Source organism: Opisthocomus hoazin, chromosome 7 (genome assembly GCF_030867145.1).
Source record: "Opisthocomus hoazin isolate bOpiHoa1 chromosome 7, bOpiHoa1.hap1, whole genome shotgun sequence".
NCBI classification, from domain to species: Eukaryota; Metazoa; Chordata; class Aves; order Opisthocomiformes; family Opisthocomidae; genus Opisthocomus; species Opisthocomus hoazin.
In genome coordinates this window covers 416861-631339 of record NC_134420.1, presented here as the reverse complement: position 1 = coordinate 631339, position 214479 = coordinate 416861, and the positions used below count along the sequence as shown (strand labels likewise).

The window sequence follows — 214479 nt, the reverse complement described above, 5'->3', positions numbered from 1 at the left end:
GCTGCAGCCGTACGGGACGATGCCGGGGTGCCGGGGGTGCCGGGCGAGCGGGGCCCCATGCAGGGCACAGGGTGGGCAATGGGGGCTGCCCCAGCCGGTGCCCCCCACTTGCACCCCTAGGACTGCTGCTGCCCGACCCCGCACCCCCCCACTGCACGGCCCTGGGGTGGGGGTCCCGGGGCGAGGTGACCCGGGGGTGAGCTGGGGTGACCCGGCTGCCGGCAGCTGGGCCCCACAGGGCCGGGAGCGCGGCCGGAGGAATAACAGGAAGCGCCGGGAGGAGAAAACACGGCTGATGCCTTCTGCAGGCCACGGGCCACCGCCTTCCCGGCCCCGCACACGCGTGGCCCCGCCGCACACGCGTGGCCCCGGCCCCGAGCCGGGCTGCGCTGATGCTCTTTATTGTCCAGGTTCGGCTCTGAAAAAGTGCTCGCCGTTTTACAAAAGTCCGCGGCTATAAAATGTGCTCCGTATAAAGACCGGGGGGATTCGGCTTCGCCCCCTTCGCCCCCCCCCCCACGCTGCATGTAGAGTGGTGGGGGGAAAGGGGGAAGGAGGGAAGGGAAGAGGGCGAGGGAGAGGAGAAAGAGAAAGAGAAGAAGAGAAGAGAAGAGAAGAGAAGAGAAGAGAAGAGAAGAGAAGAGAAGAGAAGAGAAGAGAAGAGAAGAGAAGAGAAGAGAAGAGAAGAGAAGAGAAGAGAAGAGAAGAGAAGAGAAGAGAAGAGAAGAGGAGAAGTCAGCAAGATGGAAAGCAGGGAAGGGAGGGAAGGGATACAGAGACAGAGAAACCATAAAATTAAAAGACAAACAAAAGAAAAAGGGGAAAGAAAAAACCCATGAAGAAAAGGAAGCAGGGTGATGGGGAGGGAGAGGACCAGGCAGGAGGTGATGCAGGCGGCGGGGTGGCTGTCCCCCCCCGCAGGGCCGGGCCCCCCAGCCCCCCCAGAGGCAGACCCCTCCCGAGGGGGGCGGGGGGGTGAGGCGGGGGTCGCTTTTGCTTCGGAGGGAGCGGGGAGGGTCAGTCCGGGGCCGGGCGGGACCCCCCAGCCAGGCCCGGGGCTGCCGGTGCAGGTCCTTGGCGTCGGGGGCGTCGGGGGGGGGGGCCGTCTGACACCCACCGAAAGGGGGGGAAAAAAGAGAAAATGAAGAAAAAAAAAAAAAAAAAAAAAGAGCCCAAGTGCCCCTTCCCGGGCCGCTGCGCTGGGGGCTGCCGCCCTGCTGCGGGGATGGGGCCTGGGGGTGCAGCTGCGGGGGTCCCAGCTCGCCGGAGGTGCAGCCCCCCCCCCCCCCCCCCCCGGGGGTCTCACCAGCAGCGCGGTGGCGGGGGACGCGGCGACCGGGGGTCCCGGCCCGGGGATGCTCGGCGGTGCGGGGGGCATCACCCAGCCAGCACCGTGCCTCGTTTTTTTCCCGTTTCCTCCTTTTTTTTTGGTTGGTTTGGTTTTAAACTCACCCACGGCTGCGCCCTACCTCCACGCGGCGGGGGGACGCGGGGAGAAATAAAACCACGCGCGGGCAGACCCTTGTCGGGCGGTGCCGAGCCCCCTGCATCCCGCTCCCCGCCCGGCGATGGAGACGGTGCCAAACGCACGCGGGGACGGCGGCCCCGCACGGACAGAGGGCTCGTTGGCTGGTTTCTTTTCTGTTTTTCCTTTTTTTTCCTTTTTTTTTTTCCCCTTTTTCTTGCGGTTCCTTTCGCCTCCCAGCCTTCCCGTGGGGTCCCCCCGCTGCCGGGCGATGCTCGGTGCCCGGTTTGGCCCCGGACCTGCGCGAGGCTTTGGAGGAGAAAGGCGCGGGGGGGAGCGTGGCCGGCAGAGCCGTCCCGGGGACGCCGCGGCTCGGTTCGCCGCCCGGCACGGCGCCCGGTGCTGTCCCGGCTCGGCCCGTGGGTCCCTCCCACGGCAGCGGCTGTGCCGAGCCGGGCGCCGGCACCGGCTCCTGGGCTTGGCCCCCCCATCGGATTTTTTTGGGGGGGGCTGGAGAGTGTGGGTAGGATTTGGGGGGGAGCTCCACCGGTGCTGCTTTTGGGCTGAAAGCGGCGATTTCCTCGGTTTCCCCCCCGGGAGGGAGGGTGGCTGGTGTCCCCCAAGGCACACGCCGCTTTTGGGGGTCTCCCTCCCAAGCAGGGGGGTGCTCCCTGGCTGCAGCCTCCCACCTCCACTGACTGGCACTGCATGGTGGCTCCCACGGGACCCCCACAGGACCCCCATGAGACCCCAACAGGACCCCCAGAGGACCCCAACCCCCACGGGACCACATGGGACCCACAGGACCCATGTGGAACCCCCAGGGGACCTCCATGGAACCCCACAGGACCCCAACAGGACCCCAGTGGGACCCCAACAGGACCCCCACGGGACCCCCACGGGACCTCATGGGACCCCCATGAGACCCCCACGGCACCCCCACGGGACCCCACGGGACACCACAGGACCCAATGGGACCCCCACGGGACCCCATGGGACCCCACAGGACCCAACGGGACCCCCAAGGGACCCCACGGACCCCCACGGGACCCTGCGCCGCTGCTTCCACCAGCCCTGGGCAGCGGGAAGGGGGGTGGGATGGGGCGGGGGGGGGGGTGGGGTTGGCAATCCTGGAGCGTGCTCGCTGGGGTAAAACCTCCCCGTTTTGGGGCAAAAAGCTGAGGATCCGTCCCCCGGCCTCCCCCGCCAGAGCTGGGCCGGCGCCTCGGGGTCACCCCGGGACGGGGGGCGGCGGGAGGGGACGAGGACAAGGCACAGTCCGGCGTCCGCGCCGGGGCGGCCGGGGTGGGGGACGCACGCCGTCGGCGGTACCTAGACGTCCTCGTCCTCGCTGGCCTTGCTCCAGCGGTGGCAGCAGTTGGCGGTGATGCCCAGCAGGAAGTTGGTGGCCACCGAGGCGATGGAGACGACGAAGCCGACGAAGGCGATGAAGAGATAGTCGTCCAGCGTCAGGGTGAGGTGGCAGGCCTGGAAGCTCTCCTCCGTCAGGGAGAGGAGCGGGGCTCCGGCCACCTCGGGGGGGGCCCGGCACTCGGCCAGCTGCGAATCTGCCGGGGAGCGGGGTCAGCGCCGGGGAGCGGGGTCAGCGCCGGCCGCCGCGCTCCCCGAAGACGCGGGGCAGGGGTCGGCGGCACCTACCCGAGGCGCAGCGCTGGATGCGTCCCCGCAGCCACTTGAGGAAGGGCTCCATGGCGCAGCCGCACACCCAGGGGTTGCCCCCCAGGCGCAGACCCACCAGCCCCGGCAGCCCCTCCAGGGCGTCGAGGCTGATGGCCGCCAGCCCCCCCGTAGCTGAGGTCGAGCTCCCGCAGCCGCGCCAGCCCGCGGAAGGCTTGCGGGTGGACGCGGCGCAGGCCGGGGTTGTGGCTGAGGTCGAGCCGCAGCAGCTCGCCGGCGTCCTGGAAGACGTCGGCCGGCACCGCGCTGAGGTTGTTGTAGCTGAGGTCGAGGTGTGCCAAGCGGCGGGCGCCGGCGAGGAGCCCGCCGGGCAGCGCGGCCAGCGAGTTGTTGCGCAGGTCGAGGGCGCGCAGCTGGCCGAAGCAGCCCAGGTAGCCCGGCGGGATGCTGGCGATGCGGTTGTGGGCCAGGCTGAGGTTGCCGGTGTCCAGCGGCAGCTCGGCCGGCACCGAGGAGAGCCGCTGCCCGCTGCAGTCCACCGCCGGCCCGCGGCACCGGCACAGCGCCGGGCAGCCCGCCGCCACCGCCATCGCCGCCACCGCCATCGCCGCCACCAGCCAGGGGCCCAGCAGCATGGCGGGGGGCACGGGCGGCGGGGGGGGGGGCACCCCGAGGCTCAGGGGGCGGCGGGGGGCATCATCCCGCCGGGGCGAGCGGGAGCCGGTGGCATCGGGGGGTGGGGGGGGGGGGGGGGGCAAGAGTCGGCGTCCCCCCCCCGCTCCCCGCCGCGGGGGAGCCCCGGGGCCGGTTCGGCTGCCTGCGGGGAGAGGGGGGGGCGGGAGGAGGCCGCGATCGCCCCACGACGGCGGCGGGAGGTGGGGGGGTGGGGGGGTGCCGGGTCCCGGGGCATCGGCGACCTCCCCGTGCCCCCCCGCGCCGGGGCCACCCCCCTCCTCCAAGCTTCCCCCCACCCCCCCAGCCGCCCCCCTCCCCGGGGATTTCGGCCGAAAACGCCCCCCCAGCCCAAACCCGCTGAGCTCGCCCGGCTCGGTCCCCATCGGGTGCCCCTCCCGCCGCCCGGCCTGCCCTCCCCCCACCCCGCCCGGCCATCATCTCTCCTTCCCCCCCCCAGGCCCCAGCCCCTCCCCACCGCCCCATCGCCCCGGGGAGGGGGGGACCCCCCCCAGCCCCCCCAGTCCCCGACCCCCGGGCCCCCCCGGGGTACTCACGCCGGGCAGGTGACGCCAGGGGCTGGGCTGGGCGCCGGGGCTGTGGGGGGGGGGTCCCGGCCGCCGCCCGCGCCCCGCAGCCGCCAAGTTGGGAGAGCGGCCGAGGCTGCTGCCGAGCCCGGCCAGGTCCGTCCCCACCTCCTTCCTCCCCTCCTCCTCCTCGTCCTCCCTTGTCTCTCTCTTTCTCTGTCTCTCCTGTGTTTTTTTCCCCCCTCCTTCCCCCCCCCCCCCCCGAGGGCCCGATGCTGACGTTTCGGTGTCTCTTAGCAACTGCCTCCGCATCTCCGAGCAACCGCGAGCGGGATGCGGGGCCGCCGGGGCGATGGAGACGCGGAGGGTGGGAATGCCCCCGCCCGGGGGGACCCCGGCCCGGGGGGACCCGCACCCAGCGGCCGGGGCAGCCGGGGGGGGCACGGAGCGGGCCGAGGGGCGGCATCCAGACACACACCCTCCCCCCCCCGGGGGCATCCCCCGCGGGACGGGGGGGAACCGGGGCTCCCCGGGCTCCGGCTCCAGCAAGAAACCCCGCAGCGGCGGAGGGGCCAACCCCGGCGGCCCGGCCCGACCCCCCCGTGCCCCGCAGGGCCCCGCTCCGGGGGGCTGCACGGCAGGGGCTGCCGCCTTGCCGTCTGAACGCCTCCCTAACCCCCCCCCACCTGGGTGGGAAGGAGCCCCCGGGCCGCCCCCCACCAGCTCACCCACGGATCCCCCAGCCCCACCGAAACAGCGTTTCTGGAACAAAACCACAGGCGGGAGAGTGCTGGCTTCTCGGGTGATGGCTCCAAGCTTGCTTCCAGCCCCTCTTTCCAATTTATCTCCCCCCCCCCGTCTGGGGGGTCGCTGGCAGCAAGGCAGCCTGCTCTCCGGCGGGCAGCTGGCTCTCCCAGGCTCGGCCCCCGCTTGCCTGTGGCCGCCAGCCAGGCTCCCCCCCATCCCCGGGAGCCTGGGATGGCTCCGAGCAGCCTGGCTCGATAAAGCTGCCTTGTATTCAGGGCTTTATCTGTCCCAGGGCCGGCAGCATCTGATAGCCCCCTGCCTTTAATCCGCCTGCACCCAGGCTTCGGAGCGAGGAGGAGCGGTTACACCTCCTCTGCTGGCTGTCGGTCACAGAGGAGCTCCCCGGGCCTCCTCGCACGTCGGCACAGCTCTGGGTTTGGAACGGCAGCAGGACGCAGGGCCCGCTGGCACCTGAGCAATAAAACCGGCGTGGAGCTGGGCTGGGTTTGGGTTCCCCCGCATCACTCGACACGTTAGTGCAGACCTTCACTCTACGCCCCGCGACCACCGGGGAGTTTGCACCCCCCGACCCAGCCTGGACGCCATCGCTGAGACGGGCAGAGCTCCGGGCAAAGACGGGTGCGCGCCGGAGTCCCGGCAGCAACGGGTCGTCGTCCGGCTCCTCTTCGGGTCGCTCTCCGTCCGAGACACCTTTTCCCTTCGGCCGACGCTCCCCGGCACCGCGAGCCGGTGCCAGAAATCCCCGACCCGTGGGGGCTTTTGGAGGCGAGCGCGGCGTCCCCGTGCCGAGGCGCGGAGCAGCAGCACCCAGACGCTTTGCGATCGGCTCAGCGGGTTCTGCTCTCGTGGGATTTGTTCCCGCGCTGCCCGGGACGCGGCTGCAGCGGGGACGGCTGCAGTTTTCCCCCTGGGACGCTGCCGTCGTCTCTGCGAACGCCACCAACACCAGCACCACGGGGCGGGCAGGAGCTGCAGGTGGGGCCGCGCCTGCTCTCGGTTTCTTTTCGCACCCCACACGTTGTTTTCTCCTGCAAAGTCACTTCAGAGGCTTTTTTTTTTTTTTCTCCAGTTTCAGTCTTGTAAGCAGTCGGGGTTTTGTTGCTCGGCGCTGGCGTGCTCCTGCCCATGCACCCCTGCCCTGGCCGCGCTGCCCGAGAGGTTCCCGCACCGACCCTACCGACGGCCACGCGCTCTCGGCCGTTTGCCCCGGCTGTTTACCCCCGCTTGCTTTCTCTGCCAGGGGTGCGCAGAGGGCAGGAGGCGTGCGTGTTTGCAGCCCAGATCCAGCCTGGATTTCCCTCTCAGGGCTGCTCCTCCGCCTGCCCCTTGCCCCGGCAGCAGCTCTGGCGGGTCCCGCTAGGTTTTCGGGTCCGTTACCCACACGGCAGCTGGAGCTTCCGAGGCTTTTCGCTTGAGCAGAAAGCCTGTGACGTGGCCGGCTCCCGCTGCGGGACCCCGCTGCCCGTTTCGGCCCGGGAGCAGAGCCGCTCTGCGGCGGGTGAAGCCGGTGATGGGCCAGCGGACCGGACCCTTCCTGGGGGCGGAACGCCAGAAGTGATGTGTGGCTCGGTGGCAGGGTGAATTCTGAGGAGCAGGGGTGAAAGCCACCACCCACCCTCCACCTGGCCCAGCCTCAGCTCTTCCGGCTCACCGGCACGTCCCAAGCCGGGCAGGACTCGACAGCAGCTGAGCTGCCGCGGCCGGGCGCCGAGGTCTCCGTGCTGTCGGCACGACCCTCCGCTGCAGAGCGAAAAGCATGGAGTCAGCTCTGAGAAGAGCAGAGCAGAAAAGGGGAAAGCAGATGAGGCGCAGGAAGGACATGAAGGTGGAGGACCTTGACCTGAGAGGGAAGGAAACGGTATGCTCTGCCCGTACAGGAAATCGGAGAGTTTGTGCAGCTCGCCGGCTCGGTTTTGCCCGTATGAGAAGAAAGCCTCCAGCCACCCCTGTAAAAACTCACCCGGCTCGGTGGCACTGCGCGGCGGGTCCCACGCAGCCCGAAGCAGCCTTGCTCCCACCCTGCCACCCTGCCAGGACATCAGTTCTTCTTCGAAGCTACTGGCGTGGCTTCAGAGCAGCCAGAAGACGGCCCTCGCTCTGCTGATGGAGAAGACGGCGGTGATCCGCGAGCTGGAGGTCTGCCGCTGTCTGTACGAGCTCCAGGACGAGTGCTTCGTGGCGACGGCCTTGGATCCCTTCACGGGGGTCTGCCTGCGAGGGCTCAACCTGCACCGCTTCCACCAGGCGGTCCTTTCCTTCAGCCTCGGGAGCTTCCCCAGGCTGGAGTCGCTCGGCCTGGGGCACTGCTGCTTTCTGCGGGACGACCCCGAGGACTGCGCCGGCCCGCAGCCGGCCCAGCAGGCGTACCGGTGCGTGGGGCCCCGCGCCGCGCAGCCCGGGGAGCTGCCACGGCCCCCGGGGCAGCCCGCAGCAAGGCTGGGCCTCCCGCCCCGCCAGGCACCTCAGGAAGGGGCTGCGGGCGCGAGCCGGTGGCCAGGGAGCAACACTGGGATGGAGAGGAAAGGAGAGAAAGGAAAGGAGAGAAAGGAAAGGAGAGAAAGGAAAGGAGAGAAAGGAAAGGAGAGAAAGGAAAGGAGAGAAAGGAAAAGAAAGAGGAAAGAGGAAAGGAGAAAGGAAAGAGGAAAGAGGAAAGGAGAAAGAGGAAAGAGGAAAGGAGAAAGAGGAAAGAGGAAAGGAGAAAGAGGAAAGAGGAAAGGAGAAAGAGAAAAGGAGAAAGAGAAAAAGGATGGGATAAGGAAAGGAAAAAGGAAAAGGATGGGATAAGGATAGGAATGGAATAGAATAGGAAAGGAATAGAATAGGAAAGGAATAGAATAGGAAAGGAATAGAATAGGAAAGGAATAGAATAGGAAAGGAATAGGAATACAACAGAATGCATCTCTCTGTTTTCAGGGAAAAACAGGAGGAGGAGGCGAAGCAGTCGCCCATCCAGCTGCTTTGGCAAGCCCTGGAGCCGTCAGGCTGCAGACTGCAGACGCTGAGGTACCCGGCTCTCCTCTGCGGGTGAATCAGGGCAGCTGGCACAGCCCAGCCATCTCACGGCCGGGGACGGGAGCAGGCTGCGCGCGGGGCCGTCGGGACCGCAGGCGCTGGCGGGTCTCCTCGCGGCACGGGCACGATGGCCACGTCTGCCATGGCTCACGGCTGGCGGGACGGGCTCGGCGCCTGCCCGGGAGGCCGCCCGTGAGGACCAGCCTGGTCTGTGGGCATCAGCGGCTCTGCCAGCGAGGGGTGGTCAGCGGGTCGGTGCCGAGCCCCGCGGCTCCTCTCCACGCCTCCGCCGCAGGTTCGATGGGTGCCGGCTGACGGGTGCCTGCGGCGGGGCTCCGGCCCCCGTCCTCGGCGTGAACCCCGCCCTGGCGGAGCTGGACCTGGCTGGGAACGCGGAGCTGCGGGACGGCAGCGTGCAGCCGCTCTGCGACGGGCTGAGGCGCGGCCGCTGCCGGCTGCAGACGCTGCGGTGAGGGATGCCGCCGGCCCTGGGGCTGCAGCCACGCTTCGCTCTGCTCCTTGTGAGCCTGGAAGAGGGAGGAAAAATCAAAAAGAGACGAGAAAGGCCCATTTACCAGTGCTGCTGTTGCTGAAGACAGCTTGAGGCATCACAGACCTGCTTGTCACAGGGGCCTGGCCCTTGTTATTGCCTTTTCCATCAATATAATTTAGTTCCACATTCTTAAATGAATGAGTCTCTGCTAGGACACTGTAAGAGGCAGAACTCATTTCCAGTGCCGAGGCCAGATGGAGAAGCTAGAGGAGAGCTCTGTGCTACCGCCGGCGCTGCTTGCGCGTCTGCGGGTGTCTCTGTGCCCCCCGGCACCTTCTCCTGGGCTCCCGACCTGCAGCTGCGGGCGTTTCAGGGTCCCCGTGGGCCCGGGCAGGGCAGGGCTGGCCAGGCACCGCGCAGAAAGACGCGGATGCAGAAGGTGGTTCACCCCCGGGTCATTGCTGGGAAGGGGGTGAGCCAGCCCTTAGTGGTGTCTGCATTGTCCCCTCTGTTTTTTGGGGGGTGTTTCCATTTCCCCCGTCGTACATTCAGCCTGGACAACGAGATTTGAAGGAGGGAATCTCTCTGAACCTTCAGAAGTGAGGCGGGTTCGCCTCACCCATCCAAGCAATTCTGGTTGTTCGCCCGCAGAGCTTTGCTCCCCATCGCTGCCCGCCTGCCCTCTGCCTGCCCGCGCTCCGGCGCAGCCGGGTTGCTGCCGGGCGCTGCTCGCGGCCGCACGCCGGGGTGCGGGGATCTGGGCTGCGGTTTGCGCTCCAGAGCGCGTTCGAGCCACTCTCGGCATCACCCGCCTGCGGATGCCGAACGAGGGAACTCAGCCGCAGACACCGGAGACGGCTTCGGGAGAGGGATGGGGCGAGGGCAGGGGGATGCTCCCCGCGCCCGCCCAGCACAGCGTGCCCGGAGCCACTGCTGGGGCATCCTCCAGGCCCGGGCAGGGGACGCCGAGCGAGGTGATAGGGAAGAGGCAAGGGCTGAATGTGAGAGGGCAGCATTTGGTGCCCGGCGTGGGAGTGCTCACAGCACACCTTGGCCGCGAAGGTTTTTGTTCATGGCCCCTGGTTCATTCACTGTGGTTTGTGGATCAATGAGGGCTGCTGTACTTTGTCTGATGCTGTCCTTCCCAAGGTGCTCCTCTCCTTTTCGGCCACAAATTTATTGCACAGAGTGGTTGTGTTGTACCCCTGTGAAATAAAGATCGCCTCCCACAAACCTCATCGTGCTGCGACGTTTCCATTTGCTCTCGTGCCAGCAGCGGTGCCCCAGGACCCTCCCAGGGTCCGGGCACCCCACGGACGCTGTCCAGGGCCACGGGTCCACGCTTTTTCTCCCATGGTGAGCAGCACTGCTACGCAGCCAAGCAGAGAGCTGGATGAATGAAGCACAAATCTGTTTAAACGTCCTGGTCACCCTGGGGACCAGCACAGCGCTCGCCATGTGTGAGGACAACGCTGCTTTTGCTCCCCCGTGACCCGGTTCTGGCCCTCAGCTCCAGCTCCCTGCATCCTGGAGGGTCCCACTCATCGCCAGAACATCACGCCTGAGGTTTGGGGGCTGACACGAACCCCCCCGTTCGTGCCCAAGCACGGTGCTGACTGACAGCCTCCATCCTCCCCTGCCAGCAGACCTCGGTCCTCCCGCAGCCAGGCCCCTCGCGCCAGCTCCCGCTGAAAGCCCGACCTCCAGCTCCCACCCTCTGCCAGCGTCCGGAAATCATTGCTTCCGTGGCGATGCCTAATGAGGTAATTTGAGGATTATCATGAGGGATAGAAGCCAGCTGGCAGGGAATAGCCGGAGTCTGTGCTCAGGGGAGCCTGAAGCAGCCCCAGGGAGCCTGGGGAAACAGGCAACACAAGAGCATCCCAGACAGTCTGCAGAGATTAAGAAAGCTCAGAGGTACCACAGCCACCCTGAAAGCACCCAAGACAGCCACTGGGGAGCTCAGAGAAACTGGGGAAAAAGAAAAACCAACCCTCCAGGGAGATCCTGAGAGATCTCAAGTGATGCTGAGAGCCCCAGAGAAAACAGGAAAGCCCAGATGAACCCAGGTGAGCCCCAGAGGGCTGAACCAAGAGAGCCCGGAGCGCTCAGGGAAGCGCAGAGGAACCCAGGAGGGCAGAGGCCAAAACCCCCAGCAAATCTCAGAAAGACAAAGCAATGGTGTTGCCACGTGGGCTGAAACCAGCCCTGCAGCACCTTGAGTGAGGAGTGGGTGCAGCCAGGGTGGGACGGGAGCAGCGGGGGGCCAGGGGGACCCAGGAACATGTCAAGGCAGACAGCAGAGCCGTGGGAGCAGCTGGAGCCTGCGGAGAACAGTGCCAGCACCCCAAAACTCGGCGCATTGATGGGGAGGTGGCAGGAGCTCCCCATGGGTACAGCTGGGGAGGCTGACCACATCTCCACTCCAACAGACTCAGCCTCCTTCAGTAAAAGCTAAACCAAACGTGTCTCCTACCTCATGAGTTACTCCTCTGGGTAACGCTGCTGAGAGGGGCCGCAGGACCCAAGGGACCCGAAATCCTGGGGGGACCCAAGAGAGCCCAGAAGACCCTGAAATCGCCCCAGAGAGCTCAGGGGGACCCAGAAGAGTCCAGCCAGAAGAACAAGAGCCACTGACAGCCCCACAGGCACCCCCGGGGACAGCGGGGGGAGCCCCAGACAAACAGATAAGCTGGGGGGACCAGGAGTTGGGGGCAATCCGCAGCCAGTACAGAGCTCCTGGCAAGCAGCTTCGAACCGCCTTTAGCTGCTGCAGAGCTCTGCTCACACACTCCCAGCGGCCCCGTACCTCTGCCCATCTCATCGCAGCTGCAGTCACTGGCTGTGGAGCTCAAAGCTCTAATGACCCATCAAAACCTCTAGCTGCCTGCAAGACTTTTCCACCAAGACACTTGGAAACTCTTCCGAACTACTCAAAACCCTCCCAGCCCGTCACAAAGCTCCACAAAACCACTCTGACCAGCTTGAAGCCTCCCCTGAACGGAGCTAAGCAGCCCCAGAGCTCTGAACAGGTCCACAGCCACGTTTCGGTATCTGCTCTGGGCAGCCTGCACGTGAAGGTCAGGGGTAGGAGACCGTGTGGCACCTGCCCTGTGCAGGGCTGCAGGGGCCAGGGACCCTCCTCCTCCTCGAGGAAGGCTCACAGCTCTGGTCACGCAGGGAAGGCACGCAGCCCCAGCCCTGTACCTGCACAAGGGGTCCTGGAGCAACACATCATGTCGCCCAAGGCGGGACAGTCCCTCTGCTGTCTTCATGTTTGTGCTAGACAGCGCAGCCCGAGCGCTGAGAACTGAGGAAAGAGGAAGCAGAGGTTATTCTGGCAAGCGTGGGACATGGCTCTGGCTCAGGGACTTTCCCTTTTCAGCCAAGTATCTTCCTCATCGCTACTGACAGCGGGGTTTAGCCAGCCAAACGGCTCTGGCCACACCTGCTCGCCCTCCCAGAGCTGCAAGGGCAGCCCAGACCCGGCACGGGTGTGCAGCAGACCCCCCACAGCTCTGTGGGGCCTCGGGACCCTCCGCGGGCACCCCAGGGTGCCAAAGCTGTCCCCAGGCCACCACTGCCAGCGCAGCAGGAGCCAGGAGCTGCCTGCTGCCAGCGAGCACCGCCCACGGTGGCACGGGCAGAGGAGCGCTGGCGGGGGGTATGAACACAGTCTCGAGGAAACCATCTTACCGGTCACCCTCTGCGAGCCACCACTTCCCAACAAACCTGCCTCCTGCCCAAGCGAGGCTGCAGGCTGAAGTCTCCTAGGAAAACAGGACCAAGAACTTAGCCTGGGCTTCATTTTTCCTTCAGATAAGAACAGAACAATAAGACATTCAGACGTTGCTTAAACTGTCCAAGCAGATTTTTCTAAGTGCAGGAGAAAGATTCTGGCTCAGAGTAATGAGAGGTCACAAGAATTCTTGAAGGAACGCCCCTTGCAGATAGCAGCATTGTTAAATACATAACTACAGTACAGAATGGGTTATGGGAACAATAGCTCCTGAGGTTGATGAAAAATATTGATCTCCCCTACAGCAGTTTCACAGCTTCCTTGTGCAAGATTCCGCAGGCAGTCTGAGGGAACGTGTAACGGCGCAACATCACGCCTCCAAATATCGGCATTTTCACCAGCAGAAACCACAGCCACCAGTCTCCAGTCAGCCATCCAGCAGCACCATCCCCCCACGGCAGGGGAAAGGAGAGACAAAGGCCAACGGAGTGTTTATTGCACCAGGACTTTATTAAATATTCTTATACAAAAAAAAAAAATTTAAAACTGTAAATAGGCTGCACGCTAAGAAAATAAACTGACACACCGTACTGTCACAAAACACATCTCTGCATTCTCAGTTTTTGAGGTTGCACGACGGGCCACAGGCGGATTTGGTCTCCGGCGGGGAATGCCAAACCGCTGAGCTCGTGCGCTTGAAGTATCGAGGCTTGCTCTTGCCAAAAATGTCCTCCAGCTTCGGGCTTGCGATTAGCCCGAAGACCTGGTCAACATTCACCGGGTGATAGTACTGGTGTAAAATGGCTTCGTTAAGCTGAGACCCTATGGGAACAGCCGCATCAGAGAAGCGGGCTCACTGTGAACAAGCTCTCAATGCTCTGCTTCAGACGCCCTTTCCCCAGGAGCCTGCAGGACAGTTACACTGCCTGCACACCCAAAAACCCACCACCTGGGCAGTGAGTGCGATGAGCAGTCCCCCTGCTCGCGGCAAAGCTTGGAGCCCCACGCCCACCCCCAGGGTGCCAGCAGCGCTTGTTTTCAGTCACTCCGCACACCAGACACATGCCAAGCCCTGTGCACCTCGGCCTCCCTCAGGAGGATGGGCTGCCTCGTTCCCTGTGAGCCCCCCTCCCTCTTTTCACACCCTCGGATCCAGACACGTGCACAGAGCTCTTTGGTTTAACTTCAACACACGGGCACTTTCGCAGGGAAGCAGCGGCAGCCCCCTCGGCACCGGGAGACAGAGCTGCCGGGGTCTGACGCGCTCCCGGACAGCACCTGGGGAACCCGCGACCGCACCAAGCGAGCTGGGAAAGCTCCAGCTTCCCAGAGAAGGAATTCAAGAAACCAAACCAAACGTGGCACCTACCATCAGCCCAGGCAGGGACAGGCTTCCGAGGCTCGTTCTCATCATCCGTGGAGTCATCGCTGTTCAGATCCATCCCGTAGTTATTTTCGCTTACCTTTGGGGATCTCCATTCCCCCGTGCCCTTCGGGGGCCCTAGGTAGGATGTGGAGACAGACTTCTGAAAGCAGAGAGACAGCCCCAATTAGAGCAGGAGGCAGACCTTCCCGTCGGGCAGGAGCTTGCCTCGGCGGGCCGACGACCAGACCCACGGTCAGAGCCTTTGCGGGCACCCTGACGCTCAGCGAGATGGACAGACTGCCACGGACCCACAGCGAGGTGCTGCTCAGGGACTGGGCAGTACCCTCACACCCAGCGTAAGCCACGAGCCAAGAGGTGAGTCCCCAGTGCCACGTGCTGGGCCAGCAACTGTAGCGGGAGGGTGGCCCGAAACAAGGGCTGACCGCTGACTTTCTAGAGCAGATGCATCATCTGCACAGATTTCCATCCCTAATTCAAAGAACAGGGGAGCCAAGAAGGTCACCTACCTGTGTACGGGAAGCCTCTGATCTACGTGTTACCTGGAACATCTACAGCATTCCCACCTGACAGGTAACTTGGGTTGAGATTTTCAGTAAAACCCAGAAGTGCTCAAACCCTTTTGGCTTTTTTTACTGAGCTTTGCTTTGAAACCACAGCCTGCTGAAGGCCAGGCCGTAGCACGGGACTGCGTACTGCAGCGACTGCACGCTGCCGAGCTGGAGCAGCCGCGTGCCCACCCTGCAGCTCCCCAGCTGCCAGGAGACCCTGCCAGCACCCCACCAGGAAACAGCCAGGGCCCCGTTTCACATCGCAGCTGCGGAGCCGAAGCTGGGAGATACCTCCTGGCTCTGCGGTGAGGAACCGGGGTGACTGGAAGCCCTGACAGTCGTACGTGGTACAGGAGTGCCTAGAGGTGCTGACCAGAGAATAAACCAGGAAGGCAACCTGAATCCCACAGGATTAAGTCATGAGGGAATGCAGAAGTATACACACATCTGCACGAACACAAAACCCCTTGCTGTGCTCAGTGACTTGGTAACTAATTTTAACCCTTTTCCCCTCCTGTTTTTTGGAGAAAAGCCTTAGAAGAACATACCACGCACATCTCGGTACTTGGCTTTTGCACACACAGCTCTGCCACCCAAACCCTTTGACATCTTTCACGGCAGATCTGGTTTTCACTCTCCAGAGCCCTGCTGTGAGTCCCAGCCCAGAGAAGCCGAGCAGCAAGGAGAGGAGCCAGCCAGCCCCACGCCAGCAGAGCCTTCGGGCAGAGGCAGCGCTCGGGCGGGTCTGACCCAGCAGCTCCCGCCCAGGCCCGCTGTGCCCATGTGCTGCCATCCCACAGCCACCTCCAGCGCCCTCCCCACGACAAAATGCCGCTGTCCCTCGGTTCCCCCCACGCAGAGCTCTCGGGCGAGCACCCGAGCAGACAGACGTGAGCAGACAGACGTGCCCACCCCCTGCACAGACGCCTGTTAAACCCCTGCAGCCCACACTTGAGTATTCAATTTCCCACGCCACGGCGAATGGGTCATAAATCTGCAGGCTGGCTCCAAACCCCAGCAGCCAGTCAGACACCACAGACTCGTTTTGTTTGACGGCTCTGCTGCAACCAGGACTCACCTTGATGGTTTTGCTCAGCCATGTGCCAGAGGCAGCAGCCAATGCTGCTGGTTGCTTGATTTTTTTCTCCTCTCCCAGCTGCTGCTGGGGCTTCTGCACACCATCTTCCTCCTTCTAAGACACATGAATTAAGTCACTCTTTGTTCATATTCATCCAATCAAAACCAGACTACCTCTGTAACTGAGACATATTTTCTAGCACCCCTGCAAAAAAATCCTCAGTCCCTCTGCATCTTCTGCACAAAAAACCTAAACCCAAGACTCACTCAAAGCTAAGAACCCAAACCCAAGACTAAAGCATCTCCTGTCTTTGCTCAGATCCAGATCAGCACGGTCTCCAGAGCCCACGCTCACCTTTGAAGCTTTGAGCCAGGGATCAGAAGTCACAGCAATGGATTCCAGTTGCTTGGCTCTCTTCCCCTGCCCAGGCAGCTGGTGCAGCTCTTTTGGGCTCTCTTCTTCCTAATAGAGAGAAAAAAATTGCACTGCTTAAACTCCTTTCCAACCCAAACCGCTTTATCCAGGCGTTTCTTCTCCCGCACTGCTCAGTAGGGAAGAGCTAACAGGAGGGCAAGGGCTGGAGGCACTTTCAATTCTATTCAGCTTCTCTCTTACACGGACAAGCTTTGCTATGGCTTGCTCCAGCCCAGTTGCTGGCAATGTGTGAAGAATTCAGACCTTCATTAAAATTATATAGCACAAATAGGAGTTTGAATGTCACGGACCTAGTGAGTAAGAGCAGCAAGAGCAAATAAAGAAGGAGAAATTGATTCTTAAGAGGAGTAGGATTTGGGGGTTTGATTTTTTACTAACGAAGAAGGCAGAAGAGCGATTTTTAGAGCAGAAAGCGAGTGGAAAGAAAATGTTACTGTGATATTTTGAAACAAACAGCCTTGACTTTAAGCCATAACATTCTTTGTATAAATGCAAATGATGTTACATGAAGCCATATGATACCTGAAGTTTGTTATGGGGATTCACATCCTCCAAATACAGTGAGCGAATGTAGTAGGAAAAAAATAAATCTCTTACTAATTTCCATATTCATTTAAGTATCAATGAATGCCATTTGGATGTGTTCTTCAAAGCGCCATTGTATGGCTGTCCTCCGTCTTGTGACGGGGCTGAGAAGGCTCACCTGCTAACGAGAGAACAGCCAACCCCAACTTCAGCAACAGAGCTGGCTTACTGTGGCACCAACTCCAACTCCTCACAATAACATGTTGGGCTCAACATCAGTTTTATTGCATTTGGTCCTTTAAATAACATAATAGCAAGTGTTTAAACCTTAAACAGTAACACAGCACTTGGAAAACAAGTCTGATCTTAGAAGAAGTCTGTGTATCCTATGCCCCACTAGTTTACAACAGAGAAGCTGTTCCAAGACCACTTCAGCTCCCCACCTTTGTGTTTTTTTCAGTACACACGGCTGACTCCAGCTGTGGTTGGGGGGCCTTCTCTTTCCCTCGCTGTTTGTGATCCCTGGGGAAAAAACCCTGTAATTTAGTTATAGAGGAAAGCATGTCTGCCTCCCCCCGCCGCCAAGCGCTCTTACAGCCTCCCCTTTGTCACCCCAGACCTTTGGGACAGCCTGGCACTCACACCAGCCTCCCAGTTTTGGCATTACTGTTTATATTTACTGCTTCACCGTGCCTGTTGCCAGTCCCCTCCTCCAGGACAGAAACAAGCTAATACCTTTCCTTCACTTGCTCTGCCTGTAGCTGCTCTACAAGATTTTTCAGTTCCAAGACTTTCTTTCCTCTTTCTTTCACTTCCTCCTCTCTTCTTTTCTGCAGTCGTTCTTGCTGCTGGAATTCATCTTCCTCCTGAAGAAAGCAAGCCCTTGTAACCCTCCAGCTCAAGCAGGGAAAGACGGGAGGATATGAAGCAAATGCTTTTGAGACAACCTGTGCTTGTTAGATCTCCTCCTTACCTTCCACGGCCTGCCTACCACTCGGGCGGTCTCTCCCTTCTGTCCCCCCACGTACCTTTGTGTTCAAACCCAACATCGACTGCCTAGACAGAAATCTGGCAGCAGGGACCCTAAAATCCCTGCAGCAGAGGCAGTAAGTAACCTTCCCCTGTCCCACCAGTCAGAGCAGCGCATGGGTTCCCCACTGCTCCTTTCCTTTTCTACGCGCAGGAGGGACCTAGAGCTGCTCTTACCCCCCTCGGCGCTTTCTGCTTCCGTGCGTCAGCTTCCCCTTGCTTCTTCGACAGTTTTTTCCTGCTCCGCTCCTCTGCCACCTTCTCTTCCCGCACTTGTGAGAGGTGCACCTGAGAGAGCCACACAGGTCTGCTCCACCGCCCCCAGGACACGCTCGCAGCCTCGTCCGCGCAGAGGACGGGGACTGCTTCTGGAGTCTGAAGCCTGGGATATTCCAGGTCCTAACGAGACTGAGAACCCAGCACCCAGCAAGCATCACACGTGCACTGACTTTAGCACCAACCTCATGCAGCAGGTCCACCACTTACTACAGGCCACGTGAAGACACCCATCACTTGGAGTGACACGAGAAAGGAGCGCAGAGACCATCACACAACCCAAACTACGTTCTTCCCTCTTGTAAGCAATTCCTTGCAGAACAAGGGGATCTAGCATCTGGTTTCCACTTTGCCTGCAGTGCTGCTGTCGACTAACTGAGCTGCAGCCTGCACTGGGGATGTGAAAGCTGGCTGAGCCCCAGGGACACGAGCTGCCTGTCCCAGCAGAAACACTGGCATGTCCGCAGCAGCAGACCAGCCACGGCTGGGTGCACTTGTGGCCACTTAGGCTTTGGGAAAGGCTGAAAGGAGCACAATTCCTTTGTTTTCCAAGATTGACCCTTTCCAAAGGTCACTTGTCCACCCCTCAACATAAGCAACCATCCTTCTCCCAAAGGCTCCTAGGCCTCTGGGTCAGTTGGGCACAGTCTCTCTCAAGCCTGCAGAACCTGAACAGCTGTGCCAAAGCAGAGACTGTCTGCACGCAGCCGTCGAATGGCCCACCCTGGCACGCTCTTCATCTTCTACCTGTCCTCAAGAGAGGGCCAGACAAGGCTTTAAAAACCAAACACGACAAACACGCACACAGCCAAGTCTGCTAGTCACGAGCATCCCTGGCATGCTTGGTAGCTATTCTTTCCCACCACACTTTTGCAATCCCCTGCAAGCACCGCAGCTTTGCTGTCTGTGATGCTTCCTGCGAACAGCTCACAGTGCACTGCGAGCTGAGTAAGGCTGTCTCATCTGCAGGGCCTGTTCACACGACAGCCAAGGGATGCTGCCACATTCCTTGAATGCAGAGCACCACAAACACTGCATGTCAGAACAGGAGCGTTTAGAACCACTGCAGAGGTATGGAGAACAAAACCCTCCTCGTTAGACAAAGAATTTCAGTCTCTGATGCAGACTTTCCCACCACCTGATTAGTCACCATCAGCAGCAGCCCTGTGCTTGCACACACCATGCCACCGGCCTGTTTGCACCCTCTCGGTCTCACCTCTCGCCAAGATGTCACTGTGCTGAGCCATCCAAAGCATAGTCAGCCTCCTTACCTTCTCATCGTTCTGTAAAATCTTCTGCTCCATCCGCTTTTTCTTCTCTTCTTCCATTTGTTCCACCCGCTCCCGAGCCTGCAGTGCCTTCCTCAGACGCTCTTCTCTCTTCCTGGGCAATGTATATGCAAGAGGGGCTTGTAAGCTTTGTCTGCCTCTAGCACAGAGGATGATGGGGAAACAGGGACTTGCCACAGTAACTGGGGAAAACCGTTATTTTGCTTGACTGGCTTTGGCTGAGCTTAGCCTCAGCTCACTTCTGGATTAAGCTCAGACATTGGCAGGTGCTTTGCACCAAGGCAGTTCTTACCGCCCCAAGCCATGAACAGCAGGGCTCAGGGTGCCCAGGCAGCATCACTTGCTAAATGCTCCAAGCAGCACTGTACAGCACGGTACACCCGTCTGCCTGGCAGGAAAGGCCTCCAAGGCAATTTGTGCGGAGCCAGGGAAGGAGCAGGAGGTAAGGGACGTTACTCACTGCTTCATTTCTGCCTGCCGCCGTCTCTTTTCCTCCTCCACTTTCTTTTTCCTCTGTTCCTCAGCTTCTTGCTTCTTCCTAAGGCTTTCCAGCCTCTGCCGCTCCTTCTCCTGAAGGGAGATGAGTTCAGACTGTATCAGTTGACGGGGCCTGTTTCTGCCCTCAGGCTGCTTGTGCACAGGCAGCTAGAGGCTAGGCAGCCTGCTAAACACAGAAGCCAGAGTCATATTCACCCACACACCAGGATGGGAAGTGAATAGTAGGGAAGAAACAATGCAGGTTTGGCAACAGTGCTTATTCAACTAATAACAGCAGAAGAGTCACGGGTACAGGAGGGAAACACCTCAGTCCTTCAGCAGCAGAGAATACACTTCTGCAAGGAACAGCACAGTCCTGCTGTAGGTGACCACCTGTAGGAAACACTCCTTGCCTGGTACAGTGTAACCTACACCAGCAGCTTGGAGAACAGGTGAGAAAGGGCACAGTGCAAGTAGCCTTGCTTAGAGGCCAAAAGGTTTCTTAGCAGTTCCCAGCCCCAACAGAACACACCTGCAGAGAGATCCTGCCACCTCACCACCGGTGCGACCAGTTTACATATTTGGACAGGGAGCTGCATGGATGCCAGCGTGAGAGGAAAGAGCTGTCAGTGTCCGTGAGGCAAGAAGCACAGCCGTTATGATCTTCCAGCCCCCACAGCTAAGGGTGTCATTACTTACAACAAAGTCTCCCTGTAGAGAAGAGACATTAAAAAAATGATTAAGGGTTTAGAAGTAGCACTAGAAGCCCCCTTCATGGCACACACACCCCATTCTTAGCTTCTCACCAGCACGCAGTAGGGCACCCGCTGCCTGACCCCACACTGCCTGTCTTTCAGCCCCGCAGCAGCCAGTTATGTGACACACAAGGGCAGATTCCCACTGCAAAGAGAAAACCTTCCCACTTCCCTGTGGTTCAACATCCCCAGAATACAAAATGTTTCTGCTGACTACAGATAGAGCTTCTGAGATTCCTCTGCATCCGAGGAAGGTCTGAGGATCGGTGCCAAAACCCCCCAGCCAATAACAGTGTGTGTGGACAGGCGATGCAAGGCAACACCAACCAGTTTCCCCTTTCTGAAGTAGGATCGTGAGGCCAGTTTGCTGCGAGGACCTGCTCTGATTCATGGCAGACAGAACCAGGAACACGTCTATGCTTTTCTAAGTAAACAGTCCCTCCCGCCGCTCCCCGGAGCTTGCTCCCCTCCTCCAGCCCTGCGAGGGAAGGGACTCTGACGCACCTTCACATCAGGTCGGGTGGGAGTATTGCGTTTGACGAAGCTCTTTACGACACCCCCACGGCCTGTGGGCCCCGGGCTCGCCAGCAGCTGGGTTCGCTGCACAGCCTGCAGGAAGGTTTTCAACGGTCTAACAACCTAAGAGGAGATGGAGGGAGATCAGTACCTGCCAGGGAAAGGGAGGCAAAGAAGGGCCATGGCACCCACTCACCTTGCTAGCTGGAGAGCAAGACGGTGGAGTCTTGTTTGCTGAGCTCTTCTGCTTGTCATCCAAAGGGGAAAGGGTACGACCCCCTGGCTGCTGCCCGTTCCACATGATACCCATCGCTTGTTTACAGCTTCTCGTCCTGATGGCATTAGCAAGAGGCACGTTGGGTGACCATCACGCTCCCCCACCTTGCCAGCAGCACTCAGGTGCAGTTACACCTTCCCTCTGCCCGCCGGCTGCCCCGGAGCACACGGGCCTCCCGAGCTCAGCCAGCCCTGTGGCGGGCACACCGCCCAGCCGCGAGCGCGGACAGGACAGGGACACGTCACCCTTGGCGGGGAACACCCAAGCTCCACAGCAGCAATGCACAACATCACGCCCGCCCTCATCCTCCACGCAGAGTCCCAGGGAGGGAGCAGCCTTCGTTCTGTCTGGCGTTAACAGCACGGACACAGCCCCTTGTGTGTTTGCAACCAGCCAGCCCAGCTCACCTCACCGGCAGGGTTTCACGTGCTTTGTGGATACCTGGGACACTGACAGATTTACTTGTGTCAGAAATGACTTCACCTACATCCCCTGACTCCAGGGAAAAACAGCAGGGACAGCTTCACTGCACAATCAGGGCCCAATCCAGCAGCAGCCCCGAGGAAGGCTGCAGATCCTGACCCACCACACAGTGCTAAGCATCCACGTCAGAACAGAGGCTACTGGCACTCCCCTTCCCACCCACTACCCACAGCAAATTCACCCCAGCAAAACCAGGACAGGAGACTGAGGGCAGAGCTAAGAGCAGCTGAAATCTCACGTGAAACACCAGTAATACAAGCAGTGAGGAAACAAGTTGGGTATTCCAGACACTTGCACAAGATAAAAATAAAGAGGTCAGTCACCTACTCGCAACGTCTTCTGAAACTGCTCCCGGACCACCCCTTTCTGAGCCAAGCAGAGTCACAGCTGTGAGTTAACTGTGCTATCTTAGTCACCTTTGCTGGTTTGTGCATGAACTCGTGTGTCTGCTTCCCTAGCCAGACCCGGGTCCCAGACCCAAACAGGGCTCAAGAAGCCAAGAGGAACTCCCAGGAGACAAGACTGGGCCAAAGCTACATGATATCAGAAGTACATTGGAAGGGGGAAGCAAGGCAGATAAACAAACACCCAAAGCTTTTTAAACAGATTACTTAAAAGGCCAGGCCCAAGTCCTTCCAGACCCCTGGCTCACTCCTCCTCCTTGCACACGTCTCGTACCAGATGCGTGAGGGATTCTCCTGCGACTTGGCACAGAGCTCCTGGTTCTTGTTCTGGCGTTCACTGTTTGGATTTACACAGCTTCCTGGGAAGAAACTTGAGGTTAGCATCATGTGCAAGGAATCCTGTAGGGCTCCAGTTCCTGTCTCCAGCTCTCGTGTGCTCAGAGCCCTGTGGCAAACTGAGAAACCAGAAGCCTGGATGGCTACCTGGAATATCAGTGCCATGTACGTACCCTGTGCAGCATGCTGTAGTATACATCCTGTACAGACCCTCCTGAACAGACACAACCTGTCACACCAGATGGCCTCCAGCTACTCTTCCCTCCACTCCAGCCACAGCTGCTTATCAGATCCTACACTTCCCTTGGGGGATAAGCAAAAAGCCTGACTCTCTCCACTTCCTTGCTTTGAGGCACAGTAAATAAACAGGACCTGTAAATCCTCACACAGCTAAACCCAGAGGAAAGGGATGTCAAGGCGCTTTAGCAGAACCTTACACTAGGTGGAAGATTCCAGGTCTGACAGCAATCTCCTTTCAAAGTGTCCCCACTCACTCAGTATGCAGAATGAAGTTGGACAGGACAGCATTTGTCTCAAGGCCTGGACATCTTTACAAGTTGCCCTTGCTTATCTAATTGCATGTCTCGCCTCTTCAGCAGATCAAAAGTTTAGCTGAGAAACTACCCTGACTGGTCAGAGGTGGTTTTGTTCTGACACAAGTCCCAGATTTTCCCCAAACCGTTACACTGACTCCCTGGTCTGTGTGTCTTTGGGGCTTCATGCACAAAAAGCAACAGCAGCTCGAAGTTACCTTCATCGCTCCCTGCCTGCTGCTTGGGAGGAGATAAGTGCTGTGCAGGAGGGCTGGCAGCTTCTGTACTTTTGCTTGAAACAAGGATGTCTTCAGGAGCCTGCAGGAAAAGGAAACAAGCATTCTCTTAGCGCAGCTGCTCCGAAGAACAAGGCTACCACGGACCTTGCTGCCCTGAAAAGGCTAGTCACTTCCAACTGCAATCCACCTGCTAGGCTAGGGTCTGCCCCTCAGAGCTGTGCTGCGCAGACACAGACACTGACTGGCTCACTCCAGTAACAGGGGGCCTGCTCGCAGAGCTCCAGCCTCTGGAGGAAGGACAGTGCCAGCACTTCTCAGTAAGCAAGAGCTTTACCGAGAGCAGACTCCAAAGTCAAAGTGCCTTGAGAACGACAGGCAGCTTCTACACCCCTTGAAGACAATTTTCAAACTACAGATATTCCAGCCCTAAAAACAAGTCTCTAACATGTTTCAGGTTACAGGATCATCAGGCACTTTAAGCATCGTTGTGGTATATTCACAGGAGGACAAGCGAGAATGCCGCTGCAGCACAGCACCCTAGCACGCTACGAGGCTGCCTGGCTGCAGGCTGTGCTTCCCCTACCTGCCGAGCTACCACCACAGCCCGAGCAGAGCCATCTCCCCATTCCCGCTGCTGCTTCCCAACAGTGCCAGCGAGCTGCTCTGAAGCAGAGCCCACTCCTCTCTCTGCTGGGCTAGTTTTCACCTCAGCTGGTCCGCAGCACAACCACACAGCAAGTTTTTGCCAGCTCAAAGGAAGGGATGGCTTTCTTTGCTCTGCCAGCACTGCAGGCTTACACGAGCTTGTTGGTACATAGCCTCAGCGGCCAAGGAAAGCACATTAACTCGAACTGTCCTCCTGATTTTTGTAGCTCAGACCAGCCATACAACAGAGACAGGCTAAGAATACACACGTCAATTACAATGCCCAGCTGAGAGGCAAAAGCTTGCTGGGAACCTGGCCAAGCACCTCCAAAAGCTCCGTCTTGAAAGAGGCCTTACCAAGGCACAAGACGCCTCTGCCCACCAGCAGCAGAGCACCAACCAGCTGAGCTAGCTGCCTAACTGCCAGAAGGGCAGCACTGCCCAACCCAGCAGCGCCTTCGCTGAGCTCGCAGGGACGTGGCAGAACCGTCCCTCGGCCACACTCCCCGCTTCCAGGGGCAAGGCACAGCACAAGGCATCAGCTCAGGCGAGAACGTCATCCAGACAGGTAGTTTGTAGGTTGCTCCTTAGAACCTACCTTTTCACTTGTGGGATTCTGTTCTGGTCCAGGCCTGTAAAAGAAGAGCTATTTTAATTATTTCAACTCTCTTCAGAGAGTGAGATACAGGTGAGAAAAGTATGGTGGAGCCAGCATATGGGACCCCAAGGAAAGTGCTGACACATCCAGGTACATCCAGAAGCAGAGGCCTGTTTCAGCCAGGCCACGCGGAGCTGGAACTGTAAATTCTTCCGATGGGCCATTCCATCGCATTACTGAACACCACACTGATGAGCTTTGTCCCCTTCTGCAGAACTTCCACGTAGCAGGTAACAAGGAAGCTCTGCGAGCCCTAGGCCGAGTCTTGCCTGCCCACTTTTCCGGTCAGACAGCAGCTGACTGACCTCCAGCACCACCAGGCACCCAGAGGCTGGCTACAGCCAGGAATCGCAGGACACAGTTCGCGTGATGCCAGCCAACACCAGGCAGAGCAGCTGCTGGCAGCCTCTCCGGCCTTAAGGTATAGGCTTGACCTCACACTAATGCAGTGATTAATGTCACCACGCTCTGAACAGACTTCTGAAAAGCAAGCGCTGTGCCTGAACAGCACAAACTTTGAAGTATCAACCAGCCCCAGGTGACAACATCACCTAAACAGTCTGTTACAAAACCAGTATGACATCTGTAATATAAAAGCAAGCCATATAGCTTCCTTGTGGGGTTTTCTGTGGTTTGTTCCTGCCTGCTTTACATGGTAGCCTCACCTCACGCTGCTGGTCACATCTTCCACAAAAATGTCCAAGGAGCTTTGACCTGGAGGAGAAAAACATCAGCTAGCTTGGGGATTTCACTCGGAGGCTTCCCAACAGCGGCAACGTGCTCGTGGTAGAGCTCGGGTCTCTGTGCAGGCTTTCCTCCCAGGGAACACGCCGATTGCTCATCTCAGCTTTCCACACCAGCACCACCACCTCCCTCAAGTGTCACTGACAAACTGGTGTAGGCTGGGAAGGCAGGGATCTAAGCAGCAGCTCCTCTGCCTGCAGACTGCTCCAGCTGCACAGACGTGCTCTTGCCTGTGTCAGAGATAGCATTTCCCAGTCAATTGACTTCAGCTCCTGCCTCCCTGCCCAGTTTTATGCAGAGATCTGGTGGATTTAGGCTGATTTCATTCCCCCCATAACACCACTTAGCTGAAAGTGTTATAACAAATGCCTAGATACAGCGTGACTCAATGCTGACAGAACTAAATACCAAAGGCCTCAGTGCTTTATTAGAAGCCAATCTGACTTCAGAAGCAATGATTTTAGAAAGCCCAAACAGCAAAACCATCCCAGGAGCAGTGGGAACAGAGGATATGAGGAGTTTAGTGCTACCAGGAATAGCCTGGATTTCTGAATCTCCTCTGATGACTGTGCTATTTGGTTCTCAGTCCAGCTACTCTCCCATCCTCACCCAAAAAGCATTTAAGTTCCTCTGCCAATGTCAGCCAAATTTCAGGGGTGGAGACATCCAATTACTACAGATTTTTTGAAGAGCTGGCAGAAGGCTCGGAAATTAAAGCCCCTCCCCAGGGAAGGCAATAGTCTCTTTGGATCAGCCAAATGCACACATGGCTAGAACCAGCCAGACCACACTTTCCCTTTCACTCTTGGTTTTTTTGCCCATCCACAATGTGTGGAACCCAACCTCCAACCCCTGTGCCTATGCCCCAGCAGACGCTTCCTTCTCCTGCTGCAGCAAAACACGGCCTGAGATGTGGTCTGACAGCAGATGAGGACCTGAAGATTGCCCCCCAAATGGGTGGGAGCCACAAGGCCTGCCAACAAGGAGACTAAGAGGAGCCAGAGAGCTAATGCAGATGAGCAGCTCCACAGCTGCTTACTCCCCCCACGAAAGCCGAGAAGCTGACTTCGCCAAATAAAAGCACTCGACAACTGAGAGGAACTTACAGCTCACTCTGCTGGAGGCAGAGGAGGATCCTCGCGCTGCTGCCTTCTTTGAAATGGCCCTGCTGATAGACCTCCGGATCATGCTCTCTCTTTTTCTGGCCAGAGAATATTTTTCTGCCAAGGAGGCCCTACGGCTCTTGTGGGGGCCACCCACTAAGCTTCGGCGTCCAGAGCAACGGCGCGTTTTGGATCTCCCTGTAGTCACTTTGCTGTCAGAGTCCTGGAAAAGCAGCTTTTCGAGGCCTTGAGGAGACGGACCTGCTCGGACCGCGGCAGGATCTCCATCTCTAGCAGCCTTGGGAGTGGAGGTACTTGCTCTGCTTTCGGGAGCCTCCTCCTGTGCTGCCTGGCGGGCAGGGATTGCAGCGACGGACGAGACATCGTGCAGCTCTGTGGCTGCGTCCCCCTCGGGCAGCTGCTGCCCCGTAACAGCCTTCTGGGCTGCACCACTGCTGTCAGCACCCGCAGGGCAGCCCTGACAACCCGCCTTCGCCACGGGAACTTGTGCTTCCGCCAGCCACTTCCCAGTCAGTGCTGGGAGCGCGGTTTTAACGGCGGCCTGAGGCCTCACCGCAGAGTCGGGCGCAGACACCTCTTCTCCCTGACTGCCAGGGTTCTGCGGTTGCTCTTTGCTGTGGTGCCTTTGGGAGCTTGGCTTGGAAGAGACTGGATTGACGCTGCTTCTTCTTCTGGACAACCTTAAATAAAAAAATTTGAAGTGAAGTGATGAAGAAGTCTGCCACTCCCAAATGACTTCAGAGGAAAAAAAAAGCAAACAGGTTTTGAAGTGAACCTGTAGGCTTCTTCCCTCCACCACTCCCCCTTGCAACCCATCTCTTGTCACTGGGGAAATGCAGGAGCTGGACTTTGAGAGCTCACAGATGCACTCTGGCAGGTTTAGCTGCAGCAGTTTAGAAATCGCTCTCTGCTGCCTGCAAGACTGTTTTTTGCTGGATGTTTGCACTCTATCTCACAGGCAGGAATGCAGGGCACATACCCTCACTGCAGTCGCTGCCGCTATCAGCCTGGCATGCTGGACTGACTCACAAATACAGGTTGTATCGCGTGGACACCAGCTGAGGTACCGGGACACTGGCTGCTCTGCAGAGTAACCCACAGCCCCAGGCAGAGCGGACACCAGGGGACAGGACAGTCCTACTGGTACAGCCAGCTCCACTCTGCTTGCCTCGAGCAAAGTACAAACATCCACACAGGGAGCGATTTCGGATCCAAGATATCGAAATCTCCCATGACCAACTCTGCGTGGAAGCCTCCCCTGTAGAGACCTACCAGAACCCAGCGAGAAACAGCAGGCTCTGCTGCTCTCTGGCAGGCTGCTCTGTGCAAAACACATCACAAGCACTGGGGAGGCAGGGACCCAAGCGCTGAGAAGACATCCGTGGCTCTACACGTAGGGTTTGTGAACAGGCTGGGAAACACAGCAATGCTGCCATACACGTGGTACCCAACAGCACAATCCCAAGGAAGGCAAGAAAAAAACCCTACACAGTTGGGACTCAAATTCTTTGAATTACTGATATTTAAGAAAAAAAATTATCAGTTAACAGTAACTGTCTCTAGCTCTATCACTTCATTTAAACCTGACCACGTACGCAGAGGCTTGGGGAACTTCAGCAGTGAAATGCCCTTTGCTGCATTCGGTAACTTGCCATGAGGATGGAGCCACGCACTTGATCAGCAAGCCAAGGAGACTTGGTGGAAAACCCAAAACCAAAGGACACCTCTGGCTGTGCAGAGGAACGCAGCTCCCGATGCCAAAGTAACCCAGAGGCAGCCAGGTAACAGGTGGAGATCGGAGACAAAGACAAAATGGAGAGCTAACATGGAAGTGTGCAACAGCCAGAAAAGGCAGCTAAGAAAACCCACTGCAGTGCACGAACAAGGTTTTACAGCCCCTTGTGCAAGACCACCAGCAAGGACTGACTGGTCCTACTGCCAGTATTTAAGATGATAGCCTCTGCCCTCCTCCCAGCCCCCTTCTCTTAATTTCTCATTCTGGCCCCTAGCAAGAAGAGGGACTTTTTGATAGAATCAGCAAAAAAAACCCAAGACTACAAAGTTGGAAAGGGTGCAAGGACAGCAACAATGGCCTGGCCCTACAGGACAGAGCACAACGTGCTGAACTGCAGCATGAACTTCCCATTGACGCATAACCACTGGCCCAGGCACTCTGTCACATCAGTGCATGTTTCTCAAAACCACGTTTAAATGAGGAAAAATACCTGCAAGACTTGTCTTCCTCAGGGGAGCGATGCAGCTGCTACCTGAACACTAACAGTCTGTCTTAAGAGCTCTCCCCTTTTAAATCTGCAGCATTTTCTTCTCCTGCCCTCCTTTGCCACACACACGCATGAACTTCCCACGCGTCCTTACTATTCTTGCTGTTCTCTCCATCCTCCATGTCTGGTTTCTGAGTCTTTTAGTTCTAACTCTTCCTGTCCAACTTCTGTGGGTTTTTCACCATGGTTATCAAAATTTAAGTGCCTTAACGCATAAACAGTTTACTACTGCGTACCCAGCAACGAGGTCTGGGTCACACTACAGCAACTGTCAGCATGCCTCCCCTCAGCTCACGGCACGCGCTTCTCTGAAGGGAAGGTTACCTTAACCGCCTTGCCACTGACCACAGGACAAGAGCAGGTACACAGCCAGCTGCCGTGAAGCGGCAGCATCAAGGAAGCTGATTAGCGTCACAGCCATCCCTGACCACACATCAATCAAACCATACCCTACACCATCCTGCCTTAGCACTGTTTTGCAGGCAACTATTGTCTACTTAGGACTAGCTTTAAAAACCTCAAGAACAGCTGGTTCTAAGAAAAACACTTGGAATTTCCACTTCAGTTTCACCTCTAACCCCTTTGAGCCTTCCTGCCTGCCAGCTCAAATGACAGCCACGAAGACGCCGTTTCTGCACAGCACCAGCAGCAACTTCCATTCCCAGGTTCTCTCAGGCACCAGCACAAAGGTTTAGGGAGTGAACACCAGTAGCAACCTCAGGTCAAAAAACCATGGTGAAACAAAATCAAATCAAACAACAAACAAATCCAAACAGACAAGAAAATTGAATATTTATTATTCTTTGTTTCTAACCAGACAAAAAACAACACCAAACCAAAAGTGAACATGAGGGAAACCAGCCAACTCTATCCCAAACTTTCACAAGAATCAAACTGTTGATTGATCTTGGCACGCCCTTTTACATGCATTTGCTAGGGAATAAAAGCAGCTGTTCTATGCTCTTGTGTATATGGAAGCAGTTACTGGTTTGTTTGCCTCTTCAACGCTGTGCGGCAGGGCCAGAACAAGCCGACTCACCTACCTCCTCCTGTTTGGCTCCTTATTGTCTTCCTTCAGGCAGGAGGACTGCCTTTTCCTGGGACGCCTCCTCTGTGACGGCGTTTTGGGCATTAATTCAGGTTCAGCCCCAAAGTTGCTGTTGAACAGACAAATGCAGAAGACAGAGATGGCTTCCCCCCACCATGTAACACAATACTATCCACGACCTAGCCACAAAGTAAGGGTCACTCATCGAGAAAGATGATCGTTGGGTGAGAGACCAGTGAGTGAAACGTACCAGCCACCTGGCACCGAGGCCCAAACCCAGCTGCTGAAGGCACGGCCATGCCAAGTCCCAGTCCCCGGGCCGTGAAACCCAGCACCCACCATGCCCGGCCCACCAGGAGCGGGCGAGGCCTCCCGCTCGCAGGGGGTGGCAGCTCACCAGGGGCGGTGAGGTCCCCCCGGAGGGCAGCCCCTACCTATCCAGCATCCTCACGCCCTGCTCCTCCACTTCCCGCAGCCAGGCCAAGTGCTTGTGCTCGGCATCGTGGAGGAACCGGGAGAGCCTCTGCCCGCACACCTCCAGCAGCTGCGTCGGGCCGTCCGCCTCCGCCATGGCCCTGCCCGAAACACAACGGGGGAGGCGAAGACTCGCAGGCGCCCGGGGGGGACGGCGCCGGGCCCGCTCCCCGCCTCGGAGCGGGGCGGGAGGACAGGCACAGGCCCACCGCTCAGCCGCGAAGGGCCCCCAGGCCCCCCTGCCTGTCCCCCTAAGGCAGAGCGGGGCCCGGGCAGCGTCACCACCGCCCCAGGGGACCGGACCCGCTCCTCAAGGGGCCAGGGCCCAGACCCACACCCGCTCCCCACGGGGCCGGATCTGCTTCACCCCCCAGAGACAGACAAGCGCGCCCGCCGCGCCCTCACAGACACAGCGACCCCCGCCCGCCCCAAGATCTTCCCGGCCTCCTCCAATCAAAGCGCGCGCCCTCCGAGGCGGTGTCTCTTATTAGCCACTGCCCACGTCCATCACTCCCCGGCCGTTAAAGCCCCGCAGCCTCTTTGCTTACCCTTTTAAGCCCCGCCTTCCAAGCTGAGTCCTCCGTGACCACAGAGACCAGCGGGCAGAGGGGAGCCCGGTTTTGAGCGCTCTCGTGTAGCCCTGTCAGCCAATGGGAAGGGCGGGCTGGGGAGCGGCGAGGCGGTGATAGGCTGGCGCGGAGGTGACGTCGGCGGGGCGGAAGGCGGGCGCTAGGTTTGAATTCCAGGCGGGCGGCTGGGCCGGGCCCGGGGCGCGCGCGCGCGGCGGTTGGGGCCGGGGCGGCTGAGGCGATGGCGGCGGCGATGGCGGCGGCGGGGGGCCCGGCGCAGCTGCCGGCCGCGTGCAGGCAGCGGCTGGCGGAGTTCCTGCGGGAGGTGGACGACACCGACCTGGTGTGGCTGCGGGAGATCCGCGAGGAGGCGGCCCGGATGTTCTGCAGGTACCGACACCCCCGCCCCCGGCCCGCACCGGGCCGCTCCCGCCGCCCCCCCCGCACTGACACCCCCCCCCCCCCCCCGCCGCCTCTCCCCTTCCCCCCGCAGCCAATACAACGACGAGCCGGAGCTGATGCCCAAGACGCCGTCGCAGAAGAAGCGGCAGCGGTGGAAGCGCCTCTCCGGGCTGCAGGAGGAGAGCCGGGAGCCGGGCAGGAAGAGGTAGGGCCGCGGGGCCTCCCGGCCGCGGGGCCGGAGGAGCGCGGAGGGAGGGAGGCGGGAGGACCCCGCCGGCTCCCCGCAGCCAGCCCCTCCCGGTGTTGCAGGCCCGGCTGGACGCGGCGCTCCCAGCCCCGGGGCCGCAGCGTGCGGGGTTCCCCCGCGCAGCCTGCCTTTCTCCTCGCTCTTCCGCCCCGAAGCGATCGCGCGCCTTAGCTTTCTGCCTCGGCCGCCTCCCGCGGCTCTGTCTGCCGGGCCCTCAGAGGGGCTTGTCCCGGATGTTCTCACCCGGTTCCTCTGCGCCTTCCCGCCCGCGCGTGGAAGAGCGTCGAGCTGTCTCCAGCGCAGGGTGGCAGAGCCGCAGGGAGCTGGCGTGCAGGGGCCTGACAAAGAAGGACAGAGGCACGCTATTTCTCCTTGCTGTGATTTCAGTCAGGGGTCTGACAGCGAACTGTTCTGATAGGAGTTCTGGTCTATTCCTGAACCCAGTCCCAGTCTAAGGCGCTGTTTCTGTTGTTAGGTTGTCTCGAAGGAGGAGCAGCAGTCTCAAACTGGTGTCCTCCGTGCGATGTTCTCAACGACTCCGAAATAAAGAAAACTTGGAAGTAGTGAGGGCTGAGGCCAAACAAGTCTCCCCACCTCAATGTGTGACAAGACCCCAGGCCGCAACATCTGCTAAAGCCTCAGAGGCCCTTCCCGAGCCCCTTCCTGTCCCGCCAGCAGCAGGGAAGATTCCCTTAGTAGAAATCGGTGTCAGTGATCGCGTTAGCGCTGAGCTGCACCTCCAGAACAGCGCATCTGAACCAGCAGAGAAGCTCTCCACAACCGTCATCTTGAGCTCAGGTGATGTCTCTCCCAAGGAAAGCAGGGTCGACGAAGTGCCGCCTGCAGCCCGTGAGCTGGTGTTCCCTCAGACCCCCGAGGCAGACGGTGCAGCAGAAAGCGAGGCTGCGTCTGAGCTGAAGACAGCAAAGGCAGCTAATACTACAGTCATTTTAAGTGACGAGCCTTGGCTGGAGGAGGTAGATGGCTCTGCTCAGGTACAGGAGGGCTCTGCTAAGCAGCCTTCCCAGCGTGTAAGGGATAGCCCGGAGACTCCGACAGGCTCTAGGCTGAGCCGCCGCTCAGTGCGCAGAAGTCTGATGGGTAAAGCTTCCATGACTCGCAGAACCTCCTTGGCAGAGAAATACTCACTGGCCAGCAAGAGGGAAAGCATGATCCGGAAATCTATCACCAGGACAATGGTCAAGAGGAAGGCGGCTCGAAAGTCATCTGTGTCCTCCGCTTGCGTGGATGGTAAGTCTGAACGTCGCCAGATGAGTTTGATTTGCACATTTTCTGCTCTTTTTGTTGATCTGCTGCTGAAGGAAGGCAATGTTACGGGGCTAGATCTTCAGTGTGGGTGCGGCAGCTGATCTTCCTAGGCTAGACAAGCTGCAATTAAGCATGGATGTTCTAACTGGCTTTCTAGAGGCCTGTGAGAGTAGAGAGACCCAGGGAACTATGCTAGTTTGTGGCCTGTGATTTCAGCCTTGTAAAGCATCTGGGAGAACAGCCCTCATGTAAGTAAATGGTGGACTCGTAACTGGCTCCTGAAATGCAGGTGATGCAAGAGAACCTCTCCTACACAGTTTGATGCTGAGGAGGGATTGGCTGTTTTGCACAACGAACGTTTTGTTTGAAGGGAGAACTCATACAGCTGAAATAATGTCACTGTAACGTGTTACCTTGCAGTGTTCTGGCTTGGTGGCATTTGTGCTGTATAAAACTGACTGTTCTTGGGGAGTTATCCTATTTTTGCTGTAGAAGGATATCTTGGACAAGCACTGTAGTATTTTTTTCCATATCAATTTAACTGTTGTAGCTGAATGTTTTTGCCAAGCCAGAGCCTTGCCGTCCCGGTACCAGATTTCCTGTGCTGGTAACAGGGCAGTGTGGAGTGCTGTCCAAGTTTCTAAGTGCTCGGGGCTCCCTCAGTAAAAAATGAAACTGTAGGGAAGTCATCTCATCTGTAACTTTTAAGAGGCACTGAAGTAGCTTTATCTACCCAGTTTAAACAATCAGCCCGTGTTGTCCAGATCTGGACTACCTGGGAGGTTTAAGGAAGGCTTGATTTCTTCCCTCTGTGCTACATGACACGACTGTTCTTCTGCCTAGTCAAAATTTCGGGGTGTAAGCAGAGGAGCCGAGACGTTTTGGAGAGCTCCAGTGAAGCGGGTTAGCACCCGAAAGCCCAAAGCACGCTAATCGACCGCAGAGTGCGTCTGCCTTGTCGCCGGCACGTCAGACCTTGCGCTGGACGTGTGTGCAGCACGTGTGTTCGTGCTCCTTCGGTAACACCTGCAGGGGAAGGATGGGAGCAGGCTGCGTGCTCCGACTGTGCAAGGTCTGCCCTTGTATAGCCCACCCGGGCTGAAGCTGCATCACCTTCTCAATTATTAACAGCAGTTTCCGGCTGTGCTGGTACTTAAAAGCTTGCTACCGCTGAGCCAGATGGGATGCTTAGCAGGAAGCGGCACTCGGGTTGTAAATAATGTGGGTTTTAACTGCTGCTGGTATCTGGATGCAGCCCTGCAAAATGGGTCTGAGCCCAAACCTAGTCACTCTAAATGTAAGCTCATTGAACAACACTTTAAACTCATCTATAATTGAAAACGTCTGTTTTCTTGCATTAAAATTGCAGGCAGCATTTTCTGTGGTGCTGCTTCGGTGTCTTCGGCTGCCCGCGCTTGTAGCGGCAGGCGATAACCCCGGAGGCAGCGCAGAAGCCTCCGCAGCAGTCTGGAGTGATCCTCGCTCCTACAAAGAGTCTTGGCCCGCGCCTGTACATTATAGCTCTGGCATTTTTTTTCTTTTCCTGCAGTCTCCAGCTCTGGAGAGGTGCCAGAGGATGAAGAAACAGTTGTCAAAACTGGGTGAGACTGCTTTAAGATATTTCTTTATCCTTAATATCCTGCTTGGAGGCCTTTTTTTATGGTGACATTGCTGGTGGAAAATGCACCGCTTGCAGACAACAAGTGGCTTCCCAGTTTCCTTGGTGTTACTAAAAACGGCTGTCTTTTTTCTTTATCTTTTTTCTAGGCCTCCTCCTGGACCTTGTACCCCCACCAAGTTGGTAAGGTTTGAGCAGAGATTAAAAGCGTTTCCGTTTGTATGGACATGTGAGCAAAACGTGTTGAATACACCCCTCGTTTGTTGCTGGGGAATCGGGGAGCGCTGGCCCCGGATTGCCGGCTCAGTCGACCTGCTGCGTGGCACTTGACCGCAGACGGCGTGGAGCACTCGGCTCGCGCACCTGCATGAGCCTGCCCGTAGCCTCCCTGGTGCCGACACAGACTAGAGCAAGTCTGAGGAGGTCAAGTCTGGTTTAATCACAATGTTCCTAAACCAGCAAAACAAAAACCAGTGAAGTTCTATGTGGAAACTGAGCACATGTGACCCAGGGCTTATTTTGGATGCAGGTAGAGGTATTCTGTCAGTATGGTGTTACAATCGCAGATGCTTTCAAGGCTAAGGCTAGCTTAGACTAGAAAAGAGCATTGTCTCTGTCATTTTGCATAAATAGATTTAAACGTAAATGATGGGTTTGTGCACACCGGTGCTGGATACCGACCCTGGTATCGCTGGCATTGAGTCGAGTCCTGCTTTCTGGCTCTTGCTTCTTAGCCTCTTGCTAGAGATCAGTTGTATGAAAATTCAATCCTGAATCTATCCAGATAAATAACCACCTTATAATTCGGGGAAGTGTGGGTTTTTTTGTGTTTTCTTTTTTTCAGTTAGCCAGAGTTTGTACACTGTTATTTTTTCTGTATTTTTAAAGCTTCTTTTGACCTTTTTGTTAGTCCAGCAGATTATTCAAAGCTTGTCAGTTTGTCTTAAGACAACCACAGAAATTTGTAAATATCACTCAGGTTAAAACATATCCCTCCACCATTCTCACTGCCCTCCCGAGGAAGAAATCCCACGATTATGTCAGTGTTTTGTCCAGAATGATTTTCAGTAAGCAAAGACTGAATTAATGGAGTGGAGCTCTGTGGCCTTAAGCGCTTCTGCAAACAAGGACAGGTTTATACATGCTTTTATGGCTGTGCTTGTCAGCAGATCTACAAAAGTTCAAATAACATCAGTTATTCTGGTGCCTCTGGGTTTTTAACTTGCCTGAGTTACAATTGTAGAAAAGCTTAAAGGGAAAATGAGGAGCAGAGAGTAATGGACAGACTGCTTTGCAGATCTGTGCTTTTTCTGTAGCCTGATGTGTTTATAAATACAGTTTAGTCCCCATAGTGTGTTTGATCTGTCCTTGATCCTCATCTTTTATTTCTATACCACTGCTGTTGGGAGTGGGACCCTGTAGCCTGTCCCGTTGTTAGCCTATGTCGCCAGGTGACTTTATCTATCGATCTATGTATCAGCAGCTTTCTTGGCGAACCAAAGGTGGTTTAGTTTCTGCCAGGGACTACCTTTGGGAGCTGTGAGCAGCGTGACAGTGCAGTGACTCCGCTGCCTTGTCAAACCAGAGAGTGCCTCTGTCTATAGGAACATATAAAGACAGTACCTCTACGCATGCTGTTCGTTAAAGGTCAGGTTTTCTCGGGCCTGATCTCGAATTAGTAGGATCTGTGTCCTTCTGTCAGGCTACGAGATGCTTCCTACATCTAGCCTTAGATTAAGACTAGAGAAGCATTTGGGGAGGATAAAGTTTCCGTACTTTTTCTTTTCTTCCCAGCTCTTTTGTGCCTGCCAGCCTGCACGCTGGCCAGCATGGGTTTGGGGAGTGGAGTTACTGCTTGTATTGCTAGCAGAGTGCAGGTTTCAAAAGCCATTGCCTGCTCTCTCACAGGCATATAAAGCCATTATCACAACAGAATTTCGTACTGGTGTAAGTGCAAAAGCGGCAAATAGCAATGCATATCACATTCATAACAGAAACAGATAAATCGAGGAAATGAGCTGTTTGTCTTTGCTGTCTCCCTCTTTGTCCACTCATCACTGCTAAGTAAAATGAGTGCTGCCTGACTCTTTGCCAGAAGTCCAGCAAGCATCAACAGATTTCCAATTGGAAATGCTTTTGTCCTTAATAGTTTATGAGTTTGTTCAGTTTAAGCAGTCAATCCCTCATTGCAGAGACTGGTGTTCTGTTAATGCCAGTGCTTCTAGTGATGACACGACATCCAGGAATTTACCAAGATGGTGTCCTGAGGTGTTTTTCACAGCTGGAGGTTAGGAGCTCACTCTGGTACTGGCACCAATACTTTATACTCTGCGTGGGGTCTTGCATTCTCTGGTAATGTTGCAGACAGTGTCCTCGTCAGAATGGCATCATGATTTGAAACAGGAACTGGCTGTTTCTGTCTCAGAATTGTGCTGAAACCCATTTGATTTTCCCACAGAATCCCCGAAGTCCACGAATGTCACTTCGTTCTCGAACCGTCAGCAGGAACGAACAGCCGCAGGAGCCGAGCAACAACGGTAACTTCCAGAGGACTTGTGTGGCAGAATTTTAAGAAGTCACTGCTTCTTTGGGAGGCTGACTGGGAAGTTTGAAAGGCTGGCTAGTTAGTTTGAGAGCCTGGTTGGAAAGACTAATCTAATCTTTGACAAGCAAGGATTTGTTTCAAGAGATTAGCAGTTAGGAAACTCTGTGCTGGAGTTATTTTCACCCTGGGAAGCAGGTGGAAATGAAGATGGAGGGTTGCACGTTCTCCAGGTTGTGGGAGGCCTAGCTGAACCCCGTTTCTGAAGGAAGCAGTTGCTCTGTGTCTGTGCAGAACAGAAGAGCCTTGCATTAGGGCAAACTACATACCACAATTGCTTTAACCAGCTTTGTTTTATTTTGTATTTCTAGGTTTGAATGGCGCTGTGCGGTTGCTTGCTGAAAGCAAGCAAGGTCCTGCTGTGCATAATTCATGGCAGGTTTTTTGCTACTTAGTGAGCTGCTAAATCTGTTGTCTGCTTTCAAAGCTGTGTTGGAAGGGATTTTTTTTTTCTGCTAGAACAAACTTTGTAACTGATTTTTCTTTCAGAAAGCAACTTAAATAAGAACGGAGAGACCCAGGAACCACCCCAGAGTGCCAGGTATGTTCGTAGAATCACTGCAGTTGGAAGGTGCCTCTGGAGATCTGTAATCCAGTTCAAAGCAGGTTCAACACTGAAACATTGTTAAATGGCTTCAGTGTTTTGTGACTATGAAATTCTGCAAGAAGTTTTCTCTGCCTTTATGAAAAGAGGATTTAATTTGTATCTTCCATCACATTGGAAATTCTGTATTGGACATCTACTTGTGTATACACTATGGAATATCTTTTAAGCTTGGATAGTTTTATGACCTTTTTTGAAACCCGACTTTGAGACAATCAGCAAGATTTGCCTTGTACGATGGACTATGTTTTTCTCACAGGAGAAAGCCAAGTTACAAAAGAGCTGTGGATGAACGCTACGACAGTCAGCAAGCAGAAGACGGAGGGCTTTCTCCTCCGAGAAGAAAGACCCCGTCCCCTACCTTTCCAGCCAGCAAAGTAAGATTCTTGTAACCCTGCTGTACTTCATCAAGACCTGTTTCGTACTCATGCTCATGAGGATGTTTTTGGCATTCCTCTCGTAGGTTGTACGTCCTTTCAAAACATTTTTGCACACTGTGCAGAAGAACCAGCTCCTCATGACGCCGTGCTCTGTGGGGAGAAATGGAGTAATAAAGTCTTTTATCAGGTACAACACTCCTCTCCAATCTGATCCCAAGGTAAGACGAGACTGTTGTAAGACACTCATCAGACCATCACATACTAGCTTAAGTTAAAGCACAGATGTGAAAGAGACTTTTCAACCCATATTAAACTAAGAAGTCACTTTAAGCTATCTGTTTACACTTACGTAAACTAAATGCAATTGGGATTAGTCAGCTTCCTGAAGAGTTCTAATTTGGACTGTAAGCTTTGTTACTGTAGCATTCTCCTGAGGCATTAGCAAGTAATAGTTGGGAAGGAAAACTGGGAAATTAAAATCAAGGGGATTTTGAATACTGCAGTTGAGGTGTATATATAACTGAAGTCTGCACATCCAAAGTCTTCTTTCTAGGGCTTTTCTAATGAGTGTGATCTGAGAAAATGCCCCTTAAATCCAGGCTTCTAAGGTTTTCAGACCTCTCAAGCAGCAGGAATCATGAGACTGTCCTGAATAGGAGGCTGCTGGGTCAGTGAGACAAGCATGCCAGTGTCCAAAGCTAATAGGTGTCCATATCAGTGTAGCTGCAACCAGCAAAGACAAACACCACGCGTTTTGCTGTTTGCAGGCAGATGCCTCCACCTCTGCAATACCACCGTGAAGTTTACAGCACCACAGGAAGCTACTGTACCCCAAACAGAGGAGTAGTTTGGGTGGATGGGATTTGGAAAGATCTAGTTCTACATTTCCAAAGGGAGCTGGTTTTCCCTGTGTTCTGCTTACACAGGACAGTATGGTCGTAAATCATGATCATTTGATTATACTTGCAGTAGGAATACTACCTGCGTCACTGATGGGCAGCCCTCGCTCTTGCCTGACCTGCATTTTTGGATTTGGTATTTAACTCCGAAGGGATGGCAGCGTTCAGGGAAAAGCTGAACAGTGTGCTGTAGTTCCTGTGCCAGGGTAGCGCTCTGGCTGTGTCAGGCAAGTACAAGGGTGTAGCTTCATGGATGCACCGAGGGACTTGCTAGAAGCTGGCATGCCAAGTGTAGATTGTTCATGCTTCTGGTACCCAACAACTGGCCTGCAAAATAAGATAGTTCTAGGGCTTGTTTTCACTTGCAGGAGAGCTGGGGAGAGGGAGGAGGGCATACTGCAGAAACTGGTTTTCCTGCATCTAGCTGACATCTGGCAACCTAATGTCAGAACTTCCTTGTATTGCTTAAAGCTGTTGTGGTTGTACTGCTCGGAGCCTTGCTGTACTCCAGTCTATCGTTAGAAAGTAGTGAAAGATGGAAGCTTCAGTCTCACTGGTGTTCTGCTGACGTTAGTGTCTGTATTGGCAAAGGAGCTAATGTGATGAGAAAAGAGTCTGCTGGCTGGTGCACCCTGTGGTGCTGTCAGTTCATTGAATTTTATGTTTTAGGTCTCATTCCCGTGCAGGCAACTTCCCCTCAGGACTTTTTCATGTGGGGGCTAAACATAATTAAATAGCACCAAAGCAATAAGATATTATTGTTAGTTTTAAATTAGCCAGCTTGGATACTAAGGGCAGCAATCATTTACAACATGGAGCCCAGAAGCAATAAGATATTATTGTTAGTTTTAAATTAGCCAGCTTGGATACCAAGGGCAGCAATCATTTACAACATGGAGCCCAGCATAAGGTAATCACTTGACTATTTCACTGTGCTTATCAAAGGGTTTGTACTAACACCAGGCCTGTCATAAATAGGCGTCTGCAGCATCAAATCTGGCATTGAATTAGGTTATCTTAATCTGTTTGCCATGACTGTAGCGATGGCTGGATCTTCCTCTTCTACTTGACACCATAGTTAGGCTGAGTTAGCTGGACTGTTTAGAAAAATGCCCTGCGTTTCTGCCTAGATGACGTATGAGGCTGGCTGTGTGCTTGAAGCAAGCCGTAAGCACTCTGTCTCGATGGTGGTGGTTTACCATGAGATAAAGCTTTGTGGGAAGCAAAGGTGCCAGTGGGAGCTCTGAGCTGAAGTAAGCAAGGTGTTTCCTAGAACACCATCTGTCCCCTGCGCTCGCTGCAGGAACTGGGTATCATTGCCAAGCGTTAGCGCTGCTTTTGGGTTCTTTTCACCAACATAAATCACAGTGCTGTCTGTCTGCAATCTCTGCAGGAGCTGACTGGACTTCAGGAGCTGATGCTTCTGTTTCAGCTTCCTAGCTTCTTCTCTTGCTCTCTAAGATTAACGCCACTGCCTTGTTTTCCATCATGTCTGTTCCCAAACATCCATGGCCTCATCGCAGGCTACCTGAGCTCTGTTTCAGGGTTGTTGCCATCCCTTGGTTCTGACTGCAGTTCCTTGGTGTTATCTCTGGGGCCTTACTTGACCTGAGGAAGTTAAGGTAGAAAGAAGCCCTGGCAGGTGGGTATAATCACATCTCAATCCACTTCAGGAAAAGGAGAGACAGAAGCTAGAGACTCTGAGGAAAAAGCAAGCAGCTGAGCAGCTGAGAAAACAGAAACTGGAGGAAGAAAAGAAGCGGCGACTAGAAGAGGCGAAGCTGTGAGTATACGATTTCTGCCTTGTCTGGAACTCCTCTCTCTGCACCTGTAGGTCCCTATATCCAGGTCTTTTATCTTGCAGAGTCCGTATATGGAGCAGAAATTCTTGTCAGCTTGCTCTCACACCACAAAGACAGTATTTGTTCTCATAGCGTCTATCTAGAATGCTTATAAAAAGTTAACTGTCCTAGCTGACTGCTTCTTCAACTTTTCAGCTGAAGTCCTCTGTTTCAGGTGGAGCTTAAAAATATTGCTAAGGTTTAAATGAACGGTGTATTTGGTTCCTTGAATTTCAAGGCCCAAGACCTGTGTCTGTTGGCCTTGTATTTGAGTAGTGATTCGAAGAGCCGGTGGGAAAAACCTCACAGCACAACGTACGCTGTTCAGCAGGGATTCTTTCTTGCGGCGCTGGGCACACAGGGGATTTCTCCTCCAAACATGCGCCCCAGACACCCTGTTGCTTCAGGTTAAATACAATCACATATGTAAATATTCATTCTATTTCTAAGAACTCATTAGCATATGTAAATAGCATTCACGTGTGTCTCTCAGCATCTTTGGGTGGTCTTCGGGGGTCCCAGGATGAAGGCACATCCTCTTCATCACGCTGTTCACTGACTGACCTTTGTTTCTGCACAGACTCAGTTCCAGGTTCACGTCCATCCTGTCCTCCAGGGTGTTTGGCTCTGGTCTGGTTGCTCTCTGGGTGCCTCCTTATCTCTGGAGCTTGGCGCATTTGCCCTCCCGAGGCCGAGCTGCCTGGAGTAGAGTTATTGAGGAGTCTCTTCTATCCCACAATTATCCTAATTATTTGCTGAGAACCAAGACCACTTTTGTTTCACTTCATTATTTTGTCTAACGACCAAGTGAGAGCTTGTGCCCATGTCCTTCCACTACATTCCTTAATGAGAAAACAGGGATTGGTGTAACAGTTACATCGTTAGATCACTATGCATGCAGGAATACAAGTTACAGTACTAAAGACTACTAAAAACTAGAAAACATTAAGGCTTTTTTGTTATAGTTTCACATTTCTTACAATCCCCTCTATCAGTAGTAAGGAACTCGTCTAGCTGGACTACAGTGACAAAGTTGGGCTGTGTCCTACAGGAAGCGTGAGGAGCGGCTGCGCAAAGTGCTGCAAGCTCGGGAGCGGGCAGAGCAAATAGAGGAAGAGAGGAAGAGGCGCATAGAGCAGAAGATAGCTCTGTTTGATGAGAAGACGGAGAAGGTAAGGCCCGTATACCTATAGAGCTTATCTGGGAGAATAAATGACCTATTCAGGTAGATGATGCCACACAACTGTGGATTCCAGAAAGAGAGGAACTGAGGCTGCTCAAAATCTAGAGAATGAACCGGGGAACAGCTGAATAAAGAACTTTGCAGAAACTTGGTGATTCGGAGTGACTGCCTTGCTCTTGGTTACAGCCAATTGCAGATTAAAACTCTTATTTTACAAAATTATGAATCTAAATGGGCTTTATTAAGGCTCTGTTGGTGAGGTTAGGAGAAGAACCTCAAGTAGGTAAAGCAAGCCGAATGGCCCTGAGGCTTTATCTACCTGAAGCTGTTCTCCCATCTGACTAACAGATGAAGAGGTGAAAATAAACGTACTTCCTCCAGACCCCTTCTTGTGCCTGAGACTTTCGAACAATTTGCACAAGTGACCACAGCAGTCATTTGTCTGCTTTAATTATCTCTATCTGCTTTTCTTATTTCATGGTTCTGAGAATATAGTCTGTTGGCTTTTGTGGTATTAGATGTGTAACTACCAGAATAGGATAGCTCTTCCCGTGGAGATGTAAAAGAAGGTAATTTCCCTAAATATTACGTTTTTAAAATAAAGCACAGGTCCCATCGGCTCCTTGTGGCAAAAAGAAAGCTTTTGTCCCATGAGAGGGTGGGATCTCTACATCTTTGAGACTTGCTGCTAGGATATTTGCACAGAGAGCTGTCCCGTCTGAGACGCAGGTATTCAGCTAGCTCTGTGTGTGCCTTAGGTGCGGGAGGAAAGGCTGGCAGAAGAGAAGATCAGAAAGAAAGCAGCTGCCAAGAAAATGGAAGAAGCAGAGGCCCGGCGCAGGCATGATGAAGAAGTCCGAAAACAAAAAGCACTGCAACAGGTCTGTGCTGGAGCCCATCCTATTGTCCTGCATACAATTAGAATGGCTGCGATCTGCCACAGGCTTTGCAGGCAGGGAATCCAGTGGGAGTACTCACACGAACCAGCTGAGTGAAGATTAGTGTAGCGGAGAGGCTTTGTCCTTGAAGCTCTCTGCAGTGTTGTGCTTCCTCTTGCAATATGCTGTAAGTTGTTAGTGGTAGTTGTGACCCACATTTCTTCCGCAGTTCTGGACAGATTCTTACCAAAGACCCGAGTTTATGAATCAGCAAGTATTAAAGTTGGTTAAACCTATCCCAGATCATGGTGGCCATTAGGCCCTTTGGGATAGCTTGTGGGCGGGGGAAAGCCAGCACTGAAATAGCTGGAGAGATGGTGCACCTACCTTGAGAGCACCGGGACTTTAGCCCAGAGTTGTTTCCCTGCTGCCTAGTGACAGGTGCTAGAGACTCGGGTCAAATAAAGTCATGCTCCTTTGTTCTGGAGCCTGTTCCTGTACCATGTAAGGTGAGTAGTTGCCTTGTTGGGCTTACAGGAGGAGGAGGAACGTCGGCACAAAGAGCTAATGCAGAAGAGGAAGGAAGAGGAGCAGGAACGTGCCAGGAGGATTGCTGAGCAGCGACAGGCGGAACAGGAGAGAGAGAAACAGCTGGCTGCAGAGAGAGAGATGGAGAGGAAGAAGGAACAGGAGAGGATCCAGGCAGAAAAGTAAGACAATATCCATTTATGTACTAAATTCTATGCTGGGACTTTGAAAAGAAGCAGGAACAGAGGGCACCAGCGAAAGGCTCGAGCAGTGAAGAGCTAATTAGTGCTATCAGTGCAACTCTGGACCATCATGGGTACTGACCTGCTAGGAAGAAATTCTGGGCTCAGTAATGTAGGAAGTATGGTAGGGAGCGCCCTGAAAAGCTGTGGGAAATAGGGGTTTGCAGCAGGCGCTGGATGGGATGTGTAAAAATGTAAAATCTTCTGTATTGTTTTGAGAGTAATGGTCTGTTGCTTTGGTTCTCAGGCTTCGTGAACAGCAGGAGAAGGCTGCTCGCCTGCAGAAGGAAGCGTTGGCTGCTAAAGAACAGCTCCTCAAGGAGACAGAGAAGAAGGAAGTAAGTACTCCTTTCTCGTAGATGGGTAGAGCCACTTGGATCTGACTTCACTAGCCGTTACGGTCGGGAGCCGCTGGGCCGTGAAGCCGTCAGGAGCCCTGATGAGTGAGCTGTTGCACTTGTGAACGTGAGCCAGCCAAAGGCGCTTCTGCCCAGCGCCTGTTCTCTGTCCCTTTCGGGAGGTACAGAGGGTACACTCGCTCTCTTTAGATGGCCACAGTGCAGGAAGAAAGGAGAGATAACACACAGGTGGAACTGAAGTGAGGTTTTCAGCTTTTCTCCTGTTCTGTGCCCAGGTGTATCTGTACCTCTCTAGATATTAAACAGTGATTAATCCCAGGCTTTTCAGAAGATTTTACATTTTTACAGAATTTTACATTTGTGGCACCTTCAGCAGAACAACAAGTACAGACTGTAGACTTTGTCAGGTTATTTTCTGCAACAGTCGTGCCAGCATAGATTAACTAAGCAGGTGTTTCTGCATGTGGTGTTGAAGAGGGAACTTTTGATGCCTTGGCAGTCCGTGCTATTTGAATAAAGCAAGTGCAGCTGAAGACTCGGGTTTTTGCATAACTCGCAGCATGCATTTTCACCGGAGCAGAGATAAAGGTGGTGTTCAGGTAGCTTTTGGAATGTCCCTTCTGAAAGATTTGCACACAGTTATTGCTGGGAATTGGTAGCAAATCCTTTGCTGTTTGGACTGTTGATTTTTAGTTTATAGAAAATCTGGGAGAACTTGCGCTTTCAAGACGATTCGTGAGAAAGACCAGAAAGTTGGAATAGTTGGTTGGAAACTGTCCAACATTTGCCTGAAATCGTTGTCACTGCTCTTAGCAGAGCTGTGGTGTTAGCACAGTGACAGTGGCTGTCCAGCTGACTTCAGGGAGCTGGGTTCCTTGGTGGGGATCCCCGCGTGCCCAGCAAGCCCCTCGCTGTCGCCTAGCTTCGTGGGGTTGACGGGCAGCTAGCGGGAAACCTCTGTACAGCTTGTCCTGCTGTTAAGATTTGGTGGGCTTTATTTCGCTTGATTTTAGATGTCTGCTGTTTGAGTTAGCGGCCTCTGGGTTTCCTTTGGATTCAGCAGGAAAAACTAAGTATTCATGGGGTGAGGTTCTTTTGACCTGTTTGGAGTGGTTACTGTACAGTGGGGTGACTTGGGCTCTAAAAATACTGTTTATTGGCCTAAAGAGAGCCTAGGATCTGTAGCACAGACTTTTCCATCTGCAGCTGGTTTCTGATGTTTGCACCCTACAGATAAAGCCAGGGGCAAGTTTTTCAAAGCATGAGGTCATCGCATTATCAGAGGAGGGCAACTAATGCTCTTAAATGGAAGGTCAATTTGTTTGTGCCACTTTGTGAGGAGAGCTCAACCTGTTGCATTGCATTTGTTTACTGTCTGCGCTGTGTTCAAAGTGCTCCTTAGCATCACAAGTGACACAGACTTGCAATGAGATGCTTAGATATATATATATATTTTTTTTAATCTCGACAAAATGGATCCCTGGATCAGCAGCGTAGCTTAGTTCGTAAGATTAATCCGTTTGTGGTGTCGGCTTGCCAGCAGGAGGAGCAGAGGCTGGCAGAGATGAAGAGGCAGGAGCAGGAACAGAAGAAACTGCCAGAGGAACAAAAGGCTACAGATATAGCCCACACACAGCACCTCGAAAACAAAGAGGTAATTCTGCTCTCTCTGGTGAAACTTCTTTAAGGGATGACATCAGAGAACTTTGATTCCAGCACTGACATGCTGTTCCAATGGGCACTTCTACCCTCTGCTTTTTTTATTCCCTTTCAGTTAATGAAGGGATTCTGTAACACTTTACCTGGTTACCTGAGGTTGACTCCTGGTAGCCTTGAGTATCTGATTGACCTCTGGGGAGTGGACAGGAGGGAAGTGGCAAGTATTTGCCAGGGGTTTCTAGTTGTCAGGACAAGGCAGTGGCTGTTAAGGTTGCCTTTCTAAGCTCTTCGAATGCTGGATGAGCCCCGCAGGCAGCGGCGGTGCTGGAGTAGCGTTAAGGTCAAAGCCACGGGATGGCAGCAGAGTCAGGGGAACAGTGGTGCTTGTGCCTCACCGCCGGTGGAGCCTGAGGAGACCCTGGAGGGGAGGTAGGCGTCGCTGAAGGCGAATGTACCGATCTGTAGCTCCCTCCAAAGCTAGATCTTTTAATCTTTAAATGCAAAACCAGTGAAAACTGAGTTAATGTTAATGATGTGCATATTGTCTACAAGGTGGTATTCAGTTTAATATTATTAAACAAGCCCAGAAGTTTGGTTGCAGAGTCTTGAAAGCATGTTACGTTCCCAAAGCTGGAGCTGAGCAGCAACTCCATCTAAGCAATCAGGAGGTGGAATATTGAGGTGTTCTAGTCGACAAGCGTCTCGCTGCACCTCGGAAGCGTAGCAGTGCTGTTGCATCTAACGCCTGTGGGATGTGTTTGTCTTCTAGAACTCGCCTGCCTGCAGTTCGTACCAGATGACTCCAAAGGTCCAGAAGGATCCAAAGCCCCCCACGATAAATCCAAACAACTATGGAATGGATTTGAACAGCGATGACTCTACTGACGACGAAAGCCAGCCTCGCAAGCCCATCCCTGCCTGGGCCACTGGTAAGTGTTAACAGGTCGATATCTGTCCTGAGATCCCCCAACAAACCCTACTGCGGCTTTGCTCCCACTGGTAGGAAGAACCTGCTAGTTCCTTCTGCTTGTACACTAGTTATAAGTACTAGTCTCCAGCAGTGTGGCTGGAGTGCCGAGTCAAGGGCTCCTCTGTCACTTGGGGATCTTCTTGTGACAATGTTGCGGAACAAATACTCTTTTAAACTGCCTTAACACAGCGGCTAGTGTCATCTGGCCAATGTGAAAGGAATAATTATGAACTAGTGCTTTGGCCTGGAGCCTGCTTGACGCTGGTTTGGCTTTCAAAAGCAACGTAATGCCAGATGTCGCAGACCAGGTTCCAGACTGGCAGCTGTTCTGGTTCTGAAATACTCGGTTCCGTGATTTCATGTTCTACCTACCTCAGGGGAGCTAAGAAGTTGGGGGGAAGCTGATGGTGTCTGCAGGAAGAAAAGTGAGAAGCCTCGCCTCTTGCAAATTTGTTCTAGTTCCTGGACAGAATTCAGTGCACACAATATTTGCCATCCAAGTGATCTATGCTGAAGCTTTAGGCTTAAACAGGGTGCTTTAAAACATCAAATACTGCAGGATTTCTCCCATTTGCGATCTCAGTGTGATTAGAGATGAGGAGAGCAGGGAAACAGGGCATACAAACGGCCTACACAGCAATTCCAATTAAACAAATTAATGAAAATTTAATCTTTTGTTTCTCCAGGGAATCAGCTTAACCAAGCTGTAATCCGCCAGTACTACAACCCTCCCAACGTCGACGCAATCTTTGGGGTGATCGCAAGCCCCAAGCTGGAGGACATCTTTTACAAAAGCAAACCGCGTTACTTTAAGCGCACGAGCTCTGCTGTGTGGAGTTCCCCGCCGTTTTCAGGTGTCAAATCGGCTCTAGGTCTGCCATACAGCCTGAAAAAGCAGTGAGGTGGGCAGTGGCTGTTCCTTGTGGAGCTGTGGGTCTGCTTTTCTCTCTCTCTAGGTGAGGGAAGAGTTACTGTTCAGTATCTGTAAATCTGTAGGTGTTAGCATTGAATAAATGTCAGCTCTTACTGGGCCTCTCGCACGTTCTGTTTTCGGAGCTTATTTTCTCACTGTTGGGCAAATCAGCAAGCTTTTGAGAGGTACTGCCTCGGAAAGATGCATCTCCTTTTACCCTTAGCTTTAAGCTGGCAAAGGTTTAGACCTTTCAGTCGTGGGAGTGCATCGCCTCAGGCTGTACGATCCTCCCTCTCAGCCGAGCAGGCCCGATAGCGGGTGAAAGCTGCCTGTCTGTGCTGTCCCTGCCAGCCTCGTGGCTGAAGCCAGAGCACTTGCACAGCTGAGGACCACCGTGCACGTCGTGCGTAGTATCCAGGTGTGCGCTGCTGACGTTCTCCAGAGGCAGGACGTCAGCAGGGGTGGTGGTCATCAGCTCCTGCAAATTGCACAGTGATGCCGTGGTTTCATTTTTCAGCAGCGCGCTTTGTGCCAACACCAAGTGCCAATCTGTGCAAAGCTGTTACTCCAGCTGGGGCTGAAACACCCCGAGGATTTCACTGACCTTGCTTCAGCTGCTGGAGAGAGACCGACCCTCAGTGCGATCATGTCTCCAGGAACACCCGGGTAGCGTAAGCAGGCATTGTGGTTCTTGGCTTCGTTAAGAGAAATGGTGCACAGGTTCTGATAGAATTTTGTTTCTCCAATTTAATTTCCATGACTGTGGCACAGACTGGATTGAAAGAATGAGTTTAACCTTCATCCCTGCCTGCCTCTCTTCTCACCTTGGCGGTTTCATTTGTTCAGCATCAAAGCTGCTTTTATTTCTAGGCCGGCTTTGCACTTCATGTTCAATAAGGGCGTGTCGAGGGACTGCTGTCAAAACAATGTCCTCTTAGTAGCAAAAGATCAGCTCAGAATTTGAGTTCCAAGAGCACTTGGTATTTTAGTAGTTCTTTCTGCAGCTAACTTGCAAATGGCACAGACACTTGTGTTTTCTCAGTAACGAGCTCCTGTGCAGAGAGAGGTCTCGGTGGAACAGTACTTACTGGAAGATTTTAAGGCAAACAGTTACGTTAGTTTCTGTAGGTTGCTGTGGAATTCTGTCTTCTGCTAGTTAGGCAACCTATATGGTTCTTACCTCAGATTAATCTTTTTCTTACGTCTTGATTTGTTTTAAAGATGGATGAGTGTTCGTGGCTGCAATTTCAGTATGCAAAAGACTGAAGAACACCGTTTCTGTGTACATACAGCTTGGCCCTTTAAAAAAAGAAACAACACTGTATGGAGATTATACAGTATGTAAGGAGACTTGTACCGTTCCTTCTGCGTATGGTTAATGAACTGTTGGCAAGCAAATGTCTTTAAAATGATGTGGGTTTTTATATTTAAGTACATCAGCTGCTAGAGCCTGTGCTATTGATCAGTGTTTTTATCTGCGAGATGATTGTGCTTTGATAGATGCTCTGTAGATGGAGTTTTGTATCTTAGAATGAGCGTAACCTTTTTGTAAGAAAGCTTGCTGAAATGGCAAAAGCTTTAAAGTCGAATCCTATTTGAATGTCTGACAATTTGATAAAAGTGAGTTAAATCATCTCCTCTGGGCTGCTTTTCTGGACTAAGCATAGCTTTTTTCTTAGAAAAATCTACAGTATTTTGGAATCTGTCCTTTTGGGTTGCTTTTTGCACAGTTTCCTTAAGATAGGAATGTGCTGTCTAGGAAGAGCTGCGTGACTCCTGCTACGGTGGAAAGCATTTGTGCTTTGGTAACCCTGCCGGATTTGCTGACTGGTTTTACTTCGGCTGTTCCTGGAAATTGGCAGAGGGACAGTTTGGCACGATGATATATTCCCAGAAATCTTTGCTAAGGAATACGTGACTTGAATTCAGCTTGAACTAACCTACATCCCTGTAGCTCACTGCTTGGAGAACCTGAGAGCACGCTCGGAGCTGCGCCCACCAGGCGGGGCAGGAGCTTCGCTCGAGGCACGCGGCTGGCGCCCTGAACACCACAGACCCCCGCAAGCAGAGATCCCGGGACACGACAGCCTCTCAAGGTTTTAAGAAAGATATTTTCACTCTGGGTTCCACTCCTCATTTTTATTGCTGCGTGCCCAGCAGCCTCTCCTGAGCTCCAAGCGCGTGTGCCCTCTGGTGCAGGCTGGCCCTGGCTGGAGGCACGGCTCCGCGCGGGCGTCCCGCCCGTGGGCCGAGCTCAGCGGTGTTTCACGGGCAGGCTTCGGAACCCGCTCCCGAGCTGAACCATAGACCCCAGCTGTTTGGCTGCTGCCAAGACAGGTCCCTGGTTGCATGCAGGGGTGATTCTGCCCCCCGGCTCTGAATCAGCTCTTGTATCCTGTGGTCTGTTCTGACTCATGGAAATGTTTGGTAAAAGCATAGGTGGCAGAATGGCAAGACGATCCACCTAAGCTGTCACTGCAGCCAGGGTCCAGCGGGCACCTGGAAAAGTATGACAGGGAAAGCAGTATGTCCCCAGTGAATGGGCTTGGCCATCAGTAATTTGCAGCACTCCATTCCATTGGGGGGGGAATAATCTGGTATATATTGTCTTTTCTAGACTGGTACGGTTTCCCTGGAGTCACAGAAAGCATCTGGAGCCAAATGATACCAAACAGAAAATGGGATAGCTTCCACATGGTGAACTTGTGATCCTTGAAGGTTAGCTGAGGTCTCAAACTGCTCCAAGAAAGAACAAGTGAAAGCAAAGCTGTTTCTGCAGACTATCGAGGGGCAGGTCGTGCCTGGCTTCGGCTCGATGAACAAAACACTGCCCTGTGCCTGGGGCTGTCCAGCCCCAGTGTGTGCAGATGACGGCCGTTCCCACGGGTGCCTGCGGGCCGGGAACCGCAGAGCTGTGGCCGTGGTGCCTTTCGCAGCACGCTGGCTGTCGGAGCAGGGCTGGGAGGGCGGCAGGGCTCCGCAGGTCTGCGCGAATCCCGGGTCTCCAAGGGCACGCCGAGCGGGTGCCCGCGAATCGGTCCGGCTGTAACGCCCTGACCGGCTTCCCGGCCCCTCTGGCTGCAAGATGCTCACCTGCGGATCCGGGGAGCGACGCCGGCTGCTGGCACTGCGCTCTCGAGGGGTCCATGGAGCTGGGGGGGGGGAGATGGCACCCTCCCGCGCTGAGCTGCGGGACAGGCTCGGGGTTTTGCGACGGTCTGTCCTCACCCCGGACCTCCCAGGGCCTAAGGAATGTGGGTGCCCGTGGGATACTGGAATCTTTCCCAGTTCCTACCAGTTGACTGCAAGTTACCAATGAGTCCAAAGAAAAAAAGGAGGTGGTGGGGTGGTTAATCTTGTGTCTTTAATCGTGAGGAGTGTTAGACACCTTGTGCGAAGGAATACTGGGCATTCGAGCAGCCGAGCAGAAGGCTGAGAGGGCGGATTCTTGGCCAAGAGAAACGCCATTTCCTCCCTGCAAGGACCACTTCAGCACAGTAACAGTGCTAAAATCCATAAGGGAGTTTTGCTGTCAGATACTTCTTGCAATGGTGAGACAGATTCCGGCCTCGAGCAGGCCTCAAGGCAGATGCTCGTGGTGTTACTTCTGAGCCATTTAGCTCTTCTGTTCTACCACTGACCTCACAAAGTTACCTGAGATTTTTGGTTCTGCCAGGTGCTTCAGACTCACCCTTGAAGCGAAGCAGAGTTTGCAGTTAAATCTTTCAGTGTTTGGGTTGTAAATGAGAATCAAGCGGTGGAGATTTTGATCTGCGTGCTTTCCAGGTTACCCACCTGCGCCAGCCAAGAAACCACCCCACAAAGTCTCATTCACCACCTCCTTTCACATACCCAGTTTTCAACAGCAAATCTGTTAATGCTTACCTGTGTCAAGGCCAGGAACACAGCTCTCTGGCCATACTCCTTCGGTGCCGGCCGCAGCAGGAGAGCCACTCTAGACTCCGGGTTGTCCCTGGCTCAGAAATGAGACCTGGCTTCCCTGCGGACAGGCTCGTGCGTGCTCCACGCTGGCATCGCCCGCAGATGGACGCGGCGGAGCTGCCATGGCCGGCACAGCGGCTCTGCGGGCACGACAGCGCTGCGGGGAAGGGACACGGGGGGACAGCAGAGGAGCTGGCAGGCGGGCGTGAAGGCATCGTGTGCGTCCCGGGAGATCGGTGCCCACACCTGCACCAAGCCTCAACTCTTACTGACTGGGGAAAGACTGAAACCAAGGCTACAGCAACGCTGAAGCCGCACGAGGTGCTGCTCGTGATTTATAGCCCTGCCAAGCCTTCCTCTGAGCTGCCATCATCCCCTGCTCCCTGGCCAGCACCCTGCGTGTCCCAGACGGGAACCCCCGGGACGCGGCGTTGACCGGAGCGGCGCGGGGCAGATTCGGCAGTGGCTGAGACGTGTGTCGGTGGCACGGCTGCAGCGCTGCCCAGGTGAGAAAACCCTTTTGAAACCCTGGTTTGAAAGGGGCTCTGCTGGGTCAGAGGGGAGGCTGTGTGACAAAGCAGACGCTGAATCCTGTCGTCTCCCCATCCTTCCCGTCCAGGGCCCCTGTTCGTCTCCTCTGCGCGCGCAGGCGAGGGACCACCTGCCCCTGCGTGGGCACGCGGTGGTGCGGGACCCCCTCCAGAGCACTCGGGGGTCTTTGCAAGAAAGCTTGGACCCAGACTTTGTCTTTTGACTGCTCAGGGCTTAGCCTGAAAATGCCGTTATTGATTAAAATGCATTCTTGTGACCCAATTGCCGGCAATATCGCCAGCAGCAGGAAAACTGGAAAAGCAAACGCTTTGAGACAAATCCCCAAATGACGTTAAGCAGCTTACGGTGGGAATCCGGATTAGCAGTCCTTGCCAAGGGATGCACCTTTCCAAATGCTGTTTCCCACCTCCAGGGCCAGCACGGGTCTTTTCAAGGACTCCAGAAGCTTCCTTTCATTCAAATACGCCTTTTAGGGGGAGCTTTCTCCTTTTGGGGGTGGTGGGGAATAGGGCAGCTGGCTCTTTGCAGCCTCCCCTTTCGAAAGCGCCGAGCCCCTCGGCAGCAGAGGGCTGCTGGCGGCCGGCTCTGGGTTCTGGGTCTCGCAGGGACAGGGCAGCCTCACCCCCCGCGCCCGCCTGCCCGTAGGTAGAGCCAGCGTGAGCTCCGCCGGCGCAGCTCCGCGTTCACAGTCCCAGCTGCGACGGCAGCAGCTGCCGGGAGCAGAGGTCACCCCCATTTTTCACCCGTCCGCAAACAGGCGCGACCGGGGTGCAGCCTCAGCACAGCTGCGTGACCTGCCCGTCCCGCCCCGCGCGCGGGCTGGCTCCCCCATAAATACCCCGGGTGCTCAGCGCCGGGCGCGCGGGACGCTCGCCGGCCTCCGCAGCCGCACACGCCACGCGCAGAGCGCGGCGCGCTCCGCCATGCTGCTGGCTGCCGCTCTGCTCGGCGCCATGCTCCTCTGCGGCTCCCTCGGTAAGTTTGGCCAAGTAAAAAAAAATAGGTTTTTAAATTTTATTTATTTTTTTTTTACAACCTTGAACTCGTTGTGCCCAGACCCTGCGGAGCGCCGTGAAAGCCCCCGGCGGGAGCTGCTCCGGGGAGCAGCCGCAGGGCATGGCGGTGCCGCGTCCGAGGGCGGCAGCGGGCGCGTGCTGCGTCGCGCCGGCCGGAGCCGTGCCCCCGCCGTCCCCGCCGCAGGCGTCTGGCGGTGACGGGGAGATGTAGCTGCCTGGCGTCTGAGAAGATACGAACACAGCAGCTTGCGTGAGGTCTCCGAGGGGTTTTTTTCACTTGGGCGCTTCCAGTAGGGTTCACCTGACCAAGTCTGGTCTCTGCAGTGTGAGGGCCAGCGTCTCGGCACTCTCCCTGCTGCCTTGGGCTACAGCCGGTGATGTTTTTTAAATCAAGGCTCGGTGATTAAACCAAGACCGTTCATGCGAAAGGAACATGGAAGGGAGACCGGATTGCGTGGGTCGCCCTGGCAAACCGAGCAAGGTCCTGGCAGAACTGCACGGTGAGCGCGGATTCAGAGCCGGCCTCTGCAGGCAGTTGTGTCGGTAGCAGCATCAGAAGGCAGCGAGATTTGGACTCGAAGAAAAGAGACTGAGAAAGTAGAAACATTTTCAGCTCACTTTCACCTGAAATGCTGACACTACCAGAGACAGGAGGAAAAATGTAATCGCTGAATTTGACAGACAGCCCGGTGGCGAATGCACAAACATGTTCAGAGAAGGGAGCTGGATGTTTTTGTTATCTGGTTAGAGAAGGAGGGATGACATAGGGAAGGAAAGGTGCATGGAAAAAGGAAAAAAATATCCCAGAAAGACTCAGCAGAAGCTGGATCCAGAGAGAGAGAGGAGGGAAGAGATGGAGAGGAGAGGGCTGAGGAGCAGGCAGGCAGCAGCTTGTCTGTGACTGGTGCAGCGAATGGAGCAGCTCCTGCAGCCGCCACCGCTGCTCTGCGAGCTTTAAAAACCCTCCCGCAAGGCTGAGCACACTCTCCGCAGAAACTTGGTGCGATTTGCGTGTCGGTGCTGGGGCGGAGGGCGGTGGAGCGGCCGAACCTGAGCAAGCAAAAGGTTTGTGCAGTCAATCCGCTTTCCCTCCCATGCTGCAGGCGCTGGCTCTGCTCCGGAGATCGTCCCCAGCTTCCTGCGGACGCTGCTGGAAGGCTCGGCTGAGCAGCTGCGCTCCGGGCCGGTGGCTCAGTACGAAGTCGATGATCTGACCCGAGCCGCTTTGACCGCGCTGAAGGAGAGCATTGATGCGCTTTCTCCCGAGCACATCAAGGCCCTCGTCAATCTCCTGGTAATTCCTTCCTTTTATCATCATCACCACGAACGTCCGTACCTGTGCAGCCTTGTCCCAGGTTCTGGACAAAGCCACCCAAAGAGTTTAAGGGAAGCATCCCCTGCCTGGGGGGCTCGGGTGCGTGCCAGCACCGCGCTCCCCCGGGCTCCGGGGGCTCGGTAGCTGACAGAAGGGCTCTGCAGCAGACGCACGGCCTTTCGGTGCCGGCTGGAGCTCGTGGAAGCGCGAACGCGCGGTGGGCGCGGCGCCTGCTTCACGCAGGTGTGCTGCAGGAGCGGAGCCAAGGCAAAGCAAACTGCTCGGTGAGAGCAAGAAAGGCCCCGGCGTGCGGCACTGGCTCCTTGTCAGCGTTCGCACGGGGGCTGACGCCGTGTTCCAACCCGGCGAGCGCAGAGACCAAGGCTTCGTCCTCGGGGAGGCTGTGCCAGAGCCCCCGGCTCCGGGCACGGCGCGGGGGCACGGCCAAGCCAGGCTGCTCCCCGCGGCTGGGCGTCGCGGCGTGCTGCCTGCGCTGCTCTCGCCTTCTGTTGCAGAATCTTGTCCGGACGGAGGCGTAGAGTGACCCAATCTTTGGCCCAGCTGCTGACAGCGCTTCCCCATGACTTCCAGCTTCTGCTGCCCAAAGGCTCTGGGAAAACAGCCAAGGCAAGAAACGGGGACCCCAGGATGCGGGCAGCTGCCTGTCTAAGCTCGGCGTGCGGAGCACCACACCCTGTCACCCTCCAGTCTCTTTCAGATCTGATTTCTTTAGAGGTAGCATGAAGTTCTAAATCAAATTCAGGTGATGCTTGAAAATTCTCTGTCATCTGTTTCTACAAATAAAGCTCCCTTCTCCTCCTCCCTGTTAGCTGGGGACGCTCTTTGTTCCGACAAGGTCTGACCAGCAGCGTTGTCACGCGCGCAGACTCACCCGCAGCGCACAGGCACGAGCCCACCCACGGCTCAGCGAGGGAACGCTGCGTGGCCCCAGGAATCGAAGCAGCTTTTCCCAAGCCTTGACCGTTTTCCGTGATAAACGCAGCGGCTCTGCCAGCACGGGGTGCCAGGCTCGGCGGGCAGGAGCCGAGGAGCGAGCTCGCTGCGAGCAGCCCCGGGGGGCACAGGCAGAGTCGCGGGGGGAGGAGGGATGGCTCCGTGTCAGCGCTGACCCCAGCAAAACCGGAAAGCGAGCTGGATGCCCGGTGATTCCCAAGGGAGAGCTGGGCAGGCAGCACACCTGCGCCTCACCCCAGCGCTCTCGGTGGGACGAGAGGAAAGTTCCAGAAGGGCCCGTGCTCCCTCCCAGGCGCCGTCGGGAGTGGCTCCCGTCCGTCCCACCCTGGTGCAGCCGCTCCCCGCTGCCCACGGCAGGACCCTGCGGCTCTGCCACCGCCCCGCTGCTCCGGGCATCGCTCCGGCTGCCGCTCGCCCGGCAGCGCCCGTGTCCCGTCGGCACCGCGTTCGTCCCCGCCGGGCGCCGGCACGCGGCTGGGGAACAGGCGTCGACGCGCAGCCCGCAGAGCTCGCCTGCAGACCGCGGCCGGTCGTACGGGTCGGAAAGGCACGGCTCTGCAAGCCTCCCCGCCGGAGCACCCCTTGGAAATCAGGGGGGAATCCTTTCGGCATCGCCTCTTACCCGGCGTGGCAGAGTCCCCGTCGCTTCTGAGCCGGTGCCGGCGGATGTCCCGGCTGCCTCTGCCGCGCGGGCTGGAGGCGACGGCCTCCCGAGAGCCCTCCCGACCCGGGCTGCCGCGCGCGCCCATCGTCATTGCCGCTCCACCCGGGGACTGAGGAGCCTTCCTCCTTGGCTGTCGGTGTTCCGGGGACCTGCCCGAGGAGCTGAGGGCCAGCCCGCGGGCGGAGGTCAGTCAGAGGGGCTGTGTCTCTGGAGAGCAGCCCCCGGGGGCACTGGGAAGGGGGTGCCGAGCCGGGCTGTGTCCCCGGGGGTGCCCGCGGGACGCTCGGCCGGGGCGAGCGCGGGCAGGGCAGGGCTGGGCAGCTCGCATGGGGCAGCGCCTGGCCCCGGCCGGGTGAAACGCTGCTGCCGGCGCTGCCCACCCTGCGTGCTCTGGTGGTCTCCGTGCTCTCCCCTCCGCCCCTCCTGCGATGCAACGGGGAGAGCCGGTCGCCCGCACCCACGCAGCCCCGGTCCCCGCCGCTGGAGGTGAACCGACGAGGTCTCTGGGGGGTCGCTGCTTTATTAAACTCGTGTCAGAGGTAATGGAGGAGTCGTGCAGAGGGAGAGTCCGAGCCCGAAAGAGGGACCAGGTGCCTGTGGCTTGTCAGCAACATTTACATTGACGCATTGTATATAGAACAACTTTTATTTTTCTTATTTAACGATTAACACTGAAGTCAACAGAACCATGCATTTAACAAAGCTGAAACACTCCCTAGCTAACGTGCACCTGCAGCAAAAATGAACAATAGGAACCTTGGCAAAATACTCGTTAAACACGGAGCGGCGGATACGGCGAGCGCGGTCTCCAGCCGCGGGTCAGGCGGCCAGGACCAGCGGGGCGGTGAAGCGGGAGTGCCGCAGCCCCAAGGTGGGGGCCAGCACCTGTGGCTTGGTCAGGGTCACCTGGATGGGGAAAAGCGAGAGGAGAAACCCGTGGCGGCGGGACCTCGCTCCCCAGGAGGCTCGAGGCCGCCCGGCCGGCGGGCTGCGGAGCGGAGCAGAGCCCAGCGGCCGCCTCGCCCTGCCCAGGCTGTAGGCTGCCGGCCCCGGTCGGTGCTGAGGCTGCTCCTCATCCCCATGGCGTAGGCAGGGGCCCGGGGTTTGTAGCCATCCAGCTCCACCCTGGGGAAGGCAGCAGGACCCGGTGTCCGTAAGAGAAGCGGGGAGGGGGCTGGGGGTCGCGGGCAGGCGCTGGCTCCCGCTGGGCACCCGTGCGGGATGGCCAGGAACAGCGGGGAGAGGCTTGGAGCCACGGGAGCTCCGGGTCCCCTGCGGAGGGGCGGATTTCCCGTTAGCGCCGACGAGCTTCGCCCCACCGAGGCCGTCTGCCGGGAAGGGACAGCCCGCAGAGAGCCAGGGCACCCGGGGTTCTGCGTGAAGAGGGGCTGCAGTGGGCGCCGGACCCTCCCGCCGCGGGGAGAGCAGCGAGGCACGGCTCACCTTGGCCAGGTCTTGGGCAAAGCTGTGGTGCTTGCTCTTCCCCTGCAGTGAGCAGCACGGGCTGGCGCGGGTGTGGGCGGTGTTGGCCCCATCGTCCGGGGCAGGGTGTAGGCGTTGGGCCCTGGAGGGGAGCGGGAACGGGATCGGGGTGGGGACGGGCAGAGCGTGCCGCGGGGAGCGGGGCAGCCTGCCCAGCCGGCTGCGGGAGCGCGAAGGACCCCCTGCTCCTCCTCCCGCACCTCCGTCCATCGCATCGTCCGTTCTGCCGAGGGGGCAGCGGAGCCGGCGCCCCGGGGCTCCGAGCAGCTGGCGGGGGGACCGCTGTGCCCGGCCGTGCGGCTGCTGCGGGGCTGCCGGCTGCGTCCACCTCCCCGCGCAGCCGCCCTGCTCGCCCCGGGCTTTGTGGCGAAAGGCCATGGACTGCGCCGCGGAGCTTTTGCAGACGTGCTTCTTCGCGGCGTCGACGGAGCAGTCGCCTGGGGCAGAGCAGAAGCGGAGAGAAGCGGTGCCGCTGGGCTGCTCTGCCCCAGCCCGAGCGGGAAGCCCAGGAGGAGGTGCCCAGCCCTGTTCGACGCCTGTCGGGACCCCCCTGCAGCCCGCTCGGGGGTGGGCGGACGGCTCTGCACCCCGGTTCGCGCCGGGGAGAGGGGCTGGAGGACCCCTACTCACTGGGTCCGGGGGTGACGTCCGTCTTGTTCCCGGGCAGCCGCCTGCCCAGGTGATGCTCCGAGCCCACGTGCTTCCCGTGCCTGGTGACCGCGGGCGGGACGAAGCAGCAGGGACCCGGCGAGCAGCTCTCTGCCGCGCGGTGCCTGGGCCCTTGGAAACTGTAGGCGGGGGGCTTTGGCCTTCGTGGGGTGGTGAGAGAGGTAACCTGGGAAGAAAAGCCCGTAAAGGTGGTTTCTCAGCGCTGCAGCCAGAGTTGCCGGCCTCAAGAAATTCCTTTCCTGTGTGACTTTTTCCTCCAAGAACAATACCAGCGGGCAAATACAACGGTACAAAGACTTCCAGCAACACTGTGCCATTAATCACACATCACCAAAATGCTGTTTTTATTAAGTATTAAAGTGTGAAAGAGCTGCTGAGCCAACTCCAAGCAAACATAAAGATCGCTTCTGTGATGTTTTGCTTTCCTGCAGCCCCGGTGGGAAAGAAACACCTTAATGCTATTACGGAGAAGAAAGTGAAGGAGAAGAAGCAGCTGAAAAAGGAGGAGAAGAATAGGAAGAGAAGATGAAGTAGAAGAGGAGATAAAGAGGAAGGAGCAGAAGAAGCTGAAAAAGAAGAAGAAGAGAAGATGAAGTAGAAGAGATGATGAAGAGGAAGGAGCAGAAGCAGCTGAAAAAGGAGGAGAAGAACAGGAAGAGAAGATGAAGTAGAAGAGGAGATGATGAAGAGGGAGGAGAGGAAAAGGAGAAGACAGAGAGGAGGAGCAGAGCAGAAGGACAGAATGCGGTGGGAGCAGCAGGTTGGTAGCAGAGACACGACACAAGTGTCCTCCTGTGCCCCCTGCGCTCCGCAGAGCCGGGCAGCTCTTCCCCGGGGCTTTCCCACCCGCAGCCCGAGCCTTCCTCCGGCCGGCGCCCGCCCGCGCAGAGCTGTGAGCGGGGGGCTCGGGGGCATGGTCCTGAGGCGGGGGTCTGTGTGCCACCTCCTCCCTCCCCACGCCGGCCTTACCGGTTGTCCTGGGGACGGTGTATTTGGGCCCCGAGCTGGTGAACTGCGCCATGGTGAAGCTGCGAGGGTGGTGGGGTCTCCAGGAGCCCACCCAGGCCTCGTCCGTGGCGGAGGTGCCGACAAAGTCTGGGGAAGAGCAGGGGAGCTGCCGAGGGGGTCCCGGCAGGGGCGCGGGGCCAACCCCCCCTCCCGGGGCAGCGGCAAGGCTTCACCTCTCTTGGATGTGGCCATGGGGCCGGGCGCGGGCGAGCCCTTGGGAAGCGGCAGCTCGTGGTCGGGGAGGGCGGCGAAGGGGAGGACGGTCGGCGATGGAGCGGGAGGGCTGCGGAGCCACCGCCAGCGCCGGGGCGCGGGGACGTCACAGGGGCTCCGCGTCGGCACAGCAACGGGCAGAAGGCTGCTGTCGGCTGCGCTCCGTCCCGGAGCCGTGCGTTCCTGCGCTGCTGGGACTGCGCCGGTTCCATCGCTGCTGGGGACGCGACGACGCGGCTGCGCACCCGAACGGCCAGGATTTCCGCGCTGTTTTCCAGCCGCCGCTGCAGCGCGGGCTCCTTTCTCCCGGGGAGGACGAGCTGGGCCCAGTGCTCGTCAGCAGAATTTGCTGCTGGGAGCTCTCATTAGCGAGGTCCGGGCAAACCTCCGCGGTGCCGCTGCCGGGAGCTCGTCCCGGCGCACGCAGCCCCGAGTGGCGTTTCCGTGGGGCAGAGACCGGGCAGGCTCTGCCGCGCGCCTTCACGCGAGCATCGCCGGCCGCCGGCCGCAGCTCGGCAGCGTTTTCACCTTTCTCCTCGAGAAGTCGAATCCCGTTTTTTACGGGTTCCTCGTCCCGCACCATGCAGCCCCTGCTTGCGGGACTGGGGGTCTCACCAAGGCAGCCGCTGCCCCAAGATGGCTGGGCGTCGCTCAGCGGCGGCCGCCACACCGCTGCCTTTCCTTCTGCTTTCCCTGCACTCGTTAAACCGCCCTTATCGCCACCCTCGCGTTCTTCTTGCTTTTGCCCTCCCCGGTCTCTGCCCCATCCCCCTGCGGAGGGGAAAGCAGCGAGCGGCCGAGTGAACGACCCCAGGCGTCGCCCAGCGCTGTGCTCAGCGCCCACTGAGGCTCGCAGCTCCTGACTTTGGTGGCTCGGGACCCTCGGGGGTTCTCTTTCATTGCTGCCAGTTACAGAAGGGTGCTTGTGTGAGGGGCTGCCTCTGCCCCACGGGTGGCCAAGGGACCCAGGTGACCCCCTTCACCCCCCCCACTGCCCCCCAGGACCCAGGCGTCTGTCCCTCTCGGGTCCTGACCCACCCAGGCACAAGCAGGGACACAAAGCACAGCTCACACCTATTTTATTTATCGTCCCCGAATGCAACAAAGGGGCCCAGGGCGCTCCCAGGCACGAGGGGATGTCACCAAGGTGGGGGGACAACAGAGTGTGTCACAGGGGCTACAGGGACAACACGGGGTGTCAGCACACACCGAGGGGACTCAGTGGGGTGGGGGGACAATGTGGGGGTGATCCCAGGGCTGGGGGCGGTGATGACATGGGGTGACCCCATGTGGGTGTGGGGACAGGGGGGTGGCCCTGCACACTGCTGTGTGGGGACACGGGACATCCTGTGAGGGGACTGACGGGGTGCAGGTCCGTCCCCAGATACGTAACAGCGGCTAAGAGATGTCCCCCTCCCAGAGATGTCCCCACTCGGCTGTGCCTCACGGTGACACACGTCCCTGCGCCCCCCGCTACGCCACGCACGCCCTGCACAGCACCCCCGTGTCCCCCTCCCTACCCGCGCTCGCAGATGAGCTCGACGACGCTGTGCTCCATGGGGACGGGGTCGAGGCAGCGGTGGGCAGCGCTGGCGGCCACCTCGTCCAGCAGCCCCTGCACCACGCGCTCGTCGGCGGCGAAGCGCCAGAGGTAGAGCTGCAGGTAATGGCCGTCCACCTGCACCTGCTGCAGCCCGAAGCGCCCCAGCGTCCGCAGCCGCACGCACTCCAGCAGCGTCTTCAGGCTGATCTTGATGATCCCCGTCAGCACCGACACCTGGGACGCGGGGACAGCGGGGACATGTGGCACAGGGGCACGGGGATGGCCCCGAGCCACACCTGCACGGGGACGAGGGCACTCTGGGGACACCCCTCTGCAGGCCATCAGCTCCTACGATGCTCTTCTGGTCACCAGTCCCCAGGGATCCCCCGAGCCCTGACACATGGGGACACCCCTCTGCAGGCCATCAGCTCCCAGGATGCTCTTCTCCTGGTCACCAATCCCCAGGGATCCCCCGAGCCCTGACACATGGGGACAATGGGGACATGCGACACGGGGGAACGGGGGCTCCTTTGGCCCGGATTCTTGAAGTGCAGGGAGGCCCCAAGCCTCCTCAGCACAAGCACATGGGCGACAGGATGGACACCCTCGTGCTGGCTGCCACTGCCAAGCCTGGGCACGTGGGACAGTGGGACCCAGGGGACACCCCTGGCCTGGCTGTCGGGAGCACAGGAAGGCCACAAGTCAGCATAAGGACACGGGGACACCCTCGCCCTGGCCATCAGCCACAGGGACCCCCCCGAGTCCTGACACGTAGAACAGGGGACCATCAGCGCTCCCTTGTCCTGCTCATCAGCTCCTGGGGACCCCCTGGACCCCAGGGACACGTGACAGCCAGGAAGGTGGGCAGTTTAGGGACCTTGGGGACACAGGGACCGGGGGTACCCTTAGAGACATGGGGATGCCCCCGTGGCCTCACCTTGTTGAACTCAACGGGGCTGAAGATGTCGATGCGTTCGGAGAAGAGCTTCTGGATGTTGCTGAGCAGGTGGGTGTCCATGGGAGCACTGGGGATGGTGACACAGGACAGTCAGGGACACGGGGACACTCCAGTATTCGAGGGAGCCAGGGGATGTGGGGGCAGGGACACAGGGACCGTCAGGAGACCGGGGAATGGGGACAGGGAGGGTCAGAGGATGCAGGCATGGTCAGGAGATACTGGGACTGGTTGGGGCCACAAAGGCAGGGGAACACGAGGAGGGGCAGTGGACGTGGGGACAGTCAGGGACCGCGGGGACGGTGAAGGACACAGAGAGACGAGATGACCATGGGACGCACGTGGGGATCATCGGGGGCTGCTGGGACAGTCAGGGGGAACACGGGGATGGTCTGGGGACAGCAGAGGGATGTCGAGACGGTGGGGGGGGGGGGTATCGGGCCGGTCTGGGGACACGAAGAGGGTGACGGGGAAGACACCGCGGGGCCGAGGCGGGCGGGCTGACCTGGGGGTGTAGCTGGGGGCGTAGCGCCCGGGCGCCCGGGAGCTGCTGTAGACGGAGAAGGCGCGCCGGCTGGAGTCGCTGCTCTGCGCCCGCCGCACGCCCTCCTCGAAGAGCTGCCCCACCTGCGGCACCGCACCCTCTCAGGGCTGGAGTCCCCGAATCCGCCCGAAACACCCTCTGGGACTCCCCCCGAGACCCACCCAGGATCCCTCAAATCCTCTGTGACCCTCCCAAACCCTGCTGGGACCCCCAGAGATCCTCAACACGGGGACCTTGGCTGTCCCCTCTTGACCCTTCAGGAGCTTCAGCCCTCCCCTCCCCGGACCCTGTGGGACTCCCAGCTCTCCCAGGAAGCCTCTGGGGACTTCTAAAGTCCTCAAGGACCTTGTGGTGACCTCAGGGATTCCCTGTGGACCCTTTCGGGACCCTCTTGAGACACCTGGGACCTCCCCCCCCAGCAGACTTCAGCCCCGCCCTCGCCCCCAGCCTCTCTGGGTGTCATACCTGGACGTCGATGGCGGTGATGTCCTCGACCACGCGCTTCATGACGGCACGCACGTTGCGGGGCTCGACGGTGCCCAGCCAGTCTCGCGTCTCCACGCTCTTCCGGAGCATCTGCGCCACCGCGGCGCCCTGGACCTGCACGTAGTGGTCGAGCAGCCGCTGCGCCGCCGCCCGCGCCTCCGCGCACAGTGCCGGTCCCGGCGTCACCGCTGGGCCTGCGTCCTGCGGTGCAGGGGACACGGGGACATGGGAGACACGCAGGGACAGCCCCCAGACCTCCCCGCACAGCGCTGTCCCCACCGTCACCAACGGCCCTGTGGGACACGGGGGGATGCCCCCCATGATGCCTCCGCTGTCTGATGTCCTGGGGACACAGGGACCTCAGGGGACACATGGGATGCTCTCCGGGCCACGCCACCTGCAGCAGCATCACTGCCATCCTCATATCCTTGGGGCAGCTGGGGGGGACTTGGGGACATGGAGAACCCCCCTGGGGACATGCTGAGGTGCCCTTGGGGACATCTGGGAGATGCTGGCACAGGCAAGGAATCTTCTGCCTCCATGTGTGCTGCCATCCCCCAGGTCATAGCCTGGATGGACATGCGGTGACAGCAGGGCAGAGGGAGGGACTGGGGGACATTCTGTGGTCCCTCAGGGACATTTGGGGACACGTAGAGACAGAAGGAAAGCTCCCCAGACCTCCACACACACCATCGTCCCCACCACCACGTCCTGGGTGGACACAGGGCCACAGAGGAACTTGGGGCCACTCGCAGTCCCCTGGGGCGCTTCACGCCCTCCTGGGGCCACTTTGGCTCCGCTCAGGGACATTTTGGAGGACACAGAAGGGAGCTCCCCGTGCCTCCACGCACGCCACGGTGCCCACCACTGCATCCTGAGTGGACGCTGGGACAGAGAGGGATGCAGAGCCATTTCATGACATCTTGGGGACACTCAGGGTCCCCTCAGGGCCATCTTGGGGCCACCTGGGGCAGTTTTGGGGGCTCACCTGGGGAGGAAACTGCTCGTCAGTGAGAGTGAGGATGTAGCTGATGGTGGTGGCCTCATAGTCAAGACAGAGGCGGGCCAGGAGCAGCAGCAGGGCTGGGGGTGCCGCGGGGGCCCCCCGCTCAGCCGGGCCGTCGGCGAAGCCCCGGGCGGTGCGGCAGAGCCAGCGCACGAAGGCCACCACCAGCCCTTCGCGCACTGCCTCCACGCAGAACTCCCCCTGCAACCAAAAATGGGGGGTTACGCCCCAAAAATACCACCCTGGGACCCTGAAAACCCCCAAACCCACCCACACAAACTCCGAACCGCCCCAGCGATGCCCAAACCGTCTCCAAATCGCCCACGACCCCCCCGGTCTGCCCTGCTGAAGCCCTGACCTGCCCTGTGCACCCCCCCAAGCTTCCCCCTGCCAACCCGACCGCCCCCGTGACCCCCAAAACGCCCCGCGCCGCCCCACCGCCCACCTTGAAGTAGGGCAGGCTGGCGAAGGCGACGTCCCTGGCGGTGAAGAGCTGCACGTAGGCCAGGACGGCCTTCAGCTGGCCGAGGACGGAGGAGGCGAGCGTGGCCAGGAGGTCGGGCAGGCCGGGACCCTCCTTGCCGGGGGGCCGCGGGGCGGCCAGCGCCTGGCGCACGTCGCCCAGGCACCCCAGGAAGAAGGTCTGCAGCGCCCGCAGGTAGCGGTCCACCCGCTCGCGCGCCGCCCGGGCCACCAGCGCGGCGCCCGCCTCGGCGCCGGCCGCGGGCAGCAGCTCGAGGAGGGCGCGGAGGCGGCGGTGGAAGCGGTCGAGCGCCCGCACCAGCAGCGAGGTATCGCCCAGGCCCCGCTCCAGCGCCAGGCGCCGCTCCAGCAGCTCGAAGTAGCGGGCAGTGAGGGCGGCGGCGAAGGCGGCCAGGCGGCTGTCGCCGTCCCCGGGGCGCTCCGCGAAGAGGCTGCGGTACGAGGCCGCGAGCAGGCACAGGTTGCCGACGAAGGCCGAGCTGCCGCGGTCGACGAAGTCGAGGATGTCGGAGGCGGGAGGCGGCGTGGCGGCGGCGCCGGAGGGGTCGGCCGGGGGCAGCTCGGCCTCCAGCGCCGCCAGCTCGGCCTCGAGGCGGGCGCCGGCGCGGCTCAGGAACTCCTCGCACAGCTCCTCGGGGGGCTCTTCCAGCTGCAGCAGCATCTCCACGCACTCGGTGAGCTCCTTGGGGTCCAGGGCGTCCTCGCTGCGGGGTGGGGGACATGAGGGCGTTACGTGGGGACTGTGGGAGGTTCCAGGGCTTACAGTGGCACGGCACGAAAACAGTGAATAAGTCATCAGTAGGCTTCTGAGCAAACAGTAATTATTCAAAAAGAAAAGGGGGGATAAAAAGACTTAATAGCATCAGCATGTTCCAAAGTCAACAGCGGCTATAGCAATAAAAACCTCACTAACGATCATCAGTAGGTTCCAGAGTTTACAATAATCATTAAAAATCACTAAAACTCCTCAGCTTTACCCCTTTACCACAAACACGAGAAAAAAACCCCATCTAACACAACCTTTTAAAAGCTCTCGGTAGAGGTCAGCGTCTATCATTAGTCTCCAGAGTGAAACACCACCCCGCTGGCTGTTTCCCAGAGCTGGCATCAGTAGGCTCCAGAGTGAACACCCCCCCCACCTCCATTTCCCAGAGCTGCCGTCAGCAGTCTCCAGAGTGAACGCACCGGAGGCGTGTGCGGAGGCGCTGGGCCAGGTCGGCCATGATGGCGTGGCTCTCGTCCTCGATGGCGCGGAAGGAGGGCAGGTGGCGGTAGTGGCGGAGCACGGCGCGGGCGCGGGTGTAGCAGCGCAGGGCCCGTGCCGGCTCCGCCCCCGGCGCCGCCCACCGCCGCAGCCGCCCTGGCACCTCCACCAGCGACTGCAGCTTCCGCAGCAGCGCCTGCACCCCTGGGGGGGCAGGGGGCTCGGGGGGGGGCCCAAAGCTGGGTCTGCCCCCCTGGGGTCCCCCAATCCCCAGATCTGCCCCTGTGCCCCCCCCACCCCCCGTTATCTGCCACCAACACCCTGGATCTGCCCCCAGGGTCTCCCAGCACACCACTATCTGCCCCCTACCCCACGATCTGTCCCCCTGGGGTCCCCTCAGTCCCCAGATCTGCCCCTGAGCCCCCCCCCACCCCCTGTTATCTGCCACCAACACCCTGGATCTGCCCCCAGGATTTCCCGGCACCCTGCTATCTGCCCCCAGCCCCCCAGTCTGCCCCCCTTGGGGTCTCCCCACCCCCTCAGATCTGCCCCTCAGCCCTCCCTCCCTTTATCTGCCCTCTGACTCCCCAGTTCTGCCCCATAAACCCCAGATCTGTCCCCCCCAACCCCCCTCAATCTACCCCTGCCTATGAGATCTATCCCTCAGAGTCCCCTCAGCCCCAAGACCTGCCCCCCAGTCCCCAAGATCTGCCTCCTAAGACCCCAAGATCTGCCCCCCAAGATCTCACCCCCAGGACCTCCCCCAACCACAAGACCTGCCCCCCAGCCCCCAAGATCTGCCCCCCCAAGACCCCAAGATCTCACCCCCAGGGCCTCTCCCAACCCCAAGATCTGACCCCAGCCCCCTCAAGATCTGTTTCCCCCGGGGTCCCCGTACCGGCAAGCTGGGCGCCGCGGCGGTGCCGGTCCTGCAGCGCGGCGCTGACGCGGGCGCTGGAGGTGCTGATGGCGGCCATGTTGGCAGCCAAATCGTCCATCTCTGCCTCCATGCGCCGGAAGTCGACCTTCATCTTTCGGATGGTGTCTGGGGAGCAGGAGCCGGGCGTCTGGGTCCCTCAGTGGCCTGGGGCTCCCCCAGGCCCCCCCGGACGCCCGGACCCCCCCGCTGGGCACTCACCAGTGGCAGAAATGAACTTGTTGTAGTTCTCGTAGAGCAGCGTCTGCATGTCGCTGTCGAGGGCGCGGATCTCCCGCCCCAGCGCGGCCTCGCGGGCCAACAACTGCCCCAGGGGGCACTCGCTGCGCACCTGGAGGGGGCAGCAATGGCACAGCTGCCCCCCAAGCCCACTGCCCCCCCCCCCCCCCCCCCCGCAGCTCCCCCCATTTACCACCTGGAGCCTCCAACCGCCCCCCTGGGACCCTCAACTGGCCCCCTGGGGCTCTAACTGCCCCCCCATAGCGTTTCTGGGCTCCTCAGGTGCCCTCCAGACCCCTAACTGCCCTCCTGGCACTCTAACTACCCCCCACAGCTCTCCTGGGCTCCTCAGCTGCCCCCCCAGACCCCTGACTGCCCTCCGGGGCCCTTCCAGGATTGCCAGCTGCCCCCCTAGAAGCCCAAACTGCCCCCCGGGGAGCCCCAGCTGCCCCCTGGGACCTGGAAATGCCTCCCAGGAGCCTCCTCCTGCCCCCCGGGGCCTCCCTGGGCTCCTCAGCTGCCCCCCAGAAGCCCCAACCGCCCCCTCAAGGGGCGTCAATTGCCCCCCGCCCCCCACCAGCTGCCCCCCCGGGGCTTCAGTGTTGTGCGGGCGGGGTCACCACCACGACCTGGGGGGCTCAGAGAGGTCACTTTAGGGGTAAAAGGTCACCTTAGTAAGGAAAACTTCCGGGTCGAAGTGAGGGCCGTTGATGTCGGCGGGGTCCGGGGCCGCCTCCGCCGCCGCCGGGCCGTAGTACCGCTGGAGCGGCCCGTGCGGACGCCGCCACCCGCTGCCACCGCCGGCCTCAGGGCTGCCCGCGGCCCCGGCCCCCGCCGCCTCCACCTCCGCCATCGCGCCGACACTTCCGGTCCCGCCCGCTACTTCCGGCGCTTCCCCTGAGCGTCACTTCCGCCGCGACGCGCCCGTCGCCGTGGCCACCGTCACCGCCGGCGTCATGGCGGGGGTCCCCGCGGGGATGGAGCGGCGGGAGGAGACCCCCGCGCCCAGGGGTGAGCAGCCGGGGGCAGCCCCGTCCCCCCCCTCCCGCGTCCCCGGGGCCACTGCCGGGGCCGCGCCCCGTCCCGGGCCCTTCCGGCCGCCACCTCGCTCCTCCCGGGCGCGGGGAGACGGGAGCGGGAGGGCGGCTGCAGGCCGCGGCCTGGCCCCGCCGTGGGACGCCGCCCCGTTCCGCCTCTGCCCCGAGATGGTGCCTTCCGGGGCGCGTTCTGCCCGCCCCAAGCGCCGGTCCTGCCCCCTTCGCGTTCCTCCCCGGAGCGGCGAGCGGTGCCCCCCGCACCGCCCGCAGCAGGCCTGCGGCCCCGGCCGGCAGCGCGGGAGGTGTCCCGCCGGCGCGCCTCTGGGGCCGGGGTGAGCTCCCAGCGCCCGGGGCACCGGGCGGCCTTGGCTGGGGAGGAGTCTCCCGGAGAACAAGGCCCTGCAGCCGCGTTTTGTGGGATTTCTCCTCGCTTCTACCTGGACAAGCTGGAGAGGTGGGCCCGTGTGAGCCTTATCGGGTTCAACACGGCCAAGTGCAAGGTCCTGCACCTGGGTCGGGGTAATCCCCGGTACCAATACAGGCTGGGGGTGAAAGGATCGAGAGCAGCTCTGCTGAGAGGGACCTGGGGGTACTGATAGACGAAAGGCTGGACATGAGCCGGCAATGTGTGCTGGCAGCCCAGAGGGCCAACCGTGTCCTGGGCTGCATCAGGAGAAGCGTGGCCAGCAGGGCGAGGGAGGTGACTCTGCCCCTCTACTCTGCTCTGGTGAGACCTCACCTGGAGTACTGCTTTCAGCTCTGGAGCCCTCAGCACAAGAAGGACATGGAACTGTTGGAGCGGGTCCAAAGGAGGGCTACAAAAATGATCCGAGGGCTGGAGCACCTCTCCTATGAGGAGAGGCTGAGAGAGTTGGGCTTGTTCAGCCTGGAGAAGAGAAGGCTGCGGGGAGACCTGATTGCAGCATTTCAGTACTTAAAGGGAGCCGATAGGAAAGATGGGGACAATCTGTTTAGTAGAGACAGCAGGGACAGGACGAGGGGTAATGGTTTTAAACTAAAACAGGGTAGGTTTAGGCTGGATATAAGGAAGAAATTCTTTACCATGAGGGTGGTGAAACACTGGCACGGGTTGCCCAGAGCGGTAGTGGAGGCCCCATCCCTGGAAACATTCCAGACCAGGTTGGACAGGGCTCTGAGCAACCTGATCTAGTTAGCGGTGTCCCTGCTCGCTGCGGGGGGGTCGGACTAGATGACCTCTGGGGGTCCCTTCTGATTCTATGATTGTCCCTGTCCGGGTGACACTGAGGAAGACCCAGGCACCCGCGGCCTCCCCAAGGCCTGCAGTCCCCCTGTCTTCAGCCAGTTAACAGCATTCTGCTGATTCCGGTGAACAACTGTGAGCATATGGATTCAGAAAGCGGTCACTTTTGGCATTTCACCTTGTCCCATTATTACCAAAGAATTCTTCTGGTGTTTGCTGCAGTGATCCCCGCTGCGCGTTGCACGCTTTAGCCGGTGTGTTAATTGTGGCATCAGCGTTCTGGAGAAGCACAAGTTCCTCTGAGCGTAACGAGGGAGATGCGCCTTCAGATGGCACCGCGAAACCACGCTGGAGGTCCCCGCTCGCGGCTGAGCTCTGGCTCTGGTTTGTCACAGCTCCAGCAAAAACACCCCCAGGTGTTGTGCCTGTCCACCGTGAGCTGGGGGGTGCGCCTGAGGAAGATCGTCTCTCTCTGGTTTTTATGCCTTGGAAAAACATTGTAATGCTAGGACTACGGGCAAGCACTGAAGCCAAAATAAATTACTCCTATAACCAAATGGTTAGAAAGTGCTGAAGGGCGGGGTAGGGGGACATCATCGCGGGAGTCGGTCCCAGTGCCAATGCTGTTACAGGTTTGATCCTGCACCCTGTCACTGCGCTGCTTTCAGCTGCTGCGTTGCTACCGTGAGTGACCCGTATTCTGAATTCGAAGGGTCAGAGACAAAGCATTAAAAATAGGAGAAGGTTCCCTTTGCAGAGGCCAAAGGCAGATCACACCTGGACTAACAGCTGGACTGTTCAGTACCTAGACCAGCACAGAAAGCCACTGAAGACCGTTCCCCCGTGCGGCTCAGCCTCTGAAGCGTCGCTTGTTCGGGGAGAATACGGGAGATTCATGCTCCAAGGGGGCACAGGCAGATCTTGCAGAGCATTAAGACCTGCCCCTTCCACGCTAGGGCAGCTCTGCTCAGATCTCCGTGTTTCAGGTCACCGAAGATGTGCTGTTTCTTGGGATAACGCTGAAATTGGGCTTTGAGGCAGCAGGTTCAAGTAGAACAACTGTGTGATTTGGTCTTGTTAATGTGTAAGCACAAGGAAAAAAACACCCGAGCAAAAAATTCTAAAACCAGAGCTTTATTTACAACAGTAAAGGCAAACCAAAACCACCACCATGACAAAGACCAGGCTGTTCCAGTGGCCGTTCATCAGAATTCACCTGCTCCAGATAATCACAACAAAGTCCATCAACTGACCCATCATTCTTCCAAACGGAAAGCGTTCGGAGCTGCCACATCTTACCAGAGAAGCAGGAAGAAGGACCAGAGAAGGTCACTGCTGCCTCCTTTCTGCCTGCCTTCCCTGCACGTTTTTTCCCCAAGTGTGGGAAAAGACGACACTTGATCCCGTGAGGGCAGTGTTTTGTTAGCAGTTTGGTACAGCTGGAACAAAGGACAACACGGTCCCTTTACAGATCTGGAGCGGGACTGTCCAAGGACAAAGGAATTCCTGATGGGTACAAGGGGAAGGCCGAAGGAAACATCCAGCCATGGATGAATAAAGGCTTGCTGGAGAGGACGAAGACTGTAAAATCAGAGGAGGAATGCTTTAGTCCTGCAGAGGTGGTTGTTACAGGAAGACAGGAAAACCAAATAAGCAAATACTTTCAACAAGGAAAACAGAACACCTGAGCAGCTGGTACAGAAAACAGAGAAGCTGAAGCACAGCAGCTCTGCTCAGCCGCTTTGGAAAGTGCAAGGTTTATACAACAGGCAGTTGGGGTTTGTCTGAAAAGAGAAAAAGTGTTTTATTTTAAATTCTTTTTTCTTTCTCCCAACAGGCACGGTATTTTTAAAGTTACAGACCTCTTACTTCAATCATAGGCAGACTTAAATAATTCAGCTACGGAAGAATACAGCTGGGTCCTGACAGGCGTGAGCAGCCCAGCGAAAGGCAGTGAGGGTGAAGGGAAGACGAGCTCCCAGCTACTGCCCTGCCAGAGCTGTGCGTACCGCCCCGGGAGAGGGAGTCTGGCACGCGTCGCATGTCCGTCAGGAACGACAGCCTTGTCAGCAGCACCGGTGGGGATGTGCCGTGCCACACAGCTCTCGTGTGTCCGTCAGGAACGACGGCTTTGCAAACAGAACCGGTGGGGATGTGCCGTGCCACACAGCTCACACGAGCACTGCAGGCAGGGATCCCCCAAGCGCTAAGAAAGGCAAAGCAAGAGTTACCTTCTACGTGGATAAATAAATAACCAAATCAACCCTCCCATCACATCCTTCCTTGACCTCCCACCATCACCCCAACAGCACCGTTTAGGAGTTTCACTTGACCTCAGCCTCTGCCTTTATTTGCGCAACATCTTCCCAAAGTCCTCTAATACCAGGGCACCATAATAACTGAAATTAACTGGACCTATTGCTGTTGGATTTTCCTTGCACTGATTTACTAGCCTAAGGGAGCGCATTTGCGAGCATGGGAAGGTACTGGAAGGTACTATACGTGTGTAAATCAAGGTGGCTTATGGACTTTGGCCCTTCTTTCTTGCAGGGTTCACCCCCAGCTTTACCTAGAAGGATGGTAAAGACCAATCTAGCATTTAAATAAAGTCTTGCTCCTCTGCAACTCTTCACTGCAACAATTAGAGAGTATCAGGGTCCAGATCTAATGCTAATTTCATTTCAAAGCAGTACAGATTTCATTTCAACCCAGGGACACCAAGGATATTAACAGGTCTCTGAGTCAAGGGGAAATTGAGACCAGGTGTCAGCTGAGCGGCCATGATGGAATGTAAGCCACACATTCATAATTCCAAATCTCATAAATCAGCATCCTAAATTTTACAGCTGTCAAAGCTTGGCTGGTTTATTAAACTTTTGAGTATCGACAAGTCTCTGGATTTGTCAGCCACATCTCACAAGCCTAATACCAAATATCAGTACGGGAGGTAACACAAAAGTGGCCCTTAAAAATAGGCCACAAGAACGGACAACAAGGCAATAGATAAAGGCATAAGCATTTAACAACATCAAAACTGTGTTACACGTGAAAATCCATTTAGAATCAACCATCCTCATTTTATAGAGATGCCTGAGACCAGCCAGAACAATGACAAGAAGCTGGTGGAAAGAAAAGTAACGTGGAAGGGCTGTCTGGACATCTCAAAGACTCCACCACGGGCAGACTGAGAAAGGCGCGGAACAAGTCTGTCAGTCATCGTGTTTTTTGTTCTGTAAAACCTGCAGAACAACAAGCTCAAGTCCCGGCTTTGGACACGAGATAGTAGAGGATGAAGAAAACAACAATCAGCCCTGCTGAAACAGAGCAGAGCAACTTGCGATTATCTCTCCCGGACCGTGTCATGGTGGAGAAGCGCTTCACGCTGCCGGATAGCAGGCCAGTCACACTCATGAAATCTGAATCCTGAATGAGAAAGAACATTAAGATGGAGGCAATGTAAACAGATGAAGATATCCCCAAAGAATCTCCCACGTCCTGGCTAAAAATCATTTGCACAGGGAGCTGCAGAGTAGCTGCCCGTCCCTCCGTGCCCACGGCGTCTCTCTCGGAGGTCCTTCCCTTCCTGTGCCCTGGCTCCAGGAGCAGCCCCATTCCCCCCGCGCTCAAAACAGGGAAACAAAAAAGACAGGGGAAGGTCTGTTCCCAGCGTAAACCAAACCGCCTCCCCTTTTTAAAACCCGGGTCAAACCGCCTGCTGCTGGACTGCTCAGCTGTACCCAGGCCGCGTACTCTGCCTGGAACAGCTTGCTAACAGCAACTCTGCAAGCGAGCGTCTCATCCCAAGGAAATGTCCCCACAGGAAGCCAGTGCCATTAGTGCCCACCGGGGCCGGCTCACGAGCACAGAAAAAGGTGCCATCGCTTGCCATTAGTTCTGTTTTTCCTTCAGCACAACTGCCGGAGGGTGGGAAACAATTCCTGAATTAATGCAGCTCAGGCATTTTCACTGTGACTTCTGGTCTGTTGTCCTTACCCACGAACTACTCGGAGCTTCTGCTCCTGTTGCTCCTGAAATGCTTCAAAACCTTCTCTGCAACAGAAGCACAATTCCGTGCTGATTCAGGGCTCTTTCTTTAAGGTCTTTTGCCATTACACTTTTTATTCTGATTCTCCCTTCTCCTGATTTTCAGGCTGAGCAAATATCCGTTTCAGACGCTCCAACACTGTCAGCGTGCACCGTCCTTAAGCTTCCAAGCTGAGCTCAAAGCTCTGACTCAGCCGCTTTCAACACTACAATTACCTTTTCTCTCGCTTCCACGCACCAGCTCTCCAACACCCAGCGCACGCAGAAAAGGCTCTCCAAGCACCAGTGCTGGGGTGCTAGTCTCCTTCTCAGATCTCTGGGCTGGATTCCCCTCCTCTCACAATTCAGTTAGCAAATTACGTTTCTCCTAAAAAGCCTCAGCAGGTAACCCCTCTGCCACGGGACTCTGCTGTTCCAGCCTTTCCCCAGTGCACTGTGATTTTCCACTGGTAACCAAAGCTTACGCAGCAGATTACTCTGGAAAGCGATTTTGGTTTTATCTGGTGTCGTGTGTCAGAAAAATGACAGAACAGGGCGCCCAACAACCTGAGTGCACCCGGAGCATCAGCTTTGCTCCTTCCAGAGGTGTCAGTGAAGTACACAGTCCTGACAGGCAGTCTGTGTTTCGGGTGGTGCAGTAAGTAACCCCGACAGATCTACACAGCAATACCAGAAACCACAGGAAGGGGCAGCTGGGGAACAGGCCCCTCTCCCAGCATCAGCCCCAGGAGGCAGCTCTTCAATCCCAGGACGGAGGTAACCCCCACTGTATTTCTGAAGTGTGCTGTCTTGCATCAGTCTCCCCAGATGCTAGATACCAACTGCATCGCACGTTCAGACGTGATCCTAGCGGCTGCTAAGTGTCTGATGTTTATGTATCAAGAAGTCCACTGGAAATGAGTTTAGTTACACTCCCTGGTTTGCCAAACCAACCACTGGGATCTAACTTTGTCTGCTAACTTTGAACTGCTATTAAGCTTGCCCAGTTAAGGTAACTGCCGAGAGCCAGCACAAAGAAGTCATGCTGTTTACATGTCACTGGTTCCTTACCATGCCATCCAGGTAACGGTTTTGTTCGTCAGCATCTTTGTCAATATCCAGAGCCAGCTGCACAGGGCAAGGGAGGGAACGGGTATTAATGAAGTGTCAGTGGAGAGAGAACCTCTAACGCACCTACTGCTGGTAAAATTTGAAATGCACTCTAGAAAAGCAAGCCTGCTTCCCCATCTCCTACACAGACACAAGACAGAAGCTTGTTCGGTAGAGGAGTAAGATTCTCGTTTCAGTGTCAGGCTGGTGAACTATTTCAGCTCTGCAGCGCTGGAAATAAAAGCGTGCCTGCCTGGAACTGTCACCTATGGGACAGGAGCATTTCAACGCTGGGACGCAGCAGCAGGAATTCAGAGTCTTCCCTTCTACAAGGTGAGTCACCGACTGCCATTAAGCTCTAAATCGATGTATTTGATGTTAGTAGGAGCAAACTAGCTTAAAAAACACCACTTACATACTGACATGTATTTTTCAAAACTAGTTTACCTGCCTTTTTATTGTGATTTTTTTTTTCCAGAGGAGATGTGCGCAGCAATGCCCCTCTGTGCAGCTTTTATGTTTCTCTCTGTGCCTAAAACTCCTTCCCTGAGTGCCGTCAAAGCCACATCATCCCCATTAGAAGATGTCGCTAAACCTCAAAAGGAGAGTGGAAACTCATAAAGCCGTCCCCGGCCTTTCACAAGTGACGGTTAACCGTTATATCACCAGCAGCCAAGAGTCACTAACACCTAGGAGACCCTCTGTGCTGACCACAGGCTGCATCTCCTGCAAGACCCCGCACCAACGACCCAGATAACTGACGGCCCGTCCTTCCGTCGCCGCCGCACCGGCAACTCACCGACTTCAGCCTGGTGACCTTGTTGGCTAGGCTGTCTGCCATGCGCTTGTTCTCCACATCCAGCATATCCTCCGTGGCACTTGGGCTCTGACCTGGGGCAGAAAAAGAGGAGAGCGAGTTGGATCCAGCCCGACACCCGTACTGGTGCGTTTGCTCACCCAGCGTGGCGGGCGAGGCGGGCAGCTTGTTGCCCGGCCGGTCTGCGGCTTGCTACGAAGGCCGTCACGGCCGCCGCCTCGCGCCTACAGCCCCGCAGGGTCTGCGCCACGAAACGCTCCCAGCGCCTTTGGATGAAACCACCAGACGCTCCCCAAAACCATCAGACACTCCCCAAACCCACCAAACACTCCCCAAACCCACCAAACACTCCCCAAAACCACCGAACCCTCCCCAAACCACTGAATGCTCCCCAAACCCATCGAATGCTCCCCAAAACCTCCAGACGCTCGCTCCCCAAACCACTGAATGCTCCCCAAAACCACTGAATGCTCCCCAAACCCACCAGATGCTCCCCACACCCACCGACCACTCCCCAAACCACTGAATGCTCCCCAAGCCCACCAAACGCTCCCCAAAATCCACGGAGCGCTCCCCAAAACCCACCGAATGCTCCCCAAACCCACCGAACGCTCCCCAAAGCCACCAGACGCTCCCCAGACGTCCCGGGCTGGGAACCCCGACGGGGCCCCGCGCAGCAGCTCGCAGCGGGGCTGGGGCGAAACCGAGCGAATCCAGGGCCCTTCGCCCCCGCCCCCGCCCCCGCCCCCCCCCCCCCCCGGGGCTCTCCCGGCTTTGCCGCCCGCGGCCGCCGGGACCCCCCACCTTCCCCCCTCGCCCCCCGGGCCCTCACCTCGGCCCCACTCCGCCATGGCGGCCGCCGGCCCCTCCTCGCCGGGCGGAGCCGCGCCGGCCCCCGCCTCCACAAAATGTCCGCCCGCCCCTCCCCGCTCCCCCCGCGGCCGGCTCGGGGGGCGGCTGCGCTCTCCCGGCCGGTGCCGGCTGCCCGCGGGCCTACCGGGCCGGGCCCGTCCCCGCTGCCGCCCCGGGCGCACGGCGGCGGCCCCCGGAGCGCCGGGCGATGAGGCAGGGGGCCGCGGCGGCCGAGAGGAAGGTAACGGCGCTTCCCCCCGCCGCTGCCGGGGCCGGGGCCGGCTCGGGGGGGTTGAAGGGCGCGGAGAGGGGCCGGGGCGGGGGGCTATGGCGGATGCCGCCGCCTGCTCTGGCCTTCCCCCCCCCGCAGAACCGGAGCGGGGCGCGCCCGGCGCCGCGGCCCCTCAGCTCCCCGGCTTCCCCCGGGCGCTCGCCGGCGCCTCGGGGCGGGCAGGGCCGGCCCGGTGCCGCAGCCGAGCGCCCGGCCGTGTGGCACAGCGGGGCCGGGTGGGGGCCGGGCCGGCTGCTCTCCTCGGGCCTGCTGGGCCCCGCCGCTGGGAGCCGCTTTCCGGCGCTGTGGGCTCGCACGGCTCTGCGGAGCGTTCAGCTTGGGCTGTGGCGGAAATAATCTCACCGGCCGCATCTTTGTGCGCGTCCGCTCGTTGGCGTTGTTGTCGCGGGGCGCATCGTCTGCAGCGACACGAGGAGCCCCGCCACGGAGCCCCGCCGCCCAGGCCCGCCACGGAGCCCAGCCGCCCAGGCCCACTGCCCAGGCCCGCCACGGAGCCCGGCCGCCCAGGCCCACCGCCCAGGCCCGCCATGGAGCCCCGCCACAGAGCCCAGCCGCCCAGGCCCGCCATGGAGCCCCACCACGGAGCCCGGCCGCCCAGGCCCGCTGTGGAGCCCCGCCATGGAGCCCAGCTGCCCAGGCCCACCGCCCAGGCCCACCACGGAGCCCAGCTATCCAGGCCCACCGTCCAGGCACGCTGTCCAGGCCCGCCATGGAGGCCCGCCACGGAGCCCAGCCGCCCAGGCCCACCGCCCAGGCCCGCCACGGAGCCCAGCCATCCAGGCCCACCGCCCAGGCCCACCGCCCAGGCCCACCGCCCAGGCCCGCCATGGAGGCCCGCTTCCCAGGCCCGCCGTCCCCCGTGCAGCCTGTCTGCCACAACCCGACGCGCTGACTGCGAGCAGCAGCGACTGTGACCAAATCCCCGGGATTTCCTGCTTTTTGCCATCTTAAAAGGCAGCTCTGCCTGAAGCAGGCCCGGAGGGTGTCCTCCTGCCTGGCTGGCTTCCCTCGCCGTCCCTTTTCACTCCACAGGAGTGTTTCTGGACAGTTATGTTGTTTTTTTCTCCTGTGCAGTGACAGAAAGCAGGGCAGCCGGGGAGGAGGAGGCAGAGAGCTATTTCAGGGAGCTGCTGTTATCTGCTCTGTGTTAATCCCCTGGCTGGGCGGGGGGAAGGTTTTCCCCCAGTGCTTTACTGGGAGGGCACATATTAAACATTGAAAAGCAAAGAGAAGAAGAGGAGGATTAGAGGGAGAGAGAGGAAGCTGGCTCCTGGCTTTACTCGGGTTATCCATCTGCTCTGCTTTTATGGATGCAACAGCGTGAGCAATCTCACTAAGGTTTTTTGTGTTTTGTTTTTTCCCTCCTTCCTCTCCCCACCCCTTTCTCTCTCCCCTTCAGCTCTCTGTGTGTCGAGGTCCCTTTGCAGCACCGTTCTCCGGCAACTCGGAAAGGCTCTCGCTCGCCTTCCTCCCGGTCTCACCTCTGGCTGTAGCTGAGCTGTGGAGACAATGGAGCTCAGGAGCGTGGTAGCCGCGGTGGAGAGCGGGGAGCAGGACGCGGTGCTCAAGGTGCTGCAGATCTACAACCGGGAGGTGAGTGAGCACCAAACCGCTGCCTGGCGTCTGCGAGCCTGAGGCGGGCTGGCCATGTTGTGGGGTTTCTGTGCTGTCCCCGGGCTGTCTCCTCCGAGCGCATCTGCCTGCGCGCCGCTGCCGCAGCAGTGTTACAGACTGCGTCGGCTTTTGCTTGCAGATGGTTCATTGCTTGGTGTTTTGCTAGGAAGCAGCTAGGCACCCTCTCTTTATCTTGGGTCTGTTGTGTGCTGGAAATAAAGTATGTAGAAGGGATTTTTTTTTTTTTTTTTTTTTTTTTTTTGTCCAAATCCCAGGTAGAGGCTGGCAGGGAAATAAACATCAGTGTGAAGACTGAGTGGGAGGAGCTTGTAGGTTAAGGCAAGGTTTGGAGGTAATAGAACAGGCCTGGGGAGGAGCTGCAGGTGGAATGGTTGGTGTGATTTGCAAGTCAAAGATCGTTAGAGGTGGATGGGGGTGGGCTGCTGGGGTTTGATGCAGGTGCCTGATCAGAAAGCTGACAATAAGAAGTAAATAATGAATATAGAATACAAAAAAAAGAATGGTTGGGAAGCAGAGATGGAAATGTTTCTAGCCTTGAAGTGGCCAAAGATTATCTGTGGGGACAAATCCCTTTTGAAATAGGCTCTGGTTGTTGGGGAAATTTCTTCAGAGGGTTTCCACCAGGGTAGGGCAGGCCCTGCAGAGCTCCGTGACTCATTCTGCACCATGCCTGAGTGGGTGGGAAGCCAGTGGGGAAAACCTGTGAATATTTTGCACAAGTATGCAAGAGAGAGTGTGCAACTATTTCCAGCAGTCGGTTTTGAAACGGGGGAGGTATTAGCTAAGAAGGAGCAGCTCCCTGTTAAAGGCAGTCTGTAGGATTCACATCACCTACAGCAGGTGTAATGCTGGGGAAATTAGGAGTGCGAGTGGAGTCTGACGTGTAACCAGCTTGAGGCATCAAACCACAATATTTTCTGTTGAATTCCTCCAGCTGGATCCTTTGTTGGTGTATCGAGTGTAGGCAACTTGTGAGAAAGTGAGTGGTTTTGCTAGCCTGTCTAGAAGAAATGGGGCAATCAAAGAGGGTTGTGAAACTGCAGATAAACTAAGCAACTTCTCCTTGCATAACTTTTTACTGTAAGAATTTATGGTACTGAATCCTTTTTTTGGGGATACATTTTAATTCGCTATTGCATACGCAGTCAATTTTTGATTGCCAGAAATAAACTACAGCTCAAGCAAAACCGCAGGTCTGGCAAAAACATACACGAATGAGATGACAGGAGCTGCAGAGCGGCTGCGGTGGGAGCGGAATGAGTGGCGTGGTGGTCTGCAGAGCACATCGGTTCCAGGGCTGAGCCGCCAGTTCCTCACAACGTGGTGCAGCAGCCTGTTTCCACGCGGTGTGTAAGCACCGCTTGGTCCATCGTGGCTTGTTCTAGGTGAGAAAGACCACAGCTGTGCCTGGGACCTTGGTGGCTGTGGCACAGCCAATCTGCAAACTGTATCTTCTGCTTGTAAGCAGACAGGAATTGGCAAATGAAAAAGTGAAAAAGGCGGTGAACAGCAGGGGAGACTGCGCTTGCTGAGTGAGCGAGTCGGGGAACACCTGCGGTCTCCAAAAGCTCGGTGCAGTCTCCCCCCGGGCTCTGCTGGGCAGGAGATCAGGTGGTGGTAGACAGCTGAACAACTTGTCAGGTGGTGGACACTGTGGGAGACAAGCTTAGCTGTTTAGACCTGCATGTGGGGTATCTGTGGGTTGTGTTCAGTCAGGAGAAGAATAAGGCCGGAGTATAAGAATGATTGGTTGTGGTAAGACTAATTACCATTACTGAGCAGCTCTGTAAGTGCATGGTGTAACTCGGTAGAAGGTGACAGTGAGCACTGAGAAAAATGATGGGAGAATTATGATGCAATATCATCTGCATATCTCTATGGATAGATCTATCTATCTATACGTACATAATTAGTGTTTTAATAAATTTTAAGCATTTTAATTCTCAAAGCTTGGACAAAATGGTGTGTTGGTGTAAATGAGGATTGCATCATTCACTGGAAAGTGCTGCTTTCCACCAGGGCACCTGTGATCTCCTGTGCTGTCCAGTTCATTGGAAGCAGGTGCAGCCAGAAAGGAGATTGTCCAGTGAAGAACAACCAGAGTAGTGAGAAACACAGAAATGTTTCCCGTGAACAAAGAGCAGGACTGTTTATTAAGAAAAGGGATGTGATGGAGGTGTAGAGATCAGGTCTCACTGTGCTTAAAGAACATGACCTGAATAACCACAAGGATCTATTGGCAAGTAGCAAGGAGACAGTACTTTCCTTTGCTCAGCAAAAGAAACAATAAATGTCAAGGGGATAAATGCATAGGCACAGCTTGGTGGTGTCGCTGAGCAGAGGAATTACTGGCTATTACAGGGTGTTTGGATTGTGATAAATACTCTGCTGCAGAGCTAAGAAGTAGCCCATCGATCAGATGGGCACAGCTTTGGCCTGTGGCAGTCAGCCTCCACCTTAGAGCCAGCAAAAGAGGGCAATGGGTAATGTTCATCACAAATGTTTTTCAAGGATGAAAGAGAAACAGGGGACTGGGGAATGGCAGGGACCGAAGTCAAGGAAGGCACTTCAGCCCTGGTGGCCTGGTCTGTCTCTGTGCTTTTCAAACTAGATTCATCCCACCTAGTTGTGAAGCCGTAGCTGGAGTTGCCTAGGCAGGGAGAGTGTTGGAAAGAAAAGACAGGACTGAAGCAAAAACCTCAGTGGCAGGGATGTTTTCCTTTTGTCGTGTTCCTCAGGAGCTTGTGCTGCTTGTTACAGACCCCCAGGTCTCGCAGACGTCCGAGCGCTGTGGTGCTCCTTGCCGTGCTGATTCCCTGCCTCTGTGCCGGTGGGGACTCTTCTGGAGAAGATGTGCTTGGTTTTGCAGCATGTTTTTAGACCTGCTTTCCAGCTGAATGGCCCTGCCCTGGCTGGGGGGGAAACAGTTTTGTGGATTTTTAACCTATTTTGATTGGTTTTGTTTCACCCTCACAGAAATCTCAGTGCTTCACCTTTGACGATGAGGAGCGGGAAGAGAGAAAGGTAGGCACGCTCTTTGCTTCCTTCCTCTAGTCAGATCCGTGAATCTGCTGCTGCTCTGTGCTCGTATCCAGCAGGGCTTGGTGGTGGCAGCCCCTACAGGGAAGGAAATGAGTGTGTTTTCATTAACTTGGTTAGGGAATAGCGTGCTCAGGGCATCTGGCTCTGGCTTTGCCATCAGCAGTTGGTGTTTTAGGATAAAGGTCAGCGTCCTGCCAGCATCAGCAAGCCCTTTGGGTTCTAAGATGTGTGTAGTCTGAGCCACGGGTGCATAAAAAGTGTGATCCTGTGTGTCTGTGGGGTGAGCCTGCTAGGCAAAGATCATGGCAACGTGCAAGCCTCTGGAGGGTAAGCGTTCTGGCAGTGAGCCGGCTGCGGGATTTGACGGAGGCTGTATGTTAGCTGATACTTTAAGCTGGCGTAATCTGGTGCTCAGTGGAAAGAAACACTCCTGCCTGTTCATTTCTGCTCCTGCAGCTCGTTCACGCCAGGGCACACCTTTGCATGGCTGCACATGGTTGATGGGCTGATCTGCCTGCAGAATAGCTCTCGTTTTCCTGGATTATTTTTCAGCTGGATCAGTTTTGTGGTCCGATTCGTTGGTTGATTGCACCAATGCCTGTGTTAACACAGCAAGTGTGGACCAGGCAACCAGGGTGAGGAATGGGACCTCTTCTGTCTGTGCTATCGCCAGCTAATGCTAGCATGAAGTTTTCCCAGGTACAGCCTGATGCGCAGGACCAGATCCCATGAGATCCGAGCTCTTTGCCTTGCACTGGCTTGCTTTTTGAGCTGGGACGGTCACACAGGCCGTGAATTCGGGCACAGCTTTAGGATGCTTCACGTTTGGGGTCTGTGTCATGAAATAACGAATTGAGCATCACCATCTAGTTCGTGGTGCTCAGTTCTGCCGAAGGTTTAGCCCTGGGTTGTGCTCTGATGTCTCTTTGGCCTGAGTCAGAGGCTTTGGTTACTTAATGACTGTGTCTTTAACTCCTGTGTCTCTGTCTCATATGGAGGGAGAAGAGGAATGACTGTACTCTCTCACTTCTTGGGAGTGTGATTGTGGGGCATACTTGATGAGCTAGAGCTTGTTAAGTTCTGGCAGCCTCACATTAAGGATTAAAATTAATTTTTTCATGAGGACCGAGGGAAGGAATGAAGAAGTACAACTGATTAGACTGTGTTAAGCCGATTACGCTGACTGATGGCAAACCTTGCAGTCTTGGAGTCCTTCACTCTTGTAACATGCATGGAAAGACGTGTTCTGATACGGCGTCATGTTAGAGAGATCTAGTGAGATCTTACCTCACCACGGTGTGGGTGCCTATGCAGTGGATGACTAGTGCCATGTGAAGTGTTGCTACACATGGGTCAAACCAAGTGGCACTTGGTTGTGGGAAGCATTACCTTTTGCTCCTGTACTCCTCCGTTGCTCGCTGTCACGTACGATGCTGTTATCCACAAGGGTTAAACTGTCAGCTCTTGTGAATTGGTGTTAGTGGAGCTCTGCCAGCCTGTACCTACTGAGGATCTGGGCTAGTAGGTCTCCAGACAGCACTCAGTTTTAGGGAGGTACTACTTACTTGAATCTGCTGAGGTCTTTTTACCTCCTTTCCTAGGGTATCACGTGCTCTTCTCACCTCACTTGTGTCCTTTCACCCTCCCTTGGTGGTTTTCTGACGCATCTACCAGCCTTCTCAGTCTCTTTCTGGAGCACCCAAAGCGGATGCCTCCCTAATCTTAAGGCTCTGGGTGGGAGCAGAGAACTGCTGTTGGGTTGGTTGTTGCTCCGCAGTGAAGCCGTCAGGGATGTTTTTGCCCTGCCCTCTCTTTGCTTCACGCAGCTGTCGGGGGAACAGCGTTAGCCTGAGCCATCCTAACCGTGGCTGAAGCTGAAGCAGAAATAGTAGCAGTTGCCTGTTCATACTCTGCCTTCACATCTGATACCCAGTCCCAGTCGTTCTGTTTCTTGCTGGGTGTCTTTGCTCAGACTAGGTCAGGATCAGATGTTGGAGCCAAATGCTTCCTGAGTGCTGCCGAGTGCCCACCTGAACCAGAGCCGTTAGCAGGCCCACCTATAGATGATGCTGGTGTTTTCCAGGGCAGAGCATTATGGGGTGGTGGGGGAGCACTGTAAAGTGTTGGTGCACGAGACATTGCTTGTTTCCAACTGCACAGAAAATGGCCCAGCTGCTGATTAAGTTCCTGGAAAGAGAGCTGCAGCCGTCCTGCCAGGTCACGTGTTTGGAAAGCATCCGCATCCTGTCCCGGGACAAATACTGCCTTGACCCCTTCACCACCAAGGAAGGCCTGAAGACCCTCGCCAGGCACGCTGGCATTGATTACTCAGAGGAGCTCATCCGGGAGGTCCCGGACTTGGATGTGATCCTGGAATCCCTCAAATGCCTCTGCAACATTGTCTTCAGCAGCCCTCGGGCACAGGAGCTGACAGCAGAAGCCCGGCTGGTGGTGGGCCTGGCCAAGCGCATCAAACTGTACAACGAGAGGAGCCTTCCGCACGAGGTCAAGTTCTTCGACCTGCGTTTGCTCTTCCTGCTGACGGCACTGCGAGTGGACATCCGGCAGCAGCTGGCCCAGGAGCTCAGGGGCATTAGCCTGATGACAGATACCCTGGAGCTGACCCTGGGTGTCAAGTGGTTGGACCCCTACGAAGTTGCCAATGAGGAGGGACTTCTCCCACCTCTGCCCCGGCAGGAGACAGAGCGAGCCATGGAGATCCTGAAAGTGCTCTTCAATATCACCTTTGATTCCAGCAAGAGGGAGGTGGACGAGGTAAGCTCCTCGGGTGTCCCACCCCGCTGCATTTGGAGGTCTCTGGGCTGTGGTTTGACTGCTGGTTTTCTCCTCTGCTTGCATTTCCTCGGATTACATACTGGCACTCATGCAGCCCCTGGGTACGTGCAAGGGTAGCAAGAGTCTCGTGTGTCCAGACCTTCCTCCCCAGAGCATGGCCACTATCCAATGCATTATTAACCCTTAAGACTTTCAGAGCGTTAACATTTAAAGGTTGGGTGTTTTTCCTTCTACGTGACACAGTTTGTTGTGCGAGTGGGAGGACGGGGTCCCCGGATAACTCGCTACTGAGTGTGGCCTGTTACTCTTTCACCTCTGGACGAGGCCAAAGGAAGGTGTGATGGAGAACATCTCTGGCTAATCCATGAGCCTGTTTTGGGGCCTCTTCCAGCCCCTGACTCGGTGTGTTGTAGAGTGCAGGGAAGTGTATTGGGCAGCAGGAAGGCTGTGTTGACCTCAAAAGGAGAATCGGGAGGCTAGTTAAACACCCTGCTGCTGGAGGGAGGGATGGGGCTGTGGGCTGCAGGGGCAGCAGGCCCTGGGGTGTGGAGGATCCCCTTTCCTGATCAAGGTTTTCCTTTTGTGTTTTGGGGCCAGGAAGACGCTGCTTTGTACCGGCACTTGGGTGCCCTCCTGCGCCACTGCCTCATGATCTCTGCTGACGGAGAGGACCGGACAGAGGAGTTCCACAGGTCTGTGCTGGGTAACTAGGGCATGCTCTTCGCTGTAGACAGACCTGAGGCCTCTCCGAGGCAGATCCTGCCTGACCTTGGCGTTTAGACCCTCTGCTGTTTTGGTGATTGCTATGGTCGCTGCTGACCTTTGGTTTGGCCTGCAGGTCCCTTGTGCTGCTGGAACTCGGAAAGAGCCCTGCCCTTCCCGCAGCCAAACTGTGTGTGCTAATGCCACAGCCTCCCGGTCTGCAGGAGGAGATGCTTTCTCCAAGCCTGCCTGGCCCCCAGGGGCATGTTCAGAATCCTGCGTCAGGCCTCGGCAGCAGTGCCACCCGTGTCAGGTGGCAGCTTGCCAGAGCAGATGTTTGATACTTGATGAGTCCATCAGCTGGCCTTAATTAACTGTCTGTCTCTTGAGCCATGCTGAGGAATTGCCTGTGTCACCGCTGAGCATTATTGGTCCAGGGGTGTCAGCTTTGGGCAGGTGACACCATCCTGTCCCCAGGAAAGCTTAGAGGAACGCTAAGCAATGCATTGCATTGACCATCAAGGTGAGGAGGAGCGACGCAGCAGATTGGCTGCCCAGATTGGTCCAACTTGGCCTCTGTGTCACAAACCATGGTTTCTCAGTTGTCACTGAAGTCTCTTTGGACTCCCAGCACATAGTTCAACTACTACTCAACCACTAAACTACAGAAAGCACTTCAATTTATTGGCTTTTAGTGGTGTGAGGAGCTTGGGATGCAGCCCAAAGACAACTTGGATCTCGGGGTCCTCACACCCCTGGTATTTAGTAACAAACCTTCATTTATGGATTGCAGAAGAATTTCTGTGAACAAAGAATGATGACTATGTGTTCACTTCTCTTTTTTATATATTTAGTCATACGGTTAACCTTTTGGGCAACCTGCCCCTGAAGTGTCTGGATGTCCTCCTGACCCCGAAAGTCCAGCCAGGCTCGCTAGAGTACATGGGTGTCAACATGGATGCAGTCAGCATCCTGCTGGATTTCCTAGAGCGACGCCTTGACAGGGTAAGTTGAGAGGCTGCTCTCAGAGTTCCTCGCTGCTCATTTTCACAAGTTAGCTGCAGGGCACACGTCCTTCAGCCTGCATTCAACCTTGACAAGCCCAGTGCCAACACCCCGGGAGCACCAGCAGGGCATGGTTCGTTTGGAGACAGCCCTTCACAGAAGGCTCAGTTTGTAGTAGAGGCAAAACTGATATGGTTGGTAGGACTAAAACAGCATCTGTTGACTGAGAAGGTGACTGCATCGTTGCTTTACTGACTGCAGGCAGTGGGGTTGCTTGCACAGATGATTAGCTGGGCGATTGAAATACCGGTGCTCTGTTTCACTCAGTAGTGATCTGGTGGGCAGCTTCTGAAAGCCTGGACTGGCATTATTTTCGAGCTTGCTGTAGTTCTCAGTCTCTGGGGTTAGTTCCAAAGGGCCTCTGAATTTTACTGCAGCACTTCTCTACTCTGGATGCCCTGCACGAATATTTCTCGCACTGCTGTGCCACAGAGCAGGGCTTGTAAAACCACGCTGCTTGGGGTGGTGAAGCACTGAAATGTCTGTAGCAGAGGCTGGGAAGCTTTGGTCTCCATCTTTTTCCCTGGTGGTCTGTACTCATGTTCCCTGCCACAAGGCAGACAAGTTGAGCTCAGCGTGACTAACGTGGTGTTCGTTTTGTGGATGCTGCTGCAGGGACACAAGCTGAAGGAGAGTCTGACCCCGGTGCTGAACCTGCTGACGGAGAGCGCCCGAGTCCACCGCCAGACGAGGAAGTTCCTGAAGGCGAAGGTAGGCTGTAGGTCGGCAGAAGTAGAATGATGCTGCACTGAGGAGAGAGGAGAATAGCAAACCGCCTTACTGCTGTCCTCCAACAGACCTGCTCTGTCTCTCTGCTAGGTTCTGATTAACGGGTGCTTGAGGCCTTTGGTGCCTGCAGTGTGTTTTCCCCGTCTCCCACGCTCTGTGGATTTACTCCTTTTAGCTGATTTGTAAAAACACCTACATTTTTCCCCTGTCTGATGTGGTGTTGCTGTTCCAGCTCCCCTGATTGCCCCTCGCTGTGGCCTTGTAGGTGCTGCCGCCGCTCCGGGACGTGAGGAATCGGCCGGAGGTGGGGAACTCTCTGCGGAACAAGCTGGTGCGTTTGATGACCCACATCGACACTGACGTGAAGCACTGCGCGGCAGAGTTCCTCTTTGTGCTCTGCAAGGAGAGTGGTGAGTTGCAGGGGCTCTTTGTGGGCTTTGGTGACAGGGAGTCCTGGGGCTTGGCCTCCAGGCAAGCCAGAGAGTATGGGGTGGGTCACCCTTTGCAGGAAAAGTGGAGAGTATCCAAGTGCTCTGTGGGAAGGAGTTGCTGTCTCTCATGCCAGTGGTGAGTGAAAAGCTCTGCCAGAGGACACCCCAACACCCTGTAGACATCCTGGCCTGCATTCAGACCCCCACCCCATGGGTGTTGTCCCCACCATTGCTGGTGCATAGTGTGGGAGCCTTGCTCCTTGTCAGAGTTCAAAGAAGCGTTGGCAGTTCTGCGTCTCTGGCCTTGCGCCCATCTTTCTGTTGGGGCACACAGGAGCAGAGGAGGCTGGAGAGGCAGGGGGGAGGCACAGGGTGGTCTCTCTCCCCTTCTGCTGACAGTGTCACGGTTTGTGAAGTACACGGGCTACGGGAATGCAGCTGGGCTCCTGGCAGCACGAGGCCTCATGGCTGGTGGTCGGGAAGAGGGAGAGTACTCAGAAGATGAAGACACAGACACTGAGGAGTACAAAGAGGCAAAGGCCAAGTAAAGACGTCTGCTCCCCCGCTATAGCACCCCTCCTCCTACGCCTTCTTCCCACTCCTGCTCTGCCCCTTTGTTCATCTGCCTCCCTGCCATCTCCCTTGTCCCACCGCATTTCCTTCCGCATTACTTAGCGCTTTCACCCTTAGCTTTGATGTCCTGTTCCACCATCTCTCCGTGTTCCTTGGGTGAAATGCTTCTGTGGCAGAGCTGCTCATGCTGTGGGAGGTCACCAGTGTGTACATCCGGTCCCTGCAGCTGAGCACAGGCTCTAGAGCAAAGTGGGTCCCTTCAGCCAGAGCCCATTCTGCACCAGACCTGTTCATGGTGTGCGTGTGGCAGTATCTCTCTAATCCGTATCTTGGACCCTTTCTTGGCATCCACGCGTCTTGGCACAGTGGCAGGGTTTTGCTGTGCGCTGGGGTAAGGGTGGGCCCTTCTTGCAGCAGGGTTGGAAGTGCCAGTTAACTCCTCTCCATCTCCAGGGTCCTGTGCTGCTGCACTGAGATGGTTTTTTGGTTTGTTTTTTTTGTTTGTTTGTTTGTTTTTTTCTTTGCCTGGTGGTGGTAACTCGAGGATGAGGGCTGTGCAGGGAGAGCTCCAGCACTGTGCTCAGCTGTGGGTCCCGTACTTCCTGTCGTCCGTTCAATGTGGTCTGCGTGCTGGATTGTGGGTTTTTGTCTGTGTTAGCTTTTTGCCTCCTGACTTAAGGAGAGGGAAGAAGGGTTGTCTGCCCTTGTGGTTTAAAACTGCACTGTGGAGTTGGCAGGATGGGGATGTTGCTCACACCAGAGATGGGGGGGATTTGCAGGGGGGAACAACTGTGCGCAGGACATACAGAGGAGGCAGAAGCACCGCATTGTGCTGCAGTAGCACTTGGGGCTAACGAGACAAGCACAATGACAGCCAGCCTTGCCACTGTGTTGCTGTGCTCAGTAAAGGCAAAGAAGGTTTTTACACAGCCCTTTTCTCACTCCTCTGCTTTACCTCCCTCCTTTGCCACGGCCTCGCTGTTCTTCTTGCAGCATTAACCCTGTGACAGGACGCGTTGAGGAGAAACTACCCAACCCCATGGAAGGGATGACTGACGAGCAGAAGGAATATGAAGCCATGAAGTTAGTCAACATGTTTGACAAATTGTCCAGGTACTAGAAGATTGTGTATGTTCATGTCTGTGATTTACATTTATGACAGACCTTCCTTTGAATGTATTCCCAAGGCCACCACTCGCTGAGGAGATGCAAGAGAGGGGTTATACCCATGGGGAAACATTTCCTGAAGCTGGGCCCCTTTCTGTTCAGGGGAAGGCACTGCAAGCCCCACACACCTCTTTGGCATGATGGCATACCGCAGAATTCCTCTGCAGGCCTGCTCTGTGTTCCCAAGCACGAGCTGCTTCACCAGCTTTGGCCAGGTGCTCGGTGAGAACAGCAGCTGCTGTCCTGGCAAGGCTGCTGAGTAGGGAGCAGCGATCTGGGGACAGGTTGCTGCCAGTGCCACCAAGTCCCTTTTGCTGCAGGAGTGCTTTCTCCAGTCATCTTCCATCCATCATTAATAGATGCCACAGAGAGGAACCCAGAGTCTGCCAGCTGAGTTCAGACCACCCCCAAGGGTGGGAGGGAAAGGGGCAGCAGGCTTGCTGCGTGTATTTCCATGGTGTGTTAGAGGGAGAAAACACTGATGCCAGCGCTAATTTTCTTCTTGCAGTCCTTTACCACACGGAACAGGACCCTAAAACTGAGCCTGTTCCAGGGAACCTGAGAATGGCAGCACTTGTGGATTGTGTGTCCAGCCATCACCTCAGCATGCATGAGGTTTTATGGCTAAGCTGTCCCCCACTTCTAAAAAGGGATTGTTAGTGGTGGCCCGGGGCTGTTCTGGGCTGCCCCAGGGCAGTTGGCACGAGCTCCGCCCTTCTGCTGTAGCACTTGTCTGTTCCTGTGTTGTCTGCTGCAGATGTGTTTTACCTTCCCCCTCTCCTCCCTGGCTGCAGAGAGCAAGTCATCCAGCCCATGGGCATCACGCCGAGCGGCAGCCTGGCCCCCATGGAGAACACCATCCGCGATATGGCTGACGAGAGGTCGTCGTCCGACTCGGACCTGGGGCTGGACTGATCCAGAGCTCTCGCCCCAGCCTCGGAGAGCTGGGCAGCCTCATCTGCTCTCCCTCCAGAACTGGTGCTGCACCCAGAGGCTTGTGCTGGGCCAGGACTCTCCCTGTGGGATCTGATCCAGCCTGGACCCCTCAGTCCACAACAAGGAACACCTCCTGCCTCCTTCCCAGCTCCATAACCACCTCTCCTTCCAGAGGGTCTTCATGGCCTGGCTCCGCCTCGATCTCTCCTGTCAGCAGCCTTGAGGATTTCACACTCCAAATTGCTTCCAGGACTTTCCAGTAGGATTTTTTTTTTTTAAAATACATGATGTTTGGGAAGAAAAGTGGGAGGGAGAGGGGGGATCTTTGTGTCGCACCATCAGGGTCCAGCAATCTGTGGAGCATCTCGTGTGTGTGCCGATGCTTGTGCAGCTGCTCATCAGCGTGTGTGTCACTGTGCGTGCTACGTGTGGCCGGCCCTGGGGGGGGACTGCAGGAGAGGGGTGCGGGTGGTTACGCAGGGCAGTTCCTGGGGAGCGGGGTCTGCGGGGTGTCTCGGCACGGCGTGTCCGTTTCAGCTGCGGTAGCTGTACGTCTGCGCGCTACGTGTGGCTGAGCGTGACGGTGTCTGTGCGGGAACAGGAGCGTGTGGACTGCTGAGTGTGCGTGAGCGCGGAGGGCAGCAGCGGTGTGCGTGCTGCGGGAGGCGAGCAAGCCTTTGTGTGGAGCTGCCAGCATTGCCACCGGCTGCAGGGAGACACGCGCAGGTGACTGCCGGGAACGCTCTGATACTCGGTCTCTGGACCTGTGCAGTGTCCCTGTTGCCACGGAGTTTAGTGCTTGGCGTTAGCCTTGCCCCATCTCGCGCTTTCCGAATGAAAAGGCCAAAATCTGTGCTTTGTCTGCTGCCCCCTCGTCTGCCTTGGCTTTCCCACAGGTCCACTGCTCTTCGCACCCAGGGGCTGGTCTTGGTCTTGTCCTTCGCTGTGGCTTAGATTTCTCTTTTTCTGTTTTGTTTTTTTCTTCTTAAAGAAAAATGTTTTAAAGAAAATCTTCCAGTTTGTCTCATGTACCAGAGTTCCAAAACTTACTATCACAAGTAGGAATGCAAAAGTGATGCTAGAATAAAGAAAACCTGACAAATGGGCACACGGCAGTGATTCATCGAACGTGATAGCTCTGAGCAAGTAGGAATTACCTTTGTTTTCTTCTGACTAGTGCGTGGTTGTGCTCCGATGACCCCGAAGTTTTACTGGAGGTAAAATTGTGGCATTAAACTGGGGCTAGGCCAGAACCTCTCCCTGCACCGTGACGTATAACCGAATGGAGCATCCCAGAGCTAAAGTAATCGTAGAAGCTTGAGGACTGTGAAACAATCTTAGCTCGACCCCTCGGGCCTCAGAACACGCAGTTGTGTGCAGGACTGTTCACCTCCTTTGCAAATGCTCCGTAATGGTTAAAATTGTGCACGCCAGCTCTGTCTTCTGTCTGCGATGGGGGTTTGCTGCTTGGCCTCTGCAGGACGCGAGCCAGCCTCCGTCCTTGTTCGGCTGCGTGGGGCTGCTGAGGCTTCTGACTCCCTGCGAGGGCAGCGGGGCTGGGGCGGCAGGGCAGGCTGGCCCGGACATCCAGGGAGTCGGGGTCTGGGGAGGCTGCAGACGCGCAGCAGCGACGAGTGGAGGGCTTACAAGGGTTCCTGCCTGTGTGTTTTTAGGAGTCATTGCTTGCTTCTGAAGACTGTCCCTGAGGTGAAAAGCTGAAGGTGTGCTCCGTTTAGCTCTTCAGTGACGAAGTTTTTTAGTAGCTGTGATTAAAGTTCCAGGCTCTCCCAGGGGAATACAATAGTTATGTGAAGCTGACCCGCTAAGGTTCATAGACAGGCTGCTGTTGTGAGAACAGCTTCAGTGTGTCGTGGCCGGAGTTTTAGGCCAGCTGCGTGTCCTGTTTTAAGTAACGAGCAAAACAACCCCAAACCTTCTGTGTGAAAATGCAGACCTCTGACCTCTTTCCAGCTTCCAAAGGAAAACGCTTTCCATGCAAAAGGAAAAGCAGGGGGTTTTGCTTCTGATACTGTTGTAGTCAAAGCTTGTATCCTGCAGAAAACCCTGACGGGCAGCTGGCAGGCCCTGCCTGGGAGAGGCCTGGTGCAGGGGCCGAACTTGGCACTGCTGGAGTGAGGGTTTACAACCAGGGCACAGGTTAAAAGCAGCCTGGCCAGCGTTTTCGGTGTGAAGCGATGTGCCGCGAGGGCTCTGGCGCTCTGCAGAGTGAGGACGACCCGTCTGCTTCCCCTGGGGCTGCGCGTTCGAATCCCGGCGCTGCGCTGGTCCCGGCTGCCAGGAGGAGCACGCGGATGTGTCCGAATTGTGCGTTTGGGTAAACAAGGCTGCTCCTCGGAGTGGGAACTTGCTCAAACCTTTCCTCGGGGAAGCAGCGAGGACACCAAGTGCTGAACTCTGTTCCCGTAGCATCAGCAGTAAATGTGCCAGGCTTCTCTGGGGTCCCTAGAGCTGCTCTGATTAATAGCAGATGTACTAGGTCCAAATACTCCTAATTAAGCAAACAGATAGCTATAAGACAGTGTTTTGAGGCTCTAGCTTTGCCCTGGGAAGAGCTTTTAGGCATGGCAGTCAGTAACAGTGTTCCAGTGTTCTGTTAGCAGGACACAGCTGTGTGCTCGGATGCTTTTATTCCCTTCACTTGGGTTTTGTGGAGTTTAGTGTTAGCCATAACAAAATGGTGGTGTAAAATGCTTTTCATTTTGTTGTGCTTGTTTAGAGCTGGTACTGATCCAGGATTTATCACAGCTGCTGTGAGAAACAGATGGGTCAGCCGGGGCCACCCAGGTGTGACCTCCATCCCCACAGCCAAATGTGGGTGCTGGGGTGATGAGATTCCTGCCCTGTTGCAGGGAAGAGGCTCTGCCCCTCCTGTGATATGCACAGTACAGCTGCCAGGGCGCACTGGGGAAGGAGCAGGACGTCACTGCAGTGCTCGGACTGAGACCGCCTCTCCCTGGGACAGCATTTGCAGGGAGGAAAGGCACTTTTGTGTACAGTTAAAAAGAAGAAATAAAACGCATAAAAAAGCAGGTGAAGAGTAGTGGTGGTGGGGAAAGAATGTGTTCGAACATTGGGGAAGGTGTGAAGTTTACAGAAAAACCCTCAGGCAACATTGGCAAATGAATTAGAACTCTTTATTGTTAAATAATTAACACTATGCTGACTCAGAGGTCTTCCAGCAGCTTGAGCTGGCATTCCTGAACAGGAATGGGGGCAGGCCCCCCCATAACAGAATTTGTCCCCTGATTAGCAGAGATTTCATCTGAAGAATAAACACCACAAGTCTGCAGCAGCTGAAAGATGATGACTAAGAGAAGAGTATCTGAGGAGGAGCTGTGAAAGGAGTTGGTGGGGGGAGCCAGAAAAATCACTCCAGACTGAAGTGATTCTGTCCTGCCTTAAGGCCTGACCTTTGTGGCATTTTTCAACACCTGATCCTTGAAAACCAGGCCCTCCAAGGCTGTGCAGCTCAGAAGGAGGGAGACCCAAACAGCAAGCTGGACACGCACAGCTCAGCTGACACGCTGGCATGAGCCCACGAGCTCCTGGCCACTTACTGGTGGAGCTCTCATGGCTGGACACTGTGGAATGGTGTGCTGATGGGGTGATGGAGCCGGAGCTGTGGAAGAGGAAAGTCTCTCCTAGGGGTGCTAAATGTGGTAAGACAAGGAGGGAGCGGCTCTCAGCAGCTACGTCAGCTGTTCTGAGGTCGTGGGTAGGAAAGCGTTCATGTGCAGAACCAGTTTGCAGCTTGGCATTTGGGCTTCACTCCCTCCAGCTTCCCTTCTGTGTGTGAGGGTCTCCCTGCTCTGCTCCCAGGCTGGCTGGATCGAGCCGTGAGCACCGCTCCTCCCCAGCTGCCAGTCCCGGGAGGATTCGCTGCTGCAGAGCTGGACAGCCTCTTCCATGGCTCCCTGCCATGATCTCCTGCCCAACATCTCCTCGTCAGGATGAACATCGCTCTCCAGCAGCAGGCAGCCAGCTGTCCTATTTGTCTTTTGCATCCAGCTGAAAATAGAAAGACCACACAGACAGCGTTTGCTAGGGTGTTCCAGACCTTAGCCAGCAGTGCTTCCTAGCACCAAGATCCCAGAGCGGGGAGGAGTTTGTTTTTATGCTTCACCACATTTGCGTCGGCTTCATCCATCAGTGACTTAGAGCAGCACAAGCATCAAACCAGGGGCTGGCTGATCTCACACAAAGGCACAATGGCTTGTAGTGAGAAATCAAACACCTGACCACGGGACGAATAATTCCTGTTCATTCCTACTCTGCAATCTGATGAAAGTAAGAACAACCTCAGTGTTAAAACTGGAACTGTGAAGCCAGATTTTTCTCTTGGGTCGACACGTACAGACAGTGTCTGTTAAAAAGACAACTGGCTGCTTACTACGGCGAGCTGGCAGAGCCCTAGGGCAGACAACAGAGCTGTGCCCGCTTACACCAGGGGAAGAGCTGGCCCAGCCCACGAGTCACAACTTCTGCTTAAATGAGAAGTTTAAAAAGTGTTGGATGCCAAATGTGGAAAAACCTTCCCAGCAGGTCTAAAGTAATGTAATAATTAACATCAGCACTAAGCTCAAAGTAATTAAGAACTTGCTCTCCTACAGTTTCCCGCTTCTGAAGATCTCGGAAGATTACAGATGTAAGAATGGCACAGTGAGGTAAATGATCAGCAGGGGAAAAGAGCCAAGTCTTTAGTTAATTCAGTGCTGTCAGGTGGAGCCAGTACCCTCACTCCTGCCTGCTGCTTGTCACACCTCTGGCCACTGCAGCACCTCATTTGGCCACAGACGTAGCACAATTTGAGCCTCCCTTTTGTTACTGCTATTACTCATTTCTCACAACGACCAGAAAAACCACTAGAAATGAAACCAAAGCAATTAAACAAATGTACAGAGGGATTAAAACTCCACTAAGGTGATGCTTGGCTTGCCTCCTGGGTTTGTGTTGATGTGCCATGAGCAACATCACAGGCTCAGGCTCTCAGCCAGGGAAGAAGCGGTGTAAAAAAAACCACCTCCTGAACAGCAGCACCTGCGAGCGCGCCCACTGCCCGTCTGCCCGCTCAGCCGAGCTTTCCAGTCCCCTCGCACGCATCCGAGGGAAGCGCTGCCTGAAGAGGAGAACGCCCATGTTTTGTGTTGCTGAAGTGCAAAGGCGAGTCCTCTGCTGACTTACAAGATTCTGCTGGATTAATCTGATACAGACCACAGAGGGGATTTTCTGGTTGGTCGCTTCCAGCTCCGGGAAGCTGCACCTTCATCTACAGGGCTTTTCAGCCCAAAGCCTGACCTCTTCCATATTCCTGTTTCATCTGAGGCAGGCAGATCCACATCCCCTCCCCTTCTGCACCCCTGAAACATTCAGCAATGCAGCATGCTGCTCTGTCACCTCCACTGTGAAACAGCACTGAGGTTTGTCGGGGCTTTTTTTAACCTTTTTTCACTTTTCTGTGATGCTTTTCTCTGAATGCAGACTGCAAGCATGGCAAGGTCTGTGGTGCAAGTCTAACCCCAGCAAGCCCAAACCTGCTCCCCACGCCCAGAATAACTCCAGCCCACGGAACGAAGAGGCTGAGGGAGGGAGATGAGGCTCTGAGCCCCTTCCCACCTTTTCTTTTTCCTTCTGAATTAGTGTTTGCATCTCTTCAGTCCAGCCCAGCAGCTCCACCAGCTTCTCGACGCCACTGACCACATCCCCCAGCTGGGCTACGTCACTGCAGCGCTGCTGCCAGGCGAAGGGTCCCACGAGATCTCGGTTGATCAGGACTCGGGGCACGGAGCTGCGGACGGCTCCTGCCAGGCTGGCGAAGGGCTCCACCTGAAGGAAGGCAACCCGAAGGAGCAGAGAGAGACAGTCACGCTGCTGAGGGGCACTGCGGGCGTGAACGCGCTGCGCGCCGAGCTTGTGACCACTGTGCTCGACAGTTCTCCCGCTGTGGGCTACGCTACCCCAGCTGGAACAGGCTAGGGGTGCCACCGGTTACCCGGCGGCCTTTCCTCGGGTACCTGTGAAACTCTTGTTCTGTCGGTGGAGAACTCCTTTCCCAGAAGCACACCAGGTTTTCAGAGGGTGTCTCATGTACATGCACCCTGTTTCTTACCCTGCCACCTCAAATTTTACCTCAATAACCCAGTTTCTCACCGCCTTCTCTAAACCTCTCTCCTCCACAGTCCCCCTTAGGCCCTGTTTTCCATGTGCCTTTTCCTGCTTGTGAGCAGGGGTTTCCCTTAGTCCCGGACCTCGAGGGACGTTCCGATGACGAAAAGCAGGTCTGCCATGGGGAAGTCGGTCATGTGCAGGAAGAAGCGCTGCGGGAGCTCCTCGCCAAAGAACACAATGTCAGGCTTGACGACTCCAGTGCAGACGGGACACTGAGGGACCTTGTCTGCCATGACGTCCCCCTGAAGCAAGAGCACCCAACACTCCTTGTTACCGGGCAGTGTTTACCTGCACAAGCAGGGTCAGAACCACAGTGCATCCTCACGGCAACGTCCTGCCCAAGTCTGGTCCCCTCCAACACTACCTCTTGGCCCCAACACTGAAATAACAGGCCTGCAAGGGGCTCTTCTCCTTGCATTAATTTAGGTGTCAATGCCCTGCTGCGCCCACTCACCCTGAAGTCCTCTCCTGGGAACTTCCTTCGACAGACCGTACAAGTGGCAGTGGCAAAGGTGCCGTGGGCTTCCACCAGTCTATCGGGAGGGATCCCAGCAGCTGGAACACAGCGCGTGGGAGAGGACCAGCTCAGCGTGAGGGGACGGCACCAGAAACTCCATGTTTAGCGGGCATTTCCCCAGTCCTGCCTCCTGTTCTGCTTCTCACCCTCGCCTCTTCCCAGTGCTCTGCTCCCAAGAGATGGGGAAGAGAAAACTCACCTCTCTCCAGCCCGTCGATGTTCTGGGTATAGAGGCGCAGGAGGAGCCCTTTGTCGTGCAGGAGTCTCAGGAAATAGTGGGCGTAGTTGGGTCTGTAGTTGCCAGGGTAGAGCTCCTTGGCCAGAGTGAAAAAGGGCTTAGGGTTGACAAAGAAATAGGTCACTTCGAAGATGGCTTCTGGGTAGGGGATGTCGTACTGCTCCAGATTGCTGTAGAGGCCGCTCCCCGGGGACCTGCAAAGAGAGGAGAGCGGGGCTGGCACTCGGAGTGCAGGCAGAGATGCCACCCGCCACGGAGCCAGACCAAGGCACGGCGGAGCGGCCAGCCGGGTCCCTGCTCTTCGCTGGTGCCCGAGGTCGTGCGGAGAGTGCAGCCACAGAACTGAGGCACAGGCGTGACGCAGCCGTCCCGCAGACCTGGGCCGAGGAAGGGCCCCGAGTCTGACTGGTGATGCCAGCCTGCCTCTGCCTGGAGGAGGAGGATGGGCGGGCGTGGAAGCTCCTGGGCCTAGTGTAGCCTGGCACAGGTAAACAAGACGGAAGGGCGAGAGGAGCAGCAGGCACCAGCATCATCCGAGCTGGAGATCTTGGCCCTAACAGCACTGAAAAAGGACAAATGGGGCGATGGAGGCGTTGATTACCTAAAATCCGGGATGCCGCTGGGCGTGCTGATCCCGGCGCCAGCCATCACCACCACCCGGCGACACCGCTGCTTCCGAATGAGCTCTGCCACGTCGTGCAGGGTGAGCTGCTGCTTCCCACCGTCACCTCCCCACCTGCCCGCTCCCAGAACGGCTCTGGCCGCAGCAGACAGAGAGAGGGGCCTGGCCCCTTGGATCCTGCTCGGGACAGAGAGAGAGCAGCGGGCAGCGTGCCGACAGCGACCGCGGCTGGGAGCTGCGCAGAGAGCCCTGCGAGCCGCAGGACTGCGCGCTGCTGCTGAGCGAGGAGAAAGCTTAACCGTTAGTCCGACCCCAGGAGCAGGCACCTTCCGACAGCGATCTAACACCACCAGCTCGCTGGTGCCTCTGCGAGAGGGGGCTTTTGGGCAGGAGGAGGCCACGGGAACCGCGGCACGGGGACTCCCGAGTTTGCTGCTCTCGGGGGAAGGACGAGCGGTCAGGCGTTGGACCAGGCTGCCCAGGGAGGAGGTGCAGTCCCCATCCCTGGAGGCGTTTAAAAGCCGTGCAGATGCGGCCCTTGGGGACACGGTTTGGTGGTGACGGGTGGATGGTTGGCCTTGATCTCAGAGGTCTTCTCCAACCTAGGGCTCGACGAAGGCTCTTTCCTGCGTCCCGATCTTCAAGAAGTTCCTACGTGGGCGATGCGGCCGCCGCGGGACCGCGCTGCCCCGGCTGGCACTGACCTCCTCCGCGCTCCGTCTGCCCGCGGGCTCGGCCGGAGAGCCGCACCGGTACGCACGGCCGCTCCCCGGGCCGTCGGAGCCGGCTGCTGCGGGGCCCGGGCAGAGCCGCCGCGTCCCGGCCGTCCGCAGACGGCGGTCACCGGGCTCCCAGAGCCCCCCGGGGCCCGGGCTCTCGGCTCCCGGAGCCCCCAGCCCAGCGCCGGCTCCCGGGCTCGGCGGCCCCTCCGCCCCGCGCCCGCCGCCCCGCCGCGCCGGGCCTACCTCGGGTGCGGGGGGGGCCGGGCCGGGCCCCCGGGGCCGCGCTGCCGCAGGCTCCGCCACGCTGCAAGAGAGCAGGGTGCCGGTGAGGGGGGGTCCGCTCCCCGCGCCCGGTCCCGCCGCGCCCGGCCCCGCCGCCTCACCCGCCGCCAGCAGCCCGCCGCCGCGCCGCCACCCCCGCTCCATGCCCGCGCCGCCCGCCGCCGTACCGCACTGTCACGAGTAGGCGCGCCCGCCGCGCCGGCAGCCGATCGGCCTCGCCCCCCCCCCCGCCACCCGTTTTGGGTCGTTTCGGGGGGTTTCGGGGGCTGTTTGTTGGCGGAGGGAGGGGCAGGCCGGGGGCAAAGCGTTGCCATGGCTACGGCGGGGCGGCGGGGGGGGGGTCCGTCACCGCGGGGCCTTACGGTACCCAGCGTGCCCCCACGGTACCCAGCGTGCCCCGCGCGGCGCCGGAAGTGAGTGTGCATTTCCGGCGGGCGCGGGCGGCTGTCGGCGTCGCGGCCGCTGTCTCCTTCGCCGGGCGCCGCCATGAAGGACGTGCCGGGCTTCCTGCAGCAGAGCCAGAGCGCGGCGCCGGGCCAGGCCGCCGTCTGGCACCGCCTGGAGGAGCTCTACAACAAGAAGTGAGCGCGGGGCCGCCGGCGGGGCTGGAGGCCGCGTTGCGGGGCTGCGGCCTGGCCCGGCCCCGGGCCGCTGGGCCCCCGGGGGGAGCGGGCCGCTCGCCGCCTCCGCGCTGGGCCGGGGCGGGCGCGGAGCCGGCGCGTACGGAAGCCCGGGGCGTGGATTTCCACGTTGTTCTCCCGGGGGTTGCCGCGCGGCCGTGCCCGGGGGGGCTGGGGGGGTGGGTGTCCGCCCCCGGGGTCGGTTTCTGGTTCGTCTCGCCGCGCCGTCGCCGAGGCGGGCGGGCTCCGCGGGCCCGGGGGTGGATCCGGAGCCGGCCTGACGCGCGGGCTCACCGAATGCCCTTCTTCTTTCTCAAGGCTCTGGCACCAGCTGACTCTGCAGGTTCTGGACTTCGTTCAGGACCCGTGCTTTGCCCAGGGAGATGGGCTCATCAAGGTGAGGCGCTTGGCCCTGCCCAGGGGCCGCATCTCCCCGTCGCGAAGGCGAGCGGGGGTGTGTTTGTGCCAGCAAAAAACGAGCAGCCTGTCGCTTGTCTGTGGAGAGTTACTGAGCTAGGTGAATCCAGCTTTCCGGGGTTTGTGTGCTAAACGTGAGCCTGCAGGGTTTGATTCGCGTATGAAAATTCTGCTGGAATTAAGTGTGTCAATTTTAGAAGCTCCCAAGCATTTCTTGGGTTTCATTCACTTGAGATCTGGGGGGAAAGGGGTGCAGGGGGAGCCTTTTCTTTTCCTGTTTGTAACAAGAGGCTTACAATGCGAGTGTAGGGTGGACTGTCAGGTGTTTGTGAGTGCCTGAAAGCATTCGGTGGGTGGTTTCAGCCACTGCCTGGGAGCTTCCTCCAGTTATGGAGATTAACGGCATACTCAGCCCAGAGTCGCATGTTGTCTGTATGCTGCGAGTAATCGTGTACTTCTGCTCTCCTTGGTGTTCTTAGGTTAAAATTCAGTTTCTTAGGAGATAGTTGCTGCCCTGATAAAGAGCTGTGGGTTTCTAGAGACGGTCTCTCTTCCGAATGTGTGCAGAGAGGCGTTTGAAAGCTTTGGGCCTGTGCTTGTTGTACGGCGATAATTGAAGCTGTGCTCCCGGCCAGCTCACGACAGGGGCGGGACGTGTTGTGGTACTTGCTAGTGTGTGAGTTTTTGAATCACTCCTTGCAGCTGGAAGGAGACTGCAGAGATAGAATTATCTACAAGGAGCCATTTTTGGCTCCTGGATTCTGTGGTGCGTAGGCATTTCTGTGTTGGGTGCCCACTGCAGGGTTGGGGAAATGGGTTGGAATACAGTGAAAAGCGAGTGCTGTAGCTGAAAGGAAATATCCTTTTGCCCTGACTGTTGATCTTTGTGCCTACAGCTTTACGAGAACTTCATCAGTGAGTTTGAACACAGGTGAGTTTGTTTGCCTGCAGCTTTTGGGTAACCGACTGTTGACTGAGACTGCTCTGACAGGGAGCTTTTTGTTCCAGGGTGAACCCCCTGTCCCTGGTGGAGATCATTCTTCATGTAGTCAGACAGATGACAGGTAAGTGTCCTTGCCTGGTACTTATGGTACTTTTAGCGACTGATGCCGGTGAAACTTCACTAGTTAATAGTAGCTAAATCGTCAATGTTAAGCTATTGTATTTCTGGTGTATTGAAAAAGGAAAGCACTAACTCAGAAAGCTTAAATAATTACTGTTACGTGGAATAGCGAGTCTGCTGCTTTGCTAGAGAAATGGCTGGTGAGCACAAAGCCCGGCCTACGATAGCAGTAAGCTATAGAAAAAATATATTCTAGTCTTTGTGAATCCGGTAAAAGGATATGTTTCTACAGTGAGATTTAGTTCTGAGGGAATTCCTGATATTGCTGCTTTTTTTTCTCCCCCTGTCTCTGCTTCAGATCCCAATGTGGCCCTTACTTTTCTGGAAAAGACTCGAGAAAAGGTATTTTTGAAATCGCTCTTTCTGGTAGTCCACCTACAGGAATCGTTTTGCGTATGAGCGTATATGGTATAGCTGAAGAGGCAGATATGTGTGTGTTGAGACTTAGGCTGGAGAATACCTGCTCCTTTCCTCAGTGATCAGCTCTGTGTTTTAATGCAGGAACACGGTCGCAAATGAGATGCAGCCAGCACAGTCTGGTTTCGAGAGTCTGCCTGGCTGCAGGGGTAACGCTGTCTGAACACGTATCTTTGTGTGACTGCAGGTGAAAAGCAGTGATGAAGCTGTCATTTTGTGTAAGACAGCCATTGGGGCACTCAAGCTGAACATCGGAGACCTGCAGGTCACCAAGGTGAGGCGATGACGCGAGCGGTTCGAGCGCTCGGATGGTTTGGAGCACCGCGCCGCACTCCAGCAGTTCCTGCAGCATGGGTGTGCCTCTGCCTGTGCTTCCGTTTTGAATGAGAATTTGACAAATTTGCGGCTCCTGGGATTTCCAGGAGGACCTGTGGTTCTGCTTTGCATCTTAAAAATGCGTGTGTAGTGCTTACAGCCAGATCTCTGAAGTGCTGATAAGGGTCTGGTGCGGGTAGCCTGTGGGGTGCCGTTGCTTGTGGGTGGCCCGCGGCTGGTCGCTGCAGCTGCTGGTGTGCGCAGCTCGGAAGAGAGGGGAGAAATACCGTGACGTTTTCCAGCTCTTGGCAGCTTGGAGGGAGTTCAGCAGTGTGTATGCTGTTTGCTGCCAACTGGATTAGCGTGTCGTACCCTGTGCTAAGTGTTTGGTTTATCTCTTGGCTGTTTTTAGAACCATCTCTTAAAGCCAGGATGAGTTTCTTTTCATGTAGTGCAGCTCTGTCTCTTAGAGCAAGTATGAAGTTTGGTGGGTTTGGTGGCGATAAGCGTGTTTAAAGCATGTGTGTATAGTTATGTATAGAAGTATAGCTGCAGGGTTGTGCTTTGGGTGGTTGTTTTTTACCCAACTACTATGCGAAGGGAGAATGCCATTACTTGATTTTTAATACTGTGCTAGTGGCTTTGGCTGTGGTCTCATCTGCTTTACTACTGAGTGGATATTACTCCTGGACCACACAAGAATGCTGTAGCCCTTAGTGGTGAGCCAGAAGGCCGGGAGCACAGGGGTGTGAGGTGTACCTTTGCCTGTAGCTAACGGGTTTTTGCCCTCCTCTAGGAGACCATTGAGGAGGTTGAGGAGATGCTGAACAATCTCCCGGGGGTGACTTCAGTTCACAGCCGCTTCTACGATCTCTCCAGCAAGTATTACCAGACGATTGGGAACCATGCCTCTTACTACAAGGATGCTCTGCGCTTCCTGGGATGCATCGATGTTAAAGATCTGCCGGGTAACTCCTCCTTTGCCAAGCGTAGAAACTCCCGGTTTTCATTTTCGTTTCATCACTTCAGTCTAAATAAATTCACTGGCAGAGAATGGGTTTTCTCAATGTCATTTTGAACCTGCTGTGGTTGGGCCAGGATCTGGCTTTGCAGAGGAGGAGCCCACGAGAGGAATGGCTGAGAAGGGTTCTGCTCCTGAGCTGCGCTGAGGCGATGGGCGGAGGGAGGTGACCCGCCAGCAGGGACAGTTTGTTCTCGTTCCCAAAAACCTTCGCTGTGATTCTAACAAGTGGCTCTGTGGTGCTGCTGCTGTGGCACTGCAGGCTGCTGAATTTCAGGCGGGGGAGAAGATGGGAGCAAGGGCTGAGAATGATTTGATACTGGCACCAAGGAGAGGGAGGGGTTGATGGGGCTTAGGCTGCTGCTTCATCCAAACTGTTTTTGTTGTTTTGTGTTTTTCCTGTGGGTTTTCTTTTCCAGTATCAGAGCAGCAGGAGAGAGCCTTTACCCTGGGACTGGCAGGGCTCTTGGGAGAAGGCGTTTATAACTTTGGGGAGCTGGTAAGTTGGCGCTGCGTTGCTTCACTTGTGGAGTATCATGACCTGATTTTACCCTGATAACGCTGTCGTGGCTGGTTTCTGCAGCTCATGCACCCCGTTCTGGAGTCCCTGAGAAGCACTGATCGGCAGTGGCTGATTGACACGCTCTATGCCTTCAACAGTGGAAATGTCGAGACGTTTCAGGCTCTGAAGTCGGCGTGGGGTCAGCAGGTGAGCGAGCTGCCGTGTTGATGAAGGCCTAGGCTCAGTGCTTGCAGAGGACACTTGGATTCTGTGGGCCTTTACCTTCAGAATTCCCGACTCTGCACTGGTATAATTATAATCATAGCGTAGAAATCTTTCATCTTGATACATATCATTAATTTTCCTTTGGCTTCCCTCTGTGTCTGGCCGATTGAAAGAAGTAAAGAGAAATCCCTTGTGCTCCAAGGGGAAAGCAAGCAGCAACGTCGTGCAGTTCTGCACAGGAAGATAATCTCTGATTTAATTTCCATAATGCCATTCGCTCCTAGTATGAAACTGCTTCCAATGTAAAGTAGTGGTTTTCCCTTGTGCTCTAGGAAGTTTGAGGAAAACAGTGGTGCTGGATATTAACTACGCTGGCTATAGCAGGAATTATTGACATAGCAGTAATTTACAGGTCGACTTGCACCTCCGCATGTGCAAGGCTGTGGCCTCTGATAAAGGGTTGCCTCCCTTGTGGAGCGCTGCGTTTAACTGTGTGGTTCTTACTGTTTGTTGTACAGCACCTTCGCCAGGTACTGGTTGGGTTGTAACGGGCTCCTCCCTCATAAATGAGGGTAGTGGGTCCCCATGGGGCTTACTGCTGTGGGTAGCAAGCTGTTCTCCCCCGGGGGGCTTGGAAAAAAGCAATAATGAACTTATTTGTTGCATTTTATCCTCTTACAGCCGGATCTTGCTGCAAATGAATCACTTCTGCTGCAGAAGATTCAGCTGTTATGTCTTATGGAGGTGAGCTGAGAACCGTGATGTGTTAAATGTGGGAGATGGAAAGGGACTGCTCCAACTAGCTTTTTGTTGGTGGGGCAGCGCTGTGAAATGCTCTGTTCTTTGCTGGGCGCCTGCCTTCCCTCTCTCGCGGGGGTAAATGGCAATGGCTGGCTGCGGGTGGGGCCTCTAGGTGGTGCCGGAGGGCAAGTACTGCTCTGGCCTGGGCTTTCAAGGGTGGGCTCTTCCCGGCAGGGTGTGGAAGTGGGGAAGGCGAGAGCAAGCTTTGTATCTTGAGGGTCGTGTCTGAAATAACTCGTAGAGTATGTTCTTGCATACCAAAGATTTCTAAAACACGCTTAGAATCTTAGTTTCCTAAGGACTGAAAATCCTTTCCCCAGTAGGTAACCCTAAACGTTTAAACAGTTTCTTTCCTGTCGCTGTGTCGTTATCAAATAATACTGGTGTATCAACCTCTCTGGCCCTGGATCTTTTGCAAAAACTTAAATGCTGAGTTATCTGGAGCATAATGTATGTTTATACACACCCACATTCTAATATGTGTGCATGTTAATGCATATATGTATTCCACCTCTAGTGTTTTACTGCAAACGGGTTTTACCAGCTATGGGTACTCTTTTATCTGGGGTGTTTGATATGCACGGAGACGTTTCAGCACAGATTGATCTGCTTTAGTTGGAGATTGTTTTGTGGCCTCAGATATCAGCTGCTTGGAGCAGCAGGGTGTGTGTGGAGAAGAGAGGGGTACAGCTCCTTTCTGATGGCATAAATGTGTTTCTCTTCGATGTATTTTGATTAAATATGAGAAATGCAGTTACTGCTGCAGACAGGGAGCTCAGCAGAGCAGCATGAGGGAAGCTGTGCACACTGCTGGAAAAAACTAACACAATGTGGGATTTTTTTTGTTCTGTTTACTTGAATTCAGATGACTTTCACCCGACCAGCCAATCACAGACAGCTCACTTTTGAAGAAATTGCAAAGAGTGCCAAAGTCACCGTGAATGAGGTGAGTTCAGGTTTAGACAAACTTAGCAATGCCAGAGTTGTGAAGCTCTAGAGGTGCTGGATAGACCTGCTCCCCCAGGTGAACTCTAAGCAGAAATGTTCTCTCCTGTTTTTGTGCATTTGGAGAACTCTTTTAAGAAGGAGTTAACTGCTTGGTGCTCGTGTTTCTTGGTGAATAGCTTTTTGAAGATTCTTCATCATTGTCACAAGTTGGAGGAGCGCTCTGTAGGTCATCTGCTGCCACTGGCTCTTGAAAGCAGGCCTTTGGATTAGGTTATGCGGGACCCTGCCAAGCTGTTGGGACTATTTCCAGCGAGGGGAAGTGTCACTGATGTTGAATTTTTCTCGTGGTGAAGGATTTTCTGCTGTTATCCAGATGGAATCCCCGCTGAAGCAAATCCTGCCTGTGGTCTCCTGTCCTTTCACTCTGCGTCCTTGTGATAATAGTACCTCTTACCTTCCATGTTAGTGCCTTTTAGGTGCTGGAAGACTGATGAGGTATCCCCAAGCCGCCTCCTATCTAGGCTGAACAGATAAAATTTCTCCATACCATCAAGTTCTCGGCCCCCTGATCTCGGTGGCCCTCTGCTAGACGCTCTGCAGTTGTGCAGTGCCCCGCTTACGCTGAAAGGGGGTGATGCCAGACTGGGGCACGGTGCTGTGGCTGTGCTCCAGGTGCTGCGTGCAGCCATTGCATCCCTTGGTCTGCTGGCTGTGTTCTTGCTGATGCAGACCAGGACACAGCTCCGCTTGGTTGCTGCAGGGGCAGACCCGTGGCTTTTGCACAGTTTGCTGTCCCCCCCCACTCTGCTGAGTGCGTTCGGAGCGTACCGCAGCCAGGCAGACCTCTGTGCTGGGGATCGTTGTGTCTCGGGTGCAGGACTCCACGCTTATCTTCACTGTACTTCGTGTGACTCCTGTTAGCCCAGTCTGTCGAGCTCTTTCTTCGTAGTGGCTCTAATTTCCAGCACATCTACCTCTCCCTGCCACGTTGGTGTCATCTGTGAAACTGTCATCCACTTAGCTTAACGATAAGGAAATGGTATCAGACCCAGTATCAGCCCGAGGAGCGCTGCCCCTGACCAGCTGCCTGTTCACAGTCAAGCCACTAACCACTACCATCTGAGCTCGGTAGGTTAGCAGATTTTCCACTCCTCGTGGGCCTGCTGCCTGCTCTGTATCTTCCCAGCGTGTCAACAAGGATGTGGTGGAGGGTCTTGTTGAGCACTCTGTTGTAAGAAGGGTGCAGGGCACCCACAGTGCTCCCTTTGACTCCTGAACAAGGTATTTCATTTAAAAAGGCAATCATGTTGGTTGAGCACATCTCACCCGTGGTAAATCCGTGTTGACTTTTTCCAAGTACCTTGTCCTTCCTTGGGATTTCAGAGAACAGAAAGGAAATCCTCTCTTAGAAGAAAAAAAAAAAAAAATATCCTGTGTATTTAGAGGTCAAGTCTCAAGGCAGAAGTAAAACCTAAAAGAGGATGGATGTGAGAGAAGCTGCATCCGCTTTTGATTTTGATGTGTGTAGTAAACAGTCTTCCACAAGCTAGTGCCATTTAAAGCTTTTATTTGTCTTGGGGGAAGCTGGGTGATTCTCAATTGTTTCCTTGAATTATCTCTTTTTTTATTTTTAGGTGGAACTGCTGGTGATGAAGGCGCTCTCGGTAGGCTTGGTAAAGGGCAGTATTGATGAAGTCGACAAGAGGGTGCATATGACATGGGTACAACCACGCGTGTTGGATTTACAGCAGGTGATGACCTGCTTGAATATTACAGCAGTACTAAGTTTCTTTCTTGTGTGAGGTGACCTGGAGGTTAAAATAAGGACTGTGAAGGGTCGCTGTCTGAGAGCTAGGCTCCGTGGTGCTTACTGAAGATGCTCAGGGAGCGGGGAGGTCTGTCAGCTTTTCCTCGTGCCTTTTTACGTTGCCGCCTTTAGCTCTTACCTCGGGTGCGTGGCACGTTCTGTGTCTGTGTTTTGCAGTAAGTAGTTACAAACCTCCCGGGAGATAGGCTAGGACATTAGTGACGCTCCTCTTCCAAAAGCCACGCAGGCCACCATACAAGACAAATGCTGTGGCTGCGTTTTCCAGAAGGACGCAGACATCTGCGTGGCTGCTTCAGGCCTAAAGGCGTGAAACAGAACCTTGGAGTTTCTGGGTCGGAGGTGCCACACTTGCCTTGGGAAGAGAGAAGTTCAGGGTGCTAAAGGTGAAGGTGCTGAAATTCTTTCATCCTTGTAACGTTTTAGGAGACTGAAAATCAGTCTGGAATACAGCTGCAAACAATTCCTTTTGTGCATTTCAGTTTAAAAGCTGCCACTTTGATGGTAGAAGATGTTTAGTAGCACCTTTTCTAGATGTGTGGGGTTTGAGAAGTTCTTTGGCGTCTCGGGTGTTTGTCCTCAGAGGTGGAGATCGGCATTTCCAGCTGTCGAGGCACTGAAGTTACTGTGGGCTTGCCTTGCAGATCAAAGGGATGAAAGACCGCCTGGAGTTCTGGTGCACGGATGTGAGGAGCATGGAGATGTTGGTGGAGCACCAAGCTCATGACATCCTGACATAGAGGACCTCGCACTGCCCCTGGGAGAGTAACTTCTGCTGCCGCTAGCAGCACTCAGACCACTGACTCTGTACTGCAATATCTCGAAGGGGGGTGGGTGGGCAGAGGGGAGAGCAGCTCTTTGACGCTTGTTCGGAGGAGTACGTGGCCTTTCGCTGCGTAACCCTTTGGTGCTTGGAGTCAAGATTTCCCTACGCGCTAACATTAGTGGCACTCGCCGTGAGGGCTCACGTCCTGCGCTCGTGAGAGGAGGACAAGGGCTCCACAGCGGTTCCTCTCTCCGCCTCGTTATCGGGCTGTTGTGGGAGGATGTGGTGCAGGTTGCATGCTACGGGAGCGGAGGCTGTTTTCTGGGTGGAGGGGTGGCAGAAGCTCCGTTACGAAAACGCGCTGGAGAGGTGCCTGGCCGTATGTGGTAGTACTGAGTGGTGTTGGCCTTCGGGGGCACGACCTTCCGGGTGCCCCCGGCCCGCAGCAGCCCCAGGGCAGCATTACTGAAACCATCTTCTGCTTGTGCCCTCTCTCCGAACCCCTCCTCCTCATCTGCAGTAGAGGGAGTGTTTACTCCATCAAAGGGTTTTTTCCAGGATTACCGTTTAGTGGATGTGTTTTTATATACTTTTGGGGGTCATCGTCTTTTACGAACACTTTGTGCTGAAGTGAGGTGCAGCAGTATTGCTGGAATAAACTTCTCTGCCTTCCCTTTTCTGTAGTTCTGTGTTTGTCGTCTTCGTAACTTGCAGTTGAGCCTCTGGTCCTCGCTTCCTTTGAAGCCTCGCGTTACAAAACCCCTCTGTCCGAGAGCGATACGGATTTAAGCGGTCTGTTAATCACCAGTGGAATTAGCATCTCACTCCTTGGCCTGTGGTACCTTGGTGTGTACTTACTGTCAAGTTCCTTTCTGTTGTGGGGAGCGGTAGTCCGGGTGCCTTTTCTCGGGTTGAGTAAGCATTGCTGACTGGAGAGGCCGAAATAAGGCCTGAGACAACAAGTTTTTATTCTGCTTTTGCCTCTTAACGACTGCTGCTTCTGAAAGCTTCCTGTAATGCAGTTGTTTTGCCCTGCTGCTGCGGATGCCCGTGTAGGGACGAAAGATAATTGCTCACCCTGAGAGTCTGAAACAAATGCAGGTCTGAGCTGGGGGCTGGCTCCGAGTGGCCATTTGGATGCGTGGTGCTCGTAAGGAGAAGGCGGTGATGGCAAACCGCGCGGAGGGTTGTTACGGGAACTGGAAATGGGCTGGAGCCGCGGTCGCGTACCTGGCCGAGCTCCTCGGGGCGCAAGTGCTGCTGCCAGCGTGTCCGCGGTCAGCGCTGGCTTCGCAGCGCCGGGTTGAGTACGGCTGCGATTCCAGAGCTCTGCTGACCAGCTCGGGTCTGGTGTCGCGCTAACAAACTCTGCTACTGGGGTTTTGATACTTTGCATCCTTTGGCCAGTTTGCTGTCTTGACTCCGAGGGTTTAGTGCCAGCAGTGGGAAAAAAGAGAGCACATGGCTGATGCTCGACTGCTCTGCAGGTGCAAAGGTGCCTCAGGCAAGGGAGACCTCAGCATTTGAAAAGCAGTAGAGAAGTCATACTGTCAGACCCTGTGGTCACCCTCCACCCTTCCGCCCAGAATCAGTTCTGGCCGAAGTTTCTTGCTGGTGTTGGAGCCGTCCCGTGTGGAACGCCTGCCCTGCCCAGCCCGTCAGTCCTGGCGTTTGGCTCTGCCCTGCTTAGCTCAGCTGCTGGAGCGTGCGCTGGACCACGCTGTTCTCTCCTCCTGCGGGCTGCAGTTTGACCTTCCCTCCATGCTTCGTCTTCTCTCCCAAAGCTCGTGCCTGGTGTTGCTTCTACCGGCTTCAGAAGAGCGTGTAGAGGAGAGAAGCGTTCTGGTCAGGGAAATGCCTCCTCTATTTCATGGCTAAGGACAGGAAAAAGGCTGCGTAAAGTACAACCTGTGTAGCAGTGTCGTGTCACTACGTGTTGGGAGTGAATGAAATGCCAACCCTGCGGCAAGGCTGATGCGCCCAGAGGAGCGTCAGGAGACCCTGGAGCGTTGCTGCTGAGCGGCGCTGGAGCCTGCTCCTGGAGCAACGTGTGTGGAGTTTGAGCCGCTCGCTGGGGTGGGAAGATCTGCAGCCTAAGGGAGTTCTGACCGTTGTTTCGGAGGCTTTTCTGAGGTATCTGGAAGCAGTAGTGATGGAAGGGATCATAAGAAACGTGAAACTATAACAAAGTAGCTTGAAGGATATTTCCTAGTTGTTAGTATTTTTTTTTTTATTATTGGTTTGTATTCCTGCATAGATCCTGATTTAATGCAGTAACAGTTGTGCTGACCTCTGTTTCTAATTGACGCCTGAGAATGGAGTGGATGCAGATGTGAGCTATCACTTTGAGTCATCAGAACCTTGGCATAACAGGATAATTAAAACCCAAGCAAGTCTTGGGCCGCGGTGGATGATTGGGCTAGCTGCAGGATAAGAGACTCCCAAGGAATTCCTCTCCCGACAGCTCGGCCTTGGGAGGGCGGCTGCACCGAGCTCCAGAGATAAGGAGGCACCAAGAGGGCAATGAGACCAGAGCAAAACAGCCTGGAAGGACGTGGCAGGCGTGATCTTGGAACTGAGTTTGCACAGAAACAAAGGTCAACCAGCGGACACCGTGATGAGGAGTACGAGCCTTCATCTGAGGACCCCCGAGGGTGGGAGGTGCCAACAGACATGCGTGAAAGATGTTAACGTATGCTAATTAGTTCTTGGGAAAGCCATGAATATGCTAAGCATGTCTCAGAAATAGAATGAATATTGTGATTGTATTTAACCTGGACTGAACAGGGCATTTGGCGCACACGTCCGGAGGGGAGGTCCCCGTGTGCCCGGCGCCGCCGTGGGGGATGCCCGCTGAGCAGCACGCGCTGAGCCGCGCGGTTGTTACCGGAGCTTCGAACCAGTAGTTGCTGCCCAGGCCTTCCTGTGTGGGGCCAGGTGCTGGCTCTTTGCTGCCCTAACACAAGTAACTTGGGAAATCTGGTGTGCGTCTGGGGCGTGGAGAGGTTCCTTGTGCAGGGAGAAGCCGGATGTCTGGCACCCGGCCGGCCGACTGTTTTAAATGTCACAGCCTGGAGTATTTTCTAGCTAGGAGTTTACCTCTCTTTTGGCTCCTTGCTAGCGCTGCGAGCGGTGCCGTGGTGCCTGCGCTACGCTTCGCTGCCTGCCTGCTGCAGACCCGTGAAGGAACGCCAGCTGTCCGGATCCGCTCCCGACGCACACGCACGTGGCTGAAGCAAAACCAACAAGCCGTTACGGCGAGTGCGAACGCCATCTTTAATGAACAAGCTCGGAGGGTTCCTTCCGGCGCGGATCCGCTCTGTGGCCTTCGCTCATACTTCTGCTTTCGGCGGGGCCCGCGGCGTTCTTGCCCCTTAGTCTGATCTGCTCTTGTAGTGCTCCACGTGCGCCAGGATCCAGGCTGTCGGCAGCAGGAAGCACGCGGACATCACGGAAAACGCGATGACTTGCTCCTGCCGGCGGGAGAAGAAGAAGCAGGAGAGTCAGTGGGACGCCCGCGCTATGTGGGGGGTTCCAGCCCCGCGGCTGTCAGATGGACGCGCCTCGGGGCTGGGGGAGGGAGACTGGGGTGAGCACGGCAGCTTCCACCAGCGGTGGGCCAAGCGGGGTGCTTCCCCGTTTGTTTCCGTCGCTCCGTGTTTCTCTGTCGTGATACTCGCTGGGAAACCGGAGCAGCTCGTGGCCTTCGTCAGCACCGAGGTTTGGGCTCGCAGCGTGTCCCGGAGCAGCTGTGCCTGACTTTCAGCTGACTTTGAGGTGTAACTGCAGCCAGCCTCTTCTATTTCTGGCGCACCAGGGCAGCGCTTAACCCCTTGCACTGTCACCTTTATTGCTTTTTTCTGTTTGGCTGTAAAAAGAGTCTCCCGGCTTGTGAAGTGCAGTGGAAAGGCAGCAGGGGGTACACACCAAGCGTGGGGTGGAGGCAAAACCCAGCCAGGGTTTCTGGTTGAAAGCTCCTTTTCCCAAGCTCGTTTCACCCAGCCTGGGAGGGTCTCGGTGCCGGAGCGGCTGCTGGTTTGGTGGGGACCAGCCCCGGGGGGAGGAATGACAGCGGGACCTACAGGCTCTGGCTCTGCGGTGACAGCGGAGCCCGTCCTTGCCTGCGGGACGCCCGCTTCGGGGTGAGTGTCCCGCGGCGGTGGGGGGACAGGGCCCGGTCTGTCCCGCTGCTGGCAGGGTGCCTCGAGGGACTGCCAGCGCCGTCGCTGAGGTCCTCGAGCTGCCCCAAGGCTTTGCCCCCCCTGGGGACACTCTGCGCTACAGGGGACCCCCAGCAGGTACCCTGAACCCCAAAGATTAAAAAAGGGGCTGAAAGGATAAAACAAAATGGAAGCAAGAGCCCGAGGGGGGGAGCAGGGTGTGCACCCCCCTGTCTGGGAGCAGCCCGGAGCTTGCACTGCTCTGGGGCCACCTTTCCTCCTTTTTCCCCCCCCTGCCCGTTTGCTTTTGCTCCCAACAAAGATCATTTGGCTGTAACGGGGGGGGTTGTGCCCCTCCGAGCAGTGTGTCCCCGGGAGCAGGTAACCCCCCACCCCCCGTTTCTTTTCAGCCACCCCCAAGTACTCACAGCAGCAGAGAGCGGGTGCTCGGGCGGCTTGGAGGTGACGGGGGCCCGGGGGACGCGCAGGACGGCGGCCAGCAGCCGGGAGCCCCGCTGGAAGCCCCGCATGGTGCTGGCGGGCGAGCCTGCTGCTGTCCCCGCTGCACCCGGGCGGCAGCTGCCCGGCGTCACCGCTGCCACCACCCCTCGGCACGCGGCCCGGGGCTCCGCAGCGGGGACCTGTAAAGGGCAAGGTTGTCCCAAGTTGGTCACTGCTTAATTTTCTTTTTTTTCCTTCCCTTAAGCATTGTTTGTTTGGTTGTGTTTTTACCTCAGCAGCACCCAACTCCCTGCACCTCGGAGGTTAAAAACTGTGTGCCCAGCCAGCAAGGTGGGACCCCTCTGCGATGCTCGGCTGGAGAGCAGACCTCTTCTCCCGGGCTTGTTAAAATTTATAACACTCAAAACACAATATACTTTTTTTTACGCTGTTGCAGATGTGATGCTGGATCTTTTTTGGCTGATGGCAGTGAGCAGGACCTTGCTGATCCCACCACTGGCGACAGCTTCTCTGTCTTCCTTTGCGGCTCAGAGTTGGTGCAGGCTCCGACCCACCTATGCCCAGGCCCCCCCTTACGTGGTGGTGCCCATCCCACGAGCCCGACAGCCACGGACCCTCTAAGGAGCGGACAGACCCGGTGCCAGTGCTTGATCGGGTTGGGCTGCAAAAGCAGCTTCCAACTTGCCCCGACCTGAGAGCAGAACTGGCCAACAGCCTCGAGCCTGGGCGTTGTTCCTCCGACGTGTGGATGCTCGTCAGCAGGAGAAGTGGTGCCCTTTCACCTTCAACGTGTGCCTGCTTCGCTGAATAACCCACCCGTGTCCTTCTGTCCCTTCAGAACAGCTCTGCGGAACGTCTGCCAGGGTTTGAGCGGACCTGCTCGGAGTCAGGAATGCCACCTTCCCCTCCCTGACTCTCCTTGCAGCTCCTGGGGCTCCGTGGTCGCAGCAGGCTCTTCCGCGGGGTGAAACTGGGTCTTGTCGCGAGGTCAGAGCTCTTTTCCCAGAGCAGCTGTCTTGGGAAGGTGCAGGTTTGTACCTTAGAAATGGCACGGTGGGCTGCACGGGCCGTGGCTGGCCAAGGATGCATTGGAGGGCCTCGATGAGGGGCAGAAGCCCCCAGACCCAAATAACAGCACTGGATCAGTGGCTGCTTGGACACCACGTGGAGAACTTGTGCGGGGCAGGAGCTAGAACTGCCCAGCGATTTCTGTGGCCGGGGTCCCTCTCCGGAGGCACCCAGCTCGAGCTGTTTTACACTGCTGGACCACTCGGTAAACTCCTCTGGTGATGCTGTGTCGGAGACTCAGCTTTGGGAAACCCAGGGTCGAGCCTGAGGGATGAGGATGAGGATGCACCCGAGAGTGAGTGGGGAGGGGAGGAGTGGAGAAGGGGCACCCATGGGTTCCCCTGAGTCGCCCGCTGCGAAGGGACCCTGCTCCCGGCAGTTAAAGTCTCGGCTGGTGGCTGCGACTCCTTGGGCGGCGTGTGGCTGCTCAGGCCCGGGGCCTCCGAGGTGCCGGCCTCTGCCCTCGCCTGGACCTCGGTGGCCGGTGAAGATGAGCGAAAAGGCTCAGTTAACCCCGCTGCAGCGAGGTGTGAGTTCAGATCCTCGAATGCAGAAGGAGCAGAGCGGGGAGCGGGTACTAACGGCCAGGCTCTGCACTGCGCTGCTCCTTGGGGTTTCTCCGTGGCGTCTCCTGGGTGTCTGCAGTGTTCGGGCTGACCCACAGAGCTTCTGCCTCTCCGCTGCTTTCCTGGTGAGTCTGGGAAGCTGGCACAGGAGAGCTCTTTGACCCTTTCCACCCCTTGTTTCAGTAAGGAATGCGTACGGCAGCTCTTTTTCTTAACCCGCACACGCTTTCTGCTCCTCCTCCTCTTCCTCAGCTTCCTCCCTGGGTGATTTCTGGCGGGAAGGGCCACTCCAGGACACGTTACCACCTTCCCTTGGTCCTGTTTAGCACGACTGGACCCAGAGGTAGGACAAACAACATTGCATCTATTGGTGCCCCCAGTCGCTTCCCCCAGGCTCGCGTCGTGTTTCCATGCGGTGTCTGGACCCGTGTTCCCCCTGACTCCGGCCACGGCTGTGTCTGTTCCCTGCGGGGCTGGCAGCGGTGGGCTCCAAGCTGAATCTGGAAGGGCTCATCCCACCTGGCTGAGGAGGAGGTGGTGAGGAGCCTTCACCTTCCCCGGGCAGAGCCAGCAGAGACGCGGTGTCCTGCGCCGAGGAAGCCACGTTCGCCTCGCTGATGGGAGCCACGCTCGAGGCGGGCATCGGCCGTGCTGTGGGCTCGCAGAGAGGAGCGCGGATGGGCCATGCCTGCCCTGCTGGGCTGTGCAGCGAGACCGTCCCCCCTCGGGCACCCGGGCAGAGGCAGCGGGTCAGTCAGGGGGGCACGGCATCGGGCTGCCGCGCTCTCCGCATCTCCCCTGGTCCCCGCGGTCTGGACCGCAGACCCTCCTGCTAGGAGAGGTTTGGTCCTGCAAGGAAACGTGCTGCACGGGGTGGGACAGAGAAACCCCTGTCGTGATGCCCCTGCGACGCGTCCGGGAGACCGGCAGCGCTCGGGGGGCTGAGCGGGGAAGATGCTGCTGCTGCAGGAGGGCGAGGGCTGGCGGGTGAAAGCTGCGGCTGCCCCGTGCTTGGCCTGAGCGTGGAGATGGCTCGAAGGGAGCGGGAGAGGCTCCGGGGCAGAACAGGCGTAGGAACAAGTGCCAGGCGGATCTGGGAGCCTCCCTCTTCTCGTGAGCGTCGACAAGGGAGCGGGAGGCACGGCTGGGATCCGGGGGGAAAATCCACTTGGATCCGCAGTAATCTGCTCTTTCTTTGCCCCGCTCAGCGCGGGGAAGGTCGGTGTTTGCTGATGTAAAGTCCTCTCCGGGGACGGCTGGGTGAAACACGGCTCCGTCCGACGCGACAGGAGGTGTTGGGGTGGGGCACGGGGCCGGGCGGCCGCGGTGCCCTGTGGGGTGGGGACCCGGCGACAGGCGCTGGCGGGTCCCGGGGCCATGCCCGGACAGGCATCCTGCGGCAGGCGTCATGGGAAGGACACCGAGGAACGCGTGCCGGAGCCCGGGTCCATTCCCCGGGGCAGCAGCCGAGGCGAGGGGTCAGCGGTGTGGGAGCCAGGGCCGCCGTCCCTCGCAGGTCCTGCTGGGGCTGCCCCGCTCCGGCCCAAGAGCGGCCGCAGCTCTGCGCCCGGGTCACTGCTGCCTTTCTCAGGCTGCTTTTAGGCGTTGAATCATCGGACGCTGCGTTTGCTCCCTCGGTTCCCCTTCCCTGGCCACAGGGCAGCCCCGGGGCCCCTGCGCTCCCTGCCGCGGGCAGCGAGCTCCTCTGGGCAAACACCCGCGTGTCAAGATTTTGAGGGTTTTATGGTGGTGTGTTTTTTTGGTTTATTTGTGTCGTCTTTTTTTTTAAGAGGGAAAAAAAATTGGTTTCCTTCCTTCTTTCCGGTTTGGGTAACTTCCGTTGCTCCCCCCGCGCGGGAGCCCCACGGCAGCAGCCTCCGCCTGCGCGGCCGGAGCTCTCGCTCGGCCCCAGACCAAAGGCCAGCGCCTGCCCGCTTCCCGCACCGCTCTCGTTCTGTTTTTTAACTTTCCTGGAGGCGGGAGGAGGATTTTCCTCGCGGTTCGATCTCGGGCACCGCCTGGCGTGGGGCAGCCAAGCCGTCCCGAGAGCTGCCAGCAGCCGGGAGGGATTCTGGGGGCTGCCAGCGGGGCCGGGGCGAGCTCCCGCTGCTCTCGGACCCCCGGCTGGCTGTCCGGCTCCGCGCAGCGTCCCTCAGCGCCTTACTTCATCCTTTCTGTGTCATTCTGGTCCTTAGCATTGCCAAGCGCCAGCAACCGCTCCCTTCTGTAAGGTGCTGTTTATATCTGTCTATATCTGTAATACGTATTTTTATATATCTGTTTATATGTTATATATAAATGCATCTTTTTGTGCATTTATATGTGTCAAAGAAGTAAACAGCTGCTACCCCAGCAAGGCAGTAACTGCAGCTGAGCAAGAGCGAGGGGGAGCACAGGGTGAGCTGGGAGGTGGGGAGCCGCTGAGGCCACAGAGAAGTAGTTGATGGCATCATGGAATGGTGCTGGGAGGAAGAGGAGGAGAGAAGAGGAAGGTGGCTGTGTTGCACCGGGAGAAACCGGTGAGATCCTGTCACGGACAGGGCAGCAGAAGAGGAAGGGGGGGGAAATTGGAGAAGTGACAGAGCTGGCGGGTAGGTGAGGTTTGGGGGGGCTGGAGCCGGGGGAAGCTGCAGAGGAGGGAAGCAGCCCGGCCCCAGGCGCCGGGAGGAAGGCTGGGGTGGAGGAAGCCCCCGGCAGCGGTCGGAGGGGAGGCTGAAAGCAACAGAGACCCCGGGAACGTCGCGGGCTGGAGGCGGGCGAGCGGGCAGCTCTGCCGGTGGCCGAGGTGCCACAGCAAGGTCGCAGCGAGAAGCAGCCGGCGGCCCCCACCTTCGGCTGGCGTCCGACACGGCCCCGGCTCTGTGCGCCCGACCCTGTCGTTGTTCCGCAGCTGTTGGTGACAATGGCTGATGGCGACGAGGACCCCGCCGTGTTCACCGCCACCTCCCTGCCCTCAGACCCGCGGCTGCTGGCCACGGTGACCAACGCGTACCTGGGCACCCGCGTGTACCGGGACATCCTCCACGTCAGCGGCGTGTACAGCGGGGCGGTGGGGGACACGCACCGCGCCAACGTCCCCAGCCCCGTCAACGTGAGGATGGCTCTGCCCGCTGCCGGCAGCCCGGCCGAGACCTTCACCTTGAACACCCGGACGGGTAAAGAGCGGAGCGGGCAGGAGCCTCCCTGTCCTGCTGCCTCCTCCCAGGTCTCCGCCTTGGGCGCCCATCGCTCTTCCCCTCTCACTGCTGGTGACCTTCTTCTAGACGTTAAAAGTCTCTTTGCCTGTCCTGTCTCTTCCACAAGGTCGCATTTTTCTTCTCCCCGTTCTCTGTTCACCTCTGGGTTGTCGTTCTGCTGAAGTTGTGCTGGAGCAAGTGGAACACTTCTTGTGAGAAGAAGAGTGATTTTCAGCCTGTATCTCTGTCCCTGTTGGAGCCAGGCTCGGCAAACGCTGTTTAATCACGAAGCCCGATGAAGTGTTCTATAGCATAAACCGTTCCTCAGCGGCTTGGCCAGATTCCGTGTGTTAGCAGTGTTGCCCAGTCAAAAGCTGCATCTGGGCCTGGGAGGGACAGTTCCTTTGCCAGTAGGAACCAGTAGATAGGACAGAAAGTGGAGTCTGGGACAGAACATCAGGAGCTGATGCCTACAAATATCTGAAGGGTGGGTGTCAGGAGGATGGGGCCAAGCTCTTTTCAGTGGTGCCCAGTGACAGGACAAGGGGCAATGGGCACAAACTGAGGCACAGGAAGTTCTGTCTGAACATGAGGAAGAACTTCTTCCCTCTGAGGGTGACGGAGCCCTGGCCCAGGCTGCCCAGGGAGGCTGTGGAGTCTCATTCTCTGGAGATATTCCAGACCCGCCTGGACAAGGTCCTGTGCAGCCTGCTGTAGGTGACCCTGCTTCGGCAGGAGGGTTGGACTAGATGACCCACAGAGGTCCCTTCCAACCCCTACTATTCTGTGATTCTGTGAAAAGGCCGATGGCTCTCGCTGTGCTTACAGGAACCTTCAGCCATGTGCTTCGGTCCGCTGATTACACGGCCACCCACCAGATCTACGCTCACCATTCTCTTGTCCACTTGATGGCCTTCAGCATCACCATCCGACGGTCAGCTCACACCACCCAGCCCATCACGGTCCAGCTCCAGACTCCTTTCGCGCCAAAGAGCCAGGACTTGGACCTGAAACAAGGACCAGACTTCCAGGGAGCGCAGTGAGTCTGGGTCATGGGGGTCCTTGCCCTGGACGCATCCTTCACGGGCTGTTGCACGCTGCCCTGCTCACCCGTGGGCGATACGTTGCTGAAGTAAGGCTGGAGCTAGGCTGAAGTGGCAAGTGGTGTGGAGGCTTGTGCAAGTTTGCTTCTTCCTGGCAGGTATATGAAAAAACCAAAATTAAGTATAAAAAGGTCTTTATTAGCTGCAACTCCAGAATTATTACTTACACTGACACGCAAAGGGGCAACGAAGGCCAGAGGGAGTCGATGTGGTGATGAAGAAAGGTGTTTGGGGAAGGCAGCGAGTTTGGAGATGACCTCTAAAAATGGCTGGCGGGGACTGGGGGCCAGTGGTAACGAACTCCGGTCTCCTGCGCTGCGGGGTGGGATGGCAGCTGAGCTGTGGCGTGGGGACAGGGGAGCTCCCACCCGAGGTGGGGGGGACCCCGATGCCCCGCTGCGGGGGGAGGTCCCGCCTGCGTGGGTGGCCGTGCACGGAGTCCCACCCGCCCCACTCTCCCGTTCACCGTTGCGTGCTGTCTCCCGCAGCTACGTCTACGGGAAGACGCTGGTTCCCGAGGTGGAGGGGGGTCCCCGTCCCACAGTCCACATGCTCTGGACCCCCGTGCCACGAGCCTTGACGCTGCGCGGGGAGGAGCGGGAGCGATCCTGGGAGTTCCTGACGGCCGTGGCCGAGAGCGAGGAGGAGGTGAAGAGGAGCTACAGCGAAGGGCTGTCCCACGTGGCTGCCGGGTCCCTGCACTCCTCCCACGTCCACGCGTGGGCCGCGCTGTGGCGAGGCTGCTGCGTAGAGCTGGATGGACCGCTGGCCTTCAGGCAGGCCCTCTGCGGGTGTCTCTACTACCTGCTGAGCACCATCCCACCCCAGGGCAACCCGGGCGTCCTCTTCCACGGCATCAGCCCCGGCGGCTTGTCCAATGGCACCCGGGGCGAGGACTACTGGGGGCACGTCTTCTGGGACCAGGTGGGTGGAGGCTGCGCTAGCTGGTGACCTGGGGGGTTTGCACAGCAACTGGGATGGAGAGGGCTCGGCAGGAGGCTGCTGGGACGCCTCCTCCTCACCGCCAAGCAGGGGTGCCGTGGCTCCAGCCTCTTGTCGCAGAGCATCCTCCTGCTCCATCAGCTCCCCGGACCCAGCTCGATCCCTGGAGTCACTTGTCTGGGTTGTCCTCTAACTCATCATGGTCACTACGTTTGGGACGGGGACAGATTTGAAGGGTGAAACTGGTGGGAGCATTTGGGTGCCCCGCTGGCCAATCCCACCATCTTGCCTTGCTTGGATGTTTCCAGGACACCTGGATGTTCCCGAACATTCTGCTGTTTTATCCCGAAGCTGCCCGAGCCATCCTGGAGTACCGGATTCGCACGCTGGAAGGAGCCTTATGCAACGCGCAGGAGCAAGGCTACGAGGTGGAGACAGAGGTGTTGGGCCGAGGGCCGTGCAACCCTGCTGCCACCACCCAGGAGGACAGCTGGGCTTTGCTTGTCCTCTCTGGCTCTAGTTTTAGCTGGGGGCTGTGAGCAGGGCATTGCCTGGGGGTGGAGGGCTGGGGAGAGCAACTCACGGCGTTGTGCTCAGCTGCCTCATGGATGTCTTCTCCTGGCAGGGTGCTAAGTTCCCATGGGAGAGTGCAGCCACTGGCCGGGAAGTCTGCCCTGAGGAGGTCTATGGAGCCCAAGAAATTCATGTCACCGGGGACGTTTTGATGGCCTTTGAGCAGTATTATTGCACCACGCAGGTAAAGGGAGTGTGTGCCACCTGGATGGCCCGGTGGCAAGACCTGCAGGGCATCTGGTGACTGTCACTGTCCCTTTCCAGAGAAACTCTGCTGTTGTCTGCTCCTGTCAGAGGTGCTAGTAACACCCCAGGGTCTCTTCTTCAGCCCTGCCTCTTCTGTCCTTGCTCCTCATGGGTGGCTCAGCGTCCTGTTGGCTCAAGCCAGGCCAGTTTTCTGACTCTTTCTTCTGCTACATCCATCTCCTTAGAGCTCCTGTCCTCCTGCTGAGTTGGGGTCTGGCTGAATCTCTCTCATGTCCCTGTTCTTCTCCTGGCTTTGGCTCCTTGCAGGACCAGAAGCTGTTCCTGGAGGATGGAGGCTGGAAGCTGGTAGATGCCGTGGCTCAGTACTGGTGCAGCAGGATGGTATGGAGTGAAGAGGAGCAATGCTACCACATCAAAGGTACTTCTGCAGAGGCTCGGAGCCCTCCAGCTCTTCAGACTCCTGCCCTCTGGAATAGCTCACAGGTTACGTTTGTGCCTGTGCAAACACAGTGCAAGATGCTCAGCTCTCTTCCAATGCCACAGTATCAGCTGTTTTTGATTTCAGCCCCTTGCCACTCATGGGACACCTCTAAATGTCTCCTTCCATGGTGGTACAAGCTGATGCCACAAGCATAGCTGCCTTCAGATCTGCTGTTGTGACTGGTGGCACTTGAAAAGAAAAGTCCTACCTCTCTAAAGCCCTTGCACTCTGTTTCCTCTAAGTCTTTTCTAAGAGACCCAAGTTTAAATCCCCCAGGAGCATGCAGGAGTTTAATCCCTTGAAGGACATCTGGTGCTGTTGGGGATGAGCAAGTACAGGCGCTGATGTGTCTGGCAGGGCAAAGGGTCCCGCCACAGGCAGCGATCCTGCTGAACGAGCACAAGCTACCACTGGTGGGCTGCTTCTGGAAGGGGGCACCGAGGAGGAAAGCGAGACGTGGAGGAGAGGTGTTGGTGGGAGGAGGGTCTGGAGGAAAAGGCTGGGTTAGAGTGTAGGGGTCTTGATGCAGCTGGGGTGATCAGAGCTAGAAGAGCCCCCGGGGTCGCTGCTGGTTGGCGCTTGGTGCGAAGGTCCTTGGAGACATCCCCAGTGCCCCCAGAGGAGTCACCTAATTAAATGTCTGTTTTCATGTGTCTCTTGGGAGGTGGCCTTCTCTCCTCCTGGGGATAATCTGCACAAAAGCAAAGGAAGGAGCTGAGCTTGTAGCTAGCGAAAGACTTTATGGCTTGATTGACTTGAAAGAGCTAACGACTTGAAGTCACCTTGCATGCGAGGTGAGGGAGATGCCCTCAGGTTGAGGTATCTGCTGCCCATCAGCCGAAGCTGTGAGCCGGGCTGTTTCTCCTTCACAACAAGCACCACGGATGTTCTCCTCTAACGGGCGTGCGACGGGAGAGGTTCCCTTTCTTGTGCCACTTCCCTGAGGAGGAAGGGAGCCGATCCGAGCCCCGGGTGTGCTGCGGTGCGAAGTGCCGCCTTCCTCTTCCTCCAGGTGTCATGCCCCCAGACGAGTACCATCAGCGGGTCGATAACTCTGTTTACACCAACGCCGTGGCCCGGCGGAGGTAAGGTGCACGCCTTGCCGAAGCACCAGCCCGTCTCTCTGCTGTTCTGCCGAGCAGTCGGGCAGGGGCAGGAGGCAGCAGGGTTCCCGCGTTGGATGGACCTTCCCTCCCTTCGCACTCCTCTCTCCGAGCTGGTCTCCTTTGCCCGCCTTTACAGTCAGCAGAAAGAAGTAGATGGTCCCATGGCGGTTCATCTGGCCCGTTCCAGGCCTCCACGTGGGACTGAGAGGGATTTCACTTCACAGGAGGGTTTCTCTCCCTGCGTTTTGAGATGTACACACAATTAGTCAGCTGGAGACATCTAAAGCTAGAGGAATGGACTCCCAGCTCCAGCAGTGAAAGCTGTTACCCCAGGCTTTGACCCATGTTCTTCCAGAGCAGCTGTTTCTTCGCAGTTATGGCTCAATTAGTTCTTTCTGTTCCCTTTCTTCTCTTCCCCTTTCCGAGGGGGTCAAGGCACCCATGCCTGACCTAAAGCATTGTTCCTCGCTGCTTCTCAGCTTAGATTTTGCAGCTGATGTTGCTCGGGACTTCTTGATCCCTGTGCCAGAGGAGTGGGTGGACTGTGCCAGGAAAGTCAAAGTGCCCTTTGACGTGGAGAAGAAATATCATCCCGAGTACGATGGCTACAGCCCAGGTGAGCGGAGAGGCGCAGGCAGACCTGTGAGCTGGTCACCGCTCTTTCTTTGTCAGCCCGCAAGCAGTGGGGACTCCGTCGGGTTCAGACGCGGGAACAGCGGCTGCGTTGAGTGTCTCCAGCGCTGCTCCCAGTGCTGCGTTTGGGCTGCCAGCGTGGAGAGCCTGGCTCATAAAACGGGCTCGTAAAATTAGGAAATCTGGGAACGCAGAGAGTGGGATGAGACTATGAGTAGCGGGCTGCTGATGACATGCTCACTATGACCCTGCTGCTGACGGTCAGGTCTGCCTCTCCAAGGTCAAGTGCCCTGCGTTGTCCCTCGAGCCGCCCATGGCCCTCCAGAAGTGGTGGGGCTGGTTCCACGGGAGATGCGTGCCCCGTTTCGTGTCCCTTTTTGTCATGATTAGGGCAGGGTGCGCGGGACCACAGGAGCTATTCCTCTGCTCCTGAAGTTTAGGTGACACCGGTCTGGGTGCCATGAGGTCAGGGCAATGCCAGTGTCCCACCTCGACACAGCTTCCAGCAAACACAGCGCCAAGGAGAAGCCGTAAGCTGCTGTTCTGCTCTGCCGTTAGCAGGGCAGCAGTGAGGTGTCCTCCCCGCAGCTCCACCGCCTTCCCCCTGTCGACGCAGTGTTTGTTGTTCGAAGTTTATGTTCTAAGTTTATCCTAAGTTTAAGGTTTGTTGCCCATGTAAGCAGGCAGGGAGTCGGTCTGCCAGCCGTTCCCAGCTGGCACGCGTGGTCTGACGGACTCCCTCCCCCAGGGGAGCCTGTGAAACAGGCTGACGTTGTCTTGCTTGGATTCCCGCTGATGCACCCCATGAGCTCGGAAGTCCGGAGAAATGACCTGGAGATGTACGAACCCGTCACTGAGCTGCACGGGCCAGCCATGACCTGGGTGAGCGGAGGGGCAAAGCCTCAGGGGGGATTCGTCTGCGAGGTGGTGGTCTCCGTCCGAGCCAGCCGCTGCCAGCCCCGTCAGCGGGCGCGATTGGTCAGACCGGCTGTGAGCTCTGCGGGGCGCAGAGCTAGGGATGCGCGCTGAGGATGTCTGCTCGGGGTCGGGAGGACGCCCGTTGTGGTCTCACGCTGAAGGTTCTCCTGTGTTGTCCCCCCTGGGGGGTCTGCAGCTGGGGAAAGGCCGTTCTTCTCTCCCGCAGAGCATGTTTGCAGTGGGCTGGCTGGAGCTAAAGGAGGTGCAGAGAGCCCAGAGCCAGCTGAACAAGTGTTTCAGCAACATCACGGAGCCCTTCAAGGTTAGCTGCGTGGCGTGGCGTGGGTGCTTCCCTGTGACAAACGCCTCTCGGTTCTGTCGTCCCTGTTCCCGAGTAGGTCCCGTCGCAGAGACACATCGCTCGGACTGGAGCCTCTGCTGACTGCCCGTGTGGTCGCTGGGTGGTTGTTACATTGAGCTAGGGGTCGCTCACCCTGCCTCTTCTCTGCGTGCTTCCCAAGCGCAGTATGGAGGCATCTGCTTCCTACCAGGCCGTACAGAGCCATGGGTCGGTGTCGTGGTCACCCCAGGCTGCCTGCTGCCTGCCAGGGGTGGGAAAGGGAGTGGAGGTGGTGGTCTTTGGAGACGCACCAGAGCCCACCCACCGCCTCATGCCCGGATGGGCAGCGGGGCCCGGTCATTGCAACGCCCCAGATATGTGGCAGGGGTGATGGTAAGCGTATTCAAACCCACAAAGCTGTATGAAGAGTCACAGTGCAACTGTTGAGTCATTTCTTTCTCCTGCTGGAGCAGATCTGGGTGGAGAACTCGGATGGGTCAGGAGCTGTGAACTTCTTGACAGGGATGGGTGGATTCTTGCAAGCCATCCTCTTTGGCTACACAGGGTTCAGGTGAGACCCATGTTTTGCCGCATTTAATTTCTAAGCAACTACGTGTCACTTGTAACCTTGCTGTTTAGCTGGAGCAACGTGTTTTTACTCATGAAAAAGAAAGGAACTTGCAGCGTGCAAAGCTTCCAGCAGGTGAGGAACAAACAACATTAATGACGCTGGATGAACTGTGGATGCTGAGGACAGTTAGTCACAGGTGGAGAACAGGGTGGAGTTATCAGAAATTATAAGTTTTGGTCCATTTCTCCTCCAGCTACATCAGTGTTGAAAGCCACCGTCTTCAAAAGGAGTCAAAGCTAGGCCAGCGCTGAGCTCCTCAGCACTAGTTGGCACCCCCAGTGAAGAGGGACATCTCTCTCTGGGCTCAGGATTGTGGCTAGCCTGTGTGATTTCAGATGTGCTGTGGAAAGACCTTCTGCAGCCCCTCTGAAGCGACCTGCCGCCTGCACACACGTGGCTCTGCAAGCCTCCGTGGAGGAAAGTGCTCAGCTGGCATTGCCACAGCTTTAAAATATCTTGGAAAAGGCACGAAGCTGTTCGTATAATTTCAAAGCCGTGTCTCGTATCCAAAGCAGCGTGGTGGTTTCAACCCTGAAGCAACAGTCTCTCGAGCGTATTCTTAGTGTAACTGCGGATGGATCAAACTGACAAGCCTTTTGATTGCCAGCAAACCCGTCTAGCACTAACTACGTGTTTCTGCTCCATGTGTGTGGCCAGAAGCTGCTGAGAAACCCACCGGTTTCTTGGTGGAGCTGGGTGTGAGCTACCGTATTCCCAGCTGAAAACCTTAATCTCGGCTTTTGCGAAGCTCGAAGGTCCTCAGATGCTCTCTGTGTGTCAGGTTGGGCCCCTCACGGCACAGGCTCAAGCCACAGGCTTTGGGGCTCCAGCCAGGTTTCCACAGATGTCGGGCTGACATTTGTGCAGCCCTTGGGGCTGCGCTTTTGCCTTGCCCGTTGTAAGCCACGGACCCTGGCTGGCACGCTGGCCTGCTGCTGAGGCTCTCCAGTCTCCTGAGCCTCTCTTGAGTCCTCTCCAACCCATTGAGCCCTCGCAACAGGCTGGAGGTGACAGTCAAGAGCTCTCGCATGTCGAGATTTGAGTAGGAGATAACAGTGACCGTTGTCTTCTCTCATCCAGAGCCAAAGCACACAGTCGGGCTGTGTTTGACTTCGAGTAAGGGCTTGGAGAGAGGATTCAAGATGTTTGCTTGATTTTTATCGTTCGGTGAAGGAGCACATGCAGCTGAGTTTTAAGCCCTCCAAACTGGCGGGAGTGGGAGGTGCTGTGGGTTTGATGTGGGTTTACTGACCTGCTTTGGTCACAGCCTGCAGGGAAGGTGAAAACCAAGCTGCGCAGACCCATCTTCGTTGAGATGGCAAATTAGAGAGGAGGGGGCAGCGCTAGTGGTCAGGCACGTCTCGTAATTTAACTGAGCAGCACTTCCAGGAGCATCTCCCCCGGGCGCGAGGCGGGCCCCCACCATCTCCTCGCTTTCAGCGCAGCAGCCGCTGAGCACAGACACTTGCTGCTGGGTGTTCTGGCTGACGCTGAGCTTGCGTCCCGAGAGTCGCAGCTGCAGCCATCTCCCGAGCTCCTCAGGCGGCTGGAGTTCAGCTCCAGCACCCAGCCCAGGGCCTGAGCCTGTAGGTTCCTGTGACCAGATTTCAGTGGCGATTCCTGCTTGGGGTCCATGGCCACCTCTCCTCGTTCCCGTGCCCCGATCCCCTTGCGGTCTCGGAGCAGGGCGTTCCTGCAGTTCTGCCAGCGTAGCTGCTGCTGAAGCCAACCTCTGAACCGGAGTGGGGAACTGAGCTGCCTTGGAAGAAAGAAATAATTCTATTTTTGCTCTTTTTATTAAAATTAAAAAAGAGAGAAACCTATGGCAGGGGGGCAGGAATGCCTGAGAGTGCCGGGCTGTGAAGTCATGGCCCGAGTAGCTCTTCACCAGATGCTGCATCGATGTGTTTGGGATTTCCCGGAGATCCTTGGGATGCACAAAGGACTCCTTCTGCCCAGAGACCCTCAGGGTAACGGGAGGGGCCTCCAGGATGCAGAAGGTCTGGGGAGGCGGCCGACCCCACAGAGCTGCTTTCCCCTGTGGCCACTGTTCATTCCCACCACTGACCTGCTCCTGCCTTTCCAGGATCACAAGGTCCGGCCTCCGCTTCAACCCTGCCTTTCCCGATGGCATCAACAGGCTGAAAGTCAACGGCGTCTCCTACCTGGGCAACAAACTGGAGTTCACCATCACCAGAGGAGAGATCAGGATCGAAGTGACCGAGTCTCCGCGGGAGCCTCCGCCGTCTGCCCTGGAAGCTGTGCTGGAGGAGTCGGGGCAGCGGCTTCCCCTGCGTGAGGGTACGGTGCCGTCGCCTCGGTCTGCTCCCCGAAGACACGGACGGCTCGGGAGAAACCGTGCCCAGATCTCACACGGGCTGGGGTTTGTCGCAGGGCGGAGCGTCTCTTTCCCCACAGCGGCCGGCTGGATTCAGAGGTCGCCCACCGAGACGTTTTAAACCTTGGCTGGTCCAGGCTTCACCCACCGAAGCAGCAGAAACGAGCTGAAGGGCGGACGTCGGCGGAGGGGGAAAGTAGAGGTGGGGTGGACGGTGGGGGTCCCAGGCCCTGCCCTCAGCCCCTTGCCCCCACGGCACGGTGCGCTGCCTGTCTCTGCGGCCTGGGGAGCCGCAGTGGACTCGGAGCTCTCGCCGTGGCCGGGGTGGCTGCAGGTCCCCGCGGGATGCTGAGCACCCTTGGCTCTGTCGGCGGGCACTGAGCCCCCAGGCTCCCGTCCACGTCCCTTCAACGTCTCTCGCTCGGCAGAGGAGACAACATCAAGCCCCAAAGCGACTGTTTTAAACGAGTTTTTGAAACACCCGTGACTTGTTTATGCTTTCAGTATCGGTGCTTACGAGGATGCCCCAGCTGATAAAGCTGTGTTTAGTCCGGCCCCCCCCGCGCTGACTCCCGGCTCCTCCAGCCTGGTCCTCGCCCGCTCCGGGGGCTCAGCCGCTGCCGCCCGCCAGCGAGCAAGAGCGGAGGGTCCCTCGGCCGCAGCGGCCCCCGGGGTTCAGCAGACCGCGTGACCGGGACCCCCGCATGCTGCCGACCCCCCCACGAGAAGCCCTGGCAAGGCAGCGTGGGGCAGCGCTGCAGGGCGGGTGGGGGGAAGGCTGGAGCCGAGCGTCGTTTTGGCACGAACCGGAGTCCCAGAAGAGAGAGGCACAAGCGTTGCAGCCCTGCCTGGGCAGCGCACAGCTCCTTTTCCCTCGAGTTACTCGGCACGTACCATCCCCGTCCTGTTTTAAACCCCTGATCCACATGATCAGCTCTCTTTTTTGGGTGAAAGCCCTGCTAACTCATCCGCAGGGCGCTGGTTATCGTCACGCCAGGTGACAGCGTTTCTCCGGGGTCTGAGCAGAGCCCTCCCCCAGCTCAGCAGCCTCAGGGTGGGCTGTGCAGTGCTGCAGACATCTTTGGTGTCCTAGGAAGCCCCGAGGGAGGGAAGGGGAAGGCTGTGCTGGTGTACGCAGGCGAAGGGGGGGCACAATACCCCCCAGCATCCTCCCCCCTGCATCCCCTTCCTGGGGGGGCTGTTGGTGCCTCCTTCCCCAGCCCCACGCCTGGCTCACGGGCCCAAGCGAGGGGATGTCTGCCCCAGGCTGGGGTCTGTCCTCTCTAAGCCAGCCCCAGGAATCTCAGCTGCATCCCACGGAGTTTATAAAAAGCCCTGCGGCCGCTCTCTGCTGCAGGCAGCATGTGGGAATGCTTAGGGAAGGAGGCGAAGCGGCTCCGTGGCCTTATAATTACGCTGGCTTTCTGCCAGGCCTCGTCAGAAGTCACCCAACCGCTAATTAGCGGCAGCTCTCGGCAGCGGGGTGGGGCAAAGGGACCCCTCCGTCCCCTCGCCCCCGATAGCAGTCCAGTGTGGGCTGCACCTGGATTTGGAGTTTGATGGGCTGGGGGTAAAGCCCAGCTCTGAGCCAAGTCCAGGTAGCACTGAAAGGGCTCTCCTTGCCCCAAAAAAGGGCTGGTTTTAGTCTGGTTCCCAAAACGAGCTGGCTCTGGCCCGGGGAGGGCCAGCACAGAGCAGCGGGGCTGTGCCCTCGCTCATCCCCTCTGCCCTTGCCCGGGACCTGCTGGGTGGGGGTCGTCTGCTTCACTGCAAGGAGCCTGGAGGTCTCGGCTCCCCTGGGAGGGGACGGCATCCCCCTGCCTGCGCGCGTCCCCGCGGCCAAGGAGCTTCCCTGCTGCTCTCCCCTCCGCAGTCCCCGACCGCCTGCGGCTGTTTCAGGCTGGGCGGCTCTGAGGGTCACGGAATTGTTCCTTCTCCTGGCTGTGAAGAGCACGACCCGTGCGAAAAAGCCACTTTGTGTTGTCCTTTTAGCACCCCCCCTGCACTCCCCTCACGCACACGGAAGACTCGCAACGTTGGAATGGTTTTAATGATTTAAATAGTGATCACGGCGGTGGGAGGGACGCTGTGCTCCGCGCAGGACCAAGGGAATGAAAAAAACACAGGGTGAACAAAAATCATCGAGCTGCCCCAAGAAGCGTGGCTGGGCACCGTGGGGCTGGGCACCGTGGGGCTGGGGGGGCTGGACCGGGGAGGGGAGGGAGCGGGGAGATGCAGCGGCGCGGGAGAAGCTTCTGGGGCCGCGTCCCCCCGGCCACGCGCTGCCCGGCGGGCGTGAAAGCCTGCGGACGCGGCCCTGGGAGGCAGAGGTGGGTGGTGGCTGGGTTGTGCTGGACCTTTTGCGGGGGGCCACCAGCGACGCCAAGGAGTTTCTACAAGCCGGTCGCCCACCAGTCACTTGTCCTCATCGTCGCTCCCGCCGAACTGGTAGGTGAAGAAGCCGACCGACTCCTGGGCGAGCTTGGAGAGGTGGATGACGCCGGTGATGACGAGGGCGGCGAGCAGCAGCGGCAGCAGCACGCTCCCCGCCGTGGCCAGCGCGTTGTAGCACCGGGCCTTGGAGCTGAAGCGCCGAGCGGCTTCCACGTCCCCGGCCACTTTCCGGTCCCGCGCCTGCAACAGCCAAGAGACGGGGCAGCGGCTGCCGCAGCCCCCTGCCCGTGCCTCCTCCCAGCCCGGCTGCGTGGCTTCAGCAGCCCCGCAGCTCATCCCTCCGGGCAGTGCCTCCAGCCAAGAGGTGGCCACCCATCCGTCCCTCCATCCACCCATCCACCCGCCCATCCAGCCCGGGCTGCCTGCCAGCTCCGCGTGCTCCTGCTCCCCCCGGCCCCGCTGCCTTTGCCGCTGGGTTTTTTCCTTCTGCTTCTTCCGGAGCCTCGCTGGCTCCAGCCCTCGCTTTTCCCCGTCTCCCCACCCTGGTCCAGCTGCAGCTGCTGCTGCCAGGGGGCCAGTGGAGGGGCCAGGGGCCCCAGGGCCCCCCAGCACCTTCTAGAGAGCAGTGGTTGGTCCTCAGGTGGTGACAGCTCTGGGGGGTGAGATTGTGCTTATCTAGGGGGTCTCACAGCCTTTTTAATCGGCGGCAGGAAAAGCGTGGGGGCTTTGCTGGGAGATGGTGTCACCTGCAGCCAGCCTCTTGAAGGCATTGGGCTCGTGCCTCCTCCGGATAGTTCCTCCCTTTCCGATGCTCCACATCTCCTCAGGAAGTCCATCCCATGGCATCAGCACGGGGAGGGCTCCCAGGAGACCCCAAACGTCCTCTCTCCCATCCCCGCTTGGGGCCTCCATCCCGCCCAGCACCCGTACCTTGACAGAGAAGGCGAGCGCCACGAAGCCGAGGCAGCAGAGGTTCATGTAGATGGTGTTGAAGATGGACCAGAGGAGGTGGTCGCGGGGCGGCGAGGAGCCGGGGACGGCGGGGGACGGGTCCCGCTTGTGGGACGAGGCGGGCGGGTAGTCATCCCGCGGGTAGGAGGTGTCCATGGCCACGGAGAGGGGCACCCCACAGCGCTCCGGCTCCACCAGCTCCGCTCAGCTCGGGGAGCGGGGCAGCACGGCCCCTTTATATAGCCCCCGTCTGCGCCACGGCCTCGTCTCCTCTATATATAAACCCGAGAAATTACAGCCCTCCCAGGGCTGCGGTTATCAGAAAGGCTTGGCTGGGAGCTAGGAGAAACAAACGTGGTTTTGGGAGCCTACAGGCTTTTTATATGCAGCCTTCCTCCCGCGATGAGGAGCGCAGACGGCTCCAGCGTGACCGAGGGAGAGGCCAAGCGCTCGGGGAGGACCGTCGGGATGGAGCCACGGGATGACTCTGAACCCAAGTGACCATCACTCTGAGGGCTGATACCAGACAGAGCCTCGGTGCCAGGGTCTCTTGCACCAGCACCTTCAGCCCAGCCCCTCCAGGTGGTCTTGGCTGGGAAGACCCCTCGTTGGCAGCTTGTTTGGGATGCCAGGTGCATTCAATGGGACCTTAATACCTGAATGTGGAAGAGCTACTCCCCCGGGGTTCCCTGGAAGTGGGAGCAGATGAGGCTGTGTGGTGGGATGGGGCAGGTACAGCCAGAAAAACAGAGATTTTCTGCTTGTCCTTCTGTCTTCTGCCATGCTTAAGCTTTTAAGAAGAAACTCATCTGGGATGGGGGCTGGAAGCGCTCTGCACCGCAGCGGGGATGGCGGCAGCGAGCCGTGGAGCTGGCGGCAGGAGGAGGAGGAGGAGGAGGCTGCCCCGAAGATGTCCAAGGACCCCCTTCTCCTTCCCCACGGTGAACGAGGCAGCAGGCGAGGGGGTTTGGCAGGACGAGCTTTATTTGTGGCAACAGCGACCTATATGTGTGCCACGGCTTCCAGGAAGCCCAGCAGCTCCCTGCCGAGGGGCACGAGCAGAGAAAGTGGGGGGGAGGGGGTTGCTGTCCCCTGCGTCCCACCCAGCCCCTCCCGTGCGGTGGCTGCGCGGGGACTCCCAGGGGTGCGGGCATCGAGGGGATGGGGCTTTGCCCCCTTTCCCCCTGCGCCATGCGCCCAGAGCGGGGACATTATGGGAGGAGGATGGGGGGGGGGAGGAGAAGCACCCCGCGGGGCAGCAGCAAGCGGGTGGGCGGCCACATGGCGGTCAGGTGGTCTGGGACACAGTGACGATGACAGCGGCGAGGACGACCGCCACGGCGGCCACCAGCAGCAGGGAGCAGATGATGTTCAACACCTTGGCGCGGCGGCCGTACCGCTGGGCACCCTCCAGGTCCCCCAGCACCTTGCAGTCACGGGCCTGGGGGGGGGAAAGTGGGGGTCTCAGCACAGGGGTGGGTGCAAGGCGGTGCTGGGACCTTGGGGACGCATCGCCCCGGGGCAGGGGGTGACGCCAGCGGGCACTGCCCGCTCCCCCCACCCACAGCCCTGGCTCTTGGGGTGGGCAGGCTCAGGGGGAACAGATCGGGGGGAACCACATCAGGGGGTCCCAGGGCAGGGTGGCATCAGGGGGGGTCTGGGATGGGGGAGACTGGATCTGTGAGGTCCTGGGTTGAGGGAGGGGTCCGGCTTGGGTTGGGTCGGGGGTCCCGGGTGGGTGGGGGCCTCCCTGGCCGGGGAAGGTCTGGGTCTGGGCTGGGTCAGGGGATCGGGTTGGGGGGTTCCAAGTCGGTCGGGGGGGTCCGTGTCGGGCTGGGTCGGGGGTTCCCGGGCAGGGAGGGGGCTCCCCGGTGAAGGAAGGGTCTGGGTCGGGGGGACCGGATCGGCGGGCGGGAACGGGGGGGGGGGATGTCTCGGCGCAGGGGTGGCGTCGGAGGGGACCGGGTCGGGTCGGGGGTCCCGGGTCGGGGGGTCCCGGGCCGGGCTGTCTCTGGGGACCGGGCTGGGCTGGCCCGGGGGGTCCCGGGAGGAGCTGGCCGGAGGGACAGGCCGCCTCGGGGGTCCCGGGACAGGGGACCGAGCCGGGCTGGAGCGGGGCTGGCGGGCGGGGGTCCCAGGTCCGCCCCCCCCTCACCTTGATGGAGAAGACGAGCGCGGGGAAGCAGAGGCAGCCCAGGTAGGCGAGCGCGTAGCCCAGGAGGACGTTGAAGAGCGACCAGAGCACGTAGTCGCGGGGCTGCGCGGCGGGGGCCGCCCCCCGCCCGGGGGGCTGCAGCGGGATGGAGACCTCCGTGTGCGGGGGCTTCATGGCCGCGCCGGGAGCCGGCGCCGAGCGCGGGGGAAACGAAACTGAACCCGCCCGGGGGGGGGGGCCCGGCCCGCACCGCCCCCAGCGCCGGCCCGGGACCCCAGCGCGGGCGGAGCGGCTCGACAGCCCCCCCCGCCCCCCCCCCCGGGGCCACCCTGGGGATCGGGCCCCTCCTCGGGGGCGGCACGGCCACCCGGGGCACGGCCACGCGTGTACCCCCGCCCGCCCCCCGCGAGCTGGCGGCGCGGGGGACTCGGGGGGACTTGGGGGGGCTGCAGAGGGGACTTAGGGGCACTTGGGGGGCTCAGAGGGGACTCAGAGGCACTTGGGGGGCTGCAGAGGGGACTTACAGGGACTTGGGGGGATCAAAGGGGACTCAAGAAGACTTGGGGGGCTGCAGAGAGGGCTTATGGGCACTTGGGGGGCTCAGAGGGAGCTCAGGGGCACTTGGGGGGCTCAGGAGGGGCTCACGGGGACTTGGAGGGCTGCAGAGGGGGCTCAGGGGCAGTTGGGGTGCTCAGGAGGGGCTCACGGGGATTTAGGGGGCTCAGAGTGGACTCAGGGGCACTTGGGGGTGCTGCAGAGGGGACTCACGGGGACTTGGGGGACTCAAAAGCCAAATTTTCCCTGTGGGGAGCCGCCGCCTTGGCAGCGAAGGGCTCAGAGATGACGCAGAGGTGGGGCAGGGGCAGATGCGGGCTCGGCGGTTGGTGTCAGGGCACCGAAATGAGGGGCGGGCGGGTGCAAGGGAAGGTGGGACCCCCAGCCGTGCTGCTGAGCCCCGGGTTCCTCGGCAGGGGCTGCAGAGCCTGGCGGTTCCCCTCCCGGGCGGCCGTCTGGCCGGGGGTGGTAGATAGCTCAGGCAGGAGGAAGCACGGAAATGGGCGCAGGAAGGGCGGGCGCAGTATCTGAACGCCCCAGGAGCCGGGCGAGGGGGTGCGTGCTTGGCTAACAGCACCAACATGGCACCCCCTTTCCAAGCCCCTTTCCTTTTCCCACTCAGCCGAGCCGTGGGGTGGCCCTGGCCCCCCGAGGCGGGGGTGCCCGGAGGGGAATGATGCCTCCCGAAACCCAAAAGCACGACATTTGCGAGGAGGAGGGTGGGGAAGGAGCTTTATTCGCTGCGAGCTCATGCTGCAGAGGGTCGTCTCAGCCGGGGTGCACCAGGAGGGTGCCCGAGGACACCCCCTGGTCGGGCGCGGGGGGGAGGAAGGTCCCACCGGAGCCACACATCTCCCCGCCGAGCGTGGCGGGTGGGTTTGGGCTGAGCGGGGTGCAGGAGCGGGAAGGACGAGGCCCGGGTACTGCAGCTCCTCGGCGGGACGGCGTTAGGAGCGTCTGCCTGTTTGCAAGTTGTTGTAGTGCGTAACCACAGCCACGATGAAGATGATGGTGGCTGCGATGCCCAGGCAGCACGCCGTGATGTTCAGGTGCTTGGCCGTCTTCCCGTAGCTGCCGGCAGCTGCCGGGTCCTGGGCGATTTTCCTGTCTCTGGCCTGCGGACCGGGAGAGGGGGACGCGTGGGGACGGGCCACGAGCTGGTGGCGGCGGTGGGCAGAGGGGACATCCCGCTCTCCCTCGCCGCCGAGCAGCCGGCCTCTCCGAACCCCGGCACCGCGATCCACCGGGCTCTGCCGCACCCCCACGAAACCCACCCCGATGCGGCAGCACCGGAGCTCGCGGCAGCCCGAGCGCGCTTTCTTAATGGCTTTTTAAAAGCCATTCCGGCTGGCAACGCGCTGCCCAGTCCTCCCGGGGCCGGGGCAGGGCGGCGGAGCCGGGCGGAGGAGCCGGCAGAGCCCGCGGCCGCGGTGCCGGCAGATGCTGGTGACCGGGGCACCCGCTAAAAATGGTGCCGCTGCGAGGTGACGGAGGAAACGCGCGCAGGGAGCAACTTCTGATCCCAGGTAGGGGCGAAGTCTCACGGTGGTTTCGGGAGTGCCGCGGGACCGAGCCGGGAGCCAGCTGCTCGCCTTATCCCCCCGACAGAGATGGTTTGGGGCTGGCTGGACTCTGCCCTGCCCAGGTCCCCTTCCCCGAAGCACCGAAGGAGGACGGGCGGCTCTCGAATGGTGGCTTTGCTGGGGACGTTGGGTGCAGGTTGGTGTGGCGGGGCTGGACATGGCACAGGGAGCGGGAGGGCATCTCGTGGGGGGAGCGAGGTGGGGACGGGGTGGTTTGGGGCAAGCTGGGGCGGGGTGGGATGAGATGGGACAGGGTGAGATGGGGTGGGACGAGATGGGACAGGATGGGATTGGGTGGGGCGGAGTGGGACAAGAAGAGATGCGATTAGGGAACCCTGGCATGGGGGCAGGCAGCAGGCGGGACCCCCGAGCCGGGCAGGAAGGTGGTGGGATGGGGGTGACGTTCTCCTCACCTTAACGGAGTAGACGAGCGCCATGAAGCCCAGGCAGAAGGGGTTGCAGAACATGGCGTTGAAGAAGGACCAGACCACGAAGTCCCGGGGGCTGGCGACGGGCTGCGGCTGAGCGAGGGAGGTGGTGGCGGGGCCGAAGGCGGCGGCCGGGGCGCCTGCCCCGTTCCTGCCGTAGGGCTGCATGTTGATGCTGACGGACTGCGGGTAGCCCTCCATGGCAGCCCAGCGCCGGCGAGGAGCAGGGCCGAGGCGTGCGGGCTGGTTATAGGCGACGGGAAGGGTTGGCCGGGGAGGGGCCGCCCCACCTGCCACCACGCAGGGCACCGGGGCGGGCTCACCGAGCCCCGCGGGGACGGGCTGCGGGACAGGGGGCTGGGGGGCAGGCGGGGCGGATGCCCACGGGGTGGGCGATGCCACGGGGTGGGCATCTCGCCCCTTCCTCTGTGCTTTTTGCCCTCTCGGGGTGATGAGGGATTTCTGCCCTGGGCAGGTCGGGGCGGACCCGTGTCGCTGGGGTTACGCGTGGCACGGGAGGACAGTGGGGACAGGCCACCGGTGGGGGGGCAGCCACCAGCCCCCCAAAGCCCCCTCCCCAGCTGCAAAGCACCGCTGAGGGCTCGGTCCCACCCGTGGGGGCTCATGCCAGCAGCAGTGGCGGGGGTCTCCCGACCGCTGTGCTTGCGCGTTGGGTTTCGAGGGGTTTTCTCCTCCCTTTGATTTCGCCGTCCGTGACAAGGTCTTGCATCCAGGATGAGGTCTTGTGGCTGCCAAAAAAAGGTGGAGGGGGTGGGAAAAGAAAGAAGAAAGCTTCAAAAAAGCAGCAGGGACGTAAAACCCACCAAGGTGCAATGCTGCAAACTGCGTGGGCTTTGGAAACGCCAGCATCCTTCCTGCCTGGGGGCTGGCTCCCGGAGGCCGAGTCCGATGCTGATAAAGCACAACCCAGACCTGAGATTTTTCTGAGAAATGGGTTTCCCCCTGTTCCGGAAGAGCAAAGGGTTTGTGCCAGAAGGAGGACAGGGTGTTTGTCACCTGCGCTTGCTGCCGTGTGGGTTTTCTGCCCGTGCCCGTAATCTGGGTGTGGATCTGGAGGTCGTGGCCCTTGACGTTGCTTGTCTCGACCACACAGGAAATCTAAGGTTTTTTTTTTTTTCCTTTTCCTCAGCTAGTTCCCTGGTGTCATGGGGCTGCTTGTTGAGGTTAACGAGGTTCGTTAGGTCCTGCTGATAATTAAGGAATCGCTGCGGGAATTGGGGAGGCTGGCGGGGATGGGCAAGGGGAAGGATGGAGGAAGGTGAGAGCTGGGGGGATGTCAGGGGGCTGTTTGCCCTCCAGCCCCAGCGCCTGATGTACGGTGCTGCCGAAAACGCTGCTTTTCCAGAGAGGGGTTCCCCATTTTGGGGTGCCGGGATCCCTCCCTGGGCATCACTTTGCCGGCTCGTGCGGAGGCGAAGGGACCTGCGGCATCGGGGGCAACCGGCAGCCGCAGGGACCGAGCGCAGCCGCTTCGCTCCTGGTCCATCATCCCCGAGCGTCCGCTTAGGGGTCCCCTTCCCCGCAAACCCCGGCACAAGCGGGATTACAGCTGGTGTCTCGCCGACCCGAGCTCGGCACCGGCCGCTCACCGCAATTCCCAGCTCCCCGCCGGTGTTTGCGTTTATTCGCCCTCGCACCTGAACAAACGAGGCGCTGGGAAGCAGAGAGACAAAGTTCAACCCGCATTGCCGCTGCCCGGCGCTCGGGGACGTGGTGCGGGGCCGGGCAGCGTCGGGGGGATGCGGTGGGCGACGGCTTTCGGGGCGAGCGCCGGAGGGAAGGGTGCAGGACGGCGAAAAGCCGGGGCGGCGGCTTTCGCACGCCTGGAGGGAAGGGTCCGCAAGGCGAACGCGGGACCCTCCGGTTTGCGGGAGGCTCGCCGGGTGACAGGGCTCACCGGGGGCTGGCGCGGGTCCCGCTGCTGGCAGCGTGGCCGGGAGTTCAAGGATTCGGTGGCCACTTGCCAACAGCCTGAAGCAATTGCTGTAAGAGCTGGAACGGGCTGTCCTCAGAGCACCGCTGCCCGGCCCCTCCCTGCTGCGGGGCAGCAGCCCCCAGAGCGGGTGGATTTACCCCGGGAAACGGCTCTGCTCCCCCCGCTCCCAAAACCTGCCCTGTGCCCGCGGTCCCACCCGGCTCCCTCCCTCCCGGCACCGAGGGGCATCCTCACGCCAAAAGGGCCCAGTTGCCCTTGGGGGGGGTGCAGGAGGGGCCTGGGGGGGAGCGAGGGGCTGCTTCTCCCTCTCTGGCTCCCGGCAGGGATGTGGGACCGGGGCTGCCCTGCTGGGTGTCCAGCTGCAGAGCATCCCTAGGCAGACGTGCCCCGGGTTTTGTGCGCGTGTTGGCTGGCGGAGCAGCAGGGAAGAGCTCCCGGGGGTGCACGGTGAGCCCACACCCCTGTGCCAGACCGGGTGGGCATCAACCCCCCCCCCTCGGGCAGCGCTGCGCCGCGAGGGATTTGGGATTTGGGCTGAAGAAGGGAGGAGAGAGCGGGGAGAGGAAGGAGCGTGCGGGAGCGGGATCCGGCACATCCCGCGGCACGCTGCCAGCCCCTTGTGTAACGGGATGCGGCTGCTGCCAGCGCCGTGACGAAGAGCCTGGAAGAGCCTGAAAGGTCAGGGCCGTGCTTTCAAGCAGGGGTCTGCTGCCCTTTTAAAAGGCTCCTCGACCCCCCCCCAGCTGGATGGGGATGCTGGCTCTGGGGTCTCGCTGGCGGGCATGCCCCGGCGGCCCGCGAGCCGGGCAGGCAGCGAGCAGCCCTGCTGCTGCGGCCGGGAGCGTGTGCTTGTTTGCTCTTACGGGAAGAAGCGGAGGAATAAATGATTCACCAGGAGGCTGGTGCCAGGGATCTCGCAACAAATAGCCGTTGTGTTTTGCAGGCGGGATTTCTGACATCTTACTCATGAGCGCAGCTTCTTGGCAGGAGCCTGATGTTCTCGTGGAGGGGGGAAAAAAAAACAAAAGGTTTTTCTTTTCCCATCCTCACGGGGCCCCAGACCCGCGGACCCGAGCCTGCCGAGGGCGAGGACCGCAAAGGCTTCCAGCGAGCTGCGGGAAGGGGAAGCCAGGCCAGCCGCATACTTGAAGCTCTGCCAGATGTGCTCCAGCCAGGATTTCTCATGGGGTCTTGCCCGGGTCACTCTGGACACCGCCGGAGCCGGGCAGCCAAGTGCCCCGGGGTGCAAGGATCACTGCCCGCTTCCCAGCCAGCCCCTCCGCCGAGGCGGCAGGGAGGGCTGCTGCCAAGGCTGGCTGCTGGAAGGTCTGTGCAGGGGAGGAGAGGGGGGGGTCGCCGTCTCGCTTCACCCCAAGAGCAGCCCTTGGGGCCGAGCCGCACGGTGCTCCCCTGCAGCACGGCGATTTGGGACGGGGCCACACCACCCACAGCTTCCCCTTCTCCCTGGGAGCCCCTCCCGGCCCCCGCTGCCCCGCGTGCAGCTGCAGGGTCACGTCCACTCCTCTTGCTCAAGCCCCTCGCACAGACCCCCCTCCAAAAACCGAGCTTGCACTCGGCTCCGCTTCCGCCTGCCTACCCCGCCGAGGGTCGGTGAGGATGGGGGTGCTCCCGGTGACACCCCAGCAAACCCAGCGTGCTGCCCTCAGCCGTGGGGGGAGCCTCGCGGGAGCTTTGCACCCCGCATGGGTGCCCGCCGTCACCGAGGTCACCGAGCCTGGCGCGTCTTTGCGCGTCGTCTCGGCGATGCTCCGCGCCGACGGACGCGTTCCCTCTCCAGGCCTGTCCCCGGGGCAGACGCCGGTTCTCAGCCGGCCAAGCTGGGGTGGGGGGACCCCGCACCACCCCCCTGCCAAAATGAATCCAAGCCAGGGGCAAAAGGGAAAGAAACCTTTATTTGAACCCGGTTTTCTCCGAACAAGGCACTTCTCCGTAGGACTGTTCTTAGAGGCACTTGGGGGTACAAAACCAGAGCGAAGCGGCAAGCAGAAAAGCACGATCCTTCCCCTGCTCCAGCCAGTCCTCGGGTGCTCGGCGCCGGCCGGAGGAGAGGAGTCCCCAGGCACTTCCAGGGACCCGACGAGGGCAGCCATCAGAGAGGGCTCTGCAGGGGCTTCGAGCAGCGAGGAAAGCGGGACAGGACCCCAGCAGGCTCTGGGGGTCGCACAGAGAGCATCCCCCCCTGTGTGGAGAGCATCCCCCCCCCCCGGCATGGAGAGCATCCCCCCACATGGAGAGCACCCCCCCCACATGGAGAGCATCCCCCCCCCGGTGTGGAGAGCATCCCCCCCGGCGTGGAGAGCATCCCCTCCACGTGGAGAGCATCCCCCCCCGGCGTGGAGAGCATCCCCCCCCGGCGTGGAGAGCATCCCCTCCACGTGGAGAGCATCCCCCCCCCACGTGGAGGGGCGATGGGGGCTCCTGGCTGGCGCAGGGGGGATGCTCTGCCCGCGCAGCAAGGGAAGGGCTAGGTGGGGCCGAAGAAGGGGTGTTGCTCCTGCTGATGCTGGAGGATGTTGACCACGGTGATGGTGCCGGTAGCGATCAGGGCGATGATGAGGGCGATGAGGAAGATGCTGATCAAGTGGGCAGTGATGTTCAGGTACTTGGCGGTGGAGCCGTAGCTGAGCGCCCCGCTGTAGTCGCCGAGGACTTTGCGGTCCCTGGACTGGGGGGAGGCAGAGGGGAGAGTCAGTGGGGCTGGGGGCAGCCAGTGGAGGGGGGACGCTCCGGGGGGCTCCAGGCTGCAGCCGGGTGGGAGAGGTGCTGGGCTGAGCTCCCCCTGTAACACCAGGAGTACCCCGGGGTGCCAACCGCCCCAACCCCCTCCCTTCCCCAGAGCTCCCAGCCAGGGCCAGGGCTCTGCGGGGCCAGGGGGCCACAGGGGTCCGTGGGGTGGGGGCTCTGTGCGGTCAGTTGGGCACCCTGGGGTTTGGGGCTGTGTGAGGTCCGCGGTGCTGCCTGGGGCTGGGGGGGTCTGTGGTGTCCATGCGGCTCCTGGCTTGGGGGCTCTGTGGGGTCCATGGGGCTCCTGGTTTGGGGGCTCTGTGGGGTCCATGGGGCTCCTGGCTTGGGGGCTCTGTGGGGTCCATGTGGCTCCTGGCTTGGGGGCTCTGTGGGGTCCATGGGGCTCCTGGCTTGGGGGCTCTGTGGGGTCCATGTGGCTCCTGGCTTGGGGGCTCTGTGGGGTCTACGTGGCTCCTGGCTTGGGGGCTCTGTGGGGTCTACGTGGCTCCTGGCTTGGGGGCTCTGTGGGGTCCATGGGACTCCTGGCTTGGGGGCTCTGTGGGGTCCATGCGGCTCCTGGCTTGGGGGCTCTGTGGGGTGCTTTGGGCACCCCCGGGTTGGGGCTCTGTGGGGTCCCTGGGTCTCCCTGGGCCTGGGGTCTCCGTGGGGTCCATGGGGGCTCTGTGAGTTCCGCCGCTCTCCCTCGGGCTGGGGGCTCCGTGGGGTCCACAGGACGCCTTGACTTTGGGGGCTCTGCGGGGTCCCCGGCTCTCCCTGGGCTCGGGGTCTCAGTGGGGTCCCCGGGGCCGACGCCCCCCCCGGCGTGGGCGATGGCCGGGCCCCCGCCGCCCCCCCGGTCCCCCCCCCCCCCCCCCGCGCCCCCTCCCCACCTTGACGGAGAAGACGAGCGCCAGGAAGCCCAGGCAGCAGGCGTTGGCGTACAGCGCGGTGCAGAGGGACCAGGCCAGGTGGTCGCGGGGGGGGGGCGGCGGCGGCGGCTCCACCGACACCACGGTGCTGCGGGGCAGCCCCTCCATGTCCAGCGCCTCGGCCAGCGGCTCGTAGGGCGGCAGCGCCGGCCCCGCCGCCCGCGACCGCTCCATGCCGGCGGGCTGCGGCTGCGGGGGCAGGGGGGCGGCGCCGGGGGAGGCGGCGGGACGGCGCCGGTTTCGTTTCCCCGAGACCGAGCTCGGGGCGGGACCGGGGCCGGCCCGTCCGGACACCGCTTCCCGGGGGGAGCCCCCGCCTCCCTTCCCCCCCGCGCCGCGGGCGGGGCTCCGGCCCGGGACCGGCTTCGAGAGCCCCCGCTGCGGCCCCGGCTTCGAGAGCCCCCGCTTCGGCCCCAGCTTTCCGCCTCCGCTTATTGCCCCCTCCTTTCTTCGCCCCCTTCTTCGTCCCCATCTTTCCTTGTCCCCTTCTTTGTCCCTGGCTTTCCTCGTCCACTTATTGCCCCTTTTTTGCCCCCTTCTTTCCACGTCCACTTCTTTGCTCCCTCCTTTCTTTGCCCCCTTTTTCGTCCCCGTCTTTTCTCATCCACATCTTTGCCCCCTTTTTCTTTTCCCGCTTCTTTCTTCCCCCGCTTCTTCATTCCTGTCTTTCCTTGTCCACTTCTTTGCCTTCTTCTTTCTTTGCCCCCTTCTTCGTCCCTGTCTTTCCTTGTCCCCTTCTTCGTTCCCGGCTTTCCGCATCCACTTATTGCCCCCTTTGTCTTTGCCCCCTTCTTCCTTTCCCCCCATCATTGTCCCCATCTTTCCGTGTCCACTTCTTTGCCCCCTTCTGTCTTTGCCCCTTTCTTCATCCCCATCTTTCCTCGTCCGCTCCTTTGCCCCCTTTGTCTTTGTGTCCCCCCCCCCGCTTTCCCTGTCCCTTCCGTTGTCCCCTCCCGGGGTGGCCATCTGGGGTCAACTGTGAGCATCTCGGGGCACTTCGTGAAGAAACCCTAGATAAGGTCCCGTCCACACAGCACCAGGAGCCCCCTTCCCTCCTCGCTTTCAGCCCTAAGCCCCAGCTCCCCGCTGCCGGGGGTTTGGATTTTTGGTGCGTGCAGGCATGCGAGGCTGGCGGGACACAACCTCGTGGCCCCTCAAGTTTCAAGCTCCGTCAAGGAGAAAGGCTTTTGGCAGAAGCAGCCCTGGCTGGGATTATCGTCCCTTTGGCCGCTCCCTTCATTCTTTGGAGGGGTTTTCTTCCCAGAAACCTCACCGAGGCAGAGCCGAGCACATCGCTGGCACGGGGAGTCAGGATGTCGTGTGCAGGGCTCGGGCTTGTGCCTGCCTGCCAAATCCCCGAAGTCCCGCTGGTGCGGTGGAGCACGGCTTGGGGCAGCGCCGGGACGGCTGCGGCTGGCTGCGAGCCCGGCCCCGCCGGCACCATCGCCTCGAAGGCAGCCCCGTCACGGGGGCCGAGCAGCCAGGAGCAAACCCCGGCCCGGCTCCGGCTCTGTCCCCCACAAATACAGAATCACAGAATCACAGAATAGTAGGGTTTGGAAGGGACCTCTGTGGGTCATCTAGTCCAACCCCCCCGCCGAAGCAGGGTCACCTACAGCAGGCTGCACAGGACCTTGTCCAGGCGGGTCTGGAATATCTCCAGAGAAGGAGACTCCACAACCTCCCTGGGCAGCCTGTTCCAGGGCTCCGTCACCCCTCACGGGGTGAGGCTGGAAGGTGCCGCGTGCTGGGGACGTCGTTTGGGACCCGCGACAAGCCCGGTGCCGGGTCCCTGCGGTCCCCGAGGGGACCATACCCCTCACAAAGATTGCCACCCTTCATACCAACCAGCCTTTATGGTGTGACAGCGTGTTGCCCTCGTCACCGCGTCTCAGTCCACATCACACACCGCGACTCGAGGAGGCAATAAAGTGTTACCGGTAACCGCGGGATTGTTCGTGCTTAAATAAAACAGTCAGAAGGACCCTGGAAATGCAGACTTTGCTTCTCAGCAGCCTCAAGCTGTCCACGGAGGATGAAGGACAACCCGGGACAACCGAGATGACGCCAGCATCCCAGGCCCTCGGTCACGTCTTTGAGACGCTCCCAGCGTCGCCTGGCGTCACAGACCGGTAACTCCGGCAAGACTGGTGCCAGGGACAGGGGGACTGCGAGGGAAGCGGCGAGAACGCCGCAAACCTGGGGCTGCGTCGCAGAGTTTGGCGGGGACTGGCACCGGGTGGCATGGGTGCTGGTGGGTACTCGCGTCGTCGCGCACCGGAGCGGCTGAGGGCAGACGAGCCCTGCGCGAAGCCATGCTCGGGGTGCCCCGGTTTGGCGGGGACACCGCACGAGCACCAATATTTGCCCTTGTAATTCCGCACTTTGCATCCCAGCCCCGCTCCTCGGTCGCCATGGGCCAGTCACGAATTCTTCGGGATGTCCCGCGGGCGCTTCCAAACCTCCCGGCCCCCCCAGGGCCACTGGCGGGGCGCGAAGAGGCTGAGCGTTGGTCCCAGCCCCGACCTGCGGCCTCCCGCTCCCTTTGCTGGAGGGGTGCAAAAACTGGGGGCAATAACGGCTTCATCGCCCCGCGTGCGCAGCTCCCGCACCCACTGGGAGAGCCGCGCGCCGAGACCCCGCCGTCCCGGCCCCCTCCTCCTCCTCCCGCCCCGGTCGCCCCAGCCCGCTGCGGGGCTCAGTGCGGGTTCGCATCCAGAGGAGGATCGAGCTTCCCACTCTGCTGCTTCCGCTGCCTGTTCGTCTAAATTGGGCTTAATTACGAGCTAATTAACCTTCCACACCCGTAAGGGAGCTGAGCGCAGGGAAACCAAACCAGAGCACTGGTGCCCTCTAGTTTTCCCAGCTGTGAATGTATTTTTTTCCTCTAATAACCGATTTCTTATGCGTTTTTGTTCTGGCCCGGGGCTGCAGCGAGGAGGAGCTGCTGACTCAACTTGTGGAGCACGAAAGGAGGACAAAAAAAATAAAAAATCCGGTGTTTTCACTAGCATGCTGTGGAGGAAAAACCCCAAAACCCAGCCGGTGCAGCGGTGAAGTGAGTTGTGGCTGGTCTCAGCCCGGCTGAGCACGGGTGGCTGGGGGGCACAGCCCTGGCGAGCGGCTCCTTCCGGGCAGCGCGGGCTCACGCTCCAGCGGCGAGGCCTGGGTGGCCATCAGCGTAATTAAGTCTTCTTGTTAATCACCGTTAGGCTTTGCACAGGGTGAGCTACACCCCTCGCGCTTCCAGATGGCCCCACTGGCGGAAGCGGCCTCGGCCCTGGGGGTGCCAGCTCCCAGCGAGGGGGATCCCGAGGACCCCAGCCCCATGGGATCCCTGCACCCAGCGAGGGGGATCCCTGCACCTAGAGAGGAGGATCCTGGGGACCCCAGCACCTGCTCCCATGGGATCCCAGCTCCCAGCAAGGGGGATCCCGGGGATCCCAGCACCAGCTCCCATGGGATCCCTGCACCCAGCGAGGGGGATCCCTGCACCTAGAGAGGAGGATCCCGGGGATCCCAGCACCTGCTCCCATGGGATCCCAGCTCCCAGCAAGGGGGATCCCAGGGATCCCAGCACCCGCTCCCATGGGATCCCTGCACCAGAGAGGGAGATCCTGGGGATCCCAGCTCCCAGCGAGGGGGATCGCGGGGATCCTCGCACCAGTGGGGGGGCCTCGGACCGGGCCCTGCCCCGCAGCCCCTGCCGCGGCCGCGCGGGAGGGTACCATTCCCGCCGCGGGGGGGGAGGGTTCGGGGGTCGGCCGCGCGGAGACCCGCGTCACCGGCCCCGCCCGCCCCGCCGGCCCCCGCGGCGCGGATCACCCTTCTGCTCCCGCCCTGTCGCCGCTCCGCTCTCCCGCCTCGCAGGGACAGAGACAGGGACGCGAACGGGGATACCGTCGCTCCCCCCCGCGCCCCGCATGGCCTCGCCCGCGGCGCCGTGCGGGGATGCCGGCCCGTTGGCGTGGAGACGCGCGGCGCCCCCGCGGGCTCCACCCCCGCGGGGCACCCATTGGCGGCGGGCCCGCGCCGGGCGCCTGGCGATTGGCCGGCGGTGCCGTCGCTCGGGCGGAGGGGGCGAGGCCGCAGCCCCCCCCCGCTCCCCACCCGCCGCGGCCCCGCTCATTCATTCCCCGCCCGCGGGTGCCGGCGCGGCGGCGATGGTCCGGGCGGCCGGGGCTCACCGCGCCCCGCGCTCACTGCGCCCCGCCGCCCCGCTGCCCTCACGGCCGGCCCCGAGCGAGCGGGCTGGGCGGGCGGGGGGCCCCATGGGCCGGGGCTAGCGCTGGGGCCGGGCCGGCGGCGGGGGCGATGCGGGCGGCAGGATGCCGCGGCTCCCGGTGAAGAAGCTCCGGAAGCAGCTGAAGCTGCTGCTGCTGCTGGCGCTGCTCACCTCGGCCGTCTGGTTCTCCTACCTGCACATCAGCCTGGTGCGGCAGGGCCGCGCCCTGCGCCTGCCCTTCGCCTACGGCAGAGGTAACGGGGGGGGGGGGGAGGCGGGCGGCCCCCCCTCCAACCGGGGCCGGCACCGCGGGGTGTCCCCCTCCCGACCCCCGGCACCCCGCGGTGGGGTTTGGGGTCCCTCCCGAAGGTGGCCGGTTCCCCCCGCCGCGCCGGGATTCCAGAGCATCCCCCCCCCCCGCCTTCGCCCAGCACCCGCAGGGGCGGCAGCCCCCGGCCCGGGGGGAACGGGACCCCGCCGCGGCACCGCGCCTGCAGGGGCCGGGGGAGACCCCGGAGGGGCCCCAGGCGGCTCGGGGGTTTTCATTCCCCCCCCCGAGCGGCTGCGTCCTCGTTTTTCGCCTGCCGCGTTGGCTGCGATGACAAAGAAGGCCATTTATAGCCTCCCGTCGCTGCTGGAGGGAGCAAACCCGGCCCTCCCGTCCTTTCTTGCTCAGCCTCTGCTTCTCTGTCGGAAAGAAATCCTTCATCCTCCGCCCCCCCGAGAGCGCCGGGATGCCCAGGGATGCGCTCCGGGATGGATGCTGTGGGATGGATGCTCCCCTGGATGCTCCGGGATGCTCTCTGGGAATCTCAGGGATGCTCTCCGGGATGCCCGGGGATGCTCCGTCGGGCTGGCCTGGCCAGGCAGGTGCTGGTGCTTGCCCCGCGCTTCGGCTTTGCGTCTAACGACTCCCGGCTTTGCCCTTGCAGACCGCGCTGGGCTGCTCGGGTGGCATCGAACTGCACGAAACGTTTGTCGGGTGAAACTTGAGCTGTGGCGTTTCTGGTCAGACTGAACTCAGCGAGTGGTTTTTATTTAAAAAAAAAAAATCGGAAAGAAACGAGAGTTAGCGCTCATTTGGGCAGGAAATGGCTTTCCTGAGCGGCTCAGAGCAGTGCTGGAGGCCGGCGAAGCCTCTCGGCTGTCAAACCCAAAGTTTCCAACTGTAGCAGCGGCGTGATCCTGCGAATTTTTGGGCCTTTTGGGGAAACTGGGATAATGCTAATAAGAGAAGCAGGAAGCGAGACTGCTCGTGCATCGCATCAAAGGAGAGGTTGTGGGGAGGCTGCGCCGATTGTTTCCTTTTCTCCGCTGCAGGGTCGTGCTTAATGGAAAAGCCACGCGTTACAGAATTCTGACTGCGAGCGGCTGCCCGTGTCTCTGCGATTATCCTGGTGTTAAGGAGGGCCGAGTCCTCTTTCGGGACCAGCAGCCTCAGGCAGGGGGGAAGATGGCACGGGATCGCCGGCCCTGTGGCTGGCTGGCTGTGCAAACCGCGGACCAGGGTCCCTCCGGGTGTCGGGGTGCAGCGGCACGAGGGTGAGATGAGGTTTTCCTCCGGGGAGGATGCACAGAGCGATGCCTCTGTGCCGGTGCCTTCCCTGGGTGTGTTTTTGGGTGCTGAACCCAGCGGGTGCCTATTCCTGCTCTCCCCCCCGCCTGCCTACGTGCCCTGCATCCCTGCCTGCCCCTCGGGATGCTCCGAGGGCGGCCGCAGGGTTGGCTGTAGCAGCGAGGCGAGGCACAGCCCCGCTCCGGCTCGCAGCGGGGAAGCCCGGCGGCTGCAGGGCAGCTGGATGGCTGCGAGCCGGGGGATGCATGGATTTAGGGGAGAAGGGGGTCTGTGGGAGGTGGGGAATGAGATGGGGACGTGCAGTGGATGGGGGGGATCACAGCTTGGGAGGTGCCGGGCGAGGACCGCACTCCGGCGGTGTTTTCCACTGGCCCGATGATGGGGTTGGGATTTGCCCTGTGCTGTGGGGGGCACGGGCATCTTCTCGAGGTGGGTGCTTCCCCGGGACAGGATGGACGTTGTCTGGGCTGGACCATGCCCCTCTCCATTGTCCGGGACCAGACTCTGGGGAGATGCGGCTCCTTGCACTGTGGTTTTCCAGACGTTGCCTAAAGCCTGGGTGACCGCGTGGCAAAGCTGGGGTTTAGGTCCCGCTGAGCCTTTTTTTTGAAGTGCGGTGCTGGGGAGGGGTTGGGTGGAGGCTGGGGAAGGGGTTCGGTCATGCGCAGGTGGACCCTCGTCCTGCCGCTACAACCCCACGGTGGGAGAGCCACGGAGCCATCTGAGTTGGAAAAATACTGAATGGAGTCAAAAAGAGAGAGGAATAAAAAATATGAGGAGGAAAAAAATATTCAAGAAAAAGCTTGGCGCAAGAGTTTGCGGGGAAGTGGAAGGGTTTGGGGCTGAGCTGTGCTGGAGGGGGGCTCCGGGGCAGCCCCCTCTGCCCGGGGGTGTTTTCCCCACTCCATCTCTCTCGCCACCTCGCTGAAGCCGCCTTCGTGCAGTGCTGGGGGGAAGAGCTTGCTTCCCGCAGCCGTGGGGGTCCCGCCGCAGCGGGCACGGGGTTTGCTCCTCTCCACCTCCCGGCTTTTGCGGGATCCGTCCCGCAAGCCCGTGGTGGATCACGGCCGTCGGCGCGCGTCGCGTTCCCGACGGAAAGCGGCCGGTACCTGATATTCCCCGGGGCCCAGCGGGGTCCCTGGGCTGGGGTGAGCAAGCGGGACAGGGGGGTCACCGTGGCCTCCTGCCTCGCATGTCTCCTTCCTCCTCCCCGATCTGTGGGATCCGCAGGGAGCTCTGGTCCCAGATCCCTTCGGAGCGGGGGGGACACATCCCTGGAGGGGGAGAGGTGGCTGGGGAGGGTGCAGGGCTCTCCAGCGTCGCTGCAAGGGACTGTGCACCAAAATCTGTCTAAGGTTTGGAGATGGTTTTTTTGTTTCTTTGGCCACTGTGAGCCTGAACCTGTCTGCCCGCTGCCGAGGACGCTGCCCGGCCTGTGACAGCTGGCAGAGGATGTATTAAAAAAAAAAAGAAAAAAAAAGGTTAATTACTCATGAAATGAAGTGTCACCCAGCAGATGTGCTTTCTGGAGGCTGAAGGTGCAGGGCACGAGGCTTTCTGGCAGCTTGGGGGGGTGCAAGAGGAGGAGGACCAGGCCAGGCGTGGGCAGTGGGGTATGTGAGTGTCGGGGAGCACAGCGCAGGCGTGGGGGGATCGTCTGGGGGTACCCACGTCCCCTCAGCCCAGCCGGCGGTCACACCTGGAGCTGGAGCATCCGAGGACTTGACTGGGAACCGTGCTGGTGCTATGTCCCTGGTAAAATAACCCCCTTTTCTTATCTTCCACAAGTAGATAATTACCCTTCTCTGCCTAATTGAACACACAGATTCCTCATCTGAAATAATGAGGCCATTACGGTGTTCTCCCGGCTGGAAACCGCTCCGAGTCAATGGGGTGGAAATGCTGGTGTGCCAGGTGGAAAGGAAAAAAAAAAGAAGAAAGAAAAGGAAGAAGGGAAGAAAAAAAAAATACAGTAAAAAGCTAAAGGGGCTCTGGGCAGGGGCGCGGGGCTGCTCCCCCGGCAGCCGTCTCGTGGGGCAGTGAGCTGGCGCGTGGGGGGACCGCGGCGGTGCTGGGACCACGTCCTGGGAGGGTTCTGCGACGGGGGAGCGCGGGATCGGTGCTGGAGGACACTGGAGCGGGGCCGTCTGGGGAGGAAAACCCAGCCGGGCTGCTCGGTACCCGCCGGAAGCGGCGCTGCCCGGGTCCGGCTGCGTGCGTCCTCGCGCGCTGTGTCTGGAAGAAGAGCCGCTGGCGCGCTTCCTCTTGGCATCGTCCCGCTCTCCTGTCCCTGCTAGGAGAGGCTGCTTTCCCGGGACGGACACCCCCTCGGCGTGGGGTCCCGGCGCTGGTGAAAGCTGGTCCCATCCCTGCTGCCGACGACGGAGGTTTGGAGCCAGGAGCGTGGGCTGGTTCTGGTGTCACTGGGACCGTTCCTCCGGCCGGGAAGCCCCGCAGCCCTCGTCTTCCTCGCTGGGCTGTGGCCCGGTTTGCCCTGGGCTCCTTGCCCTGCTCGGCTCGGGTGCCCCGCTGCCCTGAATCAGCTCTTTGTCACCGCGCCGGACCTGCCAAGAGCAAGCCGGATGGAAAAGGAGGCGGATGGAGGGACAAGCGAGCCCTGTCCTTTGGCTGGGGGGGGCCCTGAGCGTCTCGGGGCTTTTTGGCAGGTGATGGGGGAGAAGTACGGGGAAAAAATGCGCCTGTGCTTATTTTGGGTTAGCGCTGCCTTTAAACCACCTCGTGGCAACATCCCTCCCCAGCCTGGCTGTGACCCGGTCCCTGGGTTTGGGCACCCGGGGGGGTCCCCAAAGACAGGGGAGGTGGCGGCTTGCAGGGCTTGGTAGTGGGGTGAAAACAAATGGGTTACACCTGGCTAATTTATCCTTAACTCTGCCCTCCTGCTGCTGCCTTGGGGGCTGAGGGCTTGCTGTGCTGCACCTCGGCAGAGCTGCGGTGACAGCGTGGGGACCCTGAGCTGTGCTCGGCCGCGGGGGGCTCGGTGCCGGAGCCGGTCCTCTTACCCGCAGCGGTGCCCGGTACCCAGGGAAAAGGGCTTTGTAACCCTGGGCCGGGGTCCCGCTCCCTCTGCCCGAAATACTCGGGTGCGGGGTGGGCAAGGCTGGGAGTGGGTCCCTGGGGCTTGACCCCGCGCGCCCCGGGATTTCCGGCACCGAGCGTGCGACGGCAGGAGCAGGGATGCGGCTTTGTTTCGAGGGATGCTTCGCCCTTCGCTTTGCCCTCCTGGGAGCTGCGTGGTCCCCGCCCGGGGAGAGGAAGCTGTGGGTGTGTTTGTCGCTCCCGTCTGCAGAAATGCCAGACCCCTGGCAGAGGGGATGGTCCCGGCACGCGTGTGTCCGTGTGGGATGGGTCAGCGGGTCCCGCTGGGCCTCGGTGATGGCGCAAGGAGAAGAGAGCAAAGCGCTCTGTCCCTTCATCGCTCCTCAGCCGTGGAGGCTCTTCCAAGTCCTGGCAGCTAAAGTCCTTTTAAAAAAATTTAAAAGCATAAAACAACCCAATAAAACGTATTCTCCGTCCCCTTTAATGTGGGATTTGCTGTCAATTACTTTCCTAGGCTGTTGTCCTCCTCTCGGGGCTGCTTTTGAAGTCTCCTTCAGCTGCAGAGCTGCTGATGCTCCGTGGGGAGCGGGGGTCACTGGTTGCCGCCTGTGCCTGGGCAGAAGGCAGCTCCGTAGGGAAGGGGTCTCGGGGACGCCGGGGCGGCAGGTCGCTCGGCCGCGCTGTGCCACGACGGAGTGGAGTAGCTTTCGGAGCATCCCGGAGAGGGCATCGGGCACCCAGAGCTCCGCTGGGCATCCCAGGGGTGGCGCGGCGGGGACCTTCGCTCGCTGCCCGCGGCGGCTGGGCTGTGGGGAGCCGAGCACGTCCCCGGCCGCGTGCCAGCTGCGCGGCCCCGCTCGCAGCCCGCTCCGTGCCGCTGGCTTCAGCACCCAAGGGGCGACTGAGGGGGCACGGCGGTGGGTTTCGGTGGCTGGCTGCCTTGGCAATGGGAGGGCCGAGGGGTTTCGGCTGCACGAGGAGACGGCGGGAGCTGGCTGCTGAGCGGGGGGACCGCACGGGTACGATGCGCGGGAGGGTTTTGGGGAGCAGGCTGAACGGGAGTGGATGGTCCCCGCAGAGGGGTAGAGCTCAGCCGAATTTGCTGCCAAATTCAAGCTAAGGGAAAGGTCAAGAGCCCGCGGGGCTGGTGGAGGTAAGCCAGACACCGGCTGCAACTGGTGGGAAAGCTGGCGGGTGACGTGGTGACCCCCCGGGCTGGCTGGCGGTCGGGGGCTGAAATATTTCTAGGGTGAAATGAATTCTGCCCGATTCCCGGCACATCGCGGGTTAGGAGTGACCTTCTCCGGAGGCTGTGTCCCGGGAAGCAAAATCCCTACCGAGGGCCGTGAGGGAGCATTGTCCCTGTTCGGCCAGAGCTGCTCCATCTCGCTTTGGAGCTGGTGCTAAATGAGACGGTGCTGGAGGAGATGGGGACTGGCGGCCAACGGATGCACGGTGAGGTGTGACCGGGGGAAAATGGGGGAGATCTGGCTGCTGTCAATGTGCAGGAGGGATTTGGGACCCTGAGTTGAGCGTGGAAATGTCAGGGCTGTCTCCCAGGGTGGGTGTTTGTCAGCCTGAGTGGTCTCATGGCAGCTCCATGGCCAGCCCTGAGCGATTCGCCATCGATTTCCTTTGCTCCAGCCGAGAGGGATGGCACGGAGCGGGTAAACAGCATCAAATGAATTCGTTTTGGGGAAGCAGGAAAAAAAATCCCCTCGCTCCTCTAGTTCCTTCGGCGAGGCGTCTGTGCCTTGAGGTGGTGACCCAGGGACGGAAACAAAACCCTTCCCGCAGCCGGTGGCAGGGATCAGCAGCATCCAGGCAGGCAAGAGTGACCGAGGGAGGTAGGAGGGGCTGCCTGGGGTCTGATCCTGCATCCCCGTGAGGGTCCCACGCCCCGTTCCCTCGGCCCTGTCGCCGTCCCCGCGTCTGCCCCAGGTGCCGTGGAGCAGGCAGCGCTGCGGGCAGCACGGCGGTTTTTTCCCGGCGGGCAGCGCTGCGTTTTTTCGGCGACAGAAGGGGGTTTGCGATATTGACTCCTTGCTGGCTAATTTTAATTGCTTAGCAGCTCGTTAGGAGAATCGGTGGAGGGATGCGTGCGCTCCTCTGCTCCGGCTGCTGGCTCGGAGGCTGCGTCTGCGCCGGGGAGCCGCGGGCTGCCGGCAGTTGAGCCGGTGGGTTTAATAGAAATGCCGATGCCGCCGCCTTTGCGGCAGCTGTGTCTGGGTGTAAATGTCACCTCGCTTCGCATCGCTGCTCCCTGCGCGCCCCGTGTCACGGCAGGGTGTCCCCGCTCAGCCCCGGGGACAGGCTCGGGGTTCTGCCCGGTGGCAGCACCCTGGGAGGACGTGCCGGGGCGCGGAGCGGTCCTGCGTGGCCGGGGGAAGCCGCCCGTCGCGTGGCAGGGGCAAACGGGGTCTTGGCCACTCTCCGGGGCCCGAGGATGGGCAGCAGAGCCCGGGGAGGGCACTTCTGCTTCCTGCTGGCTCCGCGGGGGTGGGCACCCCCCGGGCATCGCTCTGACCTGGCTTGGTGCTGGTTCGTTACCGGCCACCGAGCTCGTGTGCCTGCCTGGAGGCAGGGAGGGCTCAGCCTGGGCTCCCCGAGGGTGCCAACCCGGTTTAGCGCCGTTGCTATTGCAGCTGTGGAGCTGGGGTCTGCTCCTCGGCGAGGACTTGGGCAGAGCCGCGCTGACGTTCCTCACCCTGGGAAGGCATCGGGCTCGCGCTCCCCTCCTTTGCTGTTCCCTGAGCCCACGGCAGGTGCTCGGGGTGGTCCTCCCTGAGCTGCTCGCCCGCTTGCTGCATCCCTGGCACGTCTTCTGGCTCGAGTCGCTGCCTTCATCCCTCTTTCACTGGCATCCTCCCAGCACGGTACCGCATCTCGCTGGGGGCTTGGTGTAGCTTCACGGGCCACCATGACTGAGGCCCTGTCCCCTCTCTTTCCACCACCACGCTTTTCCCAAGAGCGGGGTGGTTTCTTCGCCCACTTTCTTTGCAGGCTCATAGCTTTGGTAGGGTTTGAGTTCTCTCTTTTTCCATGGGGAGAGAGGGGATGGATGCGATGGTCTGGATGGGCAAGGGTTTCTTTACGGAAGCTTTGCAGTGTTTCTCGGCTGTGCAGACGGACTCAGAATAGCTGGACTGGATGCTGGAGAAGCTTTGTCCCTCTCCCGTTCCTCTGGATTCAGAGAGCTCAAAAACATCACACAGAAGCTGAGAGATCAGAGGCAGCCAGAACATGTGCAGACCTCTCTTGAGTGGTGGACCTCAAAAGGTGTCAGCTCAGACTCGGGGTGCTCGGCATGCCCGAAACCTGGTCCTCAGCATCCTGACCTTCTCCTTCCAGCGTAGTCCTGAGCAATGCTTCCTCATGGCGTGGAGGTGCAGGGCATCCATCCCATCCCAGCTCCTGCCTGGCCTTTCCTCCCGTATTTGTGTCCTCCGAGGAAGGCGGGACAGCGGCGTGTTGCTGCGAAGGTCCCTCGGCAATCTCCTGTGTTGGTCCCAAGGTCTCCTGCAGCAGCTGGCGGTGGGAATTAAGGGGATTAACCCAGGCCCTCGTGTTTTCCAGCCTCCAGAGGCTTTGCCTGATTTTTGGGTGTTGGAGCTGGCTGCTCTGGCAGGCTCCTTCCGTAAGGCAAAAAGGGGGAGCAGCTCCCCGTCACTGGGAGGTGTAACGTGGGGTGAAGCTGTCCCTTGGGGTGGGCAGCCCAGGACCAGCGCTCATCCCACACCTCGCCCCCATCACCCGTCCCTCAGCTTTGGGATGTGGTCGGAGGAGCTTTAGGATGCTGAGGAGAGCAGCAGGTCCCAGGCTCGTGTTTCTGTGAGTAGTAAAACCCGTCTCCAGCTCTGGTTTAGACCACAGGGCTTGGCGTCGGTGGGGATGCTCTGAGCTCCGGTTGGGCTTCTCCTTGCCTTTCCCCATCTTCTGTGCACAGACAGTGGTGCTGCTTCCCGGGAGGTGGGCATCCAGGGTAAGATGCAGCTCCGAACACGCCTAGAAGGTTTTGGCAACCCATTGCAGCCCGGTCCGCCGGCATTTCGGGGATGGACGGTGGTGAGGCTGCTCTGGCTCGCTTTGGCATCTCCCATCCAGCGCGGGTTTTCCTGCAGGAATGGGAAGACAGGAGAGCAGATGGTCACCCCGGGGGGGATTTCCTGGAGCACCGAGCTAAACCCATCCATCTCCCTTTCCACCGCTCTGGTCACGGTTTGCTCGTCGGGGTAGCTGGGGGGGAACCGTGAGCTCCGGCGTGCAGCGGCGCTGAGCCTTCCTCACCAGCCGTGTCCCCACCGAGGGGGAGGCTGGCCAAGGCGTCAGACGCTCGCAGGCAACGTGGATTGCAGCTTAAATGCTTTTCTTTTATTTTTTGAGCACAAGATTTTGGGGGTTTGAGCTCAGATGTGATTTTTGTTGTCGAATATCATGATTTTTCCAGTCCTCTGTGGTCCTGGCCAGCTCCCCTGCATCTTTCTCAGGGGCTGGGAGCTTTGCTGGCAGCCGGGCTTGGATGGGGAAGTGCAGGGCAGGCAGGGGACAAGCACAGGGGGACTGAAGGGGACGGGCAGCCCCGCAGACCGCTGTATTTCAGTGGGACACGGCTCCTGGTGATGGACAAATCACTCCACACATCTGCTCCGGAGCATCGGTTTGGTGGGAAAGGGGTTTGAAATAATACAGGGACCGTGCCCCAAATCCCACCCGGCTGATGTGCTTGGGACCTCGGGCTGGGGGGTGTCATTTCTCCTCTCGCTGGTGCCTTTTGGGGTCTGTTTTGGGGGGAAAAGAGAGAGAATAAGGGTCCTGAGCGTCCTCAGTTGCCGCTGCTGCTGCTGGAGGCTTCTCCCAAAGGAAGAAGTCCCACTCCTGACGCCCCGAGGGCTCAGCACCGCTTGCCAGGACGCGCAGCCTGGAGCCAAGCAGGGTCGGACTCTGACCACAGACCCGCATCGGGCGGGGGGATGCCCTGAGGTCCTGGGACGTGCTCCCCCTCCTCCAGCACCGTGGCTGCTGCTGACCCGAGGCTCTTCATCCCCAAAGAGTCCTCGTCTGCCGCTCAGGGCTCTTCATCCCCACCTGGGCACCTCTGGGGCCAGGAGCAGAGCTGTGGCTGTACCGAGAGCCGGGCAGGCCACGCCAAGGCGGTGCCTGACCACTGTCCCGTCCCGGCAGCTTCGCTCCAGTGGGTCCATCCACCTGATGTCCCACCTGACATCTCCCTGTGGGACCTTTCCCATTGGGCAGCCGGAGCTCGTTGGGGCTGAGCATCCAGCTGGAGGGCGGGAGCAGGGGATTTCGGGAGTCCCAGCCCTGATCCTTGTGCGGAGGCTCCTGTGAGCTTCCCCCCGTGCCGAGGCAGCTCAGCTTGCTGGGCAATGTCCGGCTTCGTCCCCGGGTGCCTGGTCTGGGAACACGGTGGGTGAGCGCGGAGCGAGCTTGCAGCAAGTGACCGTGGAGCAGAGACTCGTTAGCAGCAATTAGGAGATGCTGGAGGAAGCATGAGCGAGGGGCATCTCTAACCGTATTGGAGGGTTTGGAAAGGGTCCAGAGAGCTGCAGGCGAAATCCCGGCTCCGAAACCCAAGCGAAGAAAGGGGCTGTGTTCGGGGCGAGCGAGCTGCGCGCCGTCAGCCGAGCAGGAGGGGAGGAGGAGGGAGGTGGGGAGGCAGGCGTCTGCTGCGTGGAAGGCCCGCTGTGCTCGCCGGCAGCGGGGCGGCACGGGGCGGCTCTGTGTGGTGTGACGACGGGGAAACTCCTCTGCTCCGGGCCGGCATCGCCCTGGTCTCTGTGCTGTGCGGTGGGGTTGGTGCTCGGTCCCTTGCAGCCGTGGTCTCGTGCTGAGGACCGCTCCTGGCCCGGGCTCGTGGTCTGCTGGCTGCTGTGACTCGGAGCTGGTTCGTGCGATGGCGTGCGGGTCTCCTGCCCCCTCCTTGCGCGGCTCTGAAAGCATCAGCACCGCTCTGAACGCGTCGCTGCCGAGCGTGCCCCGGGTGATGCCGTCCCCAGACCTTGCCCCATCCTCCCACCCCGTGCTGCCCGCCTTTACGTGGCTCTGTCTGGTCCTAGAAGAAGAGGAAGCAGCAGGTTAGCAGCATTAATCAGTGCGGCGGTGCTGGCTGCGCGTCCCGGGGGTGCTGGGGCAGCAGCCGCGCTGGGCACGGCTCCCGGGCGGCCCGGAGGGTGCTGGGAGGACGCGTAGGAGGGAACTAAGCCGGGGGAACCGAAACCTTCCTCCCTCCTGGCACCGCTTTCTGCTTCTTCTTCTCGTAGCCCCTGAGCTGCTCCTTTCTCACGGGGGTGAGGTTCAGACCGAAGGGGCTCGATTTTTCGGGGAGGGGGGGTGGAGCAAAGTGATGCTCGTTGGTACGAGGTGCTGGCCTTGCCCTCCCCTCACCAAGGGGAGCATTCATGTCCCGTTCCCACAGAGGCTGAGTAGCATTTGGGTGTTTGGCTAAGGCTGCCCGTGACTCTCCTATCCTATATTTAAATTGCAGGGGACTGAACGTCAGCACAGAAGCCTGGAAGGCTCTTTCCGGGGCTCTGCTGGTGCTGTCGCTCCTCCCGGGGTGCAGGTGCCTCTCGGAGTGAGCGCTTGTCCCCGCCGAGAAGAGGGAGGGTTTTGCTGAAGGCACACAGGGCTTGAGCCTCGGTGTTACTTAAACCCCTCAGAGCAGCGGTGGCATTTAATGTGGATGCAAACCAAAGCAGGGAGCACAAGCCCTCCCTGCTCCTTCACGGTGGCTGAGAGGAGTTGCTTGTGCTGGAGAGGGTCCCTGATGGGGATGGAGCTGGGCCATGGGGACGGAGAGCGAGTCGGGGGCTCGTGGCTTTGGACCTTGAGAGCCTCCAAGGACGGAGCCTGCACAGCCTCGCTGAGGGCAACGTGTGGCTTTTCCACTCTTTGCTCCAATTTATATCAAATAATCTCTTTCCAGTTTACCCAGTGCCTTGTGGCAGGGGCCCAAACCCGGGCGCGGTACCCAGCGGTGAGCGAAAAGGGCTGAGCGAGGCGGGCTGACCCCGTGCAGCGTCCCTGTGCCTGCAGCCGGGGTGCTGCCAGCTCAGGGCTGCTCGCCAGGACCGGGGGCTCGGTGGCAGCGGCCGGTGCGTGCGGGGGTTTAATCTGCCCAGGGGACAGGACCTGCAGCGTGGCATCCTCCAGCCTGCGTCGCAGATGGATGCCGAGACGGTGAATCTCAGGTTCATCTCCTCCGAGGCTGGGAGCGATACCCTGCGTAGGTACCGCAGAGCCGGCCGCCGCGTCCCGTCCCTCGGCAGGTCCCTGGGAGCAGCGCACCCGCTCCTCGTGGCCATCGTTAATCCACGGAGCGGCATGGGGGGAGTAACGCTGTCCCCTGCGCTCCGTGCCGGAGCAGCGGCATCCGTGGCCTCGGCACAGCGAGGTTCGGCTCTATTCCCACTGCCCGTCCCTGGGGGTGATGGGGGGGTCTGGAGAGCGGAGGAGACGAGAGGAGAGCGCGGGATCCAGTCCTGGTGCTCCTGCGACGCTGCCCACCACCCTCTGTGGGGCTGCAGGAGGAAGGCCACAGGGATGAAGATGGGCGAGGGGAGGAGGGCGGCTGGTGGGAGGCAGGGAGCTGCCAGGAGAGAGACGGAGCTGCCTGGGGCTGAAGAATGGCTGAGAGCAGAAGAAGGGGCTTTAGAGCTTAATTTCCTGTCCCCGCGGTGGGGATGGGATTTGTGCTGCCATCTCCAAGGAGACGCCGGCTGCGCGGCTGCTGGAATACTAATGGCACGGGAGGCGTGCGGCGGGGGGCTCCGGGGGCACCCCAAGCTGCCCCTCGGCCAGGCCGTGGGGTCTGAAGACACCCTGGGAGCTGCCCCCGTGGCAGCCACCGAAGCCGTTTCATTTTATGGGGGTCAGAGCTCCCCAGGGCTTGCTGTTGGGGAGCAGGAGGACGTGGAGGGGTGGGGGGCGGTGAACCCCCCTGCCGCCGTGCCCACGGCCGGGGACAGGGCTGCGCCGCTGCTCGCAGCGTCCGTGCTGTAATTTTGGGGGAAGTCGGTTATTTTAATGCTGGGAAGCGAGGGTGCTGAAAAATAATCCCTCCCTCGGCAGCCCGAGGAAGGCGGGCGTGAGGGGAGTCCGTAGGCTGGGAATGACGAGTGCAGCCCAGGGTGGCACAGGCGTCTGCGGCAGCGAGGGCTTGGCGGGGGTGCCTTCAGCGGGGTCTTGGGTTGGGGGAGGGTATGCCTGGGGGGTCTTGGAGCCGTGGGGTGCTTGGGGAGAGCCGTGGGGTGCTCGGGGAGAGCCGGGCACTGGAGGGGCAGCGAGCAGCGATGCGTCCCGAGGATGGATGTGGAGAGAGATCCTGCGGGAGATCCTGGCTGTCTTATGTGAAGGGCCTGGAGCTGCGCTTTGGAGGGGGTGTACTTAAGCCTGGCGCTGATGAGCTGCTGCCAGCTGCTCAGTACCAATGTGATGAGGGGAGTCGCAGCCAGAGCCCCCGCCGTCGTCCCCTGTGTCCCTCCCCGCCGGGAGCCGCAGCGATGGCAGCGCCCGCCCTTCCCCGCGGGTGTCCCCAAAGGAGGAGCGGTGTTGGGCTGGAGGTGGCTGTGGTCTCACGCCTTCTTCTTCTGCTCCCCTCGCAGATGGGGAGAGGCTGGGGGAGGTGACGGATCCCGGCAGGCGGCCGGCGGCAGCCCAGGCGTCGGCACGGCAGAGGAAAGCCGAGGAGTCCAGCGAGAGCCGTGAGGAGGAGCTGACGGTAATCGGAGCGCGGGCGGGTGGGAAGGGGCCTGTGGAGTGGCTGGTCCGAGTCCCTCAGCCAGCACACGGCCAGCTAGAGCAGGGTGCTCGAGGCCTCGTCCGGCTGGGCAGATCCGAGGGTGGAGAGGGCACAACCTCTCTGGTTCTGCTCAGCAGCCCTCGCGGTGGAGAAAAAAGATCCCCAATATCCCATGGAAACTTCTGGCCTTGCGGCTCGCGCCTCTTGCCTTGTCGCTGTGCTCCTCGGAGCGGGGTCCGGCACCACCTTCTCTGCAGCCCCTCCTCGCAAAGCTGCAGGGTCCTCATGGCAGCAGGGTCCTGCTTCGCTGGGCAGAGCCGCCTGCTCCTGTGTCCTCTGCTCTGTCTTGCTGATCTCCGCTTGCCTGTTTTGGACTGGAGAGCCCCAAACTGGACCCAGTACACCCCAGCTGGGGTCTCCAAGCAGAAGCTGGAGAGAGGATCTCTCCTTGCTCGCAGCCCGGGAGGCTCTGGGCATCGTAGCCACGAGGACACCCTGCTGTGTCCTCTTCAGCCAGCTGTCACCCAGCCCTTCTCCAACACCCTACTGTCCCCTCCTCAGCGTGTCTGCAGGCTCTGGCTGCGGGGAGCTGGGCTCTGAATTGTCCCCTCTGTTGGGGCAGGCGGCGGAAAAGTTCACTCCAGTTTGAAAGCAAACAGCCTGGCTCAAAAGGGCTCCACGAACCGCAGCAAAGCAGCGCTCCTTCAAAACAAGGAGACGGAAAACCTTCCTCCCGCTGCGCTCCGAACTGCGGGTCTCACTGGTGGCACAGCCGCTTCTCTGTCTCTGGGCAGGCAGGGATGGTGGTGGGTTGTCCCCTCCATCTCCGGATGGAGACCCGTCCCGGTGCCTCTCTGCAGAAAGGCAGGGAGGTTCTTCCAGGTGCTGGGGGTGGAGAGCCGGCTGCAGGCTAGGCAGCGATGAAGCGGTGAGAAGTACGGGTGGGGAGGAGGCAGGTTGCGCCTGGCTGGCTGGCAGAGCGTGGGCGAGAAGAGGACAAGCCCTGCTGTGATCTCTCCCAGCTCCTCATAGATCAGGGACAGACAGACAGAGGAGGAAAATGAGGTGCCCAGAGATAGCAGGGGCTGGTGCTGGGTGAGGATGGAGGGGGACAGCGGGGATTGCATCTCGTTTTTCCCTGGGAGGAGGGTGAAATCCTTCCAGTGAGCGTGGCACAATTCCACCACCTCCCTAATAAAGCCTTCCAAGGGCACCGCTGCCCTCCTCCTCAGCAGTTTGCTAATTATTTCCTTGGCGCTGTGTGTGCTAACGGGCTGTGCCGTGCCGATGCTGCGGTGGTTGTCACCTGGACTCGGAGCTGGGCTCTGCTTTTGGAGAGGGTCAGCTCCGCTCTTCGGGGGGTGGCACGGTCCCTCCTTGCCCGGCTGAGGCCATGGGGACGATGACTGTGGGTCCTGCTGGGGCAGGCGGCAGGGACGTCTGTGCCCTCCTCGGTCCCATCCCTGGAGCGGGCTGATGCGGAGCGTGGGTGTCACCGGTGTGACGATGGGCTGTGACACCAGCCAGGTCCCCATCTGACGGGCACAGCTTCCCGTCACCGCAGGCAAGGGCAAGGTGCCAGGTCAGCGGTCTCTTTGGAGAGCTCTTTGGCGGCTTGTCCTTCCCCATGTGCTAGCTGGTCCCTCAGCCCTCCTCTGCCACGCTCCCTGGGACACGATGGCAATGCCCACGGGGGTGGCACGGGCTCGCTCCGGCTCTGCCTGCGGCTGCCAGCGTGGTAGACAAGGAGGATGCTCTGGGTGGGCTCCAGAAACACCCGGCTTTTCCTTGCCACCCGTCACCGTCTCAGCAAGCCAGGGCGGGTGAATGCTCACCTAATCCCTCTAAATTTCGCGACACGAGTGATCGGATTAACCTAAACCCCTTTAAAGGAGGAGGGGGAGCAGAGAAGCATCCCGCTTCCTCCAGCCGTGAGCGGACTTAGAGGTCGCTTGTGCTCTGTGGAGACGGAGCCCAAAATACTCTGTTTCCAGTAGCCCGTGAGACTGGCTGAACATTTTGGATGAACAGAAAACTTACTGTTTTGGAGAAGTTTGTTTCCTCAGCAGAGGAAGAGAAACGAGTTTAGCTGGAACATTTTGAAACTCAGCTCCCCAGGACACCTTGCCAATATTTTTCTGCCTCCTCCTGCCCCGTATTTCCTTTGCCGTTAGCTTTGAAAGCTTTCACCTTGGTTTGGCAGCGCTTGACATCCAAAATGAGGTGTTTAGATCTAGGGTCACCTCCTGCAAGCATGGCCAGGCTGGCCCCGGTCCCCCCCATCCCTCAGCTCTCCCTCCTGCTTCCTCGACAGAGCGATGGGCAGGACTTGGACGGCTGGTTCTCCAGGGGCCACCGGTCTGACCGAGCCACCACGCACCCCAAACTCAACCTGACCAAGCAGGCTTTGCCGTGGAATGAGCAGGTAGGTGGGCAGGGAGCAGCAAAAGGGGTGGTGGTGGAGCAGGGGGTCCACCCAGCCCCTCGTTTGGGAGCCCACAGCCCACATTACCCCAGCATGCCAGGCTCTGAAGCCAGCTCCAGCCGTCCTCCTCCCTGCTCTCCATCACCGGTCCCGGGGGCTCTGCCCGGTCCTGGGGTCAGCATGGTGCCCGTGAGGATGAGCTCCTCGGGTGCGTGCCGTGGGTGTGCGTCAGCCTGTGCGGTTGTGAAGGGGACAGCTTGCTGCCTGTCTTCTCCAGATGGGTCCGTGCTGCACCCGCCTCCTGGTGCTGGCTGTGTGCCGGTGGGATGGGTGCTGCGGGTGGGTGAGGGACGGGGTCAGTGACATCCCCAGGGCTTGACACCCGCCTTCCAGCATGCCCTAGCGCTGTCCTTGGCAGGCGAGGGGGCACCTGAGGAGGACAGCCCGCTCATCTCCCTCTCTCGTCCCCCAGTACAAAGGGAAGGCAAACTTGCACGTCTTCGAAGACTGGTGTGGCGGGGCCGTGAGGCACCTGAGGAAGAACCTCCATTTTCCGCTCTTTCCCCACGTGAGTCCTGGGCCCCATGGCGACGGGTCGGAGGGAGGGTCCACTCATCCCTCTCTGGGTGCTGCTGCATCTCCACTGGCTGTGGGCTTGGTCCTCCAGGCCTTTGCTTGCGGACTTTCAGGTTTGGTTCGGGGCAGGGAACTCTCAGCAGAGCAGGGATGGAGGGAGAGGTGGGTGGTGATGGGACCTCCACATCCCCGCTGGTGCCAGGGACACGGGGCCTTGGGATAATGAGGAGGAGGTGGCCTGAGTGGTGTTGGAGCAAGGCGTGAGCCTGGGCACGAGCGGTTTGTGCTTTCACGTCCCCGTCTCTCCTCCGCAGACCCGCACCACAGTGAAGAAGCTGGCCGTGTCGCCCAAGTGGAAGAACTACGGGCTGAGGATTTTTGGCTACATCCACCCTTTCAAGGATGGTGAGTGACGGAGCTTGGCCTCTTCTCCCCCTGCAGCAACAGGGAGAAGCTGCCTCCTTCCCCCTGCTTGGGCCACACGAGGACAGAAAGGCTCTTAGAGACAGTCCCCAGGCTCCCAGCCAGGAGGGTCTTTCTGGAGCGAAGACCCTTTTCCCTGGTTGCTTCAAAGGGAGGTGAAGCCCCGGTCCCAGCCAGGATGGAGCCAGGACATGGGGTCTGGGGTGGCCCCGTCGCCTCCATCCGCCCGTCCCTGCTTCCCCATCTCACTGCCAGGCACCGGAGCTGAGCCCACGGCGCCGGGGCCGCCGTATCCCTCTGCAGTGACCTGCTCCTTTGCTCTCCGCAGGGGACTTCCAGTTTTCGGTGGCGTCGGATGACAATTCGGAGTTCTGGCTCAGCTCTGACGAGAGCCCGTCCAACTCCCGGCTGGCTGCGTTTGTGGGCAAGGTGCGTGCTCCCATCTCGACCCTCTGCCCATCGCGGCACCGGCGATGCTTGAGCTCCCACCGAGCGCGTCCCCTCCGTCGGGCTGCCTCGCTCCTCGCTCCCAGCGTTCTGACTCCCATTCCGAGCGCCTTCTGGGGATCCCTGCCGCTCAGCAATGACGCTTCAAACCCGCGGGCGCTCTTTAGCCACGGCACGTTCTCCCTTCTGCAAGACCCTGTGCTGCAGCGCAGCAGCTCAGAGGGAGCGTGCGGGGTCCGTGGGGGCTTTGCCGGAGGCAGCTCTCCTGCTGCTTCGCCCCCCTGGGAAATGCCAGGCTATTTCAGCCTGGTCCCACCTCTGCCCCTGGCCAGGCCTCGTTTGGCTTCTGAAGGACCCTCTGCCCCTTGGTCCCATCCTAGTTTGAGCTACCAAAGACCAGCCGATGTCCCAGAACAGGAGATTTAATATTCGCTCCTGGATTTTCTTGGCGTTAACTCCTATAACTGGAAACTCTGTGCTCCGTCACCGCATCCATGCATTTTTGGGAACTTGGTGTTGTTGGCCGGTGGCAAATTCTTGTGGCAGGAGTGCCACCAGCTGGGGACAAGCAGGCCCTGGGACAGAGCTCCAGGGCTATCGTCCTGCCTGAAGAGCCTTTGGGCAGCATGGCGTCGTGCCTGATGGAGGTGGAGGGGAGATCCCCACAGCCCGGTGGCGTTTGGCCCGTGGTGTCCCCGGAGCTCTGACACGCTCCTCCTTCCTTCCCGCAGCTGGGCACCGAGTGGACGGCGCCGGGAGAGTTCACCAAATTCAGCTCACAAGTCTCCAAGCCCCTGCGGTAAGCGTGTCCTCGCTCCCGCTGCCCATCCCGGGCGGATGAAGCTGCGGAGGTGGAGCTGCTGGCTCCACACAGACTCTGAGCAGCTCCTCCTCCCTGGGAGGTGACCCTGGCCACGGTCTCTTCCCAGAAGGCACAAGGGGTCTGGGCTGGGAAGGAGCTGAACCAGCCATGCCCCCAGGTCCGTGGCTTGAAGGTGCTGGGGGCCACAGCCACCTCTGCAGATGATGAGGGGGGGACAGGGGATCCCCCCGATCTCGTGAAGCTTCCCAGGAGCGGGATGGGGCAGCGCATACCCACATCACGCTGCCCGTCTCCTCGCCCCAGGAAGGTGTAGCCACACTGAGCAAGCAGGGAGGGTTTCCCGAGCTGGCTCCTCTAGCAGGGGAGCTCCCATCGCCCTGGCAGCGGTCGCAGTCAGCTCCGCAATCGTTTCTAACTGGCTTCCTCCCCTCCTCCGCAGCCTCATGTCCTCCAGACGCTACTACTTCGAGCTGCTCCACAAACAAGACGACCGAGGTTCAGACCACGTGGAAGTTGGCGTGAGTAAATGCCCCCACCCGTGCTCCTTTCAGGGCTTGTCCTGTCAGGAGCTGGCACCAGGGCTTTTCCCGACGTGCGTTAAAGCACTTTATCCTGGAGCAAAGCCACAATTTCCCCTCTCCTGTGGCTGCCAGCGGCTCCGGCCACAGTAGGGACGGGTCAGTGTCACCCCGATGGAGCTGGGGCTCCGTCCCCATCTCCCGGGGCTAGTCCTGCACGGGACGCCTGGCACGGGCTGCTTTTCTCTGTGCTCATCCGATCCTTTCGTGCCGACGGCCTTTTGGGAGCTGAAGACCCTGCTGTCCCTCCCTTGTGCTCCCGTAATGGATGCTAACAGAGCGTCCCCTCCGCTCCGGGCTGCAGCTCGGCGTGGCCAGCCCCATCCCTCCTCCTTTTCCTTGGCCTCTGCCGAAGGGCTGGCAGAGGGGGAAGGGCCCCTGTGGGCTGCTGCTCGGAGGAGCCCGTTGCGGTGGGCAAGGAGACCCCCGACCACGTAAGCCCAGAGCAGGCGGGTCCCAGGACACCATCTGCGGGTGGCAGCCCGCCTCGCTGGTCTGCATCCGGGGGTCAGTGGTGGGAGAGGTGGCCGAGGAGATGGAGTGGGTCCCTGTTTTCATTTCTCCCTTAGAGATACTGTGACATTAAAATCTGAATTTGTCTACTTGGCTGCACAGCCCTGCAGAGCCTGGAGCGCGTGGGTCGGGAGCTTGGGCTGTCTTTGGGAGGGGAAGATGTTGGCTCGTTAGCAAAGGTTTCCTTTCTCCCAAGCAGTCATTAATCACTAGAGTCAGACTTGTGCCAGCAAAGCCTCGGAGAGGCTGACAACACCCCTTCCTCGCTGGCTCGCTGCTCCCCATCGCTCAGCCTCGCCCTCCCAGGGCTCCACCTTGGTCCGCCCCGATAAGATCTGCATTTCTGCTGTGAAAAACAAACAAACAGGGGGAGGCGTTTTTTGGCTGGAGGGAGGGAAGCCTTTCAGGTGTCCAGAAAAAAGCAACTACAAAAAAGCAGGACCCTAATGCGTCTCTCCCTGTGGGTATTTAGGGGCTTGTCCGGGCAGAGGCTCCGGGCGTGCTTTTCAAGCACGCGTGGTTAGATCGGTGCAGGCAGCTGTGGAGACCCCTGAAGCCGATGCCGGCTCGTCTGCTGCGAGCGTGCGTTCACGCAGCGCCGGAGGGAGCCGCGGAAGGGGACGAGGTGCCGCGGGGCTCGGGGTGTGCCGGCTCTGGCCCGGGTCCTCGGTGGGTGCCGTGGCCTCCCCGCTCCGGGGCGTGCGGAGAAGCTGCCCCGCGCCCCGGCATCGTTCCCCGCCGCGAGGCAGGGCGCCCGGCTCTGCTGCCCGCCGTGACGTGACTGATGCTGGCGCGGGGCCGGACCTGGCCTGCCTGGCCCGGAGGACCACGGCTGGGCTGTGCCAGTCCGAGAGGGCAGCGGCGTCAGCCTGTGCCCCACCTGCGGGAGCCTTCCCCTCTCTGCCCACGCTGGGGACGCCTGCTAATCCCAGATCGCTGGGGTGAAGGCAGGAGATGGGACTGGAGCAGGATCAGTCCTCTCCTTCAGGGTTGGGGCTGGGATCAGTGCAGACGAGTCTGTGGGAGCTGGGGAGGGAGGAGGACCCATCCCAGGGTGCCTGGGGTCGGGCAGCTGCGTCCCAAACCCCTGCCGCCCTCCCGCTCATTCTCCGTCTCCTTGTATTTTTTCCTAGTGGCGAGTTTTCCTGCCCAGCTTGAAGTTCGAAGTGATCGACTCCTCCTACATCTCTCTGTACACAGGTACGGGCCAGGCGTGTCCGCCCGCAGCCACGGCAAGCGAGCTCTCGAGGGGGCTGCACGCGTTGGTGCAGCCGGCGAGAGACGGCGTCAGAGCCCGGGATGGAAACCAGAGCCTGGGAAATCAGATCTTGGGGGAAGGTCTCAGCCTCTGAGTCCCCCCAGAGCTTCTGTTGGGTGTAAGGAAGGAGGCAAGGGGCTGCAGTGGGGAGGGGTGGTGCTGGGAGTGTGCTGTGACCCTCCCAAAAAGGGGATGTGGAGGTGACACGCCGCAGAAACACAGCTCTCCTGGTGCTCCAGCCTTGCCCCTGCTAATGAGACCACGGGGGGCTGGCTCCTTGGCCTGGCCCTGAGTTACGAGGAGCTGTCGTGTACACGGGGATGGATGGCGCAGGGTTTAATTAAATCTGTAGATCTTCTGCTTCCTGCCCCTTCCCTGGCAGCGAGAAAAGGCTTGATAGATGGGTCCTGCCCCAGTGCTCGATACGCCGGAGGACCGGCCATCAAACATGCCCTGGAAGGTGTCGATAAGGCAGGAGGGGACAGGCAGCTGGCGGGGATCAGGGGGGAGGAGAGGGATGGAGGGGTGTTGCTGCTGTTGATGCAGGTGCCCGTGAGAAGGATGCCATGCAGATAATTCCCCCCTGCCCCGACCGCTGTCCGTCAGTGCCGGCTCTTTCCACTCCTCTTTCCCGCTTCCCGGCTCCGTCAGACCCCGGCAGCATCCCGGGGCGACGCTGCGTCGCCCGTGGGGAGCCCGTCCCTGTGGCGTGGGGGACAGGCGGCGTGCGGAGCGTCCTCGTCCCTTCCCTTTCTCTGGGCTGTTCCCGGGCTGCAGCCCAGCCGCGGCCAGCTGCACGGAGACGTGTGGGGAGCCCTTCCCCACCGCAGGCAGCGGAGTCGGGGGCTCGGGAAGGGGGTTCCTGCTTGCTTCAGGACCTGCCTGCTTCCCCGCAGCTCCGCAGCAGGCAGGGCTGCCTGGAAAGGGAGCACCCTGGAGAGGGTGCTCGGGGCAGGCAGCTCTGAGAAGGGGCCAAGGTGACCGGAGCAAGGTGACCTCCCTCAGGGCGGCCTGGGGGCTGGCTAATAGCCAGGGGTGACATGCCACCCTCGTCCCTGAACAGGAGGCAAAACCACCTCGTGTTGCCTTTACCTGCACCGCTGCGGGGAAGAACATTCACGGTTTGTCTCCTGTGTCCTTGGGAGTTAAAGCCCCCGAGTGTTCCCACCCCTCGTCTTTGAGCGTGGTGAGCGGTGCTGCAACCGGAGCTGGCGCTGCCTGGCTGAGGTCGGCTGTACCCTTGTCCTCGTGGTGCTTGTTAGTTGATGGAAATAATCATTAGGGTGATTAGTCACGAGGTCTGTGAGCATGTGAGAGGGCTGGAGGAGCTGGGTCTGCCCTCGTGCAAACACGTTGGCTCCCCTTGTTCCCCTGAGAGTGGGAGGAACCTACAGTCCTCCAAGCCCTCTCGGTGGGAGGGATGGAGAGGTTGGGAAGTGCCACCTTGGGGGATGCTCCCACGACAATGCTCTGTATGTGTATGCCCGTGGGGTTCAGCCCCTGTCCTCGCCTTCTTCAGATGAAGCGTCCCTGAAGATGAACCACGTAGAGCACATCCCGCAGACCTTGGCCAGCCACAGCGGGAGCTACCTCTGGGAGGCACAGCAAGACGAGCACGGGGCTGACATGCTCAAGTCTGACCCCAGGGACACCTTCTTCCTCAGTAAGTGGCTGGGACCAGGCCTTTGCACATCTCCATGGGGTTTTGGGGGAGGAAAATGGCAGGACCTGGCTGCCACAGGCACCCAGAGCATCCCTCCTACCTGCTGCCCATCTCTTGGGTAGAGGGCATCGCCACTGGGGTCTACAGGGGGGCAAGCTGGGATGCTTTGGGCCACAGACTACGAGGTGGGCTGGGCTACGGGGGTGGCAGGGCACGAGCTGGGGCTGAGCCGCGGCTGCTTCTCCCCAGCCCCTGCGATCGAGGCCTCGCGAGTGGAGAACGTGCTGGTGCCCTGCGCCTACAGCCCCACCTACGTGGTGAAGGACTTCCCCATCGCCCGCTACCAGGGCCTGCAATTCGTAAGTGTCTCCCCGCGACTGGGAGGGAGTCGTGCTCCCGTGGGACACACGGCGAGGCAGGGTGCTGTGCCCCCACCCCAGCGCAGGGATGTTTCCGCACGGTCAAAATCCAGGAGAAAATGTCCCTCGCTGGAGGACCAGGCTGCGCTTCCCCACCTTGACCCAAAGGGGCTTGGGTTAAAAGCCCCGTGGGGTGTTTGAGATGCTGGGGGTCACCTTGCTGTTGAGGTCCATGCCGGTGGCCTCGGATCCCCGGCTCCAAGCCCTGCCAGCCCCCGCTTCCCCAGAGCGAGCCCACTCTGCGCCGGGGTGACAGCAGCGTTGTCATCTCCCCAGGTCTACCTCTCGTTCGTGTACCCCAATGACTTCACACGCCTCACTCACATGGAGACGGAGAACAAGTGCTTCTACAGGGAGTCCCCTCTCTACCTGGAGAAGTAAGTGTTGGGGGACCAGTACTTGGGGGTGGCACGTGGAGGGAAGGAAGGGGCTGATGTCAGCAGGGCGCTGAGATGATGGGTCCTCAGCCATGTGTCCCCAAGCTCTGTCCCTCGTGGAGGGGCCACCTCCAGGCTGGCTTCTTCCCTATCTCTTGGGCACGTAGCAGCTGGAGACCTGGCAGTGCCCCTGGATTTGGGGAATCCCAGCTCCCCTGGGAGCCGGGCTGCGGCCGGGCGCCTGCGCTGCAGCCAGGGATGTTCCTCCCTGCACGGCTCGCGTGTGTGCCAGCACGTCCCTTCGCACACACCCCCCTCCCTTGTCTCCGGGACCTCATCTTTCCGCTCCGTCTCCCAGGTTTGGTTTCTATAAGTACATGAAGATGGATGAAGAGGAGGAGGATCCACGCCAGCACGCGTTTCTCTTCCTCGGCCCAGACAGTGAGTCACCGCTCCCCGCTGACAGCTTTTGGGGCATCCGTCAGCAGCGTGGCACGGGGCTGAGCACCCGGCGTCCTCGCCCGCCAGCCCGTCCGCTCGGAGAGGCGGCTCAGCGGGGTGGCTCCAGCGATGCCGGGGGCTCGAGGAGCGCAGGGCTGAGCAGCAGCTTGCCTCTAAGCAGTCCTGTGAGCTCCGTGGTCACGCAGCCCGCTCGGCTCAGCCACAAAGCGCTGCGGGATGCGGGAAGTGGGGTGCTGGGGCTGGGATTCGCCCTCCCTGCTGCTTGAAGCCGTGTGCCCACGTCTCCGGGGTTGGCCTGGTCAGGGGGCAGCAGGAGACAGCTGGACCTGGCGCAGGGTCTGGGGGTGCTCGTGGGGATGTTTGGAGCCTGCCTTGCTGTCTGTTTGCAGCCCAGCAAAGCCCTGGCAGGCTAGGTTTGCTCCCCGATGAAAGAAGAGTGGTGCCAAGGTTGGGAGGGGTTTCGGGGCAGAGCCTGGAGCTGCCAGCCTTGGTGGGCATCGGTCAGTGGCCGCCAGCTCGCGGTTTCCCGTGCTGAGCAGCCGCTTGCAGGTTAATCTCTTGCTGGAGACAAGCGTGACCTCCTTGTCTCGGGCCAGCACGCTGCAGGGGGGTGCGGCGAGCGGCTGGAACCTCGGAGTATTTACCTCTGCCTTTACTCCCTAGATTTCCTCGAGGAGGAGGAGGAGGAGGAGGAAGGAGTAGACAGCCCCGAGCCCACAGACCCCCCTCCCGAAGCCAAGGAGAAGAGCTTTGGGCCGGTACCCGCAGCCAAAGGCAAGGAGCCCCCGCCGGTCACCAGGGATTACGGAGATGACCTGGACTATTACAGCTTTCGCCGCAAGCGGGGTCCGGCCCGGCGCGGGACGGGGACGCCTGGGCAGCCAGGAAGGTGGAGCGCGTCCCAGCAGGCCAGCGCCAGCCCGGCGGCCGTCCCCGAGGACCTCCACGACGAGGGGGACGCAGGCCCCGTGCCAGAGCAGGTTCACGGGCGGGCGCTCACTTGGTTGCCCCAGGATCCCGCCGAGGGCGAGGAGGATGAACTGGGGCTGCTGACATCTTCGAAGCGTGCCGGGGCTCTGAGCCTTCAACCCCACCTCTCTGTTCCCATCTTTGGTGGCAAAGCCAGAACACTGGGTCCCAGCAAGCCTGCAGCACCCAGGGAGGACACAAAGCCCCAGAAAGCCCAGGAGAAGGTCTATGTGACCAGGCTGCAGCCAGGGAAGCGGAAAGCCCCAGCCCAGGACCCGGTCTTCCCTGGCATCTTTCTTTACCCAAAACCTCTGAAGAAAGTCCATCTCCGCTCCAGGACCCCTCAGAAGCATCCCGTCGCCTCCAGCAAGCTCCGTGCTGTCCCTGGCCGCCGGACTCCCTGGCTCCTGAGCAACATCTCCAAGGAGAGGGGCCCTGCCCGGCAGAAGAGCACCCGTATGGGTGGCAGGAGGTGGGAACGTCCGTCCAAGCTGGGGACCGAGCGGCGGGCGCTGCCCAGCCTCCTCGCCCTGGGGACCGAAGGGCTCTTCAGCAGGGAGACCCGAGAGGACACAACTCCTGCCCCGGGCAGGACTGCGGCCACCACCGATTACAACTCCTCTGAGGTGGCCCGCTCAGAGGGGACGCGTGTGACATCCTTTATGAAGATGTCAGAAACGACGGTGTCCCAGCAGGAGGAGGGAAAGGGCCAGGAGGAAGAGGAGGAGGAGGAAGAGGTGTCGGACTATAGCTATGAGACTGGGGAGCTGCAGCAGAGCTGGCTGGAGGACTCCATCAACTGGCAGAGGACGTTCAGCGTCAGCTCGGTGGACTTCGAGCTCCTGCGCTCCGACTGGAACGACCTGCGCTGCAATGTCTCGGGCAACCTGCAGCTGAGCGAGAGCGAGGTGGTCGACGTGGTGGCACAGTACATGGAGAAGCTGAACGAGAAGAACGGAGGGTAGGGAGGGAGCGGGGCGCGGGTGGGAGGCTGGGGGGATGTGCCCTCGCCCCCCTGGGCTCCTTGGGGCCGCTGAGCTGGGTGTTGGGCTCAGGCCAACCCCTCGAGCAAGGGAGCTGCGGGGAGCAGAGCTCACAGTGATGGAGCTTTCAAGTGCTTCTCCTTTCCCCACAGCATCTACACGCTGCTGAGGATCGTCAACGTGGAGAAGCGCAGGGACACGGCCCGGGGGAACCGCTACCTGCTGGAGCTGGAGCTGGCGGAGCGGGGCCAGCGGACGGTGCGGCTCTCCGAGTACGTCTACGTCCTCTTGCACCAGGGCAAGCAGGACGACAGCGCCGAGGCCAACCCCGAAGGGCCAGCCCTGGGGGCCACCGAGCCCCAGCCGAGCACCTGGAGCATCCTCTACGGAAAACCTGTCCTGTGCCGGCCCCTGCGGCTCAGCTGGAAGCAGGACGTCATGGTGCACTTCGTGGTACCCGGTAGGTGACAGCAGGACGCGTCGCTCCGTGGTCTCTGCTGCTGTCTCTGCCCTCAGCATCCTCCAGCGGGAGGAAGGCCACCCCTTTGCTCCCCAGCTGCATCCTCCAGGCTGGCCCACGGGGGCTGAGCTGCTCTCTTCTCACGAGATGCCGAGGTTCTCTCCCCTCGTTGGAAGGGGTGTTGGTTTGGTTGGGGAAGGGGGTGCTCCTGGGACCCCCGTGGTGAGCCTGAGGGATGTTTGTGGCTGTGTCTGGCAGTGAAGAACCAAGCCCGCTGGGTGCAGCAGTTCATCTCGGACATGGCCCGCCTGTACGGGGCGACGAAGGACGCCAACTTCAACGTCATCCTGGTGGACTTTGACAGCGATGACATGGATGTCGAGAAAGCCCTGCGGGATGCACGGCTGCCCCGGTAACCCACCCCGCACGAGCTCCGGGTCCCATCCTGCTCCCCCGAGGCTCCTTGTGGCGGGGGGGTCTGCAGGCTCCTTGGGGCGGGGGTCTGTGGGCTCCTCGCGGGGGAACAGGCCATCCTGGCAGTGCTCACAGGGCCTGCTGCTCCTTCCGAGCCCGGCGTGGGTCTCTGCCTCACCGGCCCTCCCCTCCTCCTGCTTTTTGGGGGTTTAAAGTTGTTTGCCACAGGAGGAGACGGGGATGCAGAAACCTCCTCTGCCTCCGTGGGGGGACCCTCGGCCTGAGTTGTAGGCACCCGACCCCCTCCCTGAGGAGGTCCCCTCTCCTTGCTCATGGTCCCTGCCCCCCTCTTGGCCGTGTCCCTTCCGGTCACCAGCACCAACCCCCTGTCCTCTGCCATCAGCTACCAGTACCTGCGGCGCACGGGGAACTTCGAGCGCTCGGCCGGGCTGCAGGCTGGCGTGGACGTGGTCGAGGTGAGCCGGGGGAGAGGAACCAGCTCCCGCTTGGCTGCTCTCCCGCAGCTGTTTCGCCCTGATCCCGCCGGCTGTGTCTGTCCCCTCCGCAGGACGGGCACAGCATCGTGTTCCTCTGCGACCTGCACATCCATTTCCCCCCCAACATCCTGGACAGCATCCGGAAGCACTGCGTGGAGGGGAAGCTGGCCTACGCGCCCATCGTCATGAGGCTGAGCTGCGGCAGCTCCCCGCGGGAGCCCAACGGTAAGGGGGTCCCCCCTGCCGCGACCCCTTCCCGGCTGGAACACGTCCCCCGAGGAGAGCTGCGGCGCTGGCTTTGGGTTACAGCCGGGCTCGGACGCACGGGGAGGGGGGGTTTGTTTTGCTGTGGCAAGATGGGGTTCGAGCCCAAGGGTGCTGGGGGTGCGCTGGGTGCAATGCCCCCCAAAACCGGGCTGTCACCCAGCGCAGCCCCGTGGGAGGTGGCAGTGGCGGGGATGGACCCGTGGTGGGAAGAGGGGTTGGGACGGGGCGTTCCCGTGGTTCCCAGCAGCGGGGAGAACACGGGGGCGGTGGCCTGGGGATCTGGGGGTCCCCCCGCACCCCTCACCTAACTGCTCTTTCCCCTCCAGGCTACTGGGAGGTGAACGGCTTCGGCCTCTTCGGCATCTACAAGTCAGACTTCGACCGCGTGGGAGGGATGAACACGGAGGAGTTCAGAGACCGCTGGGGCGGGGAGGACTGGGAGCTCCTGGACAGGTGAGGCGGGGGTCCCGGCAGCTCCCGAGCCCCCCCGGCCGTGCGGATTGGGGCGCACCCCCTGGGCAGCCCTCCGTCCCCTCGGTCTGGGGCCGTGCGGTGGGGAAGGGGCGAAGGCTCCGCTCCACGGGCCGGACCCGTCCGCTCCCTGCGCTGAGCGGCCGGCCGTCCGTCCGTCCGGCTGCAGGGTGCTTCAGAGCGGGCTGGAGGTGGAGCGCTTGCGTCTCAGGAACTTTTACCACTACTACCACTCCAAGCGCGGCATGTGGAACGCCCGCAGCAAGAAGCCACCCAAGGACTAGCGCCCCGAGCCCGCGGCCCCGAGCCCCCCGTGCGCAGACCACCGCCGGCACCCGGTCGTCCCCGACCTCCGCCGACGCGCCTCGGCGCGGGGACGCAGGGCACCCGTAAACGAACCGCGGTTATTCTGGGGAGGGGGGAGCGGGGAGGGCGAAAGCGGGTGGTGATTTTTTTCTTAAGGGTCTAATTTCTTAGTCAGAAATGAGTTTAACAACTCATTAGCGCCAGGCCAGTGGGCGTCCTGCTGCCGGGAGGGGTAAAGCCTCCCGGCCGACCCCCGGAGCCGGCGCGTCCGTGGGGGCTGTGCCGGGACGGCGATGCTGGCGGGGGAAGAGCGGTCCCCAGGCTCCAGCCGGTGCCCACCCTGCCGCCCCTCTCTGCTGGGTCACCCCCCCAGTGCCTGGCACCTTGTCCCTGTGCCAGGCGGGAGAGCTGAGCTTTTGGGGGGGCTACTGGTACCCACAGGAGGGAGCGGGGGGCGCGAGCCCACTGCCCAAACCCTCCTGCTCCCCTCCCCGGCACCCGTGGAGCCCCCGCGGAGGGGAAAAGGGGTTCGGCTCTGCCCTGCCTGCGCCTGGCTTGGCTTGGGGGGGGAGAGGGCAGAGCCGGAGCAGGGACAGGAGAGCAAACGACATTTCCAAGCTAATTTCTGTGAAATTACAAGGTAGGAAGCTGTTTTCAGGAAGTTTCGTCAGTTTGTTTGGGGTTTTTTTTATTATTATTCTTAAAAAATAAAATCGATGTCTTGGCTGGGATTTCCTTCCCCTCCATCCCCCTCGTGCCTTGGCCGGGCGGAGGGTGTGGAAGGCCAGGCTGGCCTCCGTCCCTCATCCTCGCCGCTCCCGCGTCCCCTCGCGGTGCTGGGCGGCCGTGGGGGCTGGGAGGATGCTTTTGCCCGCTCAAAATCCCCGCAGCCCTGCCCTGTGCTTGCAGCGAGCGTGCGGGGGGAAGCGCGGGGCTGAGCCTGGCTGGCACGGGGAGGAAAGGTCGGGAAGCCCCGGGCTCCTGGTGGGCCTGGGACGGAGCAGGAGGAGGAGGAGGAGTGCAGGGCAGGGATCCGCTCTCTGCAGTGGGAGCGGGCAGCGACAGCCTCACGAGGGGCCCCTTGGCTGCCTGTGCAGCGAGGAGGAGGAGGAGGGGGAGGCAGCAGCCGTGTTCTGGATGCCCGGACGCACGCCCGGGCTTGCAGGGAGGTTGCTGCGCCTCCGCCCCGTGCCCGGGCTCCACCCGGGCAGCTGCCTGCACCCCACGCTGGGTGGGGGGCTCGCCCTGGTGCCCCCGGGGCTGGCGAGCCGCGGGGAGAGCGGCGAGCTGCCCCGCTCGCGCCCTTGCACGCTTGTGGGCAGGACGGCCGTGTCTGCCCGCGCCCAAGCCTCTGCTCGCCTTTCCCCTTGCGCGGGGACGTGCCCGGCTGCACGCAGCGTCTCGTGGGCTCCCGAAAACCCGCTGTGCCTTGGGCCCAGCCTCCATGAGCTCCTTCTGCTTCCCAGCCAGGTCACCCTGTCCCCGCAGCTCCCCTGGGCTGCGACCGCCCCGTCCTTGCTGCCCACCACCGTGAGCTTTCGGCAACGGTGAGCGCTCCTGGGGGAGCCGAGATAGCCGGGAGTTCCCTCCCCAAGCGTTTCGCTCCCCGTCCGCATTCCCCGGGCTCGCTCTGAGCGTCCGCTGCGTTTAGGGGTGAGGATGGAGGTGGGGGGCTCAGCGACCTGCTCACCATCAGAAAACAGCCACAGTCTGGGGCTCAGGGGGCTTTTTACCCTGAGTTTGGTACTTCTGGCCCCAGGATTTGCCCCCAGGGAGGGGACGGTCTTGGCAGGCAGCGGGTTTTTCTCTCCTCGCCTCGCTGCCTGGCTTGTCCAGCACTTTGGGCGCGCTTTGTTGTGGGCGAGGGCTCTGCTCGCTGCGTCGGGAGCTGGCCCGTGGGCTGCCAAGTCCGGGGCAGCCGCGGGATCCCCAGAGCCGCCTTTCCTTGGGCTCGGCTTTCCCGGCAGCTCCCCAGCCCGGAGAGCTCACAAAGCCGCGGGCACGGGGCTCAGCCAAAGCCAGAGCTGTGGCTGATGCTGGGGGGGACTGGTGCCACCAGTGCCATCCCCCCTGGGGACACTGGTCCAGCCCCACCGGGTGGGTTTTGGAGCCAGCCGGCAGCAGAACGCCGGAGCGGTGGCAGAGCTGCGGTCACGGGGACCGCGGGGAGCCTCTCCCGGGCCAGGCGCTGGAGCCCCGAGGGACAGCGGGGTGCGGGCAGGTCCCCGCTCTTAGAGGAGCAGCCCCGGTGCTGGGCGAGGCTCGCCCTGCCCCGAGGGGATGCTGCGAAGGCGCTGGGCCTTTTTGGGGCGGCGGAGGCAAACGGTGGGGCTGCCCTGGCCATGGGGCCGAGCGAGGGCGAGCATGGGAGCCTCCCTGACACCTCCGGGCTGAGAACGGGCCAAGCGTGGCAGCAGTGGCCAGGTGGAGGGGCCTGGGCAGCCTCCTGCCCTGTGCTGGGCTTTGCTGGGGGGTCACCTCTTGGCAGCCCCCAGCTAACGCTGGGTGCGATGCCGAGGGAAGCAATGGCCCCCAAACTGGTTTGTCCCGTTTCAAACGCTGCCTCTTGGCTTATCTGGCTTCAAAGGGCTCCTGCTCCATCCCACGCATCCAAACATGCTCCCTGCAAACCCCCGGGGCCCAGAGGAGGCCCCCCACCCCCCAAAAACTGTGCCCCCCTCCAGCTCTGCCTCCTATCCATCTTCTTTCAACAGCCCCAAACCCTCCCTGCTGCACCCATGGGTGCCCCATGCTGGTTCAAGGGGATGTGGTGGGAAGGGCACGTTGGACCATGGCCGTGGTGGTGGGGACCATCAGTGATGTTTTTGAGCATCAGGAAGGCAGCTGAGATGCCAGGATGGGGCAGCTGGGACCCCTGGGCACCCCGCTGGCATCTCGGCCGTGCCGAGGCGTTTTGCGGAGCCGCCGCGAGCCCCAGAAGCGCAAACTTGGCTGCGAAGCGAGCGGGTTGCGAGCACAGATGCAAAACAACGGCGAAGAGACTGGTTGGGTAAGCTCCCGGGGCGGGCCCGCGCCGCAGCCCCACGCCTGCCGCACCGGCCCTCGCAGACGGCATCGCCCACCCCGCGCCGGGGCGCCCGGGACCCGTGCAGCACCCAGGGGTGCACCCGCCCGCCCGCGAGGATGCTGCAGGGCGGCCGCCCTCCGGGGCCACCCAGCGAGGTACGTGACAGCCGGTCCTGCGCCCGTCAGCGTGGCGGTCCCCAGTGCGGGTCCCTGGGGAGAGCTGGTGGCACCCACCCTGCCCGTGGTCCCTGCGCACAGGGTGGAAGGGGACAGCGCGGATGCCGGCTCCGGCGGCTGCCTGCTCCCGGCCAGCTTTGGCCAGGAGGCTTGTTTTCCTCCTCTCCTCGTGCCTCAGTTTCCCCAGTGCGGCTCTTGGCACACATGCGCTGTGGCTGGGCTGCGTGGTGCCGCGTCGGCCACTCCCTGCGTGAGACGCCGGTGGCACCGGCAGCCGCAGGCTTCCCTGGGGACCCGGTTTTGGGGACCGGCACCCCGTGGTGCTCGGGGGGTGGGAGAGGACAGCGCGCACCCGGGAGCTGGGGTGTCCCGGGGATGTGGCTCTGTCACCCCATGGAGGGAGGGAGATGGGTGACTCCGGGCTGGGGGGTCGGTGCCTGCTTAGGGACCCCGAGGATGAGTTTGTTTAACCCTGCTTCACCCTCACCGCGGCCGGGTCCCCTCGGGAATCCCCTGGTTTTGCTCCAAACGTAGGGTTTTCTTGTGCCAATTTGCTGCTTTTTAAGCATCCCGGCGCATCCTCGCTGCCGTCCAACGCTTTCCTCTATTAACGGGCCGCTGCACGAGGCGAGCGCTGCCCGGTTTGGCTTCGAGCCTGCCCCAAACCCCCCCGACCCCCCAGCATTCATCTTTAAGCTGCAGAGCAAGGTCATGCCAGGGGGATGGGGGGGCTTGGAGGGGAGGCAGAGCCTGGGGGAACAGGGCTGCCAGCGGGCCTGGGGATGGCCCCGGGAGCTTGCGGGGACAGAGGGGCTCCCGGCGCCGTCCCCAAGCCCCTCGGTGCCTGGCACTGGGACAGCGGGCAAGCATCGGCTTGCGCGGGGAGCGAACCGCCCTCCCCGCCTGCTCCCGGGGGGAAACCCGTGATTCATCCGGGCTCGGAGGGTTGGGAGCGCCCCGCTGAGCTCTGCCAAACTCGGTCCACCCGCCGACGCTCCCTGCGTGGGTGGCGTCAAGGTGGGACAGGAGTGGGGGGCCCCTTGGGGGTGGTCCCTGGGTGCTGTACCCTGAAAGGGTCGGGTGTGACCCCTAAGCGAAGAGGGGGCTCCCAGTAAACCCATGAAGTCCCTGGCCCCCCCCCCAGAGCTGGGGAGGGGGTTTCACCCCCCCATCGGTCCCACCATGCTGTGGTGGTGGCACCGGGGTTTGCAGCCCACTGGGGTTAGGGGAGGCCCTCAGAGTAGGGACCGTCACCCCAAAACGTCACCCGCAGCGCTTGCCACCCAGCCCTGGCATCAGCCGCGGCTCCTGCTGACGGCAGCACATTCCTCGGGGACAGCCGCCCTTTTCACCCTCCCAGCGAAGCACAAAAGCCGTCCCAGCGTTGTCATCACCGGGTGTTGTAAGCCCAGGCCAGCGCACCGGCCGGCAAAGCCCGTAACGCTTCTGCCGGGCGGGTTGGGCGCCGTGACGCCAAGCGCTGAGCTGCGGCTCGCTGCGGAGCCGAGGCCGCGTCGCCACGCTCGCCTTCAAACGACCAGAGCCAGCGCCGGCTCCTCCAGGGGAGAAGCAAAACGCCCCGTGCCCATGAGCAGGGACTGAGCCTGGGTGCCCGGGTGCGGCTGAGAACGGGCACAACTCGGTTCAGGAGTGAGCAGCTCGGTTAGCGAGCCGGGGCAGAGGGAGAGCGGCATGACACAGCAGCGCGGGGATTTCGGGAGCGCGGCGAGCTGGGGGTACGTGGCGTCCCCCGCCCCGCTGTGCCGGGGTCGGCCGGGGCGGCTGCGCGGGTGGGGCGAGCCTAATTAGTACCTGTGCGGTGGCAGCGGCTGAGTCACCCGGCGTTCGTTACTGCCGGGCCTGCCAGCACGGAGCCACCCCCTTTTTTTATTATTATTGTTGCTTTTTAACTCCCCAGCTGATTTGAAAAGCAAAGCAGGGAAGGCCTGGCCAGTAATTACCGCCAATTAGCCCCCGCTCCGGCCCTTTGGCAGGCCGGCCCCCCACGCCGGAGGGGTTTGCCGGCCGCAGCGGTGGGCAGCCCGGGGGGCTGGCGTCAGCGGTGGGGCTGCCGGCGGGGCCGGGGTCCTCCTGGGAGGTGGCTCTGGGGCTGGCTGAGGAGCTTCCCGGGGGTCTGGGGTTATGTGGCAGAGCTGTGAGGGTCTGGGGTCCATGGGGAGGCTGCCCGAGGGTCCAGGGCTCAGTGGAGGGACAGTGCGGGGGTCTGAGGCTCCGTGGCAGGGCTGTGTGAGTCTGGGGGTCCATGGGAAGGCTGCCTGGGGTCCCGGGGCTCAGTGGAGGGACAGTGCGGGGGTCTGAGTCTCCGTGGCAGGGCTGTGCGGGTCTGGGGGTCCATGGGAAGGCTGCCTGGGGTTCTGGGGCTCAATGGAGGGACAGAGCAGGGGTCTGGGGCTGCAGAGCGGCCGTGCGTCGGGCTGGGGGTCGCTGGCGGGGCTGCCCAGCGCTCTGGGGGTCAACAGGGGGGGTGCGGGCTGCAGGTCCGGCCACTGCGGGCCCCGCCACCACGGCCTCCTCGCGCCCTCGTCCCCGCGAGGTCGGTGGCGATGGCGGGGCCCGCGGCGGCCCCTCCTTGGCGGCGGCGGGCGAGGCGTGGCGGCGGCGGGGCGGGCCCGGTGCCTCCCTTCGGCTGGGGCAGCCGCCGCGCTCACCTGCGCAGGCCGGCCTCGCCTCGCCTCGCTCGCTCGCTCGCCGGCCGCCATGCAGGAGACCAACGCCTTCCTGCTGTCGGCCCTGCAGCCCGAGGCCGGCGTCTGCTCGCTGGCCTTGCCCTCGGACCGGCAGCTGGACGGCCGGGGCCGGGAGGCGGCCGAGGCCCAGCGCCTGCGCAGCGCCCGCGTCCAGGAGCAGGTCCGCATCCGCATGATGCTGCGGGGGCAAGCGGCCGCCGGCCCCGACGGCCCCGACCGCGCCGACGGCGGCAGAGGTGAGAGACCCCCGCGCCCCAGGACCGGCGGGGGGAGCCCCTCGGACGGCACCGGCCGTCGGCTCGCCCCTTCCCAGCCCCCCCACCCTGCCCGAGCCCCCCGAGCCCCCCACCGCACCCCCAGCCCCGGGGCGGGCGGCACGGCCGCGGGCTGGGCTCTCTTCACCCCGCTCAGGGGCCGTGCCTCAGTTTCCCCACCTGTCCCTGGGGGGGATTTGCACCAGGGGGGGTCCTGCACCCCGCTTTGGGCTGGGCAGGGGGGGGATTACACCCCGGGCGCTCCCTCCCCGTGCCCCCCAGCCTTCGAGCGGCGCGGCTGGCCGGGCTCCAAGCGCCTCCATTTAACGTCTGCGCTGCAGCCTCCGCCCTGCCGCTTCGCCCAGCCCAGTCCCGGGTGCTGGGGGCTGAGACCCCCCCGGCACCCCAAGCGCTGCCCCTGGCCTGGGTGCGGGTCCCGCTGCCGTCGTCACCCGTCCCCTACTGGCAGCCCTGGGGTGGCGGGGGGCTGGGGGGCAGCCGGGGGGCCATGGGGTGGACAGGGCCCTGCCGGGCTCCGTCCCAGGGCGGTGGAGCCTGGGCTGGCTCTGGGGGGGGATGGGGGGACTGGCTCTGGGGGGGATGCAGGGATGATTGGCTCTGGGGGGGATGCAGGGACTGGCTCTTGGGGGGATGCAGGGTCTGGCTCTGGTGGGGATGGCTGGGCTGGCTCTGGGGGGGGTGCAGGGACTGGCTCTGGGGGGGATGCAGGGTCTGGCTCTCGGGGGATGCAGGGACTGGCTCTGGGGGGGTTGGCTGGGCTGGCTCTGGGGGGGATGCGGGGTCTGGCTCTGGGGGGGATGCGGGGTCTGGCTCTGGGGGGATGCAGGGTCTGGCTCTGGGGGGGATGCGGGGTCTGGCTCTGGTGGGGGATGCAGGGACTGGCTCTGGGGGGGGGGATGGCTGGGCTGGCTCTGGGGGGGGATGCAGGGACTGGCTCTGGGGAGGATGCGGGGACTGGCTCTGGTGGGATGCCTGGGCTGCCGATCCATCTACGGCAGAGGGGACCGAGCTGAGCCGCCGCGTCCCCAGCAAGGTGGCAGTTGCTCCCCTGGGCGTCGGGGCCCGATGAAAGGCGGGGAGGCCACCGCTCGGTTCTGCCACCGCTGCCTGTCCGGCTGCCCGTTGCGGCAGGCAGTGTCCTCCTGCCCCCTCGTCCTCCTCAGCCCCGCCGGTGCTGCCGCAGCTGCCCCGGGATGAGTTGGTGCGGCTCTGGGGTTCTTTGGTCCCCAAACCACCCCTTTGCCCCCCCGGTGCTCACGGTGACCCCTCCATCTCCATCCCTGTCCCGCAGGTGGTCAGTACGGCACGACCCTGCGCTCCTCCTTCAGCTCCCGCTCCCAGAGCAATGGCTTGGACCCCAAAGCCTCGGTACGTACTGGGGGGGCTCATCCCCCACCCCGTGCCGGCGCCCGTCACTGTGCCAGCTGGGGATGCCAGCGGGGACCCCGCCGCTGGGCGTAGCTTTGGCTGTGCTGAGGGAGGCTCTGGGCTCCATCCTTTCCTCCTGCCGCGGTGGGGATGGAGGGGCAGGCTCGTGGGCACCCCTGAACCCCACGCTTTCCCTCCCAGCTGTACCAGCCGCTGGCCAAGAAGGATTTTGGCACGCTGAAGGGCAGCGGCTGGTCCTCGCGCTCGGCGGTGGACCTCACCTCCCACAAGCGGATGGCGACCATGAGCAACGGGGGCCTGGCGAAGGGCCGGGGCTACGGCACCGCCTATGCCATGTCGCAGGCTGCCAACACCTCGCCGCGGCCCAGGTCCTTCCACGAGCGCAACTACCAGGCCCGGCAGAACTTCGACACCCTCTCGCTGCGCTCCCTGCGGCTGGCCGACGGGCCGCTCCCGCCCGCCGCCATCGCAGACGACCGCTACAGCGTCATCTCGGAGCAGCTGGACCCCGTGGGTCACCGTCCCCTCTACAAAAGCCAGGGCAACGGCGGCTTCACCCGCTCCTACACCTTTGAGCGGCAGATGAGCGCCGGCTCCGCCGGCAAGGCCACCTCCGACTGGCTGGAGGGCGGCGAGGTGACCCAGAGCCGCACCATCCGGGCGCCCGCCATGCGCACGCTCCAGCGCTTCCAGAGCAACAACCGTTCGCGGCTCAGCGCGGGCTCCTTCGGCAGCGTGCAGGCGGCCTCGCAGGCGGGCCTCGGGAGCTCCTACGTGGGCATGGTGGAGCACAGCTCCCGCGCGCCCTCCGTGCGCAGCCTGGCCGACTCCGGCCACCGCCTCCAGGACCAGCGCGCCGCGGAGATGTACAACGGGCACAGCACGCTGCTCAGCCACCAGTCGGGGGGGTGAGTGCCAGCGGCGCGGCGCCGGCGTGGTCGTCATCCCCACCTCCGTTGCTTGGCCGGTTGAGGGCAAAACCCTCCATGTCTCATCTGGCGTTACCTTGCTGCAAGGGATGCAGGAGGGTGGGTGAGGTGGCGAGTGCGGTTTGGCCCCGTAGCGATGGACCGTGGTATGGGTTGGCCTCCAACCATGTCCTGCGTGTGGGCTTAGCTCCTCTCGTGGACACATCCTGAGGCATGAGGTAGGAAGACACTCGTTCAGCCAGGTGGGGAGTCCCATGCCCCAGGAGCAAGGTGGGTTGACGGATCTCCTCCGAGATGCGGGACATGGTGGGGTGTTGAGGTGGGAGACCCCTGTGGGATGCTCTGCCTGGGCTCTTCACCACCTGCCTGTGGTTTCCAGGTTTGACGACATCGATCTGCCCTCTGCAGTGAAATACCTGATAGCCAGCGACCCCAACCTGCAGGTCCTGGGCGCTGCCTACCTCCAGCACAAATGCTACAGCGACAGCAACGCCAAGAAGCAGGTGAGCACCCAGGAGCCGAAGGAGACGGGGCTGTCCCCAGCCCCTCTACCGTGGCGGGGCACCCCTGGGAGGGTGGAGGCCATGGAGGAAGCCCCAGCCAAAGGGGAGTGCAGGGGGGCATCTCACCCGGGCCGGGCTCTCCCCTCCCAGGCCCGCAGCCTCCAGGCCATGCCCAAGCTGGTGAAGCTGTTCAACAGCCCCAACCAGGAGGTGCAGCGCCATGCCACGGGCGCCATGCGCAACCTCATCTACGACAACGCCGAGAACAAGCTGGCGCTGGTGGAGGAGAACGGCATCTACGAGCTCATGCGGACGCTGCGGGAGCCCGATGACGAGCTCCGCAAGAACGTCACAGGTTGGGGGCGGTGGCAGGGGTGGGCAGGGGTCCTCCTCCCCCGGGGGTGGCACATGGTCTGCTCACCCCGTGAGGAAACCTGTGATGGCACTTCATGGGGCTGACCTCTTTGCACCATCGTTACCCCACCATCCCATGGCTGTTCCTGGCTGCGGGTGGTTGGCATGAGCCCGCTGGGGAGGTGGGTGGAGGTGGACATGCTCTCCAGCCATCCCGGGACTGAGGATCCCCCTCTGCGCAGGGATCCTGTGGAATCTGTCCTCTAGTGACAACCTGAAGGATCGCCTGGCCCGGGACACGCTGGAGCAGCTCACGGACCTGGTCCTGGTCCCCCTCTCTGGGCTTGGGGGCTCAGGTGTCATCCAGCAGAACCCCTCGGAGGCAGAGATCTTCTACAACTCCACCGGCTTCCTCAGGTACCTGCTCTGGGCCAGCTCCAGCCCTCCCACTCTGGGTGAAGGTTTGGGTGGAGGAAGAGATGCCATCTGTGCTGTAGACACAGGGAGCAATGTCCCCAGGGCTTGTTTCTGGGGTCCCCATCGCTTGCAGTGCTTGTGTATCAAGGCAAAGCCTGGTCAGCCCCAGGGGAGAGGTATTAGCTGCCCTCCCTGTGGTGGTCGCCATGAGGAAGCCCCTTATGCCCATGATGGGCCCACGTCCCCCATGCAGGAATCTCAGCTCCGCCAGCCAGCAGACCCGGCAGAAGATGCGCGAGTGCCACGGGCTGGTGGACTCCATGATCCACTACGTGAGCAGCTCCCTGGAAGTGGGCAAGTCAGAGGACAAGGTGAGTCCTGGGAGGGTTCGGGTGGCCTCGGACGGGGTGCTGCTCGCTCCGTCCCAGAGGCTGCCTGGCCATTATGGTGCAAAGGCACGTCTTGATGTGATGGTTGGAAAACCAGCCTGGCTCCGTCTGACATTATGGGGCACCCACTGGTGTCATCGGGGTGTCACTGGCCACGGAGCCCGGTGGGCTCATGTCCCAGGGGACGTAGCAGCTGGAGATGCCGTGGCAGGCAGCTCAAGGACTGACACCCTCACGTTCCCTGTCCCCTCACAGAGTGTGGAGAATGCCGTCTGCGTCCTGCGCAACCTCTCCTACCGCCTGTACGACGAAATGCCCCCGTCCTCCCTCCAGCGCCTGGAAGGCCACAGGAGGAACAACGGTGGCGCGGTGACGGGGGAGCTGGTGGGCTGCTTCAGCCCCCAGAGCAAGAAGGCACGAGAGGTCAGCGGCTGGGAGGCGGTGGGCACCGAGACGGCCGCATCCCCTCGGGCGGGGTTGGCCCTGGGAAGTGGCTGGCGGTGGAGGTGACGCTGGGGTGGAGGTGGACGCCGGCCTCGGCTGATGGGTGGGACGAGTGGGTGAGCTCAGCAGAGGGTGAATCAGGGGTGTGGGGTGAATCAGGGTGCCAAAGCCCCGCTTTTCCATGCCACGGGGCATGACGTGGCTGGGGTGACCTGCCAGGTCCTTGCCAGCCCAACAGGTGAGGCCAGGCACGCGGGGACAAGGGGACGCCAGCAGCGAGGGATGCTGCAGAGGGGACATCCCCTATGAGTCTAACAGTGCCGCCCCTGTCCCCGCAGCAATACCGGAACGCGGACATCGTCACCTTCACGGAGGTCTCCAAGGACCCCAAGGGCATGGAGTGGCTCTGGAACCCGCAGATCGTGGGCATCTACAACCGGCTGCTGCAGCGCTGCGAGCTCAACAAGCACACGACGGAGGCGGCCTCGGGCGCCCTGCAGAACATCACCGCCGGCGACCGCAGGGTGAGGGCGCGGGAGGGGACGTCCCCCGGGGCTTGCCCGGTTGTCCCCACCACCCGGCCGGTCACAGCCCTGCCCGGGGACGGGAGGCACCTCCCGGCGGGTTGGTCCCAGCCTGCCCTGGGTGGGGGACGTGGCTGTCACGCTACTCAGCGCCTGGGCCTGCGTCACCCCGACCTGGCCCCGTCGAGCAAGAAGAGGAGGAGGAGGGTGGGGTGGGAGGAGGAGGCAGCTGGCGGGGGTCTCCAAGCGGGTGTTTGCCTCGGTAGTGGGCAGGCGTGCTGAGCCGGCTGGCCCTGGAGCAGGAGCGCATCCTGAACCCCGTGCTGGACCGCGTCCGCACCGCCGACCACCACCAGCTGCGCTCGCTGACGGGGCTCATCCGCAACCTGTCCCGCCACGCCCGCAACAAGGACGAGATGTGTGAGTGCCGGGGAGGAGCTGCGGCGCGGAGCCGGGCGGGCACCCTGCACCCCTTCCCTCCAGTCACCTCCGGCCGTCGCCCAGCACCTTCCCGCCTGCCCACCCCTGCGCGCAGCCGAGCGTGTGGCGGCCGGCCCCTCCCCAGCGACCAAACTCCCCCCGCACCCTGTGCTCTGCCTCCAGCCCCGTCGTCTCACTTGGCTTTGTCCTCGTTCCCCAACTCCTCTCCCAGGCGCTAAGGAGTCTCAGCAGGCGCTCCAGAGAGCAAAGGGCTTGAAGATGGCCCTGGGGCTGCCTCGCAGCTCCTTGGCTGGACCCTCTGTCCTCTCACTGCACGGGAGGCTGCAAGGTTCATCCCCAGCGTGTCCCCTGGGTCTGGCCACCAGCCCTGACATGATGCCTTTGCCCACAGCAACCAAGGTGGTCAGCCACTTGATCGAGAAGCTGCCGGGGAGCGTCGGGGACAAGGCACCGCCTGCTGACGTCATCGTGAACATCATCGCAGTCCTCAACAACCTGGTGGTGGAGAGCCCCATGGCTGCCCGCGACATCGTCTACTTTGATGGCCTCAGGAAGCTCTTCTACATCAAGAAGAGAAGGGACAGGTGGGAGCTGTCTGTCTGCTCTGCCATCCCAGCTTGGACCTGGGGTCCAGTCCCGCTCTCCCCTTCCTCCCCTGGTCCAGCGAAGTGCAAGAGGGTCACAACCAGTCTCCATTCCCAAGGCTTGGTGGTGGGGGTTCCCCAGACCAGCTCAGAGTGGCCTCATGGCCACCTTCCAGCCCTTTGCCATCTCCTCAGGACACCCCACCATGGGGCTGCCTATTGCTACAGCCACCTTCTTCCCATCTGGGTGCTTCTCACCTCTCCTGCCAGAAGTGCTGGGCACCCTGCTCATCGCGGTGGGCTCCAACCTTTAGTCTTCTGCCTCTTCCCACCAGCGCTAAGTCCTCAGCCCCTCCGGGCCCTTCTGGGGTGGCATCCTTGGCCTGGTGGGCACTGTCCCGTGCCCAGCGGTACCCAGTGCTCATTGCATGCTGTCCCTGTCCTAGCTCGGACAACGAGAAGTCCTCCAGAGCAGCAGCCAGCCTCCTGGGCAACATGTGGCAATACACCAAGCTCCACCGGGACTTCAAGATGGTGCGTACCCCGCAGCCGGTGGGGTCCTGGGGTGGGTCCCGAGGGCAGGTCCCAAGGGAGTCAGGGCCAAGGGCTTCACCCTGGAAAGCCACACCACCCAAATGCTTCCAGGCGTACAGCGGGCCCCCACTCCACGCCTCCCCCTCCTGAAGGCGTGGGGGTGTCCCCCGAGCGTCGTCCCTGTGGTGGCACCTGCGGTGGGGAGGGGACAGCCATGTGCCCCGCATGGGGACGGCATGGCCCCGTCGGCGCCGGAGCAGAGCGTTCCCCCCACCCAGCGAGGCGCGGGCAGGGGAGGTGACGGTGCTGGCGTCCCCCCCGTGACACGTGGGCTGTCTCCTTGCAGAAGGGGTACCGGAAGGAGGACTTCCTCGGCCTGTGAGGATGACCCCGCGAGCTGGGCTGCCCAGCCCCGACTCTCCCCGCCGGGATGCTCCCTGCGGCCGCCGTGCCCTGGGCAGGCTGCTCGCCACCGGACCCCTGCTCCGTAGCGTAGTCCCTCGTGCCTCGCCCCTCCACCGGGACCCCTTCCCCAGGCGAGGGGATGCTTGTCCTCCTTCCTGCCACAGCCTTGAACCCGGCGACCGCTTTTGGCTCTGCTGTGGGGCCCCGCTGGGACCCCAGTGAGGTGGGGACAGCCCTGTGGCACCCAGGGGTCCTCAGCCGGCTGCAAAGCTCAGCCTGTCTGCCAGCTTGGCAGAGGGGCAGGAGCTGCAGGGCTGCGGGGAGGCTCCTGCAAAGCAACGCTGGTGGGGAGGGGGGCTCTGGGGACACCCCATCCTAGCTCTCCACACTGCGGCACGCTGGGACGGTGACGGTGCCACCACGCCGGGGGCTGCGCGTGCTCTGCCCTGGCCGGGTGGGGAGGGGGCTTCGCACAGCTCGGGGGGCTTGTGGGAGCTCTGCGGTGGCTTCGCAGGTTTTTACGGGCTTGGCACCGCGGCTGTAGGGAGCCAGGAAGCGGCGTCGGTGACGCGGTGCCGAGTCCCCCCTTTGCTGGGGGCAGGGGGGCTGTGATTGAGGCAGCCCATGGCCTCACTGCGGGGAGCCGGGGGATCTCCGAGCCCCTCCGTCCCCATCCGTCCCCCCTGCGGGGACCGTCCCTGTGCAGCAAAGCCACCGCTGCCGCTCCTTGCTGGCTGCCCTGCTCAGGGCTGGGCCTGGCCGCTGCTGCGTCAGCAGGACCCGGGCAGGGCCAGCCGGCTCGTGGGTGCCAAGCGGCGTCTGCCCGCGGGGAGCGAGATGCCCGCGGTGCCCGGCGCCCGTGAGGCAGCGGGCCCAGAGCTCGCCCTGCCGCGGCGGCGGCCAGGGCACGCGGGGGGCTGCGGGGCGGCTTCGCTCTGCCAGCGGCTTTGGGGCTGGGGGCACTCCCTGCGCTTGGGGGGCATCGCGCGCCCCGCTCGGGAAGCGAGGTAGAGTAGGTTCGGGGGGCGGGAGGGTGGGGGGGACCGGGCAGCACTGCTGGGGCTGGCGTGGCCCCGGCGTCGTGCCGGCACCCGGCGTGCTCCGGGCTGGGGTGTCGCGGTTTGTCTCCCCAGCTCTCCGTGTACAATCTCCCCGAGCCCCGCGTATCCCCAAAATAAAGGCCTTGAATGATGCCCACTCGCCCCCGCGCTCGGCCGGCAGCAGGGAGGGCAGGGAGCACCCATGGGACACCGGCGTGGGGGACAGCTCGTCCCGGGGTGCCTCCCCGCTCACCGCGTCTGGGCGTTGCTCCCAGTCAGCGGCACGGGGACAGGACGCAGTGCGGGGACGGGACGCGGTGCGGGGATGGGATGCAGCATGGGGATGGGACGCGGCACAGCGCTGCCTGCCCCGCTGCCCGTGGTGGGCAGAGCCCCAGCGGTGGCACCCGCGGCCCCGCAGGCAGACGAGACCCACTCGGTGCAGCAGCATTTTATTGCCCCGGGGGTTTCCGTGGGAGAGGGGGTGCCGCAGCCTCTCCCACAGGCATTTCCCAGCCCGTGAGCCGCTGGGGCTGGGGCGCGTTGCTTCTCGTAGAGCATCATCCGTCGCAGTGCTTGTCCATCACGCAGGAAAAACGTCCCTGCTGCCCATGGCGAGGGAGGGGGCCCAGCACCCAAGGGTGCGCAGGCGCTGCGGGCAGGGGTGTCCCCTGGTGATGGTTTTCCACCATGGAGCGTGCTGTCAGAAGGAGCCAGCTCCTGTCTTTCCCACTGGGACCCTGGCTTTGGGCCCACCATAAAGCCCGGGCTCCTCCGGCCGTGACCTGGCTCCATGCAGCTCCGTGGGGAAGGGGGACGGCACCTTTGCCGACCGGCAGCCCCGCTCAGATGTCATCTTCTGTCACCAGGCAGTAGAAGTCTGTGCGGGCGCCGTAGTTGCGCGAGCCCAGGTCGGAGACGTCGAGCTCGGGTCTCTGGGCGTCCCTCAGCTGGGCGTCCTCCGGCGCGCCGGCAGCCGGAGCCGTGGCAGTGCTGGGGCCACCGATGCGGGGAAGCCGGGGGCTTCTGAAAACGCAGCCTCGGAGACCTGGAAGGAGCGGGGAGGTGGGTTTTAGGCGGTGGGGAAGGGGCGAAGCCCAGCCCACCTGCCACGGGAGGGTGAAGCAAAGCCCAGAGGTGCCCCCCGGTGCACATCTGTGCCCCCCGGGAGAAGCAGCAGGGCCAAGGACCTGTGCCGAGGTCCCCATCCGGGTGGAGGTCCCCGCCGCTGTCCAGGTAGCTGCTGTGCAGGATCAGCATGGGGTCCTTGTCCTCCTGCAGCTGGGTCTGCGGGTCCCCCATGGCCCCCTGGAAGGACACCTTGCGGGGCAGGGCCAGGCACAGCTCCTTCCAGAAGTCCGACGACGGGGTCTGCGCGGGGCAGGGAGGAGACGAGCTGCACTGGGACCACCACCAAGCCAAGCCCGGCCCCTCTGTGGGGCTCAGCTCGCCCTTCCCAGCGCCGGGAGCTCAGCCAAGGCGAGGGCTGTGCTCCCGGCGTGGCAGCGTGCCCGCACGCTGGCGGAGAAACCGGCTCGACCTGCTGCGACGCTCCCGAGGGCTCCGGCTCCCAGCCTGGCCCTGAAATGGCCGGAGCAGCCACGGGCCAAAGCTTCGCTCCGAGCTGAGCCTTCCCGCTGGAGCCTCGGCCGGGGAGACCCCGCAGCGGCACGGGGGTCCTGGTCACGGAACTCTGGGGAGCGAGCACCCCGGCCCGGGGCTGTTTCTGTTGTTAAACTGCCTCTAATAGACGAGTGCCCCACTGAGGCACGGGGAGCAGCCCTGGGGTGTCACGGGGAGGCTGGCATGGATGGGAAGGGGGGTGCCGGTGGGACGGGGCCCTGCGCCGCTCTCACCATGGAGCCAGCTCGCCACACCAGCAAGGTCACCGCGCTCCGGTGCTGCCTCAGCAGGCTGATGGCGGGGTGGGCGATCTCCCGGTACTGGCTCTCGAAGACGATGAAGATGGGTTTCTTGGAAAGCTCCAGCAACCTCCACAGCCCTTCCCTGCGAGACAGGCGCGTGGCAGGAGGGCGAGGGACCTGCGCTCTGCCGGGAGCAGGCAGGAGCCGCTCCTACCTGAAGCTGCTGTTGCACCAGTCTTGCTCCAGGTACGCGACGGAGAGCACCACGATGAGACGCCGGCACCGGCTCACGTTCATGATCAGGTCGGCCGAGGGCTCTGCAGGCAGAGGGATCTCAGGCCCCCGGGTGCCGGTGTTGCCCCTCTGCCCGCCCAGCATGGGGCCAGCGCCTACCTGAGTTGGGCAGGATGGTTTGCTCGTCCAGGAAGAGCTTGTAGCCATAGCGGTTCTCCAGCTGCGGCTTCACGATGAAGTGGACGAACTTTCGGTCATCCGGGGCGGTGGCGTGGGAGACGTAGGCGTCGTACAGCTTCCCGTCTGGGCAGAGCCGCGGGGAAAGGGGGGTTGTAACGCCGGGGAGGGCTCTGCGCGCGGCGAGCCCCTGGCCCGGGGGAGGCTGTTCCCGGGGGGCTCACCGTTGATCTCCAGCTCGCCGTAGCGGTTGCGGTACCAGAGGAGCACGCTCAGGCGGCACTGGACATAGAGCCCGGCCAGAAGCACCAGGAGTGCCAGGACCAGGAGGGCTGCCAGCACCGCGAGCACGTGCCCTGCTGCCTCTGCAAGGACAGGGAAGGGCACGGTGAGCGTGGCCAGCGGCTGCTGGCCCAGGTTTTCCGGGTTTCATGTAAGTCTGCACCGCGATGCGCTGCCCCGGGAGAGGCCGTGGCGATCCCCATGGGGCTGCCCTTCCTGCCCTGTGCAAGCGGGTCCTCCGTGGAGGTGTCCCTCCTCGGTCCCCAGCACGCCCCTACCCGCTCGCCGCAGGGTGAAGGTGGCCGTGGCGTTGCTGACCCAGCAGGCAAACACCCCGAAGTCGGCGTCGTGTGTGAGGTTGAGGTGCAGGACGCTGGCGAGGAGCCGCTCTGAGGCATTCAGGGCAAACCTGGGGGGAGATGGGGCCGCCGTGGGCTGGGCTGTGCGGCGACCACCCCGACGGCCAGCCGGACAGACGGACATACCCCCGGGCGGGCTCCTTACCAGGCGGTGTCCTGGCTGCTCTCGCTGCCCAGCCTCTGCCCATCTTTGGTCCAGGTGGGGACGGGCTCGCAGGGCTCGGCGGCTGCCCAGCGCACGGTGCAGTTCAGCGCGACCCGGCTCCCCAGCGCCAGCTCCAGCGTCTCGTTGGCGGCCGGGGCGAGGATTTCGGGGGGCACGCTGCAAAGGCCTGGGGGCACAGCGGGAAGGGGGTTTCAGATGGGAAAGGTGATCCAGCTCCTGGCTGGGCGGGCAACTGTCGTAGCCATCCCGGCTTCCCCGGAAAAACAAGCTCTGCCATGGGGGTCTGGCAGCGAGCAGCTCTTGCGGGTGTTTTGCAACAGGCTGAGCTGGTTTTCGGGGCTGGGATGGACCCCCGCCCGCCCTACGAGGCAAAGCTGGAGCGGCGAGCAGTACCCCCCACCACGCTGCAAGCGAGGGGTCCTTCTAGCTGAAAGCGGGTGAAAGTTTGGATTTTGCAGCCTACCTGCCATGGCGTGCTCAGCCGGCGTGCGGGGAGGCTGCTGGCATCACCAGCGCGCGGGAGGGCCCCCACGGCACGGCGTCTTCCGGGGGGCAAAGTCCGCGTGCCGCTGCCGCCGGGCGGGCTGGGCCTGGAACGGGTCAGAAACGGCTCCGTGAGCGCGGGCTGCTCCGCGCCGGGCGGCACAGGGAGAGCCCCACGGTCCCTGTCGCTCCCTGCAGCGATGCGGGCTGGGGTCGGCGGGTGCCACTCCAGGGCGAAGCCAAAGCCATGTCCCGGCTGCGGCTGGGTGGCCGCCATGCCACCTGCCCTCCCCACGCAGCGCCCACTCGCAGCCTGGCTCTCCCAGCTGTGGATTCACGGGCGGGAGGTGATTAATGACCGGCCAGGGGCTGCGGGACGTTAAACGTGGCTCTGGCTCAAACCAGAGGCCAGCGAGGGGAAGCGAGCCCCGGCCGTAGCTCAGCCGTGAAACCACGGCGAGCTGCCCCCGCGGCTGTGTTCGGGGGGCTCAGCGGGACCCCGTCATGCCACCAACACCCTGCCTCGGCTGCACGGCTGCTTCCAGCTGGATGTGCCCATTGAGATTGCTAATTAAACAGCGGGGCGGTTTATTTATAGCAGCACGGGCTTCTTGTCTCGTGAGCTCTGGCAGCGTCGAGCTGAGCCAAGCGGTGCAGCCCTCCCCTCGCGTCGGGGGGCTCGGGGGCTGCTGCCCTGAGGCTGCGCGGGGACCGGGGGGACGGGCAGGCAGCAGCTGTGCCGCTGCAATGGTCCCGTGGGAAGAGGGGGCCCAGGGCGGACACCCCGTCCCTGCCAGTGAATCACAGCCGTGCCGAGGGGCACCGGGAGCACACGGTGAAGCAGAGCCGGCGGGGATCGGGCTCCTCCGTCCCTGAGCACCCGCAGGGACCCCGGCGCGGGCGGCGTGTCCGCTGGGGCTGATGTGGGAACAGCAAGGACGTCACGTCGCCGGTGTTTCTGCAAGGCAGCGCGACCGTAAACACATCCAGTGTAACTGCAGGGGCCAAGAGGGACGAAAATCTCTCTCTTTGCCCCAGAGCTTCACCACGCTCGTTTGCAAACTGGTTGTGGGTAACAGCAGGGCTGCCGAGGCCAGGCTCGCCCCTGGAGAAACCGTGTCGGCTGCTGGCGTGAGGGGGAATGGGGGTCTGCAGCGCTGCCCGGCCATGAACAGGGACGGGGGCACATCGCTCCCCACGGCACGGCAGCCCTGGTGCCAGGTGCGGGGTGAAACCGTGGGTCAAGGTACGCCAGGGCTGACCATGACACGTTCAGCTTGAGCAGCTGGAAAGCGATTTATACCTCAAGCATTAACTGGGTTTCTCCGCGGCCGGGGGTGGAAGAGCAAGGGATGGCGACGAGCCAGCCCGCCCGTTTCTCGCACGGGGAAGGGGACGGGAGATGCGAGACGCTACCCTGGGTGGCGTGGGGCTGTCTCTGCCGGGTGGGGATGCTCCGGCCCCGCTCGGTCCTGCCCAGGCGGATCGCTCGTGAATGGTTTCACTCTGACGGTCGGCAGCACGGGAGCCCCAGTGCGACACGGGCTGGCTGGAGAGCTCGGGGGCCCTAAATACCCCTCCGGCCCGTGGCGAGGCACGGCCAGGCAGGGCCCCTCTGCGCCGGCCACGGAGCGGCGAGGGATGCCCACGGGCGGGCGGGTGCCGGGGCCGCTGCCGGCGAGGGAGGAGGCGCGGGCTAACGGGCAGCAGCTCGCTCCCGAGTCCCACACCTCGGGCTGGGGACAGCTGCGGGCGGCGGGTGCCGGCTGGGCCGCGGCGTCCCCGGTGCAGGCGGAGGCATGGCGGCCGCGGGGATGGGGAGCAGCGGGACGAGAGAGGCGAAGCCCAGCGGGCCCTGGCCGAGCCGGCGTCGGGGCGGAAGGGGACCGGAGGAGAGCGGCGTTTACCTTGGAGCTCCCCGGTGCCCCGGCCGCGGGCCTCTGCCAGCCGCCTCCGCCTGCGCCGCTGCAGCCGGCTGCCCCTGCCAGATCGGTGCTTGGGTTTCCTTTCTTTTTTTTTAAATAATTTATTTATGCCCCCCCCCCTCCGCGGTTCAGCCCCTGCCCTTCGCCGGGCTCTCCCGCCGCCCCAATCGCCGGGCGCCAGGCCTGCCGGAGGGGTTGGCCGTCCCTCCCTCCCGCTGCTCCACCTCTGTCTCCACCTGAACCGGTGGGGAAAAAAATTAAATAACTCTGGCTTTAGGGGAGGGGAAAAGAAAAAAAAAATGCAGAAAAAAAAGAAGGCAAGCCACCCAGCCTGCCGGCCCAGCAGCGCTGGCAGCCAGGCACCCGTGGGCTGCGTGACGTCCTGGGGCCGAGGAGGAAAGCTCCCCGGTTCCCCACGGCTGGGAAAGCCCTCGGAGGTGTCGGGACCCGCACCCGGTGCCCACTGTCACCGGTGACAGCAGCCCTGGGGCCACGGTGGGGGCTGGCCCGGGAGGGGCCGGGGGCTCTCCGCAGCGCACGGCCTGCAGGGGGCCCAGGGTTTGCCGAGCTCCGGCGAGCTCGGTGCTCCCCGGCTTCGCTCAGGTGAGCTGCTGCCCGAGGGAGGCGGCGGGAGGCCGGGCTGTGCCGGGGGCCTCCCGTCTGCCCGCTCCCCCCGGGTCTGGGGAGCCCCTTCCAAGCCGCGGCCAGCACCGCGGGGCAGCTCCTCCGGCTGGGGCTGGCCGCGGGGAACCGGGCCCAGATGTGGCTGCTTGTAGCAATTACCGAGGAGCTGATTTTTTTCCCCAAAAGGGAAGAAAAGCGGCATTTTCCTGCCGCAAGGCCCCGGCTGAGGCAGGCTTGGCGGCTTGGGGACGGTGCTGGGGCCCTGCTGCGTGGCAGGGCCAGCAGCCGGGGGGCTCCTCCAGCGTCCCGCAGAGCCCATGGTGGGGAAAAGGGCTGCAGCGCCCCGCGCACGGACAGCAGCCGCCACCCGCACACACAGGCCTGTGGGGCCTGCGGGGCCCGGCACCGCGCTCCCCGCCCTCGGCAGCCGGCCCCGCCTGCTCCTCGCTGCCCTGCCCGGCCCGCTGCCGCTTCGTAAATAAAATGAAGTCAGTTATTCATTTATTGTCAGTTTTTCAGCAAACCCCTCTCGCCGAAGGGCCCCCGCCCGCCGCGGTTTCCATGGCAGCCGCGCGGCGCCGGGCAGGGGGCGGGGCCCCGCGCGGTGCATGCCGGGCGCTGTAGTCCCGCCCCCCGCCGGCCTCCCCGGCACTACGGCTCCCAGCGTGCCCCGCTCCGCGCGGCGCCAAGATGGCGGCGGCGTCAAGATGGCGGCGGTCCGTGGGGCGGGACGCCGGGCCCTGGGGCCGGGCCGAGCGGGGCCGGAACCGGAACTGGGGCCGGGGCTGGGGCTATGCCGCGGGGCCGCCGCCACGGGCAGCAGCCGGGCTTCACCCCGGGCGTGGGCGCGGGGGGCGTCGGGGGCTGAGTAACGGCGCCGGGGCCTCCTCCAGCCCCTGAGGGGAAGGCGGGGGGCGGGGGGTGGGGGGCTGGTGTGTGGGCCGTGCTGGTCCCTGGCTGAGGGGTGTCTGTGTATTTCTGTGTGTGTATCCGCATGTGCGTACAAACACGCAGGTGCGGGTCACAGGTGGGTCCGTGGGCCTGTTGGCAAGGAGCAGCGCCCGGCTGGCGGCCCTCACTGCTCGCTGTGTGACAGACTGGTGCTGCAGGCCGGCTGCGGGGGGCTGCCAGGGGCAGCGGGAGCACGGCCAGGGCTGGTGCTGTGGGAGCGGCCCCTCGGCGTCTGCCCTGCGGCGGGCAGCTGCGGGCACGCCCCGGGTGCCGCTCCCCAGGCGGCTGCTTTGGGGGTCACCGGTGCGCCGGCTGCGGCAGCCAGCGTGAACCGGCTGGCTTTGTGGGACAGCAGAGGATCCTGAGGAGCGAGCCCAGGTGCCAGGGGTGGCAAGGCCGTGAGGAGGCTTGGTCGCGAAGTGGGAGCTGATCAAACCCTTCCTGTCTGTCAGCTTTGTTCCTGTGGGTAGCAAGAAGGAGCGGGGCGGTTTTGGTCGCGGCGGTGAGAGGACAAAACAAGCCAGAGGGCTGAGAGCACGGCTTGTTTCAGTTCCCTGCGAGGCAGTGGCTTGGGAGTGAAGGGTTGAGGCTGGGCTGACCCGGGTGCCTTTCTCTGCAGCGCTGACTCGGGCACATCGCTGCCCACAGCCCCAGGCCCGGCCCCACGGAGTCGCTGGCCCCGGCAGGTCCTGTGGTGGGACCCTCGGGACGGCGGCTGCAGCCCTGCACTGTGCTGCAACAGAGCCACGTCCGGCCGGGTGGGCAGCGCTGGGGGTCAGCATGGCTGGGGGCCAGGGGCTGCCCCCCACCTCCGTGCCTGAAGCTCCCTGAGCTGAGGCTGTCACTGTCAGACCCTGCACCACGTCCGAGGCGGGCGGCATGCTGCACGGCTCGCTGCGCGCTGGCAGGGGAGTGGAAATCGGTGCAGCGTGAGCTCGCTAGCTGCCAGTCTCTGACGGCGTGCTCACGCCGTGGCACCCCTGCAGCTCCCACGTTTCGGTCAGTGTATCCCCGCAGTTCGCCTCCGACACAGGGAGGCAGCTGTTGCTGTTCTATAGAGACGGGGATAAAAGGGCAGAGCTCGAGGTTTGACTTATAAACTGGTTAAAAGTTGCCAGTTCTTACAAAGAGAAGAGGCTTTTAAACACGCGGGTGGGTTTGCTCTGGACTTTACAAGGGCCATAAGAAAGCTGGAAATCAAGGTGCGGTCACCTGTCCATGCTACTGCCTTCCTCATTAGCTGAAATTAGGAAAAATGAAGAGAAAAGCTTTTTCCCTGTACATCTGCAGCCCGATCTCGGCGAGGCTGCAGGGGCCTGACGTAGCGTGTACGGGGAGTCTGGCCGGGCATCGGAGAGCTGTTTGTGCACTCGCCGCTGAGCAGCGCGACGCGTCTGAGGGCACGTTACCCTTCCTGGGCAGTGACGAGCAAAGCCTTTGCTCCTGAAGATACCTCTGCCCCGAGTCAGTGCGCGGGTCGCTGGCGGTGGACCCGGCAGAGAGCGGAGCCGGGGGCCGGGAAGGCGCCAGTGTCGGGGCAGCCGCAGCGCTGGCCGTGGCACCAGCCCAGCCGTGGGCGCAGCGCCCGCGCCCTGCGGCAGGCAAACCCCCTTCTGTCTGCGGCCGCCGGGACGGGGGGGCCCAGCCGGCGCTGGGGGGCTGCGAGGGGAGAGGCGGGGAAGTGCCGGGCTGTGGGGCTCGGGTCGCGTTTTGGAGCAAGAGATAACCGCGCTGCCCTGTCGCCCGGGTTCTCCGTGGGGCTCCGTGCGTCTGTGGCCCAGCTCGTCTGGCAGGCTGTTTTCCCGCGGCGCGTGGCCGGGGTGCCAGCTCCCTCCACGTGTCTCACCAGCCAGCACCCACCCTCCGCCCTGGCTGCGGGCCACGCGCAGACGCTTCAGCTCCAGCCTTTTTTGATCACAAAAGACAAAAAAGATGTGGGGGGCCGATTCCTGTGGGCGACGTGACGGGAAGGAGGGGGGCGGGGATGGTACCGGTGTGAACCGAGCGACTCGGCGGCAGCTGCAGGTCTGGCCGCTGGTGTCCGCGCGGGTGTCACGTTTATTGACCGGGTTGCTGGCGGCGGCTGAGCCGGGCGCAGCTGGCGGGGTGCTTGGGGCAGATGCAGAGGCTCGGCTGAGCCCGGAGCAAAACGCAGTCAGGCTAACGGCTGCATTTTTCCCAGCACCCGTGAAAACAGCAGGTTGGAGCTGCAGCCACGCGGTAGCCGTGCTGAGAGGAGGATTGTGCTGGCCGTGGTGAAGAAGGAAGGACCCAAGTTTCTTGGCGGTGCGAGAGCAGGGAGGACGTTGAAGGTGGAGGAAAGAGGGGCCGAAGTGCGAAAAAAGAGCCGGAGGGGGAAGCTGGACGCAGGTAACGGGCTTTTCCTGGGGTGCCGGGCTGCACGTTACGGCAATGACCGAGGAGGAAGCCAGGCCGTCTCCTGCAGCTCACTGCCCGGCGGTGGCTGGGTGCTGCACCGCGGCTTGTCCCCGCTGCCGAAGCTCTCCCCCAGCTACGCAGCGTGCCGGGAAGGCACCATCGCCGGCTCTGCCGCGACGTCCTGCCTCCTCGCGGCCGCGCAAGTCGGAAAGCGTCCTGCTCCTGCGCAGCCGCCCTCACGTTGTCGCTTCCCGGCTCGAGGACAAGCGTGGTCCCAGCCGGGGCACGCGGCCCGTCTCCGCGGGCGGTGCCGTGGCGGTTCCTCCCGTGCCCGCGGCACTGCCAGGCTGGGGAGGGGGGCTCAAGTCCGTGTTTCTCACTCTGCTCGGTGAGCGGGGGCTACACCTCGGTGGAGTACTCCATCATGCTGGGGGAGGAAGGAGAGGGGCATTGTGGAGGGGAACTGTCTGGATCGGGAGGCAATGGGGAGGCATAGAAAAACATTCAGGGGGGGACAGGGCCTTTTGCCAAAAATAAATGGAGAAAGAATGACACGCTCTTTGTGGAAAATCCCTGTTTGTGCGAAATCCCGCCGTCAACGGGAAGCCAGAGCCGGAAAGCTGAGCTGTGGCAGCGTGGTGCTTCCCGAGCCCCGCTCGCTCTGCTCTCGCCTGGGTTTTGGGGGTCAGCTGGGACGGGGTGGCCGTGGAGGGGGCCTGGCTGAGCCCTCCTGCAGAGCAGCGAGTGGCGGTGGGTGTCAGCCTGGGCGCGGGGCCCGGGGCCGGCAGCCGGGCAGGGCTGCTGCGGGAGGCTGTGCCCCCGGAGCGCCGCAGCCCCGCACCTCTGGGGCATCACCCACCTCAGCTCTTTACGCAGGTTGCTGTGTTTTCTGTCCAGAAACTGGTTCTTGACCGACTGGGGGACGTCGGGGACGTACCAGGCTGCGATCAGTTTGACGCACAGGGCCACGTGCTGCGGAAAGCACAGGAGCTGCTGTGGGCAGCGGGAGCTCCCTGGCCGGTTAACCTGCCCCCGGCCCCCGATTGCCCCAGCCGCCTCGCGCCTGCCTGGGCGCTCACCTCGAAGAGGATGAGGAAGGCCAGCCGGGCCGCGAAGATGTGCCAGAACTGGACCGTGTGGCTGTAGTCGTCGGCGTTCCTGTAATCCCGGTACCTGCAGCACAGCCCCGTCGGTGCCGGCCCGGGCTCCCCCCGTGCCAGGCGTTGCACTCTGCCTCGGCTCCCCCCGCGGGGGTCCCAGCAGAGCCCCATGGCTGCCTCCAAGCCCTGCTCTGCCACCGGCCCGTTCCTGCTGCAGGCTGGGTGCCACGGTGAGGGGCTTGGGGCAGGGCGGGGGAGTGCTGCTGAGCAACGGCCACGGGCTGCTCCTACCTGCACTCCTGGATCTCGTCCCTGACAAAGTCCGGCAGCGTTTTGGGCATCTTTGTGTAGGGCTCGAAGTCCTGGGTGCGGAAGACGGAGAGGCTGTGGTTGATGTAGCCGGTCGAGCAGCTGTGGGGGGCAAAGATCACGTCTGCGCACGCTGGCCGGCGGTGAGGGGGCACTCGTGGTCGTGGCCGCGCCGTGGGGCTGGGGCATGCCCTAACCGAAAGCTGCAGCTCTTGTGCGTGCTCGGGGAGTCAAAGGCTTCTGACTGCCACAAAGCCCGTCTGCCTGCAGCTTTCATTCCTAAGGTTTCCCTGGTGCGTGGATTCTCAGGTGGCTAGTATGGTTGAGCGCAGACTGTAGGCTCCCATTTTGGGGAATCCAGCACCCACCTGGGACTCTCCCTCCCCTCCCTAGCTACCCACTTTCACAAAACCTGGGGGAAATGAATGTCTCCGAGTCTTCTGTCCAGTTTGACTGATCTTGGTCAGTGAGCCAAGGCTTGGGAGAAAGGGGGAGGGCAGGAGAGAGCATGGGCAGCGCCCAGGCAGTCCTGTGGCTCTCCAACGTCACATGGTGCTTTTTCCGTTCAGGGGTACCGGTTTACCCACCACGGGGATGATGTGAGTGGGAGGCTGGCTGGGATGCTGAAGAAGGTGCCATCTGGAAAACCCTCCCCTTGTCCCTTTCCCGGTGGCACCGAGGCAGGCAGGGACACGGCAGGCAGGGCAGCCGGCCGGCAGTACTCACTCCATGCCAGTGCTGTTTGCTGCCACGCAGGGGCCGTACATGTACTTGTAGACCTGCACAGGAATGAAGTCGGACGTGATGGCAATCACCAGCCCATTCCCGATGACAGCCAGGATGCCGATGGCCTCCAGGAGCTGCAGCCAGATTCCTGTGGGAGAGGAGCGGTCAGTGAGGCCGCTCTGGCAGCTCTGCGACGCTCTTCAAGGGCTGCAGACCAAGCCCCGGCTCAGGGACAGGTTTGGCATGGCCAGAAGATGTCAGGGAAGGAGCCCTCCAAGCTGCCCCTTAGCCTCTGCAGGGTCTGAAATTGCTTCTCTTTCCCCAAGCCGCAGCTCTCCCTCTGCTCCCCTGCCTCTGCGGTGAAGCGACACCAGTCCCTGGCAAAGGGATGCTCAGGGGCTTCACAGTGGGGAGGGGGCTGAACGCCGGCACCGGTCGCACGGGCAGCGGTGCTGGAAGGAGGGTGCTCCTCGGGCCCCGTCTCACCGATGTCGTTGGCCTTCCTGGGCACCATGCGCCGGTACAGCCGCATCATCTTGATGGCATCCATGCGGATCTCAATGAGGTTGTTGCAGAACGCCAGCAGCGGGGCAAGGGGAAAAGCGGCGACGAAAATGGTGGTGAAGCTGTACTGGATCACTGCGGAGAAGGAACATGCTGGGTGCTGACGTGAAGCCACCGCAGAGGGGACATCTGACAGGGTCCTGACTGCTGTCTGGGTTTGTCCTGCTTTGCGGCTTGTGTCGGAGAGGCCTTGCAAGGGTGGAAGGGGGAGATAGACCTGTCCTGGGGACCCCACAGGAGACACCCCCCCTCCCACGGCTGCCAGAGGGGGGGATCTGTGGGGGTCCCACAGGGTGCTGGTTGAGCCAGCCAGGCAGAGGGACCACCCTGGGGTTATGGTCATCACCTTGACACCCGTGGGAGGAGAGGAAGGTCCCAGGCAGGCGCCCAAGGCCAGCACAGCTGCCTGCTCTCCCTTGTTTTGGGGGTGATCTCCTCGCTGTGCCAGAGCTCTTGGAGCGGGGCTGGGCATGGAGCTGGGTCTCGGAGCTCTCCCTTGCCTACGTGTGGGCTCCCCAGCATCAGGCTTTCTCCAGCCAAGGAGGACACGTGGCTCTGCACCCAGCACCCCTCCTCCCTCCACCCCCTGCCCTACATACCCATCTCCAAGAACTCGTCAAACAAGCTGAAGATGTTGACCTCGTTGAGTCGATAGTTGCTCAGCCACTGCCTTTTGCAGGGGTCCTCGGCCTCCTCGTCCTCTCCTAACACCATGCTTCTCTTCTTGGGGCGCTGCTGCTGCTTCTTGCGTAGCTTGTAGGCTATCCAGCTGCAAGGGGAGGGAGCGATTTGTACAGCTGTCTGCAGAGGACAGCAGGGCTGAACTGCTGCCAGTGGCAGCCCTGGACACCTGAGGCAGGGCGAAGGAGGACGTCTTGGCCCAAAGACCAGGGTTGGTCTCTGTAAGAGCTGGGAAGGTGTCCTGAATGTGCAGGAGCACCAGCGAGCACTCTGCGGGCTGGAGGAAAGCTTACGGGACGAGATACTCCATCACGTTGCTGATGGTCTGCTTGAGCATCATGATGATGGCCATCTGGATGAAGAGGTCGGTGATGCAGCCGCTGGGGTGGCACTGTGAAGGGACAAGGGGAGAGGAGCTGCACCCTGCCAGCAGGGCAGCCTGGGCCGAGGGGCTGTTTGGCCAAGGCAGGTGCTGCAGGAGGAAGCTGAGATTCCCAGAGCCTCGCTGGGCAGCAGGGAATGGAGGAGCAGGAGTTGTGCTGTGGGGTCAGAGAGCTCCACGGCAAGTGGCTCACCTCCTCCAGCCTCCACTTGCCAGCGATGCGCACGTAGTTCCCTGGGTGGCCGTTGATCCTGAGCAAAGAAGCAACAACAGCGATACGGGTTGAGCCCCACTGCTGGCCCCCGTTGGATGAACACCCGGGTGCAGGACGGAGGGCACCATCCTCCGGGCACTGGTGGAGAGCCAAGGGCCTTCCCCTGCCCACTGTGCCCACGGGGCAAAGCCATGGCCCTCCTGAGGTCCCAGACGGGGTCCCTGTGCCTGGCGGGGAGGGTAGAGGGGCTCTCTGGGGGCCGTTGGGGATGTATGCCCCAAACCCGGGCTCCCCCCTGCCTCCCCCAGGCACCTGGCCAACACTCACCGTCCCAGGAAGAAGGCGATGTAGATGAGTGAAGAGAAGTTTGTGAAGAACTGGAAAGTGAAGATCTTCATAGTGAAGTGGTTCTCATGCTGGGAGAAGGTCCGTGGTTTCTCTGGGGAAGGGAGCAAGGCACAGGGCCTTGGTCACACAGCGGTGGGACCTTGCCCTGCTCCCTTTCAGGTGCCACAGCAGCTCTTTGAAGGCTGGAGAGGTGTCTCTGCCAATAACACAGAGCCTTTGATGGAGCTGAGCCCAGCTAAGCAAGGAGGTCCCTCAGAGCCATGAGCTGGGGAAGAAGGGGCCCTTCAGCTGGGAGAAGAAACATGTTGTGAGCTTTCCCGCAGCTGTGGTGGCTTTCTTCTGGTGCCGAGTCTCAGCCCCACAGGGTGACAGCCCCTCTAAAGCGTAATGTGGCTGGGGGACAGCTAGCTGGCCACGGATCAGCTTGTGTGTTGGAGGGCTGCTGGCCTCCCACGGGGACCTGCACAGCAAGAGCTGCCGGGAGATGCCTTGCAGTGGTGGAGGAAGGGAAAGGGCCAGGAGCCCGGCTGCGTGTGAGGACCAAGGGGTGCTGTGCTGCAGCCCTGGGTACCGCGGGGCAGCTCAGTGCTGCGGGGTGTGGGTGCCGGTGGGGGACAGCCCCCAGTGTCCCTTACCCAGGTGACAGAGATAGAGGGCCACACGCCTGTTGACCTGCAGGAGAGAGGTATAAAATGAGAGGCAAGAGTTGTTGGAAAAGCGAGGAGAAGACCTGCTGCCCGCCCCATGTCTAGCTCCGCACCTTGGTCATGATGACAATGGTCAAGTAGTGCAACACGGCCCCCGCCATCACCGCCATCGTGTTGGCCTTCTCACGAAGGAACTTGAAGTTGCTCTGGGTGAAGTAAGCTGTTGCTATCACCCGGGAGATGACAAGCGCGTGGGTGATGCCAATCAGCACGGCAATCTGTGGAGAAGCAGGGCAGCGGGGTGATGGGAAGCTGTGCATGGTAGGTATGTGCTCCATCCCACCTGAGGACCACCAGCCCTTCAGACCCTGGCTCCCTTCACCAGAGCTCGTCTGGACATGGCTTCAAGTGCAAGCCAGTGCTCTTCAGTTAAGGATGACAGGTTCCTAAGGTAGATGTCTCCACCTGAACTACTTGTCTAGACTCTCTCCACTGGCCTGCAGGGAGAAATAAGGGCATCAAGGGTTTGCCTCTTCCTACCCTCTGTGTTACTGCCTCGATCCTCGCTGCCTTCCACTGCAAGAGCCGGGCCTTCAGCCCAGATCCCCAAAGGATGGTTGGCCTCTCCCATCAGCACAGCGAGGTGCGAGCGTAGGGAGGCCCCTGGATCCTAGTGATGGGCACGGACCTGCCCTAACAACCTGGTTTCTCTCTTTGCTCCAGCAACAGCACACTCTGAGGTGCTGTTCTTGCAGCAGAGTAGGGAGGGAAGGAGGAAAGCCCAGGTGCCCTTAAACCAGATCTTTCTGTGTTCACCCTGGTACGTACCATCAGCAGAACCAAGAGGAGTACGATGGTGCTGCGGAAGTAGGAGTGCTGGTACTTCTGGGGTTCGTGCTGCAAATTATTGATCAGCTCCATGGCTAGCTCCTCCTTTGAACAAGAAAGGAAAGAAAGGACCCAACAGAGCTGTGCTCAGTTAGTGGGAAGGCCAGGGGTCGTTGTGTTGATGGACATATGGGATGAGCAGCACCAGAGGAGGACAGGGATGAACACCCAGCCCACAGCAGAGTGGCCAATGCTGATTGAGTCAAGCCCTTGTGCAGGTGGAGAGGCAATCAGCAATGCAGAGGTGGCTACCATCTGCTTAACCCTCTGGAGGGCTCTGTCCCTCCCAGGATGCTCCAAGGACTGTCGGGTGTTGGTTTAGCTGTTGAAGTGTCTCCATTAGGTGTTTACAGAGAATTAATCAGGGCAAGGGGGTCCCTGTGCCGTGTCTTTTCCATAGGTCCAGCTGACTGCTGCCCTGAGAAGGGAAGCGCTGAGCAGGAAAGGTGCCATCCTCACCTCTTCCTCATCCCACCTGTACAGGTCCCAGTCGGTGACCACGGTGGCTCTCTGCCTCTTCCACAGCTCCAGGAACACAGTGGCTGTGGGGGGAAGGAGCGAGCGCTGTGACCCCCGGGGATGGCTCTGGAGACGAAGCCACCCCTCTGTCCCACAGAGCGGGATGGATAGCTGTGTTGCCATCCTCTCTGATGGCAAATCAGCCTGGACCCTTGGCCCCTGAAGGACAGGCAGCCACCTCTGCGTCCCAGCAACCAGGAGGGACCCTGGACACGCAGCAGCGAGGGCTCGGCCCCACGTGGGGATGGAGGCGTGCGGGTGAGCTGTCACTGGGAGTCAGGCCAGCTACAGTGTCTGCTGGGGATTTGGCACGAACCAGAGTAAGCACCGGGGCGGCTGTGCTGCAGAGGGCATGTCTACACGGCGCCAGCCAGACACGTTATCCTGAATTAATGGGAAATGCACCTGTCAGGTGGAACAGGTATCCTGCACTGCGCCTCAGCGTGGCTGCGCCGCTGCAAATCCGTTTACAGCCACCCCTCCTGGTAACCTGCACCGGCCTTCCTGAGCTTGCCCCCCGCGACAGCCAGACCACGGCCGCCACCGGCTCGGACCGCGGTCTCGCAGCGCAACGCCCAGCCCGCGTCTGCGGCCGTGTCTGCAGCTGGAAGGGCTGTAGCACAGCCAGGTGAGAAGTGTGGCTGACACGGTGACGGGGTCACACGGCGCAGAGCCCAGCGGCTGAGAGATCAGGCAGCCACCTGGGAAGGTCAATGAGGGATCTGGTGGTCCCTCCCTCCTGCAGCTGCGACCACTTGCGGGCGGCTGCTAGAAAAGCCCGGCTAGAGAGGCTGCTGGGTGCTTTGCAGGAGGCTGTGGTGGGTGAAGGAGTCAAAGCTCTCGGGAAGGACAGGTAAGGACTGTTTGGGGAGCTGGAGGAAATTGCTGGGGTGATATTGTCCCTTGCCTTGTCTGGAAGGGGAGTTGGTGGCTCTGGAAGAAGAGGAGATAAGAGCTAAAAAGCTCCTGAACAGCAAAGCTGTGTTGGTGTCCTGCTTTCCTCCACCTACTCTCCCCTAAGCCGCAGTGGGCTGCTCCCTCTTCCATGCTGTGTGTGCTTGGCACCGAGACATTGGCACCTACCCCAGATGGCCATGAACATGGCAAACAAGACCGTCCCCTCGTTGTCGATCATGTGAGTGACCTGGAGAAGATCAAGGGAGAGCGTGATGGAGCAGCGGGCTGCAGGGGCTGTGGCACCTCAGGGTCTGGGGAGAGGCTCAGTGGGCCTCTTGCCACCCTGCTCTCTCTAGGAGTTGGGTAAAGATGCTGCAGGAGGGTTAAATGCAGGAAGGGGATGAGCACTGGGGCTTCTTAGTGGTAATGGAAACCGTGATCTGGCTACACCTCCTCCTCCTTACGCAGGAGGTTTCCTGCGTGTTGTAGCCAGTTTGCTGGGGTGGCTTTTCTTTCTAGTGGAGTGGGAACAGCACAGACTGGGAGTGTTGCCCCCTCCTTGGCCTGGAGCCTGTCTTGGGAAGGGGGCTACCTACCTTGGCGTAGGTGCAGGTGTCGGAGAGCAGCCAGAACGGGCACTGCTGGTCGCAGAGCGGGCACATGATGGTGGTGTTGGCTTCACAGATCTCTTTGCTAGAGAGAAAGGCACGGAGGGAAGCAAAGGGGAATGACAGTGGCTCACAGACAGCACAGCAAAGGCTCATGAACGGGGAGCGCGTTCGGCATGCCCAACAGCCTTACCTCACCTGGCTGGAATTGAAACCAGTAATCCCAGCCACGAAGACCACCAGTCCAACCACTGCAGCGAAGCCCAGCAGGTAGGTGTACCAGCCCAGCCAGGCAAAGTACAGGGCCACCTTCTCACCGAAATAGCACCTGGAAGGGAAGGGGAGAAGTGCGCTGAGGACACCAGAGGAGACCGTGTTGTCAGGGGTCACTAGAAGATGCTCTTCCACCCCCAAAGGGGTATCGGGTCGGGGAGGGCAGTGCTGTCCACGTGTCTGGGGGTTTGCTGGGCTTGGGAGAGTCAGCCCAGCTGAGCGGAGGAGCTGGAGCAACACAAGCGTGCGGCATTCCCAGGGGATTTCAGCAGCAGCGTGGGCAAGGAGCGAGAGCTGGCTCTCCTTGCGCTCTGACCGCACGGGGATGCGGTGCAGGGCATCGGGGACATCGCTGTCCGTAGGCAGCGGGCAGGGTCCCACAAGCGCTGCTTCTGCCCTTCCATGAAGGGAGCCCAGAGGGTCTAACTCGAGGGGCGATGCCTGCGTGTGGTCAGATCGACCGTGTGCCAGCTGAGAGGGCTGGGGACAGCTGAGTGACCAAGCTGCAGTCAGTGCCTGCAGAACAGTTTTAGAAATGCCGGGCTTGAGGAAGATGAGGGCTGCGGGGTGCAGTGTTTCTCAGACCAGAGCAATTTTTCCCTCTGGGCTCAGCTATGCCCCACAGTGCATTCGTGTCTCGTTCTTCAGGGGGTGGTATCTCAGCTTTTCTGGTGTGGGGAAGAGGGTTGGAGGCATGGGGAAGAAATGATGGTAACTGCTGACTGAGGGACCTGCCTCCCCTCGTAGATTCCAGAGGAATTCACTTTCTACCAGCAGCCAAAGGTGGTGATGTGCCCCCTGGCCTTTGTTTAAAACACACAAACCTCAACACTTTCCCCCTCCCAATTTCATGCTCAGCCCCTTAATCCCTCTGTGATAGCAACAAGTCATGGTGCATTGACCTTAGAAACGATGAGCTGTCTGACCTTGTGCTCCAGGGAGGCATCAGGAGTCCCTAGTGCACTCGCTAGACTCGTAAACTGTAATAAACATGGAAGGACAGGGAGGACATCTGCATTTTAATGTTTCATCTGCCCAACAGAGCCCACTGACAGCTTTATGAAGCAGCATGGTTTTTGCCCTCCTTTCTCTGACCATGGAGAGTTATTTTTCTTCTGATTCTAAAGTAAGAGGTGTGCTCTTTCCTGAGTTTTAGTGTGGTTCTGCGAGCCCCTTGTTGCCTTTAATGCCCCAAGTTCAGCCTCGGGCTGGATGTGCTGTGCTGGTGCTCTGTTCCCACCTCACCTTCCCTTTGAACGTGGAAGCGTGTGGCTGAAAATGAAATGGGCTAATTAAAAACTGTGCAGGTGTCAGGGTGGTTTCATACTGCAAAACTGGCAGATGGAGCGTGGTGCCACAGGGGTACCCCTTAGGCTAAGAACGTTATGGGCTTCAGAAGAAGACCAATACTTGCGAGAAGAGCCAGGTTCAAACTAATGATTTAAAAGAAAACACAGGAGCCTGGCAAAGGGCATAAAGCTCTCTGGCTTTCAGGTGGGACCTCTTGGTTAGCAGAATCTGCTGTGCCTCTTCTGCCTGTGTTACCTGATCTTCTCAATCGGCTGTTGGCGAAATATATCTCTCCAGCGAGCCCATTTCTCCTTTAGGAATTCCCTCACCTCTTCTTTCTGGAGAGCAGAGAAGTTGGTGGGATACAGGAATATTAGGGCAGCCTGAATCCCCAGGCTGCTTAGGGAGCTTTGTCGTGCCCGCCAGCCAGAGAGGTCTCGATGCAGCCCCAGCTACCCAAAGGTCTCCCCGACCCGCTCTTGCTCCTCCACCTCTCCTGGCTTTTACCCCCAGGCACCCACCTGTGTGCTCAGCCTCACCTCGTGCAGGGGAAATGTTGCCTCAAAGACCTTCTCCTTCATCAGGTCACGCAGCTTCTCTGGTAGCAGAGCAGAACAGAGAGGATTAGTGAAGGTTTGCTCTCGTCCCATGTGCTCCCTCCCGGGCAGAATCACCCCAGACTTCTTCTGGAGCCTTTGAGGGAGGGCAAAAAAAGATGCCCGGGAGAGGCTGAGCTGTTCAGAAGGGATCAGCACTAATTCTTGTGGTTGTGCTGCTCTGCCAGGCTGCCGCAGGCTGCGTTGCGGCTGGCTCTGGGAGCAAGCCAGGTAGGGAGGTCCTTGGAGATGGCTAGGAAGCCAGCACCCCCTTCGGCATCCTCCCGGGGGTGGCAAGGCAGCCGGGGACGCCGTGCCCACCGTGGGGCAGGAGCCTTGCTGCAGACCCAGGCTGAGCATCACCCCTGGCCCCTTACCGAGGTCGGGAGTCGCTGTGTTCTGCAGGATGAAGTTCACGATCCGTATCCTGAGCAGGGAGAAACTGTGGTTAAAGGCTGCTCTGGGGATGCAGAGTTGTGCTGTGCGGCCGTGGAAAGCGCAGGAGGGAAGGGAGGAGGTGTGCACCGAATTCCAGGGAAGGGAGGGGGAAAGAAATGGGGAGCTGGCTGTGGGCAGTGAGAAGCCAGCAGCTTTGCACGCAGTAGGTGGAGGTGGGCTTCTGTGGAGAAGGGAAAGCCTGGCACAACTGCGAGCTGAGCTGGAAAGAGGATGCTGGCGTGGAGCGAGGGAAGTGCCAGGTGCTGGACGTCAGTAGCCTGGCTCAGCACCCACCTGGTGGTCACTGGTATGTCGTGATAGGCATCGGGGTTTTGCAGCCTTCTGTCAGGGTTCCTCAGGAGCCACTGGTACTTCTGGAAGATCTGTTTTGGGGCACGGACTCCATAAAACAGCTTCTTGTCCTCAATTTTCTAGTGGGTGGAAGAGAAGGGCTGTTAGAACAATGCTGTCAGGGAAAGGGGCAGAGCTGCAAGGGCCAGGGGCCGTGTGAGTCCTGGGGCTGGGGTCTCCCCTAGTTGAGCAAGTGGTTTATTTTCCAGCACTGACATGGTGATCGGCTCAATGGTTCAGGTCTCTCCCATCTCCTGCGATGCAGGAGCCCAAATGATGCTTGGATCCTGGGTACCACAAGATGCCCAAGTAGCTGCTGCCTTTTCCCCCTGCAGCCCCTCACCTTGATGGTGAACCCCTTCTTGCTCAGCTCGTCCAGGAACTTCTTCCTCTTGATCTCCTTCTTGCTGCCCACTTCGTGGATGTCACTCACCAGGACGAAATCCCACTTCTCTTCATCCTGCCCACAGAAAGCTCCAGGGATTTTATGGGGGTGGCAAGCCAAGACCTCTCCCTCCCGACTCCAGCCTCTCAGAGGTTTGGACCTTTGTCATGACTGCGTAGGAGACCCTTGGGAACTGGGAGGGAGCAGGAGAATGGGCATGGGGAAACTGAGGCAGCTGCTGCATTCACACTGCCCCACTCCCCTCTCTGAGCTGTGCTGAACTTGCTGTGAGTGTAGAGGGAGCAAAGCTTACCGCGGGGGCAAACGGGTCCGAGTCTTCGATGGGAAAATCCCTCCAGGGTGTCAACTGGATTTCATCCTGCGGAACAGAAAACCAGCGGAGGCTTCAGTGGGCTCCCTGGGAGATCCCACGTCTGGGCACGGAGCAAACCTCTCCCTGGAAGCGTTCGGTCGGCATCGCAATGCCCTGGGTCAGAGCCTGCTGGGGTCACCAGGACCAAGCTTCCCCGCTCCCTCGCAAGGGAGCCAGACAGGAGGGGGGGAAAAACCCTCCCTCTGCTCTGGGTTTTGCTCCTTCTTGTTTCACCTGACGCCCCGACATTTGTCCTGGAAGCATGTCAGCCTTCACTCTCTCTCCATGCTACAGTGGCTCTTACAATCTTTAATCAACCTTTTTGCCTCTTTAGTTGCTCTTTTTGGATAGAGCACTGTCAGCTTTTTGGGGAAGGCAGTTTTAGATTCCGGTGAAGGGAGAGTGGGGCATGGACATTCGGAGGCTTGCACAACCCTGCAGACTGCAGCAAAGCAGGTGAAAAATGAGTTCTTGGAAAACACCTCGGCTGGCTCAGTCTGCGGCCAAGGGGCAGAGAGAGGAAGAAGAGCTGCTGACGCTTGGCTGCTGCCTGGTTCCCTCCGGTGTGCTGCCAGCTCCGAGGAGAGAGGCTGCGCAGGGGCGAGCGCAGCTGCTCACCTTCACTGCTTAAGCCCAGATATGCTCAGAGGTTCAGCTCTGGAGGTGTACACAGCAAATAAAGTGGCCCTGTAGCAGCATCTTCCTTCTGCCCAGCGTGATTTCCCAGTCCCGGCTGCCTCTCTGCCCAGGGATGCTGCACCGAGCACCCTTGGGTGCCCAGAACTAGGGCACATCAGCATCAACCCGCTCTGCCCTGTCCTCTACACCTGGCTTCCTCGATGTGGCCTCAGCCTGGTTCTGCAGCCATGGGTCCCTCTTGGGCGAGAGGAGATTGATCTAACCAGTCTTTCGATGATTGGCAAAAGCACGCCAGGCTTCAGATCCCGGTGAATGCAATGAGTTTAACAACGACAAGCTCTGCAGGCCATACTGTGACAGAGGCAGGAAATGGATGCTGTCTTAAAACCAGCATTTTGGGGTTTTTTTTGCAGTTCTCTGACGTGACGCATGGTGTGGCCCCACAAACAGTTATGCTGCTGTTCCTGAAGGCATGGTGACGCAGCACCGGAGCGGGAAGGAGCTGCCAGGGGATGGGGATATCGTCAGCCAGTATTGCCACCAAAGATGTTGTGACCCGAACCAGCGGCCAGCCAGACAAGTTCATCCAGCTGTAACCTTGGGAGCAGAGCAGCGGTGGTGCAACCATGCCCTGGTGTAAGATCTGGATCCCAAGCTTTCACTGAAGAACGAGGCCACAGGAGCAGGAGGGACTGGGGTGAAGAAAGAGCTGAAATGCTCTGCCAAACCCCTGCTCACGTGGAGCTAGGGCCCTGGCTTTGCCCAAAGCAGAAGTGCTGTGGGGAGACTGACCAACAGAAAGCCAAAGTGAGAAGGATTGAGAAGAGGGCTATTCTCCCCAAGAAGTGCTGTTGCAATGAGAAGCAGGACTTCTCGCTGCTAAAAGGTGCCCCAATTTAGGTTAAGATGCAGTGGGGGTTGGAGGAGATGCTGTCATCTGCTCTGCCAAAGTCCTGAGCAGGCTTTGGGGTGGGAGGATTGGGTTTTGGCTTGGGTTGGTCTCTGCGGGCACCTCACTGGTGCAGCAGCTCCCTGTCCCTGGCCTCGAGCCCTTCTCTGGGCACAGCGGAAGGAGTGGGAGTCCCGCTGGGGCTCTGCCCCGTTGCTGATGCTCTGATCCTGGCACCGGCTCTCTGCATGTCACGTTGTCTCATTCCTGCCTGGCTGGTTCCCCTCAGCCTGCCTGTGCACCAGCCGCCTCCTGCAGCGATTGCCTGCCGGGGCTGCCAGCCTTCCAGCTCCACCGTAATCCATGCGATGTGGAGGACAAGCTGCCCTTTGGGGACAGGGGGTCTCAAGGTGTTCCTAGATGCCACCGGGGTCAGCCCCTCAACACAGCTGTCCTGCTGGTGTTGACCCTGGCAGAGCTCAGGACCTGCCAGCACCACAGCTTCTGTTTTCTGGCTGTCTGCAGGCATGGTCCCCTGCTCAGGAGGTTTTCCATGGAGAAACCAAGGTAGGCTCACAAACAGGGTGTATCCAGCCACGGGGCTTGGTCCATGTAGCCAGGCTGGAGAAGCGGAGCACCGGGAGCGTTACCCCCAGACCCTGACAGTGCTACCAGCCCCTGAGCCCATGCCTGCCTTGGGGCCTTCCCCACGGGGACAGCATTGGGGCTGAGCCTGCGGAGCTTCTGCAGAGCATCCTTCCTCCATCAGCATTCCCAGCCATGATGTTGCTGGTCTCTCAGACCTGACGCAGCCAGACCCTGTCCCTGCTTCTCCATGCTCCTGGAATAGCCAGCACTGATTTTGGTCCCAGGAGGGACTTGCTGCTTTCTAGTTTTCCAGTGAAACCCTAAGAATCGGTGGGGATGTTTCTGAGGCCGCCCATGTAGGGCTCTCTAGACAACAAGGCTGTCACAGTAGCAGGGTCTGGCTTTTCTCTGTGTTCCCATGGCAACGTGATTTACCGCTCGGTACCCGCTCTGCAGGCACCATGAGCACCTCTGTGCAGGACTGAAAAATGGGGAGGATTTTGTGAATTACTTGCAGATTAGCACAGGCAATTCCCAGTGCCCACCTCTGGAGCCGTAACGGATAAAAATTGCGTTGAGCTGCAGCGGGGGATTTGCAAACCTGTGATGACGGAAGAGCGGCATTCCCGCGGGTTTAATTCGTTACGGTGGCTGCTGGCGTCCACGCAGGGCAAGGGCTGCTTTAAGCCGTGGCTGCTGGGACTGTCGGGCAGGAGCCCAGCTTGCTTTTGGGGCCAGATGTGGCTCGTACACAGGGGCAGCCGCAGAAGGCAGGGATGACGGATGGCTGCTGCTCCCGCACCGATTTTTCCATCCCAGGGGACTGGTGGCACTGTCAGATGACGGCTGCTTTGCTCTGGCAGTCAGATCGGCCCCGTGCGCAGGCAGGGCCGCCTGGGCTCTGAAGCGGTTGTGTAAAGCCTGGACTCTAATCCCTGCTATCGAGGAGGACGATGCCCGTCTCGGTTTCTCCTGTCCCGCCATTGGGGCAGGGTTGGAGGCACGCTGTGCGAAGGTGTAGAAGTAACCGGCACAATGAGAAGCAGCAATTTCGATGTTAAAAAGGGTTTGCGTGCCCTGAAGTGTGCCTGGCTTCTCTCCAGTGGGTATCAGCGGGTCCTTGTCACAGGCCAGGTAAGCTGCTGCCCTGTGCGAGGTTGCTGCACCCTCCAGAGACACGGCGACAGGCACGCTTGGACTGGGGGTGCAGTCACCTGCGTGAGTAACTCAGGCAAAGGACCCGGATAGGATCCAGCGTCCTTGTTTTCCTTTCCAATTGTGGATTCACGAGGGTTTGGGTGGTTCCCATCACCCACGCTGAGATGATCAAATTGCTTTTATCTCAGGGATGTTTCTTACAAACGCTTCCCTTGGAGCACTTCTACCTTACCTCATCATTTCCCAGGAAATGTGACCCTCTCTAACTGAGCAGGCAGATGGTTCACCTGTACACTTACTAGCTGCTCCAATCTTGGAGAGTTTGCCTGGCTTTTTGAATAAAAGAAAACCGCGTCTTGTCTTTCAAGATAGAGAAACCAAACTTCACAGCTGCCCCTCTCCCCTTGCTTTATTTCAGGTGCTCCTGTAACCTCTGGGCTGTCCCCTCCACTGCCATACGCGGTGCCTGTCCCTGGGTTTATGTAAGTAAAGATCTGGTCTCGGTCCAACACATCCTCCTGCAATCTGTGCTCCGGCACCTCCGAGCCCCGGTCCCAGCGCCCGGGGCCCCGCGTGGCCGCCCTGCCCTGACCCCTCCGCACTCGGGGTGTGCGCGGGGCTCTGCCCGGCTGCGGGGCCGGCAGCACGCACCGCTTCCACCGCACGCGGCCGTGCTGGGCAGGAGGTCGCTCGCTGGAGAGACAAACCGGACTTTTGTGGTACTTTTTTGAGCACTTTAAAGGCTGAAAGCACATGAGTGGTAGAGATCAGAGCTCAGAGCGTCCCACGTTTCCAAGCTCCAGGTGGCTCAGCTTGGAAACAGCTGAGTGGTTTCTGCTTCCTACCTGCATGGCGAAGTGGAGAGCCTTTCTCCTTCCCCCTCTCCCCTCCTGCTCCTCCGGGCAGGTCTCCGCGGAGCTGCGGGCAGTGTAGCGGGCTGGGCGAGCTGAGAGGCTCCGGGGTTGCTCACAGAGCTTGGTCTCCTTCCCTGGCTCCTTCGCCTGAGGAGTGACTTGACTTCCGTGTGGGAGACTCGCCCGCCCTGGGAGGGAGCTGCCTCTGCTCTGATAACGAGGAGGAGGCAAGAAATCTGCCCTTCACCCTCGCCCAAAGGAGTGGCGAGCCTGGTACCGCCCAGCAGCGCAGGCTGGTAACCCTGCCGAGTTCTTCTGCCAGCTCTGGTGCCATCCCCGCCTTCCTCCGCTGCCCCTCTCGGTGCTGGCGCTGCTTGCTGTGTCCCCAGAGAGGTGTCACAAACAGGGGCAGGAAGGAGGGGTTAGCAGAAGCTCCAGAAAGTGCTAAACTATTTCTTATAAGGAGGGGGGCAAAACCATTAAACCTAAGAAGAGAAAATAAAGCTGAGCTGTGCGTAACCTGCCTGGTTCTCAGGGCGAAGTCTGGGCTGTGCAGCAGAGATTGGGTGTGAGAGGCAGGGGATGGGACAAGCACAGGCTTGGAGAGCGGGTGGGATGGGGCCAGGGGTGAGTTTGTTAGCAGCCACAACAAGGAAAAGAGACAAAGTGTGAGCTTCCAGGTAAGTGAGGAGACTCTGCTCCACAGTTTTCCACTTGAATGCAGCCGTCTTCCTCCCTGCCTTGGACAGTGGCCTGGTTCGCTCTCCACCACTTTGGTTTCCCTATGTGGCCTTCAGAAACCCTTCTGTGAACCTCAGAAAACCTGACTTCCTGGAAGGACTGAACAGAGACCGAGAAATCCTTTCTTCACGCCTCTTTGGCTGGCAAAACAGCACTGGAAGTCGTGTGCTTTTTTCCCCCCCATGTGTAATATAACAGAGCTGTTGCGTGAGGGGCATCAGGGTCTGGCGTCAATGATTATGGGAACATCTGTAAGTACTTTAAGAGTCCTTAAGAACAAATATTCCCTCCTTCCTGGCTGGAGGAAAGCATCAGTGTGCTCTGAATGCTCCTCCAAACCACAGAGCCCTGCGGCCTCCCTGCTCCTTATATCTTCTCTCTCCTAAGTAGCTGTGATTTACTAGAGTATGACTGCTGCAGCCTGATGGCATTTGTGATGGGCTGCTGGGCCGTGGCCCGCTGGAAATCGTAACCAAAGCACTAAGTGCGCTTTTTGTTCATAAAGGCTTGATCCATCTGGAGCTACGGCTTGGAGCAGGATATAATTCTCTTTTTACAAAAAGAGTGAGTGAAAATGTTCTAAGCCAGGTCTGACAGCTCTCTTTATATCTGTTTTCTGGGGGTTTTTTGTTGCTTTAGTTTCCAAGGTAAGAAGAGCTGCCTCTCCTGGGTGTAGCAGAAGGGCCAATAACTGGTCTGGATTCCCTTGTACTCTCCAAGAGTGTTGGCTGTGGGTTGCTCTTAAAGTAATTCCTGGGGGGCAACCCGGCTGCGTCTGGGCAGCAGAGGCAGCCAGCACTTCCAGCGTGGTGTTCCCAGTCAGGACAACATCACTCTGTGGCCTTGCCAAGTGCCTTGAACAAACTCTGAATCGGATCTGCGAATTTTAAAAATGAGGAAAAGAAAAAAAAGTTGTCTTCCAGATTTCCTGCTGCGTGTGGAGCCAAGAGCAGGGGAAGGAGCAGGCTGACCTTTGGCCTCCCCGAGGCATCTGCAGGGCTGGCTGGGAGGGGAAATCTGCCTTTATCAGCAGCCGCTCTCCGTGGGCGTGGGAGGACGTGCGTGTGTTTGCCTGGAGCGAGAGTGAAGCCTGGTGAGATAGGATGGGTTGTGCTTTCCACATGTCCTGACAGAAGACCGGTGACCTTTGCAACGCGAGCGCTGCTGGGTTAAACGGAAACGGGGTTCGGTGTAGGTGGGACAGCCGTGTTGCTCCATGTGCACCTCTGTTTCTTCCTCCCGTGGACTTTGCTGAGCAGGACTGGGAGGACTTTGCTCTCCAGACAGGCCAGCTAACTGCATGCAGGCACCCAGCAGCAGCCCCGAAAGCTCACGGGCTTCGCTAGGCAGCGGGGAAGGCGAGCCTGTGCCTGCACCTTGGCTCTGCCTGAGGCATCCGAGCCCCGCAGCATCTCTCATGGCGCTCGGAGGAGACAGTGCGCTTTTTCTGCTTCTGTTCAGGAGGAATTTGGCTTTGCCTAGGCGAGATTTAGCTCCTTTTGCAGCAAGGCAGGTGACCAGACTGGCGGTGTTCCTCTTTCAGTGCTTTCCTTCCCAGGCGACCCTCCCGCAAGGCACCATCTCACATTTGTTACTCTCCGGGGAATGGTGCTGAGGATGGCAGCGTGGAAAACCAAAATCAGGGAAGGAGGTGATGTACCTCCCAGTCGACTGGTGAAAAATCCGCTTGAGACGTGAAGTGCTGTGGAGCTCTGGTTCATACGTGTGCTGAGGTACTGCAACTGCATGAACTCTCCGTAAGCAGCTACAATTATTTAAGATATCACCACCTCCGCTGTTTATTGCTGCTGGGGCTGGTGACGTGTTCCCACCCCAAGCCACCGTGGCACTGCAGCAGCCCGACAGGCTCCAGCCGCTGTGGGCAGCAGTTTGACCCGCACCGAGCCAGCTGGCACCGATGCGCGCTGGATGCAGAGACGGTAATTTCCACCCGAGCAGTGGTGACAAACCGCTGAAGGTTTTTGTGTATGAAACCACTTCAGCGAGACGGAGGATGCCTGTCTGCACCCACCTCCCAGCGATGCTTTCTGACGGGGAGCTCCTCTTCCGAGCACACAAAGGCTAGCTTGTGTGCAAGCATCCCTGAGTTAGGACGGTGCTAAAATATTTCTTTGCTCTTTTCAGCCCCCCCTGCCCCAGGAGAAGAGTTTAAAGGGTGTTGCCTTCCTGTGTGTCTGGCTAAGAGGACATGAAAGAAGAAAGATCCTTCCGAAGGAAGGGTTTAGATGTTTTCCAGCACCAAACTGTAACTTTCCGGTTAGCAGGGCTGTGTTTCCCTGGAGCGCCTTTATGTCACTCACAAACTGATTTGAAGCAGAGGCTCTGCATCCTGCCCAGGTACGTTGTTGCTCCAGCAGAGATGGGAGCTGGCTGCTCAGCTTCACGTGGGAGCCCAGCGCCAGAGATATCCTGAGGTACCACAAGAAATTGCAATTCAGTTTGTGCAATGAGTGGCGCAAAATGGGGGGGGGGGGGCGGATAGGAATTTTTCTTTCTGTATTCGTTTTGAAGACATCAGGTAAAAGCTAGATAGACGCGTCCAGGAAAAGCTGCTAATTGAAATGGGCTGGTGAAAATTAGTGCCAGGCTTGAATCTTACCTGCTGTTGGAAAAGCAGAGGGCAGACAAGCTTCTGACAGAAGCCAGTGATGCTGAGCCAGCGTAGGAAGCCTGACTAGTACTTGTTGAACCTGTTAGGCTTTAGGATTGATTGCAGTGTCTATGTCTCTCAGCAGCTAGTAAAAATCCTATTAGCAAACAGCGCTAATGAGCAAGCTGGCCAGAAGCCAAGAGCCCGGCAAGAAGAGCATTTGGGTCTGAACACTCGAGCTGCTGTTGTCTAGCACCACCAGCTGTGCCTTGGGGATAGTTCAGCAGCAGAGGTTCTGGATGGGAAAATTTCTGCTTTCTTGGCCAAAGTCGCTTCGAAACGTGAGGCCGCGGCGGGCAGCGGAGCAGGCAGTGTGCTGCAGAGAGGCTGGCTGGCAGCTGGCTCCCGAGGCGACAGCAGCGTGCCGTGGCCTTTTTCCAGCTGTGCGATGTGGTGCTGCTCTGGGCAGAAGGACTGGGAGGCTTTGCTTCACCCCGTAAGTCATGGACACGTAGCAGGGCTGCTGGAAGGGGCCCCAGAGGTCTCTGGTCCGACCTCCTGCTCGGAGCGGGGTGATTACCATTCAGTTTCCCCGCAGAGCATCCTCTGCCGCTTGCTGCAGTGCCGGCAGGGCTCCCGCACCCTGCCAGAAGGGACGGCCTCCACGCCTGGACCCGTGCCGCTCGAGGAGCCTGGCCTCGCGCCGATTTCGGAGCGTGATTTGGCGAGCTGTGCTGCAGGTGAGAGATCCCACGGGGGGTTACCGCAGGCTCGAGGGCACAGCACCCTGTGCCAGGCTCCGGGCCAGCAGGCGGCCCCGGGCCTGGCCAGGCCCTCGGCGTGCTGGGAAAGACCCGGGCCAGCGCAGCGCCCTGGGGTGACGCAGGGGTCGGTCGGTGTTGGGCCCGTTGGTGTTGGGCAGCCGCGATGGCGGCGACGGACGCGCTGGGCCCCTGAAAGCCGCACAGCAGCCTGGCAGAGGCCACTTGCCCCCAGCAGTTCAAGGGAGCGCGTATGGAACAGAGCCATTTTCCCCGGCCGGCGTTCCTTGGTCGCTTTTGCCAACAGATGCGGGATTTGGGCACCAGGCACGGCTGCAGGCTGCGCAGGCCAGGCTCAGGGCACGGCGCGGGCTCAGCTGGAGGACTGCGCTGCGCGTCCGTATTCCCCCGCCATGTTTTGTCGGAAAAGGCCCGCCCTCCTCCTCTTCTCTGCCCCCGCCCTCCTCCTCTTCTCTGCCCCCGCCCTC

At 60.2% G+C, this 214479-nt stretch overlaps 19 protein-coding genes across 25 annotated transcripts; 7 read left to right on the top strand and 12 right to left on the bottom strand.

The window, feature by feature from the left end:
* Nucleotides 1-2708: 2708 nt before the first annotated feature.
* LRRC55 (leucine rich repeat containing 55) lies at nucleotides 2709-4515 on the bottom strand. The gene is given in 4 exon segments (XM_075427339.1): nucleotides 2709-3033; nucleotides 3125-3272; nucleotides 3274-3920; nucleotides 4333-4515. Coding segments are annotated over 3 exon segments (849 nt in total). The 5' UTR covers nucleotides 3739-3920; nucleotides 4333-4515; the 3' UTR covers nucleotides 2709-2797.
* Nucleotides 4516-6761: 2246 nt separating this feature from the next.
* Nucleotides 6762-8098, top strand: LOC142361889 (uncharacterized). The gene is made up of 2 exons (XM_075425732.1): nucleotides 6762-7439; nucleotides 7984-8098. Exons 1-2 carry the CDS (start codon nucleotides 6931-6933, stop codon nucleotides 8096-8098), a joined length of 624 nt encoding a protein of 207 aa, XP_075281847.1. The 5' UTR covers nucleotides 6762-6930.
* Nucleotides 8099-12839: 4741 nt separating this feature from the next.
* Nucleotides 12840-30209, bottom strand: LOC104330933 (inner centromere protein-like). Its single transcript, XM_075425729.1, has 21 exons — nucleotides 29837-30209; nucleotides 29398-29511; nucleotides 26055-26752; nucleotides 24870-24918; nucleotides 24145-24178; nucleotides 22881-22980; nucleotides 22068-22152; nucleotides 20826-20961; nucleotides 20618-20752; nucleotides 20058-20069; nucleotides 19342-19451; nucleotides 18864-18975; nucleotides 17494-17604; nucleotides 17023-17153; nucleotides 16731-16809; nucleotides 16394-16468; nucleotides 16285-16362; nucleotides 15682-15789; nucleotides 15328-15441; nucleotides 13684-13840; nucleotides 12840-13136 (listed from the first exon to the last, which is right to left on the bottom strand). Exons 1-21 carry the CDS (start codon nucleotides 29971-29973, stop codon nucleotides 12931-12933), a joined length of 2781 nt encoding a protein of 926 aa, XP_075281844.1. The 5' UTR covers nucleotides 29974-30209; the 3' UTR covers nucleotides 12840-12930.
* Nucleotides 30210-30698: 489 nt separating this feature from the next.
* Nucleotides 30699-47203, top strand: INCENP (inner centromere protein). Its single transcript, XM_075425920.1, has 17 exons — nucleotides 30699-30835; nucleotides 30939-31052; nucleotides 31570-32345; nucleotides 33913-33964; nucleotides 34131-34164; nucleotides 36440-36518; nucleotides 37073-37124; nucleotides 37447-37564; nucleotides 37651-37785; nucleotides 40140-40249; nucleotides 41359-41479; nucleotides 42249-42371; nucleotides 42906-43078; nucleotides 43386-43476; nucleotides 45038-45151; nucleotides 45926-46085; nucleotides 46813-47203. Exons 1-17 carry the CDS (start codon nucleotides 30699-30701, stop codon nucleotides 47025-47027), a joined length of 2604 nt encoding a protein of 867 aa, XP_075282035.1. The 3' UTR covers nucleotides 47028-47203.
* Nucleotides 47204-59937: 12734 nt separating this feature from the next.
* Nucleotides 59938-67217, bottom strand: VPS51 (VPS51 subunit of GARP complex). The gene is made up of 10 exons (XM_075425037.1): nucleotides 66923-67217; nucleotides 66235-66364; nucleotides 65995-66141; nucleotides 65078-65300; nucleotides 63855-64596; nucleotides 63392-63610; nucleotides 62383-62604; nucleotides 61879-62000; nucleotides 61356-61443; nucleotides 59938-60652 (listed from the first exon to the last, which is right to left on the bottom strand). The coding sequence occupies exons 1-10, from the start codon at nucleotides 67103-67105 to the stop codon at nucleotides 60392-60394; spliced, it is 2337 nt and encodes a 778-aa protein (XP_075281152.1). The 5' UTR covers nucleotides 67106-67217; the 3' UTR covers nucleotides 59938-60391.
* A 2412-nt stretch (nucleotides 67218-69629) lies between these two features.
* On the bottom strand, nucleotides 69630-75372 carry BET1L (Bet1 golgi vesicular membrane trafficking protein like). The gene is made up of 4 exons (XM_075425047.1): nucleotides 75294-75372; nucleotides 74444-74535; nucleotides 73606-73662; nucleotides 69630-71934 (listed from the first exon to the last, which is right to left on the bottom strand). Exons 1-4 carry the CDS (start codon nucleotides 75310-75312, stop codon nucleotides 71767-71769), a joined length of 336 nt encoding a protein of 111 aa, XP_075281162.1. The 5' UTR covers nucleotides 75313-75372; the 3' UTR covers nucleotides 69630-71766.
* Nucleotides 74509-89786, top strand: RIC8A (RIC8 guanine nucleotide exchange factor A). Of its 2 annotated transcripts, none has more exons than XM_075425041.1 (11): nucleotides 74509-74587; nucleotides 77005-77198; nucleotides 80217-80264; nucleotides 82443-83057; nucleotides 83676-83770; nucleotides 84635-84785; nucleotides 85461-85556; nucleotides 85840-85984; nucleotides 86405-86549; nucleotides 87572-87691; nucleotides 88540-89786. In XM_075425041.1, the coding sequence occupies exons 2-11, from the start codon at nucleotides 77115-77117 to the stop codon at nucleotides 88658-88660; spliced, it is 1620 nt and encodes a 539-aa protein (XP_075281156.1). In that variant the 5' UTR covers nucleotides 74509-74587; nucleotides 77005-77114; the 3' UTR covers nucleotides 88661-89786. The 2 variants fall into 2 exon arrangements, with proteins under 2 accessions (XP_075281156.1, XP_075281155.1); XM_075425040.1 differs by lacking the exon at nucleotides 74509-74587 and adding an exon at nucleotides 75453-75554.
* Nucleotides 89787-91810: 2024 nt separating this feature from the next.
* Nucleotides 91811-97392, bottom strand: SIRT3 (sirtuin 3). Of its 2 annotated transcripts, XM_075425044.1 has the most exons (8): nucleotides 97350-97392; nucleotides 97210-97270; nucleotides 96224-96421; nucleotides 95584-95816; nucleotides 95322-95422; nucleotides 94948-95109; nucleotides 94316-94525; nucleotides 91811-92710 (listed from the first exon to the last, which is right to left on the bottom strand). In XM_075425044.1, the coding sequence occupies exons 1-8, from the start codon at nucleotides 97390-97392 to the stop codon at nucleotides 92690-92692; spliced, it is 1029 nt and encodes a 342-aa protein (XP_075281159.1). In that variant the 3' UTR covers nucleotides 91811-92689. The 2 variants fall into 2 exon arrangements, with proteins under 2 accessions (XP_075281159.1, XP_075281160.1); XM_075425045.1 differs by lacking the exons at nucleotides 95322-95422; nucleotides 96224-96421; nucleotides 97210-97270; nucleotides 97350-97392 and having other exon boundaries at nucleotides 95584-95672.
* A 269-nt stretch (nucleotides 97393-97661) lies between these two features.
* On the top strand, nucleotides 97662-106901 carry PSMD13 (proteasome 26S subunit, non-ATPase 13). Its single transcript, XM_075425042.1, has 13 exons — nucleotides 97662-97829; nucleotides 98187-98265; nucleotides 99182-99216; nucleotides 99294-99349; nucleotides 99707-99750; nucleotides 100013-100099; nucleotides 100937-101108; nucleotides 101581-101660; nucleotides 101745-101870; nucleotides 102570-102632; nucleotides 103555-103635; nucleotides 105272-105388; nucleotides 106107-106901. The coding sequence occupies exons 1-13, from the start codon at nucleotides 97735-97737 to the stop codon at nucleotides 106200-106202; spliced, it is 1131 nt and encodes a 376-aa protein (XP_075281157.1). The 5' UTR covers nucleotides 97662-97734; the 3' UTR covers nucleotides 106203-106901.
* A 2579-nt stretch (nucleotides 106902-109480) lies between these two features.
* On the bottom strand, nucleotides 109481-111556 carry LOC142361843 (uncharacterized). Of its 2 annotated transcripts, XR_012764455.1 has the most exons (3): nucleotides 111542-111556; nucleotides 110817-111029; nucleotides 109481-109701 (listed from the first exon to the last, which is right to left on the bottom strand). XR_012764455.1 is itself a non-coding variant. In XM_075425046.1 (2 exons), exons 1-2 carry the CDS (start codon nucleotides 110713-110715, stop codon nucleotides 109603-109605), a joined length of 906 nt encoding a protein of 301 aa, XP_075281161.1. In that variant the 5' UTR covers nucleotides 110716-110750; the 3' UTR covers nucleotides 109481-109602. The 2 variants fall into 2 exon arrangements, 1 of the variants encoding a protein (XP_075281161.1); XM_075425046.1 differs by lacking the exons at nucleotides 110817-111029; nucleotides 111542-111556 and adding an exon at nucleotides 109909-110750.
* A 2794-nt stretch (nucleotides 111557-114350) lies between these two features.
* On the top strand, nucleotides 114351-125408 carry PGGHG (protein-glucosylgalactosylhydroxylysine glucosidase). Of its 2 annotated transcripts, XM_075425038.1 has the most exons (14): nucleotides 114351-114715; nucleotides 115375-115639; nucleotides 116489-116699; nucleotides 117252-117687; nucleotides 118014-118133; nucleotides 118331-118462; nucleotides 118792-118903; nucleotides 119979-120051; nucleotides 120552-120688; nucleotides 121454-121587; nucleotides 121850-121945; nucleotides 122437-122534; nucleotides 124681-124895; nucleotides 124989-125408. In XM_075425038.1, the coding sequence occupies exons 2-14, from the start codon at nucleotides 115387-115389 to the stop codon at nucleotides 125051-125053; spliced, it is 2082 nt and encodes a 693-aa protein (XP_075281153.1). In that variant the 5' UTR covers nucleotides 114351-114715; nucleotides 115375-115386; the 3' UTR covers nucleotides 125054-125408. The 2 variants fall into 2 exon arrangements, with proteins under 2 accessions (XP_075281153.1, XP_075281154.1); XM_075425039.1 differs by lacking the exon at nucleotides 122437-122534 and having other exon boundaries at nucleotides 124989-125077.
* A 1565-nt stretch (nucleotides 125409-126973) lies between these two features.
* LOC142362024 (interferon-induced transmembrane protein 5-like) lies at nucleotides 126974-129148 on the bottom strand. Its single transcript, XM_075427050.1, has 2 exons — nucleotides 128257-129148; nucleotides 126974-127566 (listed from the first exon to the last, which is right to left on the bottom strand). Exons 1-2 carry the CDS (start codon nucleotides 128431-128433, stop codon nucleotides 127348-127350), a joined length of 396 nt encoding a protein of 131 aa, XP_075283165.1. The 5' UTR covers nucleotides 128434-129148; the 3' UTR covers nucleotides 126974-127347.
* A 95-nt stretch (nucleotides 129149-129243) lies between these two features.
* Nucleotides 129244-130690, bottom strand: LOC142362025 (interferon-induced transmembrane protein 5-like). Its single transcript, XM_075427051.1, has 2 exons — nucleotides 130433-130690; nucleotides 129244-129718 (listed from the first exon to the last, which is right to left on the bottom strand). Exons 1-2 carry the CDS (start codon nucleotides 130604-130606, stop codon nucleotides 129566-129568), a joined length of 327 nt encoding a protein of 108 aa, XP_075283166.1. The 5' UTR covers nucleotides 130607-130690; the 3' UTR covers nucleotides 129244-129565.
* Nucleotides 130691-131934: 1244 nt separating this feature from the next.
* LOC142361935 (interferon-induced transmembrane protein 1-like) lies at nucleotides 131935-134300 on the bottom strand. Of its 3 annotated transcripts, none has more exons than XM_075426203.1 (3): nucleotides 134016-134300; nucleotides 132984-133910; nucleotides 131935-132102 (listed from the first exon to the last, which is right to left on the bottom strand). In XM_075426203.1, exons 2-3 carry the CDS (start codon nucleotides 133197-133199, stop codon nucleotides 131935-131937), a joined length of 384 nt encoding a protein of 127 aa, XP_075282318.1. In that variant the 5' UTR covers nucleotides 133200-133910; nucleotides 134016-134300. The 3 variants fall into 3 exon arrangements, with proteins under 3 accessions (XP_075282318.1, XP_075282319.1, XP_075282317.1); XM_075426204.1 differs by having other exon boundaries at nucleotides 132984-133747; XM_075426202.1 differs by having other exon boundaries at nucleotides 132984-134300.
* A 2952-nt stretch (nucleotides 134301-137252) lies between these two features.
* LOC104337219 (dispanin subfamily A member 2b-like) lies at nucleotides 137253-138844 on the bottom strand. The gene is made up of 2 exons (XM_075426201.1): nucleotides 138591-138844; nucleotides 137253-137641 (listed from the first exon to the last, which is right to left on the bottom strand). The coding sequence occupies exons 1-2, from the start codon at nucleotides 138801-138803 to the stop codon at nucleotides 137441-137443; spliced, it is 414 nt and encodes a 137-aa protein (XP_075282316.1). The 5' UTR covers nucleotides 138804-138844; the 3' UTR covers nucleotides 137253-137440.
* A 4061-nt stretch (nucleotides 138845-142905) lies between these two features.
* Nucleotides 142906-170659, top strand: B4GALNT4 (beta-1,4-N-acetyl-galactosaminyltransferase 4). The gene is made up of 20 exons (XM_075426928.1): nucleotides 142906-143108; nucleotides 156109-156224; nucleotides 158560-158670; nucleotides 159143-159238; nucleotides 159561-159651; nucleotides 159998-160098; nucleotides 160848-160915; nucleotides 161379-161457; nucleotides 163164-163230; nucleotides 164808-164951; nucleotides 165201-165310; nucleotides 165647-165747; nucleotides 166106-166188; nucleotides 166873-168139; nucleotides 168314-168621; nucleotides 168880-169033; nucleotides 169439-169511; nucleotides 169604-169757; nucleotides 170126-170252; nucleotides 170440-170659. Exons 1-20 carry the CDS (start codon nucleotides 142958-142960, stop codon nucleotides 170552-170554), a joined length of 3516 nt encoding a protein of 1171 aa, XP_075283043.1. The 5' UTR covers nucleotides 142906-142957; the 3' UTR covers nucleotides 170555-170659.
* Nucleotides 170660-176483: 5824 nt separating this feature from the next.
* Nucleotides 176484-184074, top strand: PKP3 (plakophilin 3). The gene is made up of 13 exons (XM_075426010.1): nucleotides 176484-176724; nucleotides 178055-178131; nucleotides 178333-179060; nucleotides 179461-179584; nucleotides 179735-179939; nucleotides 180181-180355; nucleotides 180609-180726; nucleotides 181000-181167; nucleotides 181527-181712; nucleotides 181979-182132; nucleotides 182545-182737; nucleotides 183184-183271; nucleotides 183618-184074. Exons 1-13 carry the CDS (start codon nucleotides 176499-176501, stop codon nucleotides 183651-183653), a joined length of 2478 nt encoding a protein of 825 aa, XP_075282125.1. The 5' UTR covers nucleotides 176484-176498; the 3' UTR covers nucleotides 183654-184074.
* Nucleotides 184075-185152: 1078 nt separating this feature from the next.
* SIGIRR (single Ig and TIR domain containing) lies at nucleotides 185153-190288 on the bottom strand. The gene is made up of 10 exons (XM_075426423.1): nucleotides 190190-190288; nucleotides 188263-188389; nucleotides 187779-187965; nucleotides 187553-187683; nucleotides 187217-187357; nucleotides 186975-187118; nucleotides 186796-186898; nucleotides 186573-186723; nucleotides 185907-186087; nucleotides 185153-185764 (listed from the first exon to the last, which is right to left on the bottom strand). Exons 2-10 carry the CDS (start codon nucleotides 188267-188269, stop codon nucleotides 185562-185564), a joined length of 1248 nt encoding a protein of 415 aa, XP_075282538.1. The 5' UTR covers nucleotides 188270-188389; nucleotides 190190-190288; the 3' UTR covers nucleotides 185153-185561.
* Nucleotides 190289-193962: 3674 nt separating this feature from the next.
* ANO9 (anoctamin 9) lies at nucleotides 193963-206014 on the bottom strand. The gene is made up of 24 exons (XM_075425721.1): nucleotides 205890-206014; nucleotides 205691-205781; nucleotides 205336-205452; nucleotides 204936-205072; nucleotides 204581-204630; nucleotides 204147-204205; nucleotides 203863-203945; nucleotides 202238-202372; nucleotides 202033-202129; nucleotides 201623-201683; nucleotides 200480-200562; nucleotides 199961-200065; nucleotides 199246-199410; nucleotides 199121-199157; nucleotides 198465-198576; nucleotides 198117-198174; nucleotides 197835-197932; nucleotides 197460-197629; nucleotides 196783-196935; nucleotides 196297-196444; nucleotides 195553-195672; nucleotides 195241-195334; nucleotides 195021-195133; nucleotides 193963-194588 (listed from the first exon to the last, which is right to left on the bottom strand). The coding sequence occupies exons 1-24, from the start codon at nucleotides 206012-206014 to the stop codon at nucleotides 194561-194563; spliced, it is 2439 nt and encodes an 812-aa protein (XP_075281836.1). The 3' UTR covers nucleotides 193963-194560.
* Between the last annotated feature and the right edge of the window lie 8465 nt (nucleotides 206015-214479).

Bases quoted from the DNA above. Each gene is read 5' to 3' on its own strand.
- LOC142361889 (XM_075425732.1), top strand. From the start codon at position 6,931: ATGCTCTGCCCGTACAGGAAATCGGAGAGTTTGTGCAGCTCGCCGGCT. The intron at 7,440-7,983 runs GTGCGTGGGGCC...CTCTGTTTTCAG, and splicing joins CCGGCCCAGCAGGCGTACCG to GGAAAAACAGGAGGAGGAGG.
- LOC104330933 (XM_075425729.1), bottom strand. From the start codon at position 29,973: ATGGCGGAGGCGGACGGCCCGACGCAGCTGCTGGAGGTGTGCGGGCAG. The intron at 24,919-26,054 runs GTAAGTTCCTCT...TTTCTCCTCCAG, and splicing joins TGCCTCCAGCAGAGTGAGCT to GTCAAAGCTCCTTGGACATT. The intron at 16,810-17,022 runs GTATTAGCTTGT...TTTTTTCCCCAG, and splicing joins GCAGAGCAAGTGAAGGAAAG to GGATCACAAACAGCGAGGGA.
- INCENP (XM_075425920.1), top strand. From the start codon at position 30,699: ATGGCGGCGGCGGGGGGCCCGGCGCAGCTGCCGGCCGCGTGCAGGCAG. The intron at 37,125-37,446 runs GTATGTTCGTAG...TTTTTCTCACAG, and splicing joins GAACCACCCCAGAGTGCCAG to GAGAAAGCCAAGTTACAAAA. The intron at 41,480-42,248 runs GTAAGGCCCGTA...TGTGTGCCTTAG, and splicing joins TTGATGAGAAGACGGAGAAG to GTGCGGGAGGAAAGGCTGGC.
- VPS51 (XM_075425037.1), bottom strand. From the start codon at position 67,105: ATGGCGGAGGTGGAGGCGGCGGGGGCCGGGGCCGCGGGCAGCCCTGAG. The intron at 66,142-66,234 runs GTGAGTGCCCAG...CCTGCTCCCCAG, and splicing joins CAAGTTCATTTCTGCCACTG to ACACCATCCGAAAGATGAAG. The intron at 63,611-63,854 runs GTGGGCGGTGGG...TTTTGGTTGCAG, and splicing joins CCAGCCTGCCCTACTTCAAG to GGGGAGTTCTGCGTGGAGGC.
- BET1L (XM_075425047.1), bottom strand. The intron at 73,663-74,443 runs GTGAGTTGCCGG...TGCCCTGTGCAG, and splicing joins AGGTCACCAGGCTGAAGTCG to CTGGCTCTGGATATTGACAA. The intron at 71,935-73,605 runs GTAAGGAACCAG...TTTCTCATTCAG, and splicing joins ACCGTTACCTGGATGGCATG to GATTCAGATTTCATGAGTGT.
- RIC8A (XM_075425041.1), top strand. From the start codon at position 77,115: ATGGAGCTCAGGAGCGTGGTAGCCGCGGTGGAGAGCGGGGAGCAGGAC. The intron at 84,786-85,460 runs GTAAGTTGAGAG...ATGCTGCTGCAG, and splicing joins TAGAGCGACGCCTTGACAGG to GGACACAAGCTGAAGGAGAG. The intron at 85,557-85,839 runs GTAGGCTGTAGG...GTGGCCTTGTAG, and splicing joins GGAAGTTCCTGAAGGCGAAG to GTGCTGCCGCCGCTCCGGGA.
- SIRT3 (XM_075425044.1), bottom strand. From the start codon at position 97,392: ATGGAGCGGGGGTGGCGGCGCGGCGGCGGGCTGCTGGCGGCGG. The intron at 95,817-96,223 runs GTAATCAACGCC...CTCTCTTTGCAG, and splicing joins AGCGGCATCCCGGATTTTAG to GTCCCCGGGGAGCGGCCTCT. The intron at 94,526-94,947 runs GTCCGGGACTAA...GCCTTCCTTCAG, and splicing joins TCATCGGAACGTCCCTCGAG to GTGGAGCCCTTCGCCAGCCT.
- PSMD13 (XM_075425042.1), top strand. From the start codon at position 97,735: ATGAAGGACGTGCCGGGCTTCCTGCAGCAGAGCCAGAGCGCGGCGCCG. The intron at 98,266-99,181 runs GTGAGGCGCTTG...TTGTGCCTACAG, and splicing joins AGGGAGATGGGCTCATCAAG to CTTTACGAGAACTTCATCAG. The intron at 102,633-103,554 runs GTGAGCTGAGAA...ACTTGAATTCAG, and splicing joins AGCTGTTATGTCTTATGGAG to ATGACTTTCACCCGACCAGC.
- LOC142361843 (XM_075425046.1), bottom strand. From the start codon at position 110,715: ATGATCTTTGTTGGGAGCAAAAGCAAACGGGCAGGGGGGGGAAAAAGG. The intron at 109,702-109,908 runs GCGAGTATCACG...TCCCGCCGGCAG, and splicing joins CGAGCTGCTCCGGTTTCCCA to GAGCAAGTCATCGCGTTTTC.
- PGGHG (XM_075425038.1), top strand. From the start codon at position 115,387: ATGGCTGATGGCGACGAGGACCCCGCCGTGTTCACCGCCACCTCCCTG. The intron at 116,700-117,251 runs GTGAGTCTGGGT...TGTCTCCCGCAG, and splicing joins CCAGACTTCCAGGGAGCGCA to CTACGTCTACGGGAAGACGC. The intron at 117,688-118,013 runs GTGGGTGGAGGC...GGATGTTTCCAG, and splicing joins GGCACGTCTTCTGGGACCAG to GACACCTGGATGTTCCCGAA.
- LOC142362024 (XM_075427050.1), bottom strand. From the start codon at position 128,433: ATGGACACCTCCTACCCGCGGGATGACTACCCGCCCGCCTCGTCCCAC. The intron at 127,567-128,256 runs GTACGGGTGCTG...TGGCTGTTGCAG, and splicing joins CGCTCGCCTTCTCTGTCAAG to GCGCGGGACCGGAAAGTGGC.
- LOC142362025 (XM_075427051.1), bottom strand. From the start codon at position 130,606: ATGAAGCCCCCGCACACGGAGGTCTCCATCCCGCTGCAGCCCCCCGGG. The intron at 129,719-130,432 runs GTGAGGGGGGGG...TCCCCCCCCCAG, and splicing joins CGCTCGTCTTCTCCATCAAG to GCCCGTGACTGCAAGGTGCT.
- LOC142361935 (XM_075426202.1), bottom strand. From the start codon at position 133,199: ATGGAGGGCTACCCGCAGTCCGTCAGCATCAACATGCAGCCCTACGGC. The intron at 132,103-132,983 runs GTGAGGAGAACG...CCCGGTCCGCAG, and splicing joins CGCTCGTCTACTCCGTTAAG to GCCAGAGACAGGAAAATCGC.
- LOC104337219 (XM_075426201.1), bottom strand. From the start codon at position 138,803: ATGGAGCGGTCGCGGGCGGCGGGGCCGGCGCTGCCGCCCTACGAGCCG. The intron at 137,642-138,590 runs GTGGGGAGGGGG...GCCTCCCCCCAG, and splicing joins CGCTCGTCTTCTCCGTCAAG to TCCAGGGACCGCAAAGTCCT.
- B4GALNT4 (XM_075426928.1), top strand. From the start codon at position 142,958: ATGCCGCGGCTCCCGGTGAAGAAGCTCCGGAAGCAGCTGAAGCTGCTG. The intron at 160,916-161,378 runs GTAAGCGTGTCC...CCTCCTCCGCAG, and splicing joins CAAGTCTCCAAGCCCCTGCG to CCTCATGTCCTCCAGACGCT. The intron at 169,512-169,603 runs GTGAGCCGGGGG...TCCCCTCCGCAG, and splicing joins CTGGCGTGGACGTGGTCGAG to GACGGGCACAGCATCGTGTT.
- PKP3 (XM_075426010.1), top strand. From the start codon at position 176,499: ATGCAGGAGACCAACGCCTTCCTGCTGTCGGCCCTGCAGCCCGAGGCC. The intron at 181,168-181,526 runs GTCAGCGGCTGG...CTGTCCCCGCAG, and splicing joins AGAGCAAGAAGGCACGAGAG to CAATACCGGAACGCGGACAT. The intron at 183,272-183,617 runs GTGCGTACCCCG...GTCTCCTTGCAG, and splicing joins TCCACCGGGACTTCAAGATG to AAGGGGTACCGGAAGGAGGA.
- SIGIRR (XM_075426423.1), bottom strand. The intron at 187,358-187,552 runs GTAGGGGCGTGC...CTGTCCTTGCAG, and splicing joins CTTCACCCTGCGGCGAGCGG to AGGCAGCAGGGCACGTGCTC. The intron at 186,724-186,795 runs GTAGGAGCGGCT...CCTGTCTCGCAG, and splicing joins TGGTGCAACAGCAGCTTCAG to GGAAGGGCTGTGGAGGTTGC.
- ANO9 (XM_075425721.1), bottom strand. From the start codon at position 206,014: ATGCTTCCAGGACAAATGTCGGGGCGTCAGGTGAAACAAGAAGGAGCA. The intron at 198,175-198,464 runs GTGAGTGTTGGC...TTCTTTGCTCAG, and splicing joins ATCGCCTTCTTCCTGGGACG to GATCAACGGCCACCCAGGGA. The intron at 195,134-195,240 runs GTGAGCGCCCAG...TGCTTTCCGCAG, and splicing joins CCTTCCTCATCCTCTTCGAG to CACGTGGCCCTGTGCGTCAA.